Source organism: Crotalus tigris, unplaced genomic scaffold (genome assembly GCF_016545835.1).
Source record: "Crotalus tigris isolate CLP2741 ecotype Arizona unplaced genomic scaffold, ASM1654583v1 scf7180000018227.753833, whole genome shotgun sequence".
In the NCBI taxonomy this organism is placed as follows: Eukaryota; Metazoa; Chordata; class Lepidosauria; order Squamata; family Viperidae; genus Crotalus; species Crotalus tigris.
In genome coordinates, this window is record NW_024096893.1 from 290,455 (window position 1) to 516,297 (window position 225,843).

A 225,843-nucleotide genomic window follows, 5' to 3' on the forward strand; every position below is an offset into this window, starting at 1 on the left:
TCTGAATTAGTTTGGATTTATCTCCCACTTTGTAGCTAAATAAATTATTAATGGAATAAATTGGGGATTTAATAGGCTTTGCTTCCCCTTGCAAGCTATAACATTTTCTCCACTTTCAAATTTATGGCTAGCCACAATATGCTATTTTGCCTACATTGGATATTGTTTCAAAAACATCTTATTTTGAATAGAAAATAGTACAATATAGTTTGCCAAACTATTGTACAATATAGAAATGTAGGAGGCAATTGGAGTGTGTAAGAGCAAGAGAAACAGTGCATACATAAATCATGATGATACATATGAACCATTTTTGGCATTCATTATTTATACCATAACCCTAATTATAGTTGCTTAGAGTAGGTTCAATCATGCTAATATTTTGTGAAGTGTATTTTGAGTTCTAGGGTTAAGTTAGAAATCCAGTACTTCTTTCTGACTCACTATCTATATCAACATTATTTCTTTTACACATGACATATCTATATTTTGCTTGGTGTATTTCACAGAACACACCAAGCCAAATGGCACAGTTCACAAACAATGGCTAGATTCATACTATATGCTATACACCAAGCCAAAACCAACCAAATCACATGGTTGCCTGAAGTGTTTTTAAAAAATGAGGTTCAGGGCCATATGTATTTGAAAATTACTATGGATAATCTCCAGTGTAGTTTGCACCTAGTGCAGTTGCAGTCAATTCCTATATCCCAGGGGTCTCCGACCTTTCCGGATTTGCAGACCAGTGAGGGAGGGGGAAAGGAGGGATGGTTCCACACAAGTAGCAGGTGTGGGCGCTTCTGTGTGCAGCTCCATTTACACAAGTGGCAGGTGCATGCACAAATGGAGCTTCCTATGCAACTGGGAGTGTCTGATGCTCGTGCAAATGGAGCATCCCACGCGATTGTGAGCACCCACCACTCATGCAAATGGAGCTATGTGCGCTTGCCTGCCACTTGCACAGCCCTGTTCCAAATGTTCCACAACCTGGTAGCGGGCTGCATCCTGGACGGAATGGGACAACTCGCTGCAGCCAACTAGCTGCAGCCAGCTTACCACAGCCAACTTACCATGGCCATCTCACTGTGGCCAGCTCATCACCGCCAACTCACCACGGGACAACTTGCCATTGCCAACTTGCTGTGAGACAACTCGCTGTGGGACAATTTAACAATTCAATTCAATTATCTAAAATAAATAAAAAATATTTTAATTTTTGTCGTTCACGTCTCATTTTTTCCCTCTTTTTGCATCCTTTCTTTAATGATTCTATTCCACCATTTCCTTTATATTAGTGTAACTCTTGTCCCACAGCAAGTTGTCTCGCAGCAAGTTGGCCATGGCAAGTAGGCTGTGGCAAGTGAACCATGGTGAGTTGGCCGTGGCGAATTGTCATAGACCTGGCCTGGGGGTTGGGGACCCCTGCTTTATCCAGATCAGAACAAGGCCATGCATTGTTCAAATCAACTAGCAAAAGATGTATCTTGACAATTTCTTCTTAAATTTATCCACCTCTCATAGTTTCTGCTAGATTTATATTTTTAAGATATCTTCAAATGGCATAAAAGAGTGCATTTATCTGATATAATGGTATGTAGGATTTTGGGAGACAAGAGAAAATGTCATAAGGATTTGAAAGGTAGTTTGCTTATACAACATTCTGTTAAATTACTGTTTGAGTCCGAAGGTGAAGTTACAAAAGTGTCTGAATAGGGACCTTTCTACTTTTCAGGAGAGTAAAAGTGAGAGATGGAAGAACTTTCAATCTTGCAAGATTGTATTAATGTAACCTTGCATTGAAGATATAGCTAATACTCCTGGATATGTTTCTTGTCTGATTGAGATCTTGCAAGGCTGACATCTAAATATAAAAATTAAAACAAGTCACAGAATAAAAAGATATTTTGATTGTAATCCATAAATGTTTTTGTTATAATAGTGTTCCTCATGATTTTTTAAACCCTCTTGTCTCTGTTATTGCTACAGCAAAGTATAAATCACAACATACCTTAAGTTTTCTTAATTTCAAGTGAAGATGTCCATATGTTGGAGGAGCAGAAGTATCTACCACAGGCTTGGCTCTCAGGATCTACAGCAGGTTAAAAAAAATCCTTTTTTGTATTTAATTTTCACTTGGAATGAATGAATCAATAAGGCTCTTACTTTTAGCTTGGTGTTTAAATTCTGAAACTTCATACTTGAAGTAGAACCCATTGGTTCTTACTAGTCAACAATGATTTATCAGCTTTACCTCTCTATTGCAATTAGAATTCTAATAGTGGTGACAGGATTACAGATATTCCTTGCTTAATGACCACCAGTTCAGTGACCATAGTTACAATATCACTGAACAAATGGTATTTAGGACTCGTCGTTAAAGTTCTGGCCATTCCAGCAGCCTGTGGTCATGTGATAATGACCTGGGCATGTGTCAGTTGGGTTGCAGCATCCCACCATCATCACATGGCCGGCTTTCCACAAGCAAAGTCAAGGGGGAAGCAGGCATGGAAAGTCACTAGTCATTCCTGTAAATTGTTCCTACTTTTTCTCTTGAGGAGTCTGATTATGTAGTATAAGATTCTGGGGCTCCATAGTGTGCCTGTAGCCCCATCCTCCTGTCTTCACCCATCAGCAACCACCCCTCAATTAGCAGCACTTACGTGGTACTGCTACAGCCATTGGCACACCCACATAATAGCCCCCCCTTCCCATTCAGGTTTCTGCTGTGCCACAGCAGTCACAGTCTCCCACACCCGGCAGCAGTCAGCCTCCACCTAGCCATGCTCATACTGCACCACTGCAGCCATTTATTCACCTACCGCCTGCTTGCAAATACCCAGAACTTGCAACTTCCTGCTTTTTTTTCCTATTGAGTGTGCTTTTTGGAGGCAGACAGGAAGTCACGAGAAGGTCCTTACATAACAACATGCAATCCTTGCTTGATGATGGCAATTGCCATTGCTAAACAATGAAGTCACAAAACAGATTGCTTAGGGACAGAAATTCTGGTTCCAATTACGGTTGTTAAGTGAGGATTACTTGCATTGAAACATTGCAAGGACTTTGAACATAATATAGTAATATAATATAACATAGCATACAGTTACTCCCAGATAAATTACATATTCACTTATTCATACATTTATTCATTATTTCTGGAAAATTTTCCGACAGAAAAAAGTTTCAGAATAGTGACATATAACTAACACAGCTCTATACATGATAGCACTAGTATTAACACTTAGACTTATATTCCACTTCACAGTGCTTTACAACCCTCTCTAAGTGGTTTACAGAGTCAGCACATTGCCCCCAACAATCTAGGTCGTCATTTTACGATCTCAGAAGGGGAAAGGCTGAATCAACCTTGAGCCGGTGAGAATCGAACAGCTGGCAGTGGGAGAATTAGCTTTCAATACTGCATTCTAACTACTGTGCCACCACAACCAATGTTTACATGTTTAGTGACTCTTAATGCACTCCTAGGATTGCAACCTTAATGAGTTTGAACTGAGGTGTATGTTGCATCTAGATACATGAAATTTCTCCCTCATCATTATCATCATCATCATCATCATCATCGCATTTCTAGCCTACTCTATTTCCCAGTCTTTTCTATTTATAATGGTCACTCTTTATTACATGCCCCTATTTAGCACCTATAATAATAATAATAATAATAATAATAATAATAAAGCAACAGACAGTAAGTGCCGCCTATGCAAAGAAGCTGAAGAAACAGTGGACCACTTGGTAAGCTGTTGCAAGAAGATTGCACAAACTGATTACAAGCAGCGGCATGACAAAGTAGCAACAATGGTGCATTGGAAGATCTGCAAAAAATATCATTTGCCTGTAAGCAAAAACTGGTGGGATCATAAAATAGAGAAAGTCATAGAAAATGATAAAATTAAACTGCTCTGGGACTTCAGAATTCAAACAGACAAGCACCTGCAACATAACACCCCAGACTTAACAATTGTCGATAAGAAAGACAAAAAAGTCTGGATAGTGGACGTGGCAGTGCCTGGAGACAGCAGAATAGAAGAGAAAGAACTGGAGAAGATAACAAAATACAAAGACCTACAAATAGAAATAGAAAGACTGTGGCAAAAGCAAGCAAGGGTAGTACCAATAGTCATAGGCTCCTTGGGTGCAATCCCAAAACAACTGGAGCACCACTTGAACACCATTGGCATTGACAAATTCGCTATTAGTCAATTGCAAAAGGCGCCTTATTAGGAACTGCTTCCATCCTGCGACGATATCTGTAATACCATCAAACATCCACATCTGCCTATCCCAGGTCCTGGGTAAGGACTCGATAGGTAGACAAAATGCCAAATCCAGTCTGAACATCTGGCTGACTGTGCGATGATCGATAATAATAATAATAATAATAATAATAATAATAATAATAATAATAATAATAATAATAAAGTTGGAAGGGACCTTGGAGGTCATCGAGTCCAACCCCCTGCTCAGGCAGGAACCCTACACCATTTCAGACAAATGGCTGTCCAGTCTCTTCTTAAAAACTTCCAGTGTTGGACCTATTTATTCCTCTTAGATCCTTTATGTCCCCTACAACCATTTTCTACCTTGTAGCTCATTATGGACATAAAGCAAGTTTATACATAAACTTCCAAAACATTATATTTATAGGATGCCTATTTACCATTTGCCTTAAAAGGTTTAAGGTCTAAATAAAAACAGAATAATACTAAAGTAGAACTGTAATCAGTCTTAAGAAACAAATAGTTAAATGTTGTAGAATCAAGATGAATTAGACTGTAGTGTCATGAAAGAGCACATTTATCAGAAGATAATAGATCAACACATTGATTATAAGTTTTCTCTAAGCTTGTGGTCCCCAATGTCATACCTGAAATAAGTGATCTCCAGTGCTTATTTGTAAATGTGCTCACTTGCCGAGAAAAAGGACTGTAAAGTATTTCTGCAAATGTTAAATTTTCTATAAGCCACCTATTCCAGTGGTATGATTACTAATACTTGTAAGCTTCAAAAATAAAGGAAATCAATTTCAATGGATTATTTTTCATCTTAAGAAAGATGGGAAATCAAGGACATCTTTGAATTGAAATTCAAGGATACATTTCCTATTATCTTAATTTTAAAACAAACATCAAATTCATTAGCACTTTAGAAATGTTTATACTAATTGTAATAATGCTATTGAGGTAAAATCAATTTATTTATAGTAAAATTCTGTATCTTTTCAGCACATGATTTTTTGCATTAGACTATTTGTAAAAGGATAGTGATGTGACGTATGTATTTTCCCCCATTATGGACATGTAATGCTGTATTTCTTGGAGAGTATCATGGCAGAAAAAGTCCATTAATAAATGCCATTGATGCTATTTCATCATGGAAATTAATAACTATGTCCAAAAAACGAATATAAGAAGTACCCATAACCTTGGGAAATATTACACTTTTACTTTGGGTAAAAAAAAATATTACCCAGAATATTTTAAAGTTGGAAGGTGTTTTATGCCTAAATTCTGAGTACTGAAATTGTATTTGGTTTAAAATGTGAAATAAGAACAGCATACAATGAATACCTATAAATAGGAAGATAAGAGATAGCTAACAGACCCTATCCTTGGTAGACCGCAAAGGTATTTTCTTCTAACAAGTTTGTCTTTGTGCATAGGGCTTTATTTATCAGAAAGTTATGATTACCTTTTTCTTATGCTCTTCATAAGTAGCTTTGTCCCACTTCTGCTGAAGGTATTTATTGCCACATGGCAGAATTGGCTGGTAGGCTCGATGCATCTTAAAACAACCTAAAGTATAACTAAATCTGGAGTCCTTCAAGGAGTATGAGTCATCAGCTGGAACCTTCTTGAGAAAAGCTCTAACAACAGTGGTGTGTTTGCAGTAGGTCATGTGAGAGTTGTCATGGCATCAGTGTAGCAAAAATTGAATAGGTGGTGGTAGCACTTTAAACACTAACTGGGGGAAATGACAAATAAGTGCAAAGATTCCAAACAATCTCTTAGATTATATTGATCAGTGGAATGTACATTTCTGCGATCTTGCTTAGCAGTCCAAAATTAAGGAAAAGGAGCAAAGCAGATAATAATACGTTTGATAACACTGTAGACAAATATGGGTTTGCACAAATAAAACTCTTTAACTCCTTAGTCCAATGATGGCAAACCTTTTAGAGACCGAGTGCCCAAACTGCAACCCAAAACCCACTAATACATTTCGGGAGCCGGGTGGGTGTGGCCCATTGGCGGGATGTGGCCCATTGGGTGGGCGTGGCTACAGTGGTAACGGCAGACTGAGTGGGACTAAAAAGTTCCATCAATCAATTCCAACTTTGCAAGATCCTTTTTTTTTCTGCAAAAAGTTGAAATTGATTGAACCTTTTTTTTTGTACATGGTGACAGAGGCCTAAAGCGAAAAGGTTTTATAAAACCCAACTGAAGGCCTAGGACTGGGGCGATGGCACGTGTGCCCACAGAGAGGGCTCTGAGTGCCGCCTCTGGCACCCGTGTCATAGGTTCGCCACCACTGCCTTTATCATATAATCAGATACAAATGCATTTAATTGTCATATGTTTCTATTAACGCATCTGTATAGCAATGTAAGTGAGAGCCAGGTTGATTTAGTGATTAAGACAACCAGGAAACTATGAGTTCTAGTCCCACCTACACACAAAATCAGCTAGATGACCTCGGATCATTTTTTTTTCCTAGGAAGCAGGAAATGGCAAACCCACTTCTGAAAAACCTTGCCAACAAAACTGCAGGGACTTGTCCAGGCAGTTACCAAGAATCAGACATGATTGAACAGAAGGGAAACAAATAGTAATGTAAACTATGTAATGGTATAGCACTATAAAGGGGTTGTTTATTTTCTAAAACAATTTATATCAGATTTCCTCATGTTCTGCGTGAAAATGGTCTCAGTCAGGAACTGTTGATGTTAGAACCAGAAACTTTTGTCTTTACTTTACATTTACCTTTAAATCACAATACCTTTTATTTGTATTAGACTCCAGAGAGCTTGAAGCTGTTGAGTATTGATCCAGCTTATTGCAAATAATTATGAAAACTAAGTACCCAGAAGAAACACATTAGTTTTCTGTTACAATATATATGCAATTCCTGCCATAGTAATATCTGGAAACTACTCATCTAAGTTCATACATTAATATACCTTTGAAAATGTAAATCAGATTGTTTAGTAATGCAGCTGCTGCTGGTCTCTACCATTTCAGAAAGAAAAGAAGCTTCGTGTTTAAAGCTAAAAAATGATAACTTGTTCACTGAAAAATAGCCAGTTCATTTTCCCAATATAATAAAAACAGCTACATACATCTGAGTAAGTTGGAATTACTGTAACTGAAATGGTAATTGAAATCCCTATGCCCTCAAGTAAAACCTAAATGGGCATTTTTCAGAAAACAAATCTGTCAGTATTAGGACAGGCAAATATCTGATATTTTAAAAATATATTGAATATTATTCATTCCTCTTTCTAAGAACTTGTATATAATTTTCTTGTTACTCTTGCTTTATCTGCCACAGCTCTTTGAGGTATTTTAGGCTAAGAGCACGAGACTTCATATTAGGGTTTGTGGTAAATCATAACTTCCCATAGCCTTAACCATTTACTCAGTACCCGACTACTGAGAAGATTCTCTGATATGACTCAGGTAGGTTAAAATATTTATTGCAGATCAGAAAGAAGCCATAACAATAGTGGTTGCTTTGTGTAGAACAAAGTTTTCAGAGCCTCTATATATCTATGCTCTGAACACAAACTCATGGCTTATTCTTCCCACTTTTCTGAATTAATTGATAGTTGGAGGTTTCTTTGAGCATGAGCAAATGCAATATGTTTATCGAAAAGTCCTCTCTAGCCTGAGAACTAGTGATTCCTATTTTGTCAGCTCTACAGAGACACAGAACAGGGTTCCCATGTTGTATTAAGTCATTATGTAGTTTAGCTTTGTTGTACATAATAAACCAGCCATTGTGGTTTAAAAACAGGGTATAGCTTAAAATGTTCTGTAGACCCAAATAGTTATGGGATTTACCTATTAAAATATGAATAATATGCAAAACCTAGCTATAAGAACTAGCATGGATTCATGGTAAAACAGCAGAAGTCTAGCTTGATGTAGATGTTATTTTTACTATTTCAGGCCTAATCTGACACTTCAGCCATTACCCTAATTATTAAATTCTGAATTTCTAGATTGAGACCAGATTCCTTTTCAGTTTTGCCTCTAGTCAATCATTTTCTTAACCTGCCAAGTTTTGCCGCCTCCTCCTCTTCTCCCCACACACTGAGGGGATATTTCTATTCTGTTTTAGGTCTGGCCTGTAGCACAGGATGGCATTCCTGGCCATTATCTGTGTTCAGTTTATTTATTGCATCTGTCTGGTGGAATGAGAATGCTTTATAGGAAGAGATTAAATGCCTGTCAAGAATGCTAAGGCTGATGTTTTGTTTTTGCTCTTTCTCTCTTGTTTCTCAGAACATTAATGCTGGATTTGATGTGATGAATAGCCAAGGAATATATACGGTACAGCATATTTAGAACAGCATCTTACATTAGAACTTTCCTATCCTGGCTAATAACATTCCATAGCTGAAAGACCAGATTCACAGGGTATATCTTCAAAAGGATAGTTAATACTGTTATGTCCCGAGCCTTGCAAACGGCTCGGGCGTTTGCAGGCAGTCCCGGGCAGGTGCAAAGCTGCCCGGGACCAGACAGGCTGTCGCCAGCGCCGTGCGCATGCGCGGGTGCTGGCGCGGGAAAAGTATCACATTTACCCGGGAAGCGTCTATATAAGAAGCTGGGAGGTTTTGGGAGCTGCTGAAGCCATCTACTTGTAAGCTGAACGCTGAATAAAGGAAATTGAGAACTTCAACTGCTTCTCGTGTCTGCTTCCCGCCAAGGACCCAACACTGGCGACGAAGGTGGGATGCCTTACACCGCCTGGAAAGGAAGAAGTGTAAGCTTACCCAAGTGAGTCCTGAGCGGCGGAACGGCGTCGACTCGGCAGCTACCCACCAATCCAGTGCGCATTCGGGGGTAGGCTGGCTGATAGACCCGTCTCCTGAAGATGGCGAAAATCGGAAGGCTTTCGGAATTCGACGTCTCACATCCAGAGCAGTGGGAGTCATACGTAGCCAGGGTGGAGAACTACTTCAAGGCAAACCAAGTGAGGGAAGAGAGCTTGAAGGCTGCCACCCTGCTTTGTGTTTGCGGTCAAGACGCCTTCGACATCGCAGAAAACCTTGCAGCATCTGTTCCAGTAGAGTCTGTCAGCTACGCAGATCTGAAGAAGCTACTGAAGGAGCACTTCCACCCCAAGATGTCCGTCATCGCATGGCGCCACACCTTCGAGCAGAGGGATCAACGGCCCGGTGAGTCGGCCAAAGAATTCATCGCCGCATTACGGAAGGCCGCCAAGCACTGCGAGTTCAAAGACCTCGAAGAACGACTGAGGGACCGATTCGTGTGCGGGTTAAGGCATCGAGATCTACAACAAAGACTTTTCGCTAAAGAAGAATTGTCCTACCAAGATGCCTTAAGGGAAGTCACCGCAGAAGAAGCAGCAGGCGGCGCTGTCAAGAACATGCGGCCGATCAGAAACAGTCCAGAGGTTGCATCCGTGCACCAGGAAGACGCCCAAAGAAACTCCGAGGAGGATCCGGACGAGGAAGTCGACCGTCTCCACCCCACGACGGAAGAAAAACAGAAGGGAAGCTCTTCAGCTCCGCTCAAGTGCATCGGCTGTGGAGGTCGCCACAGGAGAACCGACTGCAAGTTCCGCTCCGCTACCTGCCGGGCATGCGGCAAACAAGGACACATTGCAGCTGTGTGTCTGGGCCGACGAAAGGTACAACCTCAGGAAGAACTGCGCCTGAAAGGTACCAGATTCCCCAGCCAGAATAGGGTAGGGTTTTGCGCTTCGCGAAGAAGCATCCTTAGGACAGGCACACACAAGCCCATTAAGAAAAAGCTGTCACTCAAGGTGAAGCTACAAGGGGTTCCATTATCTATGGAACTAGACACAGGGTCTGCCTTTTCAATTATCTCCTTGCATACATTTAGGAAGATTTGTTCCGGTAGTGGAACTCAGGCCAAGTTAAGGCCTTCTGACATTGTGTTAACAGATTTTCAAAATTCAAGAGTGTGTGTTAAGGGGGAGGCCACCCTTAACGTGCAATACAAGAGTTTTGAAGGTCCACTAGACTTATTAGTAGTAGGGGGTGAACGAACGAGTCTCATAGGACTCGATTGGTTTGAGGCCCTGGGGATACACGTCACAGGACTCAACAGTTTACAAACACTCGACCTACAGGAAGTCTGCAAAGAATTTGCAGATGTTTTCAGCCCCCAGCTGGGCACATTCAAAGGACCCCCTGTGTCCTTAAAGCTAGACCCCACTGTCACTCCCATTAGAATTAAAGCAAGAAGGGTCCCTTTTGCTTTAAAGAGTAAAATTGACACTGAGTTAGACAAACTGATTCAACAGGGAATCCTAGAACCTGTTGATTCCAGTCCTTGGGAGACCCCCATTGTCACGCCTCTAAAGGCAAATGGGGACATTCGCATTTGTGCTGACTACAAATGCACTCTGAATAAGGCATTGCAGCAACATGCCTATCCTGTTCCTGTGGTCAGTCATATTCTGGCCTCCCTCAAGGGGGGGCGCGTTTTTGCAAAGCTTGACCTAGCTCAAGCGTATCAACAGCTGCCTGTTGATGATGATGCTGCTATAGCTCAGACTATTGTGACCCACAGGGGAGCCTTTAAGGTAAAAAGGCTGCAGTTTGGAGTGAATGTCGCTCCTGGGATTTTCCAAAGCGTAATGGAAAACACACTACGGGGTATACCAGGGGTTTGCCCCTACTTTGATGATGTCTTAATTGCAGGAGACTCCACACACATTCTAGCTGAAAGGCTAAGGGCTGTTCTGTTAAGATTCAGGAAGTCAGGCCTCAAGCTCAAAAAAGACAAATGCAAGATTGGGGTGCCTTCTACTGAATTTCTGGGGTTCAAAATTGATGCTGCTGGGATTCACCCTGCTGAATCCAAACTAACAGCTATTTTAGAAGCACCTAGGCCAAAGTCCAAGGCCGAACTTCAGGCCTTCCTGGGCCTCCTGAATTTCTACAATTCTTTTCTTCCACATAAAGCTAGTGTAGCTGAGCCTCTTCACAGGCTACTAGACAAACAAGCAGTGTGGCAGTGGTCACATACACATGAGGCTTGCTTTAACAAAGTCAAGGCCTTGCTCACTTCTAACAGTGTACTTGCACATTTCAACGAATCTCTTCCTGTGTGCATCGCATGTGATGCGTCCCCTTACGGGGTAGGAGCTGTCCTGAGCCACCTCAGGTCTGATGGAACTCAGGTTCCTGTTGCATATTACTCCAGAACATTGTCTTCTGCTGAGCGCAACTACGCTCAGATAGACAGGGAGGCTCTGGCTGTTGTTGCTGGAATTAAAAAATTCCACGATTTTCTATATGGCAGGCATTTCACGGTCTTTACTGACCATAAACCTCTGCTGGGACTGTTTACCACACGTAAGCAGACTCCCCAAATCATTTCCCCTAGAATGTTTAGGTGGTCTATTTTTCTGTCTGCATATGATTTTTCTTTACTCCACAAGCCTGGGAAAGAAATGGGCCATGCTGATGGCCTCAGTAGATTGCCTCTGCCAGTAGTAGAAGCTGACCCTGCGCCAGCTGTCAACATTCTATCAATCCAAGCCTTGCCCGAGCTCCCTCTTTGTGCCAGGGATGTTGCCGCTGAAACAGGTACAGATCACACACTTTCACGTGTCCGTTCCTGGGTTTTGTCCGGTTGGCCTGAGCACTGCCCTAGTCCTGAGTTTCAGAGTTTCTGGTCCAAAAGAAACGAGTTGTCCCTTTCTCAGGGTTGTCTGCTTTGGGGAAACAGAGTTGTCATTCCCACCTCAATGAGGACTAGGGTCTTAGAATCCCTCCACGAGGGTCATCCTGGCATTGTTCGTATGAAGGCTCTTGCACGCAGCCACTTGTGATGGCCTGCTTTAGATAAGGATATTGAGGCTAAGGTGCATGCATGCCACCTGTGCCAACGATCTCGCCCAGAGATGCCCCAAGCTCCCATGCATAAATGGGAGGAAACGCAGTCCCCATGGTCTAGGGTGCACATTGACTACGCTGGGCCCTTTCAGGGCCAGTTCTTCTTGGTCCTTGTTGACAGCCATTCAAAATGGCTTGAGGTTGTACCTGTCTCTTCCACCACCACTGCAAAGACTATTCAGGTACTGAGGGGGATTTTTGCTGCACACGGGCTTCCAGATGTCATCGTGTCTGACAACGGCCCTCAATTCACTTCCTCCGAATTCCAAGCTTTCTTACAGGCTAATATGATTCGTCATGCCACGTCTGCACCCTTCCACCCGTCCACCAACGGCATGGCTGAACGTATGGTGCGCATCACAAAGGACGCCTTGAAAAGACTCACCTACGGGGACTGGCATCACAGGTTGGCTGACTTTCTCCTTTCTTATCGCACCACACCGTCCACTTCTACAGGGAGAAGCCCAGCTGAACTTCGCTGGGGGCGTCAACTTACTACTAAACTTGACCGGTTGCATCCGGACAGACTGCCTTCATCTACCTCACATCCTAGGGCACCTAGACAACTACTTGTGGGTGCCCCGGTTTGGGCTCGCAATTACGGGCCTGGTCATACCTGGGTCCCCGCTTCTATTTCCAGGGTCACAGGTCCTCTCTCCTATGAGGTAGCCCTGGACAACGGTCGTGTCCTGCGTCGGCACATCGACCAACTCCGCCCTAGGCGGGACTTTTCAGATGAGACTCCTGGGTCTTTTCCAGGGGGGGAGGGGGACCCTTTGGAGCAAAGGGAAGGGCACGAGCTGCTGCCCATCTCCACTGATGGAGCCACAAACGGCCCATCCCAGGGTTCCGCGAGAGCTCCGAACAAGAATTCTATGAGCCTACCTAATTACCAGGCATCCACGCCTACTCCAGCCAGGGAGTCACCCCGGGGGCATACTCACTTTCCACACACATCACACAGCACTCCAGTCACGGAGGATACCCGGGGGCATCCCAACAAATCATTCCCCGCAAGAGAGCTGGCACACAATCCCCAAGGTTGGCCTGACCTTACCCCAAATTCTACAGGGGGTCAAACATACAGGGAGGTGGTCGAGGAACCAAGTCCCGACTACAACACCTCTAGCCCAAATCAGGGAGTAACTGAGTTTTGGGAAAGTACAGAAACCCACACAAGCCCGGACACAGAACGGGGTTCAGGGAATGGACAGCCTCCTGACAGGTCTTGGACGGACCTAGGAGGTTCAACAGAGACGCCCAGCAGTGGCTATCACTCAAGGGGCCCGAGGGTCTACAGCTAGGCAGGTCAACCAGGTCACAAAGTGACAGAAGCCCTGGCCTGACGAGCCCGGTGGGCGAGCAAGCAGGCCAGGCATCGGGGTACAGTCCTTGGAAGGCACCAAGGCAAAATAAGGAGAACAGGCTCACATCTCCTGAGAACTTCAACTGCTTCTCATGTCTGCTTCCCGCCAAGGACTCAACAAATACCCTCAACTCTCTTCCCACCCCCTCCTCATCTCTCCTCCTTGGATTCTTAGCACCTGTGATGTGCAGCTATTAGATTCCCTGAACAAAGGAATGGTCATATAAAAGTGCAGCAGTTCAGAAGCCACAGCTGACTTCTGAGCCTGGTAGTATTCTTTTAATAGAGCTACCCTTTCATTCCTGTTCAAGTTCTGATATGTAAAACAACCATTAATTTCTCGCATGTTCACTTCCATTTTTATATTTACATGTAATGCGGAAATGCATATATTTATATGTTGCACCATCTTTATTTTTACTAGAGAGTAGAATTTTGATTAATTTACTGACTTTCAATTTCTCTCCTAATCTTTCAACTTGGGGTAGGGAGAAGGAACAAAATATTCACTATTTTGTCTTCATCTTCTCTAGGTAGCCTTCAGAAATCCCATACTGGCAAGCTGTAGGCAGGATCTGAACCACACTTTCTGACTTCTGATTGTAAATGTTTGTAATTGTGTAAGAAAGAATTCTGGGGTTTCTTCATGGGTGGGTTTGCACATTACCTCAGTCCATAATGTGGTACATCTGTTTGTGCTTCACTTATATGAATCTAGCCAATTTTGATTTATTAAACAAGTCATGGCTTAATATTAGCCATCACAGATCTTTTTAAAGCCAGAGGCTTGGATCATAGCTACCACGTGTATGAAGAGATGGAAACTGCTGAGTTTTCTTCCAAATCCTCCAAAAAGTGGCTTTGATTTTGTGGTCGTTTATTTACAGATTATTTTCTTTATAATATTGAACAAAGGCCTTCAATGCTTTTCACAGTGTGGAAAGAAAAGTCTTCATCGTGGTTCATCTAAGCCGGGAATAAACAAACAACATGGCGACTGCTTTAGAAAGAAGGTTGCAGTTTACTGAAGAGCCAGACAGAAAGATGGTTCTGGCAGGAAAGAGGAGAGAAAAAAGGACTGAGCACATGTGGGCAGTAGGTTTTTATACTCCTCTCAAGCCTTTTGTTTGAAATATTTCCTGTTCCTGTTTCAGGCTTTGTACTTCCTGTGTCACATATTCTGATCTGAGTCTGGGTGTGCCTTTCTGGTATTCTTCTTGGTGGTGGGTTAATCCTACTATAGATCCTGCTTCCCTGGTGCTGGGGCTAATGACTCTTAGAGTTTGGATGGGGTATGCAGATTTTAGGTGTCTTTGTCTTCTTGATCTCCTAGCTGGGCCTTTCTGATGATTTACCTTTGCATTTGTATAGAGCTGGCTTCTGCTTGGGACAGAGAGACTTGGGGGCAGGGTTGGTTTCCGCTTTTAAAATCCTTTTGAGGAAATATATTTTTCTGCCCTTTTAATATTTCCTTCTGTGGGGAGCTGACTTCCCTTAACAGGTGTATATTGAATTTCAAGACAATTATTTCACTATTGGTATAAAACAAGATAGCAATGTGTTTTCGGACAACCAGTATATGTATGTGTGAAAATCTAGGTAGCTGGATAGAAGCTGAATAGGAACAGTACAAAGATCAGTCTTGATTGACATCCTAATAGTTGGAATGGTGCTTGATAAATAACCTTGAGGGCTGAATAAGGCTTTCAGAGCATACCTCATAGAGAGGCTGAATGAGAGGTTAATAAACACTGACTGATCAAAACAGTTTCCATTTTTTTTTTCACATTTGGCTCAAGAAATACAGATCAGCAGGGTAGACGTAATTTTATGCTGGAATATTATTGTGTGATTAAGTAAACATTAATGGTACTAGAGTGGATGGGATGTGTTGTCTATTTTGGAGGAAATTTAAGGAAGGGAAGGCTCAATGCATTCATTTTGGCACTTGAATAGGAAAAGTTGGTCCAAATTCAGAAGCAGTTAACTTTTGAAATTGCTTCATTCACTTTAGAAATGTTTGGGGCCTGCAGAGGGAGTCCTGAGTTCTATTCGGTTTATGGTTTTATAAAATGTACATTGCATTAGCAAATCAGAGTTAACTACAGTTTAGCATATTATGTGAACACAGTCTAACAGGAAATACAGGAAAAGTTGTACATCTCTTTAGTTTGCTTCTCTTTATCATATGCACTCACAGTCGATCTTCTAAAATGGCATAAATAAGAATATTCCAAATAAAAACAGATTTGCAGTTTACCAGCAGAGGGAGGAAATGCATTGGCCCTATAACACAATGGAGATACTAGTGATATGAGGATGTGGGAATCCTCTTGGAAACAATATTGACAGAAAAAGATGAATGCCCATGCTTTATTTCAATTTATTTCTATTTTTGTACCAAGTATGCATGGGATTTAATATTCCATGTTGGTTTTTTGGTTAAAAAGGTCTAATACCTGGAAATGTAGACTAATTCAGTTATGTGTGAACTGGTTTTTATTAGCTGTTGCCATTATGTTAAGATAATTACAAAATCTCTTTACTTCCTCTCAAGGGAAACCTCTCATGTATAGTAGTTCATTGAAAGGAAGTGGTTTCTGCCTGGTAGGAATGAGTCACAGAAGAAAACAGTTTTTTGTGGCACTCTTATTGTTGTCTAATTTAGGCTTTAGAATCCTATATAATTTGAACAGCTGAAGTTCTAGATTGTAAATAATGAAACAATTTCTTTAGGGTTCCATCTAAATTAGTTAACTTAATCATCTAATTGTTTCTAAGATAGAGAATGATGAAGAGATAGACAAACTCTCTTACTTTCCTTATTGAAAATTTAGGAGACAAATTCAAAGAGATAAATTCTGTCTTAGACAGTATTTGATCTGTTGAAAGGGTCCATACAGAAGTTTCATCTCTTGTTTTTCTTAAATGTTTTTTTTTAAAAAATGATACCCAATCATGCCTTTTTAGAACAAATTGCTTTTCTCTCCTTTCATAATTTATGTCCTGATGCAGTTGCTTTAATTTTTTTTCTTCCTTTATTTTCCCACAAGTAGAGAGTCTTCTTTTTTTCAGATCAACCAAATGTTGATCTATTGCATACATGTCAAACTTGCGACATGACATGATATTGCGCAACGTATTGGAGCTTTTGCCCCATTGACGGCAAAGGGGTGGGTGCGGTTTCATTGTCCGGCCAGCAGTTTGACACCCCTGATATTGGCTGTACATGAATTGACAAACCAGCTTGTTGCCCAAGGCTGTTATTGTGGGCTAAGAGACAGTGACTGGTTCAAGGTTATCCAGCTGGTAACACTTCTTTTTGATATGTATTCTGCATTTGATTGATCCAGAACAATGAAATAATTTTATTAGAAATCTTTACATTTGAATTTAGTAGACATCATGTCTTGGCACAGAAAAATTATATTGTAGCTTAGAATATGGTTTGCACGATTTCCCAATAAAAGGACTTCATCGTTAAAACTAGTATTGAAACGTTCCACCATATTTTACATAGTAGTATTTATAGTCTGTTCTTCAGTCATATATCTACATGGAAGCTGAATAAATCTCAACAATCACTAAAATCAACAACAGCAAAACCTAGAAAATGGAAGCAGCAGAAAAAATGTTATAAATCAACCAATTAGTTGATTGTACTTAAAATGCTAAACTCTATTAGGTAAGCTAGTTTAGGTACTGCAAGCAAAGTGCTGTTTCCTGAACTCTCACTCTGGTGTCTTTGAACACAAGGAAGACAGCATTATTGGTTGTTGGGAAGATATTACTAAATAGCTAGATGGACGTGGGAGAAGGCAGTTCCTGTAGTACCTTAGAGGAGATGCTTAGATTGTCAGACTGGGTGAAAACTCTTACTAAGGAAGCATATGGGTGACATTGGGGCTCAAAGAAATTGGGGTGTACCCAGGCAAATTGTCTGACCTCAGACAATTGCAGAAGAGCCTTCAGATTAGCACATTTCAGCATTTTACTTTCAGTGCTCCTAAAGGACAAGTATCAAATGATTCTAATACCAAGAGAACACTCTGGTCTATAGAGAGAAGATGAGATAGGAACAGCTGGCCTATATTAAGCTGCCTTGAGCTTTATAGGAAACTTTGCTCCATTTATAAAGTTCCCTTTTAATATCATTTCTAGGAATGTTACCTATTGGTTGTTGGGTTAGCAAGATGTGATCTCAGGCTGTATTACCAGGTACTAGACAATGGCCAAGCAAGTATATTAATGGTTGCTTTAAAAATGTTGGCTGCATGATTATGACAGTCTTCAAATTTCTAAGCTTGTATTGTGCTGATCACATTACCATAGTTTATTTTATTGCTGTAGTTCCAAGTTATTTAGTTATTTTCCCCATTTCTTTGCTTTAATGTACAAACAAGATTACAGCCTCTCCTCCCATCCCTGCAACACAAATGTTAAACAACTTATGTCTATAATATTTATCCTGGCTAATTTCACACATTGTACTAACTTCTTACACAATTATCTGTTGGGTTTGATAGATGCAGGATTTATAAAAAATAATTTGTAACTTTACTTCTTGTGAGAAGGCAGACATGGCTTATCCAATAAATCTTGATTATACGAACATAATATAATGTGATGTATAAAACAAAATATAATTTGTCCCAGGAGGACAGCATTTTAGAAAATAATTGATATAGTTAAATTAAAAATTGCTGGCACTAGATCCTTCTTTTTGTTATATACCACCTTAAGCAGGATAGGCAGTCCATAGCCCCTCTGGATCAGTCGTTTTCTGATACATCCTAGAGGTAATCCCAATGTAAAGTTTATTTTATTCATTAAATTTGTTTGCCACTTATTTCACCATGATGATGGTGAGATCTCTAGTTGTGGAGAGAGGACCAAATTTAGCTGATAACTGCTGCGTATGTTATTAATTTTATTACAAGTTCTTGCTTAATCACTGGCAAACAACTTTGCTGGGTAATTTGGCTTATTTGAATTGAGAAGCTGGAAGAGTTAGAATTCCCAGGACATTGTGTAACAACAACCCTGTATTTTTATCCAGTGTACACTTAGCAGAAGCCAACCAATGTCAGCTTTATGAATCATTCATGTTTTTAAATTGCTCATTGCTTCAATTGTTTTATCTATTGGTATGTGATTTTAAAAGCTCTATTTTACCAGAAAGGAAAATGACCTGGAATCTAAGATAGAATTCTATAATGAAAAATACACAGAAAAAGAAGGGAAAAAAATCAGGGTTCCATCACTTTAGTTTCTAGTGCTAATGTTAATGCTAATTTAACACAACACACCATTTAAAAGGCAAATTATTTTGGATAAAATTTTATCTTCCTTTTTGGGGTGAGTGGGTGGGTAAACATTGTTTACTAGAATAAGGGCATGCCTTAATATGTTTTATGCAAACAGCCCGTGAAATGAATCCAGAATCTTTGCTTAACTGTAACAAATGTTGGTAGCTATTATAAGCAGGGCTTTTTTTGTCATAGAACGCCCAGAACGGAGTTCTGGCACCTTTTTTGGGTGGAAACTTGTAGAGTAGGCAAGGCGGGTTGTATGATGTGAGTTCTGGCACCACTTTTTTTTTTTTTTTTTTTTACAGAAAAAGCACTGATTATAAGAGTTCTGTCAAAATTCAGTTGAGGTATAAATTTTTAATTGTAGCATTTTTCATGGTAAGATCATACTAAAATTTGTAAAGCTACTAGAGTAAGCATACTCTAGTTCAGGGGTAGGCAACCTTGACTCTTTTATGACTCATGGACTTCAACTCCCAGAATTCCTGAGCCAGCCTATCCCTGCTCTAGTTTATCAGTAAGTCCTTGTATAAGGATTTTTAGCAGAGGACACCATAAAATAAGCTAGATGAGGCATCAGGCTAAATTGTAATGTGATTTGTTTTTGGTTTAGGATGTTAAACCATTGACTTAACAGTTGAGTGCAAGAAATTTTCAATATAACAAAAGACTAGTCGGTCATCACACAGGCCATATTGAGAATTTTAAAAATAAATCAAATTTTTTAAAGGAAAAAGTTATCTATAGCATATCACTTAGAGCCCACTGTGGCCCTCTGCAATAAACTATTTAAACATTTAAAGCAGCACCAGTTGTTCCAGGTCATTTCCAAACAAGGCAAACAGCTTAGTTCACATTTATATCTGGTACCAGGGAGGACCGAGAGATGCTGGACTATTCTGCTGTCAACGTGAACTTCCAAAGGGAGGAAGAGAAGTGTGGGCCTTTGTGGGAGAGAAATCAGCACAAATCTTAAGACTGGACAGTTAGTTCTAGTGCAGTGGTTCTCAAACTGTGGGTCAGGACCCCATTTGGGGTCGAACGACCATTTCACAGGGGTCGCCAAACAATGCAGTCCGCCATTTTTCCCCCCTTTTCCTTAGCTGTGCTACTCCCTTTTATTCTATTGGCTTTTGAAAGCCAATAGAATAGACTCTCTTGACTAGAGTCTAATTCTATTGGCTTTCAAAAGCCAAAAGGAATTGTCCAGGCTGTCTCTGCCCTGCTGAGCCCGCCAAAAGTCCCATTCTGCAAACGGTGCTGCACCAGTTGAGTAGTCCTCAACTTACGACCGGTTGAGTAGTCCTCGACTTACGACCGGTTGGGGGTCGCGGCATTAAAAAGGTTGAGAACCCCTGTTCTAGTGCATCACTTACGCATATGCCTAGTTAAAAAAAAAATACAGTAACCAAGTGGCTCTGAAAGACATTCGTGCACCACCCCGCGGGATAAAGCGCGATTCTAATTCGAATCCTCCCTTAACATAAAAGAGACGCGTAAACGAGGAAGCGGTTTCAAAGCTGCAGCCGCGACAGATGGCAAGGCAGGCCGCCGGTCAAGGCATTGCAGTCAAAGCCGTTTCCTCCGGCGTCCATCAGAGCCGTTTGCAACTTGCTGGCCCCTTCGCCCGCGCCGCTGCCGCGCTCTCTCCAGCTGTTTGGTTTGTGCGACAAATCTCTCCTTGTTTCTTCTCCTCTCCTCCAATGGGGAGCGGACCGCCCGACCTTGCCCAATGAGGAGCGCCACCCGGCCTGCCGTCAGCCAATAAGAGGGCGGGGGTGGGGACGGCCGTTGCTGGAGATGTTCTCGCTCGTCTTCCCTAGCGGGGGCGAGGTGGGGGCAGTCGTGCGTCTTGTCCCCCTGTAGTTCGGGGCGCGTGGCGCATTGCACTTGCCCGGCGGCGCCCCCCCCCCCGTCAGCCCAGCAGAGCCGGGCTCGCTCTCTGTTGCGGCTGCAGCATGGCGGTGGAAGAAGAGGGGCTCCGGGTGTTTCAGAGCGTCCGGATCAAAATAGGTACAGTGCGGGGAGAGACGGCAGACCAACAAAGGGAGTGGAGCGAGACCGGGGACGCTCTGCGAGTCCCGGGAGGCAGAAGCGGAGCTCCAGCTCGCGCCGCCTGGGGCTCGGAAGCGCTTTCCCCTGCCTTTCTCCGAAGTACTTGCAGAGAAAAGGGGGAACCTGAAGAACCCGCCGCTTTTCTCGGCTGCGCGGGGCGGGCCCGAAGCGTTGCTTCGTCCGGGCTTGGTTCCTCGGTCCAAGGACGGCGGCGCGGGAAGGGCGGGCTGCGGGAGGATGGTGGCCAAGGGAAGTGAGGATGCTGCGAAGCGGGAGCGGGCGGGAGAGAAATCCGGGAGGAGAGAGTGACTTGCCAGTTAGCATCGAGCAGGAAAAATCGCCCTTTTGCCCAGCAGAAACCTGCCGGGATTGCCGTGCTGAGTGACTCCCAGCTCTTGCTGTTGCCAGTCCCGGGCTCTTGGCTCCTTGCTGAAGCCAGGCGCTCCGAAACGAGTTTCTCGTGATTATTAATATGTAGTTATTTGCGGCTTCTGATGATCAAGTTCGACAAATCTCTCTGTTCAAAGACTCCGGAGGTTCATTTTTGACAGCTGATGTGCAGTTCACTTAGTGTAATTTCCACAACTCCTTAATGATCGTGTTTTTGCTTATTGATGATCTCTGAATGCTTTCTTTTTGTGGCACCTCAATGGTGATATGGGGGGGGGGGTTTCAGTGTACCATTCTGCCACCTCATTCACAAAATATTGAGAGCTGTTCAATAGACTATTGTCTTCCATTTGTAATTTGTCATGTTTACCTACTCTGCTTCTGTCATATTTTTCTCTCCAGAGAATCTGATGAAGGAAAGAGGGAATAGTTTATCCTGTTCTTTAGATTGATGTCTAGTACCCAATATGAGCTTATAACTACAGCAATGCTTATAAGTTCCTTTTGCATTCCTGCATCCCATAATTCTGCAGAGACTGCCAATCTCATTGCCATTTCCTGTTGGCACAGAATTTTCATGATGAAATACCAGTTTTTATTCCTCTTTGTTTACATTACTATTCCTTTAAGGTTTTTTCCTTTTTTTAAAATATAGATCTGCTGGAACTTTATAACTTGGCCCTTTTTATGTCTATCCAGTTGTAAATAACACTAAATTTAATCAAACTAAGTTTGCTTAATCAGTAGATACTTATATGACTACAGCAGGGAATTTTGTACAGCAGGTATTCTCTTGTTTTAATGCATTTGAGAAGAGCCTTAAGTGTTTTGTTCTTTAACTTGATTGATAAAACCCACATAATGGACTTATATTTCATATTCATATATTTCATATATTTTTGGACATAATGAGGTAATAACAAGCATACTCATTTTTCCCCATACTACATATGCTTTTTGCTTAAACTGTTGTCAATTTCTCTAGTCCTCTAAAACTTTTTGAAATGATTTTGCAAGAAAAAATTTATACTTTTAGATGACAGCTTTGAATTACTGCCTGTAATTTACTGAAAAACTTCCATCAATACCATTGAAGAATTATTTTGAATGTACGTAGGCAAACAGTACTAAGATTGGCTTAGTGTATACACAGACTCTGAAAAAATGAATTTAAAATCAATAGTGTTAATATAATAACTTTCCCTATATTCCAAATTGCTGATGCTTCAGTCTGTTATTAACTCTCCATAGCACGCCATGTAATTGCGTACCAGTCACATGCAGTAATTTAATTTGTTTGAAGGATGTATCATTATTTTGACTGTTATGAATCATTTCCAGACTACTTCATTAAAAAGTAAGTAGCAGATGTCACGGTTATAGTTAAAAAATTTGCTGGTATTGATCTGACTGTACATTAGAGGGCAAATGCTGTACTTTCAACAAACGAAATCTAGTGGGATGATTCTGTTTGGTTCACCTAACCACAGTGTCTGTGGTTAGAAAGTGTCTATTTACTAGGGCTGGGCAAAATATTTGAAAAGGGTATTTCACAAAGTATGCTCATATAAGTAAAACATCTGTATTAGTGACATTAAACCAATGTGTCCTCTGAAGGACTCATGTGGCTGGTTTGATGGTGTCTATGAATATATTGCATGCAACATGTAGTCTTTCCAGCAGATCTTCCAGGGAAGCAAAACAGTTGTGCAAGCACACAGAAATGCAACTGGGGCATGTCGCAGTAATTGTGTAAACCTAGATGCAGCTGTGGTAGCATTTTAAGGAAGGGTGCTAGTATACTTTGCACCCACTGTCATGTCACATTTCAAATACTTTCCGCGGCCTTTATATTTTTGTTCAGGAAATGCTTAAGCAATATAGTATAAGAATTCCACTGAAATATATTGGATGTAAATATGTGATAGGATGTTCAGTGCATATCATCAGAATGTGGATAATCTAGTATAATAATTCAGGATTTGCTTTTACAATCCTCAAAGAAAGGCTTTGTTACATAAAATATTTTTTATGAACAGGTTCGCTAAACAAAGTGTCAAAAGAACTTTACTGAGGAGTAAAACATAAGCCTCACAATAAATTTGGATCTCATACTGTGGATGTTTTTATTGTTGATCCTTATGGCAAACTGCTATGAACGTGGAGTTGATTTGGCTAGCGTACAAATGGAATGAATGAAAATAAATGAAGTAAAAGCATGCAGTCTTATTAGAATTTGAAAGCCAAGTCCAGTGAAGATTAATTGAACAGTAGCCATTTTCCTTTAATGTTTAGAGTTGCCCTATCTCAACTTCATAAAGGAACAATACGGAAAGAGCTGCATACAAAACAAATCATTTGTCTTGTATTTCTAGCTATTCATCAGAATGTCCAATCCTCTTCCTTCATTTGTTACTGAGATTCTTATTTTAAAATAATGGTGGGGAGAGCCCCAGATTTCTTTTTGACTAGCCTCCAAACCTTATTTGCTGTCTAGTGATGGAAAGCAGCTATGCCAAGCCCTAGAGCGTGGACCTTAGTTTTAGAACAACTCCAAACCACCTACAAGAATTCAGAAGGAAATTTGTGTGTGAAATAGTCTTATGTCCCCTCTGTTTTCTCCTGTTTTAAAACATTTTGGGCCTAAACTAGATAAACTGAAATGCATAATTACAGTGGATGCCAATATTAATAGCACTGAGGAGATAATATTCATTAGGACGACAGCATATGTATAAATAAAATGTAATCCTTTTCACCCTTGTGATGATCCTGGCAAAAATAACCCTTCCATCCATGCTTGCTGTTAAATAGTAAGATCTTTATTAAGAAGCTTTTTGAAAAATGTGCATTATATTCCAGCACTGATTTCTTTAAAAAAAAAAAACCCTAGAGGACTGGTTCATATGATTGCTCTATTTTTTCTATCCTGAGATGCATTTTCCTTTGCTCTTTTTTTTTTTAAAAAAGACTTCTTTCATAATTTGGTTCATTTATATACTGTAATTATTTTTGACTGAAGCAAATTAGCACAAAAAAAGACAAAGGTTTAATCTCTCTTAATTTTATTATTTAAAATATGCTATAAACAAGTTAGCAGTTACTTCTTTGTACTGTGTAAATAGCAATTTCCAGTTTTTCCCTTCCTATAGTTACTCCTGACTCATATCCTGAGTTTTTCCTGAGGTTCCCGCAATCCTCAGGACAGACTTTTTATTTTGTGTTCAGGGAATTGCAGCTGAGACAAAAGGATAGGAACTTCCCTTTGCCATTTTACACTTATTCCACATTATTGTGTTGACCTATGATGGAAATTATGCATCTCTTTTTCTACAAAAATTGGCAAGTAAATGAATTTAAGAGTTACTGTGTTAACATTAAAATATATATAAAAGGGTTTTTTAAAGTTCAGTTTAATAACATTGAGCCTTTGAAACTTTTGTGTAAGTTCAGAAATGCACATTTGTTTGTATGTATGTATGTACATATTTATATTCATTTATTGGCTAATGTGATGGAATGTACACCTGCAGGTGCAAAGGGGGGAGACTTGGCAACACAGAGCTTTCCCAGAAAAGGGCCCAAATTAAGAAACTGCACAGTCCCAAACTGGATATGGGAGGTGGAAGAAGATCAGGGTAGCTACACCTTAGAATCTCTCAGGATATATCTAGTAGGTTAGAAGTTTATAGCTTTAGTTTGGCAAGATTCTGTCCATTGGCTATAACATATAAGCACATCCTTTGGATCTCACTGTCTCGTCTCCGGATTTGGGGCTGGCAGTTACATTGGTAGTCATTCATAAGTTCTAATTCAGTGGTTCTCAACCTTTTTAATGCCGCGACCCCCAACCGGTCGTAAGTCGAGGACTACTCAACCGGTCGTAAGTTGAGGACTACTCAACTAGTGCAGCATCGTTTGCAGAATGGGACTTTTGGCGGGCTCAGCAGGGCAGAGACAGCCTGGACAATTCCTATTGGCTTTTGAAAGCCAATAGAATTAGACTCTATTCAAGAGAATCTATTCTATTGGCTTTCCAAAGCCAATAGAATAAAAGGGACTAGCACAGCTAAGGAAAAGGGGAAAAAAATGGCGGACTGCATTGTTTGGCGACCCCCGTGAAATGGTCGTTCGACCCCAAATGGGGTCCTGACCCACAGGTTGAGAACCACTGTTCTAATTGGTCTTAACAGTCAGTTCACAAATGATTGCTGGACCAGTATCCCATCCCTGTGGCAGGTCATTATTAAGAGAGGACTTTCTAGCTGCAGCAAGGCAAAAGGGGGCAGGAATTACCACTAGAAAAGGTACCATGAAAACATGATGCAACTGACAGATAATTATTTTCCTCTTCCTCTGTCCCACTGAAATCAGGTAGGAAGAGACCTGTTTTTGACCTTATTGAAACATTTATCATGGTTGGCATGGGAAGTAGGCATTTTTTCCCTTTCTAATTGTTAAGGTTTCAAATATTGAAATAGCTCATTTAAACTTTTGTTGTGGGGATAATAAGTCTGTGCTAAGCTGGGGGTTACATAATGAATAGTGCATAAGTGAATAAGCCAGTGTTTGTTTCTACAGCATATTATACTATGAACTCTGGTTAATGAAAGAGATTATAGAAAAGCTGATAAAGTTAACAGTCACACGTAATCCAATCCTAGGTTTTTAAAGCTATGGTTTGTTAAAATAGTCTTGACCTGGTTTGCACATAATGCTAAGCTGGGACCTTTCTGGGGGTGGGATAAGGTGTGTGTATGTGTGCATTTTTATTGTTTTTTTTTAAGACAAGCCCTATCACTGAAATTAATTGCGGATGTGGAGTGACTTATGTGGAGTGACTTACTGTAAAGATACTTTGATGTTTAAACCCCAGAGGCCAATGTATGATGATGGGAATTTCTGCAATAAAAACTGAAGATAACTTTGCTGAAAATAAAAAAGTGGTGTGAGGACAATATGTTGCCTGTACTAAACAAAAGAGGCAGATGGAATCTAAGCATTGGTAAATGAGTTTTTATTTGGCCTGACATGTTTTTGAAAATGTATTCCTTTTAGGGAATGTCTGAAATGGCCTTGGACTAATTGATGGGTGTGCTCTGTAAAACTGACATGAGTGCCCTTGAAAAAGGAATAGTTGTTCTTAATAGGTTGGGCTAAATAAATACTTGGTATTCCTCACTCTCTTTTTTGACTACTTCAGTGCCTACTTTTCTCTTTCATCATTTATCCTGCATCAGCCATAGTGTGGCTTATTTCACATAATTTGGTTATCTTCATCGTTCCATGGTCTGCAGTTTTTTATAGCCTGGTTTTTTTAATTGTTGCACATTGAAAAACATAATACACATATTTCTTTTGTATTCTGTTTTCTCTAAGGAAAAAAGGTAACATGTATTGTTCCTCAAAGTTCCCATAGAATGCATACTTTGCAACCTATAGGATGTAAACTTTGATGCAAGTTTAGGCAAACTTTTTATGGAACAAAAGCAAACTTTGATCATTATTTTCCAACAGACAATTTTACGTTAAGTATGTGGATTGTCCTCAGGAGTGTGTGGGATAATAATATGTAGCTGTTAGGCTTTTATAAAGGTATCTAAGTATATTAAGTATTCTGAAATCTGAAATCTTTAAGTACAGAATGCTTAACATTGTGTGTGTTACATTATGTATTTGATGCATATATTACCCAACATCTCACATTTGGTGTATTTCAAACAAGACCATATGTAATGAAAGCATGCACAGTCATTAAGTGCATTACTTAGTCTTTAAGATGCTATAAAACTCCTGAATACTTTTTAATTTAATTAACACTTTTAACAACATTATGTATGTACCTTTTGGGTGCTACTCTCCTCCCCCCCCCACACATGCCTTTAGAATTGGAAGAAGAGGTTTCTCAGTTCTTGTTTTTAAGCCATGTAGCAGGTAACTCAGATACCATCTCATAAGCATATATAAAATGCTTTTCCATTGAACAGAGTTAATGTACACAGAGACACACACTTTCCCCACTCCTAATAGCAATAGCACTTAGAATTATATACTTTATAGCACTTTCTGAAATGGTTTACAGTGTAGCATATTGCCCTCAACAATCTGGGTCTTCATTTTACCAACCCTGGAAGGCTGGAAATCTGAATCAACCTTGAGACGGTCAGGATCGAAATCCTGGCTGTGGACAGAGTTAGCCTGCAATACTGCATTCTAACCACTGCACCACCACACATGTAGTAGAAAGAATTAGTTACTTTTGATGGTAGCATATAACACATTGTATGTGCTGTAGTCAACAAAAGTTACATTTGTCCTGATATTAATATTAATATTCTTTGAAGAATAATTTTGAAGTTGTTAATTTTTGACTTTCTCAACTTTTATTCATATACATATGTTTTGTCTGGATATTTATTAAAAATGATTGTATGATTTCTATAGGAGAGTAGGGTCTCCTATAAGTTGGTAGTTGTTGTTCTTCAGATCATGAGTATTGGTATCTCATATTGTTGAGATTTTGGTGACTCACCATAAATCATTTTGAAAGTGACAAAAAATATGTCACTATAACAATATTATACCATTTATCATACATGTTTTAATTTGTTCTGTTGCTGTATAATATCTAAGTAAGAGTTCATATAATAATAATTTTTTATTTTGCGGTCACAGACCAAAATACAAGTGCAACAAAAGAAAACACAAGAAAAATATAGTCACAAACAATTAACACCAGAAGCCTTGGCTAAGGAGAATTACAACGTTCTCCTCTAATAGTTACAGCTCTTAAAAGAAATTTGGAAACCTGAGAAGTAATATAGGAGGAGCCATCCCGTAGACCAGTGGTTCTCAACCTTTTTAATGCCGCGACCCCAACTGGTCGTAAGTCGAGGACTACTCAACTGGTGCAGCACCGTTTGCAGAATGGGACTTTTGGCGGGCTCAGCAGGGCAGAGACAGCTTGGACAATTCCTATTGGCTTTTGAAAGCCAATAGAATTAGACTCTATTCAAGAGAGTCTATTCTATTGGCTTTCAAAAGCCAATAGAATAAAAGGGAGTAGCACAGCTAAGAAAAAGGGGGGAAAAATGGCGGACTGCGTTGTTTGGCGACCCCCGTGAAATGGTCGTTCGACCCCAAATGGGGTCCCAACCCACAGGTTGAGAACCACTGCCCTAGACAATATAAAACCAAATTACTAACATTAGAACCAGAGGGATCAATCCAATGAGAGGCAATAATTTAATTCTGGCTGTATTATACATAGGGCAGTATAATAAGACATGCTCCACAGTTTCAACTTCAGCCCTATCACAGGGGCATAATCGCTCACTAAACGGGAGCCTCTTGAATCGCCTGTCGAGTAGTGCTGAGGGCAGACATTGAAATGGGCTAGGGAAAAGACTCTTCTATACTTGGGGATGGTTAGAGTATAGAAATAAGAGGCCATCCTCAATCCATAATTATTAGAATGGCTAAAGATCAAAGGGGAGCAGGTTTTGTTGGTTCTGGCTCTTAAGTCTTGCAAATCTATGTCCACAAGCCGTTGGACTACCCTAAACTGGGCGTCTTTGAGACCATAATCTCCCAGAGCATCCCCCGTAAAGCCTAGCAAGTGGAGTTTCTTCGTCAGCTCCCTCTCCCAACGAGAAGTATGAGAGTCAGCAAACACCAGGAAGAGGTAGCACCCTAAACCACCATTCGAGGGTGCTAATCCACGCCATGCATTCGACTGAACGAATGCCCAGTTCCAGGTACATTGAAGCAAATCCAACACAGGGAGGAAGACCCAGACGTTTCCTAAGAAAAACAGCCTGGGTACTTTCAATACAATCCTTGAAGCCTCGTATCCATATGGGAATTCCATAAAGAGTTTGGGCCAGGGTTTTGGCTTGATATATATGCAGAGCAGAAGGAATAAACTGGCCTCCTTGGGTAAAAAAAAAAATCTTATAATCTGCTGATGGCTACAGGAGGCCGAATTCAGCACCTGGGTTCGATGATTAGTCCAAGCACCAGTATTCTGAAATTGAATACCTAAATACTTAAACTGGAAAACCTGCCTAACAACATTACCATTGATAGCCCAGTTGTATAATTTCCGGGCTCTAGAGAATACCAATACTTTGGATTTGTCATAATTAATAGACAAATGGTTCTCAGCACAGTAGGACCCAAATGCAGAAAGTAATCTTTTTAGACCGAGCCTTAATTGTGATAGAAGGACCGCATCCTCATCATAAAGAAGAAGCGGAATCTTCGTATTTAACAACTTTGGGGCATGGGACTCAATGCGTTCAATATAAGAGACCAGGTCAGATAAGAATAGATTAAACAGAAGAGGGGCCAGGACACAACCCTGACTAACTCCGCTCTCAATCGGGATAGGATTTGAAAGTTCTCCCTGCAAGCCGCACCTGACCTGGCTAGTGGTCTGATTATACAAAGATCTGATTAAGAACAAAAGACGTCTGTCAATAGAACTTTTGTGCAATTTTGACTACAACAGTTCATAGGGACTGAGTCAACCACTGCCTTTAAATCAATAAAAGCAGTAAAGAGTTTGCCACCTGGTGTAATAGCGTATTTATCAACCAGGTATGCTAGGACAAAACAGTGGTCCAATGTGGCACAGCCCGCTTTAAACCCAATCTGCTCTGCACCAATAATGTTAGACTCCTCAACCCAAGTGAGGAGTCTATGTTGAAGATATTTAGCATACAATTTCCCAATGATGGAAAGCAGGCTCATAGGGCGATAATCGGCAGGGTTGTTCCTGTTTCCTCGTTTAAAAACTGGAATAATAATTGCTAGACTCCAAGAGATAGGAATCCTACCAGAGGAATTAATATGGGTGAAGAGTGTTGCCAAAAGAGGAATTCACCATTCGGGATAGATTTTAGCAAAATGGGGGTTATAGCATCGGGGCCAGGGGCTTTGCCTGACTTAAGTTCTGAGATAAGCTCAGTGATTTCAGCATGAGTCACGGGTTGCCATATAGGAATTGCAAGAGGCAATTGTGATCCAAGCTCGGTCGAAATTATTGAAGCCTGAAAGATTGACAAAAAATGATTTTCCCAATCTCTGTTAGAAATACAACAGAGAGGGAATTCTTGGTAATCAGAGAGAGAGCTGGCAACAATTTGCCAGAATAGTCAGGTGTTCTTCTGCTGGATAGAGAAGAGAAGTAAATCCCACTTCTCTCTCTCTTTAGCCCTCTTTTTCTTAACAATTAGCCCTTTATACTCCAGCTTCAGGTGGTAATAGTCCTCTGGTGGGCGCTTGTCCCCCAGTTATGGTAAAGCAAGTAAACCTGGTTAATCTGGTTCCTAAGCATCAGACATTCTTTATCAAACCAGGAACTGCTTCTTAAGTGATATGGACCCCTTGGCCTACAAACCCTATTAATTAGTGATTCAAAGGCCAAGATTGTCTCTGAGCCACTACTTGTTAGAACCTGATTATAAAAGCTAAGAGATGTTAAAAGTTATAAAAGTTCCGGAGATGATAAAAAGGAGTGAAACTTTCTTTCAGTATTAGGAGACCATTTGATCCTCTTTATATAGAATGCCACATGGGGATCCAATATCTGGGGGCCTTTAGTTAAGTGTATATTTGAGGAAAGCCCAATAATTGTAACCAGGGGGTAATGATCGCTCTCCGTGCGGCAGTCCACATAGAAAGCATGGACGGCCTTTCTTAGTAACTGAGAAACCAATAATGGTTTCTCAGAAAAATCAATAATGCTACTCCCACGTGAGGAACTAAAAGTAAACTCACCGACTAGATCGCCTGGGGTACTCCCATTAAGGCTTATCTTATCATGTTGGGATGCTAAAAGTGCTAACTGAATACCAGCAAAATTTGTTAGTTCATCCTTAGAGTGTCTAGCTGAAATCTGATGGCCTATTACCTGAAGGATTTCTTGGGAGTAAAGTGCCTCAATCGATGGAGGAACTTGGACTCCCAGACAGGCATTAAAGTCACCCCCTATAAGGGTGTATAGCCCTGGAAATTTTGTTTCAATACAAGTAATATAGTTTTCCAGTTCATCCCATTGAGCCTTAATGTCGGCTTGCCTCACCGTCGGAGGGAGGTAGACGTTAAACACTAGCAATTTACTGCATCCTCTCTTAATTAGGAGCGCCATAGCTAAAGAGCCACAGGGGGACAGCTCCACTGTCTCCACCTTTAAAGAGGTAGAGACCAAACAAGCCAAACCACCCTTGGGTCTTCCTGTCGCCGATTGTTTGATAGCGGCCAAGGAGGTGGCTGTAAACCCTGTAAGGGATATCTTATCACATGCCCAAGTCTCCTGAAGCAGAACCACATCAAATGCCTGAATATAGTTGGTAAATTCTATAGTACCACACCTTCTCCCCCAACCTGCTATGTTCCACGAAAGACATTTAAGAGTACAGAGGGGGGTTGCCAAATTTGATAGTCATTCTACATAATTCATTTTTTCAAGGGAGCTCTTCTGGTCCAAAAAGATACACCTGTTATTAAGAGGCAGTGTTACCTTCATGGAAGATAAAGGCAGGGAAGGAGGGAAGGGAGGCGAACCTTGTTCATGGGGCTGTAGAACTCTAAACGCACTCCAGTTCGTACTTGTAGCATTAGTTGGATATTTGGGTGGCAAGCATTCAGTGGCATCAGCAGACAGGGTCTGAGAGAGCCCACGATCTTCATATTGATGAGTTAGACATCCTGGAAAAAGGGCCAGGGGAACTTTCCACTGATGAATCGGTATGGGCTCCCTGTAATCCAGTGAAATCCTTATCAGATAATGAGAGACTCCAAAGCTTGGCTTTAACTGCAGCCAGACGCTTAATAATTTGGGCCCTTTCTGAATGTGGGAGCGCACGAAAGGAGTCGAAGAGCTGTATCTCCTCCTGGTTCCAGAAATTATCTTGAGATAAGTCAGTCACATGAATAGATGGAATCCCAGAGTCACTGGCCTGGGGCTTATTCGCTAAGAAGCCTTGAATACCCTGGGCTGATGTCGCTTCCTTTGAGGCCATTTCTTCCCAGCTGATCAAATCAAGGCAAGGATCCTGAAGAGATGTTACTCGCTGAGGGGAGTTGGTTGGATTGACAGTAGGAAGATCAGTCAAAACCCCATCAGAGAGGGCACCATCAGGAGATTTTACAAGCATAGATGTATATTTAGTACATCAGAGATGACATTCAAGGTTGGCACATTAACATGTGCTACTGAAGATCTTCTAGGGGCAGTAATTCTCCTAACACTCACAGGTGGTTGATTACTTAAAAGAGGCTTAGTCGACATATCTTTGAAGACTCTTCTTGGCAAAATGCCAAAAAACCTTAGTAGAGATCTTCTCCTGAAGAATAGTTTGGGGGTGGTAGAATTGTCAAAACTAAGTAACACTCGAGTGCAGTATATAGAGGAGGGTAAAAATTCAACCTTCTTCAAATCATCAGCTTCCAACCCAATAGCTGTAGTATATGACCCCTTGCCAGCCGTACTGAGCCCCAGCGCAGCAAGTAGCCGTTAATAGGATTAATATTTAGGGCCACCTGTTTTGGCTGTAAAACCAGGTGACTGTTTGCTTCTAGGGAAATGGAGTTCGAACTATTGATAGGGTTACATTGAGCAGATCTTTTGCTGAGGCTTAACAGGGGAGGCCCTGCTACTGCATCGGGATGCCGAGTGGCCGGCCCAGCACTACCACCGACAACCCAAGAAACCAAACAATTTAGGGTACTTATTATTTTATCAAGCTGGAGCTGTATGTTTGCTGTTGTATCTGCAACCAGGAAACATTGCTGAGCCAGAAGTTCTGTAAGGGTGGGCTCTTTTAAAGATCGATTGGGGACCGTAGCTTTAGGGGAGCCTTTGTTCTCAACTTGAGGGGCGACACCCTCAACCATCAAAGGATCGCCATGACCGGGAGCAGCCAGTAAAAAAGGAGCTTGACTTTTCAAACAAAGAGGCCGAGCCAAAACAAAGTCTTCCATCTTGGATTGCTTCAAAGAAGGTTGAGGAACCAGGTCAATAAGAGATCTGCACCTTTTCTTTGTCTTATTGTGTTAAATAACACAATAAAGGAGGAGCAGTGTAATATAACAAGAGACTAATCCTTAAGACAAGTCCTGGATCCAAAAAAGCCAAGGGCCAAGAGTCAAGAACAAGCAAGTCCCAATGCAAACAATAGCAAGGCTTTTCACAAGTAAGGCAAGAATCCTACCCTCCCGCCAAAGCAGGGAGTAGGGAGTGAATAAAAAAATCACAAAATAGTAAAATAGTAAAAAAAAATACTAATAAAAAGTAAAAAGTAGTAGGCAAATAAATAGCTCAAATAAAAATCACTCAAAACTAGAAAATACTAGGTTTCCTGACAAAGCAGAAAAACCTATATAGCAACAACAAAAAGCAGCAAGGCATTCCCATAGCTGAGGCCCAACTCGGGATATAAAAAATACAGCTAAAATATAGCTAACCCATAGCTGAAATATAGCTGAGAGTGGATTAAGTGGATTAGTGACCACACTGCATAAAGTTTCAAAAATGTAAGAGATTTAAATTTAAGAAAATTGAAACAGTAAGTTGGTTTAATCTAGGTTAAAAGCAGAGAGCCTACTTGCCTGCAGTTCATATATATATGCCCTAACACTGGTCTGGATTGTGTATGAGCATTAAACAAATTGTGACATTTTTTCTTAATGTCCCAATTTTTAAGATCAGATCTTGTAGGTACATCAACTATTAATTGTATAATTTCAGTAATTGTCCTTATCTACTTACTAATATCTCTTTTGAAACTATACCTTTGTTTTAAATAAATACATATATAAACAAAAGAAAAAATAACTTGGGAAAATTGCAGCTTTTATCGATTTTATTCTAACTTCTTTATTGATTGTTGTGTACTGCCCACAGTAATCGGATGTCTGATGGCATACAAGCTTATTACATCATCACCATCATCAGATGAAAATCACAACTTCGTTTCCAAATATTACCCACAAGCTAGAAATAAGGAGAAATTTCCTGACATTTAGAGCAGTTAATCAGTGGAACAAATTGCCTTCAGAAACTGTGGGTGCTCCATCACTGGGGGGTTTTAAGAAGAGGTTGGACAACCATTTATCTGAAGCGGTATAGGATCTCCTGCTTGAACAGGGGAACAGAAGGTTCCTTCCAACTCTGTTATTCTATTATAATATTGAACTACCCTCAGATTGTTACAATCATGAAATTGCTCAAGGAAGAAGTGTTTTTCCACACATTGAGGCCATCTCAGTGCTACACCTGAAATGTGTATCCTTTCAGTATACTATATTTTTTAATTTTTGTGAGGAAAATTATGAGGTTCAAGGCCTCTGAGTGTGCCAAAACCCTAGCATTTTAAAACAAAATTTGCTCATAGAATTTGCCAGTGTTGGATATAAAACAACAGCTTGTGTGTGCTACATAATTTCCTCTTGCTGTTAGCACCAGGAGATTAATGCTAGCTTTCCTTGTAATATCTGAAGCTGCCTAAAGCCAATGGTTTCTACAACAATATACTAAAAATAGTTTTATAAAAGGAATGGAAACTATTTTGTATCGTTTTTGGAAGGATATGGAATTGATCCTTCAATGAAGATTACAAAATAATATAAAAATGTATGCTGTTATTATATGGTTAAATAGTAGTGTCGTAGTAAAGGCACCAGTCAAGGAACCAAGAGCCCTTAGGCACAAAGTGAGCTGGCTGACTTTGGATCAGTTTTTCTCTCTCAACCATAGGAAAAAGGAAGCAGTAACAAACCACTTCTAAAACCTTTGCCAAGAAAACTGCAAGGACTAGTCCCAGCAGTCACAATGAGTCAACACTGGACTAGAAGGTACACAGATCCCTCCCCTCCCCTGCACCTCTAGTAGAATAACACTGAGTTTATTCATTGCCATCTGTTAAATTTCGGTTTATAAATGTTAAAACCTATTTTAAAATGGGCTGAAAGCAAAGGACTTTCTGGACCATACAGAAGTATTTTGGATTAAAGAGGCACCTTTTTGTTGGCTCTGTTTGCCTTTGAACATTTTTGCTTAATTCTTGATGCTAGTCATTTTATGGCAGAATAACAGATGATACAAGACTGAGAGCTTGTATAATTCAGTAGTTCTGATATTTCAGGAGTAGTTTACTCTAAAGTCTGTAAAGAAACAATGTATGCCATGTATTAGATGCCTACTTATGGGAAGCACGGAAAGAATTCTTCTGCTCAACAACATAATATACATTAATACACATTAAGTATTCCTTCATTACTTCCTGAAAGTACTTGCTATGGCCAAAATCAAATATTGAAATAGGCTGAATGCTGACTTTAGATCTTTGTTTCACAAATCTCATGCCATCTCTGCATATTACGCTTCATATGCATGCCATAGAATAATGTTTATAATCAGTGTTTAAAATGTGAAGGATTCAATAAGTTTATTTCAATGCACCTTTATTGATGTTGATGTTCTTCATTTTAAAAAATGTGCTCTTCAAAAGTTTAAAAACACCACTATAGAGATCTTTACAGTTTTTATTTTATGAACTATAAATTACATTTTTCACAGATATATTAAGGTTGTGATTATGTTGTTATCCAAAAGGGTGCCCAGTGCAGGTGGGTTCCTATACAAGATAGGGCACCCTTGTATCCTAGAGATATCTTGGGAAATTAATTTCTACATTTCCAAGAAGCTGAAAGTGTACTAAGTTGGAAAAGGGGAATATTGTGATTTCTTATGGCCATTTCATCTGAATAGTGATCTCCAAACATATGTTTTTGGGGAACCATGAATTTAACCCTGTATTTAAACACAAATATACAAGTAATACCTTGTACTTTTTGATAATGGACATTACATTTGAAAATGTTATTAACTGAGAATTTACCTTATTTGCTGAATGATGTAATTATGCAAATAACACAATTTAATAAATGTAATTTAACTGACTCATGGAGATGCATCAAACTTGTCAGTTATTTCAAAGAAGATATACAGATGGAAAATTTGATTTGTTGCATATCAAATTTGTTAAGCAGGGCTCTGTTAAATCAAAATTGTACTTGTATTAATATTTTTTAAAAATGGTTACTAGTAAATAGAACTAATAGAAATATTAGTTCCAAAGTATGTGGCAGAAACTAGGACTGCAGCATTTGTGCTACTTCTAAAACTGCTGTTCCACAGTGTTAAATAGTTCTTCATAGTTTGGTCCTGTGCGTTACACATCAGCTTTCCTGATGTAAATCCTGCCCAGACGACTGAACTATCTATGCAGCCAGCAAACACTCTGCGTCCCATCAGTTGGTAATCCCCCCTGACTGACAGCTCATCTACTGTATCTATCCTCTCCAGTTTGCTTTACCTTTCTGCTTCCTAGCTGCTAATCGGTCCTAAATTGTCCTCTACTTCTGGCACAGTCCTTTGATGGAAGAGCTCTTCAAGCTGCTGTAAAGAGGAGCAAGAGGTACAGCAAACTGCTAGTAGTAATGAAAAGTGTATCAGTGAAGAAAAGAAACTGTTGTCATTTGTAATGTCTACATAATTTATAGTGCCATAGTTCTGTTTGTGAAACTAATAGTAAAGTAGTTTTTGAGGAGATCCAATGCTCTACTGTTTCCCGTGCACCAGTAAGGTCTTGTCTCTAGCTGCTGAAAGATACGTGTATAGGGCAGGGAGTGAGGATGCATACATCCTATATTTTTGTCCCAAATATGTACAGAATGGTCTATATGTGAAATGTGCTTTTCTGAAAAGGAAAGAGGGACTGTTGGCACATATGTAAGAGGATACATATATATTTGTGTAAAGTTATCTAATTTTTTTTTTAAAAAAAACCCTACACAATATTCTAAATAAATAAGAGTTTTGTACTTAGTTATCATCCTCTGTGTTCCCATACTTCAAAAGGAGATGATTAGGAGTGATATTTGGTTTTTCTTCAATTTTCTATGCCATGAAACAATGCTGTTTTGTAATCCTGTTGAACTGGTGCTTGTATATAAGGAGAGCAACATGAAAGAAAGTGGCATGAAGTGCAGCTTGGAAAAAGCATGCTAAACCTATTATCACCTAGGTTTCCAGCTTTTCAAATTAATATTGCAAGGATGTGCACACTTTCACAAATAACTATCATGGCAAGTGTGAACTCATTTGCTCAAGAGTAAGTGCAAGACGAGAGAAATCACAGTCCCTCTTGATCTGTAGGTCATGGTTCCTCAACCCTGATATAGACTTTTTCCATGATGATTTGTACCTAACCTTTAGCTCTTCCAATAGCACTCCCATTTCCATTGTAACTTGTTGCTGGTCATCCTCTTCTCTTTGCTTCTGCCTCCCCCATTGTGAGAGTCTTCTCCAGAGAACTGAGTCTTTACATGTTTCTAAAGTAGAATAATTTGAGCCTGTTCATTTGTACCTCAGGTGAGAACTTTGCATCAATTTCTTTCTTGGCATTCATGATATTCTCAAGAATTTTTTCCACCAAATTTCAAAAGCATCAATATTCTTTCTATCGTGTTTCTTCAGTCCAAGGTATGCCTTAAGTATCACTTAACCTGAAATAATAATCCTATCTACCTAGGAGCAAATGGAATTGTAAGATTTCCGAGTGGAAATTTAAAAAAGTTGTGTTTAATTCACTTAGTCCAACTTACACATAGTGATTCTGAGAGGATGAAATAGGGAGATCAGAAAACCAGGGACATCATCACAGAACGACGAGGGATAAACGGTTAAAAATGAATAATTGTGGCAAAGCAAGCCCATCTGTAATTTGTGGGCTTTGATTGTAGTTGGAATATATAAATATAGCTATGGAGTTTGGGCTCTAACTTAATGGACATTGATGCATTCCTTCAGTGCAGAGTGAAAGAGCTGCTTTACATATAATTTGGAAGCATCTCTGGTTGGAACTGTCTGTTAGGATGGTTGTGGTTGGAAAGACCATAAAAATTGCAACATGCGTTAAGGGTTAAGATGTGAAAGGGTCTTTTCAACTGAAGTTGCAACTGTTCTTTCTTCTGAGTAAAAATTATTGCCCAAAATAATAGAATTCTACATTTACAAAAAGCAGACCTAGACGATTTCTCATTCTTTCTTCCTCTCTCCTCATCTCTGACAATGCAGAGTTTTTGAAATTGCAGAAACAGGTATAATTAGCATAGTATTGCAAAGATGTCTTAACTTTCAATTTGTTTTCTCAGCAGTATAATTTTGTTTTGTGGGAGTAGGTGACCTGTAAGGTCTGTAATGCATAATTATTGTTTGCTGGCCTTTAATTTTACTTAGTGGACTTACCCAAGTTAGTTGTTACAAAGCTGACACTTTCTCTTAGAATGTGCAACTAAATCTTTTTCTTGATGCCTGAATCAAATACAACGTAGATGTATGAAAATGAATGCCAACAATATGACATATTGGATGTTTCTAAACTGCTCTTAAAGGTATATAATTATATATATATATGGCTATGGTTTGGTTATGGTTATGGTTATAGTTATAGTTATAATTTAGTTATAGTTATATATATAGTTATAATTAATTAGAAATTCCCAAGTGGAGGGGGGGGGAATACATTTCAGTATGTTTAATTTATGGCCTAGGAACAGAGAAAACTAGTTCAGCGACCACAGAATGGTGATTTGTGAAGTTTAGTATTATCTGTGCTTTCCTTCCCAAGCTGTCAGATTTTGGGGTACTTTGGACTTGCTTGCTGGAAATTCTTGGTATTATAGTCTCAATAGACCCTATGAACACCTGACTGGGCAAGACTGCTTTGGACACTGGTATTACCAAATATAATTTGCTTTGTTGCATGGAAGATACATTTACAGGGCTGTTGCTTCTTGTTGACATTGGTTATTTTCCTTCAGGATTGCTCTTGAGATATGGGGAGAATGTGTTTGTCCAGCAACAACTATGAGAGATGCTGAATACTGCCAAAACACTCCTTTGCTACTATTGCAAATCTGTGTAATATGCTTTACATGCAGGTCAGAGTTGCCCTAAGCTATTGCTTAGGATTGGCACGTCTTAATGGGTGGTAATGTGCAATATATGACATAATTTGTTTATGTGTTTGTTCCCAATACTTCAGCGGTTGAATGGTGTCTGTGAAAGTATTTATCTAGTGTGTTCTCCTCCTCCAAATATATAAGAATAAAATTCTCTTCTACCATTGAAAGCTGCCACTTGGAAATATTTATTTATTTATGGATGCATGTATGCATGCTATACTCCCACTGAAATAGAGTCATAGAGGCATTAGAGGTCATTTAGTCCAACCATCAGTTCATTGGAAGAATTCATTGCAAGCATGTTTTTAGATGAAAGCATTTGTGTGATAACTGAGGATTTGCTCTCTGCAGCAAAATTAAGCTGATACAGGCAGCTAATCACTTGCATGATTTGGATAATAGGGCCCAGTTCCTATTATAATGTGACTGCTTCTTAAGGCCTGGCAGCATGCTGTATACATGTGTAGGAAAGAGTCCAGATTGTTCTCCATGCAGCAAAAGAAGTATAATAATTCGGTAATAGTAAGTGGGAATGACCTTGGGAGACAGGAAGAAGAGCTGCAATCTGGACAAGTCTGATGAACAAAATCTGAGTCCGAAAGAAGAGGGGTGGAAGAATGGACTCTCCCTTGTTTTCAGGAGAGTAAAAATAAGACAAAGGGAGAAATAATTTTGAAACTTGCAAGACTAATGTCAGCCCTCTGAGGTAGTCCAGACAAGAAGCAACAACCAGGAGTACTAATTCTACTTTTATTGTAAGATTACACTAACAGAATCATGCTGCGGCTCTTCCTCCTGTCTCCCAAGGTTATTCCCACATAGCATCATAGGCCACATAAAGAACACTTATGGCTTAGATGTAGAGATCAAGTCAGGAAGAATGTCTACAAATGGCCTTCATTAGGATCCCTTTGCAGATTTAACAATATGCAGATTTAACCCCTGACAATTGATCTTAGGGCCTTTCTCCATTTTTACCTCACCATGGCACAAAAAAACATTTGCGGCATCTCTTTGCTTCTCTGTGTTATTGCCTTTATTTTGCCCCAAACTCATGGCTGAGTCAGACTTAGATCATCCTTAGCTGCATTGGTGTAAAAGTAATCTTTTTTTACCCTTATTGGGTAAAAGTATGTACAACTTATTAGGCTTTGTGACCTTTATTGGAGGAAAGTCAGGTGATTGGATGATGGGGATCAAAGGCAATAGGGTCAGATAGGAATTAGCAAATTCACAGATGTTGTAGAGCAATAGTTTTCAAACGTGGCAACTTTAAGATGTATGGACTTCAACTCCTAGAATTCCCAGCTAAGGTCCTGGGAGTTGAAAGACCACACAGTTGCCCTGTTCAAAAAAACTGTTGTAGATTTCAACTCAGCAATAGGGAAAGACCTTTAGAAAAGTTTCAATTTCTTTAATTCCAGAAGTTTTGGCTGCATCAGCAGTTGAATGTAAGTAATCCTTTTACTAGATCAGGAATGACCAACATAGACAATTTTTTTAGTCAAGAAACAAGTATCTACTGCTGGGATGCATGGAGGAATCTGAAAGCCATGCTAATGGTGATTTTCAGTTAGGAAGGAAAGAGTAAATGAGACACAGGCATAATGCCAAGAGGTTTGTGAAACACTTGTGCAAAATTAGAATTGGGAAAGGAATGCAAGAATTACACAATAGAGATTAAGAGAGACATGCTTATTAGAGATCAAGCTGAAGAAGCTAAATTTCTATTGCACAAGAGAGTTTTTGCTCAAAAGCTACAGCTTGTTCCCAGTCATGTTTGGCTAACTAGAAACTCTATTACAGTATCTCGGGTAGGTAGGGAATTATTTCAGGTAGTTCATTGTGAAAGGATGCTCTTTTCATTAATTTAGGTTGAAGCTCTGCCATTTCTGCTTGTAGGACGTAAAACATCATGCTGAGCTTCATTAGAAGGAAGCTGGAAAAAAGCTAAAGTAGAATGCATTAACTGATAAAATATTTAGTGAATTCTTCATGCTTTTTGGTATGTCCGATTAACAAAGCTGTATATCACTCAGTCCTTGGCCCTCTGTTTAATGAATCTTCTGATTCAAGTGTATATAATATGACAGAATTGTGCAACATTATAAATGAATGTGATCATTGAGAAAAACTCTTCTGTTATGTGGGTAAATAGATGGTTGGGAATAAGAAAAATAAACTTGCTGAGCAAACTGGAATAGCGAGGATAAGAGAATAAGAGGATAAGAGAAAAGTTCAAAAATGTATTCAGAGTGAGCAAGGAACATTTTAGAGGAGGACAGTAAGCTTTTCAGCTGCTCAGAGAACACTGTGAGTGCACTCTCTTTTACACATACACACACACAAAAACACAAACACAGAGAGGGGGGGGCAGGGAAGCGCAATTGCCTCTCTCTGTCTCTGTCTCTCTCTGCAGAGGCAGAGGAGGCTTGGAGCCACAAGGGAAGACTCAAAGAGCCGCATGTGGCTCCGGAGCCGCAGGTTGCCGACTTGTGCCCTAGTTGATGGAATATTTCTACACGTTATGGTGGAAGAGATGGTGGAGGTATATGAATTCTGTACCATGTATTTGTGAGCAATGTCAGTGGAGTGCCACTATCCAATAATACTTTTTCCACATGATCAATAGGTGTTTGCGGTTACCCTCTGTAAAAATGAACGTTATGTCCATTTCAGTTGCCTTACAAACCTAGTCCACAAAATACGTCATAGAGTACTTTACTGAAACCAAGTAACAGAAACTTCTTGAACATTTTTCACATAGCAGTGGATTTGAATGGATCAAGTTCTATATTGGGTGAAACAATTAGACATTTCAATGCTAAAATATTTATTTCAAAACAACATTCTGCCAGATTGAAATGATGAATAAAAGATGAATAAAATATTGGTGGTGGTCCATAGAACCCAAATGTTTTCTGCTAAGAATAGGAAGCAGGGAGAAAACCAATTCATAAGGATTTTAATATTCAAAAATCCCTTCCATGCCTGAGGCAAATTTTTTTTTTAAGTGTTGGCCATCCTCTTAAACTGATCAGCTTGAGAACTACAGGACAAAGAATACAACATTACAGCCAAACAGTCTAATTGCAAGACTATTTTGTTTTAAAATGACCTCATTAATGGATTACATGAGGAGTGGGAGCAATCTGAGTAGAATGTCTGGGGACAAACCCTTCTCATCTGGAGTGCAAGGAGGAAGGAAGAGGAAGGAGGAGGAGGATGAAAGTGGATGGAATCATGTGGGACATACTTTTCCCCCCTGACATTTTATATCATCTTCCTTTGTTTTCTAAATATGATAATGTTGTTCTAGGGCTTAAAGTTTCAGCTTTCTTGTCTTCTCATCTGAAAAAATGGCAGGAAATCTTTCAGCCAGTTTTCAGCGATTGTGATTGAAGAAGATATCCATCTTTGCAAAAAAATAAGTCCATATGTTGTGTGAACTGCTAGAGGCCCAGATTGTCTATCTCTGATTAACATGCTGGAATATTTATTGATTTGCTACATTGATTTATATTCTGTTCAACTCCCAAGTCTCTGGAATTGGTCATTTTAAGTTATGACTACCCAAAAATCCATTGTAGTTTCTGTGGTGTAAATTAATTGAAAGTACCCTTGTGTTTATATTGCTCCACCTTTGCGGCTCAAAAGCTTTCAAGTTTAATTCACTTTGCTCTGGAGCCAGGCTGCTTGATGTTGAAATTTTCAAGTTAATTTCATAACTTGCTTTGATTAATATAAATGTGTTCTTGAAATATCTGTTTTGTGCATGTACATTCCTGTTGGAAAGAGAGCTTTCAAAACCCGAGAGTACTATGTAAATAGAATGCATGTAGCCATGTGGGGAAGTGCATAGGAAAAAAGCTTCAGCACCAAATAGTACTGGATTTTCAAAACTATTTTCCCTCTTATATTTCCTTCTTATATTTGACAGTGTCAGCTGCTGGCATATTTGTTACAAAACCTTTAGAGGAAAAGGCAAGAAGCTGCAATTGATTAAATGTCTCTTAAATACATCTTAGAATATTATTTTTCTGATGGACAAATATATTGCAATAGATGTGCAAGTTAGAGACTTAGTTTTGTTATTTTGCGTGTGAGAATCATTTTAGGCAGTGTCATGAATTTATATATATATGTATATGTATACACGTATATATAAACACGTGCATATACATATATACAAATATACAAATATATGAAAATGTAATAGAAACCCTCTCTATTAATTAAAGCACCCTCTCTTTATTAAGACCTCTGAGCAAGCCTGAAAAAAGTAGTGGCTGCTTTAAATAATCAGGTTTTGTTTGTCCAGAATTGAGTGTTGGGTAACAAATCTCAGATTAACATGAATGTTAATACATCTGGTTTTTGTTAAAACTGAAAACACTTTTTAAAATCTCCTCAAGAGAATATATAGCAGAGTAGTGGCCTTCATAATAAATTTCCATCTTGCACCTCAGAGCTGGTGTTAGAATACATCTTGAATCCATGAAATTCCTTTAGTTGGTCATCATTTCCTTTCTCACTAAGTGTAGGTGGATGTCATAGGGTTGACTTCAAAGGCTGTCGTAGGCTATTTGTAGTTTCCACTGATTTTCTTAAGGATGAAATCATTTTATCTGTGCCAACACCAAGAGCTGCACTTCTGACCTTCACAAGTGTGTTTCTTCTAGTTATCCAGTCCAAAGTGAACTGATACTAGAGGTTCTGGCAAAAGTTCAGGGAGATTGGAGAGTGAGGTGGAAAGCGGAAAATTAGTCTTCTCCAGCATGATGAATGTAGAATCCACCGGTGGGTAATCTCAGCCTTCCTGCTCAGATGAGACTAAGTCAGAACTTTAGCCACGCCTCCCTCTGGGTGTGCCCTCCCAGTTTTTGACTTAGTCTCAGCTCAGTAGGACACAATCTATTTAGCTCCTCTATTAGACTAGGTTGAATTATTTCCTTTTAATTTCAGGATTGATTGATAGGATAGTTGAGTTTGTTTAACAATCCATACTCATTAGAAATTGTTCTTTCTTGCAATTTGGGTCCAAATTTGACAAAGTATTGAGTTACAACGGCAAGCTGCTTTTCAGCTCCAAGGAACCTCGCAGGCTTGTTATGAGCTGAAATTCAGCCGTTCAGGGCCGTGCAAGCAGATTTCGCTCCGATACAGCTGATCAGCGTGGAAGAAGGAAACTTCTTGTTGCTGGTGATTCTTTGGAGCTCGGTTAGGCCGGACGGCCTCATTCTGATTGTGTCGTCGCCACGAGGTCTCAACGAAACCAGGCGGTGCTCTGGATCGCAGCAGAGGCTGCGTGACTCAATCGCAAGTGTGCTGTCTGTTTTAGCGAACAGGGAATGAGGGGCTTTATTTGAGTTTGTTGCTCCCTGAGATTCCTCCTCAATTCGGACAGGCCTAAATAGCCTCTCTTTTTCCTGGCGCGGTCGCCATTTTGGGAGGTGAGGAGGAATTAGCGGCTGCCATTTTGAGACCATCAACAAGTGCGGCCATTTTGAATGGTCCTCGTGTACCCTTGGGGTACTGTTGGGCCTTCTTTTTGCCTGGTTTCAGCCTGTTGTATCAGGCTCCTAATGGGGGGACTACTTCAGCAATCCCTTTGACCAGAATGCTTACATTATCAAGGGAAACCAGGCTGAAGAGTACGACAACCATTTTGAATTTCATTACTTGAACTATTTATGCATTACTTCACATATTCTATTTCTTCTGTATCTATTCTGCAAGGGGGAGTTATATTAGATTCCACCTGTTCCAATTAGTTTATGGCGCTGTACTGCAAGGTCCAGACAAGCAGTTTTAGTGAACTGTCTGGCTGTTTGCAATTGCTGTTGTTCAGAGCGCGGGTAGTTTCCCTCTCTGACAACTAGATCTGCTTCTTGGATTTCCCCCATTTCTGGACATCTCCTACCTGGAATATCCAGACTGCAATGGCAGACAGTGCATTGCTCCAGGCATCTCAGGACTCTGAGGTTTCCCCCGCACAAAGAAAACGCAGGTCATCTGATTTGGAAGCGGGGGGGGGGAAGACAAATAAAGGCCCATCCTCAAAGAGTCCTCCAAGCAGTCGGGCAAGAGACCTCAAGGAGACATCAGGCGCTGGAAAAAGAGTTCTCTACAACTCATAGGCTCATGTCCAGGGAAGCAGAAGTGGTTCCCCCCGTTTCACTGGACCGCTCCCTATTTGAGCCTCAATTCGCGCCTTTCCATGATGGCCCTAGGGCATGGTCTCCTCAGGGGGAAACTGAACAGGTTGGCCCTCTTCTTTCTTCTTTTTCTTCTTCTTTCTTCTTTCTTCCTCTTCCACTACACACAAGCTCCAGAGGACATGTATACTCCCACTGCAGCTGGCGTTCATTCTACAGACCAACAAGACATAGGGTCTGGACAGTCCAGGCATTCATGCACCATGCGTTCGCACAATTTATGGCCTCCCCCATGAGGCAATGTCCCTCACAGGTAACATCTCCTCCACCCATATCCTTACCTCAAACAGGGTGTGCTCTGTTAACAGGTTCTGGCAATTCTGAGACATCTTCTCAGTGGGGGTGAGGAGCGGTCTGTAGACCTTGAGGAGGTCAGAGGACGAAGAGACGGGTCCGGAACCGACACCAACATCTGGTCTCTTTGATCCTTCCCTATTCAGGGCATGAGGGCCTGTACCACGGTCGACCTGGCTCCTGAACAGGAGCCCAAGCCATCTACTTCCACTACACTAGAATCGAATCCTTGTTTTCCGAACAGGTGGTGGAGGTGAAACAAATTCCTTGTCTCAATGTCTTCCGCACCACAGTGGAGAAACAGTGGTCTTCATTGGCCACTCTACCTTCTCCCAATAGCACAGAAAAGAAACTTTTCAATGTTTCCTTGTCATTTTCCTCCCTCTTGGTGTTGCTTACTGTGGACACTCTATTAACTTCTCTATTTTCTTCATCATCAATTCCAGTAGATATGGCTGAGGCCTTGAAGGCAGAGGACAAGAGGTTTGAGTTTTCTCTCTGTAGAACCCGCCAGGCCTCGGCATGGGCAATTAAGGCGGCGACTTCCTTGTCTTCTTCGCAAGGGCATCCATCATGTGGCTCTGCGAATCACAGTCCTCATTTCTCCTGACCGGGTGCGAGCACCAGACATTAGGAAAATTAGTTGCAGCATCTGAATACATGGCAGGCGCATCACTTCATTCAGCCAGGTATTCCGCAAGGTCCATTGCGGCCACAGTCTCATCTCGCAGACTGCTGTGGCTGAAACAGTGGCGGACCGACTTGCAATCCATGTGGCGTCCATCGACGGCCAGGTGCAGTGGAACACATCTATTCGATCCAGTTCTTGGACCATACCTTATAGAAGGGAAGGTAAGCGCAGATTCTAGCGCACCCCTCCAAGAAGTTGGATAGGAGGCCTCAACAGGACTTTTTTTAGACAGTCCTTTCGTGTGGGAGGTGCCTGGGATTGGAGGCAGCCCTTTCGGGCCAGGCTGGGACTGGCCCAGAGGTTATTGATCCTTTCCTCCTAGACAGGATTGACAGCAGGACCGCCCAAAAACATTGGAACCAAGGGCCAGTCCAAACATCCCTTCCGTGGATCGGGGGGGGGTCATCCTTACAGGCGGACCAGTGATGCCAAGGAGGACGCTTTTATAGGCGGTCACTTGTCGCTATTCAGTGACACTTGGGAGACTACCTCCACCGTCTCTTGGGTGCGAGATACCATAAGACACGGTCTCACTTTAGATTTTTCCGCATCCCCCGGACCGCTTTCTGCAGTGTCCCAGGAACAGAGAGGACAGGGAATTTAATCCATCCTCTTCATGGTTCCAAAAGCCTCGGGGGGATGGAGGGCCATATTGGACTTGAAGGGTCTGAACCACTTCTTGACCTACAAGAGGTTCAAGATGTAGTCCCTAAAGTCCATTCTGGCCGGCATCAGGAAATGTAATTTCCTTTCATCCATCGACCTGACGGAGGAGTATCTTCATGTTCCGATTCTCCTGGAACACCGCAGATTCCTCCAGGTTTGTTACACGCACCGGCATTACCAGTATAGTGCTCTACCCTTTGGTCTTTCCTCAGCCCTCGGGTATTCTCAAGGATCCTGGCGGTCTTGGCAGCCCATCTCAGTTGTTCCTGGTGTGCGTACAATCATCCAATCCAATTCCTTACGTTCAGTTCACTCGGATCTGGAAATCACAATCAATACTCTTCAGGAGCACGGGTTCTCTGTGAACTTCAAGAAGAGTCACATGATCCCCTCGACTCGACTCCTTCACTTAGGAGCAATAATAGATTCACAGATTACAAGCTTTCTCTTTTTTAGGATCGCAGGATCGGTATCTGGACACTCGTCCACCGAGTTTGGAGAGAGAAGGTAGTTCCTCTGGTACAGCTATCGCAGCTGTTGGGAAGGCTGATCTCTGGTCTGGGGATTGTCCCGTGGGCCAGACTACATTCCAGAACCCTCCAGTGGTTTCTCCTCCCTTTCCAGAAACGGAATATGAGGGCATCCACAAGAAAGGTAGGGGTTCCACACCACACACTGTGATCCCTCTTGTGGTGGACTTAGTCCGCAGTGACCAAGGGGTCACTTTTCAAGGAGCCTCCCAGGCTCACCTTGATCACAGACACCAGTCTGTTTAGCTGGGACGCACATCTATAGACTCACATGGCACAGGGTCAGTGCTCCCCGTCGGACTTAACCCACAACATCAATAGGCTTGAACTCAGGGCAATTCATTTGGCACTCTGTCAGTTCTCCGCTCTCTCGGCGGGAGAACGTTGTCCTAATACTAAGGGGACAACGTGGCTGCCAAAGCACATGTCAACAGACAGGGAAGGCCCAGGTCATGGACTCTCAGGCTAGAGGCCTTGGACCGGGGTCTATGGGCAGAGTCCAATCTGGGGTCCATCTGTGCGGTACACATGTCTGGAGTGGCGAATCGACAAGCAGATTACCTGAACAAAACTACGGTCAACCACTCAGAGTGGCATCTGGAGCCGGCTATGTTCAGGGAAATCTCGGTCAGACTTGGGCAGCCACAATTGGACCTGTTTGCCTCCCCGGCAAACTCCCATCTGCCCAGGTACTTCACAAGGTTCCCATTCCCGGGGCCGGAGGGAACAGATGCTCTCTGCAGCAGTGGCTCAAGAGACTGCTTTACGCATTCCCTCTCCTTCATACCTGCAACCATCCGCAAGCTTCTGCAAGAACAGGCGGAAGTCATCTTAGTTGTTCCACACGGGCCAAGGCGACTGTGGTTTACCGACCTTGTGGGTCTGTCCCTCTCTCCGCCGTGGAGGATTCCACTGGATAATGTCTCTATCAGTCAAGGGTTTCCCCAACATCCAGATCCCCAGTGGCCAGTTGGCCACCTGCCATTTGAGAGGGAAGGTTTAGCTAGGCAGTCCTATTCGTCTGGGGTGATCTCGATGATTCATGTCTCGAGACGCCCCTCGACCAATAGAATTTACAATGCCACATGGAGGAACTTTTGCAGGTGGTGTGCTAAGCAGAATCTTAGACTGTTGTCGGTCACCTTTCCTAAGATCTTGGGCTATCTTTTGGAGGGTATACATAAGGGATTGTCATATAGCACCATCCGCAGACAGATTGCTGTCTTATCAATGGTTCTTACCTGTGACAATCAGATCCCATTATCACAGCATCCAGCGGTGGGCGCCTTTCTTAAGGTACATCGTTATCCCTCGGGGGACTTACCTACAATGATGCATGCTTTGTTATCTCCACCGTTCGAAACCTCTGGTCTTGCTCACTTCAATTCTTGTTTCTGAAGGTTGCCCTTTTAGTAGCCATCACATCGGCCAGATGTATTTTGGAGCTGGCCGCGCTTGCGGTCAGGAGAGACCCGTGCTCCTTTTTTCAAGGATAGAGTGGTCCTTCGGTTGGACCCTTCTTTCATCCCGTAAGTCAATACTTGGGTCCATAGGTCCCAGGATCTGGTTCTTCCTGATTTTTATCCTAACCCGTCACATCATCTGGAGAGACAGTGGCATAAATTGGATGTACGCAGGGCCCTGCGCCATTATGTTACACGGAGCTCTTTTCTTTCATATATTGGAGGCCCTGTTCATGTCTTTCCACCCCTCTTCCATGGGTCAGAAAGTCTCTTCTTCGACCATTGGATGCTGGATTAGAGCATGTATTGCTCACGCTTATAAATCACTGTCTCTCACGGTAATTACACACATCACCGCTCACTCCGCACGCGGTGCAGCCATGTCAGCGGCCTGGTTTACCCAGGCTTCCGTTGAGGAGTTCTGTGGGCAGCGATTTGGTCTTCTCCCTCTTCCTTTATAAGGTATTACAGGCTTGGTAAATTTGCTGTGGCTCATGCCTCATTGGTAGAAGGGTTTTACAACAGGTACTTTTTTTTCAGGGGACACAAGCCTAGACTCTTTCCCCCCCGTAGGGACATGAGTGGCTTTGGTATGTCCCACTGGTGGATTCTACATTCATCATGCTGGAGAAGGGGCGTTGTCTTACCTGAACGCCTTTTCTCAGCATGATGATGTAGAATCCACACCCACCCTTCATGGCCGTCTAGGCAGTGTCATTTTAGGAGGAGCCATTGTGTCGGACTTCGTCATGAAAGCTTCGCTTCGTCAAAACTGGGAGGGCACACACAGAGGGAGGCGTGGCTAAAGTTCTGACTTAGTCTCATTTGAGCAGGAAGGCTGAGATTACCCACCGGTGGATTCTACATCATCATGCTGAGAAAAGACGTTCAGGTAAGACAACGCCCCTTTGCAGCACTGCATGAAAAGGCACTTTTTAGACACAATGTGCAAATGCTGAATAATCCATATATTTTTTAAAAATAAAAATGAACAATATTTACATTCTCAGGAAATATAAACTCTGACATATATAACGTTACAGAAAGAATATAGGAACTGTGGTGGAATCAAATGTCCTCTGAAAATTTATTATATCACTCTAAACCTTTTAGAAAGAACTTGTTAAAATGTTTAGTTGCTGCTTTGATCCCTTTATTATTCTGTTATTAAGATGTGAGAATGAAAGTCAAGTAACACTAAGATATACTCAGTGCATTTTCAAATGTTGGATCTAAAAGACAATTTTATTAGCATGACTGAGTTAAATAAACTATAAAGACCTTACAAACAGCAAGCAGTTTTCCATAAGTGTTTTGGGAATGCCTTTCCAGTTAAATTGAGAGCTTTATGAATGCATATGGTAGGAGAAGGTTATCAAGTTATTATGTAAGTATCTCCACATGTTGGGATTCATGGGTGCATTTAGAGTTTAGTGGACTTAACAAGGTGCCAGTTTACCAGTGCCCTTTTCACTCATTTGCCTCCTCCTTTTCCCAGCTTTTTTTCTAGGCATGCATACACATTTTTTTAAAAAAGCCATTGGGCTGCACTTTTCATTTTTTTATTTCTAAAATAGCTTATAGTACCCATTTGGATTTAGAGCTATTTTTGGAAATGAAGAAGCTGCTAGAAGCTGATGTTTTCCATTCCAAAAAGTCAGTTTCCTTTAAAAAAATAATGCAAACATTCAGCTGAGGCAGAAAGCATGGCAAGCAGATATTCCGGTGTCTAATATATTAATGGCACATGAGGATATTATGTTGGGAATCCTAATGGTAACCCCACGTTTGTTAAATATATGTTCAGCAGTGCTTAATGAGCTGATTCATTAATAAGTATGTATAACTGTAGGCTTGAAAATGCTTGTGTAGTTTATAGCAGTGTATCATTTATAAGATGAGGGATATATTTATATGTCTATATTGCATACAGGCTTATGAACTTCTAATAAAAGCAATTACAAATAGACTTTTTGATTATGGATCTTAAAATGCAGTCCCATGCCTTTGGCCTACAAGAAAGCCCATGTTTCCCTGAATAACAACATTTTGCTATCTTAAATTCCCTGTTTTAGGAACAGTATGAGTTTGAAAAATGTTTTTGGGGGGCATAAGTCTCAGCAAAATCTGAAAAGTGATGTGCTCACTTCATTATCAGCATTTCTCATTTGCTAAAGTGAATGGTGCATAGCTAGAAATTGAGAGAGTACTGTAATGTGGAAATGAAACTTAGAGGTGCTAAATGCCACTGCCCGTCTTGTGTTAATATTTCTTCTGCCATAAATAGAGGAAGTGGTGATTCATGTTTAGCTCTTGATCTGGAGCCATGGAAGAACTTAGTATCTCTGGAACTGATGAGGCTCACTTGAGGTCATGAGTGTATTGCACAATCTGTCTGGCAAGTCAAAATCCAATCCTACTTCGCAGCTAGAATGAAGGTCAGAAATTTGAAACGTTGAAGAATCAGGCATTGGTGGCATTCTCTTAATTTTAAAAAATCTTTTACAGTTAAGATTTAAAAATATAGTCGCCTTTCAATTCATGTCTATGTGTTATGTAGAACATCATGCTCAGTGCAGATTTATCAGCCTATCAGGAGCTTAATGCAACTTTTTGTTTGTTTGTTTCTTAATAGTGTTATAAAAATGGAAATGGAGGAGAGTTGAGCTGATGCACAAATTGTAACCCTTTAGGACAAATATAGAACACCAGCTATGTATGGTGGCCTGCCAGGTGTTTGACAGTCCCTTTTTTCAGTTGCAGGCTGGCAGCAAAACCCTTGATTTATCAGTCGGCAATCAACCTAGAGTCCTGGTGATCTTTGTCTAAAGTGAACTCAGCTGCAAATTGTCAAGAGCAAATATGATACTGTGTTGGGAAATTGCAGGTTGAAATCAATGCTTGGCTACAAAATTATTTGGATGGCATTCTGTACTGCACACTGCCTTTTAAACTAATTTGAAATGTTGATCTTGCCTAATTTTGGAAGTAGTCATCTAAATATGAAATAGAAAATTGAAACCACAGTATGTTATAGGTAAAACGGTTCTCTTTATTCTGTGGATAAGACAGTTTTGTGTCACTTCACTTTCCTTTACTTAGTTTTCAACACTTCCTTATTTCAACCTCTCTGTTCTAGAAATAATTCCTTTTTCCTACAGGTGGTCTTCAACTTACAATCACAATTGGGACCAGAATTCTGTTGTTAAGTAAGATGGCTGTTAAGTGAGCTGTGCCTGATTTTACAATTTTTTTCATAATGGTGGGTAAGTGAAACACTGCAGTTGTTAAAGGGATCATATGGTGGTTCAGCAAATTAGTTTCTGCCATTGTGACTTTGCTTACTGGAAGCTAGCTGGGAAGATGATCCCGGGATGCTGCAACCATCATAAAAACATGCAGTTGCCTAGTGACTGATTTTTGATTATGTGACCATGGGGATGCTGCAGTGGCTGTGTGAGGAGAGGTTTTAAGTAATTTTTCTCAGTGCTGTTGTAAATTGGAACAACCACTAAAAGAATAGTTTTAAGTCAAGGTACCTATACTTTTTCTTTATATTGCTAAGGAGTAGAGTAGAGTAGAGTAGAGTAGAGTAGAATAGAATAGAATAGAATAGAATAGAATAGAATAGATAACTTTATTGTCACTTTGAATGTATACTAATCGGCATACATTAAAATGAAATTTCGTTGCATTCAGCTCTCAAAGGGTCACCATCTCCGATATACACTACATAAATATGACAATAAATAAATAAATATAGAATTATGCATATACCCACATATATTATATGACACAGAGAAACAACAGTCTAGTTCGGGTTATCAACTTGTGTCGTTTTTATAAAAATCATCTTATTAGTTCACCATATATCCTATTTTCATAATTCTTATTTAAGCTTAATTTCCCCTTAATATTCAAACAATTCTTATCAGTCATAATTTTCTCAATATTATTCATCTAAATATCCAGATTTTCCATTTAGATACACCATCCCAATGTTTTCATATTTCATGCATTATAAAAATACTATACTGCTTATCTGTCTTATGACATCTGCCTATAACATCTTTTCTGATCAATTTATATTTCACTTATATTTGTAAAAGTTAATTTGTTAAATCATTATATATCCTATTTTCAAAGTTCTTATTTAAGCTTAATTTCCCCTCAGTATTTCAGTCATTCCTTAATCCTAATTCTCTTCAACTTAATTTACCTTTAAATTTCAAATTTTTCATGCACATACATCATCCCAATATTTTTACATTTTATATATGATAAAATATTATATTACTTATATCTCTTATTGTAAGGCTCCTTTATATCCAAAGTTATCTGTTCTTTTAACTGTATTCAAACAAGTGCTTGCTCATGTAATACTCCATCTGGTAGGGTGAGTCAAATCTCTTGAATCTGTCTCTGGCCCTCTTCTTTTGCCAAGTAGCTTTCCAAGTTGATATATTCTGCTTGCCAGGAAGTTCTTATATTTTTGTAAGTATTGTTTGAAGTGGAGAAGACAGGATGCATAGAATATATGCTTTTCATCTCCCAAACTCTAATGGTTCTCCTGGCAGTTCTATAGTCCATTTTGTTAAATCTTCTTTCTTATCCTCAGGTTTATTTTGATGTTCTGATCAATAAAATATCTTTTCCATTTTTAATGTTATATCAAGGTTTTTTCCTGTTTGTATTAAATTATAATTCTCTTCATTGGTAGCTTCGCTGATTAAGTCATTTTCTTCTAGTTTATGTTCTATTATCTGATTTGTTTGTTCATTTTTTACCATCATTTTCTGAGTGTTTTTTTATTGTGAGTTTAGATTAGAGATGTACTCATTTATGTCATCAAAGTTGTTTTTGATCTCCTTGTGGTTTGAATCTATTGTCATTTGTATCTGTTGTAGCATTACATACATTTTCTCCTGGAAAGTATTTATCTTGTCTTGAAATGTTGCTTCTGGAGATTTTTGTTATTTCAGGCTAGGTTCTTCAGGAATAAGTATTAAATGTGGTTTTCTGTCATTTTTTTGATAAGTATGCAATATCCATGTTGTCTCCCCCTTTCAAATAGTCCTTCATCAGTGTATACATGTATACATGTGCATGGCGAGAAAAATGAATCTTGTGAGTTTCCCAGACGGATGGCATAGGGAACAAAGCTGTTACAGAATTGGGTAGTCCTGCTAGAAATGCTTTGAAACAGAGCAACAGAAACAGACAGTAAAGTGGATGTGTGGGGTCTCTAACAATGCTTTGAGCTCTAAGCATATAGCACTTATAAGCAGCATCCTGAATACCAGGGAGCGAGCTTCCAATGATCTTTTCGGCTGTCCTTACCATTCTTTGTATGGACTTTCTATCTGAGCCACTGCTGCCAACTAAGCAAACTCAGCAGATGTAGAAACAATCATCATCAAAACAGCAAGTGAAGAGTGAAATGATGATGATGATGATGATGATGATGACGATGATGATAATAATAATAATGATGTTGGAAGGGACCTTGGAGGTCATCTAGTCCAACCCCCTGCTCAGGCAGGAAATCCTATACCATTTCAGACAAATGGCTGTCAAGTCTCTTCTTAAAAACTTCCAGTGTTGGAACATTCACCACTTCTGGAGGCAGGTTGTTCCACTGGTTAATTGTTCTAACTGTCAGGAAGTTTCTCCTTAGTTCTAGGTTGTTTTTCTCCTTGATTAGTTTCCATCCGTTGCTTCTTGTCCTGCCTTTAGGCGCCTTGGAAAATAGCTTGACTCCCTCTTCTTTGTGGCAGCCCCTGAGATATTGGAATACTGCTATCATGTCCCCCCTCGTCCTTCTCTTCATTAAACTAGACATACCCAATTCCAGCAGCCTTTCCTTATATGCTTTAGCCTCCAGTCCCCTAATCATCTTTGTTCCTCTTCTCTGTACTCTTTTCTAGAGTCTCAACATCTTTTTTACATCGTGGTGACCAAAACTAGATTCAGTATTCCAAGTGTGGCCTTATCAAGGCATTATAAAGTGGTATTAATACTTCACGTGATCTTGATTCTATCCCTCTGTTAATGCAGCCCAGCACTGTGTTGGCCTTTTTGGCAACTGCAGCACACTGCTGGCTCATATTTAAGTGATTGTCCACTAGGACTCCAAGGTCCCTCTCACAGTTATTACTGTTGAGCAAGGTACCCCCTATACCACAGGTCGGCAACCTGCGGCTCTGGAGCCGCATGCGGCTCTTTGAGCCTTCCCCTGTGGCTCCCAGCCTCCTCTGCCTTTGCAGAGAGAGACAGAGAGAGGCAATTGCACTTCCCTGCTTCTCTCTCTCTCTCTCTCTCTCTGTGTGTGTCTCTGTGTGTGCGGGTGGGTGGGTGGGTGTTTTGTGTGTGTCTGTGTGTATGTGTAAAAGAGAGCGCACTCACAGTGTTCTCCGAGGAGCTCAAAAGCTTTCTGGGCGGAGCGCCTCCTTTTGCTGCCTCTCTGAAGGAAGCAGGAAGCAGGAAGGGCAGGAGAGAGCTAGCTAGCCCAGCTAGGCTGACTCAGGAATTCTGGGAGTTGAAGTCCATGAGTCATAAAAGAGACGAGGTTGCCTACCTCGGAGGTTGTTGGACAACAGCTTGAAGCTTGCCAGGTGAGCAGCAGATAGGAGGGGGGGGGGAGAAAGAGAGAGAGAGAGAAAGAGAGAGATTGAGAAAGAGAGAGAGTGGGGGAAGAGGAGTGGCAGACCAAGGGCAGATAGAGAGGGAGGGAGAGAGAGACCCTTTTGACATCTAAAATGAAGATAACACTGCATATATCCTTTTTTTACCTGTGTGTGTATGTAATTTTATTCTCTGAAAGCATTCTCTTGGTGATCATTGTTTTAATAGTATGGATATTCCCAAGAGTCATATTTTTACTTTTATTTTTAGTGTGTGTGTGTGTGTGTGTGTGTGTGTGTGTGTATATATATATATACACACACATACACACATACACACACACACACATACACACACCTATAATAAAGGTAAAAAAGGATATATGCAGTGTTGTCTTCATTTTAGATATCAAAAGGGTTTTGCAGCTCCCAGTGTTTTGTTTTTGGTGGGAAACGGGTCCAAGTGGCTCTTTGAGTGTTTTGGGTTGCCTACCCCTGCCCTATACTATACCTGTACATTTGGTTTTTCTTGCCTAAATGTAGAACCTTACTTTTTTCACCATTGAATTTCATTTTGTTAGATAGTACCCAATGTTCAAGTCTGTCCAGATCCTCCTGTATCCTAAGCCTGTCTTCTGGCGTGTTGGCTATTCCTGCCAGCTTGGTATCGTCTGCAAATTTGATGAGTTGCCCATCTATCCCCTCGTCCAAATCGTTGATGAAGATAAGAGAGCTGTTACTTAAAAAAAAATCTACTGAGGACAGAAACAAATGAAATACATTTACCTATAAAGTATTGAATTATTGATTTCTGGTCCTTATAATTATGTGTAATTATTTTATAGTTCAGATTTCTATAGGTTAGAAGTTCTTGGAGCCTGCCTAGAAGTAGGATTCCAGGCTAATTGGTTTTGAAATTCCTCAAATCCTCAACTTTTTAAGGAGTATGAAGTTCCTTTTTTTCTTTCAGAAAATGGCTAACGAGAAAGCACTCTTATAATCAGTATGTATTGTTTTACATTAGCTAATTGGTATAGCTAGTTTTATGTTATTCTTGCAATCTTTTTTTTATTTGAATTTCTAGATGTTAGAATTTCTCTTCTGTATTATTATTTTATATATTTGCATATCTGTATTTAATCTAATAAAATTAATTTCTTTCTACCTTCACATTCCATAATAGAATTCTCACTTCCAATAAAATAGATTAACAATCTTTAAAAAACCTGATTTTATATGAGTTCAAAAGGAGTTAGCTGATGAACTGAGATAGAGTAGACAAGAATTAAAATTAATTAGAAAATGTAGCATCTAAAGTAATTTAACTAGCAAAATCTTTTTTTCCTTGCTTTTTATTAATATTGGGGTTGTAGGTAATTGCATTCATTCATCGGGAGAAATGACAATGCTAGTTAATCTGATTCTTCTTTGCAACCTTTAGAGTTACATATTTGCTTTCAATCATTGGTCTTCCATAATTATCTGACTCCACTTGAGCCATCTAACCAATAAGATCATAAGATGATAGCTCAGATAGAGTAGGACAGGGGTGTCAAACTCGCAACATCACCTGATGTGTTGCAACGTATCGTGACTTTTTTCCATTGCCAGCAGTGGGGTGAGCACAGTTTTGGCATGATGCATCCGGTCTGTGGGCTGGCAGTTTGACACCCCTGGACTAGGAAATGGAAGCTTATTTTACAAGGAAGATTATCTGTCTTTTTCAAAACTGCAGTACAGAGCCATGTTGATATTGGGTAATTATGGTAGATTGGTGGTAGAGCTGATATTAGCATAGAAAAGAGATCAAGTTCAGACTGGCATCTCCAGTAAGGCATGAGAAGCCTTCAAGCAGAAACTCTAGATAGTGATTACTTTCTAGTAGTAATATTAGGCCAGATCAATGAATGACTTGACAAAGTACAGGTCATTCTTATGACTTAGACTAAGTCAAGGACTAGCAGATCACTTAGCAACTGTTTGAAGTTATGACAGACCCTAAAAAAGGGATGTATAACCAGATTTGATGTTCCAATGGCTGACACACACCCCCCACACAGATACCAGGTTATATGGCCACGTTTTGGGCACTTAGCAGCATGTCCCATGGTCACATGATTATGATTTAGGTCATTTATTTCTGGTTTCTGGGGGGAAAAGTCCCATTGTGAAGAATGGGTTCACTTAATGATTGAATTGCTTGCTTTATGACTGCCACAAAAAAGAACATAAAACACGCACAGTCATGTGGTGAGCCATTTAAAACCATCATGACTTACGACTGAAATTGTGGGAATAAGTCGAGAGTAGAGTAGGCTCTGTTTTATGACACTTTTACAGTGTTCCTACTTTCAGTGATGAGTTATGCTCCCCGCAGGCTATACCAAATTCAAATTGTAAAAATATCCTCAAGAGATAATACAAAACATAAGTTTGTGGTCTAGCTTAAGTAACCATCCACAGGACAACAAATACAGATAAATATATTGGTCATGATTTCTGAAATCAAGCTAGTCATAATTTTCGTACAATGTTAATTTAGTGTTTGTGACATTATGTTAACTGACTGTTTGGTGAAAAAGTATGGAGAAATTAAGTAATAGTTCATGGGTTTTATGTTCTGCTTTATATGTTCTGTATTGTATATAAAACTTTGCTATTTTATAGCAGGTTCATTAATAGAAAGCTTTCTTGTCTCCTGACTTCCTTCAAAATTAGTCTGATCCTTGACTGTGAAGCACATTGGTTTAGTGACTGCAAATTCTCTTGACCATGAAGACTAAAGATTGAAATATATGTAAGATGCTTTAATTTTCACCTCTCTCTCTGTTCTTCTCTCCCCAATAAAGTGAAAATGGTACAGTGAAAATCAGCACTTCTAAATCTGTTCAAGCATCATGAAAGCCATTTAACTAAATTGTTATGCCCCCTTTTAAGATAGATTATGTAGTATTGTTTTATTAGAGATAAAAGGCACTTACATTTTGTTTGCTCTGGTTATTGCATCTTCTTCCTTGTGTAATGATAGTAAACAAAGTCCATGAGGGTTTCATCATAAGAGGTTTAACTGGAATATTTAATGTTTGTGTGCGTGTATGTGTGTACGTGTGTATGTTGTGTGTAATGTACTTGGAAAGATGCAGGGATTCAGTACAACACTGAATTGAATATAAATAAAATTGTACTTTATTTTCTAGAAGTAATTTGATAGATGTACCTTGGCACATACTGCCACATGTATAAGGGAGTTTGAGTGATGTTGGATGATGAAGTTCAGGCTTCAGTTTTCCAAATCCTTTTTAAAAATGTAAGAACCATCATATTCTTAGCTTGCCAATGGTCGATCTTTTCTTTGTGACACAAAGCTGTTTATGCCTTACTGTATCTATATTTAGCAATCCTTTTAAAATAAACTAAATTGCAGCTTTCCTTGGTTATGCAAACCATGTGTTTGTTACAGTTATATTCCAAAGTATGAATTTGTCTTTAAGCTGGCAAAATACATTTTTGATGTTTAATGTTCTGGAACTTTAAACAAGTAGCTTTCACTTATTGCAGATGTATTTCTAAGAAAGTAACAGCTCTTCACCAACTTCTTAGCAGAGAATACATGGATGTCTTCCTGCTGTCCCACTTGGTTTTAATTTTGCAAGCCAAACTCTAGCCCATTGATTTCATTGTATATTTTGACTAAAATAGCAGTAAACACCATGAAGAAGCTGTGCATAATGAGTTGGATCCAGTTGTAGTTATGTAGTACATCTATTGAAAACAGTAGGAATTCAGTCCTATTTGTTTCAAAGGATATACTCTGAATACAATTAAATCTAAATCAGTGTTTCTCAACCTTGACAATTTTAAGGCATGTGGACTTCAACTCCCAGAATTCCACAGCCAGCATTGCTGGCTGTGGAGTTCTGGGAGTTGAAGTCCACATGCCTTAAAATTGTCAAGGTTGAGAAACACTGATCTAAATCATACCTTATTTTTAAACACAGATGCTTGTCATGCTAATCTGTTTTTCAAGTCCTGGCTTCAAATTTATATTTGTCAATTAAAATGAAAAGAAGCAGCATAAATAACATATAACTTGACAGCGACCATATTAATGAAAGATATACATGTAATTTTAATGACTTAAATAGTATTGTAAAGTAATTAGCTGTTTTGTGTATCCATAATTCATGTACATTTATATGCATAGGATAAAAAAGAATGGTCCTAGAGCAGAGAAGAAAGGCAAAGAATATGGCTTTTGCTATGTGCCTTCTTATACCATGTAAATAGCAATATTCAGGTCAGCAACTTCACTTTATTCATTTGCTTGCTTGTTAGATTTAAAGCCCATCTGTCCTTTAGAGGCTGAAGATAGAAGATATAAATTATCTAAAATTATTTTCATATAATTCATTTTTAAAAATGTTTTATTCCAGTTTACAATTTGTCTTGTGTTGTTGAGTGTGTTTAAAACAGGGCTTTTCAACCGGTGGTACACGTACCACTTGTGGTACATTAATGAGTGGCAGGTGGTATGCAGCCCTGCTAGCCAAGTATAGTGGGGTAGGGAAAGAGCCAGCGCAGGGAAGGACTTACTGTGAGAGAGTCCTCTGGAGCTGCAGAGTGGCTGAGACTGAGCCTCCCCCTTGAGAAAGGAGGAGGAGGGGGCGGAGACAGGAGTAGCTATAAAATGAGGCAGTTTGGGTGGGAGAGGGGAAAAAAAGAAGCAGCCTCGGGAGGATGTGGAGTCAGCTCTAGCTGCACCGAAGGGGAAGGAGGGGGGGGGAGAAGAAAGGAGATCAAGGAGTCCAAGCAGGCCAGCCATGAGCCGATCTACAACTTCTGTGGCAGCCACCTGTGCTGGCAGCAACAAACAGGCAAGAAATGCAGCAGGGGAGGGGTTGCCCTCCAGGAGGAATGAAGAAAGGTAGCATCAGCTGGAGGTAAGACACTGAGGGAGATGGAGAGTGGAAGGATTCTTATGTGCTTTTGTGACTTTGAATTTCTGAGATTTGTGCAATGTGGGCTTTGTGTTCTTAAGGAGTGTTTGGCAATTTCTATTTGGCTGATGTCTCTTGTTAGCTTTTATTGTTCTGCTATTGTTAGCCTGTAAGTTTTGCTGCAAGGGATTTTGAAGTATTTTTCTCCTGAATGGATTTTGCCTGTAGCATTCCTTTACTTATGAATGGAGCCATTTGGGGAGGCTGCCTTAGCTGGCAGCCAATACTTACTACATTTTTTTTCTTCCTTAAGTGCTGGCTGCACTCATTAACTTTCCTTTCTAGCCAGTAGCTAATTCTTAAAGGGGAATGTGCCCTTTTAAGCTAGTTCCCTCAGCAGCTTCACTTTTCTATCTCTGGAGGCTTTTCCTTGTTTGATGAATATATGGAAGAAGGAAAATATGGGGGGGGGTGTTTCAAATTCTTCTTCAGAAGGTGGTGGGCATGAGAAAGAGGGAGGCAGGGAAGGAGGGAGGGAGGGAAGGAAGGAAGTCCTGCCTTAGCACCTGGCCAGTAGCAGCCCTGCCATTGACTTTGCTTGTCAAAAGGTTGACCCTGGAACACTGTAATCATCATAAATGTGAATCAATTGCCAAGCATCCAAATATAAATCACATGACCCTGGGCATGTTGCAATGGTCATAAATGTGAAAAATGGTCATAAGTCATTTCAGTGCAATTGCAACTTTGAACAGGTTTTGGGGTTTTTTTGGTCATCAAGTTTTTGACACTTTGCTAGGTTGTACTCAAATATTGCCATAGCCTTAAAGTGGTACAGTCGATGAAAAGGTTGAAAAGCCCTGGTTTAAAATTTGCTAAGCATCTGAGCAGAATTGTAATTTGAATGTCCAATACTAACTTAGTACCCTTGCCCCCACCAAAGCAATCACAGTCCAGATATCCCAAAGATGCTTTTTCAAGCAGCAACTGGACTTTCTTGTTTTTCTTTGACGATGTTTCGCTTCTCATCCAAGAAGCTTCTTCAGCTCTGACCAGATGGTAGGGAATGGGAGGATTTATATTCCTTGCAGACAGCTGGTCATTTGCATTCTTTGAAGCCATTTGGAGGTTTATCGTTGTCCTCAAGTTTACCTGAGTAGTGCAAATATGTGTGGTGCCTTCTTGGCTGTAGGATATTTTCTGCCCTGTGTCCCTTCACTGTTGAAGACAGATGCAAGCTGTTGGGGATGAGTTTGTGTTGTCTGCATCTCAAACTGAAGTGTAAATAGTTCCTGTAGTCTGCAGTGTTCTCCAGTACAGGAGATGGAGAATCCACCAATGGGTTTTCTCTGTCTGCCTGCTCTTGAGACCAAGTAGCCAAACTTGACATGCCCCCTCTTGCTAGAAGATCCAGTCTTGACTTGGTCTCAAGCTCTTGAAGACATATCAAAGTTGGCTCTCAAGTTGAGAGATCTTCAATTTAATTTAGCAGGTCAGAGACCCATTGTTGAATTCCCCTTGCTTTAAATTTGATATTTGTACATTCCCTAATTAATGATTCCATTTCAAAAAAAGTTTCTTTCCCCAAATTTTTTTTCCCAAAACGCTGGGATCAGCGCAGCCTCAAATTTGCTGATTTGAGGCTTCTGGGGGTGTGGAGGGGAAAAGTATTTCTTCATTCATTTCCCCAGGGCTCGGGGGGGGAGGACAAAAATCTCTTGCCAGTTCCCCCGTTGGTTTTCCTGCGCAACACTCAGCGCTGCAGACATAATCAACCCCAGAGACAGGCAGGATTAGAGATGGATCAAATGGCGGCCCCTGAATTTGACCTTCCTTTAGGTCTTTCAACCTTGGCCCAGGGCGTGTGGTCTCTCACAGGGACACCCGCCACACTTAGTTCCCCTTCTGAATTGGCACAACACACAGCAACCGTCTTGGCTTCAGCTCCAGAGGCCACCTTCACACCAACGACCGCAGCGCTCAGGGGACCAGACATCGAAGACATTTTCTCCGACGGCCGCCTTGAGGCCTTGCTATCCAGGGTTGTGGACCGCGCGCTAGCAAAACAGTCCTTCCATCCCTCCGGGCAGGGAGCTTCTACATCGGGCATGCCACCTTATGTCCCTCCTACGGGGTTTCCTATACTTCAGGAACCCACATCTCCTGCACACTCCTCCATGAGGGATACTCATCCCTGTAGGGTGAGGAGCAGCTGGAATTTAATCTATCAGAGGAGGAACTTCCCCTGAGCCTTCCCCATCGGGAGGCCTGTTCAATCCAACTCTGTTTCTTCTCCTGCTTTGCAAGGCCACATCAACGGCAAACATAGGGTCTGATCAGTTCCCTCAGCCGCAGGCAACATCGGATTCCAGTCCAAATCCAATATTTTTTGAAATAGTGGCAGCACAACATCATGTTCCATGTCCCTCTATTTTTCTTAAAGGGATCAAAAAACAATGGGCCTCCCCTTCCTCCTTTCCTTCTCTAAGCGGGACTGATAAAAAGATTTTCAGCACCTGCACAGATCTCACTGAGGCCCTCGTGGTCCCCAAGGTAGATGAAGCCTGGACCCCTCTGGTATCCCAGACCGCGGTTGCTGGGGACATGTCAGAGGTGCTTAAAGCGGATGACAGAAAATGGGACCAAATTTTCCGGAAGACCCATCAATCACAGCAGCATGGGCAATTAAAACGGCCACTTGTGCCTCCTTTTTTGTCCGGATCACCCTTTTATGGCTTCGCCAGCTTCAGGCCAGAGTCCCTGCTGAGGACATTCGGACTCACCAGGACCTAAGCAAAATGGTGGCGGCCACCGAGTATGCTGCGGATGCGATGTTTCAGTCAGCCAACTTTGCATCTAGGTCTCTTGCATCCAACATTACAGCCAGAAGGATGCTGTGGCTGAAACACTGGCAGGCTGACACCAAAGCAAAATGACATCTGGCAACTGCCCCATATCTGGGCAATAATCTTTTTGGGGAGGCCCTGGTCCCGTACCTTGTAGTAAACAAGGACAAGCGGAATGTCATGGCTCACTTGAATAAATGGTCCGACAAACGTCCCGCTCCATATTTCCGCAGGCAGTCCTTTCGGCTGGCAGCAGGTTCAACTGCCACTCAGCCCTACCGCTCATACACACCCAGGCAAGACAGGGCATATGACCGCCCGTATGACAGGCCAGCTTTTCGGCCTCGGCAACAGAACCAATCTAAGAGGCCATTTCAAGGGACAGGTCGCCCCTATAGGAGGTCCAAGTGACTCTTACACCGCACTTCCCATCGGGAGAAGGCTGGCCCACTTCTTCCATCAGTGGCAACTCACATCCACGGATGCCTGGGTCTTACAAACCATCCAGTTTGGTCTGTCCCTGGAGTTTCTAGCCAGTCCCCCGGGCCGCTTCATCACTTGTCCCATTTCCTGGAATCCACTCAAACAGAGACTTATGCAGGAGGCCATTCAACATCTTCTAGAGATTCAGGCCATAGAACCGGTACCACCGGACGACATGGGAGGGGGATTCTACTCCATCCTCTTTGTGGTTCCCAAGACTTCAGGAGGATGGAGAGCAATTCTGAACCTCAAGGGTCTGAACTATTACATCACATACAAGAAGTTCAAGATGCAATCACTCCAGTCCATCCTGGGAGGCATCAGACAAGGAGACTTCCTGGCGTCAATAGACCTCACGGAAGCTCACCATCCAGCTCACCGGCGGTTCCTCAGGTTCTCTTACTAGGGGCAGTCATTTCCAGTACAGGGCCCTTCCTTTTGGCCTCTCCTCGGCACCCAGAGTGTTCACTAAGATCCTGGCTGTACTGGCCGCCCACTGCGGAAGGTACCAGTACGTGTCCAGTGTTACCTGGACGACATCTTGATCCAAGTGTCCTCCTTCTGGGCAGCCCAGTCGGACCTGCAACTAACTATTCAGGTCCTCCAACAGCACGGGTTCTCAGTCAAAAAAGCCAGACGGTTCCCTCATCCAGGCTTCTGCACCTGGGAGCCATCATAGACACCACAAACTGCATGGTCTATCTCTCCCAGGAGCGGTTGGTCAGCATCAGGGACCTGGCTCGTCGGGTGTACAAGGACCGCACCATTCCACTGGTCTTACTCTCCCAGCTTCTGGGAAAGATGGTCTCCTGCATAGCCATAATTCCCCGGGCCAGACTCCACTTGTGGGAGCTTCAATGGTTCCTCCTGCCATTCCAACGGACGAATGCCAGCGCATCCAACCGCCAGGTCAGGCTCCCGGTCCACACTCTCAGATCTCTATGCTGGTGGTTCTCACAAGCGGTGTCCAAGGGGTCACCTTTCAAGGAGCCGGACCGCATCACCATTACGATGGACACCAGTCTATTCGGTTGGGGTGCCCATCTACAGTCTCAGTTTGCACAGGGACATTGGTCCCGTGCAAACTTGAGACACAACATCAATTGACTGGAGCTCAGGGCCATCCATTTAGCTCTTCGCCAATTCCAACACTGGATCAGGGGCCGTCATGTATTGATCCTCATGGACAACGTGGCGTCCAAGGCCCATGTGAACCAGCAGGGGGGCACCAGGTCCAAGTCCCTCATGTCCGAGGCACGGCTACTGGGTTCCTAGGCAGAGTCCAACCTGGCCTCTCTCAGGGCCGAACACATCTTGGGGGTCAAGAACAAGCAGGTAGACTTTCTGAGTCGCTCTATGATGGACCCCTTGGAATGGGGATTGCATCCGGAACTTTTTTCCGAGATCTCCCACAGGTTCCACCATCTGATCCTCGACCCGTTTGCGTCATCAAACAATGCCCAACTCTCCAGGTACTTCTCCCGTTATTACCTTCCAGGGGCGGAGGGGACTGACACCCTGCGGACTCCGTGGCCGCAAGGTCTACTTTATGCCTTCCCTCCCCTCCCGCTCATTCCGGCGACCATTCTGGTAAACTGTTCCAGGAGCAGGCGGAAGTGATCCTCGTGGCCCCGTACTGGCCACAGAGGTCCTGGTTTGCTGACCTGATGAATCTTTCCCGGTCTCCTCCGTGAACGATTTCCCTGCATCGCATGTCCTTGCACCAAGGGGTCCTCCAATACCCGGACCCTCAGTGGTTACAATTGACTGTCCTGCATCTTGAGCACCGCATCATGATGCAGGAGTTATTCTCACCAAGGGCAATTACCATGATTCAGGCCTCTCATTGACCGGCGACCAATCACATTTACTTGGAAAAAATTTTGCCATTGGTGCAGAAGGCGACAACTGGATGTCTACAAATTAACCATCCCTCAAATTGTAGACTACCTTCTGGACGGTCTGGACAGAGGCCTGGCCCCTGCGACCATTCGTAGGCAGGTGGCAGCCCTATCAACATTACTCACTTGTGCAGATTCAGTTCCTTTAGCTCACCATCCTAGAATACGAGCCTTCATCAAGGGTGCATGCAACACCAGGCCTCCCGTGGTGCACAGGTACCCCTCTTGGGAGCTGCCTCATGTGCTTCGCGCTCTAACAAAGCCACCCTTTGAGCCCATTGCTACTATACCATTGCAGGCCTTGTCCCTTAAGGTCGCATTCTTAGTTGCCATCACGTCAGCCAGGCGTATCTCTGAACTGGCTGCTCTCTCAGTCATGAATGACCTTTTCATCTTCCACTGAGACCAGATGGTTCTTTGGTTGGATCCCACTTTTGTGCCCAAGGTCAACTCACTTTTCCATAGGGCAAAGGAAATCATTTTACCAAATTTTTGTCCCAATCCTCCCCATGACTTGGAGTGGCAGTGGCACACACTGGACGTCCGCAGGGCCCTGTGGCATTACATCACACATACGGAACCTCTTCGCAGATCTGAGGCCCTCTTTATTTCCTTCCGTCTGGCTTCTCTGGGACGGAAGGTGTCCGCTGCACTATAGGCAGGTGGATCAGGACCTGTATCGTGGAGGCGTACCAGTCTTCTTCCCTGCTGACTCCAAGTCATATCACAGCCCATTCCACTCGCAGCGCTGCAACATCTGCGGCATGGGCCACTCAGGCGTCCATCGAGGAGATTTGCAGGGCTGCAACATGGTCCTCGCCCTCCCCATTCATACGCCATTATAGGATTGACCGCTTCGCTTCCGCGGACGCCTCCTTTGGTCAGAGGGTCCTTCAGCAGGTGGTCTCCGGGGACGTAGATCTGGCCTTATCTGTTTCCCACCCATAGGGACAGTGAGGCTTTGGTATGTCCCATTGGTGGATTCTCCATCTCCTGTACTGGAGAAGGGGTGTTGTTTTACCTGAACGCCTTTTCTCAGCATGGAGATGGAGAATCCACACCCATCCTTAGGTCAATTAGGCCGTTATTAGGGATTTGAGAGCCAACACCTAGTCCTTGCATCAGCCACTTTCGCCCTTGTCAAGACTGGATCTCCTAGCAAGAGGGGGCGTGTCAAGTTTGGCTACTTGGTCTCAAGAGCAGGCAGACAGAGAAAACCCATTGGTGGATTCTCCATCTCCGTACTGAGAAAAGGAGTTCAGGTAAGACAACGCCCCTTTTCTGGAAATCCGCTCATACTCCCTCACCATTCGAAAGGTGTTCATCCCAAAGTGCATAGCTACATGTCTGTGGAACTATCTGCAAGGAATATAAATCCTCCCATACCCCACCATCTAATCAGAGCTGAAAAAGCTTCTTGGATGAGAAGAAAAACAAGAAAGTCCAGTTGTATCCTGAAAAAGCAGCTTTGGGACAACCATGACCTGGATGACTTAGAATCTCCATAGACACAGTCCAGATACAAAGTGTGTATCCCATCTTTCCACTAGGAAAAGGCTGTAACAGTAGCAATTTTAAGTGTTTGAAATATTTGTGGGTATTGTAAGTGTCATTCAATTGCTTTCCGTTTTCTTTCTTTTTCAGAACACTTCTTTCCCAAAGCAGGAATGGATTGGCTTACAGAGCCACTTTTTCATTTTAAAACATTTACTTGAAATGTTGTTGAGCTGGCCTCAAGAGGGATTACAAAAATCACACTTAAAAAAAAAATCAGAATATCACCCAAAACAATATAACAGGCTAGTGTATTGAAGTTAGCTATTTATTTATGAGTTTTTTATGGTCTAGTTTATTTTTGCATGTTCCTGGCAAGCAGTGCAGTTGTTTGCAATACAACGGTGAATATAATTAAGCAATGGTAAATTACATTAGTTAAAGTAGCATTTTGTACAGGGTCAGGGAGATGACCTTGGAGAAGGAATCTAGTGGCCATTAAGGAAATACCAGGTGCAGAAGGAAGGGAGGCAGGGGAGAAGTGTTACAAACAGATTCAGACTCCCCCCCCCCTTCCTGGGATATAAGAGGGAGGAGGGAAAACACAGACAGATTTGCAAGGCTTTGTTATTAGACCCTATTTCAATGAAGTGTAGTTCTAGTCTTCCTATTTCTTGATCTGGCCAAACTTGAAGGGCTAATACAGTACCAGTAAATATAGACAAAAATCCAACTAGCCTTCTGCAGAGTCATAAATGAGCAAAACAGGGAGAAAAGTGACTGTTTAGGTTTCACTTAAAATGAACCAGCAAGGACAATATTCCAGCCTTATTTATCAAATTGCTAGGGTTACCCATCTCACAAGAAGTGACTCTGAGTAGCATGCCATACAGCAAGCAAAGTATAAAACAATAGGCATGCCAAACACAGTCATATTTTAAAAAAATTGAAAAACGCACACGAGATTTGATCAACAATGGATCTGCCTCGAGTTCACTGGTCAACTGAGATTCCCCCCTAGGCCTGATGCTGAAGCCAAATTTTGAAGAACTTCTGAAAAATAAGGAAAGATGGAACTAACCTCACTTCATAACAACTTTAACCTAATCTAATCTAACTTAATCTAACCTAGATTGGTTAAACAAAAGATCTTTTTAGGCTACAAAATTAAATATTATTGTCAAGTTATTACACAGCTACCTAAGATACCAAATTTGGAAAATGGAAAGCCTTGAATGTGAATTTTTTGCATTTGATCGTATGAGTTAGACTTAAGAAGTGCTTTCTCTTTCATATGTAATATGGGAAATAACAATATTGAGTTGCATTAGAATGGGGAATTGGATTCATTGGTAAAAGTGAGTGAATAATCCTGCACATTTGTTCTGGCAGAGGATTTGTGCATGCACAAGATGTGATAGGCTTGAGAGATACCTAAATCTTATTCCAAAATTTCATTCCCTGCAACTCTGCAAAGATTCTTCATCTATTCCGAAGGATAAAAAAAATGATTTTTTACTTTTTTTTTATTAATCCAGTTTCATGCATTTCAACCTATCTCGTTAAAATTAACAAGACATATCATATCAATGATTTTAAAGTTAACCTACCATTGGAATTCTGTATGCCTATATTCATATAACTCAAAATTTATTTCCTCACTTTATGACATTGAAGAAAGAGAACTTCTTGAAGAACATTTGTGAATCAAAGTAAGCTAGAATCAGGCATTCATCATGTTCAGTATATTGGATGTATTGGATGACTCAGTTTTGGTTTGACTTGATTCTCGGATCTAGATTCATACAATGTTTTTTTTTTTCCTCTCAAAGTTCAAATTAGTCACTGTTGGAAATTGTGTACAACAAATCACAGCAGATGTTTGGTCCTTAATTTACAGCATGTGCTTTATTTTGTCTGCCCGCTATTGTAAAACAAAAAAGACTGCTCATTTTTAAGGAACTGTAGAATCATGATTTTCAGTGTCTTTTCATGATATTTTTTTTTCTGAAACAAACAACATAACATGCCTTTGTATATTTATATCAACTTTGAACTTTTTTAAAAAGTGTATATTTATATTTACTGTATATTTATATCAACTTTGAAAGCTCCTCTAATAAAAATAACTTTTTATAAATATTACACTTCACAAGTTTTAATTACTGATTTCTAATATTTCTAAATTAAGGGGAAAATATAGGGGAAGGAATGGCAGAGCTTGGGGGCAGGGTCAAAAGAGGGATCGACCTAGAATACCTATGTAGCCACAAATATACTGGGTCCTACCCATTGTGAATTCTGTTGATTCTTATCTAACTTTTAGTAGCCTAATCATTAATCGGAAATATTCCTGTGCATAGGCATAAACAATACATCTGTTTAATTGGAACTTCACATGTGGTTCTGGTCTTTCTGCCTGATGAAAAATGAATCTCTTATCTTGTGCATGCTTATATGGAAGAAATTCCCTTTTTATTCAGTGGGAGTTACTCCTGTAAATGTGTCTTGTTGTCATTTTCTTATCAAGTGTATGTTTGGCTATTGATACAAATTAACATGTATCTTGGTGATTCTTATTCAGCCTATGTACAGTGCACACATGTTGGTATAAGCAATTACAAGATTTCAGAGGTTATTTTGCATTGTTCTTCATAATTTAAAATGCTTTGTATTTTGCTGTCAGTTCTTTAAACAAAACAGAACAAATGTTAGCAGATAATTCTCAGTAACTTTAGTTGGTGAAGTATTTGCTACATGTCTGGAAGGCCTACACCCATATATTTTCAGTTATTCTTTAGCACAGCAAACTTATTCTTTAGCACAAACATTGCTCTAAAGCAGACATGTCAAACTTGCGACGTCACATGATGTCGCGCAACGTATCGGAGCTTTTTCCCCATTGCTGGCAATGGGGTGGGCGCGGTTTCCTTGTGAGCAGTTTGATACCCCTGCTCTAAAGAATGTCTGAAATCTGTTACAATACTATACCCAATTTTATATTGAGCACTAATGTTCCTATAATATATGAATATATTATTGTTCTGTATACTATTTTGTGCTTTCGATGATAGAGGAAATTGAAACAATAAACTCATAAAATCAGAATTGTCATACTGACTTTTAGGCTAGATTTAAGAGTAGAGAAGAAAAGCTGTTTTTTTGTTGATGCAAAATCTATTTGGAGTTACAGTTTTGAAGGAAAATAGAAGTTTAAGATATGATACACACTACAAGTATGTAGTGTACACATACACTACATACATGTAGTCCTTGACTTATGATAACAATTGGGATCAGAATTTTTTTCTTATTAACAGGCCCCAGTATATGCGAGCTGGAACAAATATTTCTAACACCATTTTCTTGAGCACAGGTTCTCAGGGCTGTATCCTAAGTCCACTGCTGATCACCCTGTTCAGCCATGACTGTTGTGCTAGGTTTCCCACCAACCATATTGTGAAGTTTGCGGATGATACAACAGTAGTGGGCCTTATTCAAGATGACAATGAGGGTGCTTAGCACAAGGAGATTGAGGGTTTGGTGAACTGGTGTAATGAAAAAAGCTCATCTTCCTTCCCCTGTCCTTACCGCTTTCTACAGTGGGATGATTGACAGCATCCTGTCATACAGCATCACAGTCTGGTTTAGAAGCATCACTGCTTCAGACAAGGCAGTGCAGAGAGCGGTGAGGATGGCTGAAAAGATTATTGGCAGTTCCCTCCCATCCAGGACATAGCATGTAAGCATTGCTTGAGCAGGGTCCATAAGATTGTCTGGGACAGGGGCTTAAAGCACCTAATTTAACATTATATTAGGATGCAGCTGCATTAACTTTGATAAGTGATTGGCTTAACTTAACAAATAAAAATATTCTTTTTCTTGAAGGGTGGGATTTATTATGTGGCTGGCATGCATATTTGATTTTTAATAAGAAAGTTGATTGGGCTTTTAAATCGCATATTTTAAGAAGTGCCCTACTTCGAGTCTGGAAGAAGTATTATTATAGGTTAAATTATAAAATACCTATTTGGGGGATTCCTGAACATGCTGTAGAGGGGATATCGAAGGGGATGAATTTTGGAAAGATTTCGTATAAAGAATTACTTATCTGGTCAGGTAATGACTGGAAATTAAAATCTTTGGATGTATTAAGACAAGAAAATACGCTACAGTCATGGTTTCAATATTTACAAATAGTGGATAGATGGACTTTAGGTAATAATAATAATAATAATAGTAGTAAAGTTGGAACGGACCTTGGAGGTCATCTAGTCCAACCCCCTGCTCAGGCAGGAAACCCTACACCATTTCGGACAAGTGGCTGTCCAGTCTCTTCTTAAAAACTTCCAGTGTTGGAGCATTTACTACTTCTGGAGGTAGGCTGTTCCACTGATTAATTGTTCTCACTGTCAGGAAGTTTCTCCTTAGTTCTAGTTGCTTCTCTCCTTGATTAGTTTCCACCCGTTGCTTCTTGTCCTGCCTTCAGGTGCTTTGGAAAATAGCTTAATTCCCTCTTCTTTATGGCAGCCCCTGAGATATTAGAATACTGCTATCATGTCCCCCCTTGTCCTTCTCTTCGTTAAACTAGACATACCCAATTCTAGCAACCGTTCCTTATATGTTTTAGCCTCCAGTCCCCTAATCATCTTTGTTACTCTTCTCTGTACTCTTTCTAGAGTCTCAACATCTTTTTTACATCGTGGTGACCAAAACTGAATGCAGTATTCCAAGTGTGGCCTTACCAAGGCATTGAAGAGTGGTATTAATACTTCACGTGATCTTTATTCTATCCCTCTGTTAATGCAGCCTAGCACTGTGTTGGCCTTTTTGGCAGCTGCAGCACACTGCTGGCTCATATTTAAGTGATTGTCTACTAGGACTCCGAGGTCCCTCTCACAGTTACTACTATTGAGCATGGTGCCACCTATGCTGTACTTGTGCATTTGGTTTTTCTTGCCTAAATGTAGAACCTTGCTTTTTTTCACCATTGAATTTCATTTTGTTAGTTAGTGCCCAGTGTTCAAGTCTGTCCAGATCCTTCTGTATCTTAAGCCTGTCTTCTGGAGTGTTGGCTATTCCTGCTAGCTTGGTGTCGTCTGCAAATTTGATGAGTTCCCCATCTATCCCTTCATTCAAATCGTTGATGAAGATGTTGAAGAGTACTGGGCCCAGAACTGAGCCCTGGGGCACCCCACTACACACTTCCCTCCATATAGATGCAGTTCCATTGAGGACCACTCGCTGAGTACGGCCGGTCAGCCAGCTACGGATCCATCTGGTGGTGGTTCCGTCTACCCCACATTTTTCTATCTTGTCAAGTAGTAGGTTGTGATCTACTTTATCAAATGCCTTACTGAAGTCCAAGTAAATTATGTCCACAGCATTCCTCTGATCCACTAATTTTGTCACTTGGTCAAAAAATGCAATAAGATTTGTCTGGCATGATCTGTTTTTGACAAACCCATGTTGGCTTTTAGTAATGACTTTGTTTGCCTCTAGGTGTTCGTTGATTCGTTGTTTGATTATCTTTTCCAGGATCTTCCCAGGTATTGAAGTCAGGCTGATAGGTCTGTAATTTCCTGGATCCATTTTTTTTCCCTTTTTGAGGATGGGAACTACATCAGCTCTTTTCCAGTCCTCTGGTAGTTCCCCTGTGTTCCAGGATCTTTGAAAAATATAGTTCAGTGGCTCCGATATCACATCTGCCAGTTCCTTGAGACCTCTGGGGTGTAATCCATCTGGTCCTGGCGATTTGAACTCATCTAGGCTGGACAGGTGCTCACTAACCATTTTCTTGCCTATCTTAATTTGTGTGTCTGTTTTGTTTTTTATGGCACTATTTTTGATAGGTTGGTCTGTTTTTTCCCTTTGTGTAAAGACAGATGCAAAAACTGAATTAAATCGTTCTGCTTTCTCCCTGTTGCTTGTCACCTTCTTGCCACTTCCACCCACTAATGGACCAATCATTTCCTTCACTTTTTTCTTGTTTTTTACATGTTGAAAGAAGCTTTTTTTGTTATTTTTGACTTTGGTCGCAAGCCTCAGTTCATTTTGAGCCTTGGCTTTCTTCACTTCATCTTTGCAGGCTCGGGCTATTTGCTTATATTCTGACTTAGTTATGTTCCCCTCTTTCCACTTTCTATACTTGTCCTTTTTATCTTTCAATTTGTCAGAGAGTTCTTTATGCAGCCATGCTGGTTTCTTTTGAGAGCTGTTGTTTTTCCTCTTTGTTGGTATTGTGCGAGACTGTGCTTTTATTATCTCATTTTTTCAAAATTTCCCAAGCTTCTTGAGTTGTTTTCCCCTTGAGGATTCTCATCCATGGAATCCTTCCCAATCCCTCTCTAAGTTTATTGAAATTAGCTCTCTTGAAGTCCAAGACTCTAGTTTGACTGTGTTCTATTGCTTGTGCTTCTATAATGTTGAATTCTAATATTGCATGATCACTTCCTCCCAGGGTTCCTATGGCTTCAACACCTTCTATCATTTCATCTCTGTTAGTGAGAATTAGATCCAAAATGGCTAACCCCCTAGTTCCCTTCTCTACTTTTTGGGAGAAAGTTGTCTGCTAGGTTTGCCAGGAACCTGTTTGATCTTCCACTTGGTGTGGAGTTTGTCTCCCAGTTGATGTCAGGGTAGTTAAAGTCCCCCATTACTATTGTGATGTGCTTCCTACATACCTTAGTTAGCTGACTACCAAAAAGTTCATCTATTTTCTCTGTTTGGTTGGGTGGTCTGTAGTATACACCTATGGCAATGTCATTCCCCCCCCCCTTTTATATTGACCCAAATGCATTCAAGACAGTTTTTATCATTGTTGTGCTCTATTTCTGTGGGGATAAGATAAGAAAGTGGGAATAACATTAGGAGATGAAAATTTGATAATACAGATTAAAGATCAGAATAAGGCACATATAAAAAGAATTTATAATATTTTAGTAGAATTGGATTCAGAAACGGAATTGGTTAAAGATTGTATGCTGAAATGGGCTCAGAATATCCAGGAATCAATCCCATTGGATTTATGGGAGATAATTTGGATTAGAAACGTTAAATTTACACAGGCTCAAAATTTAAAAGAAAATTTTTACAAAATGTTGTATAGGTGGCACTTGGATCCAAAAAAGTTATCTTGTATGTATCCTAACTTACAACCCAAATGTTGGAGGTGTGGTAGTTCTGATGCAACCTATTTTCATATTTGGTGGACTTGTAAAAATATTAAGGCTTTTTGGATTATGATTTGGTGGAACATTCAAAATATTTTCAAAAGGAAGATAAAGTTTACTCCTCAATTATTTTTATTAGGGATTTTTGAGGATTTTGATGTGAAAGATACTGTTTTAATGTTGAATTTAATTACAGCAGCAAGGTTATTGATAGGTCAATACTGGAAGAAAGATTCGTTGCCTACATTAGAAGAATGGACATTTAAGGTTTCCAACTTAGCAGAAATGGCTAAAATTTCTGCTTATTTAAAGGATCATACACAAGAAAGATATATTATGGTATGGAGAAGATGGATAGATTATATTAAGATTAAATATGGAACTGAAAAGTTCCACTTATTTTATGATTAAATAATAAATACTATTATTAATATTTAAATTAAAACTTTTTTATTATATAATAATTGATTATAAATTGATTTGTTTATGATATGTTATTAAGGTTTAATAGGGAGTTAAGGTTTAAGTATGATATTAATTGTTGTATAAATTGTTAAACTTGTTTAGCTTATGATTAATATATTTGTTAACTTAATTAGATTATGTTTAAGATGTTTGAAATACCCTGTATTTGGCTCCGGGAAGTCGGGAGGTGGGGGTTGGGGGGAGGGTAAATGGATTTATTTTGTAACTTTTAATAAAACTTTTTAAATTAAAAAAAAAAGATTGTCTGGGACACTACACATCCTCTTCACGACCTGTTTTCCTTGTTGCCTTCTGGGAGGAGGCTTTGTGATATTCAAAGCAGAACATCCAGATTCAGTCACAGTTTTGTTCCATACAGTATGAACTCTAAAGCTTCTTCCTTCCGTTATGTATTCAAGATGGACAATGATTAATATTTATGTTACTTATATGTAAGGGTATAGGACTATACATATGTTGTTTATAATATGGTTAAATGTGTGTTATGTATGTGTACACTTTGAGAGCAAGCAACAAAATTTCATTTTTAATGTGTGCCATTGTGCCCACAGAAAAAGATGACAATAAAGATTATCTATCTATCTTAAATTCAATTGCTAAGCAAAGTGGTTGTTAAATGAGTCGCACACAATTTTACCTTATTGCCACGGTTATTAACTGAATCACTGGAATCGTTGAGTGAATCATGCAGTTATTTTGTGAATCCAGTTCTCCCATTGACCTTGCTTGAAGCTGGCTGGGAAAGTTGCCAATAGTAATCACATGACCCTGGGATGCTGCAACCATCATAAATACTTGCTGGTTGCCAAACACCCAAATTCATTCTCATGTGACCATGCAAGGACTAGTCATAAGTCCTTTTTCAATGCTGTTGTAACTTCCAATGGTTGTTAAATGAATAGTTGTAAATTGAGGACTGCCTGTTATACATGATAATAGTTTTCTCATTCCATTTGGAATGGTTGAATTTAGAAACACCAAATCAAATGACAAAATGAGCTGAAAATAGAATGTGCAAGATTTATTTTTTCCAACAAAATTGTTTAGACTTCTGTTGATGTGTTTCTCTCTCCTAAAATTAATTGCCAGCTTTGTTAACATAAAAATAGGCCAGTTTAGGATGCTGAACTCCACTGCATTGAGAGAACATCATGTGTGATAGGATAAGATAAACATTCCTCTCCTCTAAGTAAGGTAATTAATGTATTTCTAAAACTGATTACAAATTGGAAATAGTTCAATTCTACAGTTTAGTTCTAGTTTTTGTTTTGCTTTGTTTTATTGACATTTAAAAAAAATAGTTGAATTACATTCCATCAGACTTCTAAATTAAATCTCATTATAATTGCACTTCATTTTAAAAGAAAACTTTAAGGTTTTTAATGATTAAAGTGACAAAAAAAGAAATTGAAAGAAAAAAATTAGAAGATTCAATCCACTGTAATAAAACTGTAAATAAATGCATGCTTTAGATTAGGAAAGGCAGAGACAAATTCAGAAGGTAACAATATAATTCATAAGCAGCACTAGGGAAATCCATATTCCTTTAAAAGTAGGAGTCGGACCTATAGGAAGAAAATAAAAAACAGTTGTAGGATAATAAATATAAGGTTGACATAAGAAAAGCAAAAACAGTATTAAAAAGCATATTTCTGTGTTAACGTTTAAACAATACAATAACAATTTAAATAATGGTTGGAAAGTTAAAAGTGAATGAATAACAATTAAGGTTTAATTTATTTGCAGTTTAAGTTGCACGATCTTTGGGATTACAATAAATATTACTTGTACAAAATAAGCAGTGAAGAAAAATAAAGGTTACAATTGAACTGGAAATAAAAGTCAGTAATGTAACAGCTTTGTCATGTTACCATATTTGGAGTGTGAACCAGATCCAGAAAAAGTTGTGATTTTCAGGTTTCATGAAAGATGATGTACTGTGTAAAACCTGTGAACAGAGATTGTATGATTTATGATTTGGGTTCTATTTCTTTATAGGAAAAGCTAAACCTGTGAGGCTTTTTAGTGGAATATGATAGTAGTTAGAAAAATTACGCCTGGTGATTCATTGCAGAGGAAGTAGATAGACAGATTTTTCTTTCTTCCAGACCAACAAAAGAACTTAATGCAGTGTTTATTTAACTTATCCCAAGATGATTACTAGCCTTAAAATGATTTAAGCAAATTAACAGAAAAACAGTCTCTCTGTGATCTCTAATAGAGATAAGTTATTTGATACCTTCGCATTTAAAGGTTAACATTTATAGAAATGGAGCAGACAACCTGTAACACTCAGTGTAAGTTTTGCAGATAAATGCCAGGGGAGTTTAAAAGAGAAGAAAAAAGGAATTGGGAGTAGAGCTGTAATCTATCACTGACAAAAGCAGGAGAAAAAACAAAGGGAAGGGAAAGAGAAGATCCTCTGCAAATGATGAGTTCAGTTTTCTGATAAGAATGAGCTGGCCTTCTAGCTGCTGGATATGTAGATGGATGTATAAGAGGATATCATGGAGTTAGAGAAGGGACAGAGAAGAATGCCCCAAATAATCAACAGGTTGGCATAACTCTTCTGTCATGAAAGTTTGCAAGATTTGGGACTTGGGGCTTCAAAAATAGGCACACAGAATTTTCTAAACTAACTTACATGTTGTCTTAAGAAAGTGAATGGCAACATTTTTCTTTATTTCATAATGTTGCAACCTGAAAAAAGTGGAAAATTCAAAATAGATAAAGGAAATTACCCTTCTATGGCAGGGCTTTTCAACCTTTTCACCCATTGTACCACTTTTAGGATATGGTATTATCCGAGTACCACCAGTCGCCTAGCAAGGTGTCAAAAACTTGATAAGCCCCCCGCAAAAAAGAAAAAAGTGATAAAGTATAGGTAGTCCTCAACTTACAACAGTTTGCTTAGTGACCGTTCGAAGTTACAATGGCACTGAAAAAAGTGCCCCCCAAGCCACAACTGAACAAGACACCTGCCTGCTCACCCAGTGGCACTCTTCCTCCTGTCCAAGGTTTTCATTGTTGTGAGCATTTCTGTTGAGGATTGGCAGTGGGGGGTGGGGTGGGGGGTGCTTGGCTTTTATTACCCCCGTCTGCTGGGTGGTTGCAGCAGGTTTTGGTCACTTCACATGACACTGTGACCGCCATAAATATGAATCAGTTGTCAAGCATCTGAATGTAGATCACAAGACCCTGGAGATGCTGCAACATTCCAGCTGATCGGCGCTTCTTCTGGGCTCAGCAGAAGCACCAGGATCAGTGTCGAGCTCCAGCTGGAACCTGGCGCTGATCCTGACGCTTCCGCTGAGCCCTGCCAGCCCTGCAGCTCCAACTGTCTCTCTCTCAGGCTTGTGCAGTGCTGCCATCGGTTCAGCTCATTCCTCTCCCCCGCTACCACTTTTCTAGGATGGTCGCGTACCACCTGCCAGGTGCCAATGTACCCGTACCACTGGTTGAAAAGCCCTGTTCTATGGCATATAGTCAGATTGTGCTGGTTGTTACCATAAGATAAAGTGATGGCAAACAACTTCAGTAACTTTTAATGGGACTTAAAAAATGAACAATAATGCTATCAGCAGCTGTTAGTCATGATAATTACTGTAATTACCCACATCGGGATAATATGATGTAAATACTAGTGGTTGTGCACAAATAGCAAAGAGATGCTGTGCTCATTCGCTGCCTGGATATACCTGGGAACAGAGTGATGGACTCCATTTCTGCTTTTTCTTTATTATGTTCTTAATAGAAAAGCATAAAAATAAATAGTAAAAAGCAATATTAATATAACATCTTATTGAAGTAAGTAGAGTGATTCTGTGGAGGAAGAATTAAGGACTTCCTTAATGTTGCCAATTTACGCTGAGTAGGGCAGAAACAGAAGAGGTAAGAAAGTTCTTCTGTATTCCCTTTTTTAAAAAAAAAAAAAAGCTTCCCTTTAATGATACATGTAGAAGTTAAAATAACTGTTTCTGTTAGATGTAGTTGCTAGGTCAAGAGAAATACAGAGTTCTGGAATGCACGGGTTGAAAATCTCCACCATTTGTTCCTTGTAGATAGCCAAAATGCTCTTCCTTCCTCATTGTCAGGGATAAATACTAAGCCAGTGAGCTTTCCTCAGGAATGCCTCAAGAGACTTAAGAGTCACCCCAGAAATATACCTCTCTGCTGGTGGACCAGAAAATGATTATCTGTAAAAAATACTTAAACCTGAAATCAGAATTATGCATGATAATGGAATATTTTATTTATATGTATATGTAAAAATAGCATGCATGTTTCTGAAAATAAACAGAAGAACATGAACTGGGAAGATTTTTACAGACTGTAATGCTCTGCATCTAATTAAGATGTTTCACTTTCTAACAAGAACATCTATTTGAAGTAAAAATCAAGATCACAGTTCTGTAGTTTTTACAGTTGAGATCAAAAGAGTGCAAATGCTAAAATATCATATAGGGGAAAGAATAAGTTGGAATTCTATTTCTTGGTCCAACTTTATAACGTACATAGAAGAAGAGGGCCTTTACGCCTTATGTCAGTTTTTTAAAGGCAAAGATGATGAGAGATTAAAATAAAAAAGTGTGCAGGAAAGATTGCTTGAATGACCAGCATAATTTGTGTCCCAATAGAGACAATTAGTTAGACGAGATTATTAAAAGGAACATTTTGTACATTTATGAAGCATATATTGTTCCAGCTTTCAAAACGTATTAAAACCATTCCCCCATTGCCAAAATGGTGGGGATGGCAGGGAAGAAGGTGGATTTTTGGCAGGATACTGCTGTTGGTAATTTTTCTATAAATCAGAAAGGATCAGAAACAAAAAAAAGCATGAAATAGTATTTTTTTGAAGCAGTATACTTTGAAATTCTGCTATTGTGGATAGCCTCAGTCTTAAATGAGATAATGCCTAAAGGCTGCAAAGACTAAAATCCAAAAATGCCTATGATCAAAAAAGCCTTACAAATTAAAGTACTTGAATGCCTGTCAATATAATGTTCAATCCCAGCTCTTTTCTGTTAGGGGCAATCCAATAGATATGTCTATGCAAAAAAATATAATCAACTGGCACATTAAAATTAAGCTTAAATTTTTAAGGAAATGATGATTAAACTTTCCCTTCCTTTGGATTATTTCTCTTGCTTATTTCAAAATACCAAAATTCCTAAATGAATGTGTATTGATGTGTGCAGTTACAGCCACATCTCTCTCACTATTAAAGGTAAAAAAAACTGCTAAGTTTTTAAACCCTACCATGGAGAGCCATCTGCACAGTGATTTAACAGCTGAAACCCTCAATTTTCAACTGACCTATTCATAATGTAAGCTTTGCCTGCCAACCTCTTGTTGTGTGAGAAAGCTGATTAAATTAAGTTGCATCCAGCTTATTAGCTGTGTCTTTATGTAATTTCTGCCATAAGATAGCTTCAATTTGGTCATTCATAGTTTTATGATTATTAAAATAATTGACAAAAGTAGTTCAGATATTGGATATGTATTTTATTTATGATATTCATCCAAAATCTTTGTTTTCTTGATATGAAGTGATTGTAGATGTAAATTAAGCTTTTGTTTTCTGGGGATTAAATCTATAGCATTAGAAGAACATTAGAGTCCACTGAATAGTTTTGCTTAGTTCTGAGAAACCTGAAACTTATAGCACAATTTTTCTTAAGATTTTAGGTCCAAATGCCATGTTTTTGACATTTTTGCAGATGTGCTATTTTCCTAGACTATAGTCATAGAAATGATAGATCATTCCACTTTCCCTATTGCAGCTTCAAGCATAACATTATGCAGATAGTGGTGCCACCTTGCCTTGTGCTCCACTTATTCTTAGGATCCAATGATTTCATAGACGATACTATCAGAAATCTGTAGTAACCTGTAATTTCTCTAGAAGGCAGCATCTGTAAAATCATTTCAAAGTGCTGTTAGAGAAATAGAAGATGGAACCAACCCCTCTTCCCAAAGTTGGCCAAAGTGATTGGAAGAGCTGATTTGAAATATAAAGCACAAACTATAAACCAGAGCACTAAATGTCTTTTCTCTCCCATCCTCATCTCACTTTTGCATGTACAGTATGTGTGACTCATACTTTTCCTAATTTAAGATCTTCCTAGTACAAACTGTATACACCCCCACACAAATTATACCCCCCCAGCAAATAGCAGGATTCCTGGCTGACAGTTCTGAGAATTTAAAAATCAAGACCACATGTCCAGACTCATTTGCAGATAAACTGAAAATGACTATAGAGACCCAGGGCCCAGCAGAGGATGGGAAGGTGGAATTTCCCTGTGTCATTTAATGGGCTGATTGGAGCTGAGCTGATAGCTGTTTTCACGTGGTTCACTTGAAGCACCCGAGATCGCATGGGAATTTTGTATTGGAAGAAGAAGGAAATTGTGACAACTGGAACAATTAAGGGTGGATCTGGGCTGGGGATAAGATGGAGGCAACATCATGTGAAGATGTCCATCAAACATGATTAGCAAACAGTTTGTTTGCTCTCTAGTAGGAGTATGATGGCCTTAGTTTCATACCTTAGTTTTAAAGCACTCAACCTTTTAAATGTTTACTCCAACTTGAACAAAGCATATTACATGTGTTAGGATATATTCAGTTAAAATATCAGTTTTATGAGATGAATATCTGTCAGCTGTATCAGCACTCAATTGTCTTCTTTTTTTGTTTTTAGGGGAAGCTAAGAATCTTCCTACATATCCAGGGCCAAACAAAATGCGGGATTGTTATTGTACAGTAAACTTGGACCAGGAAGAAGTTTTCAGGACCAAAATAGTGGAGAAATCACTATGGTAATATTTCACTGAATTTAAATTATTTTAGCATTTGTACCTTAATTTATTTTAGGCACAGTATTCTGTTTTGTGAAGTGGGAACTGTTATCAGGCAATTTTAAATATATGTAATAGAGCACAAATATATAATGCAGAAACAATAATGTTCAATAAAATCAACAGTTCCCTAAGAACTTTCTTCCTCCAATTGTTAAAACAAAAGTTACTCTGTTATGTTTTGCTTCTGTATTAATATATTCGATGTATGTACATTGCCTTTGCTCAGGAGCTTAAGATAGTATACAAAATGCCATTCCTTCCTCCAGTATTTCCCTACAATTACATCCTTGTGAGGCAGGCTGGGCAGATAGAAGGTGACTGACCCAAAGTCACCCACTGTGACTGAAGATGGCTGTGGGGAAGAGACTGCATAATGATTGTAGGGATGTGGAGTGAGATTAGGGTCTGTGAAGATACAACAGTCTTTTTCCATACATGAAATTATGGTGCATATTGCCAGGAAAACATGAGTAGGATAGGGCCATTAATGTATGGATAGAAACTGGCCAAGCAAGAATTATGTGCTAAAATTGTCTAACACTTAAGCACCAACAGAAGTGGCTGCATCTTTACAGTTTTCCTAAACCTCAAGAGAGTAGGCATTTGGGAACAATACAGAAAAAGACCCTTTCCTGCTTTTAGGAAACAGGCCTTGGATAGAAAGACAGAATCTTTAAATTAATATATACATTTGGTAACAAGATCTGCCTTCATTGCTGAATATAATATTCAGGAAATAATTATATGAATATGCAGTTTTCCACTGTAGTAGAATTGTCACATGTCTTACTGTAGAAGAACATGGAAGGTTCAAACAGCAGCACAAGTTTCTACTTTACTTTTCACTTACTGGTTGCAAGTAATTCTGGACCTCATGCCAAACAGCATCTATAAGTCTGCAGTCCCAAACATTTGCAGTCCAATTAGGTTATAAGAATTCTTTTCTGCCTTTTCTTCATCAGCCACATAGACATTGGTCTGCACTCATTTTTAAAAGCAGATTCATAACTGTCATATGCCTGGAATGGGAGGGGGACTCTTTAGTATTGGGAACTAAAGTAGAATAGGCGTCCTTGTCTCAAACGTGTAATATTTAGTGAGACTTTACAAATGCTCATAAAAACAGGGAGAAGACATCCATTATTAGCATTATCAGGCATGCATAATGTTCAATTTGTTTTTTTGTGTTAATAGGGTAGTTTAAAAAGGTATTTCAGTATGTGAAAGAAAACATCCAGTGACAGATACATGAGACATGCAACATAAAATATTAAAACAATTTTTATCATATGAGTTGACACATCATCTTAAACAACTTACCCTACTTGAGGTTGGATGAATTAGTTTTGCTTATTTTTTAATCCTTTCTTTTCTGACATAGGTGTTTAAAAACATGAATACTTGGTTTTTAAAGAATTCCTGTGAACCAAAGGGAATTGATGGATTTTTATGTACATATAAAGCATAATGATGCATACATTATGCTTTACGGCTAACATTTTGGCATCAGATTAGATTAAGTTTTTTCTCTTAGAATTTCATTACAACATTCATATGGAATGTGTTCAGAGGCTGGGAATATTCTGTCTCCCATGGAGAAGTCAGATACACACTTTGCAAAGTTAGAAGTAAGCTGTTCACTAATAACTATACAACAAAACAAAGTTCTTCCAACATTACAGTGCCTGGGCAGCAATCCCACCTCAAGCTTCTTTCTCTTTAGAGAAGCATTTGAATGTAGCAGCAGCAACAGCTTGAACAAGTTTTGTCTTAATTCTTGAATATACTTCCACATAAATAGACCACTAGTCCAGGGTTTTTCAACCTTTTCACAGATTGTACCACTTTTAGGACATGACAACATTCGAGTACCATCAGTGTGTAGCAAGGTGTCAAAAACTTGATGACTAAAAAAAAAGGGGGGGGGATTTTGGGCTTTTACTGGTTAGATTCATTTGTTGTTATAGAAATGGCTAGTTTATAATATGGAAAAGTAAAAAGTTGAGGTTCAGTGTTAATACTTCCTTTCTACTGCAACAGTGGAACTCAGAAGTCAATGCCTTTTCTTTTTCCCTTCTCCCCCTCACTTTTCTCCTTTTCTCTCACCCTTCACTCACAACCCCCCCACCCTTTGCTAGCAAAAGCCTCTCGCTTGCTCTCATTCACTCACACGTTGTTGTTCGCACAAGCTTCTCTCTTATCCCATTCACTCACACATTGCTTGCACAAGCCTCTCACTCGCTCTTTCAGTCACCCTTCACTCACAAAGGCCACTCGCTCACTCTCTCCTTCACTAACAAAAGCCTCTTGTCTTCTCTCTCTTTCTCCGTATGCTTTTTTTTTCTCTCCTGCCAAAACCTGTTCCTTTTATAGCTTCTCCTCTCTCTGCCCTTCTTCTCTTTTTCTCTTCTGGGTGCACCGGAAACTCCAACCAGAATGCAGCTACATGTGCAGATCCTGGGGCTTCGGCCAAGCCCTGCAGCTCCAGCTGATGATCTCCAGGCCTGTGCGGCACTGCTTTAGTTCGTTCCCTCCCCAGCTACACTTGGCTAGGGGTTGCGCACCACCTGCCAGGTGCTAAAGTACCACTGGTAGTACACGTACCACCAGTTGAAAAGCCCTGCACTAGTGCATACTATGTTGTTGTTGTTGACACAATACCAGTCAGGCAATCAAACATCAGGGTTTTTTCTTCCATTTTCTGTCTGTTGAGTCTTACACCTAGCCAAAGATAGCTATTGGCTGATAAAACAGATTGGGAAGAGATTGCCTTTATCCAAACTTCTTTTAAGAGAGAAGATAAATAAAAGGGTGAGACCTTTTAGATTTCTTCTACTAAGTTCCTGAAATGTTTCAGGTATTGCTTTTTGGTCTTACTAATGTTCACCTCTAAATTTCTAATTTAAAAAGTCATATGCTGTGTAACATCTAAAAAGCATTAAAGCATTGAAATCATTTAAATTTAATTTAAAAGAAAAATTTTGATTTTAAAAAATTCCAAAAAAGAATTGACACGAACAAAAGAAACAGAACTACGGTATTCCAGTGTTATTGTTATTTTTAAATTAATTGCACAAAGAAGTAGTATCATGTCTTTTTTATCTTCTACCTTACATTATCTGAGACCAGCCATTGACTATACTTGCTGGGAATCCCGGCAGAATCAAAGACATACAAAGAAATTGCAGTGGAGAAGGCTCCCCAAATTGCACTGCATGCAAGTAGATCTAAGAATCTTTCTGAGCTAGAAGATATCTGCAAAGAAGAGTACGGGGGGGGGGGGAATCCAAAATTTAAATAGAAAGATTTTTAAAAGTTGGCTACAGAAAACACTTATAAGCAGTTAACAGTATTTCTATCAAAGTAGACCTTACAAAGTACTGCCTGAAAGAGTGTCCAGTTTTTGCATATGCCATATTTCTTACTTTGAATCTATAAACAAATTACACAGAAAAAACATTTACATTTGCAGAAAGATGCATTTAACTTCACAGTATAGAAGCTGTGTCAGTTTCTACTCATAGGAATTCATTGAAACATGCAATTTGACTAAGGGAACCTAAACTTTTACATATGCTTTACTAATTACTTGTACATTGCATGTTATACTTTTCATACGTGTATTTGGTTTCTTTCTGTTTTAACTCTGTGATGTAAATTCCTGCCATGGAATATAACATTTGCTGTGGCATTTTTAATTACTTTCTTTTTAAAATTCATTTATAAGCCACATGGGAGACATTCAGTTTGGGATCTCTTATTATTAGTTACTGTGAAGGTTGCAATGCAACTGCATTCATAATTCTTCCCTTTTGTGAGAAATGTAACAGTATTTTTAATTCTTAAACTGATCAAATGCCACCTGAGACACTCTGTTGTAAGATAATATAATTGAGGGAGAAACCCTCCAAAGCATTATTAAAATTATCAAATTTCATTCCAAGCTAATAAAGGAATTTCATAGAGTTGGGTATGAAGTTGTTTGCTTTTAGGTTTTACATTATAGTGTAATTCAATATTTTGCAGAGCTAAAAGGTAAATTATGAAAAAAATATAATTATGAATGACAATTATTATATCTACATGTTTATTACTTTCTCTTACCAAATTTTCATTTTTATTGTAAAAGAATACATTAAATAAAAGAAAGCTTAAAAAAGTATTACAGACTTGGATATGGAATTTAAAAACTGGTTAAGAGTATGTGTGTGAAATTTCTTGCAATTAAGAATGAGTCCAGAAAACTAATGAATCCTATTGGCCATAAAGCTGGATCTTAAAATACTCTGATTTTTTTTACTGTTTCTCAGCCATAGTTTAATCAGGTTTTGTGAATGAGCCTAGTAATTGACAATTTCAAATTAGGAAAGGATTTTTGGAAATTAATTGATAGATATTTGCACAATAGTTTCAATGTAAACATACATAATCAATTTTTAATCTGATTTTAAATACAGATGTTTGTTAGGTATATAAGAATTCGTTGAAACTTTTAGTAAATATCAAATCATGAATTTCTTATATTTATCACACATACATTTATGTGCAATTTGTGACATTCAAAGGTTCTTCTATAGCAGTGTTTCTCAACCTTGACAATTTTAAGGCATGTGGACTTCAACTCCCAGAATTCCACAGCCAGCAATGCTGGCTGTGGAATTCTGGGAGTTGAAGTCCACATGCCTTAAAATTGTCAAGGTTGAGAAACACTGTTCTTTAGGTTCCATTATCATGAAAAATAAAGGTGGTGGGTTTATTCAGAGTAAAGCTTTTTGTTATGAATTCTCTACATAAAGAAAGCAATTCCCTCTTTGCCCAGCTTTCAGTAGGCTCCAAAGGCTGTTTTTAAAAGCCCTGATATGGTTCTAAACTTTGGTTTTATTTTTTGCATGATTTCATTCAATTCCTTATCTAAATATTTCTCTTTCTTTGAATCTAGTTTTAAATATTTTCTATTTGCATCTGTAGGTGTTTGTTTTGATATTTAAAATATGTGGTTTGTACTGCTCTAAAATAATGTTGCAATAGTTTGATAGTTCAAGAGGTACTTGTTTTAGTCAGAAAAATGCACTGTGGGTCAGCTCTCTCTTACAAAGAATATATTGTTCGTAAAGATCTTCCCAGTGTCAATTTGGCTGCATTCTTTTAGCGTTTTTCTTTGGACAAATATAAATAGGAAGTGCTTCTTCTAGAAATTGTTCTGAAACCACTGGATCACATGATTTTGTTGCCCATGTGACTGTTAGTATTGGTGGGAATGTCACAACCTTCCCATATGTATTCTTCCAGGAATGCTGTAAAAGTAAGACTTTTTTTTTTTTAAAGGCACTCCCAACAACTGTGTATGGTTTTTTTCCCTTTGGGCTTGCTGTCTTCCAATATGGAATGACTCAAGAACAAATTGATTCAAATGAATTTTTCCTTATTTAGAGGTCATTGCTAATTAGGAAGATCATACTTACAGATAAGCCCATAAAAGGTCTAGGCTCACAACAGTTGCTACAGTATTAACTTGAATTCTGTAGGAGAGAATAGCACTTTAAGTAGCCTGGAAGAAGAGAAGAAATTGTTCAAGAGCTCTTCTGAAATATAAAATTATTTTTTTGCCTCGTGCTGAATAAAATTAATTCCTAGCTGGGGAAAGGCAATCACCAAACGAGTGAACATAATTCCAATTAGTCAGATCAGACAGCAAATACAGTTGAAATGGCTGGTCCAGGATTCTGAATATGTTCAGGCGTTATACCTAGTACTGAGAACTGATATTTCAAATCGTACTTCTTCAGCTGTATTCTCCATTGGATTCTATTCTATATTTTCTTGCTTGTTTTAAATATAAACCCTGAAGTGATTAGCTAGGGATAAAATACATCATTTGTAGGTGCACTTTAAGTACCCTTAGAATAAATATTCTGTGCAATAGAAATATCAATCTTTTGAATGTGGAGCCTCTGGTTGTCCATACTAGTTGAGAGTTAGAGTCCTAAAGTATTTAGCAGACCCCAGGATAGAAGGAAAGCTGGTGCTTGCTGCATAGTGATTTCAGCTGTGCCCATAGATTGCCAAGTTGGTAGAAAGGGAAGGAATGGAAAAGGAGATAAGACAAAGTACTAAAATACAGAGAAAGTTATCATGGCAGCAGGAGGCCATGTCCTACCCTCACAAGAGAATTAAAAAAGAGTGTGGAAAAAAAATAAAAGAATATGCAGCTATTATTTTAATATGTTTGTAATAGCATTCCAACTGCTTGTACATGGAATGCATATAACTTGCCAACTACTTCCTATTTTTTATGATAGATTGTTTACTGAACAATGGGATAGTCTTAAACAATTATGTTGAAAAGAATGGATGGTACTTATAATTATTTTATGGCAATTTATTCTATAACAAAGAAAAAGAAGTTTGATGTATCTCTAGTTCAGTATATATACATAGTCTGAAATGTGACAATGGCCAAATTATCTTAATTTGTATATAAATAGTTCCTTTTTCTTTTTCTAGAAAAATACAAGGCCTGTGGTCCGGAATAATACTTTAATTATAAATATATAAAATTATACTGCAACGTAGTGTTCTTTTAAGTTTTACAACATTGCAAAAATAAGGGTATACATATACATCCTTTAAAAAGCAGTTTTGGGTTTCTGTTTTCAGGAGTCAAGCTATACAAAAAAGATCCAACTTTCAAAGCAGTTTGGAAGATGTGATATATTATGTTTTGAAGCCACATAAATTTGGTAGTTTTAAGCAGTGGCAGGCCTGATGGCAGTTGTGGTATGAATGAGACAGGAGTAGGCAAATTGAAGGTGCCAGGTAAAAGCTTTAATGGGAAAATTGACAGTAGATATTTCCAGCTTCTAACAATTATACTAAAGTGTTTTATTTTTGTTTTACATAGCCCTTTCTATGGAGAAGACTTTTACTGTGAAATTCCACGGAGTTTTCGACATCTGTCATTTTACATTTTCGATAGAGATGTGTTCCGCAGGGATTCAATCATTGGTATGTGTTTCTATGTTTGTTCAGTTTTCAATCTTAATTATTTCTTTTAACTAGGGAAGCTCTGTATGTCTACACAGCTGTCATCAACAGTACTGAATAAAAAAAATCTTGTATTGATTCTTTTTAAATGTAGCATAAACATTTCAACAGTATTATTCATCATGGTTGAGTTAGGGTTATATTCTTAAATAACTATATAAAGTAACAATAAAAAGGATAAAATTCCTTCGAAATAAAAATCAAATAAAAGTTCTATTTCTGAGTTAGATGAAAGCTTTTCAAAAAATACCTCTGTTTTGAAAAAAAAAATAAAACAGTTAATCTGAACATGCTATGAACTAATAGATAAAGAGATCCATCAATATCGATTAATGCTGAATGGATGTATTCATTTAAACTTTGATTTAATTTTAGTTTGAATGTTTCACTTGAATTGCATTTTAAATAAAAGTGCATTCTATTCTGGTGATGTTTTGAACATATGGAGAAAGTAAGTTTTGAACATTTTGGGAATTCCTTCCTTCCTTCCTTCCTTCCTTCCTTCCTTCCTTCCTTCCTTCCTTCCTTCCTTCCTTCCTTCCTTCCTTCCTTCCTTCCTTCCGACAAGTAGAAAACAAAAGGAGTGAGTCAGGAGGACATTTTGGAAGCAAAAAACAAAGGGATTAAGGATTAGGATGTTTCCTTTTTCAGCAAAGGTGCTGCTAGGAATTCTCAAGGCATTGTAGCAGTCAGGAAAACATTGAGCAAAGTTCAGGCAAAGGAAGAAAAGGGGGTAGGGAAATGAGGAAAATGTTCATTTAAAGTTTTCCTGTAAAATTGTATGGTCTGGAATGCAGGTCTTTCTCTAATTTCTTAAATCTTCTTACAATTCAGAACATGTTTTGTTATGTTTTTATTGGTTTCTGCAAATCTGCCAAGATAAACATAATGTAGGTATAAAGAATTAGGATTTTATTAAGGTGAGAAAGCATAATATACAATTTAGCCTCAGTCTTTTTTTTTTTTTGGTGGGATTGTACATTGGTCTTGGCCTAACTGAACTACTGAAGCATAGTCAAGTATCTACTGCATATTTCTCATATTTCCATAGATGTCATCAAAGTATGTTTTGCAAAAGCTGCAAACATGAAAATGTTGCACTGTATATACTTGTGTATAAGTTAGGAGACTAGTATGTAGTGGCAATGTTGATGCAATTAGGTCATCACACTTTATTGCGGATGCCATGCTATAATTTCACTCCTGAATCTACTGGAAAAAATCCAGGGTCCTGTTGGTTAACACTTGGCTATTTTGTATACTTCTCTGGTTAAATGTAAATGTTTTAATATCAAAGTGTTTTTTTAATCTTAAAAAGTTCAGTTGTGTGGGATAATCTAACAAATGGCAACACTAGGATATACATATTTGCATATTGAGATTCAGAAAGAAATCCAAGAAAAGCTTGAGTGGGGAGAAATTTAGTGGGGAATGTATTTATTTGTCAAATTTATAAGATTGCCAGCTCCCATAAAGATTCTGGGCAGTGTGTATTACAAACAAAATAATATAACAAGAAAAGAACAGTATGTGTCCCAAAGAAAAAAAACAAAGAGAGGAAACAAAACCTGCTTCCTGGGTCTTAATTTTTATCCAACACGTTCAATTTTATATATTTGTATTGCAAAGTTGTATTACCAGACTTTGTTTACAAAACTTTCCAAAGGGTTTTTTTCTTTATCTGTGAAATGTAAGGCTGTCTTCTCTGTCCATATATTTGTTAAGGGTTGAAATTGTTGTAGGATCTACGGCTGTTCTGGGCTGCTTGATTAGATTGTCACTAAGCTAACCATTTCCTCTCCCACTGTCTCTATTTTTGTTTTGATGTAACAGGCTTGCATAATGCAAAATCGGTCACCATGGCAATCCCAGATAGTGCTCATTACTATTTCTTGGATGCTAGTGTGATATACAAAAAGAGAAACGTTTTGTCAATATACCTATATGTTTTCCTTCCATATAAGGCACTTTCATCCAGGATGAATGGATGGATTGAAATTTGTCTGCCAGCCGGAGACCAGAATTCACATAGACTTAACAAAGCCAGGATTTATGATAATAAGCAGATCCCAAAATTTTAGGGTATTGCTTATGTCCATTGATATAACCAAATACCTCTTGACCTTTCTCTGTGTTTCAACAAATTCATCTCACAGTGTCTGGGTGAAGTAATTGGCATAGTTTGCCAACAAATGATTCAATAAACAACAGGCATGAAACAGAGGGCAATTTAGGAATACACATGCCACAGACACAACTTCAGTGTTTGAACCCCTGGAACGACAGTCTTGATAAGGCATATTATTATATCTCTGTGTTATAACTATTAAAGGCAGGTTATCCATTTATACCAAAGTAAACATCCTTTTGTGTGCAGAGCATGGAAAATATAATAGTGCAACAAAGGAGGAACCTGTGATTCACAATAGCAAAAAAAAAATCTGCTATCTTATCTTTTTGTACAAAATTGTCCATCTATACGTTGGGGTATCTTTGTCGTTGTTAATTGCGAAGTCGTGTCCGACCCATCGCGACCCTATGGACAACGTTCCTCCAGGTCTTCCTGTCCTCTACCATCTTCTGGAGTCCATTTAAGTTCACACCTACTGCTTCAGTGACTCCATCCAGCCATCTCATTCTCTGTCGTCCCCTTCTTCTATTGCCCTCAATCTTTCCCAGCATTAGGCCCTTCTCCAGTGAGTCCTTCCTTCTCATTAGGTGGCCAAAGTACTTGAGTTTCAACTTCAGGATCTGGCCTTCTAAAGAGCAGTCGGGGTTGATCTCTTCTAGGACTGACCGGTTTGAACGCCTTGCAGTCCAAGGGACTCGCAGGAGTCTTCTCCAGCACCATAGTTCAAAGGCCTCAATTCTTTGGCGCTCAGCCTTTCTTATGGTCCAACTTTCATAGCCATACATTGCAACTGGGAAAACCATGGCCTGGACTATACGCACTTTTGTTGGCAGGGTGATGTCTCTGCTTTTTAGTATGCTGTCTAGATTTGCCATAGCTTTCCTCCCCAGGAGCAAGCGTCTTTTAATTTCTTGGCTGCAGTCCCCATCTGAGGTGATCTTGGAGCCCAGAAAAATAAAATCTGTCACTACCTCCATTTCTTCCCCATCTATTTGCCAGGAATTGAGAGGGCCGGATGCCATGATTTTGGTTTTCTTAATGTTGAGTTTCAAGCCAACTTTTGCACTCTCCTTCTTCACCCGCATCAAGAGGCTCTTTAGTTCCTCTTCACTTTCTGCCATTAGAGTGGTATCATCTGCATATCTTAGGTTGTTGATATTTCTCCCGGCAATCTTAATTCCAACTTTTGTTTCATCTAGCCCTACCTTTCTCATGATGTGCTCTGCATATAAGTTAAATAGGCAGGGCGACAGTATACAGCCTTGCCGGACCCTTTTCCAATTTTGAACCAATCAGTGGTTCCGTGTCCAGTTCTCACTGTTGCTTCTTGACCCGCATATAGGTTTCTCAAGAGACAAATAAGATGGTCTGGTATTCCCATCTCTTTAAGAACTTGCCACAATTTGTTATGATCCACACAATCAAAGGCTTTAGCATAGTCAATGAAGCAGAAGTAGATGTTTTTCTGGAACTCCCTAGCTTTCTCTATGATCCAGCATATGTTGGCAATTTGATCTCTAGTTCCTCTGCCTCTTCGAAATTCTGCCTGTACTTCGAAATCCTGCCTGTACCTTTAGTTGGATCCAAAGAATATATAAGTAGGGGAGATAGCTCACAGTAAGCCAAATCAAAATCTATTAGTTGTTTTCAGTGGAGAGACATAACTATCAGAGAAAGTAAGTTGGACCAAGAACTGCTGCTTCCCAAATCCCCATCAGTCAATTACAAAAGGGAGCTTCATTTGGAACAGTTTATGTCCTTCGACAATACCTTTAATATCATCAGACAACAATATCTGCCCATCCCAAGTCCTTGGGAAAGACTTGATAGATGGAGAAAAATGCCAAATCTAGTGAAAACATCTATGCAACTATTAATTAATTAAATTAAATTAAACAATTAATTAAATTTCATTCTAAATTTTATACGTAAGTTTTAAATCAGCCTTCCCTGATCAGCTATATTCAAGATATAATATAACGATATAATCCAGCTCACTGGATTGGGAAAGATTATTATAAATAATGAAGGTGGGTAATCAATTTTCTTCTGCTAATGGGAATAATCAACACAATATCTACCTTTGGAATGTTCTTGCCAAGGAAATGAGAGGCAGCTTCATTTATTTACATCTGTTTAGAAGGATGAGGAATCCCATGAAACATTGCGAAGGGTTTAGAGAAGGGCTGAAATCTTGAAAAATGGCTTCTTTCCTTACCTAATGGTCCACTGGAATTCAGCCCTGTATATGAATGGAAAGTGATTCTCCATGCATAGAGTCTAATTAGGATCCACACAATTATCAGTATAAAGCTAATCTTCGGCTTACAATTGAGCCCAAGTTGCTAAGTAAGACAATTGTTAAGTGAGTTTTATCCCACTTTACGACCTTTCTTGCCACAATTACTGTAGTTGTTAAGTTAGTAACACGGTTGTTAATTAAATCTGGCTTCCCTATTGATTTTGCTTGTCAGAAGGTCGCAAAGATGACCCCTATCTTAAATACATACCAGTTGTCAAGTGTCTGATCACATGACCCCAGGGATCTGCAATGGCTGTGTGAAAAACGGTCATAAGTCACTTTTTTCAGTGCCATTGTAATTTGAAATAGCTACTAAATGAATGGCTGTAAGTCGAGGACTACCTGTAATACATCTCTGAAATAATTTAATGTATTTAATATGAATTGACTTCAGTGCTTCTTTCTTTAGGATTTTGCTAAGCCCGTTATATAAAATAATATGACATGTACTGTTATTTATTTTCAGGACACTGAAAGTATTAAAATGGTTCCTTTTTAATATGATAAAAGCATTCAAAATAAAATTTAATGAACTGTTTAGACATTGCCTGTCTGAACGGGTTGGTGCTTGGAAACTTAACGGGGTTCAGCCTGGCTGATATTTGGATGGGAAGTTTTCAGAGAGTAGCAAGATTGTAGGCTAGATTGAGAAGATGAAAAACATCTTGGAAGTTGCACGGTGGCCAATAAACTGTGTGACCCTGTCCATGAATGTATCAGGAGTTGAAGCCAATTTCTAGGAGGCTGGGTTGACTTAACTATGGGGCATTTAAAACAGGCTTTGAAAATGCTTTAGGCCAAATGCTGGGAACTTAGAGAAATAGATTAACAACAGAATTCTTAGCAGCCGTGCAACGAACAGTTCAGCCTCTATGACCGTCAGTTAAAAACAGGAAACATGCTACATCATCTGATCGTTTAGCACTTATCTGAAAGAATAAAAGAGTCTTATACTGGGTGCCCTTCATGTGACAGATGCACAATTATTTCTGGCCTAATTTACAAACTAGGAGGACAGATGAAAAGCCAAAGCTTTCATTTATGTAGCAAATATAAATCCAGAATTCAATCATGAGAATTTCTTAAGCATAGTGTTTAGATAGAGTGGTGCTACGTCCTTCGGTCAACAAGATATTACTATGGCAAGAATATTGCCCAATAGGAAAATATGCTATTGACTAGGATTTACAATTTACTTTTTGTCATAGTATTAATAATCACATTGTATGAAAGCTGTGCAAGGCAGTCTCTCAGATCTTCCAGTTTGCCTTTCTTATTGCAATTTCCCTTCCCATGCTGTTTCCGGAAAATTTTATTAAGTGACAAAAGAAGCTTTCAGGCTGAGAGAAAATCCAGAGCATTGTAAGCAACTGGAATAATGTGCCCCTGATAGACTTGTCAAACAAACCCTTTTCTGAGTGCTTGATAAGTTTTCTTAGATGATTTGGGTCTTCTGATTACATGAATAATCTATAAAAAAACTTACAAAAATAAAGTTCATTTTTATATAATTAAATAATATTAGGTCAAGTGTTTTAAATAATTTTCAACATGCATAAAACTTCCATTTTATATAGAAAGTTTTTCAGATGTAGTTAAATTTTGATGCAATTATTCTAGATAAAAGCCGTGGTCTCTAATCCCAGCTGAAGAACCCTTGTTAGTGATTAAATATTTGGATGGTTAGCTTTTCCAAAAGCTAACTACTGGTGTTAATAAGCTTTTCTCCAACATGAAGAATTTGATGTATAGCATTATTAGTAAACTTCATTGATTTCATAATTTCTCTTTAAACATTGCTTGAACACTTAGTAACTAAAACATGTTGTTTTCTACTCTGCAGAAATCTTTTTTTAAAACAAAATCATTTTACAGATTGTTTTACCTAAAATATATTTTGTAACTTCCCTAATTTGGAACCTTAAGGGTATGTTGGGATTTTAATTCTTGGATTTTCCAGCCAATGTAGACTTTTGCTTGGAATTATGGGAATTGCAGTTGTAATGCTATATATCCCAAAGCAGGGAAGGCTGTTATATAACAATATTTATATTCATCATGATGCATTCAATTTGATGTATTTTCAGGGAAAGTAGCAATATTGAAGGAAGATTTGCAGAAATATCATAATCGAGACACGTGGTTTCAACTGCAACATGTTGATGCTGATTCAGAAGTACAGGTGAGATTGTCTCTTCCATGGTCTTTAAGATTATGGTGGCTGTAACAATTACAAGAAAAATGTTCTTGGATCCCATTATTTTTGTTGCTGAAAATATTATAGATCAATGTAACTGCATAGAGCAGGGCTTTTCAACCAGGTGGTACGCGACCATCCTGGTGGCAGCAATGCACAAGTCTGAGCGAGAGACGGCTGGAGCTGCAGGGCTGTCAGGGCTCAGCGGAAGCGCCAGGATCAGCACTTCTTCGGGACTGTCAGGGCTCAGTGGAAGTGCCAGGATCAGCGCCAGACTCCAGCACCAATCAGCTGGAATGTTGCAGCATGATTTACATTCAGATACTTGGCAACTGATTCATATTTATGACGGTCACAGTATCCCAGGGTCATGTGAAGTGACCAAAACCTGCTGTAACCACCCAGCAGATGGGGGAAATAAAAGCCAAACACCTCCCACCCGACCCCCGCAGCCAATCCTCAACAGAAATGCTCACAACAATGAAAACCTTGGACAGGAGGAAGAGTGCCGCTGGGTGGGCAGGCAGGTATCTTGCTCGGTTGTGGCTTGGGGGGCACTTTTTTCAGTGCCATTGTAACTTTGAATAGTCACTAAGCGAACTGTCGTAAATTTATTTATTTATTTATTTATTTATTTATGAGACTTATATACCGCTTTAAGTGCAAGCACTCTCTAAGCGGTGTACACCAGTAAGCAATGTATATATATATTTACATTGCCCCCGACAATCTGGGTCCTCATTTTACCTACCCCGGAAGGATGGAAGGCTGAGTCAACCTTGAGCCGGTGAGATTTGAACCGCTGACCTGCTGAATACAGTCAGCTAAAGTGGCCTGCACTCTAACTGCTGCGCCACCTCGGCTACCTGTACTTTACCATTTTTTTCCTTTTTTTTTTTTTTTTTGGTCATCAAGTTTTTGATACCTTGCTAGGTGACTGGTGGTACTCGGATACTGCCATATCCTAAAAGTGGTACAATGGGTGAAAAGGTTGAAAAGCCCTGGCATAGAGGTTGTTTCAGTCAGTGCCTGGATAATTATACCTGTATATGTATCCCAAGAAGTTAACTTTATAAAAATTTGCTGTGCTGTAGTAAATATACTATGTTAACTTGGCATTTGTATCAGCGGAAACCACTATATTTCCTTCCAAGTGGAAAGAGGAAATATTACGAAGTCTCAGATCATTTGTTTGACTTTTGTTAAATAGTAGCTATTGCTTATAAGTGATATTCTGTGTGACATAGAATAACATTTGGAATTTACTTGATAAGGTTATCAATTGATCAACTAGTGATCACTGAGACACATTCATGTAGATCCGTGGTGGTGAACCTATGGCATGCAGAGCTGCTCTGTGGGCATGGTGACGTCGCCCCAGGCCTTCAGTCCCATCCATGAGCAACCTGCATCAATACTCGCATAGGGTAAGGTTGCCATGCCCACCCCCTACAGAACCACCAAAGCTGTAGCTCAGGGACCCTTAAATTACGGCCCAACCTGTCTTTTTATCCGGCCTGCCTCAACCTCCTGGGCAAGCCGTCCAATCGGAAGGAGAGTGTGGGTGGATGGTGGCGAGTTGGTGGGAGAAGATGTTTTTTTCCAATTTCTCCCTCGCACACCCAAGGATGCACGCATGCTTTGGCCACGCCCCCTTCCTCTCCTCCTCTTGCCTATTTGTGTTTTTACCTCAGGGCCGGGCTGAGAGGTTTAGGCCTCGCTTGCAGCCTCGGCCTCACTTAGGGCAGCCAAGCCTGTGATGACGATGCCACTTCTGCTGCTGCTTCTGAAGCGGGTCCCTCACTAGGCGCTACAGAACCCGACCCCAGCTTCTGCCACTGCTGCTGCTGCCGCCATGCCAGCCAAAACGAAACAGGTGCCGCCAGCCCTCAAAATCACTCCCACCATAGCTGAGGGACCCAGCCCTACCGGTGGTTGGAGTGGGGCTGCTGGAATGGGGGCGCCGGTTATGGGTCTGAGGGGAGTGGGCAAAGGGCGAGGTATTTATGAGGGGTGGCTGGGGTGAGTGAGGAAAAAAGGAGAATTTGCTCCTGGAAGGTTATTTCGGGGTTGTGAGAGGTTGTGTGGAGCTGAGGCGATGAAAGGTCAGGGGAGCCGCCAGGAGGGAGGATGCGGTCAGCCTTTGGAGGAGCATCCCGATCCACAAACGGGTGGTGGTGTCGCATCCAGGTGAAGCCCCAAGAGGTAGGCAAAACTGGAGATGGTGGAGCAGCTCGGAGGAACTGGGAGTGCCGATGCTGGTGGTTGAGAGAAACTTCATTGGCCTTTAGGGTTCAGGAAATGGTGGAGGAAGGATGGGGGCATTGGGATGTGCCCCATGGGAAAGAGGAATGAGGTCCTGCCAGGCAGGTTCTTCTGCTCTGAGATTGTCCGGAATGCTAATCAAGGAGAATATTTCTGGCTCAAAGTTAATATGAAGGGTCCTTGGGGGGGGGGGGGTTTGTCTCTGAGGATGGTGGTTTTCAGGACCCAAAATGGGATAATAAGTGAACTAATGATGTTACCTAGTTTGGGTCATGAGACATCTACATGAAAGCCATGAAGCTCAGAGAGAACCAATGAACCCACAACTGCCCTCCTCCTCCTTTTCTTCTCCTCTACTCCACAAACCCCATTCTCTTCTGGCACTGCTGATATTACTTACTTTGGGTCATGAGACGTCTGCGAGAAATGCTGAATGGAAATGGCACCCCTGCCCTGCCCCCTGCCTCGCCTCGCCTCACCCTGCAGGACAAGCCTCCTGCCTACGATCCCACCTGCCAGAGACCCCCTAGATCTCCCCCAACCATGCCCAGCCCCCACAGGCGTCCTTCCCCACAAACAACATCAAGGTGGCCACACCCACCCAGTCTGCCATGACCACTGCAGCCATTCCCACCCAGTGGCTACACCTACCCAGTGGCCATGCCCATCCAGTGGCCATGCCCACCTGGCATCCAACGATAAATAAGTGGGGTTTGTGTTGCAGTTTGGGCACTCGATCTCTAAAAGGTTCGTCATCACTGATGTAGATGCTGGACAAATCATATTCAGAAGGAGAATAGACACTCCAAAGTCATCCTTGTTTCACCTGAACATGGGGGAAGAGTCTTTAAATTAAATTAAATTATTTGGATATGTTTGGAAACATTGTGCCTGTATCCAAGTAGACAATAGTCTTGACATAATGGGAAATTAAGATATGATCTACAATGTCAAAACAGATAAAACTGAATAAATTCACACTTAGATCCTTGTTTATTTAACAGTTATTTAAACAAACCATAATTACATGATTTTAGCCATGTCGAGGCACAGTGGATTTTTAAACATATTTCCAAAGAACAGTAATACAGGAAGACCATATTATATGTTTTAGTGCATCCCCCTCCTCATTTTACCTTTCAAGTATACTGAGGCTGACAGCTAATCCTTTTAGAACATTTTTGAGGTATGCATTAAACATGAAAATATCTATTTTACAGAATTAATCTCATCTTAAACTCAACAGTTTTAGTATTCTCTAAAATCCTTAACCATTGGCTTGTTAATATGGAACACACAAACTTTCTGTACCAAAGACCATGCAAACAACTTTTTAAAAGTTTTTCTCTTTTTTCCTTTAAATTCCAGTTTTTCTATGTACAGTTTTTTTCACTTACCTTCACTTTAATAGTTTCATTGCATTTAAAAGGGCTTTGTTATACTTCTAGAAGCAGGAAATACTTATTAAATTGGGAAATTTAAAATACAATGATTTTTTTAAAAAACGTATACTATTTGATATGAGAAAGTTCTAGAATTTAATATCTGTTAGGGATGTAGCAGCCTTGTAGTGAAACAAAAATATTAATGATAAAACAATAGCTTATCCTAAGTGTTTTGAATACTTTTAAGTATTCAAGTACTAATTCAGCTATGGATCAGATAATTATGGCTGGAGAGCTTATTCTATTTTTAGATACTTTAGTAGATCTTAATATTGTTCCAGATAAATCTAATATTTATACATGGGAAATGTTACAAGCTTATATTAGAAAAAATATAATAGCATCAACTTTGTGAACTCTCAACATTCCTCTTTCTTTTATGTATTCAAAATGGACAGTGATTAATATTTGTATGTATTTATGTATGTATATATCATGCACATATGTGGTACGTATGCATATGAGTAGATATATACTTTCTTTCTAGAGCAGACAACAGAATTTAATTTTTAATGTGGGCCAGTGTGCTCATAGTAAAAGATGACAAGAAAGGTTATCTTATCTATAAGACAGTTTATAAATCTTCCACAGCAAGAGTACACTTTGTTACCATTCCTTATCACAATTGTTTCTAACCATTTCTTAGAATTTCCAGTGGCATCTGCAGCAAAGTACAATGGTACCAAAATGATCACAAGCATATAATAATATACTGTAGCTGCATAAATACTGCAATTATATACGTGCAGTGCGGTATTCAAACACACTTGACCTACATTATCATTGCTGTAGTTTACAAAATCTCCTACCTTTTAACATTTGTTAGAGTCTACTAGACTCCTTACTTTTAACAAAACCAAGCTGTTTATCAAACTACATCTTTCAGGAAACACTAGACATTACTAAATCAATTAAAACATGACAAATGTTCCTGATGGTTGTTTGATTAAGTGGGATTATACTTTGTTTTTTATCCTCTGTTAGAGATTTATAATAATGCTTTTTGAATAAATTTTTTTCAACTTTCTTTAATGAATTGGGATTCCTTGAACTTTAGTGTTCAAAAGTATACAAACTAGTGATGGTATTAGCTTCGATTGTATGGCTTCTGGTAACAAAACATTCAGAAATTAAATTGAAACAAGCTTGGAGAGCAAACCACTGCCAAAAGCGTCAGATGTATTTATTTATCTATAAGACCACTCCCTTACAGTTTGTGACTTATTCATTTACTAATTACTTATTAGTTTACTAACAGATATTTTAGGTACAAATTCTGGGAGGGGGAAATTAAATCACAATGATAGTTTTGAGCAGACATGAGCATTTTACGGCCCCTGAGCAACATCTGCATATTTGGTTATTCATTTCCAGCTTGCGTGAGGTCAGTTGGAAATTAGAAGTCAAATGTAGATAAATGTGCTGCAGGGGGCGCGAGAAGTTGAGTCGGTCTAGCTCTGTGCGATCGCCATGCGGTCCTTGGCTGGGGCTTGCTGGAGGACAATGAGAGAAAGCGCTTTTTGTGCCTGCTGTCCACTTGCCTGGAGCAGCCTAAGGAGTTGATGTAACAGAGTTTGAGGACATCAATTCAGGCTACATTGGTTTGGCCCTCGACAACAGTCCCAGTTTTTCAAGTAGCCCCTTGAGAAAATTAATTGCCCCTCTTGGTTTTAAGGGATGCTTTTGATATGATGCAGTTCAAATTTTGGCAGCAAGTGTTGGCCAAATGTATATTTCTTTGGTTACTAATTGGATTTAAATATGCAGTTCTGATTCATTTGCCAAGCTTAATAATTCTTCATCTATCAAAATGCTTCAAGGATGTCTTTTAGTTTAATATGGCGTCAACTGGCCTGTCTTAACAGGCAATCAAAGAACATTTGGACCATAAAAATAGTTTATGTGGGCAAACAGTTATTATATGCAAGTGATATGGTATGTTTAATTGGTAATTATGTTCTATACCAAAATGTTCTAATTTAGTGTAACAGTTTGGTGAATTACTTCAGGCATGTCAAACTGCCGGATGAGTCATGCTGAAACCGCGCCCACCCCATTGCCGGCAATGGGGAAAAAGTCCCAATACATCTCGTGACATCACATGACATTGCGAGTTTGACATGCCTGAATTATTCAGTCACATACGTCTTCCATAATCTAATGTATTTATTGAAATGTGTTAAAAAAATTAAACCTTCATTTAATATATGAAATATCATGGAATATCATGTCTAGCCTTTGGGTCAGTTGTGGCCCTGGACAGCTAGTAACGCAGCCCTACAAAATCTAAAATTTTAACACTATTATATGATGGATATATAGGTAATCCTTGATGTACTACTACAATGGAGCCCAAAATTTCTTTTGCTAAGTGAGACATTTGTAAGTGAGTTTTGCCCCATTTTATGACCTTTCTTGCCACAGTTGTTAGGTGAATCACTGCAGTTGTCAAGTTAGTAATATGGTTGTTAAGTGAATGGCTTTCCCCATTGACTTTGCTTGTCAGAAGATCGCAAAAGGGGATTACATGACACTACAACTATCATAAATATGAGTCAGTTGCCAAGCATCTGAATTTTGATTACATGACCGTGGAAATGCCGTAGTGGTTGTAAGTGTGAAAAATAGTCATGTCACTTTTTTCAGTGCTGTTGTAACGTCGAACAGTCACTAAATGAAATATTGTACGTTGAGTACTACTTGTACATCAACTATATTATATATTTAGTATGCGGCCCAAGATAATTGCTCTTCACTCAGTGTAACCCAGGCAAGCCAAAAGCTTGGACACCCATGATTTAGATGCATTAACATCTAAAACTCATGAATTGCTATCACTATTGAAATGTCTTTTGATTTATTACAAATTCATTGTATTTTGGTAGATAATTAAAGAATATTGTTTAAAATATATTTAGGTTTAAGTATCAGATAAATTTGAATGAATGTAAAACAGACTTTTGTAAAATAAAACATTTCTCCCTTTTTTCCTAGCCTCCTGTTTTTTATCTCATCTCCTTTGTCTATTACAGTGTTAGAATTTAAATCAGAATACCCTTGATATTATTTTATTTACACCACTTTATAAAATGCTATCTTCTGATACATCAAAATAGCCCCGTCAACTATTATTTTTGCAGCATATGTAATAGTTATTAATACATGTTAAATTGGATTTGGAGTTAGCTAATATAACAGCAGGAGTTGAAAACAAACACAATGTTCATAGTATTTATTTCCTGTGAGACATGAGAAACCTTCTTTGTCTTGTGAAGTGAGTCAATATTTATATGGCCTTTATGTGTTGCCAATAATCACTATACGATACACAAGCAGATGAGAGACTTACTTTCTTGGAGACTGCTGAGTATTTATAACACGGCTCCTTCTATTTTTGCAGTATATTACAAAAACAAGTACTATTTAGGACATGGATTTTAAATACTAATTATAAATGCTAGGATATTTTTATTCAACTTATCACTTCCTCTATTTTTGCTCCGTAAAAGCCAGCTTCTTTATGTTTGGAGCTTGATTATAAATATTTACTTCAAGTGGTTTGCATTATGTTATATTCTTATATTTTATGGTTCTATCTCTCTGATAAGGACAATTGAAAGGACAATTTTGAATTTGTGCAGTGTTGATAAATACATAAAAATATACCATATTTCCCCGAAAATAAGACCTATCCCAAAAATAAACCCTAGCTTGATTTTTACGTGTGCGCCTAATCTAAGCCCTACCCCCAAAATAAGCTCTAGTTTGGGGCGAGGCGCATGCATAAAATTCAACCTGTGGGGAGGGGTTGGAGCTGCCCCACGCACCACACCCCCACTTACCTTAGGATCGCTGCAGCCAAGCCTTCCATATCCTGACACCTGTCACGCTGCTGATTGAATTTTTCTGTGCACATGCTACGTGGCACATCACAACAAGGTGCCTCGTGGTTCGTTACACCAGTGCCGCTGCTCATGGCAGGAGGCCACATGGCTCATTGCGCTGGTGCTACCGCTCATGACGAGACTGCATGGCTTGTTGCCCCAATAGCGCTGGTGCCACCGCTCATATTCAGGCAGTGGTGCAACAGGTGTCAAGGCGTGGGAGGCCTGGCTCTGGCGGTCCTAAGGTAAGCGGGTAAGTCATCCCCCAAAAATAAGACCTGGTGCCTCTTATTTTTTGGGGAAACACGGTATTTATCATTTAGGTATATTTAGTCTGAAAATGTATAGATTGCTTATAGGCAGCTTTGAAATAATTTTAAAATGTTTCTAAAATATTTAATCTAAAAGCAATGGTTTAAACAACGTAATGTGCAATTTGTAATGATTTATATAGAGCACTGACTAAAATAGTTAATAGGAATTCAAAGTCTCCATTGCATTCTGTCATAGTTAGCTTTATAATATTAAATGATCTGAAAGACTAACAATGTCTTTACTGTTTAAAAGATAACAAACTACCTCCCAACTTACTGTCCCTGAAGAGGCTATTTCAGAGCTGGGAATAGGGTTGGTGAGATTACCATGAAATTATGCAAAGTGAGGCTGTTCTTACTCATTGATGGTAAAAATTGCTTATGTTATTTGACTGACCTTAAAAAAAATCAAGCATGGACCTGGTTGGTGTTTGGATGGAAAACATTCCTGGATCTATAGATTGGAGTGGGAAGTAAAGGAAAACATCCTAAAAGAGGGCAGTACCAATTATTTCCACAGTGTTGATAAGAAAACTATATGGATGTATTCATATGGTCACCAGAAGTTGAACTAGATTTAATGGATGCTTTACATGTTATCCCGTTGGCACTTCTGAGATTTATAAGAAAGGTTTTTATTAACATTAAATCATTTTACAAAGACAATTCTTCCACTCAGTTGTAAAGTTATTACATACTGTATATATATCAAAGCAGCAACACTTGTCTGCAAATGTTGTATTCTTTTGATGGCCATTCTTATTAACATGAACTCTCAGTTCAGTTTAGAGCTCATTCTAAGATGATGCAGATCTGGGTCAGATATTGGAAGACCTGGGAGACGGGAAACATTCCCAGAAAATTCCATGTTTTTCAGCAGGTTAGAGTAGCGTATAACCACATAAAAATCTCTGTGCTTCTTCCTTTAGTATGGGATATTTATGATATATAAAGGATTCATAAAATCTTCAATATGCCTGATCTGTACATTCATAATACTGCAGTCTTAATATAAAAATGGAATAAAAAACAAATTAATGATATGATGACATGTCCAGATTGACTTTTTGATAAAATGAGAAGTACAGATTCCAAAGGCTTGAACCTTGAGAGATCTAGCTTCTTTCCCACAATGAAATTGCCTGTTGTGAATAGCTCACAACAGCCACCTGCATATTTAATTACTGGCAGGAAGGATGTGGGTAGAATACAAAATAGACTTTTCACTGATAAAAGCAATGGGTGAAGCGAAATGCTATTGTATACAATTCCAGTGCTCACTTTTTATTAGGTACAATGCTGAAGGTGCCCCATATGAATTAATTAGGCACTATCCTCCTGATCAGCCCTTCCTGGATACTCAACAGATCTGGATTCCAAAATATGTCTGTCCTTCTGGTGTATCTTCACACTTTTTTGTCTCCAGGCCTGAATGTCTAGGTTGATTTCAGAATTAGTGTAGATCCGTGAGCTAAAATGTGAAAGAGAATATGCTTCTCCGTGTTTGGAGAATTTTTAAAAGTCTGTTTTGGAACTGGTCATCTGGCCACAATAATCTGTAACCTGGCATAGAGTAGGAGTCACACTTTTATATCATTTTGGCACCTCTGGAATCAGATTTGTTTGTACAAATGCTACAACCCATAGTCTCAAACCCTATGATTTAATTTGATTTCAAGAATATTCTTCAAGGAATGAATAATCTAAGAATATTTAATTTCCATTCTCAGAATTGTAAAGTAACTTGATGTTTTCATAGAAATACAGTTATCAAGGAGAAAATTATAATTTGCAATGAGCACACATCCTTTTTTTTTAACCGTTGGTTTAGGTTTTAGGTTTTTTAACTATTGGATTCTAGGCTATGTCAAAAGAATGCTCTGCAGAAGTTGAATATCAAATGGGCACTATCATGATTGGATTATGTTTTATATTTCTGATTGGATAATATACTCATTTTTATGGCAAGGGTAGAGCATAAGATAGCCCATTTTCATGGGATGCATTTCAGATCACAGGCTGAGAGGTTTAATTTAGGAATCTATAAATGGTTAAAAAAATAGTGTGACTATAATTCAGTAGCTCCTTTAACAATGCTTGTTCAACTGATTTGCATGTATCGAGTAGCAAGCAGCAGAGTTAATCATTTACAGAGTTCAGAAAGAGTGCTGAAGTGTAACCACAGACCATGTGAAAGTGAAAAAACACTATTTCCAGGCAAGCCTCTCCCCACCCAGGAAACAAAAGGGTGTGACCATTTCCTCTAATAAACAACCATTTTTTATAGCTCTTGTTTTCTCTATTCCCAAAGAAATGAAAAAAATATTGCATGTCTGTTCAACTGTAAGAAATGTTACATTATAAACATGCTGTGCTCAGGATCCCTTGAACCTTTGTAGCGTTCAAATCTACCAACTGAAATTAATTAGAATGCTGTGCCCCTGTTTTTGAACCTATTCAGTTTCGGTTGCTAATTCAGACACTGGGTTCACTATGCTAATATATTCCTATGTACTTACTGTGAATTGTATCCAATCCAAGCAGCTGTAGAAAAATTTATATTAGTAGCCAATCATGTGATGAGAGTGAGGAAGTCTTAAAATGTTTTTGTTCAATAAAGTTCCAGAAATGTACTTTGATAGAGTTTACAACACAAACACATGTAACTTCAGGAGAGCCTCCTTTAATCTGAATGCACTGGAACAGTTTGCCTTGCAAATCAAGTACTGGAGTATTCGCATTCATTCTAGAGTGAGAATATGGTCATTTATTTGTATTTTTCCTGTGTGAGATGGGCATAAAGCAGCCAGTGATCTACTTTAATTGCTTATCTGTCCTTTGAATGAAACTGTGCATTGCAAATTGAATAGATGACTAGAAATTAAATCTTTAAATTTACAAGACAGGAGAGAGGCAGTGAGGTATGTCAGTGATAGGCTACTAATTTAACAGGTGCCTTATTTTAGCAAATAGATCAGAAGATTGAAGGCAAGGAAGCAGGATTGGCATCACAATGCAAAATGGAGGTTAACCTATATCATTTCTCTCCCTGCCCCATAAAAGAAGCACCAAAGTTAAAGTTTGGGGGGGGGGGAAGAAATGTATTGCAAACATAAACTACCTTGTATATTCAGACTTATTATATTCTTCCAGAATGAGAAATCTTTTATGCTGCTGATTTACAGTAGTAATTACACTCTCGTTCGGAGATTAGGGTATTGGAGCAGGACAAAGGAGACCCATGGAAGCTTTCTGGGTAACTATGGGCCATTTCTCTTTCAGCTGTATGTGTGTCACAGTGTTATGAGAGAGAAAACAAATGTTCCTGGAGCTCCTGAAGAAAATATGGGATACAAATCTAGCAAGTAAACAAGCAAGTGAAGTCAAAATTGGCATCTTTTTTTTAAAATGCAAGGAATACATTCTGTTTAAGATTATTTAATTAACTGTGTAATCATTAAATTGCCCTCCCATCTCATTCATTTCCGCTTGCTCTGTTGTCTCAGTGAAATCAAAACTAAAATTTCTAGCCTCCAGCACAGTTTATCTGACGTCGTAATGTTGTTCCTTTTACTTTCAATCTTTTTTTTTCCAATTCATTTGATTTTTTTTTCAATTTTTTTGCAGACAGCACAGAACATGTGCTTGCAAGAACCTCACATTGTCATGGTCATGACTCACTAGTCTGGTTTCAGGCCTCTAAGCTACAATAAAACAGTCCCTTAAGCAAGATTTGACACAGTGGTTTTACCAGTAATTTAAAGAAGCCTAGCTAGTTAACCTCCACTGTCAGCTGCCTTGCTGGCAGCAAACCTCTCCAAAAGATCAGCAGATAGGGTCAATTTCAGGGGCAAAATGCACTGGTTTGCTAAAACCATAATTTGTCTGGCAAAGGCAAGTAAGTTCAATTAAAAAACCATTTTGAAATAATATTGATTGATGTCTTTTGCAGCATTAGCTTAGTGTGTTATCATCATCATCATCACTTGTATGCTGCCTGAATTTCAATATCTCTGGCTGTTCACAATAATCAAATAAATTGCAATAAACTCAGAAAACAGAAAAGATAATGAACAAATAGGAGGCATAATTTTTTTGTGACTTGAGTTTATGCCCTAGTTTCTAAGTGATCCAATGTAATAGTGAATTCACTGACTTTAAAAAAAAACAGCAAGAGGACGCACATGGTTGCTAGTTAGACTAGATGCTTTATGTGCCTGATCCATAGAGGATCCATGGACTTTGGTTGTTACAGTATAAAAAAAGATGTTGAAACTCTTAGAGTGAAGAGAAGAGCAACAAAGATGATTAGGGGACTGGAGGCTAAAACATGAAGAATGGTTGTAGGAATTAGGTATGTCTAGTTTAATGAAAAAAAAGGACTAGGGGTGACATGATAGCAGTATTCCAATATCTAAAGGGCTGCTGCAAAGAAGAGGCAGTCAATCTATTCTCCAAAGCACCTGAAGGCAGAACAAAAAGTAATGGATGGAAACTAAACAAGGAGACAACTATCCTAGAACTAAGGAGAAATTTAGAACAATAAATCAATGGAACTTTACCTCCAGAAGTTGTGGAGGCTTTTAAGAAGAGATTGGACAACAATTTGTCTGAAATTGTATAGGGCTTCCTGCTTGAGCAGGGGGTTGAAGACCTCCAAGCTCTCTACTAACTGTTATTCTGTTACTTTGTTTCCTGCAGAGTTTGCATAAGTCAGATGTACCACATATCTGATCAGAGAATGTAGAACAGATCTGTGCATTTTATGGCTCCTGGGCCACATCCGGCCCCTTGGCTGTCCCTGTCTATCATGTGTGGGGTCAGTTGGAAATTAGAAATCAAATGTAAATAAGCACACCATAGGAGGCAGGAGAAAAAATCAAGTGGGGTCCAGCACTGCACAGTTGCCATGTGCTCCTTCAGTTGGCAAGAAAGTGGTTTTTCTGCACCTGCGCAGCACTTGTCTTTCGCCTGGAGGAAGCGGTGGCAGTCATTGCATGAGTGGACCCAGCCTCAGCCACCTACCACTGTCTCAGTCAAAGTGCTTTCTTGTGGGCAAGTGGGTGGAGTACAGCCTGGAACTGTTGGTTTGGCCTTCCACAACAGTCCTAGTTTCTTCTCTGGCCTTTTGGGAAAATTAACTACCTACCTTTGATGTAGAAGGTTGAATGCAGATATTAACTGATCCAATTAAAAAAGAAAGATCTGGATTTGATAATTTGGAGGAGAGTCAGGGAGTCTATCATGAAGCTAAGTTCAGATAAGATGCTTACTGTTTATTTTTCTTGTCTTGCATGTGCTGATAAAAGTCCATAAAATAGAGCCGATTTTGGCAATTCTCTCAGAACTGCAGAAGCGCTACAAGAAAAAGACTTTAAAATTGAAACTTTGGCTGTTTTAGGGTTGGGCTACTTCCGGAACACTACAAATTACAATTGTTCTGGAAGATAGAAAAAACCACAAAACCAGTTTACTTGGCATGTTTTGAAATTAAAATGGAACCCTGAAGTATTTCATCCTGGAATAATGATGTGCACAACTAAAAGCAAGGGGTTGGACTCAGGGGCTCCAATTGCATTTCCTATTCTACTTTCATTCTGGAAATGGTCACATAGGAAAATGCATGTGTTTGAAAATGGTATCTCTACAATGTCCATCTCAGATGGTTATAGGGCAGATTACTTTAAAAAAATGTAATTATATTGTCAACTTTGAAAATGAGCATGGCTGCAGCCATTTTCCATACTCATTTTCAGTTGACACGCAGCATGGAGGGAGGGAGGTTTACCAGGTGCTTCGCTAGACTAAATAGATTTTCTCCCGTGGGAACCAAGGTCATCGGTTGCTCCCGGAACTGAATCCTTGAAATGCCTGAGTAATTGTTTGCAGTTATCATCTCCACATGCCATTGCCAGCAGTCTGTATTGGACTGAAGCACAAATATTGAAATTATGTTAAAATTTAATCCTCTCTCTCTTCAAATATTATTCTTGTATGGCAGGTATACACAGGGAAGAAGGAAAAGGAGTAGTTGTGTAGGCTGTTCCTCAAAGTTACAACCATTGCAGCATCCCCATGTTCATGTGATCAGAATTCGGGCTCTTGGCAGTCCACCCACATTTACAGCTTCAGCATGTACTTCAACTCAATCCATCTGCCCCTCTCTAAGCAGTGCAATCATGAACTATTTTGCCTAAAGACCATTTTGCTTAATGATGGAAGTTCTGGTCCCAATTAGGGTCATAAGTGAGGACTACCTGTAGAGAGTCTTCACAAAAAGGCCTCTAGTGAAAAGTGTTGCCCTTCTACCCCCATAGAGACTGACTAGAGATGGGAAAGCATTGCATTTATCCTTCTATCTTCCTTGTAATTAAATCTATTTATACAAGGGATGTCCAGACGGGGTTTCATATTCAAGATGGCAGCTGTGAGGCAGACATCATCTTTACTTTTTTGACAATCCTTCAGACATCTCTGCACAAGGAGAAAAGTTTATGCTTAACAGATAACAACAACCAAGTACAGAGTTTCCTCATTACTGACATTGTGCATTTCTTCATCTTTGTCTGCATGTTATTGGCAACAATTGATGGTGTAGATTGAGAGATGCAGCATGATGGACATCAATGTTTCCTAGATGGGGGACATGACATCTAGTTATTTTGGTGGGAAATATTTTTTTTTCTAATTGATAATATTTTATTTTATTATCTATTTATTTATTAAGAAAATTTATATGGTTCAACTCACAGTGACCCCTGGAAGTTTACAAGACTAGAACCCAATAGAAAAACCAATAACCCCCCCCCCCCACACACACACACTCCCTTTTCATATATGTCTGGACCTGGGTTTATTGATTTTGAGAAGTTTAAGTTTAATTTTTTTTTAAAGGCTACCTGTTTTGAAAAAATAAGTAAAGTTACACTTGTATGTGTATGTATGTATGTGTGTATATGTAGGTAGGTAGGTAGGTCTTTGGTTATTCGGGTTTTCTCCTGCGTCAAATTGGAAGTGTCTTGGCGACGTTTTGACGAAGTCTCATTCGTCATCTTCAGGCTGGTGTTTTCGGCTTCGTGCTTCTAGGAGCAATGTGTGATCGTAGCTGTTTCTTCCTTTTAACTGCCAGTGGGGGTATGAACTGATTGGATGAGAGCTTGGCTGTGTTCTGATTGGATGGAGGTGTGTTCTGATTGGTTAGGAGCTTGGTGCTCTGATTGGATGGGGGGTTGGCTGTGCTCTGATTGGTTGGGGGAGTGTTCTGTTTGGGTGGGGGCTTTGTTGTGCTCAGGTTAGTCTGAGTTGCATGGGAATGTGAGATGGGGAGCTGCATTACTATTGTTTGGCTTCGCGTTCGTGGTCGTGCCTTATCTTCATGGTGGGTGTCAGTTTGCTTCATGTATGGATTGGAGGGGTTTAAAGTGGCTAATGATGCAGCTGTGGCCTGGCTTCTGGTTTGTGGTCGTGCCTCATCATCGGTGTGGGTTTCGGTTTGCTTTTTGCATGGACGTGTGGTGGTGACATCCTGTGTGGCTTTTATGAGTGTGGGTCTGGTGTCATTCTTTGTGTTAAGAACTCGTTTTCAATAAGGGCGGGTTTCCAAATGGCTGGTAGACGGGAGGTATCATCTCGTTTGTTCATGCTGTGTGGGCGTTTTTCTATCTCGATGGCTTCTCTGATTATTCTGTTATTTAAGTGTTCAGTTTTGACGATAGTTCTGGTCTTTTTAAAGTCAATTTCATGTCCTGTGATTTTAAGGTGTTGGACCAGGGAAGAAGTTGGTTCCTCTTAAAATCACCTTAAAACGTGACTTAAAATCTACTAAAACTGAAATTTGTTTAGCCCAGCTGTTTAATATCTTGAATGCAGCCCTACTTACAATGTAATCGTTACATCTGAGTAATAATAGTACTTCCATTTTCTTGTTTTGAAAAGGAAGGTGTTTTGAAAAAATGCTTTTTAATATTCTGAACCATCATGTCCCATGCCTGATCACTGTCAGTAGGTTTTTCAAAATTAATTTCTATGGCTAGTTTCATAGTTTTCCCCTAGTGCTTGACATTTTCATGCTGCAGTTTATATTCCTGTCAGGTTTCACAAAGGATTTGCTAAATCAACCTCATATATGCTATACTATTTCATCACATGCAGGGATGAAAGTTGTGAAATAAATTCTTTTATAGGTAACCAAACAGACTTTTTTCCAACTGAAAAATAGAGAGAATGTGCTATCCATTTCTCTGAGATATACTACCTTTAGGAGCGGGTCTCACAATGTACACTATGTACTTAATGTTAGAGAAAAATTTCCAAGAAGTCTTCATCAGAGAAGATAGATAAAACTCCCGAATTTGTCCATAGATAATAATGTTCTTGGATGGAGAATTTCTAGTGATGTAGATTATGCTCTAGTCTAGCTTGTGCAGAGAAGCAATGATACATTGCATTAGACACTCTGGGAATTTGCCAGGAAGAAGAAGAAAGCACATACTGCAGTTTTTTTCCATTTTTGGAAATATCCAATTTTTAAAGTGATCTGTTTCTGGATTTTTTTATTTTTTGCTTGAAATGATAATTAGCTGAGTATGGATTGTGGCTTTTTCCTGATCATCAACATGACTGTCATTTATTCCTAATTCTTTACAGGCAATTTAGAGGCATATATTTAATTATTTATAATTAATCTACAACATATACAAATATAAGCATTTAAAATTACAGCAATTTAGAAGCATATATAATCACATTTTTATTAAAACTATTGAACTAAAATAGCCTCGTTATTTGTCTTGAAACTATATCTGGTTGATTTCCCTCCTTCCATTATTTATTTGTATTTGTATTTTTTACCAATCACATCTATACATATAGTCTTATTTTTTGCAATTCTACATTTCAGGGAAAGGTCCATCTAGAATTGAGGCTAAGTGAAGTCATAACAGATACCGGTGTGATTTGCCATAAACTTGCTACACGGTAGGTATCCCTGGTGTTAGATAATATTTACCAACACTGTTGTTTCAATAACTCTGAATAAGTATCCTAATATCAAAGGTAAACAGAAATACACCTTTCAAATAGCTTGCCAAAAGTAAAAACAGTTTCAAGACTCAAGCAGCTTTTTCATGAATATGAAAAGCCATTTTTTTGGATGGCTTTGGATGAGTAGAAAATATCGACTTGAATGAATAGCCAAAAATAATTCTTTGGATCCTGGACACTCTTTAGGGCTATATAAATTTTGCAAATCACATTACATGTTATAGGAATGTATCTTTTCAGTTGATAACATGTTTTTTAAAAAGTAAACTTACATTGGATGAAACCTAAATTTTACAAGCTGTAGCAGAATTACATCCTTTAATTGGCATGTTAACTAGCACATAATCTGTTCTACGGCATAAACAGCATAGTGTTATTATATAGCATAATAATTGCCGTATATTAGATTTTTATATTGTTAGGAAACATATAAAGGAAGATATTTTTTTATCACAGCCTTTATTTAGGGCTGTTGGGAATCCATTTTGGCAGTGAAAGAAGGCAGAACTAAAAGAGGGTAGAAGTACTTCCATTTCCTTTCTCTATACTCTTTTTTAAAACTCTTTCTTTATTCTGAAAACTAAATTTGAATAATATGGGTTTGAACTGTGATCATCATCTAAGTGTGACAAAATGGATGTAATTCTTTAATGGAAGTTCTAAAAAGCAAACTCATTGGTTTTTGTAGGTAAAGGCATTGTTGTATCCAATTAGTGATCAACAAGTCTAATAATTAACAACTTTTAATTCAGATACCTTTTCTTATTTTAACAGAGATAAATCTGTGAATGATCTTCCCTTCTTTCTGTTTTTTTTTAGCTATTAATGTTATTCATGTTTTTGAATGTTATACCCCAAACTATACAGTCAATAAAAGATCGGTTAATTTTTTTAAAACACACTTGATTTTGAAAACAAATATGTTTTCTATTTCTTAAGTATAGGTTAGAACAGCAAACTCTCATGAGATCTCTGATTATGTTATTTTTATTAGAGATTTCTACACTGTATACCCATTCTGAAGTTCAGGAACATCAGAAGATAAATATCTTTCCTAGAAAATCATAACTTGACTCTCTCCGGAAAATCAGGAAATGCTAGCTTTTCTTACACGAGCCAAACCTTCTGTTATATTCTTCTGTTAAATAAAAGGCATAGATTGAAGCAATGTTGGTGATGTCAGCAGTAATTCTGATAAGAATTACATTTCTCAATCATGCTATAAAATCTGCTTAGAAGAGTTATGGCACAGTTTGTTCTAAAGTATGATCAGAATTGCAGTGGAGTGTTTCTCCTCATTATGATGTAAGAACTAAAAAGTATTCTGTTAAGTGTTGCTCTGTTTTAAGATAATCCAAGGAAAAGTTGATTGTCTGAAACTTGCCTTGCACAATCTGCTGTTCTTCATTGCTGAATTGGATGCCAAAAATAGCCTTTGGAGTTATACCTGTCTGGAGGGTACAAAATTAGGAAAGGTTGTATTTATTGGAGTATATTGTGCAAGATATTTTATGTTACGTGCCATTGTATAATTTCATTATCAGTATCTTTATATTTTATTCTTATATCATATACTGTATCTCCATTTTAATCTCATCAAGACTAGTGAGAAAATTCAGCAAGCAGATCATAGTCCTCTTCAGGTAGACCACTGGATGCTTAGAAAAGCCTCTTTTCTCCCTCTCTTCAGAATTGTACAGGAGACATCACTTAATCCTGACATTCATGAAAACTAAGTTACAGTCATCAGATGACATTTTATAAAGACACTAACTAATAGGAATCACAGTTACTGTTGAGAAACACCCCCCCTTCCTTTCTCTCTTTCTTTTGACATTTTTGTATTTGTGCACTCCTTTTTTATTATAAATGAAATGGCTTGGTATCTAGAATGGGTGTGAGAATCTAGTTCAAATAACAAGACAGAAAGAAAAGCCTGGGAAGCAAGCCCAGTAGGGCAGTTCGGGAGCCCAGAAGTGTAAAACGTAAAGTATAAAGGTTTACCTAAACTGGGCACACATATAAAATAAACCATAGGCAACATGTTGAATGGCCATACAATGGTTGATTTCTAGAGTCTTTTATTTTCATCAAGATAGATATTTTTTCTTTTTCTTCCAACCACTGCTGAGAACAAATATTCTGTCATTTTTTCATTTTCTGTCCAACAATGTATCAGTTTGAGAGGGGAGCAAATGTCTCATTAGTTACTGAGATATCAGTTCCTCTATCTTTATATGATACTCTGCCAGGTCATTTTTGCATTTGGACTAAATTGTTTTTAGCCAGTGTGGATGTAATATTTCCAGTCCCTTAACTTTTACATACAAGATAAATAAATGCTGCGCCCATTCATGTTTTCTTTTCCAGTGGGAGCAGGTTCCTCCAATTAGCATTAACCATTATGTAAATTCCAGCATGGTTAAGATTTCCACACAGTGCCTTGATACTAGTTCAATCATAGAGACATATCTGTGTACTCTCATCTCATTGTCTGGGTTCAACAAGTGAAGTCATTTTTTTCAGCTCAGTTGTGATAGGAATTTGTCCATCCTGGCTCCTGGGCTCAAGCTAGCCTCTTCCCATTGTTTCAGATCTTTGAAGCACAACATAGTAGTATTGAGATGGTGTGATAACTTTACATATTTCCCATCCTCCCTAAATATTAACCGTTTGCACTGAAGTAAAAACCTTATGAAGAAAAACTATTGTCACAGTACTAAAGACTGGAGCAATGGAGCAATTGGCTTTGGTTTACACATCTTTTTAGGGACAAGGAAGGAGAAACGGTGACATGGACAAAACTAAATGTTCTTTGAGTTTCCCACTGTTTCTTGCATCTTTCCTGTTTCTCCTTCCCATTCTTATAGTACATAATGTTAATTCATTTAAGTCCAACATGTATGTTCCTTAGATGATTGATAGTAGGTGTGTAGTAATTCCTTACATGTACTTACAAGATGGGTTTGTGATATATTTGTATACATATGCATACTCATTGTCCTTGCTGGTATGAATGAATGTTCCCCCATTCATTCATATCACTTCAGATAAAATATTTCTTAGAAATATCTTGATAAGTATAGTAGTTCATGAGGAAAAGACAGAGAAAAATAAGTTAAGAATTTTGTTTTGCAAAATGACAGTAGTGCAGCGATGCTGTAATAATCCTATTTCCCTGCACATGTACATTCAGAAGAGGCCAGAGATATGTATTATTAAGATGAATTTCTAACCTGTACTTCAAGTTGTTTTCCTACATCCCAGCCCTAGGAGAAACAGAGAGGAACATGGTTTAGAATCCCCTAGCCATCACCCAGAAATTTACAGTCTCCTAAAACTCACCATGTAACTGTATAAGGGAGATTCAATACTTCACAACAGAATAGAAATATAATAAATAAATAATACAATAACTTTGCTGTCTTGGACATGGGAAGATTTTAATAATAAATTCCCATATTAAGTCAATGAAGTTGAATCTCTACATATAAAAAGGAGGAATTTTTTAGGAAATAAGGGATGTAGGAAAAATAAGACAACGTTTACAGAATTAGAATTCATAATGAAATCAATGCAGTTAAACTAATTATTAATACAGTTAATATTCTTAATATTCAGCATATATTCAGAATTCATTACAGAAATTGCAATTGAAGCATAATTGAAAGTTAGCCTCTTGGGGAGAGGCTAAATCCAAATATTTCCACCTAGGATTCTTGAGTTTATCAAGCAAATCAGAAATTATTTGGAGGGCAAATTTATCTTCCTAATGGTTGTTAATGGAATGTTAAAAATACCATTTCATATTCACCTGTAATATAGTATAAATAGGATTATTGGGAAGAGATTTTCTATTAAAGAAAAGCTAGATCCTATCTATTCATGACACTCAGTACTGGGCAAGTTAACAGATGCATTTGTGGCTCAGTCATACTTTATCAAAACCTAGGTATGTGCCCTATTCCTTGAGAAACTACTGGAGAATCTGTGTCCTTTGTCACAGAAAATATGGAACTAAATTAGACTAATGATATCAGTCCATATTAAGTAGATTCTTGCACTCCCAAAATACAGTTGCTATGAGCAATTGAATTCTTGCACATTTGCTGCTACCTCTTTAGGATGCAGTGTTATACCAAGATGGATATAAGCAATTTTCACAAAATCTTAGCAGAAATGAATGATTAGCACTGAATAATTTCAGGCACAAAACATATTTTATTCAGTATTAAGATGAAATGAGTTGAAACAAAATACCGAGTTTCATCTTGTATGTCTGTTGTATTCCTCCTTTCTCTGCCTCAAAATATCATACACTTTGGCCTAAATAACTAATTTGTTGCTCGAACAAGCTATCAGATGCCAGATGTTCCCATTCATTTATCACTTTAACAGTGATTATGAAATAGACCATTAGTGGAGATTGAAGATTTATCTAAAAATCCAGATATAGTATAAATGTCTACATTTTCTTGGAAAGGAAACATGGCTTCCCAATGGAAACCGTTATGAAGGACGAAGAAACAAATTGGAAGCAATAGAAAATGAATGCACTCCAAATTTCATATTATAAAATGTAACAATGTTATATAAGGCAATTCAGATGAAAAGGCAAAAAATAAATTTTCTGGGGGTTGTTTTTCTTTCTTTATTTGTATCTCGCCTTTACTATTTTTATAAATAACTTAAAGTGGTGAACACAGATAATACCTCTTCTTCCTCTATTTCCCCTGAACAACAGACCTGTGACATGGGGGCTGAGCAAGAGTGACTGGCTTGCCTGTTAAATCCTCACTTCCTTACTTAGAAGATTCCACTTTATTCTGACATGTTGGTTTTATCTCTCTAGGTTTCCCTTCTCTGTTTATATCTTATCTCTGGCTCCAACCTACTGCTAGTGTACTTCTCATGTAATGTTCATGTTTGTCTTGTGCTTATGATTTTATTTTCTTTTTAAAAAATTCCCTTTTCAGCTTTACAAGCCTACATAAATTTTGGGGAAATACGGGGTCTTTGGTGCTTTCTGAGCTTGGTTGTTTTCTTGCAGACATTTCATTACCAGACTAGGTAACTCATTAGTGCACTATGGTTGCACAAACACATTCTTCATTGCAACAATGCGATGCGGTGTCTGCTGAAGGCCCAAGAACACTCCCCAGTGGGAATCCTGATTTTTCTAGCCAATCACACTTCTGTCTAGAACAGTGATGACAAACCTTTTAGAGACCGAGTGCCCAAACTGCAACCCAAAACCCACTTATGCATCGTCGGGTGCCAGATGGATGTAGCCCATTGGCTGGGTGTGGCCCATTGGCTGGGCGTGGCTGCAGTGGTAACAGCAGGCTGCATGGGACTAAAAAGTTCAATCAATCAATTCCAACTTTGCAAGATCTTTTTTCTCCCGCAAGAAGTTGAAATTGACTGATCGATTGAACCTTTTTTTTTTGCACACAGCGGTGGGGGCCTAAAGCAAAAAGATTTTATAAAACCCAGCTGAAGGCCTAGGACTGGGGCGACAGTGCGCGTGCCCACAAAGAGGGCTCTGATTGCCACCTCTGGTACCCGTGCCGTAGGTTCGCCACCACTGATCTAGAACAAACTTTGTCCCAGGCTCTATAGCTTTTACTGCACCAACAGCACTGTTTTGTCTATTTTTATTTTATTTTTTATTTCAGCTTCTTAGGCCTCATCCAGTCCTTTACTGAGATTAAGCAATATTGAAGAGTAGTGATTGTTACCTTGGAGTTAAAAAGTACAAGTAGTCCTCAACTTACAACAATTCGTGTAATGACTGAAGTTACAACAGCACTGAAAAAAGTGACTTATAACCATTTTTCACACTTATGACTGTTGCAGCCTCCCCATGTTCAAGTGATTTACATTCGGATGTTTGACGACTGACTCATATTTATGACAGTTGCAGTGTCCCAGGGTCATGCAATCCCCTTTTGCAACCTTCTGACAAGCAAAGTCAGTGGGGAAACCATGTTCATTTAACAGCCATTTTACTAGTTTAAGAACTGCAGTGATTCATTTAACACATGTGGCAAGTAAAGTCATAAAATGGTGCAAGCACACATTTCTCACTTAGCAACAGAAATTTGGGCTCTGTTGTGGTTGTACATTGAGGACTACCTTCAGGGAGTAGCAGAATTGGGTGCTATTAGTATACTGATGGCTGAAAATCCTTCATAGCCTTCTGCAATGTTTCCATATAGTTTTTAAAATTATTTTATTTTTTATGTTATTGTTCTAAAATATACAAAATAAATAACATTATTTCACTGAAGTGGTATTTTTACAGTATTGGCTAAAGATAATTAATGCTCTGATGTTTAGATAACTTAAGGCCAGTGAGGATAACAAAAGATAGAAATATTATATCAGTATTAATTATAATTTAAATTGTCAGTGTTAATGAGCATAAAATTATTTAGCTTTTTTTATTGAAATTTGAATAGAACATTAAAAACTCCTGCAAATTACATCTAAATATTTATTATAACAATATAGGTTTCTGTCTTAAGCTGAATACTTAGTATTAAGGTCTTTTCTATATTATTACTTAATATTATTTGTGCATGTTGCAAAAAAAGGTGAGTTAAGTAAATTTGACAATTAAAAAAATTAAAAAGAATAAAATGAAGGAAAAAGAAAAAAGGCTACTCAGTTTCTACTTTCTTCCTATTTATGCTTTTGCAAATTTACAATATTTATAAACATTTGGGACCCCCATAAAGCAAGACTGCAAATGTTTATGTTTTCTGTGAGGTATACACACACACATATATACACACACAAAAACACACATATACCATTTTTGCTTAAATTTGGTTAAACTTCTGTTGTGAATATATACTGTTAATTTTCCCATTGCTGCATATTCTCTAAGTTTAAATTCCCAATCAGATTATCTCTGCTATGAGTAGATATCTCATTAAATATGACAAAGAACTAAAACTACATTTTACGTTTTATAAATAGACAAAAAAAAATAAGGTTAGTCTTTCCTCAAATATACTATTATGCTAGTAAAAAGATATATTACATACAGATAATGGCAATACTATCAGATTTGCATAGGAGAAATCAGGATTACAGAGGCTATTGAGTCCAGCTCCTTGTCAGGACTGAATTACAGATTAAGGCATCCCTAACAGATGGCTGTCTCACTTCTACTTGAACACATTCAGTAAAGGGGAACCTGCTACTCTTCTAGATAATTGATTCCACTACCAAACTATTTTTTATGTTAGGAAATTCTTTTTGACATTTACTTCCTGTAACTTAAGTCCATTATTCCATGTCTTGCACTCTGGAGCAATGCAAAATCAAGACTTAACTTTCTATGTGACATCTTTCTGGTATTACAAAAGTGCTGTCAAACCCTCTTTTAGCTTTCCCATGATTTGGAAACTGCTATTCTATTGCCTAAAACTGAACTTTTCTTTGTTATAGCTATTGCTAACTCATATATCTAGTAACTACTCAATAAATATTCTCCACAAGTATTATTGATGAACCAAGTATTTCTCATTCTAAATGTGTACAATTATTGTTTGTTTCTTAAGTGAGGAACTTTGCACTTGTCTCTGATAAATTTTATTCTCTTACTTTGAGCCAGTTTCTCTTAACTTTGAGACCAGTAAAAACAGAACTCCAAGGCAAGAGGTTTCCTTAAAGAACATATTTATTGGCTACAAAGTATCGGCACGATCAAAAGTGAAACCAAGACTGAAGTTATCAAAAAAATTACATATCAATCTATCTGCTTTGACCTGAGAACTTTTTACTCAAATGGCCTGTGATAGTGGGTACCCTTTCCACTATACCAAATACTGTAATTTTCCTTTGCATAACCTAGAATCAAGGATTTGTTTTATTTCATAATGAGTCTCGCCCTCCACTACAAGGGGACTAGGTGACTGTCTTGGAGGAGGTCTTAAAGAGTACTCCCTGAAAGGTTTCAAGAGGCTGCAGCGAAAAATAGGGTGGATTTTCCCCAAAAGACGAGGGAGTTTTAACTCTACTGTTTATAATTCGAATTATGGGGAAAGATCCAAGGAATTTTGGTCCTAATTTTTTACTAGGCAATTTGAGTCATAAATACTTCATTGAGAGATAGATTTTTCCTCCACCCAAAACGGCTGCTGAGGAGCCCTTGTCAGCCTGCTCTTTGTAAATTTTTGAGGCTTTCGTTAAATCTTTTTTTGCATTGTTTCAAACAGTTTTCCAGGAGGTCATCCACTGATCTAAGGTTTGAGAAGTGGGAGGGTCCTGTGGGTATTCAGGCATAGGAATGAATTCTCTATCAGTAGCTATCTTAAAAGGGGTGAGTCCAGTGCTTCTATGTACTGTTATTATAAGCCACCTCGGCAAAAGGGAGGAGGTCAGCCAAGGTTGTCTGTTGATAATCAACATAACATCTAATGTATTGTTCCACCATTGTGTTCGCTTTTTCAGCAGCTCCATTTGTAGACTGATGAAAAGCTGCCGATAGTCCTTGTGTGGATCCAATCAGTTTAAGGAAGTCCCTCCAAAATCTCGCAGTAAATTGAACTTCCCTATCTGAAATAATCCATTTTGGTGTTCCATGGAGCTGGTATATATGTTTAAGGAACATTTTGGCTTGGGCAGTTTGGCTCCCGGCAAAATGTCAATAGCGCAGTAGGTCATTCTGTGGGGGGGAAGGATGTCGCACTCCGTCTTGCTGAATGCCTCAGCTAAGTCTCAATATTTGCTCAGGATGAGCAGCATCCCAGGTAGGGAATCTATGATGGATTTAAGGGTCTCAAGGGACTGCCCCTGGCTTTCACTTGTGCTGCTGGCAGGGGTAGTAGGTGAAGGCCCGGTTGCTAATCTTAAAGTCCTTGCTCCATTTTCTCACCAGGTCATGGGATGCCACTTATCAAGCCAGGCTAATCCCAAAATTACTGCCTTAGTCATTTTTGGGACTACTACAAAACGGATGCTTTCCCAATGCTCCCCCACCTCTAGACATACTCGTTTGATCAAGTGAGTGGCCGGAACCCCTCCTATAAGAGATGCATCTGCCTGCTCAAACCTCATGGGTATGGGCAACAATTTGGCACAGATGCCTAACTTAAGCACCATCGGGAGGTTGATCAAGCATCAGGTGCATCCTGAGTCAAAACGTGTAAATCCATCTGGGCTCCTGTCTTAGGGACTAAGAGCTTTGCAGAGAAGGCAAAAGGTGGGACAGGCTGTCTCAACATCAGGTCGTCTTCTCCTTCGTCATCACTGTCACAAGGAGCAGGCATAGGCAAGCGTTCAGCAGGAGTCTCATGCTTCCCCTGGGGAGGAGAGGTAACTTGTGCAGCTTGCTCCTTGCTGGCCCAATTCGACTTCTCACACACTGGTTTGGGTCTTCTCTTAGGTTTCGTGGAAGCAGTGGGTGCGCTCTTAGTTGGAGGAAAAGGGACTGGGCAGTCAGCTGCTTGGTGTCCCAAGTTGTCCACATCTAAAGCATTTGATTGGAGGTCCAGCAGGTACTCTAGGGGACCCAGTGGCCGTGGCCATGGCAGGTGGGGAGCACTGGGGCACCTGATGTTTCTCTTGATCTTGCCTTGGTCTGGATCCTGATGCTGTAGGTCTTTGGTAGCGGTTCAGTTCGATGTCTAAGTTTATAGCCAGGTGGTACCATTCATGAAGTTGGTCAGGAATCTCTCTATAGGAATAAATCACAGTCTAAACTGTTGAATCAGTGATCGTTCAAGCCACTGCCTGATCCTGTGGTGGCGAACCTATGGCACGCATGCCACAGGTGGCACACAGAGCCCTCTCTGTGAACACGTGCGCCGTTGCCCCAGTCCTAGGCCTTTAGTACCGTCCGTGAGCAACCTGCATCAATACCCGTGCAGGGAAAGGTTGCTGCGCCTACCCCCATCTCCCCAAGCATTTTTTTTTTACTAACCTGCCTTTCAGCTGCATTCTGTTTCTCGGTTCACTTCTCAGCCTTCGCCGCATGTTTGTCGGACTATCGGTAAAAAAAGAAAAGTTCCATCAGACTTTCTAACTTCTCGCAAGATCTCAACCATGCCGTTTCTCCTTTGCAATCCACCGCCACTTCCATGTGCAAGGAAACAAAAGGGTTTTTTGGGGGGAAAAGGTTAATCAATTCCAACTTCTTGTGAAAGATAGTGAAGTTGGAATTTATAGATTGACCTTTTCCCCCCAAAAAAACACCCTTCCTTTGTTTTCTTGCATGCGGCAGCGGATTGTGAAGGAAAAACGGCACAGGGCTGGAAGTCAGGAAAGGAAAGAAAGGCAATTTCTGGGGGGAGCAAGGATTTCTTTGCTTACCTGCCCCACTTGTCTCAAAGCTGCTTTCTGCTCAGATGCATTGCTCTTGCCAAAGGCCCGACCGCCCACTTCAGTGCCCTCCCTCCCTGAGCTTCTGACACTCCACCTGCTGCTTTGGTGGCTCTGTGGGCAGAGCTGCAAAGTTCTCTATCAGAGAAGAGAACTTCGCAGCTCTACCTACAGAGTCACCAAAAGCTGTAGCTGAATGAGCAGGTGAGAGGGAAACCTGCCCCACTTGTTCCACGGCTGCTTTCGACTGAGCTGCATTGCAGCAGCATTGGGCGCAATACGCAAGGTGGCAAACAGCTGCATCATGCTGAAACCAGCTGTTTATTGCCTCCTGCCCAATACAGCTGACATGAGGTCACGGAACAAGCCAGGCAGCGGTAAGAAACCGGTATACTGGTTCCTTACCTCCACCCAGCTTGTTCCATGGCCTCACAGCAGCGGCATTGGGTGCAGTGCACAAGGCGGCAAATGGCCGCAGCCGGTAGCAGGCACATCGCACCGAAACTGGTCATTTGCCGTTTCCTGCCCAGTGCTGCTCTGAAACTGAAGGGCTGACAGGCTGTGGCTGTTGATGGGCACAGTTGACCCTCATGTGCTCACTTTGTGCGGGGGCCAATGGTGTCAGGCAGCAGTCGCCCCTACCTCGCCTTGCCTTGCCCTGCGGCAATGGCACTCCTGCCCGGCTCCCTGCCTCACCTAGCCTCACCCCGCAGGACATGCCTCCTGCCCACCATCCCACCCGTCAGAGACCTTCTGTATCTCCCCCAATCCTGCCTGGCCCCCACAGGCATCCCCCCCACATGAGCAACATTGAGGCGGCCATGCCCACCCAATCTGCCATGACCACCGTAGCCACGCCCACCCAATGGGCCACGCCCACCCCGCACCCAGCGATATATAAGTGGGTTTTGGGTTGCAGTTTGGGCATTCGGTCATTCCATCCACTGTAGTCATTCCATCCACTCTAGTCATGCCAAGCCTGGCGGCTGTTTCCCACTTCCTTTCCATCTTGATGTCTTCCCTTTGTCGTTCTTCCAAAAGTTTAGGTAGGCGACTGGGGCTCAGGACCCCATGTTTTAAAATGAATTGGAGTCTTGTTTTAATGTCATGATTCCAATAGATGAGACCAGTAAAAACAGAACTCCAAGACAAGAGGTATCCTTAAAGAAATATTTATTGGCTACGAAGTATCAGCATGATCAAAAGTGAAACCAAGACTGAAGTTCCCTCCCAAAGGTTACAAAGTTACAAAGTTGAACTTCCCACCCCAGTAATATGTCATTAATCACATTCCCCAATAAACTACTTTGGTGGGTTTTCTAACGGAAGGCTTAACCTGCCAAAACCTAATTGTTTTGTCTAACCTTAAAAGCACAACTTCCCCCTCCCAACTGTGGCAACCAAAAACGAAGTTGCAGCATTGACATGTACATTTTATTTTTCCTTCCTAAGGTATTAGTTGTCAAACTTGGTGCAAATTTGATAATCATTACTTCCACCAAATTGCCAATCCTTGACTTTTTCTCAAGAATTTCTACAGGCTTATATTTTCCAGGTTGCTCTAAAATAGAAACATGTTACAAATACAGCAAATTTCAACTGCAAACTCCTGTTCTTTCATTTTACAGTGGAAAGATTTTGTTTCATGTTCTCTTCCCAAGTTCCCAGAATAGCCAAATATATAGAGTACACTTGAAAGAAAAATTATTAGAAACTCTACTGTTTAGAGCTGGTCTTTGCTTTCCCTGTTCATTTCCTCAATGAGTGCATTCTATGAAATTTGGCTACCTTATATTCCTCACATAATCTCTGCTTACTCACCAAGAAATGGATAGTCCTTCATGGATATGTTTAGGAGATTGCTTTATTATCCTTCATAGATGAGATGTAATCCCTCAGATCATACAGCTTCTCTGATGTGTTCCTCTTTTTCTTGTATCTTTTCTCTTCATTCATTTAGTAGGTTTCCTTAGGGCTGATCTATAATATCACTGTACCTTTAAAATTATATAGTTGCCTTAATTAGAATTAGGGAAGTAGACCCTAATAATTCCTTCAGTTTAATATTCCGTGGGTTCCTACTCTTATTATTCTTGTGAAACTAATTAAACAAATTTAACATGTTGAGGATTTATTGTTTTTTATTAAATGACACTGACGTCAAATCATTTAATTTTCTTACATTGTTTTCTCCTCTTTGTATTTCTTTCTTAACTATACACTAAGAGTCCCAATGTTTTATATCTCTTTGTTTCCAGTATTATAGAGCTGCTATCTTAATTTAATGAGAAATCTTTAACCTAACTTATGCAACTAATATTTTCATTTCGGTTAACATTTTATATATCATGTTCACTTTCTGGATTTACACAATTACCTTGTTTTTAAGGCTGCTTGACTAAAACTGTTGTGTAGCCCTTTTTTGCCCCCTCATTCTAAATATTTGGAAACATCACTTTCCTGTTCATGACTTGTTAACTTGTGCAAAAAGAGTTTTAAGTATGACGTGAGATTTTACATAGAAACAGAAATTCTGGGTCTTTAGTTGCTTTTTTAAAAGTATAAAAGTCATTTTTTGACATCTCATTGTGCATTAGCATTCATTAAAATTCTGGTCACGTCTCCGTTGAAGAAAATGGAATCTGGGTTTTTATAGTAACAAATATGAATGGAAGGATTTTGTGAATGGTCTTTTTCTTAAAAGAAAAGAAAAGCTTGGAGCACTTTCACAATCAACTCATAAAACAATTCAGCTACTAATGAATTGACTCTCTGTCTTAAGACAGCATTATAACTGACAGGTTTTTCCCTTCTGCTTCCTCTACTAAGTATCCCAGCTGGTGTTTTACAAACTCAAAGCATCATTCTGAGAGACGCTTCATGATTTATAACACAAGATTGGTTCCTGTGAAACCATTAGGGATGAATTGCTTCTTGTCAATGATTATTTGAAAGGCATTCCTGTATCTGTCTCAAAGCATATGTGAAGGAACGCTTGTCCAGCAAATGCAAATTTCAGGGACACAATTTCTTCATGTTTTTCAAGCATAATGGAAGTATCCTTCAAATATTGCTACAGATAATCAAATAGCTGCAACAGAGATTTATTATTTCCTGAATGGGGAAAAGATATAAATCGTGGCTTGTAAGTTAATATCCAGTGATTCTCAGATCATAGTTTTCACTTATATAATTACTCAACAACCATTCAGCTTCAAGGTCTCCCAGCACTGAACAATTAATTTGTGGAAAGGGCAGAAAGAAATTGCTATGGGTTTGAACTATTATGAATATAAGAGCCACTTGCACCTTGACACTGGCAGTGGACAGTCACCTGTTTTGTTTAGTCTCATTGCTTGTTGACGATGAAGATTCTTAACTAACCAAACTGTGACTGTGAGACTTTTGGAAGTCCTGGCCTGGAGAATTAATTGAGCTATGTAAAGTCTGGATGTCTGTGTTTATTTGCTGAATTGGTCAGGGAAGCCTGAGAAATTGGATGAAAGAGAGAGAACTAGACTTTCTTGATTTACAAGAAATTTAAGAATATTGTTCTCCAAACAGAGGAAGTAGGAAAGTCTAGAATAAAACAAGCATTACTACAGTATTTAAGATGGATTTTTTTTGTCCAGGTAGCAACTGTTTGGAGCAGCCCGTGGTGATTTCTGTCAGAGCTAAAATTCTTGTGAAGCTATACTTCCTTTTCCTTTTCCTGAAGCTGTTCAGTTTCTAGTAGTTGAATACTACCTTCATCATCTCAGTTGACTAGTGCCAAAACCAGGCACTAAATCTACTTCCTCCAGTTTGTTAATCTCACATTTTGCTTCCCTTGACATGAAGACTAGTTGTTTTCAAGGGACATGTCCTCATGATGTCAGCTTAGAACCAGCCTTTATTGTTCTAGTTTGGAAATTGTATTTTTGTTCTTCTCCCAACAGAAAACTTGCCATCTGTACAATCGGTTATCACAGGAAAGAACCCAGAGAGGACCTGATTGGGGAAGGGATCTGTGCAGCTGGCCCAACTAAACTCTGGAGGAAATTCCCCCTCCTTAACTGATTGCTGGATGTTGTGCCTGCAGGGCCATTTTGGATTTGGCTGTGAAAGAGAGCAGACAACTAATCTTTTTCTCTTTACATTGCAGGGAGATTGGTAGTTCTGTCAGCCAGAAGTGCTGCTATTTCATGTGAGACATATAAACATAAGGGGATGGGGAGAGAAATTGAAAGCAGCCTTTTTGGCTCACCAAACATAATTTTTCTTATTTTCTTGAGGGAAATTGTTCTCAGGAGTAAGAAAGAAAATAAAGATCCGGTAGTTCAATAGCACTGAGAAGACTCTGGTTCAGGCTTCTCTGCTTTGTATTTCAAGTCAGCCATTCCAATCACTTGCCGATTATTTGGCAGTATTGTCAGAGAAATGGAAGATTGATAGACAATCCCCTTTCCTCCCCAAAATTAGTGCTTCAACCCCCAATCCACTCAGTAATATATACAATGGAGAGGCTGGTGTTTGTTTTTTCACTCATCTGTGGTGCTGGTTGAAAGGATGATGGAAGCCAACCATTGCTGCTCTAAAACTACTCAATCGTTGTATGAGCATAGCAACATTACCAGGCCTAATTATTGAAGCACAATAAAGGCAGGCTGTGAGTGCAGTAAAACTGATATTAATACTCTTTCCTCCTGAATGAAGCACAGAAGAAGAACATATGAACATGGCTTTGAGAATGATCTCAACTGCCATCAATCTTAGGCAGTATCTGGGTTAGGAGGTAGCAGTTGTAATTTAATAGTGTTTAGTCAAGAAAGAGAAAAGTTGCTCAAAAAGGTGCACCACCAAGTTCTATTTATTACAAACTTGCAGATAAAATAAGTACCTGATGGTTCTGCAACAGATTTTGGGCTAATAGAAAATGAGTCCTATTAGGAAGCAGAACTGGTTCCTTGGATGGAATTCTTTTTGCTAATGTTAGGAAATATTACAGATTTGCTGAAGAGCCTGTTATATAGTGGTAAAATAGTCTCTGGAGAGATCATTATTTGGTTTCTCAGATTCTATAATCTGTTGATTTCATTCTACCTTGATGTAGTGCCCATGAGGCACATGAGTGATCTTTATCTGTTTCCTTACCAGCAAGGATGCTACAGCTATATTGCTGCTTCACATGTAGGTGAAATGGGAGCAGAGTGCTGTTGCAAAGAAAATTCCACACCATGGATAATGACAGAATGATACTTCCACAGTGCCTTTACCCACTCTCTTTCTCTCTCCTGATCCTCCCTCCCTTACTTCCTCCTAGTAGTTGTTCTTAAATGCCATTCTATTCAGGGAGTGTGAGCCTGGAATGCAGTGAGCCAGGAAGTGCAACAGAACAAGTAAAAAAAACATTTAAGAAATCCATATTATAGTTGTTTGGATGTATTGTATTTTAAACCTTCAGTGGAATATAAAAACCCATTTGCATTTCCTCTAATGAGAGGAAGAAATGATGAAATGAATTTAATCAGATGTTCATGTTAGTTACATTTCAGAGATTAGTAAAAATGAAAACAGAAATTAGAGGGGAAAAAAACCAAACCTTTTCTTAATTAAATACTAGGGCCTCATAATTGGTAGGCAAGAATGAGCTCATAACTTGCCTTTCTTGAGCTCAAAGCCAATAGATTGTTGTCTCTTTTTAAGGGCCATAGAGTTGACATTAATTACATGAGCATTTATAGATTTCCACATGAATGAATAATTGTATGGCTGTGCAGAGTGATTCTCTTTTGGCTTTCTATCCAGATGCATGTTGAATTTGGTTCTCTGTTCTCCTGACATTTGACTGAAGATTGCAGTCAGCAAGTCTCTAATGCCTTTTGTTCTGCAATATATCTTTTAAAAAAAATATGGTTATAAAAGTTTATTTTATTTGATTATTATTCTGCCTCCTGTTCTACTACATTTGTGATCCAACAAAAATCAGTTTTAACAAAATAGGGGCATTTCAAGGTATAGTCAAAAAGGTCAAGATGGCAGCCCTGACAGTGCTTAACCAAACTACAGAATAACATAGCTGGAAGCGACATTGGAAGTCTTCTAGTCCAACGCCCTGCTCAAGCAGGAGACCCTATACCATTCCAGAGAAGTGGCTGTCTAGTCTCTTCATAAAAGTCTCAGTGATGCACCCACAGCTTCTGAAGGCAGGCCATTGCACTGGTTATTTGTTCTCACTGTCAGTAAATTTCTCCTTAGTTCTAGGTTGATTCTCTCCTTGATTAGTTTCCATCCATTGTTTCTTGTCTTGTCTTCTGGTGCTTCGTGGCAACCTCTCAAATATTGGAACACTGCTATCATGTCACCCCCAGTCCTCCTCTTTACTGGACTAGACATATCTAATTCCTGCAACCTTACATATCAACATGCAGCAACGCTCCGATCAACACTATTGTAGCTCCCATTTTGAAATATTTTTTTAACCTGCAGACATCTCTGTAACAAAAGGGCAATCCACATGGCAATTTGTGGTATTCTGCATTTTTGAAGTGAAACAAAAAATTTGAAGAGCAACCTTTTGTTGCATTTCCTATGGTGATATTTTATGTAATAGTTGTCTTTTTGTTCAGAGTTCTAGAATGCCAGGGACTCCCAATTGTGAATGGCCAGTGTGATCCTTATGCAACAATTACACTAGCAGGACCATACAGGTTAGTAGCATTTATTGCTTATTCATTTTTTGCAATCCGGTTAAAGTTAAATGAAGAATCCAATGAAATAAATAAAAATGGAGACTGTCTTTAAGAATTTGGGAGTTAATATTAAATTCCTACTTCTCTTTATGGAGAATCAAATTTTATTGTGGTAGCATCTACTGGTCAAACTATTGCTGTTGCCCCAGATCATGTGATTCCGTTGCAAGAGGTCCACTGACAACTAATCTGGGCATAATTCAAAGAGCTGATTATGCCCTATAACACTTGTTAAGAGCATAGAACAGATTATCTTCTTTATAAATCACTTTATAAAGCTTTAAGAAAATGAGAAAAAAATCAACACAAGATAATTACAATGCTTGCTTTTTGTTGATGTAAGTTTGGAAAGTGTTGGACTAGAATTAGAGATATGCAAATTCAAGTCCACCCTCAGCAACCGAAACTTATAGGGTTTCTTTGAACGTCTAGAGGAAAGACAAAATGTACATATGTATGTCCTTAATTAATTGTTTTTTTTAAAAAAAAATACACTGAGAGATGGACAACCTAAAGGTTTACTTCCTGTCTCATCTTGCAAGAAGCTTAGAGAGATGAAATAACCAAAAAAAACACTGTTAAGTATACTTTCAAGATAACACTAGGCCTGACACTTTTCAGCTTATCCTATTTTGAGTAATATTTCTACCTTTCCTTTTTTTTTTTTTTTTTTTTTTTTGCAGATCTGAAGTCAAAAAGACTAAAGTTAAAAAGAAGACAAACAATCCACAATTTGATGAAGTATTTTATTTTGAGGTTGGTATTTTGGAGGAAGGGGGGAATGTTCTGCTGTAGATGATTGCCATAGTTCCATGCTGTGCCAGCTGCTGGATTTTAGAGAGTGCTCAAGATAGAGCCTGAAGTATATCCTGGAACCAGCCAGCTATTTGGTGGAGCAGAAATGTACTTTCCAGCCGAATGCAGTATTCTTCTGCAGAGAATTTCTGAACTCCTCATTTGGTGCTTCTGAACCAGTCATCCAGTTTTGAATTGGTGCTGATAAGTGACTCCTGTTGACTTTGGAGCTTTATGGGTCCTCTGCTATCTTTTTTGATCAATAATGGGATGGTTGTCTCAGAGGAAATATAAAAAGCTTTTTAAAAAGTAGCAGCAACCCATTCAAAACCAGAGTTCATTGGTTAATTGCCAACTTGCTATCACACAAAAGGTCTCTTTGCTTCAATAGAAAGCACTTCCTTTCCACTGAGAATGCCAAAGATGTTGTATAACAGGACTTTTTGAAAAACGAAAGGAGGTAAAACCTAACATCCTTCAGAACTGTTCCCCCCCCACACACACACTATTTTGTTTTGATAGTGGTAGCTATAGGATAAATGCAAACTTTGAATAGTTCATTTCAGTTCTGAATCCTGGTTACTCCAGATTCTTTTATCTCCTTATTCTACTAAAATAACTTACTAGATGTTCAAGGACATCCTCACAGTGACTAGTGTGCAGTATCTAAGTTAAATCACTTAATGTAGAGATTCTTCATATTGGATCAGACTACTGATCCAGCCACATCAGTACTGTCTATGTTGGAAGGTCATCATTCTCTAAAATCTCAGTGCCAGCTAACAGGTTTGAGGCAAATACTGTTTTTTCCCCACCTTGGTACAGCTCTTGCCCAGATTATTAGAGGAAAAAAGGAGAAAATGCTTGAGAGCGTTTCTTTTTTCTGTGCAGCACCACCAGTTGGTGCTGTATTCTACACAGTAGTGAAACAAAGAGTTTGATGTATGTGACATGAAGCGCTGTATCGGTACTTTGTCATCTTCCTTGTCTGTGTGGCCACTGACAATTCACACTGTGCTGCTTTTTCTACTTTACTGCAGTACTGAATAGGATGCCAATAATTACAACAGCTCCTCAGATCCTCTGAAGGTCTCAGCTGTTCCTATCAAGCATTAGATATATTTAGGAAATGATAGGATGCATGGAAATTGTGCATGTGATTAATTCCAATTTGACATGCAAGTTACACTAGGACTGCAAGCACAAGGCCTAAATTTTAGCTCATGGAAATAAGTAAAGATAGTCCAGAACTTACAGTTGCTTGCTCAGTGACAGTTCAAAGTGCTGATGGACTGCCTCCCCATGGGTGTCCACGACCCAGTTCTGATGATCGCCCCCTCCCAGTCATGTGGATACTCAGCAACCAGCCTAAGTTTACAGCTCTTTGCAGTGTCTCGCATTCACATAGCTATAATTTACAACATTTTTTCTGAAAACAGGTATTTTCAGGCCCCATAGTGATCAATGGGCTCGCTTAATGACTGCATATTCACATAACAACCATGGTGATTCACTTAATGTCTGCTATAAAAAAGGTCATTACATTCAATTGGTAATATGATCACCCATTTTATGACTCATGGTTTATGACTAATGGGCAGATTGCATTACAGTCATAAGTTGAGAATTACCTGTACTTTTAACATATTGCCCATATATGACTTATCTCAGCTATCCTGCAGTGTAGATCCCTAATAATTTCATATTGTAGACAGATTGCCATTGAGTGACACAAATGTACTTAATATTATCCAGTGATTTCATCGATAAAGTGATGCATTCACTGTGAAAGTTGTCTCTCACAGCTAACTTTACACTTTGCTTGCTCTAGACAACAAGCAAATAATGGAGCTCTACTGATTTGAAATCTAGAAGTATCTACTCACTGTAGAATTAATGTATTTAATGTAATTAATTAGTGTAATTAGTGTCCTGACTAAGCTTCTTCATGAAAATTTTAAAATTAGTATGGTAGAAATATGAAACATAATTGGGAAATTTTAAACAGATTATGACTACTAGGTGACATGGTTAAAATCCTGTTTTATAATGAGATTTTTCCAGAACCCCTGCTGCCACAGTTCTGAAATGTGAGTTTAATTGCATTTCTACCTAACCTCTTCTGCATAAAATTCACCTCGTTGAATGATATTTAGACTATCAAAGACATAATTTAAATCAAAGTTGGCAATCAGGGATTTAAGCTTTGGTCTGATATCCAAAGATTTCCATATCACAAAAGATTGACTCTCTGGTAAGAGCTATCAGTTTTTTTGTAACTGGCTACTCTTTAGGAGAGAAAAGAGTAGGAAGAAATTGGAAAATGAAAGAATGAGAGAGAAAAGGGTATATGCCAAAGAAAAAGAATATTTGTAGCTTAGGGTTGACATGTGGGGTCTTTGGTGCTCGCTGAGCTTGTTTGTTTTCTTGCAGACATTTCATTACCCAAACTACGTAACATCATCAGTGCCACCTTGGATTCAGTTTTTAACTTACTCTTGCCTTACACCTGCTAGCAATTGTTTATGCCCACAACCTGGAGAATGAGTCCTTTAACAACAACAAAACATTCTCCCACCTTTTATCTAAACACAGTTTAACCAGTCATGTTACACACCAAAACTTCTCAGTGAGCCAATTTAAAGTTTTTCTGAGGCTGAGGAAAGAGATCAAGAGCATACTGATACATGCCTGTCAACTTTGTAGAGCAGGCATGTCAAACTCGCGACGTCACGTGACATATCAGAACTTTTTCCCCATTGCCAGCAGTGGGGAGGGGGTGGTTTCCTTGTGATGCGTATGGCCCGTGGGCCGGCAGTTTGACACCCCTGTTATAGAGCCACAGGAACAAAACTTGTCTGAACCTTACTCATTGAAGTAATATCTTGCATTTCCCTATGCAGATAATTTTCATATTTTTTGTAGTAAGGTTTACACATATATTTTTATGTCCAAATTAATTTAATAAAGCTCTGTTAGTATGGTTTAAGAAATAAAGCTCTGTTAGGCTAATGGTTTAAGAAGAAATAAGCCCACTGATACTCAAACCAAGGGCTTAAGAAATTATATCTGGAGGCAAAGCCTGCTGGGCTGAGTACAGGACAACGTATCCTAGACCTCTGCTAAGCAGTGAGGACTCTCCAGTCCACCTGACTTTGTACATATATGGAAAATTGGGGCTGGTAAATTGGTAGGGGGTAGGAGGCTTGGAAATCTGGAAGGTCACAAAATGATCTGAAGTAGAGATCTGAGCGTGGGCAAGGAAAGATGTCAGAACTGTTACACAAGACCAGTTTTGGGTGGAGATGGTTTCTTGAATGAAGCAGGAGATAACAGGAGAGGCAGAACAGCTGACCTGTGTAGGCAGAGATGTAGTATTTCTGCATCTGGCCTTATGGCCCTTTTATGGTACCTTTGTGTGGGATGCTGCCAATTCATTATTCAATTAATAATGTCACTGACACAAGCAATTCAGGGTGTGGTTTCTGTGACTTACTTTCTCAGGGAGGAGGAAAGAGGTAAAGCCCTTCATAAGGTGGTAAAATTTTCTTCATTCATTGGAAAAGAAAATGAAGCACATATATTTGTTTAGTGCGGGAAAAAAGGAGACAAAAATAAGAGGTCTGACTGAAAAAGGAAACAAACTCTGGATCATTGTGGTTAGGTAGCAGTGAGGAGAACTGAAAGAAGGTGAAGCAAATGAAAGAGCTGGTGATGGTGCAGGTGGCAATGACAAAATCACAGAGGAAACCTGCTGTATGATGCAGCAGAATATTTTGAGCATGAAAAGTTTGGTGCTACAAACTGAAAAGAACACAATATATGTTAAGTAAAACAATCCGATTTCCATACTTGTTTTCTAACACCCAAAATGATTTCTAATGACTTAGTCACCTGGGGCAGATTGATAAACTAAACACTACAAGTTTTCCTAATGATTCTTCCAGACTTTTATTACCTTGATCTGTTTTCTTCAAGGCTGCATCATGATAGTGAGAATATGAAGAAACTGCCTCCTTTGGAAGCTCAAGGGGTTTGGTCTGTTCTATTCTTTCTGTTACCTCTTTTGAGATGTGACCAGAAATAATTCCAGATTCTGCCATTCAGATGTAAATTATGGTCAGAAGAAGCAGCAAGTTAAAATGTCCTGAGGCCAATTCTAGTCACTTTCAGCCTAGCATAAAGTGGAACCATCTTGCAAATGCTCTTTCTGGAAAAGGAGTCATGGATGAGATTGTTGAAAAGAGTCTACTGTTAGAGAAAAAAGATGCAGTAAAGTACTGCAAACCTTACATGACTTTACCCAGTTTCTGAAAGAGCAATACATCTCCTCCCAAGAATCACTAAACTTTTCACCATAGTGACTTTGGGCTCTTCCTTCCCTTCTAAAATTAATTTATAAATGCAGCCAAGATTTTTTAAGTTTCTTATGGAACATCAAATGCCTGAAAGAAAAGGAGCAAAGATGTCCTAGCAGAGCCAGAATTAGTTTGTTTAAGGTGTGTGCTAAGAAAGTGTTATCTACACTTCTTGAAGAAGCAAGATATTCCCAGTAAGGCTGGATATTCAACTCCTCTCAAACTCAGAAGTTAATACTTGTCTTAAAATATGTACATGAGGAAAAATAGGAAGCAGTTGTGCAGGAATACTTCCTGAAAATGCCAGACAGCAATTAAAAAGGAAGAAGATTTTGCAGAACAGGTCAAGAAAGTACTGGCAGAAAGTACTAATAGAGTACAGAATGGCAAAGGGCCAGGATATGAAAATGCTTAAAATGTATCTGGAAAATACCAGGATGTGAAAACTGTAGTTAAGCCAGAAGTCCTTGGGTTTTGTTTTCATCCTACACAGCGCACTCTGAATCTGTGGGATACTTATGCTGTATGGAGGAGTACAAAAGTCAAAATATATTTTGGAATATACCGAAGCTGTATAGTATATTTTCATGCAGCTCTCTGAAAAAAACAGATGTCTGCGGTTGGGTAATAGTACAAGATAAAAATGTTATGTGGCAGACACAGCTATCATGTGAATTGAGTTTTAATTGGCTATTGTATGCACATGTATGAATCATAAACATTGAAAGACACATATACATCAAATCTGTTAAGACCCCCTATGTCCTCTGGGATAACCAATCTGCAGTTATATTAGTGGCTATATTTCCTCTTCAAAGACTCAAACTGGTAACATTTTACTAAATGTGGAAAGTATAACCAATTTTAATGTGCTAATTGAATTAAATTTATGGGGTCTTTCATAAGATTTGAAAGTGAAATTAATTCTATAAGAAATGGTGGAGATATTTTATAAAATATTGCAACATATATGAAAGAGTCACTGTACTCTTATTCCAAGATACATTTAACTTAAATACATAACTAAAGATTCTAGTTTTGGTGTTTTAATTCCATTGTTATTGTGCACTGTATGTGAACCTGGATGTACCTCATAGATGTCTGTTTATTTGGCTTTGTATTCAGAACTGAATTTTCTTTGGCTGACTCAGTTTTAAAATGTAGTTAAATCAATTTGCTAATACATTTTAAAAATATATAGTAATAATGCTACCTGATTAGAGAAGAAGTTTCTGAATTTTTAATGGGAGGAGTTATATTGTGGTTATTGCTGGGTGGAGTACTCTCATTCCGTGTCAAGGCCTCGTTAAAAATAAAAAAAACCTCAAAGCTTTTGTTGTCTTTGTTGGGTTAGTTAGGTGAAAGATTTATAGATAATTTCAGTAAAGGTAAACTGATCCCCTCCCATGTTTTACATATGCAGCTGCTTCTAAAGTGTTTGAAAAGCATCTTAAAGCATATTCGAGGTTAAAGGAAAGAAGGTGACATTTCTGGAAATCATAACCAACTTTCATGTACTGAATATAGTCAAAAGTGGAGATTTTCAGAAAATCAATATTTTTTTTCAATTTATCTCCAAAATAAATGTGAAAAACACATTTAGGCAAAATACAATCTACAGTTCTTTATTTCCTCATAGAGCTTAATTGTCATGACTTTAGCTGAATGGTATGATTGATTTAGCAGGCAGGGTATTGTTACAAATTCTTAGGAACATATAAATGTTTCAAGTATTCAAAAGCATTAAAATCTGGGTGCATATATTCACATGTACACATACACCTGTTATATTTGATTGCTTTTTAATCTGTCTGAATACTATTTTCCATTATCCTTTTGCTTTTCCATCCTTGAAGTACAGGTAATTCTCAATTTAGGACTAGAATGTGATCATAAAGCGAGACATCACATTACTGCATTGCTTAGTGACTGCAATTCTGGTAATCCCCATGTTATCATTAAATGAATTTTAACAGTCATTTAACCAAGGATGTACCCAAATCCAAATCCATTCTAACCTTGATCCCTCCTGGCCCTGAACCTCCGCAAGATAAGGGCTGCCTCCAGTTACCCCCACCCACTACCTCACCCCCATCTTTGCCCTTCTGACCACTCTGTACCTTGTCTTGCAGGATGGCAAACAGTACATAACTCTGGGGCTGCTTGCCAAGCCCCAGCTTTATTAACTTAAAGAGGCCAGAATGGGCCAAAACACCCTTTTCCCCACACTCCTGGACCTTATTGGGCTGGCTTTGTGCTGCAAAAAAAGGGGAAAAACAGGCTGAAAGCAGTCCTTTCCCCTGTTTTTCACAGCACAAAGCCAGCCCTAGATAGCAGCCAGGACAGCATACCTTATCAGCAAAAGGAGCAAGAAGACAATGAAGGTGAACTGGGGCATGGACTGCAGGATGGCAGGGGTTAAAATTACATAGATGGGGGAAAATAGGTGGGTGGTGGTAGTTACAGCAGTTGTAAGTATAGGTGGGCTGCCAACCTTCCAAATTTTGATCATATGACCATGCGGGCGTTGCAACAGCTGTAACTTTAGGCATGGGTGGTAAGACCATTTATCACTGTCATGTCACTGAAAGAATGTCCTTAAGTCAAGGACTATCTGCACTGAAATATTACAGCAAGGATAAATTTTAAAAAATAATATCTGGATTCAGATGGGAAAGGTTAGATATGTCCGGCAAAATTTATCCAACACCAGTTTTCAGGGGCAAATGATATTTATATAAATTATGCTGAGGTGGAGTTGCTTCTCCTTCCTCAACTTTTAAGGCTGTGAGACAAGGTGTCTTGGGGACATGTTCACCCCATTTTGTTTCACAGACTACATATGTATGTTCCATTGTAGAATATTATATTCATGTATTATACTAGCCAGTCTGTAACTGTATTGAATAAATGTTTCTAGCCTTCCTGCAATCACTTCTAAAGGTTATTACATTTTAGATATGCCCACAAAACGATGAGTTCAAAATGACTCATAATCCCAGATTAACCTAAGCCATGGTCATTATAATGTGAGTTCTTATTTATTTATTTTTCTTAAACTGCCATCTGCCATATAGGAGAAGAATTGCAGAAGGAGGGATGCGTCTCAAACTGGAACTTCTTTGGCCTTTTACTTCCTGCAGGACTGAGCCAGATTTCTCAGGGGGCTAATTAAACATCAACATAAGCCCCATCATCTGACTTCAGTTCTGTCATCATTTCTCCAAAACAATAAAGCCAAGCCTTTTAAAGACAGCCTGTAAAACTGAGCCGTCAGGGTATTTTACTGTGAAGGATGCCAGACTAAATTTTTCCCTTTCTTTATTTCCTCCCTTCACTTCATCTTGTATCTAAGCCTTTCAGTTGTTGCTTAGGGCAGTTGGTTTCCTGCCTTCAATTCTACAATTTGTCTGGAGTATTGTCAGACCGATAGCGGTTTTCCCTTGGACATAGAAATACAACATATTGCCCTATTATCTGAATAGCGAGGATAATAATAAATTAGTAGTAGATGAAGCTAAGTTATTTTGATTCCAAAGGGTCTGTGTCTTTCCCAGACTTTCTAGAAAATAAAAAAGAAATTTTTACTGGGAGCTCTGGGAAATTGAGAAATATCCAGTCCGAGGGCATTCCTCTACTATTGGCAAACACTTTTCTTGCAAGTTCCACTTTCCTATATTATGCTAGAATATAGAGGACATTGGCAGGTGAAGCAGCACTCCTCCACAGTATCTGTTTATAGACAGGTCTTTTGCTTTCTGCACAAAAGTGTCCACATGTACTTGAAGTTGCCATTGCCAATATGAATGCTTGGTGTATTTATTTGTTATAAAGCTAGCCACCAGGGAAATAAAATGTAGTTTTAATTGTGGAAAACAATGTTATATATTTACCAACATTGTTTTCCTTCCTTCCTTTGTAACTTATAAAATTCTAGGGAAATAGATAAGAGGAAGTGGGGAAAATCAAGAAAGCTTGCTTTGTTCTTAAAAATGAAACTAAAATTTGGAGGAATGACTTCACTAGAAGACTTTGTTTTTGAATTTCTTTCTAATCGCTAATTTTGATTGATTTTCCCTTTTATTTCCTCCTGTTCTCATTTGGATATTAATTACTTGTTTTTTAACTTAAGTATTTGTAATTTTAATAAAGTATTTGCAAGTTAAGATTTAACTTCAAGTATTTGTAATTGATCGAGTTCATGAGAGAGATTGTCATATCAGATAAAAAGACCTTATTGTTTTAACAAACAGTATCAGTTGATTTGATGTATATTCCCTAGGATATTTTAATCATACTCCCATAGGTCCAGATTTCATGTAGCCATGAATCATAAATCTTTGGGGGGAAAGGAAGCAGGAATTGCTTGTAATGAATTCTCAGTCATTATGCTACCCAATGTGTAAGAGAAATATTTGTTTTACCTTCAAATAACTTAGGTGCTTTGCTTGCCTGCTTCCTTGATTCCTGCTCATATCTCTTGCCATTGTTCTTCAGAATTTTGACCTCAGGCCACTTGAAAATATGTCATTTTTGATTTAACATAAAAAAGGATTTGGAGTATAGGATTTAACATAGAAGAGCAGGATTTGTAATACAAGTAGATGTTCATGGAGCTATATCAGTCCTACCTCCATGATTGTTAAGGTGAATGAAAGAATTCTGCAAAATTGATAAATATGTGGAGGGGTGGCATTCATACTCTGTCATACCCATTGCTGTCTTCAAATACTAGTCCTAAGACAGACAGAAAGGTACATCACACACATTGGACTTAAGAAAACACCAATGAGCACAGATTATTAGTTAGAGGGGAAGGAATATTCCAATTAAGATCTCCTCTGTAAATCACCCTGCTGAGTCCTGCCTGCAATGTTACCTATTAAAAACAAGAGAGAAATGGAATGGATCGACCAGGCATGAACCATACATTTTACATTGTCATGTTCTGTTTTACTTCATCATTAAAAGTTGTCTCAGAATAATGGCGTGAATGACCAATATATTTGGTACACAAACGGAGTATAATAGAATAACACATTTGAATTATGGCTATATAAAAGCTAATAAAATTGTAATTAATTTGCTGATATTGCATAATACTCTGCAATAACATTTAATTTGTTTTTGTTTCATTTCTAAATAAAATTAACTCTATTTTTCTTTGTTAAGTGAAATTGATTTTTTTCTGTAATATTATAAAACTCTGAAAAATACTGCAGTATTTTGCAAGTGAATAATATCAAATATAAGTCTAATAATCTTATTTGCCAAGCATAGGAATGATCCTTTTAGTATTTTAAATGAGTCAGTGGTATACAAATACAGACTATTTCAATGGTTTGCATATATCTTTATTAAAACAGTTATAGGTAATTTGCAGTACAAAATGTGATGCAACTAAATATGTATGCTTATAAAAGCATTATCTAAAGAAGTTGGAGTTTAATACAATTATATTTATGAAACTAAATCAAATATAATGTGCAATTGCACTGAAGTTCCATATATAAAGTGTTTAATAGGTTTTTCATAAGATCTTTTTTTTAAAAAAATATTTGCACTAGATTACTAGGCCAAGCAGCTATAGCAAGAAATCTCACTTTGAAATTGAAGATGCTGATGAAGTTGACAAGATGGAAATCAGGTAAAATTCTTTATACATCTTTTTTAAAATCTGAGTGCTCTTTAACCAACCATAAACATTCTTTTGACACTGAAAGCTGATTTCTTTCTCCACTCCCCCTTATTTTTTATCTATCAAGAAAAATATTTGGGTTTGAAAGAAGGAATAAAAGCAAAGAGGAAAACACTTTTTTCTTTTCTACCAAGTTTCTTAAAACTGCACCAAATCATTTTCAGCAATGTTCATAATGAGCAGGTTCAGAAATGATTTTTAAAAAGTATTCATATCCTAGTTCCCAAATGATGTTGATGTAAGTCAAATCAAGTGACATGCAAGGCTGTTAGAAATAAGAGCGTATAAAAGCTAAAGAAATGGTGGAATGAATACACCAACCTTCCTGAACTCAAGAGACTTAAGGTTTGATGGGCTGACTCCCATTATCCCCAGTGTGCAAATGAAGTACCTCTTCCTTGAAAAATGAGCTAGTAGCATTTTCTGAAAGGCTCAGCACCATGGGCATCCACATGGTAAATAATAATAAATGACTTAAATATCATGACTCAAGTACACAATAACTTTATTGATATGATACTGTCATGTCATAATTTTGACGTCATGGTAGCTTGTAATTCTGTGCCAGTTTGAAAACAACTCTGGGCCACGTGTTCCCTCATTAGTGATGTTGGAGAGCCAAGGAATGTAGAAGTGCTCTCAGAAGGGAAAGGGTGGGAGGGGAGAGAAATGGAACTCAGCAACGAATTCTTAATGTTACAGAGTTCTGAGATGCAAAATCATACACACTTTCCAAAATAAGAGTTCAGTGAGCTTCCAGAGTTAACCTGAGAATACAATTTTCTTTAAAATGTCTGTACAATTGGGACTGGATTTCACAGATCATTAAGTAGGAAGAGGCGGGAGCCCCAGGCAAGCAGGCCAACAAGTAGTGCAGGAGGGTGGACAGGGGTGCTGCAGGCCGCACTATGGAGTATGGATGGATTAAAAAAAGTCATGGGAACCAGAGCAACTTCCGACTCCCTGACAGCTTCCCCACTGACATTGCTTATGAGAAGACATCATGACTTTTTGAGACTTATTCATAAACTGGACACTAAGCACATGGATCGTGATCACATGACTGCAGGGACAGTGAAGGCCAGAATTCCAAGGACCAGTTGTTAAGTTCCTCTCCTTCAGCACTGCTGTAACTTTAAATTATTGCTGAATTGTAGTAAAAACCACAAGACCATCTTTATACTGATTTTAAGTTGTTGATAGTGTAATATACAAGGTAAGATCTTGTATCTATTAAGATCTTTTAAAGATATTCTCCTTTTTGTTTGTCCTGCATTATTGGTAAAATCAGCAATGAGTGGAAGTAGCGGTGCCTTTCTACTTGCTACCTTTGCTTTTCCTCCTTGGACAGTTGGGGCCTTTCTACACCGGTAGTTTGTTCCACTTTGAAACTGTTTCCCCTCTGTTTTTATAGTACTGTCTGTTGGTGGAGTTGAATTTGTTTCTGGCTCTGTTCCAGTTTATTTGAAATAATTCAGAATTGGTATTTTGAAGATTGCTTCTTATATACCACCTTCCATCTCCTGATGCCAGTAATTATTCTCTTTTCCTGTACGCATTTAGAACTTACCACATCTAATCCATTCCCTCTTATAATATTTAACCTCAATCAGAGCTATTGGGGAAGTTGCCTGATTACTGACAGTATAATTTTGCCATAGCAATTTATAGAAAGTGAACTTTCAAATACAACAGAAAAATGATGACGAAGGGGCTGAGAACAAATTTCATAAGGATTTCAGTGCCTTTTTAAAAGGTTTTTTTTTAAATGAAAGTTCCTTTAATTCATGGCAAGCTCTTAAAAATTTTTTTCAAACAATCAGATTTGAGCAAACACCATGTACAGAAAAATATGGACAGAGGGCACTGGCGCTTTATTTTCTTTTTTGCATAGAATAGGACTGGTGAGTTTTATGTTACAGCAAAGATGGTGGTAGCTCAAAAGGTTTGTCTAACTCTAAACCTAACCCTGCTATAGGCTTGGTGCAAGTAATACTAGACCTGCTTCAAGATTATCAGTTGAGCAGGGCTAAATTTGGATACTTTGAAAGCAGGATGGCCCTCCTTTCAAAGCTCACTAGTGTGTTGCATCAATTTAATATGAACTCATTGCTACAAAAATTATGATCCTACAACCTAAACATGTAGATTTAAACAGCAGGAGGAAATGGGAACAAATACATAGCCAAAACATTGTGTTGTGAACAGGGATTACATGAATCCATTTCTATATGTTTATCACATGCTGAAATCAGATTATTATTTCTTTAACGATCTTCTTGGTTGATAGAAAAACAGTTTCAAGTCTTTTTACTGTGTCAGCTTAAAATGAGTTATCAGTTAACATAGCAGTACTCTTTTGTTTGCTTCAGCTTGTGCTTTAAAAAACATCCTCTTTTGACTTGGAGTTGGTTAGTTGGTTAATTAGTTGATTTTTGGTTTGTATTTTTTTTTGGAGGGATGGAAATGAAAGTATTAAAGAGGAAGAAAAAGTTTGTTCTTCTGTCCCTCATTCTATCTTTTACTCTGTTACAGAGTTGATCTTTGGAATGCAAGCAACTTGAAGTTTGGAGATGAATTTCTGGGAGAGTTGAGGTTGCCACTCAAATTTCTTCGACAGTCCAGCTGTTATGAAGCTTGGTACTCTATTTTATTAAACCATTTTACTCTTTATTTGTATTTCTTTATAAGTTGTTTCAGAAAAAAATGTTCCTTGACATAATTGATTTCTTACCTGGTTTTTTTTAAAAAAAAAAAAAATCCTTCTTTTACCTACCCAATCCAGTTTTATGTAGAAATACATGTCATCACAACCACAATATGTTTAGCCACCTAAAAATGAAAAGATATGAAGAAAGATTTATAGACTCTTTCATAATACTGGGAAGAAAGGCTTATGCAATACAATCTATATATAGTTTTAGAAGCTGTTTTATGTTTCTCTCCTTTGTTAGGTATTTCCTGCAGCCCAGAGTTAATGGCAACAAAACATTGAAACCTGATGACCTAGGTTCTTTGCGGTTAAATGTGGTTTACACAGAAGACCATGTCTTTCTTCCAGAGCATTACAACCCCCTTAGAGACCTCTTATTAAAATCTGCAGATGTTGAGGTAATTTTTCCATTCTTAACTTCTCATAAATATTTATCATTTTACACTAAACCATCTGATGTCCTCAAGCTTTCTGCAAACATGGGCTCCTTACTAATTAACAAATTAGAAGCCAGATGCTGAAATATAAATTTTCTGCCTCCTCTGGAGCAAATGTCCAGGGAATAATCTTATTTATGATGATTGTGTCCCCAATATAATTTGACTGTGGGAAGCAACAGTCTTGACCAAGATCATTGGAATAAGAGAAAAAGACTTCAGTGGTTCCACTTTAATCTCTGGATTCCTCTACGTACCAGCAATGAGAAACTAGTGATTTTATCGCTGCACTGCAGTTATTCCTTGAGTAGGGTCTAGAAGGGGAACATCTGATAACTTCCTATTTCCTGTTTCCTGATAGTATTTCACTTTGTGTATTCTATCTGCTTCTGTATTCCCACTGTAAACTGTGGGAAAACAATCACTTCCTCAACTTTCTCCAATAGTTTATTTATTTATTTATTTTTAAAATTTATAAGCCGCCCCACTCCCGAAGGACTCTGGACGGCTAACAATAAAAAACACATAAAACATAACAAAACAACAATACAAAAACAATCATCCAGGGGTAAGGTTTTATAAACCCCAGGCCTGCCGGAAAAGCCAGGTCTTAAGTAGCTTACGGAAGACCAACAGGGTGGGAACGGTCCTAATCTCCAGGAGGAGCTGATTCCAAAGCGTGGGCGCCATCACAGAGAAGGCCCTCCTCCGCGGCCCCGCCAAATGGCACTGCTTGGCCGACGGGGCCTGAAGGAGGCCCAGCCTGTGGGATCTAACCGGACGTAGGGAACTATGAGGTAGTAGGCGGTCTCGCAAATAGCCTGGCCCTGAGCCATATAGGGCTTTAAAGGTAATGACCAACACCTTGAATTGGACCCGGAGACCAATAGGCAACCAGTGCAGCTCACGGAGGATAGGTGTAACGTGGGTGTATCAAGGAGCACCCACTATCACTTGCGCGGCTGCATTCTGGACCAACTGTAGTCTCCGAATACTTTTCAAGGGTAGCCCCATGTAGAGCGCATTGCAGTAGTCCAAACGTGAGGTGACAAGGGTGTGAGTGACTGTAAGGAGAGCCTCCCGGTCCAGGTAGGGTCGCAACTGGTGCAACAGGCGAACTTGTGCAAAGGTCCTCCCAGCCACAGCCATCAATGATGTTCCAAATTCAGCTGTGGATCAAGGAGGACACCCAAGTTGCGAACCCGCTCCGAAGGGGGTATATTTTCCCCCGCAAGAGTCAACACTGGACAGTCGACATGATCCTTGGGAGGCAACATCCAAAGCCACTCGGTCTTGTCAGGATTGAGCCTGAGTCTGTTAACCCCCATCCAGACCCTCACGGCTTCGAGGCAACGGCCCATCACATCGGCCGCTTCACTGAGAGAGCTCGGGGAGGAGATATATAACTGGGTATCATCAGCATACTGATGAAACCTCACCCCGTGCTGTCTGATGATCTCACTCAGCGGCTTCATATAAATGTTAAATAGGAGGGGAGAGAGGACCGACCCCTGTGGCACGCCGCATTCAAGGGGCCTTGGGGTTGACCTCTGCCCTCCCACCAATACCGATTGCGACCGGCCAGAGAGGTAGGAGGAGAACCACCGTAAAACGGTGCCTCCCACTCCCACTCCTTCGAGTCGTCGCAAACGGATACCATGATCGATGGTATCGAAAGCCGCTGAGAGGTCAAGTAGCACCAAGACAGAGGAATAACCTCTGTCTCGGGCCCACCAGAGATCATCCAACAGCGCGACCAAAGCGGTTTCTGTGCTGAAGCCGGGCCTGAAGCCAGATTGAAAAGGGTCTAGATAATCCGCTTCATCCAGAGACCGTCGGAGCTGGAGCGCCACCACTGTCTCTACAACCTTCCCCACAAAGGGGAGATTGGAGACTGGACGGAAGTTATTTAAATCAGCCGGGTCCAAGGTAGGCTTCTTGAGCAGGGGCCTCACAACCGCCTCCTTCAGGGATTGTGGAAAAGACCCCTCCCTCAACGAAGCGTTGATCAACACCTGGAGCCAGCTTCGTGTCACCTCCTTGGCAGCCGAGACCAACCAGGAAGGACACGGGTCCAATAAACAAGTGGAGGCGCTCATTGCTCCCACCGCTCTATCAACATCCTCAGCGGTCACAGACTCAAATTCATCCCATAAAACTGAGCTAAGACCTGCCCCAGTCATCTCAAAAGGCCCTGCCCAATCGGAGTCTAGGTCTGTCCGAATCCGAGCGATTTTGTCTGATAAGAATTGCACAAATTCCTCCGCTCTACCCTATAAGGGCTCCCCAGCTTCCCGAACATTAAGTAGGGAACGGGTCACCCTAAACAGGGCGGCGGGGCGATCCATTAGCTCATCAATAGGCTGCTGATATCCTGCATGGAAATTTTCATTGCAGTAAAAAAAAAAAATGATAGGTAGCTGAAAATCTTTTAGAAAAATTAAAAGGATAGAAAAGGATATCCAAACACAACTATGGTCATTAACTTATTTGTCAAAAAACATAATTCCAATTGGAGAAAAAGCATTAGGAAAAGGTGTTTTCAATGGGCAGTCTCCACATTTTTCTGAACATTAATGTAGTGGCTGACAAGTACAGAAAGTTTGAGAAAAATTAACTTAGTGCAGTCCTGCATAACATACAAGTTACATGCGGCCTGCTAGGGAGAGTTATATTTCTTTTATCAGAAACTAGATTTTAAATCTAACAACCAAATAGCCTTTTCTCTATTCTGTTTAGCATTCTTGCTATTCTTTGAGAAGATGCACTGCATAGCTTCTCATGAACTTGTGATTTGGTCATTTCTTCAGGTGGTCAAGGGTCAACGTTTCCTTTGTGTTCTTAATGAGCCAGGTTTCTCCTGTAATATTTTGAGTGACCATGATCTCTAAACCTTTGTCAAATCTCTTCTAACTCTCAGCTTTCTCTCATGAAATATTAATTTCCTTTCTTCACAGAAGAATGCAGTGTAAACCTCATATTGACATATTGTAGCAACTTTGATTTAAAAAAATATCAGAAACTGGGATAACCTATTCCATTAAACATTTATTTTTACCAAACTTTATTGAAAAAGCAATAGTTATTTGGTTTACACCTAATGTTTATTTGTGCATTATGGCTTAATACAGCATATCAACCAAGGCAAAGACTTCATCCCACAAACACAAACTGTGATAAAATGAGGAGAAAATGAGGTTATAGATAGCATATCTTAAATTGATAACTGCCCCAAATACAAGTTTTCTTTCATAAAATCCGGTTAACTAACAGCTGACATTTAATGAAAGAAATATGATAGATATACACACATATAATTAGAATACATTGTGTCATAGGTTTCTATGTAAATGGACACTGTTCTTAAGAATTTGTCAGGAGTTCATTTAAACATTCTTTCAGGGATGCCTCCATTTAAAAGTTTTTGGTTTTCTCTGTTTAGCCTGTTTCAGCATCAACTGCCCATGTACTGGGTGAAGTCTGCAGAGAAAAACAGGAGGCAGCCATACCTCTGGTTCGACTCTTCCTCCACTATGGCAAAATTGTGCCTTTCATTAGTGCAATTGCAAATGCAGAAATAAAAAGAACCCAGTAAGTACAATACTGCATTTATTGTAAAAAGAGGTACTGAGTAGCAAATAATTATTTTTGGAAGGTCATGCATAAGGACAAATGGGCCTTTGATTTTCCAAATTCACTTTTGATAAGATTCCATAGCAAGTATTTTTAGCATCAAAAAGTTGTGTTTGTGGTTAATACAGATTTAAGTTAGTCTGGCAATAAAGACAGGAACAGAATTGCATCATGTGAACATTTGGGCTGATGAATGGTATAAAGATGAGGTTTTGTTTTTGTTTTTTTGTTTTGTTTTTTTTTTAAAAAAAGCAGGGCCAATGTTTTGCCCTAGAGCTTCATAGCTAAAATCTTATGCTATTTTCACCAATGAACAGAATAGTTTTACAAGGAGACTGGTAGCCTAAAGATACCCTGGGAACTATTTTCTCCTAAAACTTAGCTAAGAAAGCACACAGAAGAATAGTAGGATATGTCCTGTTTCATTAAATACCTTGTAACTTGCTTCACATGTTTATTATAAGGAGAAATTCTGATACCAGATACAATATCCATGGATTAAGGAGAAAATGCAAATCTGGTAGAGAAGGATTGTACCAAGCTGCGGAACTGAGTATTTCTTTGTTTTGCAGCCAGATATGAAGCCTGGATACTCATTTATCTTCTACACTTACTTCACTACAGATTCATTCTTAACGCTATGAATTATAGACTTATCAGCTTATAGATAGCTACTGGACTAAAATAATTACCCTGTTGAATTACCTGCTTTTCTAGAGCAATCCTGGGCTTTGCTGACCAGGCTTAACAGAAGAACAGCTGTTCTAGTTTATTTATTAATTCATTTAAAATTTTCTCTGCCTTTCTATTCAAATAAGCACTTACAATTGCTAATAAATTTTTAAAACATGATACAGCTGATTAAAAACCTAATGAATGCAGGCAATCCTAGACTTACAACCAGAATTGGGATCACAATTTTATGATATTTTTGTGAAGGTTGTTAAATGAATCACTGCAGTTAAATGAATCATGTGGCTCATGAAAATCCAGTTTTCCCCATTGACCTTGCTTGTTGGAAGCCAGTTGGGAAGATGGAAAATGGAGATCACAAGACTCCAGGACATTGCATCTGTTGTAAATGCATGCTCATGTGACTGGAAATGCTGCAACGGTCATAATAGCAATAGCACTTAGACTTATATACCACTTCACAGTGCTTTACAGCCCCCTCTCTAAGCGGTTTACAGAGTCAACATATTGCCCCCAAAAATCTGGGTCCTCATTTTACCAACCTTGGAAGGATAGAAAGCTGACTCAACCTCATAAGTGTGAGGTATAATTGTAAGTCACATTTTTCAGTGCCATTGTAATTTTGAATGGTCTCTAAATGAATAGTTGTAAGTTGGGGACTGCCTATACCAAAATAAGGAAATTATTAAAAGCCTGGCAAAGGAGCTATTCCTTTATGGATTTTTTATATTCTGAGGGCCTGGAGAGCACACATGTTGCACAATGCCTTCTATACCTTGAGACTTTGTAGGAGAAAACTCTCCCATATGATAGTAAGCCTGTGACAGTGGGGGCATTTCAAGAAGATCTCTCCTGCAGATCTTAATGCCAGAGAGGGCTGTAAGGAGAGGTGTTTTGCACTGCAAAATGCTCTGATGGGTGTTGAAAAGATTAGTGCTAAATATATGCACAATCTATTATTCCATTTCTGTTTAGGACCATGCCAGTGAGTTTGCTTCAGTTGTTTTGTAATGTTCCAGATATGATTTGATTCCAATTTTGTCTGGTACTAGTTCAAACAAGTCCATTAGAACAGGAAGATAGGATGACATAGAGAAGAAATGGAATGTTCCAGAAATCTCTGAAATGTTTGTTGCTGATAGGTTTTTTACATGCCTTGCAATACCCACATTAAACTTTTTATGGAGATGCCAATTGATTGGCTGCCAAAGAGCAATTAGTGCCCAGCAAACTATGATAGCCTCCTTCCTTTCAGAAGTCTGAGGCTGATAACCATTATTGGTCTTTACACTATGATTAGTCCTTTTTAATGGGCTTCTAGATATACCTTATATACCTGTAAGTCCTGCAATTCTTTTCTTAAAAGTTTATTATAAGAAGGCTAAATGATTAAAAAAATGTTTGCTTTCAGAGATCCAAACACCATTTTTAGAGGAAATTCATTAACCTCCAAGTGCATTGATGAAACCATGAAACTAGCAGGGAAGCATTATCTTCAAGTCACACTGAAGCCTATTATTGATGAGGTGAGCTCACCTTTATTAGCAGAGTGTGCAATATCTTGTTATGGTTGTTTGACCATCAACAATGTACCAAGTCAAGAACATATAAACAGTATGTTACAGAAGTAAACCCTTGTTTCTAAAAAAAGAATGCAATCTACATACAAAAGAAGCAATTGGTGTAAATAGCTGCCTATTTTTAGATCCAGAAAAAGAAGGGTTTTTTTTTCTTAAATTTGTGGAAATACTTGTTATCTCCATATTGCAGTTGTCTTGTCTTTTTTCCAATGATAGAAATAAGCAAACCACATATTTCCTTTAGTTGATTCAGCATTTTCCTGAGTTGATAATGTCATGGCTAGCCAATAATCTATGCTATTTTTTTTAAAAAAATTAAAGTTTGCAACACCATGTCATATTTTGTCTTATTCAAAACAATGAGATTTTTTCCCTTAAGTATTCCTTTATATTGATAACATTGGAGTCCATTGGAATTGAATGGCTAATAAATTTGAATATATAGAATAACTAACTAACTAAATATTATTTCAAACCAATGGAGAAACAGTTTAAAACTATGGTTGCATTTCTTTTTGCGGACCATTTATTTCCAAATGAGAACTTTTTCTCTATAGCCTAAATATTTGTCTCCTTATTTCATTTTCTTTAATCATCATATGCATCACATTAGCAATGTCACTAAACACGGTTAAGGATAGAATTTACATTTTAGCCAGTACTGGAAATTAGATTTGCAATGGGTTTGTAAACTTCTCATTCCAGGAAAAAATTATTAGTGTCACTGCCAAAATAAAAAGAAATAAGAAATTGAACCCAAGGAAGAACATTGTTTTCAGATAGTTCATTTCTATAAAACAACTGCAGTAGGACAAATTCCATCTAAAAATTGAGACGTGTCAAATCCTACTGGTAAGTAATTCACTACACTGATATCAAATATATATATTTTCTTTCCTATTTCTTTCAGATCTGCCAGCTCCATAAACCTTGTGAAATTGATCCTGTGAAGTTGAAAGATGCTGAAAATTTGGAAAATAATAGGGTAGGTACTTCAAGTGGTAGGGGAGAAAGTCAGTTTTTCACTTATAAAAATGATTACTTCTTGAAATATGTTACCAGTTGTAAGCTAGATGGGAATAGGCCATTGTTTTCAATAGGAATATAATCAGCATATGAATTTGCCACTCTTGTCTACAACAGAGTGATACTAATCCCAATTTCCAGATGTTTTTCATATTTCATAAAGATTGTTTCATATATTACCAGATTTCAATACAAAACGAAAGGAGAAAAATAGTTTTTGATGCCAGGCAGGCCATTTTTTTTGGCATGGAATCCCACCAGAGACTTCCCTTAGTTGATCTTCTAGAATGTAAGCACCTAAAATATTCACACAAAATCCAAATAGCAAAATTCATCCATACATGTAAGGGTATATGTGTGTGTATTGTAGACAGTACTATAATCCATTTTGGGGTTTCATATAAATTCATCTATATTGAAGCACTTCTACATGGGAATATTCTCATTTGTAAGTATTTTTAAATTAAATTACTTACTGATGTCTTAGTTCAGTAGTGATTTGCAATAGATCTCCTGTTTTATGTACTGTAAGTAAGAAAGTCAGTACATTGTAAAGGCATAGAATCAGATTTAAAAATAAAATTGTATGAAGGTATAACACAGAATAAGTAATAACATAGCCAAATAACATTTCAGAAAAAATTTATATGATCTTCTGAAAGGCTGTTAACCTGGTTTTGTCATTGGCCTGGGGAATCCATGGAAATATGATGATATTCTTTGGAAGTTTAGAATGCACTCTCTCATGTTTTTGTTTTTTATGCTTTTAAATTTATTTCAATGGTTTTGTTTTTAATTGCTTTGATTGCTGTTGTTATTTTAATTGTGTGCGCTTCCTAGAATTACATGTGTGAGATGGGGAGCTATATAAATTGAATGAAAGAAAGAATGAATGAATATAATTATAGTACTTCAAAATAAAAAATTAAGAAGTAACAATTTGATTAATTTTCCTGTTAGATAAAGAAATACTAGAGGACCGCAACATAAGTTGAGCAGAGAAAAAAATTCATGGAAAATACCATTATTATCATAATTGGGATATGGTTTTAAAAATATTTGTGAATAAATTTTTGAAAATAATTTGAATTAAGGGTATTTCAGAGGGCCTTAAAGACCTGGCTGTTGGCCCAGGATTTTGGCTAGGGTGGTTGAAGCCCGGTCTGAATAATATAGAATGTTTCTCATAGTTGCCATCTTTTGCTTTGTTTTTATTGTTCTGTTATTTATTCTTATTTTTCTGCATTCTTATTTTGTGAACTGCGTAGAATCACTAAGAGTCAGACAGTGCTCAAGTTTAATAAATAACAACATAAATTTTTTTAAAAGACTTTTAAAATTTGAATTCACTGTGACTGAACCATATTTGGCCAGAATCCAAATATCTGTTTAAATTTACAAGTTTATTACATCATCATCATCATCAGATGAAAATCACAGCTTCATTTCCTAATGCGACCCACAATCTAGAAATAAGGATAAATTTCCTGTTAGTTACAGCAATTAATCAGTGGAACAGCTTGTCTTCAGAAATTGTGGGTGCTCCAATGCTGGAGGTTTTTAAGAAGAGATTGGACAACCATTTATCTGAAATGATACAGGTTCTCCTGCCTGAACAGGAGTTGGACTAAAAGATCTCGAAGGTCTCTTCCAATTCTGTTATAATCTATTATAAATTCAGTCAAAAGTATATGGAGTCTCACTGAAATGTGTTTTAAAATATCTGAACCAAAGCCTCTTTTTTTTTCTTATACTTTGTTTCATTTTGAATTTTTTAATCTTTCATATAGACAACCCTAAATGAAAACTTACTAAGATACATGGAATGAGAGAAATGTTTTTCTGGATTATGAAGCAATTTTTAATTGTGGCCACCAAGAACTTATATGGGTGTCATTTTAATGAAGTAAACGCTTGCATACACTGGCTTCTAATAGCTTCAAAGGTTTTCAGAAAAAAATATTTCCCAGTCTGAATTGATGATGTTAAATACTGAACCTGGAAAAAACTCACTCACCAGTCTATCACTATTTTCCTCAGCCTTTAGTAAAAATATTTACAAGAGGTGTTTTGAAAAATACCAGTATAAGAAGGTAAAATGGTATTAATGGAATGGCATTGTGTATGATAATCAAATTCCATTAATATGAACATTAATTAAAATGTATCTTGTTCAATGTTTTAAAGGTCTGAAATTATTTTGGAATTAATGTTTTATGCTCTTCATTTTCATCCTAGGAAAATCTTAGGCAGTACGTAGATCGGATTTTCACAGTTATTACAAAATCTGGGGTTAGTTGTCCTACAGTGATGTGTGATATCTTTTTTTCATTGAGGGAATCAGCAGCTATACGTTTCCAAGGTAATCTAGAATTAAAACATTTTTTGCTCTCATGTTTAACCTAATTGGAACATTATCTATTTGTACATTCTTAGAATTAATCATCATTGCAGTTGTGAAACCATTTTACTACATGTTTCTGATATGTGTATACATTTGTATATACATGTATTTTCTCTATCTTACTTGTAAGCTACAGTAGTGTGTTTATACAACCTTATTTAGATAATATATTTTGTATAAACTTTAATAATATATGGGTCTATCTTATATTTGAAAGCTCAGAAATTAATTAGCAGAACAGTACTATCATGGTCAAAATTAATATTCATATACATACAGTAGGAGCTCAACATTATTACATATTTAAAGTAGTTATACTTGATTATCAGGTGAAGATCAAATTTTAAAAAGGCACTCACTGTTTTCACATCCCTATAAGGGATGTTTTTTCCCTTAAATCTTATTTTCCTAAGTCAATTAACAGTAGAAAAAGTATAAATACATAAACAGTATTGAAAATATAGCTTCAGAATTAGTAATCATGATAATAGAAATAGCTATAGCACTTAGACTTATATACCACTCCATAGTGCTTTATAGCACTCTCTGGGCCATTTACAATGTCAGCATATTGCCCCCAACAATCTGGATCATTATTTTACTGACCTTGGAAGGATGGAAGGCTGAATCAACTTTGAGCCCCATCAAGATCAAACTCCAGATTATGAGCAGAGTTAGCCTGCAGTACTGCAATCTAACCCCTGAGCCACCAGGACTCCATAATGAAAAAGAGAAAAGGTGAAAAAAGGTCTGGAAAAAGAAATCCAGAAAGCACATTGAACTTCTAATAAATATGACACTATTGTTAGATGACTATTGGTTTTCTCCTCATTTTCATCCTAATAACTCTGCACTGAGGAAAGTAAAAAAGGGGAGTGAGCAAATAAGGTAAGTGAATAATATTAAAGATATCCCTGGAAGGATTTTTACTAGGAACTAATCAAGGAGGAATAAATTTGTCCAGAGGTTGGATAGACCTTGATAGCTCGTAACTAATTGCTAGTATTGAACCATGTTATTACGGAGTGTTTTGATGACAGAAGAAGACTTGATCATTAGTTGTCAGGATGACACTTCAAATGGGAGGCTTATAAAACTTTATAGTTTTAATTCTTATGCTAATCAATGACTCAAATAAATAAACATTAACAACAATTGCCTTCCACTTGGACAATTTGATAGCTATTAATAAAGAGATGATGGCTAATCTTGAGATAATATAAAAGCCATAAAAGATATTACTAGTATTGTAAATTCTAAACTGAATGTAGCTGAGAAAAGATTATCTCAGCTGAAAGATTGTGGGAAGTCAGTAGATACATCTATAATTGCTTTATGATTGTTTTAAAATTATAAAGGGAATGCAGAAATCATCTCATCATCACACTGAAACGGAAAAATATCCCGTATGTCTTTAAGTTCCTGTTGAAGGAGGAAGATTATGTTCTTTTCTTTATGTTTTGTATTTTGTTACTATTCTTATTTTTATCCAGACTGCTAAATATCTTTATTTTGGAGATTAAAATATGCATTCACTTATGATAGCTGTACATCCTTGGCTGCAGAGGAAAATTATGAATTGCAGTTACTTCCACAGATGTGATCAGAATAGATGTTCAAATATTGGTCATTAAGCATATTGTTTACCCTCACCCTTCTTACTTTACCGGCTAAAATTCTTAATTATTGATTGCCACTGTATTCAGTTTAGATTCCTCTTGGCATATTCAACTCTTGTTTTCATGGGCAGAAGCATCTCTTATATACAGATGTTTCCTCTTATTTTGAGAACCTGAATTTAAATAGCAAGTTGCAGATAGCTCTCCATCTTTTTACGAGCAATTGTTCATCTTAACATTTTCCGCTGGATTGAATAAGATGTTTTCATCTATCACTCTTTTCTTTTTGGGGTGGTCTGAATCATTTGTAGAGTAGAATCACAACATTATCATTTGTATTCTGTTTTAAAATTATAGATGACCCAGATGTGAGGTACACAGCAGTAAGCAGCTTTATTTTTCTGAGATTCTTTGCTCCTGCAATTCTTTCTCCAAACCTTTTTCATCTTACACCACATCACCCAGTAAGTACTTCAGCTTCTGGAGGTCAATGACAAGCCTAGAAGGTCTTCCGCTTTGAAGCCCTGTGTCTTTTTTACTGCTGCTCTTTTTCATTGTTTGGATTTTAGATTTTATCTGGCTAATAACAAGTTATAATTTGTATCACTTTTTTTACAATTCAAATGCTGAAATGGACAATACTTAGATATGTACAATATCTTACACAATAGATTAATATAAATGTTTACACTTTGTACCAAATGTCATATATGGACATTCCTAAAGGGTGATAAAATTTGAAAAAGAAATCTTTACCATAAGGTTAACAACTTGTAAGGTCAGGCACTGTTCCAGCAGCAAAAATAAAAAGGGTGAGTGCCAAAAATGTTGAACAATCAAGAGTTAAGTAAATGACTCATGAGGAAAATTAGCTTGTTCATCTGCATACTTGAAGAAATAATTTTTGTTTATTTGTTTCTTTATATGCAAGAATTTAGTTTTAAAATTTGTTCCAAATTCAAATATATCTTATTAATGTGCAGCACGTTGATGTTGAAAAAGAAAATGTTGAAAGCATAAATTCAAGTTGTGGAATTCTGTAAATGTGCATATTACTTTGTATTTTTAGTAAAAAAAAAAAAGTTCTACTTCAAAATTGGCAGTTTGAATTTTTCTCCAGACTGAACTGTTTTCAGCACAAAATTATTTTCAGGCTGATTCTGTAAATAATATATTTATTTAATTCTGCAATGTTGGCTCTTACAAAGGAAACTAAATAGGAATTTTAGAGAGTCCTGTTTCTTTAGGTTTTTTTCTGTCTAACAAAAAATTAAAATTTTATTGGTCAATCTGGAAAATAATAAATTTTCCTTAACCACTGCCTTAATTATTGCCTTCATATTTGTAGATGAGAGACAGACTATTAGAGGAACTAAATTTTTTTCCACTGTGTAAGATATGAGCTATCTTTTCTTTATAAAATAGTAGAGATGAATTTGTATTCATTGTTTCGCATGCTGCTTTATTATTTTATTTTATTTTATTATTTTTGATTTCTATAGCCACTGATCTCAACAAATGACTCTGGGTGGCATACATCATAAAATAAAACAATTTAAACAATACAAAATAACTATATGGTACTATAAAGCTGTCACTATGGTTGTTAATACAGTCAGGAAATGGGGCCATATTGGGGACCTCAGGCCTAGGCACACAACCAAATCTTTATACTCTTGTGAAAGGCAACAAGGTTGGGCTAATCTTGATACCGGAAGAAAGAATGTTCAAGAGGGCAGGAGCTGCAGCAGAGAAGGCTCGTCTCTTGATTCCCAACAGCCGCCATTCCTTGGCTAAATGAGACCCACAACAGGCCCAACCTGTCTGCTCTGTGCTTTTTTGCTTTCATGTCATCATGTTCTTTGATTGTCAGTTGTATGAAAGCTACTTGTAAATCCTAGACGTCCCTACAAGTCCCCAAATAGCTTCTAAAACCAATTGCGAATTGTTACATAAACTTATGTATTATATGCCAACACTTTAGTCAGTTTTTTGACAAAGTATCACTTAGTGGTCATGTTTTCTTCTTCAGAATGGGTTTTTTAAATGAATAGACATAAGATTCAAAAGGATGTGAAAATCCGTCAGAATCTTGCAGAGAACAAATCTTCCTCCAGGCATTCAGCTTTTTTTTTTTTTTTAATGAAAATAAACTAAGCAGAGTGGCTGGAGAATCCTGCCAGATGCAAAAGTCCTTAAAATTTCTTCCCACTTAAATTTACTTAAACTTTACATACAGAGTAAGAAAATGTATTTTAATAAATGTTTATGGTTTCCCACACACAAATTATAACGTGGTGGTTTTCTCCTTTGTATAGGATCCACAAACTTCAAGAACTTTGACGCTGATCTCTAAGACCATACAAACCTTGGGAAGTTTATCAAAGTCTAAGTCTGTAAGTATTTCATAGTTTTTTTCATTACAGAACTTTTTTCAGTGTCCCGAATCATGATTGTATTTGCACTTTTTTAAATTAAACCCATCCTTAAAGTGGCACTGAATGAGGCAAAATAGAAGACTGTCTATGTATATTTAAAGGGATGAAAAATAATATCAGTTGAAAATCATCCAATGATTCAAAGTGTATATTGTGCAAAAAAGCAAAATAAACAGATCATATATTCAGTTCATGCAAAAAGATCACACAATCCACTAATAATTACATAATACAGTTACCAAAATGATTCACTAGAACATCTGTAAAAATTATCATGTACCGGTAATGAAAATTGGTGGGAACATAAAATACAAAAAGTAATAAAAATGAGCAGGTTAAAATAGTGTAAGATTTCCTAATACATACTGATAAAGTCTTGGCTCATAACACACCAGATTTAACTGTGGTTGAAAATAAGAAATTATGGATAATTGATGTGGCAATATTGGTATAGTAGAATAGAAGACAAAGAATTGGAGAAGATCACAAAGTATCAAGATCTGAAAACTGAAATGAAAATTGAAAGATTCTGGCATAAGCTGACCATGATGACCCATGGGTTATTAGCACACTGGGTGCCATATCAAAAAATCTTAGATGGCACTTAGAATATTGGTGTATTTCCTTCTATTAATTGCAAAAGGCCACACTGCTTGGATCTTTACTTAATACTACACTGATACATTATGACATCCTATTCACTGATGTGAATAAAGACCAACTGTGGACAGATAATAAGAGTAAGTTACCTTTAAAACTTTTTTTTTTACTACAGTATAATCTGAATAAATCCATGTTTTGCCAGCTTTGGGAAGAAAGAGTGGGAAACAAAAATAATGCAAGTCTTAAGACTATATGAATTGTGATCCAGTAGTTTTTCTAAACCACCCCCCCCCCCCAAAAAAAAAACCCTGAGAGATGATTCATGTTATCCACTCAGCATGGCTGGCCATTTCCCCCCTGGAGCTTAAAGTTTGTGAGGCATGTGTCATATGAACTAGTACTCCTGAATTGTTTCTAGCCTTAGGTCACAACCTAGGCCATTAGGGAGAGACAAGTTAATGAATCTTATTTTTTCTGTATTTTGATCTCAAGTTTAATGATCAAAATGGTGGTTTTATTGCAGGCCAGTTTCAAGGAATCATATATGGCTATATTTTATGACTACTTTAATGAGCAAAAATATGCAGATGCAGTTAAAAATGTAAGTATTAGAAACAATGTTTTGTGTGCTTTGGGGGAATGCCAGCCAGTTCCATAAATTATTATTTATTTATTTTTTAAAATAAATGCTTTATGAATTTCATAAATTTATGAATGGCAATATTTTTATGAGTTACATGCTTTATATTCTAAATAATTAATTAGAAGTAAAAATAACAATGGAAAAGATGGGAAAATATTAGAAATAAATTTTTTGACCACTGAATGGGTTTTTGCGTACTGATTTAAAGGTTCCTTCAATAGATATCTTCAGAGTTGCAATAAACAACATGAAATAGTGCAAATAGTGTGATCATTTTGAACATTCTCAAATAGTTCAGGATTATACGTTGACTTTCTGTTACTTCTAGATTTATAAAATACTATAAATCTATAAAATACTACAAAATACAGAATTAGTAACCATTTATCCAACATTGAAATGTAATAAAAATTATGCTATCAGTGCCTCTGGGGAACATTGGAATGGGGAAGGTTGTCTAGACATATTTTTTTCTTGATGTCGTTCCCATACTGATCAGCCATCTACCATATGGATTAATAAGACATTTATGATCAATATATTTGACAATACACTATCAAAATGTCTGCATCTCCTATACAGAATTCATTGACAAGAAGCTCATACCTTTCATTCGCTTTTAATTAATTATTGCCCTCCATACCTGTTGGACTGCAGTTCTTTTAATTCTAAACCAATATAGATAAAAACTATTATATAGGCTGGAATTTATAATAGCTGGATTTCCACATGTTTGAAGGGCACAGGTTGAAATAGACTGATTTAAGTATTCTGAAATGAATGTGGAAACAAGCATTGGATCAGCATCAATCGCAACTGCAATAAAATATCAAAACTAAGCCTCAGGAGAAAGAGAAGAAATAGATATAATGTATTATGTATTTCTAAAAAAGTTTCAGACGCATATGCAGACCCATAATATGGTTAAGCACAAGATACTTAACATAATTTATTTGTACCTGAGGAATTAATTAATCTCTTTCTTTCTGTTTCTGTTGGCCAATAAATCAGTGTTTTAAAACTTGAACTTACTTGCTCCAACAAGTAAGAATTAGATGACATCTATGTTAAATGTTTATTTCATATCTATTCATTCTTTCTCCCAAGTTCTTGGATTTGATTTCATCCTCTGGAAGGAGAGATCACAAAATTATAGAACAACCAATACTACTTAAAGAAGGGTGAGTTTATATCAGTGTTATTTTTCCAAATGTGTAAGATTAAATGTTTCATCTTCTGCTCATAATGGGTCTAGCGGGGTTCTGTAAAGTTCTATGCAAGTGTTGTGCTGATTAATATGTGTTAAAGGCTTGGATGTGGAAATTGAATTAAAAGAAGTGCGGATAATTACTGTTAAATTTTTAGACTATTGTATTATTATTGAAAACACCAACTTTTTTCCCCATCAGAAATATTTCCCAAGTACCAAAAACATGAAATATAATTAGGTTTAAGATAAAAGGGGTACCTGCTTCTAAATGCAATTAATTTTAATCAGATCCATAACATATACCTGCCATTTCAAACTTTGTTGCCTTCGTTTAAAAATTATTTCTACCAACTGAAAAAAGCAAAAATATTGACTATCTAACATTCCCTTTTTAACAAAAAATGAACTTCTCAACTGTATTTTCCTTCTCTCTTTTTTGTCTTTGCTTGGCCTGGTGTGTTAAAGATGCTTAAATAATGTAAAGAAAGTTAATAATATTTCATGGAGATAAGATAGTAAAGACAGATGACTTTCTGTCTTTCTGTTATGTAATATATTTGCTCTCTTATTAAGCACCTCAACTAAGAGCTTTGACAATTCAGCTACAAGTTCCTAAACGCATGGGTGTATATGACTAGTAGAAAAAGATACCTCATAGCTGATGTTAGTCTACTTGCTGTCCTTGTTGGTGCCTCTTAAAGAACACATGTCTTTTCCTGGGCTTAGATGCTGGCAGTGCAGTTCAGAAAAATACACATTTGAGTTTAAGAAATATCAACATGACGCTATCTCTCTAGTGCCTCCTTAACTGAAATGTGTAGTTTCTTATGAGGATGCAGCTATATTTGACCATGATTTCTATAGTGCAGAGTTTCACAGCCTTTAGGGATTTCTCAAGATTGGTTGCTTTATAAGAAGAGCACAATTTCTGACAAGGACCAGGCTGACTATATATTTATGTAAAACTGCTGTGGACTTTTTTGCAATAGATTTATGATCAAAAGGGCACAAGGCAGAAAAAGATTTGGCATGAAGAACTTCAAGAAGAGATGGTTTCGGCTCAGTAATCATGAATTTACCTATCAAAAAAACAAAGGTATTAAAGTTTTTCTTTTCCTTTTAATTTAAACATTAATACACTATTTTCCAGGAGAAAATTAATCAAAAAACCCCAAACCACAATTGGTGATTAATAATTAAGGTGGTACAGAATATAATGACAATGCAATTGTGACATAACACATACATATGTTTGTATATAGAAGGAGTTTAAAAACATTTTTTTCTTGTAATTATCCACTGTAGGTGATCATCCATTATGCAGCATTCCAATTGAAAACATTCTGGCAGTAGAAAAGTTGGAAGAAGAATCTTTCAAAATGAAAAATGTAAGTAGTTTCACTTCTTAACTATTACATACAACCCGTACTATACACTTGTTTCTTGGAGGGGCCAGTTTGGTCTAGTGATTAAGGTATCATGCTAGAAACTGGGAAATCGTGAATTCAAATCCCATCTCAGTCCTGAAAGGTAGCTGAGTGACTTTGGCCAGTCACTCTTTCTCAGACCAGCCCAACCATAAAGGATTGTGGTTGTGGGGAAAATAGGAGGAAAGACTATTAGATATATTTGCTACCTTGAGTTATTTATAATATATAATATACGCATACACACTCTCACACACAGCCTTGACTTGTAATATACTTTATAGTCTGCTACACAGTTCATATCAAAGGGTTTAGGATGTGAGCCCATCGTCTGAGTGAGAGCCAGCCACTAAGCAACCTAATGATAAAAATACATATTCTAACAGTTTTTGCCCTAAAACATTATATTTTAAGTATTGCTCCATGTTAATAATCAGTTGTTTTTCCCTCCCTCCCTTTAAGATGTTCCAAGTGATTCAGCCTGAAAGAGTGCTCTACATTCAGGCCAATAATTGTGTTGAGGCCAAGGACTGGATTGATATCCTCACCAAAGTTAGCCAGTGTAACAAGAAACGGCTCACTGTCTACCATCCTTCTGCATATCTTAATGGGCACTGGCTGTGCTGCAAAGCTATAGCAGATAATGCTCCTGGTTGTACTCCTTGCACTGGGTAAGGACGCTTCCTGTTTTAAATTTTGCTTTAAATATTTGATGATGAGACATATCCTGGTGGATGATGAAAGAATGAGACCTGATGCTTTGGATGAACAGGCAGGTCTGACAATATGCATTAAACACTACTAGTTTTTCTTCTCTATCCAGTTTTCCTTCTAGAAGCCAGTAACTTTTTAATATGGAACAGGCTTAGAAAATGTATTCTAACAAGACTAGAATTATAGCCGAAATTATTAAGTAGGTAGGTTATGCTAGAAATAATTTTATTTACTACGAATATCCTCAGTTAGCTAGGAAAGGGATTTGGATGTTTTTATATATACTGTAGTTCTTACCAAAAGTGCATGCAGCAGGCCCCCATCTTTAAAAGAAGAGTTCTTATTTCTCTATCCTATATAAGAGGATATGCCTTTTCAAAAAAGAAAGAAAGAAAGAAAGAAAGAAAGAAAGAAAGAAAGAAAGAAAGAAAGAAAGAAAACCAATCATATCCCCAACACAACTGTGCACCATCCAAATGCAAAATAAAAGTTTTATTAGTATGCGCTAATTCATATGCATATTTTGTTGATTCAAGTCATCCCCTAATCAGTGCTGTTAGTGTGCGTATTCTGAAGGTATAAAGTTGTTTAGTGGCTTAGAATGAATTTGAGTTCCTGTTGCTCTCTTAGCTGTGACTTTTCCTGGACATGGATGAGCAGGCCATGTGACTCAGTGCTATGATTATTTTATGCTAATGCAGTGCATTTTATATGGAATCATTCCTGAATGAGATTTGGAAGAGCTTATACAGAGCATGGCATCAAGGTTTCTGTCGGAAACATCTTTTAGAATCCATGTTTCAGTGACCTAAAGGAACAAGATTGGCTGCAGATACATAACATTCTTCAAAATTTTAGTAATATGTAAGGTCCTTAATGAGTTAGGAGTCTGATAGGTTCAGAGAACATCCTTCCTGGCTTCAACCTATTGAAGTATTAAGATCTGCAAGATGGGAGATGGGCAGTTTCAAAAATTAGATAGATAGATAGATAGATAGATAGATAGATAGATAGATAGATAGATAGATAGATAGATAGATAGATAGATAGATAGATAGATTAGAGGCAGGTGATGGCTGGATAGATAAATATGATAGAGGATGGATGGATGGATGAACGGACGGACGGACGGACAGACAGACAGACAGATAATTAATTTTGATTTTCAGTGCCAGGCGAAGATTTTACTCACTCAAGATTTTGGTTTTTTACTCACACATTTAATAACCTCAGCCTGATTGGCTGAAATACACTGCAGGCAGTAGAATTCTTTCTTTTCTTTATATAAATGTTATGGCTCTTATTTGGAATACCTCCTCCTTTGCATTATTTTGTTCCTGAGAATTGGTTTATCTCATACATCAGTTTATTAAAAATGTATTATCAATCTGTAATAAAAATGATTTGATTGTGGAGTCTTGTTCTCTTCATCAAAACCCTTTTCAACCCATAAATGAAATATAGAGTTTCAAAATTTCTTGACAATATTTAAATGATTGTGTAGGGGTCTACCAGCAAATATACAATTAGACATCGATGGAGATAGAGAAACAGAACGCATCTACTCCCTGTTCAATCTGTATATGACCAAACTGGAGAAAATGCAAGGTGGGTATGCAAATGAGTTATTGTTTTGTCTATGGAACTCATTTTATATAAAATCTAATAATGGACTTTTCTTTCATTTCTGAACATTCTCATTTATTCCCCCATTCTGAATAAGTCACTTTTTTTTACAAAATGGGAAAAGGAGGGCAAGGAGAGCAAATGAGGGAAACAATGTTGTACCAAAGCAACACAAACTCTGCTGTTTTTGTAGAGGCACTGTGACATTGCACATATATATAGCAGAAAGTTTTTCCGGATCCTGGGGACACCTCTAAAAGACACTTTTAAATCTTTGCGTTGGGATTCGTATTTTTTTTTCCTTATGGATATATTAGTTTGGAAGTTAATCATCTGATTAACTGAATGTTTTGAATGTTTTTTTAAAATTACAGTTGCAGAGAAGGTGGGCCTCTTAATCGGGTTCTTCAAGAGAGAAGTTTTTAAAGCATTGCTCAAGATCCCCCACTCTCACTGCACACATTCCTTTCATAATGACTACCATTTGTACCATTTCTACTACTATTGGTGGAGGGTCTACGACAACTCACCGCAGTCAACTTGCCACGGCCCAACTCACTGCGGGACAAGAATTGCACTAATATTGAAGAAATGGTGGAATAAAATCATTAAAGAAAGGATGTCAAAGAAAGGACAAAATAAAATGTGAATGACAAAAATTAAAACATTTTAAAAATTATTTTAAATAATTAAATTGAATTGTCCCACAGCGAGTTGTCCTGTGGCAAGTTGGCCATGGTGAGTTGGCTACGGCAAGTTGTCCCATTCCAGTTGGTGGAAGCTTTATTGTCAGTGCAGATAGCAGCCGTTGACAGTGGTGACATTTCAGATCAGGTCCATTACCAGAGCTAAAGAATGAAACTTCACTGCGTTTCATTTCACAGTCCTAAAACAAGGAATTTTCACATCTCTTGTTTGATAAAGAGATTATAATTTGGTAAAGAGATTATAAATGTGATTTATGAGATTTTAATTTGGCCAAATGAAGGTATGGGTAAGGCTACACAAAGTGAATAGCAGAATCGCTAATATAATAGTGGGAGAAAGTCCTTCCTTCCCTGAGTAAGCCATAACTCAACTATGCAAAAGTATATATATAGGACACTACAGTTTTCTAGATTTTTATAGTAATTCAGATTCTTAGGCATGTTATACATTTTGCATTAATAGATTCTTTTGCAACACACAGTTTTCTATCTAAGCCACCTGCAAAACAGTTTTCTCTGTCTGATGGCCTCAAAATTTATTGATCTTAAAGTCCCAGAATACCTTCCTGGTGCTCATCAAATTATCTAAAATTTGAAGTCCAACGCATCAAGAGGGCACCAGGTTGAGGAAGGCTGATATAGGATGCAGGAATTCATATTGCTATTAATGGCCACTAGCTTAGGTAAAAGGAGAGAAATATATAAGGTATTATGTATGTCTTATAACAATATAATAAAAAGGACAAATATCTTGTAAAATAAATCTTTAGCTAATATCAGTAATGGAAAATAACTTGTTACTGTCAATAAAAACTCATTAGCAGTGTCCTTATGAATACCATTATCTCCATGCCCAGCTTGGAAGCTTCTAAAGTTGATTCTCACTGAATTTTCAAATGAACAATCTGATCTTAAGGATTCTTTATATGGTCAAACTACTCCAATGTATTATCTCTTATTCAATTTTATTCTTAAGATTGTCTTGTCATTCTCAGGATACAGTATTAACTGAATCCTGATCATGTGTAATCATTATTAGCCTCATAAGTTATTAATCTTTCTTTTTTGAAATCTCTTTTGACAGAGGCTTGTGGCAGCAAATCAGTGTATGATGGGCCAGAACAAGAAGAATATTCAACTTTTGTCATTGATGATCCTCAAGAGACTTATAAGACACTAAAACATATTATAGCAAATGTTAAAAACTTAGAACAGGAACATGCCCAGTACAAGAGGGATAAGTTCCAGAAGACAAAATACGGAAGCCAGTAAGTGTAGGATGATCTCAAGCACTATTGAAACAGCATTTGGCTCCCTGGCAAAACAAGAAGTGTTGGTTAAGTTTCAGTTTGCTCTCAATGGCCTGCAATGGATAGATTTGTTGCCTTTGTTGAATTGTTGCTCATAAAGGACTTATTCATATTTGTAGCATATTTCCAACATCTGTTCCTCTATGGCAGCGTCATTGAGCCTATCACTCTCCTCCACCATCATACACCATATACTAGTGATTTTCATTTTTTAGAATGGCAGTTTTCTGCAGGCTAGTTTCAGATCATTAACAATTAGTGGTATGATTTTATTGAGAGCAAGAAGTTAACAGTACGCTAGTTTTGCATTGACAGATTCAGAGCAGCAGCGCTTAAAGCAGGGGTCCCTAATCCCCGGGCCGTGGACCAGTACCGGGCCATGGCATGGCAGCAACTGGACCGCACAAACAAGCAAAGCCCGATCCACGAGATGCAGGCAGCACACAAAACTATGTGTGGAAAAACCTGTCTCCGCGGAACTGGTCCCTGGTGTCCAAAAGGTTGAGGACCTCTGGCTTAAAGTATCTGTGCTGCTAGATATTGCATGCAAAAATGAGCTTGTCTTGGACAAAGAGAAGCCTTCTACATCCTTTGTAGAAGGCTATAGCTCAATATTGGAGTCTATGCATTATAGGAAAATGTATGAAGTTCCAGGTACATGAAGTTCTTGGTGCTCTTTGAGCTTGGTTACTTTGTTGCAGATATTTCATTATCCAACTAAGTAACAATGATGATGTCTTCAATTAGGTAATGAATCTCCAACAGTTCAACCCTGAGTTACAAATATTCTCTTCTATTGGTAGTTCCAGGTATGACTGGCAAAGATTCTTACTGGAAATTCTTGGAAGTTGCAAGCTACAAATTACCCTTATGCCCAGCAGCAGTTAAAATACTGGTGATAACCCTCACAACCAACACCACTATCCCAGTCAGAGTTAATAACAAAGGCAATACTGCAGTAAAAATCACAAAATCTTGAGCAAGCCCCCTTGTCTCTTGCAATAGTCCATGATATTTACTAAGGAAAGTAGACAAGCAGTGAAATATCAGGCTATTTTGTTCTGGAGAAGATTGCCAAATACTAGAAGAAGCTGATATTTTATTTACAGCAGGCATGTCAAACTCACAACATCGCGTGACATATTGTGACTTTTTCCCTGTTGCCAGCTATGGGGTGGGCGCAGTTTTGGTATGATGCATCCAGCCCACAGGCCAGCAGTTTAACATGCCTGATTTACAGCATATTCATTTAGATGGATTAATGGCCTGATTCTTCTGCCATATTAACTGAGAAAGGTAAATTGTAATTTCAGCACAAAGCTATTAGTTTTACTCATTCACTACAAGAACAGTCATTGTCATTTTTTATCACAAGGTAAATATAATCTTCCTATCGGCATATTTGTTTAATGTAATAAGGCATCTCCTATGCAGGCAAATCACATACTCTATGTCTCTTCTCGTTCTTGCTTTAACTTTGCCAAATCTTAATTTAGACAATCACATGATTATTCTCTAAATCTCTGGATTTTTTACCTGTACAATCTGTGTCGCTTACAAAGATATCCATATATATTCCATGGGTTGCCATTATGCATTTTTATTTCTTTAAATCATCGTATTAAAAGATCTATTGTCCATCTCACAATATTATGCTATCATTCATGTCAAAATTTTCAGTCAATATATTTTTGTGGAGGATTTTTCTTTTTATCTGAAAATTAAGAATAAACATGTCAATCTTTCCTTCAACTTTTTCTTCTTTCTTTTTGCTTTCTAGGGAACACCCCATTGGTGACAAGAGCTTCCAAAGTTACATAAGGCAACAGTCAGAAATCTCAGCTCATTCCATTTGAAGTCTGAAGAAAGTTATTAGATGGTGTAGCTGAAGGACTGAAGAAAGAGAAAAGCCACCTGTAGCAAGATGTACATAACAAATGTCAAGCTTGCTGAGGCTTGCTAAGTGTTTTCTCTCTCTCCAAGAACTATTACAATTGTTGCTATGCACTTTATTCATCTGGTGTTAACAGATGAAGGAACTCTGCCTTCTGGGTAGTTTTCATCATATGTGTTGTTCTGCATTTTTAAAAGTGTTCCTCTGGTTTCTTGGAATCTAGTGATCAGTTCAATGATCAAAGCCTGTGGACTTCATATTGACAACTTCCACACTCCTTTTACATGGCTGGGAGCCTTTTTTCTAGATTTCTAATTTTTGATGGCTGACTAGGGGCTACTTTGCATTATGCCACAGAGCAATTAGGAAAAGCTTTGCAGTATTTGCTTTTTAATGAAGCGAAGCCCAGTTGGTTATAAATGTAATCTCCCCTCACTGGAGCTTGTCTTGACCCTAAGAAGACTGAACAACAGGGTATTTTGTTAGCGTTAGCAACATATTATTGGTTTAAGAAGAACTGGCTTCTAAAAAGAAAGTCTACTATTTAATGGTACTCCCTGGAATTTTTTGATACAGAGTTGTTTCCACTATGGCAATCAATTTCTATTTTTTTTCCTATAAATTTAAAATGTTATAAACCTGAATAAATACATATTTAAACAATTTAAGTATGTATACTACAAGAATGCTCATATAGTAGTTGCAAAAACAATCGTTTGATTATCAGAATTAATGATTTTCTACTATTTAAGGGCCATTTCAAATGCAATACATTTCTTACATCTGTAATATTTCCATGTAAGAAATAAAATCAACTATAAGCAATTTCTCAGTGAAATGAGCACACACTTGGTTTTGATGACATTTACAGATGAAAGCAGAGATAAAATTAATCAGTGAAAAGTTGACTTAATATGTAGTACTGTAGGTGACCTCACCAGGTTCTTCCTCAGGGAATTTGGAAAGCAAAGAATGGCTATAGTCTCTGATACAAAAACCTATTTCTTCTCTAGCAAGGTTGACTACAGCATAGTACATACTAATACATTTCAGCAAGAAATGGAGACAAATATTTTTTACAAGATGGTTTGCACAACCTACACAGAAGTATTATCGATGTAAGAAAACAACATTCCATATGAAATAGACTGAAGAAGGCGGAGCTGTAATGTAATATTTACTTATTATGCTCCCTTAAAGTTGCAGGATAAGGTGTTAGTAGCAAGATATCAATAAAGAGATCTTATCAGAAAGATATGGAAGCTTTATACTGAATGTTGCATGTTCCTGTTCTCCTCGCCCTAGTATAAGCATTTAAACAAGAAGTATTTCAAGAACTGTGAAATAATGCAGCTTCAAGGAAAGATATGGTTAGTTTGGGTTGTTTTCATCACATTAACATACAGCTGTACTTTGTTAATATGTTATGAGTAGATGCAGAGCATAAGATTTAAAAAAAAAAAAATCAAGATGATAACCACACAATTACAATCTTGACTTTTTGACATCCCTTCCCACAGATTCCCCTGAATAGGTGAAATGGAATGTGCAGCAAACCTCACTGAATGCAAATAAATATTGTTGGCGGCTGACAAGGGTGTGTATATGTGTGCGCGCTATAAAATTATAAAATGGTTTGGACCCAGATCAAGTTGGTTGCACTTTAAGCCCCACTGATAGCTAGAACGTTTGTTATGACCAACATAAGCCTTCTTTATTTTTCAGTTAACCTAGATATGCCAAACTGTCTGGATCCAACCCAATATAGCTGATTGGTTATATCATAGCTTTTCTAAGAGTCTGATTCACTGCATGTTGGGCTTTGAAAAAGTCAAAGTAATGTGACATAAAATACAGGCTAAATGAGACTACTCTTGGACCACAATTAATGAACATTCAACTTGATGCAAAGTTTCTTTAGATCCTAATATTAAAAGTGATGTCTGCAAAACCAGCCTCACATAGTCAAATCCATATAAAAAAGAGAATGACAATTCTTTTATGCAGCGTCTATTTTTAATGGTTCTTGTTGTTTTTAGCATTAGGTTACATTAGGAAACTATAAGATGAGAATTTATATCCTATTAATTGCCAACAGAAGTGCTCTGAACTGCCATTTGAAACTGCCAGTTTTTTAAAAAAAATATGTATTTGTAACTTAATAGTCTTTTGACAAAATACTAATGACCTGCAATGTGTGTTCTATTTGCCAATTAAAAGAAGTGTTTTATTTCTGAAAAGCGTATGTGTATTCATTACAAACTAAATATTGACAAACCTTTTCAAAAGGTGGAAGCTGAATCTTCAGCTAGGTATAGGCAGTGGCTACAGCAACATTTCATCAAAGGCTATCTGCATTGCAGAAGGGATATTAGCTTTATCTTTTTGATCAGTCAATTAATCAGCTGTAATTGCCATCAATTCACTATGGAGAAAGCCTGCTTTTGTTTTCAAACAAGGGGGGGGAAGCAGTAGAGCTTTGGTTATCAGTGAAATCCAGTGTGAATTGGTTCACTTATAAACAAAAAAAAACCCTCATTTTTTTTAAAAAAGGAAGTTACATTTGTTCAGAAGTAATTCTTTAATAATGTAAGGAAGAAAATATGAAATAATAGAGTTTAGGAATCCGCCGTTATGTTTGTAAATATAGGTACTCTCAAATTACAATCAATTTAGTAAGCAAAGTTAAAGGCACTGAAAAAACTGACTTATGACTGGTCCTCACACTTTTGGCCTTCACAGCATCTCACAGCCACATGATCAAAATTGGGGCACTTGACAACCAGCTTGTATTTACAATGGTTGCCACATTCAGGGTAATGTGATCACCATTTATGGCCTTCCCAGCTGGATCTTGACAAGCAAAGTCTGAGGGAAGCTGAATTCGCTTAATAACTGCCAGATTCACTTAACAACTGCAGTCATTTGTTTAATGGCAAAAAGGTCATAAATTCACTTAACTGCTTTGCTTAGCAACAGAAATTCTGTAGTCGTAAGTCAAGGACTAGCTGTAATCAAATAATGAGGTGTTCAGCTTCCAGTATCCAAAAATAACTGCAAAGGATTAATACAACAGATTATCTAAATTTAATCTGAAAGTTACTGACACACAATCAACTAAATTATTTGATAGTCCATTTTTGGACTCAATAAATACAAACCAGTATAAAATTAAGTCTACCTAATTAAAAGGCTTGACCTTACTTAATCCGCTGTTAGATTGTTAAATGAAAAATAAGGAGTACAAAAATAAAGTACTATATCACATACACATGTTTATGGCTTAAAATCACAGAAGTAATTATGTAAAAAAAATTTGGAGATGGAAAAGTGAATGTTTCCTCAATTTTTCTGTTGCGTTATTTCCAGTTGACTTATCTCATGAAATGAATGTATGTGCATCTTTTCTTTTGTTTCATTTTCTCCATTTTTTTCCTAGTATTTCCTCTTTTTTTTTTTTTAAGGAATATGGTCTTTCTGTATCAGTAGCTGAATTCTGAATGATGTATTTTGTAGAGTAATGGGAAAGCCAAAGAATTTAATGACAGCCCAAAATTACAGTATGTAGATGGCTTACACTGTATTTAAAAAAATCAGTAATGGTATTGGAGATAGTTAGCAATGATAAGTAATTAATTGAATGCCAAAGTCCTCTACTAGAAATTTATTCTGTTATGTTTTTATTTTATTCTGTTAGTTTTTTGTCATTAAGTATGAGTAATGCTCATTTCTCGAATCACTATATCATATCAGTATATTTTAACAAGTTGCCTCAAATTTTGATATCTGAAGTAAGATCCTAAATTGAGTACATATCAGGTTTAGAAGAATCTTCAAGCTGAGCAGTGTTGGTGACTGTGGCAATTGTTTTAGTCTCTTTTGTGATGTCATAGAAACTTTGCAACAATTCAGTATGGATAAAAGCCACATGTTTTCAAGGCACATTAAGGAAATACATAAACCAGAACAGGACTTCATTATTTTACATGATCAGTTAACATGAAGAATCAAAAGATGCCAAAGGCTATAGCTGCAGCGCACAGGAAACGACTCCAAGGTGTGACTTTTGCAACTAAACTATCCCCAGGCACCCACCGAGTTGCAGAAACCTCAGATCTTCACAGATGTAAGAGTGTCAGGCTCGGCAATCATGCACTGAAGCCTGAATTAGCTGGTCTAATTGAAAAGACATTGCAAAAAGCAGGTAAGGAACTTAGAAATCATATTATTGAACAACATTTGAGAAACAACATTTGTAATACTGTCACAGTTCTGCTTGTTTGTTTAAACCTCACCTCCTTAGCTTTGGTCTTAATGAAAAAAAAAGGCTTCTTTATCCAGCTAGATAGCTTGGAAGGGAGAAAAAACCTACCATTGTGCTATGACTAATATCATTAATTGAAAAATTAATTGCAACAACTGCCAATGAAGATTCTCAGTCATAGTTGTCCCAAAGGTGCTGAAAGAAAACACCTTTGGGTTGCAAGATATAGTTCTCTGCCTTCTTACTCATTGCAGAAATTACTAATTCTATATATCCTGATAACAGCCCTCCAATTTTTTTGGGTTATGGAGGAAAGACAGCCTTTGGAACAAAATGAGATTCCAGGACTCTATTTACAAGTCTAATGTAACTTTTCCTTTTTCTAGAAATTTCAGGTAAAGAAGAAGCTACATTGAGTACAGAAGAAGATCTTCGCTGGTAAAAAGAATTTCCATGTAACAGATGCAAGTGTAATATTGTAATACAAGAACAAATCTGAATGTGTGGTCCAACATTCTGTTCTTCATTGTGATTTTCCAGATGTTACAGTGAAGCAGAGTTTGAAAGGAACAGCCTTCAACAGTCTTTCATTCTTTCTCTAATTGTCATGCTGCTTAAATGTTTGGAGGTTCTTTTTTAGCTGCTACTACTACTACTGTAACTGTGAATATGTTTACCTAGAATTAATTGGTCTAATCCACCTTAAAGTACATACAATATATTATTTAACATTATTACAATTCTATGAAAGATGTTATCAATCTAATGGTGTAAGAATAATGTACTTACTAAACCTGCCTGTTCAGCCAGCTCTATTGAACATCTAATGAGAATTACAATAATGTTATTTGCTTAATTTCAGTTTATTGATTTGTACAATGCCTATATATTGTCTGCTATCATGTTAAGGCATAATTTGTTTAGTCATGGTTACTGAATAATAGCCATATTATGAGATTGCATAATATTTATTTCATGAAATATATTATATTTGCCCACTTCAGCAAACTCTGGGTAGCCTACAAAATCTAATACCAATTAAAACAAAACATAGATGGAACAAAACAATCTGGACTAATAACAGCATTTGAAACATATAAAGCCCTAATCCACATTTTGCAAACTGCAATAATTGGATCCAAGCAACCTGCTTAAGCTGCAGTTTAATTCTTTGGTTTGGTCCAATTTGACATGTAAATTGAGCTATGTGTTGTTTAACGAGCCATGTTTATTTCTAGCACAATCATGCAAAATAGCTAATGTTTCAAATACACTCATGGATAGATAGAATGGTTTTCTAACAGTGGTTCGTACCTTTCAGTTTCATTCTAATAATTGAATTACTAATGAGCAAGTTGAACTTATTGGAATTCTTTTGTAGAATCAGTCACCATAATCACTACATCCTTCATTCTTTTGCACCAAAACTATTGTCTGCTTTTATTGTGAGTCTTAGTGCAATTGTATTCCCCAGAAAGGATCCTGCGTGGAAATATCACAAATACTTAGAAAAGACCTTATGTAAAAATATAGAAACAATGTTTAGAAGTTAAAGTGAAGAAACCAAAAACATTCTGAAAGGCAGTTTTCATACTCTTGCCAAGAAAATGTGATGAATGTGTCTAAGAGGTTACCAGGATCTACTGAAGGACCTTACTTGAAGGTCATTTCACCTATTTTTAGAGATGGGGTACTTTTTATAGCAAAAAAGAAAATTGTAAAATAAGAGAAAAGAGTACCTTAAAAGTACACACAGTACTTTTTTTTTCAGAGAGCATGCAACCCCATTTACAGTATAATAGATAATCTCCCCAATTCACTTACAAATGTTTCCATTTTACTGAGATTCGGTCTCTGTTTAGTGGCTCCCATCCATTCTATCACTGAAGCCAGACATTTGTTCAAGGACTTGAACAGCATCCCCTATTGAGACATTATCACAGCTGAGTATCTTCTGCATATGAGTGACAACCAACTCTAAAGCCCTTGATGACCATCCCCAGTGCTTTCATAAAAATGAAAAAAAAAAAAAAATAAGAGGAGAGAACATGGCATACAACAGCATAGCTATCAGATGGGAAGACCTGAGGTCCCCTGCCATAACAGCAAAATTGTTGTAACAAAGTACCCCAGCCCCCAACTCTTTTACCCAGTGGTAATTTTAATTCTGATGGTTCTGCTGAATCTTATTGCACTGTTCTCCTTCTGTTTGGTTTAATTCTGTTTTAGCTTGAGTTTGTAGTATTATAATCATCCACAGGAGGATAACAATAGGCAAGATGGCAGTTGCGGCAACACAGTCATAGCCCTGCCCCCTTTTTATGTCCATCATACAACCAACGCATTAAAAATGTGCAGGGCTAAAACATCAGAGCTGCAATTCCCATTTGGAAATTTTTGCCATCATCCCCTTATGTAAAATATTTTTACTCTATAGTAATAACATGTAACAAAGATGAAATATGAGCTATTGCTCTGAATTCAAATTTATTTTCAGTTGTTCACTTGAATTCTTATGCAAGGGGATTAAATGTTGCCTTTTTCTTTCCCATCCAGTCTGAAAGCGATAAAGAAGAAAGTGTGTGAAATTAACAAAGATAAAGAGATCAGTCATGAACAAGCTGCATCTGCTAGAGTGGACAGCAGTAAACAAATGGTTAGGCAACAGGGATTTTTAAAATTATTTTTATGTTAGCCAATATATTGTACTAGGAATGGTACATTCCTTAAATGCATCATGTGGCTCATTAGTTGTTCATCTGTGTTAGATTTATAAAATGACTGGAGTTTTGCAGCTGGGAGTAAAATTAGCAAAACCAATGCAGCTCCTAAATAAATGGCATTGTCAATCCATCCGTTCATGGTAATGAAAGTGTGGGCAAATCCATGCTGATGCAGATGTAGTACAGCTGGATTTGATATAATGTGTGCGTTACAGTTCCCACTGTTTCACAGAAAAAAGATGTAAGGGTAGTTTCAGATGTACATCACTTGACTTTTTTTGTTTTGTTCTATTTTTAATTAGACTATGGCTAGACCATTTGATTTTGGCTACACAATATTCAAGGTCCAAGTGATGTGGGAAAGAGAGGATCTGATATTAGAGTCCAGTGGGATATAGCCATCTGGGTGCACATTACAACACTAGTTTCTCTCTTCCACCCCCTCTCTCCACGAATCCCCAGTCCTGGAGGGCTCAGATGCTGAGAAGATTTGCTAAAATTAATCACAAACAGTGTAGACAATAACTAGAACATTCCGAACAATGACACTCTCTCAGTAATTACCCATTCCAAAGTTCCATACTTCCTGCCAACACTCCCTATGCCTATCATATCAACCATGAAGGCAGGACAAACAGGGACTCTGACATCCGCAGGGTGGCTGAAGCAAATTTATAGACTTCACGTCTTTTGGCAGAGCTGGCAAGAAATACTAATCAAACAGACAAAATGATATCTACAAAGCAGAGAACGAAAGCATCAGTGTCACAAGCTTGTGGCTGTTTTAGAGAAAACAGTGCCAATAGCTGAGTAGCTTTTTTTAAAAAAAATCTATGTTTAAATGTGAAGGCAGAAACTGAAACGGAAGATATACTGTATTCTGGAAGATAAAAGCAAGAATTTGTCCTAGCATGAATTTCACAACATTCTTTCTCCCCCTTCCCCTCCCCCCCAGCAAATTCATTGTTTTGAAAGATGCCAAAGAGAAGAACAGGAGGTTGAGATGGGCAAAACCAAATCCTCTCAAATTAGTCAATTCATAAAAGAAACACGCTCAGTCCAATAGCATGGCTGGGTAATTCTGGAAATTGAAGCCCACAAGTCTTAAAGTTGCCCGGGTTGGACACTTCTGAATTAGACTATTGAACATGTTGGCTGGGGACAGTGGGCCCTTCTGAAGGTCACCAAATTGAGGAAAACCATCTTTTTCCTTCTGGGTTTTAGATCATCTTGTGGTAAAAGAAAATAAAGATAATTGCTTTCTCCTTTTAATTAGAAAGATCCGGTATAGATTATGGTCTGTAAAAGTAGAGGCCATTTCTGCTCAGTATTTTCAATAACATTTTAACTGATCTGAACTGATTTAAATAAGATAGTGAGCTGCTAGCAGCAACTTTCATGGGACCCCAGGCCCCTGTTTCTGCCTGCTGTTTAAATGGCAATCTAGGTTATATTATTCTAATAAATGTAAGTTACCTTTCAAGATGCAAAGCAGCAATGAATTCTTAGAGCAGGAAGGATTTCTTGAGTTGAATTACAAGTAGTCCTTGACTTAACCATTCATTTGGTGACCATTCAAAGTTGCAACGTTACATCTGGTGATAAATGTTTTTTTTTTCTTAAAACAATTTTGAGGGTGGGAATTGTTGTCTGGCATAAGAAGCTCAAAGTGGTGCCTTTGTGATGTTCAGTTCCAATGCTGCAGAAATAGCTTATTCTCATCAAGAGTGTAAGTTTGCTCCCATGCTGCTTTTATTTGCTCATATATTCTCAGTAATCATTCCTACTTCCACAGTCTGCGTAGTAACTTCTTCATTTTATAATAAGTCATTTCCAAGATGCACTGGAAGTAATTATTAAGACAGCTTTCTCTCAATTTGCAGAGCTGAGATACACCATGGAATAATCACATGGCTTTGAGTTTGCTCAGATCATTAATGACAGAGATTACGATGATTTATTGGAAAGAACTTGAAATAGATTAGCCTATATCTTCTTCTAATTTTCCCCAGTATCTAACAGCCTAATTGCACAGCCATCTAGAAATAGGTACTGTGCATTTAAAAAGTGCATTCTAGCTTTTTTTCTTAGCCTTAACATGGTCAACAAAAACTATATGGATACCTGAATTTTACATATTTCTTTGATATTGCCTTGCTTTACAATCAAACAATGAAATTATCAAACAGCTGCTTTTCCTGATGAAAAATATCTTTTTTCTTTTTATTAGAGCCTTCTATGTATAATAGAATAGAATAGAATAGAATAGAATAGAATAGAATAGAATAGAATAACTGTATTGTCACTTTAAATGTACATTAATTAACATACATTAAAATGAGATTTCATTGCATAAAGCTCTCAAACGGTAACCAGCTCTGATATACACTGCATAAACATAACAAAAAATATTATGCATATACCCACATACCCACAGCCAAGCCCCTAACCATTCAGAACACACCTCCACCCAATCAGAACACAGCCAAGCTCCCACCCAATCAGTTCATACCCCCACTGGCAGTTAAAAGGAAGAAACAGCTAAGACCACACATTGCTGCTCAAAGCACGAAGCTGAAAACACCAGCCTGAAGATGACAAATGAGACTTCGTCGAAACGTTGCCAAGACACTTCCAATTTTACGCGGGAGAAAACCCGAACAACCAAAGACCTACATACAAATACCCGCGAAAACCTCAGAAAACATATATATATATTCTATATATATCCAGTACTGCAGGCCACTTTAGCTGACTGTGTTCAGCAGGTCAGCGGTTCAAATCTCACCGGCTCAAGGTTGACTCAGCCTTCCATCCTTCCGGGGTAGGTAAAATGAGGACCCAGATTGTTGGGGGCAATGTAAATATATATATATATATATATATATATATATATATATATATACATTGCTTACTGGTGTACACCGCTTAGAGAGTGCTTGCACTTAAAGCGGTATATAAGTCTCATAAATAAATAAATAAATGACACAGAGAAACAATACGTACATGGCGAGAAAAAATAATTTTGCATGTTTATCAGGTGGCTGGCATAGGGAACAAAGGAGTTTACAGAATCTGGTAGTCCTGCTAAAAATACTTTGAAATCTCCTCCCAAATGTAATTCCACCCAAAAATGTTTTTCAACTATATTGCATTTTCTTTTATCTTAGCAACTACAGAAAGACTTGTCATCATTTGTGGAAATTGACCTGAAAGATAAAATTGAAGAGGTAAGTCAGAGAAACATATTTTTAACTTGTTATACATATGATCCTGCCACAAAGACATGGAAATACATATTCTAGTTCTTCTACCAAATATGTTAAATTTATTAAAGCCATAGGATATTTATTTTAAAAAGTGATTGTTGTACTGAAGCCAAGAGTTGAGATGGGGGTCTGACCATCATCTTCCCCCCATAGACCTTTCTGCTAGGAACCTACTCCAAAAGAAAGTGGGGCTGGAACTATAAATGTATTTTGAATAGAATTAGAATTTTAGAAATAGAATTACAATTCACATTTTTAAATATTTATCCCCAATTTTTCTTTGCAGTAGGTAGCTAACATTCATAAAAGCATTAATACCTAATAAACAAAGTTGGAGGGGGTTTAAAATCATTTATAGAATATCCATTATAAAATGTTATGCTAAAAGTATAGTTATTTCCTTGTGTTTTGCAACAGGCAATGTGAGCAGTATGAGTCTCCATTTTTAGAACAAATTTATTTTTAGCCATGTAGATCATAGAAAGTTTATTAAATCACAGCTCCACTTAGCATTTATAAATAGTAATATATTAAACAGCTTGGGTTCTGTTCTGTAAGGTTGTTTTTCCTTTTCGACTGAGGAATAATTAGAAGAGCTACTTTTTAGGAAGAATATTTGCTTTTTCTCCTCCCATCAAAGTTAAAAGGGGAATATTTTTTCATCGTATTTATCCTATGGAAGATATGTAACAGAATCAGCACCACAGGATGGTTTTTCTTCCAGTTTGAGAGAATTTTGGGTATTGGCTTAACAACTGTAGTAGAAGGGAGGTTGTAAGCCTGTCACAGTCGCATGATAATAACCCCACAACAACAGAGCTGCCTATCCCAGTATGATCATTAAGTGAGAACTGCTCCATTACTTACTGATCAAACCTGCTTAATAAAATATTTAAGTTGTCTTTTCTGTTGAAGAGCTTCAGAGTATCCAGGGGTGGAAAATAAAAAAAAAAGTCAGGAGGATAGCCAGAGCCCCATAATTAAAGGTATGTTGCACATGTAAAAAAGAGCTAAATTGTATAGTTGTAACCACCATCTTGACCTTTTTGACCACAGTCATCCTTGCTTCACATACTTTTATACATGTTAATATATAACAGCCATCATAAGAAAGAAAATGCTCTAATAGCTTTTTTGATAAAGTGAATATTAAGGCTAAAAATCAAATTACATTCCCTCTGGCTTTAATGTCATCAACAATGTGACTTTGCACATATAAATATTACAACTGTGCCAGGCAGAACTGAAAACACTTTTCCATAACCTGCACCAAGACCTATCTTAAATATCCTGTTTGTACCAAACTAGCAAAGCAATGAAGCATGTTTTATATTTTTAAACAGGGATATTTTTACTGAAGTCACATGTTGTTTACTGTATATGACCTGAAGCAAATATTTTGGACAAGCAAGTTCCCAGAAAAAAACTTGACTGTCATAGATGATTAGCCTGAAGGGTTTAACAAAGAAATGACTATTTGTTCTCATTTCTCTAACTTAGAAAACAGAAGATATTTTGGCAGAGGACAAGCAACTTGAAAAGGAAGAAGAATCTCCCAAAACTGTGTATGCTTCTATTTTTTCTGTCTCTGTGTGAAAAACATTATGAAAGGCCATCACAAAAGTTAATTGCTGTGCAGAAACAGATGCAGGTCCAATGCAATTAAAGTCAGTCAGACTATAGCATCTCAAAAGGAAAGATCTAAACACATAAACAACTTTCTCTTTCCTGAGGAGTCACTAGATTAAGATAGCTTCAGAACTCCAATGATCACTCTTTGCTCCCAAGATTTTGTTCCCAAGATTTTCCAACACAGATATGGTAGCCTTACTTTCCTGAAACCTGCAGTATTGGCCTCATCAGATTTTCTGGTCTGAGAACTCCTGAAAGATATTTCATGGGTACAAGTAGGAGGGCTCCTGAGTGCTCAATCTTACTTCCTTCTTAATTCATTTACCTGGCACATTTATAAGGCTGTCTGACTCAATTCATGGGTCTCTGGGCACATTACAATACAAGGAACATTAGTAAAAAAAATAACCATTGATCATTGAAAATGAAATCCTTCTTCACTTATGATGTCTTTTCTATAGCTAAGGTGGAAAGTGTACTGTAGATGCTTTTATTATTAACTAGAATCTGTTAGAATTGAGGGAGTAGATAAATTGCATAAAAGGAGAGGAGGAAAGAAGGAAGGAAGTAGATGGACATCAGAGGGGAATATTGTGCAATATTGGAATGATGCCATACTAATAATCAGTCCTAATTTATTTGATAATCCTGTCAGTCCTAATTTGATTTCCTTTGAGCTTTTTGGACTTTTATGTAATACACACATAGAAAAATTATAACTTCATTTAAGGAAATTTCTATAGACTCCCATGCCTCAAAATTAATCATGGGGTATAATGCAGCGATATTTCACTTTTGCAGGCCTCAAAGCAGCTGGCTTTGTTGTTTTCCTCTTTGGATGAAGCAGAAGAAAAAAAGGGAAAAACAAGAGTAGCTACAAACTGGTTAATATTCCTTCTTGGATGGATGGGGCTGTGGGTGGTGGTATTGAGAAAGACAGGAAATGTTTTCATCAATCAACATTCATTCTTATTCCTGCCACAGTCCCCAAAGAGTCTTCCTCAACTGTAACATCAAATCATTCTTTAATATTGTATGAATAATTAAGTCATAAGTATCCGCACTTGTGAGGTGGGGATGATTACCTAAATAACAGGAGATTCCCTGTTTTCGGGTGTTCATCCAGAGACTGAATCTCTCGCAGTACTTCTGGCTTTAATGGCTTGACCATGGCAATATTTTCTCTTACACTAATTGAAATTTCTCCCTGATCTGCTGAGAACAGAACATCCACATGGGCTCCCAGCAAAATTCATGGCAATATTTTTTAATCTTCCTACTTCGGATTTCCCCAAAATTTGTGGCAGTTTGGATGAGACTGGATGGATCTGGTGTGTCACTTGTGTCTATCCTGGGACAGCGTCTGTGAGATCGGTGACAAAGGAAAGTGTTTCAGATTATGGTTAATGTTCACTACTCACCTCTCACAGCTTAATAGAAAGGACATGGTTATATTGATTGAAAAATGACATGGTGGCTACACTTGGCAATACTGTCTATGCCACCAAATATATTTGCCCATTACAGGTAGTACTTGACTTATGACCACAATTGAGCCCAAAATTTCTGTTGCAAAGTGAGACAATATGTTAAATGATATTCGCCCCATTTTACAATCTTTCTTACCTCTGTTGTTAAGTGAATCATGGCAGTAGTTAAGTTAGTAACACAATTGTAAAGTGAATCTGGCTTTCCCATTGATCTTGTTTGTCTGAAGGTCTGAAAAGGTGACCACATGACCCCAGGATACAGTAACCATCATAAATATGAGTCAGTTGTCAAGTGTCTGAATTTTGATCACGTGACCATGATTGCATGTGAGAAAATGCAATGATTGTAAGTGAGAAAAATGATCATAAGTCCTTTTTTTTCAGTGCTACTGTAACTTTGAGTGGTCACTAAACAAACCATTGTAAATGGAGGACTATGTATACTGGGTTTGCTTCAAATGTCAGTTCATGCAAGTAAACTATTACTATAGGACTATGTTGGGAGAAGATAGGGCAAAGCCAAAGCAGGTAGGGCATCTGTGGGGAGGCGGGTCTAAAAGTCAAGATGGTGTCTATGACTATGCAAATGAAGCTCCACTGATTTGTTTATGTTTCTTGCATGCTGTGATATGCAAGATATGCCATATCACAGATATGCTGTCTGATTATTCTACACATCCCTACCCCAACAGAATGATCCATCTTTTTAGAATATAAGATTTGGAAAGGAAGAATGGATACGAAGTGGTTGCTGAAGAATGAACGTTGAATAAACTCAAAACTAGAGCTAGGCTGATGTTTTCTCCACTTTATTGAGGGACTAAGTTGCTGTATGGTGAGCAAATCTGTGGATTCTCAAAAAATAAAGACAATATTAACATGGGTAAATGTCAGAAAGTGCTGCATTTTTAATAAAACAGCATGCCAAGGTAGCAGCTATGAAGGTTGGTTGTATGTACAAGTACACTAGGTGTGTAACATGGAAGCATGTGTGTTTGCTTGTTCCCACTAGGTCAAATCAGACTCATTACTTGTCCCAAATATTGAAGTGGAAAAGCATGTTGCTCCAAACAGACTCAAGGAGATGCCAGGGATTAAATATGCCCCTTCTCCCAACCAAAGAGGCATTTGATCATTTCTCTAAAAGATACTGCATTTTTTTAAATAGTCTGGATTGATTTGGATTAGTGCAAAAAAGATTTTTAATCTTTTTTAAAAAAGAAAACTGCCCAGAGTAGCCCCATGACAAGATGGGTGATAAATAAATTTAACAGAAAAATAAAAATAAATAAATATTGCATTGAAACAAAAGCAAGAAAATAGGGAGAGAAAGACCGAGTATAAGATCAGATGTTAAGACTGTTTGCCCTGTAGTTCCAAAAAACCTCACTGAATTTTATACTAAAGGCAAGCTTTTATTGGGTTATTTATTGATAACATCACATCTTTGAATACAGATTGTAGGAAAATGTGATTCAAAGTTCTTGTTCCTAAGGTAAAACATGCTACGTTTGTCCCATTTTCTGCAAGGAAAGCAGAAAGCAAGGAATCCTTTCCTTTCCCTTTCCCTTTCTCTCCATTGCACATTTATTCTGGATACAGATATATATAAATAACAGTAACTGTGTGTAGGACCTTACTTTTCTCACCACTGAATTGCATTTTGTTGGATAGGCTCCATTGTTCAAATCCATCAAGATTTTCTGAATCTTGAATTTATCTTCAAGTGTTAGCCATTCCCCCTTAGGTTGGTGTCATCTGCAAATCTGATGATACTGATAATATGGAGGAGAAATGTACCAAACCTGAAGAGGTAGATTTGGATTGAAGGTTTCTGCATGGGAGGGTCAAAGGAGCAAGATGGAAGAGGTGACTAAACAGTCAAATCCCTAAATCTTTTTATGCTCACAGGCATGCAGTGAAAAGGGGGTGGGGCCTCTGTTACACAGCCACAGCTACCATCTTTACTTTTTTGAACCCACAAAGACACATCTAGATAATTCGAGATTCTCTCCAGTAAAAACAGTAAAATCTTTGTTATTAATTTGCTTATATGCTGTCCTTTCATTTGGCAACAGTTTTAAAATAATTACAGATATAATAGAAAATTACCATTTACATGTAAAAGCTAAGACAGCAGGCCCAATTGTACTATTGCTCCATTTTCTAGGCTTTATAATGATACTGTATTAGAAATTCTAGAGAGTACATTGAATACATATTTCGGGGGCGCTCGTCCTAGGTCCATGGGGCTCTTCCGAGTTGAAAGAAGCCTCGTGGGGGCAACTGAAGGTGTGGGCGATCTGCTGTTCTGCCGTTGGTGGCGACTGGTAAAGGGCAGTGGATAAACCTGGTACCGAGCGGATCGGGAAGAAGACGGCCAAAAATGGCCACTGAAGCTGACAGCTGGATGGAGTAAGCGAGGAAATAGTGGAACAACAGTAAATTGGATTTGACTAAATTTTTTCCCAAAGCTTTGTGAGCGATTTTGGTAGACGCATCAAAAGAGAAAGCTGAAAGGGGAAGCCTGAAAAAGAGAAGCTGAAGGAGTGGAAAGTCAGTGGCGAGTGAAAGTGGCTGGAAGAACGCCCGGAAGGGCCTGATGTTTTAAAAGACCTAATGTTTTAAAAGCCACACAAAAGGACAGGAATCAACATTCATTTAAGCTAAGAATCTTGTCTTATAGCCTCAGGCTTTTGCCTTTGACTGCTGAGTGGATTGGCCAGTGGAAAGGTGTCTGTTCTCTTTCTTTTAGTGTTTTTTTTCCTCCTCCCTGGAAAGAGATAGAGACTGTACGATAGAAGGAACTGGAATGATATAGAGACTGACAACTGTGGAATGTGTTATTGAGGAGATAGCAGGTGTTTATATGGACGTATAGAACGGAATGGTGTGAGACAGAAGAAAGAAGAAAAGAGAAAGGATATTAAAGAGAGATTGAAGGGTTTATTGGATTATATAAAGAAAAAAGGAAAACGCTGGGAAAGCTTAATATTAACAGCTGAGATTAACAATTAGAACCTGTACTTGTATTAGTATTATATTGATAGAGTTACATAGATGGAATATACCAGCTTTATTGTTGTTGTTTGGAAGGGGAATAATGTAAAGGGGAGAAAGTGGAAGAACGAAAAGAGGGAAGTGGAAAGTAGATATTTTGTGGGAGAGTTTATTTAAAATGGCAAGCAATCCAAATTTAGCTAAGATTGGTGGGGGGGAAAAAACGTAACACAAGGTTCCAGCCCTATGAGCCAAAGATCGTTAGATGACATGCTTCAAAGAGAATGTTCCAATCACTTAAAGAATTGCAGGCAATGATGCAGGCAATCCAGGAAGTCATGATGAAGAACCATGAAGAAATCAAAACAGAACTAGAAATAGGAATGTTACTGGAGAAATGAGAGAGAAGATTCAGGCAATGGACGGAAAATTTGAAGCTTTTCAGCAGCAAATCACAAAAAATGAACAGAAGTTGCTGGCAGTAGAACAAAGATTGGATAATGAAGAAAAGAAGGTGGAAGAGATGGACAAAAACTTAACTGAAGCTAATAAAGAGTTATTGACAGCAGTGACGTTACTGGAAGCGGAGAAGATTCCAAAATGTTATTGAGGAAAGAGGAGAAGACCTTCCAGACAAGATGGCGGGTTTGTTGGCAGGAGCTCTGGAGATTGACAAAGAAGAGATGATTGCTGGAATGGACGAGACATATGGGAGACAATATAACCTTCCCAAAGAGGTCCATATGAAGTTTATAAAAAAGAAAATTAGAGATGAACTATTATATAGAACACGTGATGAACAGTTAGAATACGGAGGGAAACAAATTATTCTATTAAAAGAGATACCAAAAAGGATGAGAGACCTCCAAAAGAACTATCTGATGTCCAGGTTACATCAAAGCAATGTAAATTTTAGATGGTTAACACCAGAAGGACTTATTGTGACTTGGCAAGAGAAGAGGTTTAGATTGGATACAGTAGAGAAAGCGGAAGACTTCTTCAGGCAATATTGTGCTTCAGAGGAAGACCTGAGGGATCTCGGAGATTGAAAAAAGAAGAGATATTGAACGGAAGTTGGAGAAAAGAGGGACAGAGCAAAGCAGGGAGGAAGTGAGAGGGGGAGGAGGTCATGATAGGCTAGAACAGCAGGGGAGAAGCTTAGGGGAAGCGAAGGAAATAAGAATTACTAGAAGCACAAAGACACGACAAAAACAGGACAATGGGAGAGGAGTATAAGATTTGGTCAACAAATATTAGAGAGTTGAATGCACCAGTAAAGCGTAGGAAAGTTTTTAGTAAACTTATTAGACTAAATGCGGACATTATAGCCTTACAGGAGGTTCACATAAAAAATGATCAAGAATATCTATTAGAACAACCTAAATTAGCTAGGCTATATGTTTCACTAGACGAGAAAAAAAAAGAGGAGTAGCTCTGTATGTTAAGCAGAAGATAATTTCGAAATAAATCTATAAAGACAAAGAGGGAAGGGTCTTGATAGTTGAGGCTAAGCTGAATAAAAAAAATATAATAATTGTTGTAATATATGCCCCAAATGAAGCTCAAGTATCCTTTTTAAAAAAATCTTCATAATAAGCTGAGTGATATGGAGGGAGATGGTTTCTTTATAATTGGAGATTTTAATGCGATTGCAGATAAAACAAAAGACCATAAAAGTACGAGGCAAGGAAAGGGAAAAAAAAATACTTCCCAAAACCTTCTTTGAGATGTGTACAGATCTTAGCTTACATGATGTTTGGAGGGAAAGGAATTATGATAAGAGGGAATACACATACTTTTCCAATAGACATAGATCATGGACCAGGATAGACATGCTATGGTTTACCAAGGAATTAGCCTCGGAAATTGAAGAAATTGATATTGAACCTAGCCTCTGGGCAGACCATAACCCGATAAGTTTTTGCTTGAAAGGACAAAGAAGCAGGCCAAGATGGACTCTCCAAAGAGTGATTCTTAAAAAAAAAGAATTTAAAGAAAGAATGGAGAAAGAAATGCACTTTTTCTTTCAAGCGAATGACAATGAGGATACATCCTTGCAGAACATTTGGGATACGGCAAAAGCATACATGAGGGGTGTAGCAATTTCGTACATGGCTAAGAGAAACAAAGAGAAAAAACAATATAGGATGAGGCTCGAGGAAGAATACAAACAGGCCAAAACACAATTTCAGAGAGATCCTGAAAACAAAGGATTGAAAAACAAAATGGATTTAATTAAACATAAACTCTGTATAGAGGATTTGGAAAAGTTAGCACAAAAATTACAGGCAGCTAAGCAAAACAACTTTGAGCATGCAAATAAACCAAGAAGATGGCTAGCGTATAAACTAAGAAGGCAGAAAGAGAAGCAATGGATTATTAATTTGGAAGATGAGAAAGGAGAGACCCAGGGAGAAGAGACTATAAAAAGGGGTTAGTATCGCTCAAAGATACTAAGAAAAATTATATAAGAGAAATGAGGGGGGAAATGTAAGAAGGATAATAGAATACTTAGGGAAGGTAGACATACTGAAGATTCCGGAGGAAATAAAATCTATGTTAAATGAGGAAATAAGAATGGCTGAAATAATCAGGGCTATAAATAAACAAAAGATCAATAAGGCGACTGGTCCAGATGGAATACCTGCAGAGCTATATAAAGAACAACAAAGTGCACTCAATCAATACCTACTAGAAGTTTTCAACGCAGTATTAACCGATGCTAAAATACCTAAGTCCTGGTCGGAAGCAAATATAATATTGATTCCAAAAGAAGAAGCGGAAAAAACACGGATACAAAATTATAGACCTATATCATTATTGAATTCTGATTATAAAATTTTTGCCTCAATAATGGCGGAGAGATTCAAAAAATACCTAGTTGATTTCATATATTTGGAACAAAATGGGTTTTTACCAAACAGGCAGACTAAGCAGAATATAAGAACAATTTTAGACATCCTTGAATTTTATGAATTGCATAGCGATCGCCAAGTGGCACTTCTGTTCCTTGATGCACAGAAGGCTTTTGACGATGTTAATTGGCTATTTATGATCCAACAACTAAAATCAATGGATGTTGGAAAAATTTTTAAACATGATAACCGCAATATATTCTGAACAAAAGGCCCAGATCATAATAAATGGAGAGGCCACTGATAAATTTAACATACAGAAAGGCACAAGATAGGATGTCCTCTCTCACCATTGTTATTCTTATATACATTAGAAATTCTTGCTAGAGTAGTAAGACAAGAAGAGCAGATTAAAGGACTTAAGATCAAGAAAGAAACATACAAACTTCAGGTTTATGCAGATGACTTAGCATTTATATTAGAAGACCAAGAACAATCAGGCCAGAAATTATTCGAAATATTGGAAGAATATGGGGATCTGGCAGGTTTGAAAATAAATAGAAACAAAACAAAGATTATCACAAAAAACATGACTAACATACAAAAAGGAAACCTCGAGGCAAAATTAGGTATACAAGTAGTTTCCAAATTAAAATATTTAGGGATAGTTATTTCAGCTTGCTGCTCATCAATTAAAGAAGACAATTATGGCAAATTGGTCAAGAATATAAAAGTAGATTTAGACCGCTGGAAAAATTTACATCTCTCATTACTCCGGAGAATTGCTGCAGTGAAAATGAACATCTTACCTAAAATGATATTCCTGTTTCAGAATATTCCAATTCAATTAGACAAGAAATTTTTCAAGGAGCTGAATAAATTAACCTTAGAATTTGTATGGTCCGGTAAGAAGGCAAGAATAAAATTAAAGGCACTACAGGATGCCAAAGAGAGGGGAGGTTTAGGTTTCCCAGATTGAGAGCTATATTTCCAAGCAGCGGCCCTAACATGGATTAGAGACTGGATAACCTTAGAAAATAAAAGATGTTTACATTTAGAGGGTTATGACCTCCAGCAGGGCTGGCATGCTCACATATGGATGGGACAAAGCAGAAACCACCAATATTTTTTAAGACATAAGGTTCGGCAAGAATTAATAAAAAGCTAAAATATAGTTAAACATCAATATTACACAAAGATCCGGCTTGGCTATCGCCATTGGAGGCAGTCACATACCCCAATTTGTACAGGATAGACAAAGCTATTATATATAAAGACATATTGACAGAAGAAGGTTATTTAAAACAAAAGCAAGAGCTAAAACAACAAGAAATAGACATGGAGTGGTGGTCTTATCTCCAGATACAAGCAAGATACATGAAGGATAAGCAAGAATGGGGAATTAACAGACAAGATACGGGGTTAGATAAAATACTGCTAGGCCCAGAGAAAAAACAAATAAAGAATTTTTTTATAATAATTTTTTATTTTTCCAAACTCTCCCCCATATATATATCTTGATATTTATCAGATGTTAACATACATTCTTTTTTACATTCATATATAAGATACTTTTAATAAAATGAAATAAATACATACACATGACTTTTGTGTTGCTCGCCCATTTCCCCTTTCACTGTATCCACACTCCCTCTTCTCTACCTTCTTTCTCCCTTTCTTCTCTTCCTACTTCCCTCTTCTTCCTCTCCTCTTCTCTTTCCTTTCTCATGACTTCTCTTCTCCTCCAACCTTCCTACTTCCTTCTCCCCTCCTTTACTCTTTTCTCTCTCCTCTCCTTTCTTCCCTCTCATCCCTCTTCAGATACAATTCAGGGGTAATGTCCGAGCAGCTCCTCTCTCCAAATTTCCCTATCTGTATTATATACAATAAGATTAATTTTCTCTTACATTAATACTTCTATTTATCTAACCTTCTCGATATTGTTGTTGTTGTTAATTGCGAAGTCATGTCCGACCCATCGTGACCCCATGAACAATGTTCCTCCAGGTCTTCCTGTCCTCTACCATCTTCTGGCATCCATTCAAATTCACACCTACTGCTTCAGTGACTCCATCCAGCCATCTCATTCTCTGTCGTCCCCTTCTTCTATTGCCCTCAATCTTTCCCAGCATTAGGCTCTTCTCCAGTGAATCCTTCCTTCTCATTAGGTGGCCAAAGTATTTGAGTTTCAACTTCAGGATCTGGCCTTCTAAAGAGCAGTCGGGGTTGATCTCTTCTAGGACTGACCGGTTTGAACGCCTTGCAGTCCAAGGGACTCGCAGGAGTCTTCTCCAGCACCATAGTTCAAAGGCCTCAATTCTTTTGCGCTCAGCCTTTCTTATGGTCCAACTTTCACAGCCATACATTGCAACTGGGAAAACCATGGCCTGGACTATACGCACTTTTGTTGGCAGGGTGATGTCTCTGCTTTTTAGTATGCTGTCTAGATTTGCCATAGCTTTCCTCCCCAGGAGCAAGCGTCTTTTAATTTCTTGGCTGCAGTCCCCATCTGAGGTGATCTTTGAGCCCAGAAAAATAAAATCTGTCACTACCTCCATTTCTTCCCCATCTATTTGCCAGGAATTGAGAGGGCCGGATGCCATGATTTTGGTTTTCTTAATGTTGAGTTTCAAGCCAATTTTTGCACTCTCTTTCTTCACCCGCATCAAGAGGCTCTTTAGTTCCTCTTCACTTTCTGCCATTAGAGTGGTATCATCTGCATATCTTAGGTTGTTGATATTTCTCCCGGCAATCTTAATTCCAACTTTTGATTCATCTAGCCCTGCCTTTCCTTAGCTAACTTCTATAAATATTTATACAACCTCCAGTTATTCAATATTGTGTCGCCTGGGTCTCCCTCCTTATCTGCTTCTTCTTCTTCCATCTAAATTGATGTTAACTATCTTTTAACCGTATTCTCTTTTCAGCCAATCATAAAATGTTCCCCAGATTTCATAGTAGTCTAACTCTGTCTTACCTAAATAAAGAATATTTATAAACACCTGTTGGAACATAAGCTATATGAGGAGCAGGTTAAAGAAACAATGGTGATAGATCTAGGATATAATATAAATATGGATCAATGGCAGCAAGTATGGGAGCGAAATAACAAAATCACAGTGGTGACATCATATAAATAAAACCTGTATAAGATGGTTTACAGATTGCATCTCCCTCCGGCCAGATTAGCCAAAATGTGTAACGGATATTCATCTATGTGTTGGAAATGTAAAAAAGAAAAGGGCACCTTTTTTCATGTATGGTGGACATGTAGAGAAGCACAGGTGTACTAGCGTATGGTCTGGGAATGGGCAATAGAAATGACTAGGCAAAACATTCAATACAAACCTGAGACATTACTATTAGGAATACTAGAGAAAAATGTAAATAAAGATGACACATATTTAATTATCCATGTGGTCACAGAAGCAAGGATACTATTTGCTCAAAAGTGGAAAGCAATGGAAGTACCGAGTGGGGAAGCACTAATAAAGAAAATTATGTATTGCGCAGAACTAGATAGGATAACTAAAAGATTAAAAAATCTGGAAGAAACAGAATTTTATCAAATATGGAATAAATTTTATAGATGGAGGGAAAAAAATGGAGGTCACAGTAAAGAGATAAGTTGAGATAGAGACCAGAAATGTATAGTTGTATATAGATATATTATATGTAATTAATGTACAATATGGACTGAGATGTCAATCAAAGACGATTTACCATGTTCAATGTTTTTAATCCTTTTTTTCTTTGTACTTAATAAAAACTTTAAAAAAAAGAATAAATATTTCAGGATTATGATGTGTAGACTATCACAATTTTTTTCAATGAGGGCCCATCTACCAAGTTGTTAATTCAAATTAATTTCACTGTTACCCCCCCCCCCAAACAGCTGGGTTTATTCACTAAAATGAATGAAAGATGAGACAAATGCAAGGTTCAGATCTGAGCATTATACTTGCAAGCAAATTAAGAGCTGAAAATTAGATATTGATTACATTTCTGCCTAGTCAAAAAGGTTTTTAAGGCACTGCCTTAAAAATACCCAACTACTGTCCTTTTCAAGGCAAATGTGAAAATGAGTTTGAACAAATCCATTTGATCCACCTTGTGAATCTTGGAGAAAGGCTGAGAGACAGATGGGAGATAAAAGAGAGGTTTTCACTCTATTGCTATTTCAACCTTGGCTGGAGCATAATGGATGTTGTCAGCTGTGCCATTGATGAAGTTTGTGCTTAGCTACTGCCAGCTTTTTTTTTTTTTTAATGATTGTTAGCAAAGCATGTACCTGGGAATAATCTTGAAGGTTTAAATAATGGTCAAATATCTGAAAGGGAAAGAAAATTTATGGCTTACCTTCCAATGCTGTCTACATGTTAATTTTTAAAATGCCATATTTTGGGCAGATTTAAATAGATCATCACCAAATTTGGTGAAGTTTAGAAGCAACTCATGACATGAAGTATATCAAGTTTCAGCAATCTCAAATGTATAATTTTTACTATGTGATTAACAGGATGTTTAGAAAAGTATGGCAGTATATTAAAACTATTATAATCTCATACACATTGTGCACCTCACAATCTCATTTCAATGACAGCACAATTACTGTTAATGCTGGTTTTCTTTTTCTGAGAGAAAAGTATTTTTTTTTTTGTTGCTGACATTATAAAAGTAGAGGAGCATGATAATTGACTACTTATCCAAGCTTCTGTGTATTATAATCATTTTATAATTCATGGGAAAGCTTGCTGTAGTGTTAATCCTTCGGTCAAAGCCATAAGTGAAACAACAGAGACATCTGCTGGTGAAAGATGGAGATAATCCTTGTTTGGGGTGGAAATAATCCTTGTTTGCTAATGATAGTACGACATATTATGTGGAAAAAATAGCTCTCTGGAGAAGTCTATAGCATTATACACCGGCCAGAGCCATTAATTGAGATGGGTGGCTATAGAAATGGAATAAATATCAAATACATAGTGCTGGGAAGGGGGGGAGGAAAGAGAAGACCGTCACAACCAGCAACAAGTGAATAGGCTGAAGTATACAACAGTAGGTTGGGGACAGTTGGAAGACCCAATGACCTGACTGGAAACAGATCTTCCTGGAGATAATCTGTCTACCTGGTTGCTAATGGTAAACACCAACTTGAGGATACATAATCAATAAAAAATGATGGAGTTAACCATTGTAGGTTAGCTTTGATCCTACATTTTACATGACAGGGCCAGGTACAGCTGCTGCAAGTATGCTAGTGTTATATTAAGGTTTGAGTGAGATCTATCCCAAGCTGGATAACAAACCAACATTTTAAAAATACCTTTAATATGTATGACACACTTTACATTTTTGTCAAGGTTGAAGAGAATAATGCATAGATATTTTCTGAGAACTCAAGCATTCCAAACAGTTTTCTGGTAACCTGATAAGTCAAAATCTATTAACAGGAGCATATTTCTTGGCTTCAGCTTTCACAAGACGATTTAAACTTGCATTTGCTCTTTGCACAATGAAAATATAGTTCACTATCAGTGCAAAAAGAAGAAAATAGTAATAGTAATTTTGAATTTGGGGCTTGCATATATTTGGGACTTACATATAACATTAAGGTTAGACATACTGTACAAAATCAATTGCCTCCTTTCTAATCTCTGTAATTAATGTGATATGAGTGACCTAACAAAATATGTTTTTAATATGTGAAAATTATTTCTTTTATAATGGTTGCATATATTTGGAACTTTTTAACTTTCAGGGATATTTACCAGGGCAGAGGTTAAAAGGGTTAAGATGGCAGCCACAGCCACATGATCAAGTTTATTATGTAAACTTATTATGTGAACTTCAATTGTGTGGCCGTGGCTCTCATCCTGGCTATTTTGACATCCCTGTTGACACCCCAATCAATTTCCATAGAGTTTTATAAGTTTCATTCCAGATCTAACCCGTTGTCTGGAATGTGGCTCAGATTTCCAAAGACAAACAAACTCACTTGGGATTCCAGAAACAAAGTTTTATTGAAAGGAAGCTTTTGCAAAGGCTGGTGGTCTTAAACTCACGCAGGAGATTAAGCCACACACAATTTTAAAATCACATATTTATACCCTCTCACGAAGCTGGTCCCCCCAATCGCACTCAATAGCCCACCTGCTCATCCCAATCAGCTAATCCAAAGCGCCTAAACAGAATACATTTCAGTTCCTCCCCTCCCAGGAAAAAGCCCTTATATTTCATATACCTGTTAACCATGACCTTTTGCTGACATTAGCCCTATCTTTATTTTATATTTCCTCCTGCTTGCAGTTACATTTAGCTTCCTACAGACCTTACATATTTCAAAGTAATTATCCTGCATGTGTCGAAGCCCCTACTTCTAAAAAGCTTAAGTTACTCTATTTGCTATTGTTAAGCTTACTCCTTAAGTTTCAGCTGATCTTATTAGGATTAAATGTCTTCATATGATACTGCCAATGTGTTACTCCTGTCTGTATATCTTTAAAATAGATGGGTTTGTACTGCCCACCTTTCAAAGGATATCATTAAACAATTTCTGATATTATTTTATCTCTTACAATCCACCTCTTTTCTCTTAACACTATCAGAAATAGTTTATACTTCAGACCGTTGCAACAAACTTACATCTTCTTCAGCATTTTTAGGTTTACCTTTCACTCTCATCATTAGCATTAATCCTCCTACTGCCATTATCAAAATTGTTCCCCATTTCTTCCATCCTCCCCCAAATACCTGACAGGTGTCCAAGATAGGTGTCCGTTTTTGTACTGGGATTTTCAATTTTTCTCCTTGCTGTATTGGGAGAAAGAAGAAACTGAGTTTGATTGCACCCAAGACACATGCTCCATTCCATTCTTTGGGAAGTATGGCATAATCATATCTATCACAAATCCAATGCATCCCATCAGGTGCTTTCCATTTAGGGAAACATTTTCCTGGGCTATTCCATAATTCCTTCAATTGAGTAATATTTTCAAAAGGGTTGGAGGGCTCAGTTCTATTTTCACCACTCCACCAAGTCCTAATGGGGTCATCTCCTACTTTTCCATTAGCTTGTATTCCATTTTCACAAACCAACTGTCCTACTGGGGTGTTGAGTTCTGCAGAGGCTTCTCTTATAAAACATACCTCACCTATTATAGACGTTTGGGTAGTCCACCGAGAAGGTCTATCCTGTGATGTCCAGGTGAGGTTCATCTCGGCTATACCAGAGAGGTCTATCTCTCTTGTCTCCCAGGGCCATTGTTAACCATACACATAACAATAAGTAACATTTAGTGAGTCTGCTATTCTTTCAGCCAAATCAATGAACAGATTCTTTGTTATGGCTGGGATCTAAATTTTTGTTGCCATCTGTTCGTAGAAAGAGTGAAAAAGCCTATGTTGTGTGGAAGTTAAGTTTTCTTGAGTTACCTGTATATATATTAAAGTATATGGATCTGTACCTGTTCCATCTTTCCAAATCCATATTGTTTAGACCCAGTCTTGGAATCATAGAATTTAAAACAAACAGGAATGCATTCTTCAAGGCCACAATTAGATGGGCTTGCTCCCTCAGTTAAATTGAACCAACTCTTGCTATTACTTTACATTTCCCTTGGGACAGTTGAAAGCAATGCCAATAGTCTTCAACTCCCCCCCCCCACGTATCTTTCTGAGAAACTACTTTGTTTTAGTACAGAGTTCATATATTTCTTCCCTGATCTATAATTTTGCCTCCAGCTTAGAGATCCACATTTTATACCTACCCTTTTTTCTATAGCCTTGCAGGCATCAGAGCATATTTGTATCTTTTTAACCCTTGAAGTTGTCCAATTGGTTCCCAATAAGTGGCCCTGTTGTTTATTATTACCATATGTCCAAACTTTAATAATCTTGTGGTATTTAACTCTTTGGGGGTCAAAACATGTTATTTTTCCTTTAGTATTGCATACCTGATACCTGGTGTGATTGTATTCACATGTTTCTGTAATGTTTGTACATTCAAAGAATGTGTGATATACAAGAGTTTTAGTTATTTGTTTTCCCATCTTGGTTTTTATCATACATGGTTCACAATCATTCCTCATCTGTCCACACGTGTCCATCAATAATCTACTCAAGTATCACCAGGTCATACTCTTCTACACAATCACTATGGATAGGGGCACAATGACAACAAGGGGTACAACAACAGCAACCAACACCTGCAACCACAGAACTAGCACACCAGGTAGTTGTTCAGTTTCTGGATGGGTAGTTCAATCTCCTCCTGTTGTGGTTTGCCAAATAACAGTATGGACATCCAATCTTCCCTGGAAAAGAAGAACAGAACCACCAACCATACAATGACCAATGCCCCAGTGAATACAAATCCCCCTATTTCAACCATGTTCAGAGTCATTTAGAGCACTGGCAAATTTTGAATTTCAGAGGATTCTCGCTGGGTTCTATGGTCCAAACTGGTTCAGTGCTGGCTTTCACTCCTGTATTGTGTATCCACCCCTTCTCTTTTGTGCGGACTGCTGTCTCAGTGGTTAAAAGTACTTGGAACGGTCCTTCCCACTTGGATTGGAGTTTTTCCTTTTTCCAGGTTTTTATTAGCACCCACTGACTTGGTTGGAAATGATGCACCACAAAGTCAAGTGGGGGGTGTCTGTGCCAGCAGTCCTTTGTTTGTGAGAAAAGAAAAAGCAAAGAACAGGCCCAGTATCTAATTCTTTATAAATATATCATTAGTTTCATATTGTGGAATTTCTCTCACTTAAGGTAATTTAAAATCAACTTGAAAACATTGAAATGGCCTCACCACTAGATGTCATAGAGCTTTTTATTTACTTGTTTACATATCATATATTTATCACAGATTTGTTTAACTAAAGTATAAATACAACCATCCTGTTTTAGAAAAGTATCAACCATTCCTTATGACCCCCTTCAGTGGCTGCTTCTATGTCCTAGCTATTGCTTTCAACATCCATCTCCCATCTGGCAACATCCACCTCCCACTTTCTTCTACTTTCCATTTTTCTATACATTTGAGCTGACCATGTTAATGGCAGTCTCCCTGCTTCCAACAATTTTAAAAGGAACTTTCTTGCATCTTCTTTCTATTATCCATTCTTTCACTTCCCTTCTGCCACTTTGGCCTAACTTCTTTCTAACATCTTCTGTGCTTCTTCCAGAAGCTCATTCATAGACTTCTTTGACCACCCATCAATCTTTTGCAACTTTCTGCTTATGTCCGGCCAATTGTTGGCAACATAATTGAGTTTTAAAAGGGCCTGGGTGGTTTCTTCATCAGGATCCATTCCTGAGTACTTCCTTATAGTATCTTTTGGTCTTTCCAGAAACTCCATAGGAGTTTCATCCTTCTTCTGTCTAGCCTCTGACACTTTAGAAACATTTTGGGATTTTGGTACTGCTTCTCTAATTCCCTTTATGATCATGTTTCTAAGGTTTTCCATATTTTGTCTATCTGCTAGTACATTGTTATTCCATTATGGCCTAGCAATTGGGTATTTTCTTCTTCATCAACATTATTTCCATTCTCCCTGTTATATACTCTTATGGCAGCTTTTCTAATTAGGTCTCTTTCCTCTGGGTTAAATAAAGTTTTCATAATGGAAGTAAGTTCATCTCATGTGTAAATGCTGGGTTCTAGTAACTGGTCAATTTGCTCTGTTGGATCCTCTATTAATTTCTTTAATTCTTTTTTAAGCATCTTGACTTCACTACTTCTTAGAGGATCTTGGACATAACCCACCAGAGGAAGTCCTCCATGTACACCACTTGCCACTTCCCTTAAGGGGAATAGTTTATTTTCTTCTAGTTCATTACAATCTCTTGGTCTTTCCCTTTTCTGATGTTGGTGACTATTAACAGTTTCGATTTCACAGTTTCCGAAAGGCAAATTGTCTAAGTCCCTTTCATATTGGTCTCCCTCTCTCAGTGGAAATAATTCTACCTCCATATCTTTTAACTCCTTCAATTTGATTCTTCTTTCCTGTCTTACATCACACTCAATTTCAGTTAGACCACTTGCAAGAAGGGAATTGTTCAAATCTCTTCCACACTGTTCTCTCTCTCTTCTTAATTGCTTAGGTCAGTGGTTCTCAACCTTTTTAATGCCGCGACCCCCAACCGGTCGTAAGTCGAGGACTACTCAACCGGTCGTAAGTCGAGGACTACTCAACTGGTGCAGCACTGTTTGCAAAATGGGACTTTTGGCGGGCTCAGCAGGGCAGAGACAGCCTGGACAATTCCTATTGGCTTTTGAAAGCCAATAGAATTAGACTCTGTTCAAGAGAGTCTATTCTATTGGCTTTCAAAAGCCAATAGAATAAAAGGGAGTAGCACAGCTAAGGAAAAGGGGGAAAAAATGGTGGACTGCATTGTTTGACGACCCCTGTGAAATGGTCGTTCGACCCTAAATAGGGTCCCGACCCACAGGTTGAGAACCACTGGCTTAGGTTGTTCCAACTTGAGACACAACCTGTGGTAAAGCCTGAGGCAAGGCTTGAGGTAAACCCTGAGTTAAAACCTGAGGGAATTGTTGGGGATTATAGGGAGGAGGCAAGTAATATTTGTTAAAGTCTTCTCTCTCCCTTCTGTCTCTTTTTTCTGTTATTAGTTCCTGTTCCTTTAATTTGTCTTCTTTTTCTTTGTCAGATTTATTCTCTACCTGCTCAGATTGCTTTCTTAGGAACAGATAGTCTGTCTCTGGAGCCATTTATCTGGCATCCAAATGAGGGCATAATTAAGCTCCTCAGGGGGCTTATCTTTCTTATTCAACACATAATTATACAAAGACTGACACAGAAAGAAATTAAAACTATCTAATCTTGGCCACGGTGTTCCCTCATCTATTTGTTTTTGTCCCCAAATAAAATAGCAATATTGTATCATCAAGTCTTTATCTAAATCTTTCACCATTCTAAGATATGGAGGATACTTCCATTTAGCGAAGATCTTACCAAGGGGACTGTTAGGAGGTATGGAAACTATTACCCATGGATGGTTGCTGTTTAGCCCTCAAGTCCTGACTGATCTAATGAGACCACCTTTCACTTCACCAAGTCGCTTTCTCCATTTCTGGCCAATCTCCTCGCGGAGGTATGGTAATGCATACTCAGGAGTCCTCTCTTGTTTCGCTTTGTCAGCCCTAATGACCCTCGAGGTGGTTCATTCACACTCTCACAGATCTCAGACTCAGAATGACCTACCCACCCAGCCGCCCAGGTAAATAACTCCCTTATTTTCTTACCTGGGTCTGTTCACAGAGTTTCCCGGCGGTGGATATACGACTCACCTTCGTGACTATTTGATGTCTGGGTCCTCACGGGTGCCAGGCCAGTTGTTGTCGCCTTCTGGAAACCACCAAAATCAAAGTGGCACCTGTTCCCTTAGGGGACAGTGACCCTCTGGGTCCGAGGACCATTTGGATATCCCGGATGAGCCCCCAAATTGTCTGGAACGTGGCTCAGATTTCCAAAGACAAACAAACTCACTTGGGATTCCAGGAACAAAGTTTTACTGAAAGAAAGCTTTTGCAAAGGCTGGTGGTCTTAAACTCACACAGGAGGGTAAGCCACAAACATAATTTTTAAAATCACATATTTATACCTTCTCAGGAAGCTGGTTCCCCCCCCCCCCAATCGCACTCAATAACCCACCTGCTCATCCCAATCAGCTAATCCAAAGCGCCTAAACAGAATATATTTCAGTTCATCCCCTCCCAGAAAAAAGCCTTTATATTTCATATACCTGTTAACCATGACCTTTTGCTGACACTAGCCCTATATTTTATATTTCCTCTTGTTTGCGGTTACATTTAGCTTCCTACAGACCTTACATATTTCAAAGTAATTATCCTGCATGTGTCGAAGCCCCTACTTCTAAAAAGCTTAAGTTACTCTATTTGCTATTGTTAAGCTTACTCCTTAAGTTTCAGCTGATCTTATTAGGATTAAATGTCTTCATATGACACTGCCAATGTGTTACCTCTGTCTGTATAACTTTAAAATAGATGGGTTTGTACTGCCCACCTTTCAAAGGATATCATTAAACAATTTCTGATATTATTTTATCTCTTACACCATGATATCCTTTCATGTTCTATTTCTGAATCCATATTTATTATCCTGGAATTATAACAACATTTGAAAGTTGACAGATTCCCCAATCTGATCATATCTGCTCCCTTTTGCAGGCAGGGGTAACTTGTATCCCACAGTGCTCTTTTTCCTTGCCCATCCCCAGCACACATTGATTGTGCAGCAAGAATTCTGAAACAAAACAGCTAGATTTTAGTGGCACAGTTTTAAGCTTGGTGGGGTATTTGGAGATGTAGGGATGGAATCATGGGAGCAGTTTACTTCCCAAAGACTCTTTTCCATCCATCCCCTCCAAAATGGGCTGAAAATTTGTCCCCATACTATCTGGTGACCTCAAAATATCCTGAGACAGCTCCTGTGGTCCTCTGGAAGGCCATGAGGCCAAATTGTGGCATCCTTTCTTCAAATGTTGCCAACCCCTCCCTAATGTAATGAATCTCAAACAGACTACAACAATGTTTCCCAGAAAGAAGTGCCTGCATAGTCATTCCACTAAAGAGAGAAGAAAAAAACCCTGCAGTTATCTGAAATCTGATGTATAAACTTAGACAAGTCACTTTCTCCCTTTGTTTATATCTTCTGTTTACTCCGATTATCAATATGTGCTTAAAAGAAGATGTTTATAGCATGCCTTGCCTCCATAAGATGCTGGACTGCCATTCTTGAAGTATCATTCGTATGTGTGTGTGTGAGAGAGAGAGGGGGGGGAGGGAGGAAGGGAGGGAGGGAGAGAGAGAGAGAGAGAGAGAGAGAGAGAGAGAGAGAGAAAACAGAGCACTCTTCTGGCATACAAGAAGCACCCGTCCATCTGTCTCTGCATCTCTCACACACATACATATTAGCATCTATGTTTTCACATATTTTTGTTTATTCTGGCAAGTATTTTTTACTATATAGAGGTTTGTTTAAATCCCAGAAGTAGGATTTGAAACAAAAAAAAATCATAGAGATGAATTAACATATCATATAAGTTGTCAGTTATTGGGCACCAAAGTGGTTTTAATCATGGCAATGCAACAAATTGAATATGTTTCTAAAATATGATGAGAATTTTTTGTATTAATGTTTTTGGCTTGATTTGTTTAATTATCCAAATAACACCTTTTTCTTTATATTCCATGTTTTCCCAAAAAATATAATAAGACCTATCCCAAAAATAAGCCCTAGCTTCATTTTTTGGGGTGGGCCCAATATAAGCCCTAGTTTGGACCCCACCCACCCACCCATCTGTCTCTTCCCTTTCATTTCCCTTCTGAGCCAGACTGCCATGCTATAGAGCAGGGGTGTCAAACTGCCAGCCCGTGGGCCAGTTTCATCATACTGGAGCCGCGCCCACCCCATTGCCAGCAATGGCAAAAAAGCTCCGATATGTTGCACGACATCACGTGACTTCACAAGTTTGACATGTCTGCTCTAGAGGATGGGCTCGGTCCCCTTATCCAATCCCCCTCCACTGTTTTGGAGCCAGGGGGGAATGATGGTGAAAGGCCTCCACAGCTGCTGCTCATCAGCCGCGTCTGGCTCTGGAGGGGCTTTCTTTGGTCCCCACCATCCCTGCCCCGCCCCACCCTGCAGATCACCTGCCCAATGGTGGCTGCCTCTTTCTCCTCCTCCACCTGCTGCTTTGGTGTGCCTCACGATGCCTGGTCCCCATTTGCCGTTTCAACAGCAGCAGCTGTGGAAGCCTGCAGCTCTGCATCATCCCTGGGCTGGCACTTTTGGCCACCTGGCCCTCTTCGTAGTCCTGCCCACACAGCCACTGAAGCATCAGGCTGAGCCCCGGAGGGTTGGAGAGGGTGCTGAAGAAAGCGAGCATCCTGCCTGCAGTGTTTGTGCCAGTTGCCACTTCCCCATCGGAGTTGGAATGTTGCCGCATTTCAGTAGATGCTAGCCTTCCTTCCGGCAGGCCTGGGCAGCTGCTGGAGAGAGACAGGCCTGTTTCAGCGCCTGGTGCCATTGGTTTTTTTTTAATCCATCGCATTTCTCAGTTACATTTCTCCATCGTGTTTCTCCACCACTGCGTGCAAGGAAACAAAAGAAGTTTGTGGGACTAAAAAAAAAAAAGTTCAATCAGACCTTTCAACTTCTCACACACAAAAAAAGATCTCGTAAAGTTGGAAGGTCTGATTGAACTTTTTGTTTTTAGTCCCATAAACTTTTGTTTCCCTGCATGTGGTGGTGGAGAAATGCGAAGAAGAAACGCTGGAAATCAGGTTAGTGAAGAAATGTTTGCTGGAAGTGAGGGCATCTGGGCGGTGGTGCATCAAGCTCTCCAACTCCACGGCAGTGGAGAAATGTGGTGGAGCTGGAAAGCAGATCGCAAGGCAAACTCCCCAAGGGTGCCAGGCATTGAAAGGGGCCCACCTCTCTCCAGCAGCTGTCCAGGCTTGCTAGAGGAAAGGCTGGTATCTACTGAAATGCAGCAACATTCCAGCTCTGGCGGGGAAGGGGCAGCTAGCACAGGCACTGCAGGCAGGCACCTGCTTGCTTCACTCTCCCCAATCCTCCGGGCTCTGCTGGTGCTTTGGCCCTGGGCTGCTGCCTCCCTGCTCACCTCTTGGGTGGGCTGGGCCAGGAAGGCGGCTCCCCATCATCCCAGGGCTAAGGCCCCTACTCCACCTGGAGGAGCATCAGTCTGGCTGCTCCCACCTCGGTGCCCTTCCCACTGTCACCCAGCATGGCAACCCCAGGGCTGCAGGGGCTGTCCTGGCACAGGAAGGGCACACACACCCCCTCCCAAACTCTCTCATACCTTTAGTTGGTCCACTCCCTACGGTCTGAAGTTTGCCCAGTTTCCGCCATGCTTTGAAGCTCTGAGCCTCCACCACATGCACAGGCCACAGCCTGCTGTTTGTACTGAACATTGTCCCGACCCACCCCCGTGCCCTCGCCACCTGCTGTATGTAAGACATCCCCTGAAAATAAGACCTAATGGGTTTTTTGGTCCAATATATATGTATATGTATATGTGTATGTGTATGTGTATGTGTATGTATATATAAGACCTGGTCTTATTTTAGTGGAAACACAGTATTCAAAAGCATTTGGAATCAAGCCAGACTTTGCTGACACAATTTTCATTCTGGAAGGCATATAATTATATGATAATAATAATAATGATGATAAAGTTGGAAGGGACCTTGGAGGTCTTCTAGTCCAACCCCCTGCTCAGGCAGGAAACCCTATACCATTTCAGACAAATGGCTGTCCAGTCTCTTCTTAAAAACTTCCAGTGTTGGCGCATTCACCGCTTCTGGAGGCAGGTTGTTCCACTGGTTAATTGTTCTAACTGTCAGGAAGTTTCTCCTTAGTTCTAGGTTGCTTCTCTCTTTGGTTAGTTTCCACCCGTTGCTCCTTGTCCTGCCTTCAGGCGCTTTGGAAAATAGCTTGACTCCCTCTTCTTTGTGGCAGCCCCTGAGATATTGGAACACTGCTATCATGTCCCCCCTTGTCCTTCTCTTTATTAAACTAGACATACCCAATTCCAGCAACCGTTCCTTATATGTTTTAGCCTCTAGTCCCCTAATCATCTTTGTTGCTCTTCTCTGTACTTTTTCTAGAGTCTCAACATCTTTTTTACATCCTGGTGATCAAAACTGGATGCAGTATTCCAAGTGTGGCCTTACCAAGGCATTGTAAAGTAGTATTAATACTTCACGTGATCTTGATTCTATCCCTCTGTTAATGCAGCCTAGCACTGTGTTGGCCTTTTTGGCAGCTGCAGCACACTGCTGGCTCATATTTAAATGACTGTCCACTAGGACTCCGAGATCCCTCTCACAGTTACTACTATTGAGCAAGGTACCCCCTATACTATACCTGTACATTTGGTTTTTCTTGCCTAAATGTAGAACCTTACTTTTTTCACCATTGAATTTCATTTGGTTAGATAGCGGCCAGTGTTAAAATCTGTCCAGATCCTCCTATATCCTAAGCCTGTCTTCTGGAGTGCTGGCTATTCCTGCCAGCTTGGTGTCATCTGCAAATTTGATGAGTTCCCCATCTATCCCCTCGTCCAGAAAGTTGATGAAGATGTTGAAGAGCACTGGGCCCAGAACAGAGCCCTGCGACACCCCACTACACACTTCCCTCCATGTAGATGTGGTTCCATTGAGGACCACATGCTGAGTACGGCCAGTCAGCCAGCTATGGATCCATCTGGTGGTGATGCTGTCTAATCTGCATTTTTCTACCTTCTCAAGTAGTAGGTTGTGGTCTACTTTGTCAAATGCTTTACTGAAGTCCAAGTAAATTATATCCACAGCATTCCTCTGGTCCACTAATTTTGTCACTTGGTCAAAGAATGCAATAAGATTTGTCTTGCATAATCTGTTTTTGACAAACCCGTGTTGGCTTTTAGTAATGACTTTGTTTGCCTGTAAGTGTTCGCTGATTCGTTGTTTGATTATCTTTTCCAGAATCTTCCCAGGTATTGAAGTCAGGCTGATAGGTCTGTAATTTCCTGGGTCCTTTTTTTCCCTTTTTTGAAAATGGGAACTACATCAGCTCTTTTCCAGTCCTCCGGTAGTTACCCAGTGCTCCAGGATCTTTGAAAAATATAGTTCAGTGGTTCTGAGATCACATCTGCCAGTTCCTTAAGAACCTTGGGGTATAATCCATCTGGTCTTGGTGATTTGAACTCGTCTAGGCTGGACAGGTGTTCTCTAACCATTTTCTTGTACTTAACTTGTATTTCTATTTTGTTTTTTATGGCACTATTTTTGATAGGTTGGTCTGTTTTTTCCCTTTGTGTAAAGACAGATGCGAAAAACGAGTTAAATAGTTCTGCTTTCTCCCTGTTGCTTGTCACCTTCTTGCCATTTTCACCCACTAATGGACCAATCGTTTTCTTCACTTTTTTCTTGTTTTTTACATGTTGAAAGAAGCTTTTTTTGTTATTTTTGACTTTGGTTGCAAGCCTTAGTTCATTTTGAGCCTTAGCTTTCCTCACTTCGTCTTTGCAGGCTCAGGCTATTTGCTGATATTCTGACTTAGTTATGTGTCCCTCTTTCCACTTTCTATATGTCCTTTTTATCTTTCAATTGATCAGAGAGTTCTTTATGTAACCATGCTGGTTTCTTTTGAGAGCTGTTATTTTTCCTCTTTGTTGGTATTGTGCTAGACTGGGCTTTTATTATCTCACTTTTCAAAATTTCCCAAGCTTCTTGAGTTGTTTTCCCCTGGAGGATTCTCATCCATGGAATCCTTCCCAAACCCTCTCTAAGTTTATTGAAATTAGCTCTCTTAACTCTAGTTTGACGGTGTTCTATTGCTCGTGCTTCCATAATGTTGAATTCCAATATTGCATGATCACTTCCTCCCAAGGTTCCTATGGCTTCAACATCTTCTATCATTTCATCTCTGTTAGTGAGAATTATGTCCAAAATGGCTAATCCCCTAGTTCCCTTCTCTACTTTTTGGGAGACAAAGTTGTCTGCTAGGTTTGTCAGGAATTAGATAGAGTTAAATAAAACCAACCTATATTTTATGATCCAATTGCACCTTTTTATATGATGATTTACATGTTTAAAGGGCTGATAAATGTGGGATGGTAGGAACAAGAAAGAGTATGATACCACTTACCTTACAAATTCTATGTTAGTAGGAACATCGTTATGCAGAATCTTTCTAAGTTAAATTCTCATAGAATCTGAATATTAATAGCTTTTTTTTCCAAAACAATTTTTATTAGTTTTCCATTTTACACTAACACAGCTTAAGAATCCATGTGGAAACACGGTGATCAATTTTTTTAAAAAACAAACAAACAATAACATAGTAAATATATACACATTATTTCTTAAAAATTTCCCTCTATCTATATAGAATATTATACTCAAATTAATACATTTTCAGATGAATTCTTTCATTACTATGACTAACCATCAACTGCATTAATCAATAAAAAAAATCTATAAAAACCTATATTTCTTCATACATTTAAACTTAAGTTTAATAAACTCTCCATTAATTTAAAAACATTATGATCAAGTCAATATCTTTCTAAAACCTATTCATTCACTGATATAACATTTCATCCAAGTTATATAATTAAAAATAAACTAACATTCTCTATCTATTTATATTGTTATAAGCTCATTAAAACATTTCTAAAACAAATTTTCATTGAATATATCACGCTATATAAATTTCTTTAATCAATAAAAGTTTAAAAACTCATTATCCATCCCAAAGATCCTGTATCATGCTTTCTTAATTTTGCAAATATTTAAACTTAAACTAACATATCCATTTACTATTCAGGTGCCCCAAGTGTTTTTTTTATTTAAACATTATTAACTCCAAAAATAAATTCTTCTCTTTCTGATCAATATTCTATTGTTTTTCACTCTTTCTCCAAATCTCCAATAATTAATTCCATCATTTCCCATATTTCAGTTCTTTTCTCATTATACCATCTCTAATATTAAAAACATATAGAGCTCTTTTGACAAAGTCCAAATCCAAATCAATCCAGATCGCTATAAAATCTTTACCACATTACTATAATCAGATTTAATATTTATATATCGGTTCCGGTTCGCGGTGGTGCGATCAAGTGAAGCGAGTTTTCCTTTTGCTGATCGAGTTTCCCCTGCCGGTAGACCCCTTAGAGGGTCGAAAAGATGCTCTGGAGGAGTGTCTACCATTGAGGAGGCTTCTTGGATAGTTGCAGAGGAGCAGCGGCGTCCTCTGTGCGCCGAGTATCTCCTTTGGGCCGACAGGGTAAAGATCGGCCAGTAAAATGGCCGATCATTTAGCTGCGCCCACCACAAGCCACAAGATCAGTTAAGCAAACGAACCCACCGTGGAGAACTCGGTGAGACTTTCCTTTCACCTCTATTTTCTTTATGCCTGTGAAAAATTTTTTTTCTTGGAATTATTCCCTTTTCTGGTGAAGCGGCTTTTTAAATAGGGAAAGAGAAGCACAAAGGATTAAATTTACTTTGGTTTTAATGGTTGATTTTATTTTTGGATATTGGGAGCCTCAAGAAAGTTTTTTATAATATTTGGAAAATATTGTTTGCTTTTATCTTTATGGTGGCCAGAAGGATTGAACATCTGATTACTTTCTGGGGGACACTCTTTGACAAATTTATTCATTGTATTTGCTATCTTTTCTTCGCTGGAAAGGTTTTCATTTTGTACAAAGGAAAAAGATGAGGAAACTGGGAGGAGATGGATACTGTGATCTTTTTTTAAATATAGTCTTCTTCAAAAGGATAAGGATCTGAAATATAATAAAGATGGAGGAAACCAGTGTAGATCTTACTTATAAGTATATTTTGGACAAAATTTTGGAAAATATGGAGAAGATAATTGCTTGCTCAAAGGAGCTTTCTTTGTATCAACAAGGTAAAAGACAAGGACTAAGTGAAACATAAGTTTACACACAAGAGGCTTGTGCTCCGCTTACCGAGGTGGAAGAAGTAAACTCACAGTTGGATAATCAATTGATTTTGGAAAAAAGATTTGATATCAACAGACAATGGACTTGTGATAAGGAACTGGACGATCTCGCTTCAGAAGGATCTCGCTGCAGACGCCATTTGATTTTGAGATAGAGAAAAAAACATGGGAAGAAGAGAAAAATGTGAGCAAAGAGGACAATATAAAAGAAAGGACTTTAATTGAAATGTATTCAACTTTAAAAGAAAGAGGAAATGATGTTGTGCTACGAGTCATTCAGATTAACCATAACTTTTATACTAATTTAACAAAATGCACAATGGGAGCTTCCTTTTTGGAGTGTATAATGTGGCAGGTGGAGGCCCGATTATGGAAACCTGTATGGATTAGAAAGAAACCCAGAACATTAATAGCCTTAAGGAGTCTTTCATTATATTTATATCCATCAGTCACTTACCTTTTCCCCAGCTCGGTTGCTATTTCTTGACAATTATTAACCCCAACTGGACTGAACTGAATTACTAGGATAGCAAGGGCTTTTGTCCAATAGCAGGTGGAAGACTTCTGAAGACTATCTACACGCGCTTCAGAACACATCAGCTACATCTTTAAGCAGTGCCATGACATAAATGCCAATTAGTTTTTCTTAAAATGCCTGAGAAAGTAGCATCAAATTCTTCCTGAATGAAAAACAAGCATGTGAAGGAAGACTGAATAGATTAAGAAGAAGAGGAAAATCAATAAACTTTTGATTGAATGGAGTTGATGAATTTCTCAATAAGTCTATCTTATTTTAGTCAAGGATAAGACTTAAAAATATGACACAATTAGTAAAAGCAGGAAAAAGACAAAATAATTAGAATAAATTACAACTATTTGGGCAGAGGTGGATCAACCACTGGGTGCTCCTGGAGTTAAATCCACAATTTTATGATAGTTACAATTGACTACAATTTACATCTTCTAGATTTTTCTGTAAATGTAACAAAAAGTAAATCTAACAAAACTTCTCTTCAGCCCAGCCTAAGTTAATAGCCTAAAAAGGACAACTCAACTAGATGTGCAATCCTTTTTAAATTGTCCTATCTGAAATGGACACAGGTAATTTTGTGACTGTATATTATGGAATCTTTCCTCCAAGGCAGCAAATATCAAAGCATTGGGTCTCACTAACTGCTAATTAGGTAAGAAAAAGATCCATTATAAAGATCTCCATTGCAATAATAATGGCTGTGCTCCCCTCTCTTTGAAAGTTTAAGATTAAGATTTGCTGTTTCATCTTTAGGATGGCTCCTTTAGACTTAATGTCATTGAGTTAGGCATAACAGTTCAGATCTAAGACTTTTCTTTCCTTTAAGAAGAATGAAAGAGTGCATAGGTTAAGAAGAAAGGAGAGACAAAGAAACTCATAATTGAATAGAGCTGATAAGATCCTCAAAAAAAGAGAGGTGAAAAGTTTAAAGAATTAAAAGCAATGCAACAATATGTAGTTATGGTTGAAGTAAGGATGATTTGCATCAAGAGAGCTATGGAAAGAAGCCTTAATGGCATTGGTGTAAACTAGATTTATATTCATATTTCTTTTCCCACTTCTCATGCTTTAATTTCATTGGTTTACTAGTTCTTACTCCTTTTCTGTGTTGTGCTTGGCACTGCTTACTCTGAAAGGGAATACAGCAATGGGCATGTACCATATACAGACTGTTTTTTAATGGACAACTTTGTTCATATGTTGACCAGCAGCTGGAGCAACTTGAATTCTTTTCATTTTAGCTATATTGTATAGCATCCCAATGAAACCCTGCCTTTCTTTTTTGGGGACTCTCACACTTCTTAGACCTGAATGCCAAATTCCAAATTGTGTAGTTAGGGAATTCATCCGTGTGTACTTCATCAGATTATGTACAGTTTCCATATATTTGACATTTAGACAGAGTGTTGCAATACTGTTCATCAGAAGCAAAAGATAGAGTCATTAATAATGTAAGTGAATTGGAAAAGCTGTCACATTGCATCAGGTCTTCATTCATTTATTTATTTATGAAATGTACATAGCTGCCTATCTCAGCAAAGGCAATTCTGGACAGCACATAACAAATGGATAAAATCACATATAAAAATATCCAATATAAAAAAACACTTCAAAAATCAACTATTTGTTTTAAAAAAACAGAGATACAAACTCTAGGCAAAGAGAAGGTAAAGATAGCCAGTTCAGCAATGGAGCCATCTAAGCATTTAATTCTATTTAGCACAAAGCAATCTATTTAATTTTGTAAATTAAGTGAAAGGATTTTAAAACCCCTTGAGGAGAGGTGTTTGCTAGGGATTATCATGAGGCAAACTCAAAAATCCTTATTGGAACTGTATCACAGGAATGACCCCAGAGTGACTTCATATGATAAACAATTGAATATATGAAAAATGGATTCATGGTGTACTCAACCACATTGTTAATCTTCTGTAGAAGAGTTTTTTAAGGGTCAAGGAAAAAAGAAATGGAAATTGGCTTTAGAGGCTAAAAGATTTTAATAGTCTGAAATGTATTCAAATCAGCATGGAAATATAAGCATTGGCAGTTTCCTACTAAGATTTTGAAATTATGGAAACTAATAGATTGGGAATCCAAAGTAAGCAAAATTCAATTGACCAATTTAAATAAGAAATTACACTTAAGGCAGCAATTTATTAATCAACAACCCAAAATATTATATAGTATATAGTACAGGAAATAGTACTATATTATATAGTACAAAGTATTATATATTATATAGTACAGGAAATAGTACTATCATGTAAATAGTATAAATAGGAAATAAAGTAGCAACACCTACAGATTACAGTGAACTTTAATCTACTGAAGCACACCTCCAAGCTATATTCACAAAAGCATGGCTCCATTAAAAGGGAATAGGGTTGACAGCATAGTATTGTCCAGATGGTTTAAAAGCAATAAATATTTTCAAAAGCAAAAATACAAGTAGTCCTTGATTTGCAACTACAATTGAGCTCTAAACTTTTGTTGCTAAGCGAGATAGTTGTTAAGTGAATTTTGCCCTATTTTACAACCTTTTTTGCCAGTGGTTGTTAAATGAATCTGGTTTCCCCACTGGCTTTGCTTATCAGAATGTTGCAAAAGATGATCACATGACCCAGGGACACTACAACCATCATAAATATGATTCAGTTGTTAAGTGTCTGAATTTTGATTATGTGAGCATGAGGATGCTGTAATGGTCATAAGTATGAAAAACAGTCATAAGTCTTTTTAGTGCCATTGTAACTTTGAATGGACATTAAACTGTAAGTCGAGGACTACCTGTAGTGTAAATGCATACCTAGTAAGCATATATTGGTTAAAGAGTCTTTTAAAAAATAAAAGACTATTTTAAGATTGTGTTGATTATGGGCAAACTGGCTTGGAAACAGTAATGTTTTCATAATCAAAGACAAGCTGGGAGAATTGCGTAAGATAAAAAAATAAATATTCTTTTATAAAACTAGGTAGAACATGTGGTGTACTTTTATAAGCTAATTTCCTGGCCAAATTGGCTGTGAGACAACCTGTTGCAACTGAGAGCTTATTCTTCTCTTTATTGCAGTCAAGGAGAAGTTATACAGGTTGCAAACTCCATAGCATAACATCGCTGCATCAGTATCAAACTATGTCATTGTCTTGTAGTTGTGGGAGATAACATTGGTGAATGACTTTGAAATTAGCTTTAGATTTAAAGTGGTTTATTAGTTTTAAAAGGTTAATTGGTAACTGTACCATCCAAACCAGGGGTCTTCAAACTTGGCCCTTTTATGACTTGTGGACTTCAACTCCCCAAATTCCTCAGCCAGGGCCAAGTTTGAAGTCCCCTGATCCAAAGCATAACAACCTGAAAGTAAGCCTGCTTACAATCTATTTTTTTTCTTACTGTCATTTAGAAAAGATTGAAGCTCTATAGTACAGGCCAAGGAGTGTTGGCTTATCCAGTGATTTTCCAATAGGGCTTATTACTTAATAACCACATTTATTCCAATTTACGGGAATTGAATGGGACTTTTTTCTCAGTAGACTTCTTGTGGATTGCATGCTGCTGGTGTACCATTATTCTTGGGTCCTTAAAGCAAAGACTTGTCCTGGGATCCCAGCCAGATTTACCCACATTGGTGAAAAAGATAAAGTTACAAATATTTAAGAATAGGGGGGTAGATGATTTGACGCTTCCAAGGAATTAGAATTAACCATTCAAAGTTTGAATAGGACACAACTGAAAGAAAATGTTTGGGAAAGAAAGCAATCGGGAGGAGATCCCTGACTGTAGTTGCAGAATTCTCTATCTCCTCACATGCAAAATTGAAATAAATCTAAAGTTTCTGTTGGATTCAGAAAGGATAGTTTAGTCCAAGCTAAGATCAAAATCTATCTACTGAACCTTGTGCAACTTCCCCGACTTAGAAATATCACTGTCTTTCAGAAAGGATTTGCTAAACAACAAAGGATTGAGCAGTATTGAGAAATGCTCAGTACACCTTAAGAAATTTCATACATTTTGTTAACACTACAACAATCATTGTACCAAAGGTGCTTTTTCAAAAGGCAACTGGACTTTCTTGGCTTTTTCTTTAAAATCCTTTCACATCTCATCCAAGAAGCTCCTTCAGCTCAATCAATGATTGTTTGTTCAATAACTAAGATTCTGGTCACAAATGTGGTCATAAATTGAGACCAGAATCTCAGTTTTTGAACAAAACAATTGTTGAGACAGTTTCTTGGATGAGAAATGAAATGTCTTCAAGGAAAAAAACAAGAAAGTCCAGTTGCCTTTTGAAAAAACACCTTTGGAACAACCATGACCTGCATGATTTAGAATCTCTGTAGACAGTTATTACAACAATCATTCTTTCTCAGACCAGTCTCCCTCACAGGGCAGTTGTGGGGAAAAATGGATGGCAGGAATACTAGGTATTAACTTCCTATAAAAAAAGAAGGGGGGATAATCCAACAAATAAATACTGGCCTATGAAGCAAATTCCCAGGTCCATTGCTGAGTAATATTTTGGTTGAACTATAATACACAACAATGAATTTGTATTAACAGTAAATCTTAGGCAGTCTAGAATGCCTAATTAGTAATGTTCTGTTTCAGGAAAAGAGGCATTGAGACGAAGCTACGAGTTCCAACAGTCTCCTTTATTGCAACACCAACAGAACAGGTTTTAAAATGGTGCAGCCTCCTTTTATAGCCCCACTGTACAATACCTTGCTGGCCAATCATTGCAAAGGCTGGAAGCAGCATTTCTTGTCCCGGGCATCCACATGGTCTGCCAGGGCCAATCGCTGTAGGCTGTGCCTGCTGGCCCAGGACATAACAAGTAACAAATGGCTAATGATTCCCAGGGAAGCAGAGATATGTTTTTAGTCTTAAACTTTTCTTGAAACAGCTTGATATTTTCCCCAAAGAAAAATATTCCAGCTGGTTTTCCCATTAAGCCAAATTGTAGCAACACTATTTTTGGATATGTTTGGAATTTGTTGCAAATTCTAGAATTAACTTAGCATAGAAACAGTTTGTAATCTTTTTTCCCATTCTCCTTGGCAGCTGATGATGATGATGTTTCCAAGCAGATTTCAGAAAGCAATAATATATTTATACATGTACACACACAAACAAACACACAACTAATGAAAATTTTTTTTATTAATCATTGCACTCTCACCAACAGAATAAACTTGGGGGTCTTTTAGTCCAACCCCTGGTCAGGCAGGAAACCCTATACCATTTTAGACAAATAGTTGTCCGATCTCTTCTTAAAAACCTCCAATGTTGGAGCACCTACAACTTCTGGAGCTAAGTCATTCCACTGATTAATTGTTCTTATTGTCAGGAAATTTCTCTTTAGTTCTAATTCAATTCAAGCATGGTAAAAATTAATAATATTTCTCGCCCAGTTCTGAAGAACTTCCTCTCCTCTCCCTCTCCCTCTCTCTTCAAACAACATGATAAATTGTAAACCACTTTGCTTTCTGTAAGGCACAGTGTCAAACTCACCCATCACATGACATGTTGTGATGTATTGCAACTTTTTTGCATTGCCGGAGCTGGGGTGGGTACGGCCTTCGAACGATGCAACCAGACGGCGGGCCAGCAGTTTGACACCCCTGCTATAGTTGTTAGAGTTTCTTGATTTCTATATGCTATCAAACCTGTGTGTATATATTCTATCAGTATAAGAATAATATATAAGAATAAATATTCTTAGAAGCTAAGAAATGGAGTACAGATAGGGAAATGGTTTATTATTTGGGGAATGACTATTATTCTGTTTTGGAAAAAATTGAACAATGAATTTTTTGAACTCAGTTTCAAAACTATAAATAAGGCAACATTATTTTTTCAAATTTTTATTAACGTTATCAGGATATAAAATACAAAGGAAAAGGAAAATAGTGGAGGAAAAAGGGAAAAGGAGAAAGGAAAGGAGAAAAAAGAAAGAAAAGCATTGACTTCCAATTTTTTAGTGCTGTAGAAAAAGATAATATTACAGCATCAGTGTTTTACTTTTACATAGTAATATATACTAGCCATTTCCATAACAAGAAATCTATCTAATCAGCAAAACCCAAGGTCAAAATTTCATATTTTTTTTCATCTCAAGCACAAAATCCATAATCAGTTTCCAAGTGGAAACAAAGTTGGATGTGTTATTTTCTTTGATTAAGGCAGTTAATTTAGCTATCTTTTCTAATTCCATCAGATTTTCCAACCAATCATCCATTGTGGGAATTAAAATATCTTTCCATTTTTGTGTATAAAATATTTTTGTTGCTGCCAACATATATAACAACAAAGTTCCATTTTTTTTCTGGTTGTCCATTAAGGTAAAAGAAAAATGCTAATAAAGCAACATTATTGATCTTGTCACAATTGGTCCAGGGGTGTTTGCAGAGAGGATAAAAAAAAAAAAAAATTGGTGGTTACCTTCCAGTGACCATGTTGTCTTTGAAAAAATTTTTGTAAAAACATTGGGCTTTGATTGCTTGGTCACAATCAATTTTAATTAACAGTTAATTTTTTTTACTCCTGGACTTTCCTGAATTTGCCTAAATAAAAAAAATCAGAAATTATTTTACATTTAGGTATGGCATATGAAAACATGGAGGGGAAAATATGAGGGGCTACCATGATAACTTGCATAATAAGGGAATAGTCTTGGGTTGATGATAGATCAATATGATCCTATCAGTTGCTGTTCCCTGTGTGCTTCTCAGTGAAGACAAGCTCTAATATTAGTAATCTTGTATCTGTAAATTTCCACATATTCCACAGTGGATTGAAACTCTCACACAAATAGCTCTTTTTCGGCTGAGTAGCATGGTAAGTAGATTTCCAGCAAATCCTTTTTTATATCTGTTGGATTTTTGTTTTGCAAGTTTTATAGCAAGCACTATTTGTGGACCTATTTCTGAACTGATAGCATCTGATTGTAAAACATCAGATATAATTTAAATGCCTGGAAGTATTTCCTCTGGGAACAATCATTGTTGAAATACTGTGGATGTTGAGTAATGCTGTTTTTCCTGATAATGAAGCTCTTGGACAGAGAGAAAATAAATGGAATGTAGCTCAAAACTGTATTCTTTTCTCACTTTTTTCATTCCAGTTAAACAGATTCACAATTTAATTCTATCTAATGCAGGGTTCTGGTCTGTGGACAGGCACTGGTCCGAGATATGCCAGAAACTGGGCTGCACAACCAAGCAAAGCGCCATCTGCAAGATGTCGGCAGCATGCAAAACCACGCCCCCTCTGGCCAGCAGAAAAACTTCTCTCAATGGAACCAGTCCCTGGTGCCCAAAAGGTGGGCAGGGGAAGGGAGCGCTGATCTAATGAATTATTTGCAAACAGAAATTTAGAGTATGGCATCAGAGTAAGGAACCCTGGTTTATTTGGATCTCTTTTCTTGCAATGCTGATGTTAGCCTGAGTTACTTTCATATAATGGTTTATACAGTATGCCTTGTAATGTTTTCATCCAAAGTCTTCCATAAACAAGAAAATATTTACATTACAAAAGAGTGCATGGCCTAATATTTTAATAATTCCAATTTGAAAATTTCAGACACTAACTGAAAAGTTATTTTATAGCTGGAGTTAGGAGCATCTCTAGATGTTTTATATCAGGCCAGCTAGGGAATTTTGGGAGCTGAAGTCCACAAGTCTTAAAGTTGCCAAGTTTGGAGGCCCGTATTGTACTTTATGTTTCATCAGCTACAGCCATCCAAGTTAATGATAAAGGACCGTGGATTGACAGAGTAAAACATCTGGAGAACATCAAATCTGTTCCCGTTTTCACATAATAGAGACTGTTAGATTAGTGAATTCCAGAAGTGGCATAGAAAGAAAAGATGAAGCAGCACAGAAACAGTTTTAACTATCTATTCAAGGAAGGAAGAATTCCAAAAGACATAGGGTACAGTTAGTAAATGAAATTCTGTGGGTACAAGTATCTTCTAGGCTTCTATTAGTCAGTAAATAAAAGAGACCAAATGCCTCAAAGTAATTTAGGCATATTCAAGTACTATGTTGTACAGAAAAAGCCAAAACATTAATCATTGTACAGAAAGTTCTTATGGAAAGACTGAATGGAGCCACAACAATTTGATTTAAGAAGAGATTTAAAACTGGCTCATCATCACACTTGGCTCAAGCTCTTTAGTAGCAGCTTTGTACAATTTTTAAATTCCATGCTTCAATGCTATAACCACTGGCTTCAAAGACATCAACTTAACCAGTAAGATGGGACTCCACTATGCACCAAAAAGGTAAGAAAAACCACTCCATGCATGGAATCAAGATACAGTTTTATCTATATATGGACAGAGGTAACAAGTCCTAATAGTTGTCGTAAGCTGAGGACTAAGTGTTACCCTTTCAATTCTTTTTCCAGGTCTCCCAAGACTTTTTTGCTAGCTGATATAAATTAAAACTAAAAGTATTGATTTGTGTGAGGACAATATTGTTTGTACAGAATGCCTAGGGTTGTGTAAATCTAATATGCATGCAAACACTAGGGTTGCAACATTTGCTAAGCCATGGTTTTCTTACTTAAGAGATCTGTTGAACAAACCACAACTGGCAGAGTTTACCCAACATGCTATCTTATAAACCATGTTCTGCGCACTACCATGATGGAGATCACACACCACACAAATTGAACAAAAGGCATTACAACATAGTATGACACTGCATGATCATACCAGAGGGAGAAAAGAGGTGGCAAGAAGACATAAGAAAAAAAAAAAGATATAGGAAACCAATAACTTTATAGACATAAGCTGAGTTATGTCTGAAATATCTGGTTTCATGAGATATAGACATTGCTTAGCCACTGTGATTTATTTACCATAATTAGTGGCTTATTGCTCTTTTTAATGGCTTATATACAGTAGCTTAGTGGATTGCTTTAGCTAGAACATGAGTATATATCTCCATTATAATACAGTCAGGCACAATCTAGGTTTTTTGGTTTTGCTTTGGTGAATTATAGTTTGTAAACTATGGTTTAAGTTTCAACATGATGCATGAACCTACCCATTTTTGTTTAGTCAGCAAATCATGGTTAAAATTAGACAGTCAATTTGGGTATAATAAGATGCTGGCTGCCCAGATTGTGAATTCTCCTTCTGCCTTAAGCATGAAGGTTGGCTTTGGGCCAGGCACTCAGTCCAATCCACCACACAGGGTGGTTATGAACAAGAGGAAGAAGCATTAAAGATGTAAGTGACCTTGAGTTGACCAAAATAAAGGTGGAATAAAAATGAAATAAATAAATATAACCGCTTAGCATGATTTATATGTGACCTTGCTTATTTATTAACCTTTATAACAGCACGTATGTCAGGCTGTTAATATGTAACTGATGTCACTTATATTTGTGCATTTTATAACACAAGCATATAAACAAAGTGAACATTTGTACATATAAGCTCAACATTTGTTTGATGATGTTATGACACCCAAGTTGTTATTTTGATACTTTGTGGATTCTTAGATCCCTTATTATTCAACTAAAGCAGGACTTGATTTAGTAGGCTGGCTGAAAAGTTTCCAAAGTTTACAACATTGTTATTATTTGACAAGTTATGAATAAGAGGTTGAAAGATTTGGCTTGCTCCTTCATTTGTTGGTTTTGTAACAGTTCCAATAATTCCTCAAGCTGTACTGGCTGGGGACTTCTGGGAGTTGAAATCCACACATCTTCAAACTGCCAAAGTTGAAAACACTGCATAATACATAGCATGTCTTTCAAGAACATTTATATCAGTGGTTCTCAACCTGTGGGTCGGGACCCCATTTGGGGTCGAACGACCATTTCACGGGGGTCGCCAAACAACGCAGTCCGCCATTTTTTCCCCCTTTTCCTTAGCTGTGCTACTCCCTTTTATTCTATTGGCTTTTGAAAGCCAATAGAATAGACTCTCTTGAATAGAGTCTAATTCTATTGGCTTTCAAAAGCCAATAGGAATTGTCCAGGCTGTCTCTGCCCTGCTGAGCCCGCCAAAAGTCCCATTCTGCAAACAGTGCTGCACCAGTTGAGTAGTCCTCGACTTACGACCAGCTGAGTAGTCCTCGACTTACGACCGGTTGGGGGGTCACGGCATTAAAAAGGTTGAGAACCACTGACTTATATGGATTTGAATATTAGAAATACGGGAGTGGAAGCAAATGTTCCTAAGATGTTCTTTACAAAGATGTACTTGCTGCTTTCTGGGAATTGAAGTCAATCAAGGAACTGGAAGCATCATTCATTTAACAACTAAACTAGCCAGTTTGGTCAACTGGTTAAGGCACCAGGCTAGAAATCAGAAGACTGTGAGTTCTTGTCCCAATTTAGGCATGGAAGCCAGCTAAGTGACTTGGGCCAATCATTTTCTCTCAGCCCAACTCACCTCACAGGGTTGTTGTTATGGGGACAATAGGAGGAAGAAGGAGCATTAAGTATTTTCTTTGCCTTGAGTTATTTATAAAAATGATAAAAGCAGGATGAAAAAAATTTAAATAAATAAATAAGTTGTATGTTTACTTAACAAAAAATAGTCATAAAATAGGTTCCAGTCCCATGAAGATTTGCTTTACAACTGCAATATCTTACAATGGAAATTCTGATTCTAATTGTGGTTGTAAGTTGAGGTATATGATTTTTACTTATCATGTAAAGGTTAAGATTCTAACGCTCAGTCATGGAAAATTTCCTCTTTCCTTTCTTTTGATGAGTTATAAAATTTAAAGATTCAGATAATTACTTTATCAGGCAATAATAATCTTTACTGGTTTTGGCAATTCTTTCTTCTCTACTCAATGATTGCATATGGATCAAAGATGATGTTTTTACATTCATTAAATAGTAATGCAGCAAATATTAATTCTAGATAGTTGTCAATATGAAGGAAATGATATCTTGCCAAAAAAAAGTTGAGTGCTTTATAGTAGAATATAAACTTTGATGGAATCAAATAGCGCTGCTCTCTGCAACTTCGTACCCACCAAATACTTGGCTGTTACTTCTTTATTTCAGTTCTAAATAGACGCTAAGAAGGAAATTCTTAGCTGAGCCTTTGAAAGTCTCTTATAAATGTTCAATTTGCTTTATCACAGATTATGCAGACTAAAAATAGCTTGCCTACTTCATTGTCAGAATTGCCTGTTTAACTACCCAGAACGGAATTTATATCTATAATATAAATTAGGTGAATAAACAAATACCGCAGTTTGTGTAGTGGTTAAGATATCAGGCTAGAAACCAGGAGTCCATAAGTTCTAGTTCTGCCTTAGGCATGGAAGCCAGCTGAAAGACTTTGAACCAGTCACTCTCTCTCAGCCCTAGGAAGAAGGAAGTGGCAATGTTGTTGTGAAAACTGCAGGGAGTTATCCACATAATCGTCATGAGTCAGGACTGACTACTAAGGTGTGCACACACATGTAAATGATGTACATAATATTCTTAGCAGAGAAAACTTGCCAAAATACACTATACCTCATGTAGTATCCTTCACATCTGGAAAGTTAAAGGATCTCAGAAAAATAGAAAGATAGGTGCCTTATCTTTATACATAATGCACATATTGTTTGGCAGTCAAAGGTAATCCTGTATAGAAAACAAACATTGGTTTTAGTATTTAGACATTTCTTATTTTATCTGATGAGCATTTGGAAATCTCAAAGGACAGCATCAATGATCTTAAATTTAATGCATTTCTTTAAAACTTAATAGAATGGAATTTTGCCAAGAGAATATGAAGATAGACATATTTCTTGTTGAAGTATGAAGTAACTAACACCAGATAAAGGTTTGAGGTGTTCCTTGTTATTTCTATGAATGGAGAGATATACAGCCTCTCCTAATATTGTTAAGCTGAGTGATAAACGGTCAGATCAGTTCTGGATTTAACAGTTGCTACATCTGGGTCTTAGTCACTTCTTTATCAATTATTATTCCAGACAAATGTAGTGGCAGAGAAATGTAATCTAATTTGTTGTATTTATGCAAAACCTATAATACGAGGACAAAATCTTTGGCCAACTGAAACATAGAATTATTACTGTATTACTATTCTGCATTTTTTACGAGCTATTAGAGATGTAATTCAGCCATAGCTTGAGGCTTACTGTCTTCTTATCCTGTAGCATTATGATCTCAAGGCCATTTTATAAAGCATAACATTGGCTAGCTTGCTGCTGTTATATTTTTCAAGAAAGGGCTCTATGAACCAATTTTAGCAAAACTAATGGTGAGTCCTGTATTTGGGAGGGATGGGGTAAAATAGCACCTCTATTGAATGCACCCCCAGTCTTTGAATGGCGCCAAACTTAAAGCAATTCTGACACATAACAATCTGGAGGCAATTCTGGATTGGCCCTCCCAGGGAACAGACTTAATTTCTGTATCACAGCCACATGAAATGACCCAGCTTAAATGTTATCTTTTTTTCAAAAAAAATGATTACCCATTAAATTTCCTGCTTCATCTATGAACTGTTGCATCTTTGGACATATTTACGGTAGCATCTGCTGAACTAAAAACAGCTGTGAAAAGCACTTTGGGCTTGAAGTGTGTTGAACATGCTTTGAAGATGGGTCAGATCAGGAGTGATAGAGCAAAGCTCACAGTATAGATAATAATAACTCTTATGGATGTTTCAAAATAAGCAGACTACTGTCTTAGAGGTGTTCTTTCTCCATTATGCAATCTAATCTCAGGGTGATTATGTATTAGTTATGGAGACTATTTGCCACTTCTGTGATAAGGAATAATTTTCTAACTATTCATACTGGTATTTCAGCTCTACTCAACTGCATTTATTAAAGATATGAAAGCTTTTAAAATAAATTAGAGTAAGCAGTTTAGAATTGTACACATACAGCACCTTTCTGCTATTCTTCAAAGCACACACATATATTTTCAGGTGTTCACATATGCTTGAAAAAGATAGTGTCTAATCAACTTAATCATTCAAGTAGTGCTCTTTAAGATAACTCTTAAAACTGCTGCAATATTTTTCAGATTTCCGTATATTTTAGTGAATAATCAAGAGGTAATATTTATACAAAGTACAAAGCATTTCCTTTAAATTATTGCAAACATGCATATGCCCTAATAAATATCAATAACTCATTATTCTGTTTTTAAGCAGCCCTGTCTTACAAATGTCGATATTCAATGGGATTACACAATAATAACCATCCAAATCTAGTTTAGATTGCAACTTCAGAGGTTTTGCTCATGCCTCCTGAAACACAATCTTATCTGTTGCAGATAATATACATTTTGTTGCAGAAGAATATGCTACCTATTTCAGTTTTTAGCTCAATACATTACTTAAAATTATAAAACAAATATATGTGATAGTAAGATCACTTAAGGAAAGTTGAACAAATGTGGTTTACTCAGCCTACATTGCACTTTTTACAGCTTGGTGAGAAGAACACAAGTTTTATTACTGTATTGCAGAAAAACACAACTAATTGCCTTTTGAATCTAGTGCAAGAATTTCACAATGTTTCCTGTAAAGTTATTTTCAACAAGAATGAGTTTTATCTACCATTCTACTACAGATAACACATATATTTCTCACAATGCACCATAATCTGCCTTTTGGGAGCCCACAAAGTTAAATAAGGAGGAAAAACAGTAACAAGGTATGATATATTTAGAAGATTAGCATTTTGTATCCAACTTTGTCCTTTACTAAAAACAAAACTTTTTATTCTCAATTTTCCTCTTCTTTAAAGCTTACATTTCCAAGATCTAAAGAGGGCAATAATGTATTTACCATGAAATTCACAATGAGATTAATTTTGATTGTTTACATTTGTCTCACGCAGTAACTGGAATTCTCTTGGAGATGGTGGTAGGTTAATACCAGAAATTACGTGAATAGAATCTGGATTAAAATCAATAAGATGCAGGTTCAAATCCTTATTCTGATATGAAGCTTGTTGACTTGAACTGGCTACTATCGTTGACCTATACCAGTGATGGCGAACCTATGACACGCGTGTCAGTGCTGACACACGTAGCCATTTGGGGTGACACGCGCAGGATTTCATGCGATTTTATGCAATTCATCCTCGGCTCCTGCACGCTGAGGATGAAAGAAATTTTTTTTTGTTTTCGCCACGGAAGAGAAATCCCCACGGATACCTGGCGGGTCACCAGGTTATGTGGGACTCGAACCCACTAAAACTCTCCCATTATGACTACTGCCCCCCTAGAGCAACCGTACCATTACGGCCTTGGATCCAGGAAGGATGAAAGAAATACGCTCTGTGCTGGAGGAACGGGGGGCGGGACGTGTGATCTCCCCCACTCACACTCACTCATTCACTGTGTCCCCGCTGAAAACTTCAGCCTGCACCGCCGCCGACTGACAGGCAAGCACAGGCACAGCCCCTTTATCAGTGCAGGGGCTGCTGGTAAGGCGTGCGTGCCGTGCGCACACACTTCATCAGCACGGCTGAGAGTACGTTAGGGAGGACACCCAGGAGAGGAGCGCAGGAACAGTGCGCGCCTTTCTCCAGTCAGGCCGCAATTAGTGAGTGCCACACAGTAAGGGGGACCTGTGAGCGCCATTAGCAGCAACTATTGGGGTGCCATGGACTTGCAATTGCCCACAATAACTGAGATAAGTGAGGGGGAGGCTGTGTTAGGCTAGTTAACCCCTAATTGGCTAACAAGCTATCTATAATTCTATCTGCTATCACTGGCCCACTGATGGAGCACCCAAAAAATAAAAAACAAAGGTTAAGTAAAGGGAGTGGTAGTAGCAGTGGCCGACCCTTTCAAGAGACATGGAGCGAGATGTATGGTATTATAGAAAAAAATGGCAGATCATTTTGCGTTCTATGTACTGAAACGGTAGTAAGCAGAACGTGGAATATAAATAGACATTTTGAAACTAATCATTCCCAGCTCTTGGAAAAAAGTGAGGATGAAAGGAAGGAATACATTTCCAGGAAGCTACACCTTTATAAGAGCCAATCTAACTCCATCCTTAAATTTATAAAAGGCTGTACAAATTTAATATCTGCAAGTTTGAACATTGCTCACTCCATAGCTCAGCATGCAAAAGCACTTAATGAGGGAGAATTTATTAAAGAAACTCTCCTAAGATGTGCGCCACTTCTATTTCACGATATGCAGAATAAAGATGCAATTATTAAGAGAATATCTGAGTTACCACTCAGTAGAAATATCATAAAAGACCGAATAATGAGACTGAACACAAACGTACAACATCAATTAAAGAGAGACATAAGGAATTGTAAATATTTTTCCATCTGTCTTGATGAAACTACTGATGTCATGTCACATGCTCAGTTGGCCATTATTGGTCGATATTCTGATAGTCACACAATGAGAGAAGAGTTGATAAAGTTAGTATCAGTTCCAACAAGTACATCAGGAAGCGAAATATGTAAGGTTGTTATGCAAACATTCTGCGACCTAAGCATTGATATCTCTAAAGTTGTGTCAGTGACGACAGATGGTGCCCCAAACATGGTGGGGAAAAAAGTTGGATTTGTGAAATTGTTTACAGAAGCTATTGGACATCCGATTGTGCCTTTTCATTGTATTATCCATCAGGAGGCTTTATGTGCCAAGGCAGGATTCACTGACTTAAATGACTTAATGTCAGTTGTTACAAAAATAGTTAATTTAATAGCTGCTCGCCCCCTTCACAAGCGAGAATTTTCAGCACTTTTACTGGAGGTTGATTCCACCTACAGTGGACTGCTGATGTACAATAATGTAAGATGGCTGAGCCGAGGCAAGGTTCTTGAGCGCTTTGTGGAGTGCTTTGAAGAAATTAAGGTATTTCTTGAAGATAAGGATCTGGGAAACTTTCCTCAGCTCAATGATGATAAGTGGGTCAACACCCTGATGTTTTTTACAGATCTCTCTGTTCATGTTAATGAACTGAACTTAAAGTTACAAGGTTTTGGCAAAAGTATTGATGTTATGTTTGGATACATAAAAGCTTTTGAAAGTAAAGTAAAAATTTTCAAGCGAGATGTAGAAACTAAAACGTATAAGTATTTTCCTCGAGTACAAAAGCATTTTGAGAAGGCCAGTGCAGCTGTACGAAATGAAGTGGAACTCTTGCATATGAAGTGCCAGCATGTTTTAGACTCGTTACTTGACCAGTTTACTGATAGATTTAGTCAATTTAGAAGCCTAGAACAGACCATGAGAATAATTAAGTATCCTGATGTAGTAGTCTACAATAGTTTGGAATTAAATGGTTTCCAATGGACGCAAATAGATGATTTGGAGATGCAGCTTGCAGAATTTCAAGACAGCATCTGGGCTCAGGTGTTTGTCGACTTGAGGTCAAAGCTTGAGAATCTGGAAAGGGGCCGCTTGGAGAATCAAGATGAGTGCCACTACGAACAGGAAATTTGGAGTGCCTGGAACAGACTACCAGACACTTTTAGCACCCTGAAAAATATAGCAACAGCTTTACTCACAATTTTTCCTTCTACGTACTTTTGTGAGACCTTATTCTCAGCATTAAATAATATCAAAACCAACAAAAGAAACAGATTGACAGATGAGGTTAGTAGCGCTTGCTTGGGCCTGAAGTGTACAAAATACCAACCTTCAACTGAAGATTTAGCCAATGAAATTCAGCAACAAAAAAGTCACTAATATGCAGGTTAGTTAAAGAATTCGCCCTCCCCCTCACTTATCTCAGTTCACGGCACCCCAAACAAGTTCAATAATATCCAGGGCAACATACGAAATCGACAGATTGATGAACAAAGAAGTTACTAAGCAGGTATGTTAAATAATTTGTTTTTGGTTTATTAAATACAATTATATATTGCAATTATACATTTTTGTAGTTTAAACTATAAATTGCGCAAAATTGTGTTTTTTTGTCGAAGTGACACACCACGCGAGTTATGCTCGATTTTTTGCCGAATTTTGACACACCACGCCGAAAAGGTTGCCCATCACTGACCTATACCATCTCACTTTGAAGATAAAATATTGTGGGGGAATCATATACCTGCCTTTTGTTCTAGGGAAATTAACTGAAAAGTAGCAATGTTTTTGCCCCATGCTACTCCTATGTGGCTGTGTTTAGAATCATAGTAAGATATATTGCACAGATAGTCTTTGACTTACAACAATTCATTTAGTGACCAAAGTTACAATGGCACTGAAAAAAGTGATTTATGACCATTTTTCACACTAATGACCCTTGCAGCACTCTCATAGGCATGTGATTTACATTCAGATGCTTGACAACTGGTTCATATTTATGATGGTTGCAGTGTCCCAGGGTCATGTAATCACCCTTTATAACCTCTTGTCAAGCAAAATCAATGGGGAAACCAGATTCACTTAATAATCATGTTATTAACTCAACAACTCCCATGTTTCACTTAACAAATGTGGCAAGAAAAGTTGTAAAATGGGGCAAAACTCACAACAAATTTCTCACTTAGCAACATAAATTTTGGGCTCAATTGTGGTCATAAGTTGAGGACTCCCTGTATTAGCTCAGATTTCATTCCAGAAAAATGAAATAATGACAACAGGAACCATTAGTAGGGCTTTCACAAACCGTTCACAATTCCCAGTACAGCAGTATCCTTCTAATGCAGCAATTATAATCTCCTAAAACGGTTGTATAAAAATTATTCTGGCTTATTTTAAAAGCTATTTTCATATGTCAAGAATGATATCCAATTAAAGGAAATCCAACTGAGAATTAACTAGGGTGCACTGTTCGGGAATAAAACCACTCAGTATTTCCCGTCTTTGAGATCCATGCAGGATTTCCTGGCACCTGGATAGGAAATGCAATTAAAAAAACCAAAGTAGCAAGATCCAGATTGGAATGTTTCTAAAGCAAATTTTGATTCTTTCCCAAAATGTGTTGCAATTGGCATTGCATTAAAAAAAATAGTTTAGAGAACTCTCAAATAAGTCAATATATGGTCAGTATATACAGTACCATTTAAAATTCCTTTTTAAAGAATTATTCTTATTGGATTGCTTTTCGGCCAGTTTAGGATAAACACACTAGACCAAGTACAAATGATTGTTAAAGTGAATTGTTCAATTTGAGTGAATGTTTTTTGCAGAATGCCCAAAAGGACATGCAAGTCAATCCTTTATTCTAAAGCAAGTCCAATTAAGTAAAAGCAGAACCAAAATAATTATACAAGCATTCAACTATAATTTTAGTTTGGTATGCTAAAAACTAGAACAATGAGTATGTGCCTCACAAAAATGGCTACATAGTTGATTAAAAATTATAAAGAATTTGCAGAACAACTTTATCATCCTTCAATGCTTGTGTTGGTTGTCTGCCATTTACATTGTTTTGCAAAACTGGCATGCATTTCAAATTGAGATCCATCCCATTGCAAATAACTACATATGCCTGGAGGGCAAATTTAACTAAACGAAAGATCTCTTTCTTCTCAAACCTTGCATAAGAAGCAAGTGGGTACTACTAAACTACAGAGGAGTCTACCAAAAGAATTGTCACATTCCATAGGCCAGTAAAATTCCATTGATGGTTATCTTGTTCCAAGCGATTTTTGAGAAGTGATATTTATGAAAATAACTTTGCTCAATAAATCAAATATAAAAGCTTTATTTGAAATATAGTCTCTTTATTATGTTCAAAACATGAAAAATGCTTGTCACTGAGAAACTAGATAAAGCATTTCTTTTATTGTAATATTCATAGACATAACTGTGTTACATTTACATCCTGATTTTCACTAGGAGCTCAAAATGATTCACACTGCGATGTCTTTTCTGTTCATCTCTGTAACAACCCCACACAGTAAGTTGAGCTGACAGAACAATTGTCCCAAAGTCCCTTAGCAAGTTCTCATGGCTGAAGGTGGACTTGAACCCAGGTCTTCCCCGACCTATTTAACACTTTAATCATGACCAAAGGGCTGAGGGCTGAGATTATGTTGTGAAACACTATTATGTCTCAAATATCTCAAAACTCCATATATAGAGGCCATGGATTGACTGGGTGAAGTGAGATGACTGAGTGAAATGACCATTCCATGGATAAGGGTTAGAAAGCTGCCCTCCATCAGCTACATCAGCAGTTCTCAACCTGTGGGTCAGGACCCCATTTGGCGTCAAACGACCATTTCACAGGGGTCACCAAACAACGCAGTCTGCCATTTTTTCCCCTTTTCCTTAGCTGTGCTACTCCCCTTTTATTCTATTGGCTTTTGAAAGCCAATAGAATAGACTCTCTTGAATAGAGTGTAATTCTATTGGCTTTCAAAAGCCAATAGGAATTGCCCTGCTGAGCCCACCAAAAGTCCCATTCTGCAAACGGTGCTGCACCAG

At 38.2% G+C, this 225,843-nt stretch overlaps 2 protein-coding genes across 3 annotated transcripts in view; one reads left to right on the forward strand and one right to left on the reverse strand.

Annotated features, from left to right (window-relative positions):
- Positions 1–5,879, reverse strand: part of CFAP97D2 (CFAP97 domain containing 2) — a 15,517-nt gene extending 9,638 nt beyond the window's left edge. Inside the window, exons 1-2 of the mRNA XM_039349132.1 lie at positions 5,713–5,879; positions 2,012–2,092 (exon numbers count right to left, since the gene is read on the reverse strand). Of these exons, the coding sequence (XP_039205066.1) occupies positions 2,012–2,092; positions 5,713–5,805 (174 nt within the window). The 5' untranslated portion in view covers positions 5,806–5,879. The remainder of the gene's footprint in view (positions 1–2,011; positions 2,093–5,712) is intronic.
- A 14,778-nt stretch (positions 5,880–20,657) lies between these two features.
- Positions 20,658–169,432, forward strand: RASA3 (RAS p21 protein activator 3). Of its 2 annotated transcripts, XM_039349133.1 has the most exons (24): positions 20,658–20,833; positions 81,815–81,932; positions 88,876–88,979; positions 95,539–95,633; positions 112,456–112,532; positions 129,542–129,622; positions 130,348–130,420; positions 140,385–140,464; positions 143,051–143,155; positions 143,470–143,626; positions 147,108–147,256; positions 149,403–149,517; positions 150,482–150,556; positions 152,836–152,959; positions 154,978–155,084; positions 156,939–157,016; positions 158,185–158,262; positions 159,412–159,485; positions 160,504–160,610; positions 160,820–160,902; positions 161,404–161,612; positions 163,160–163,263; positions 165,073–165,256; positions 167,079–169,432. In XM_039349133.1, the coding sequence occupies exons 1-24, from the start codon at positions 20,779–20,781 to the stop codon at positions 167,152–167,154; spliced, it is 2,508 nt and encodes an 835-aa protein (XP_039205067.1). In that variant the 5' UTR covers positions 20,658–20,778; the 3' UTR covers positions 167,155–169,432. The 2 variants fall into 2 exon arrangements, with proteins under 2 accessions (XP_039205067.1, XP_039205068.1); XM_039349134.1 differs by lacking the exons at positions 20,658–20,833; positions 81,815–81,932; positions 88,876–88,979; positions 95,539–95,633; positions 112,456–112,532 and adding an exon at positions 126,882–127,119.
- Positions 169,433–225,843: the final 56,411 nt, after the last annotated feature.

Coding starts and splice junctions, on each gene's coding strand:
- RASA3 (XM_039349133.1), top strand. CDS start 20,779: ATGGCGGTGGAAGAAGAGGGGCTCCGGGTGTTTCAGAGCGTCCGGATC. Junction 81,933..88,875: donor ATAGTGGAGAAATCACTATG/GTAATATTTCAC, acceptor TGTTTTACATAG/CCCTTTCTATGGAGAAGACT. Junction 143,156..143,469: donor TCCAGCTGTTATGAAGCTTG/GTACTCTATTTT, acceptor CTCCTTTGTTAG/GTATTTCCTGCAGCCCAGAG.